At 45.0% G+C, this 221,559-nt stretch overlaps 4 protein-coding genes and 3 non-coding genes across 25 annotated transcripts; 6 read left to right on the forward strand and 1 right to left on the reverse strand.

The window, feature by feature from the left end:
* Positions 1-11,016: 11,016 nt before the first annotated feature.
* Positions 11,017-20,236, forward strand: LOC129854396 (caprin-1-like). 4 transcript variants are annotated; one of them, XM_055921376.1, is made up of 18 exons: positions 11,017-11,103; positions 12,945-13,079; positions 13,433-13,495; positions 14,217-14,303; positions 14,426-14,664; positions 14,756-14,838; positions 15,401-15,571; positions 15,972-16,024; positions 16,132-16,215; positions 16,352-16,504; positions 16,606-16,702; positions 17,710-17,762; positions 17,892-17,996; positions 18,206-18,334; positions 18,850-18,994; positions 19,132-19,317; positions 19,410-19,522; positions 19,666-20,236. In XM_055921376.1, the coding sequence occupies exons 1-18, from the start codon at positions 11,086-11,088 to the stop codon at positions 19,750-19,752; spliced, it is 2,001 nt and encodes a 666-aa protein (XP_055777351.1). In that variant the 5' UTR covers positions 11,017-11,085; the 3' UTR covers positions 19,753-20,236. The 4 variants fall into 4 exon arrangements, with proteins under 4 accessions (XP_055777351.1, XP_055777355.1, XP_055777352.1 ...); XM_055921377.1 differs by lacking the exon at positions 11,017-11,103 and adding an exon at positions 11,135-11,796; XM_055921379.1 differs by lacking the exon at positions 11,017-11,103 and adding an exon at positions 11,843-11,949.
* Positions 20,237-21,787: 1,551 nt separating this feature from the next.
* LOC129854397 (nucleobindin-2-like) lies at positions 21,788-33,177 on the reverse strand. Of its 3 annotated transcripts, XM_055921382.1 has the most exons (14): positions 32,789-33,177; positions 30,194-30,265; positions 26,814-26,989; positions 26,440-26,547; positions 26,192-26,324; positions 25,726-25,829; positions 25,453-25,638; positions 24,339-24,429; positions 24,194-24,252; positions 24,011-24,103; positions 23,787-23,876; positions 23,406-23,576; positions 23,196-23,256; positions 21,788-23,004 (listed from the first exon to the last, which is right to left on the reverse strand). In XM_055921382.1, the coding sequence occupies exons 3-14, from the start codon at positions 26,952-26,954 to the stop codon at positions 22,814-22,816; spliced, it is 1,428 nt and encodes a 475-aa protein (XP_055777357.1). In that variant the 5' UTR covers positions 26,955-26,989; positions 30,194-30,265; positions 32,789-33,177; the 3' UTR covers positions 21,788-22,813. The 3 variants fall into 3 exon arrangements, with proteins under 3 accessions (XP_055777357.1, XP_055777358.1, XP_055777356.1); XM_055921383.1 differs by lacking the exon at positions 30,194-30,265 and having other exon boundaries at positions 21,788-23,001; XM_055921381.1 differs by lacking the exon at positions 30,194-30,265.
* A 10,006-nt stretch (positions 33,178-43,183) lies between these two features.
* LOC129854398 (40S ribosomal protein S13-like) lies at positions 43,184-51,322 on the forward strand. The gene is made up of 6 exons (XM_055921384.1): positions 43,184-43,267; positions 44,705-44,753; positions 45,027-45,105; positions 50,062-50,231; positions 50,685-50,785; positions 51,252-51,322. The coding sequence occupies exons 1-6, from the start codon at positions 43,245-43,247 to the stop codon at positions 51,283-51,285; spliced, it is 456 nt and encodes a 151-aa protein (XP_055777359.1). The 5' UTR covers positions 43,184-43,244; the 3' UTR covers positions 51,286-51,322.
* LOC129854647 (small nucleolar RNA SNORA68) lies at positions 49,712-49,843 on the forward strand. The gene has a single exon (XR_008759354.1). It is a non-coding gene; the product is annotated as a small nucleolar RNA SNORA68 (small nucleolar RNA).
* Positions 50,372-50,594, forward strand: LOC129854665 (small nucleolar RNA SNORA73 family). Its single transcript, XR_008759370.1, has one exon. It is a non-coding gene; the product is annotated as a small nucleolar RNA SNORA73 family (small nucleolar RNA).
* LOC129854654 (small nucleolar RNA SNORA19) lies at positions 50,890-51,018 on the forward strand. Its single transcript, XR_008759360.1, has one exon. It is a non-coding gene; the product is annotated as a small nucleolar RNA SNORA19 (small nucleolar RNA).
* A 15,108-nt stretch (positions 51,323-66,430) lies between the features above and the next one.
* On the forward strand, positions 66,431-220,539 carry LOC129854399 (pleckstrin homology domain-containing family A member 7-like). 14 transcript variants are annotated; one of them, XM_055921386.1, is made up of 30 exons: positions 66,431-66,615; positions 66,725-66,801; positions 66,915-66,972; positions 139,786-139,869; positions 153,178-153,298; positions 158,425-158,535; positions 159,329-159,401; positions 159,988-160,088; positions 172,962-173,137; positions 181,605-182,060; positions 182,635-183,181; positions 184,903-184,986; positions 185,343-185,462; positions 186,806-186,859; positions 188,096-188,176; positions 189,264-189,332; positions 190,368-190,448; positions 190,568-190,717; positions 190,888-190,989; positions 191,112-191,223; positions 191,476-191,645; positions 191,766-191,957; positions 192,036-192,150; positions 192,395-192,489; positions 203,661-203,891; positions 211,914-212,135; positions 212,361-212,494; positions 212,610-212,755; positions 216,973-217,126; positions 219,085-220,539. In XM_055921386.1, exons 1-29 carry the CDS (start codon positions 66,533-66,535, stop codon positions 217,110-217,112), a joined length of 4,185 nt encoding a protein of 1,394 aa, XP_055777361.1. In that variant the 5' UTR covers positions 66,431-66,532; the 3' UTR covers positions 217,113-217,126; positions 219,085-220,539. The 14 variants fall into 14 exon arrangements, with proteins under 14 accessions (XP_055777361.1, XP_055777369.1, XP_055777364.1 ...); XM_055921394.1 differs by lacking the exon at positions 188,096-188,176 and having other exon boundaries at positions 66,432-66,615; XM_055921389.1 differs by lacking the exons at positions 66,431-66,615; positions 66,725-66,801; positions 66,915-66,972 and adding an exon at positions 84,952-85,277 and having other exon boundaries at positions 173,022-173,137.
* The last annotated feature ends 1,020 nt before the right edge of the window (positions 220,540-221,559 follow it).

The raw sequence follows: 221,559 nt of genomic DNA on the forward strand, positions 1-221,559 counted from the left end.
CTCGGTATCATATAGGCGGGACAGCGCGTCGGCCTTGGTGTTCTGGGAGCCTGGCCGGTACGAGAGGGTGAAGCGGAACCGGGTAAAAAACATGGCCCATCTAGCCTGACGCGGATTCAGTCTCCTCGCTACCCGGATATACTCGAGATTACGATGGTCAGTCCAGATGAGAAAAGGGTGCTTAGCCCCCTCAAGCCAATGTCTCCACACCTTCAGAGCCTTGACTACAGCTAACAACTCCCTGTCCCCCACGTCATAGTTTTGCTTCGCCGGACCGAGCTTCTCCGAAAAAAAGGCACAAGGGCGGAGCTTTGGTGGCGCGCCCGAGCGCTGAGACAGCACGACCCCTACCCCAGCCTCGGACTCGTCCACCTCCACTATGAACGCTAAAGAGGGGTCCGGATGCGCCAACACTGGCGCATTGGTGAACAGCTCCTTCAGACGACTGAAAGCTCTGCCCGCCTCTGCTGACCAGCGCAGGCGCGCCGGTCCTCCCTTTAGCAGTGAGGTAATGGGAGCAGCCACCTGACCAAAACCCCGGATAAACCTCCGGTAGTAATTGGCAAACCCTAAAAACCGCTGCACCTCTTTTACCGTGGTCGGAGTCGGCCAATTACGCACGGCTGTAACGCGGTCACACTCCATCACCACGCCGGAGGTGGAAATACGATAACCCAGGAAGGAAACAGCTTGTTTGGAGAACACACATTTGACCTGTATGTCAGCCTTGACATACAGGTCATGCTCCAGCAGTCGCCCAAGTACCTTACGCACCAGAGACACGTGCGCGGCACAAGTGGCAGAATAGATCAGGATGTCATTGATGTACACTACCACTCCCTGCCCGTGCAGGTTTCGGAGAATCTCGTCTACAAAAGATTGGAAGACGGCTGGAGCATTCTTCAACCCATATGGCATGAGGAGGTACTCATAATGGCCCGATGTAGTACTAAATGCGGTTTTCCACTCATCTCCTCCCCGGATACGCACCAGGTTATACGCACTCCTCAGGTCCAGTTTTGTGAAGAAACGCACCCTGTGAAATGATTCCACCGCCGTAGCGATGAGAGGTAGTGGGTAACTAAACCCCACGGTGATGGAATTTAGACCTCTATAATCAATGCGTGGACGCAGACCTCCCTCCTTCTTCTTCACAAAAAGAAGCTTGAGGAGACGAGTGACGTGGAGGGCCGAATGTACCCCTGCCCCAGCGATTCAGTAACATATGTCTCCATAGCCACTGTCTCCTCCTGGAACAATGGGTACACGTGACTCCTAGGAAGTGCAGCGTTCTCCAGGAGGTTTATCGCACAGTCCCCTCGACGATGGGGTGGTAATTGGGTCGCTTTCTTCTTACAGAAGGCGATAGCCAAATCGGCATATTCAGAGGGAATGCGCACAGTGGAAACCTGGTCTGGACTCTCCACCGTAGTCGCACCTACGGAAACTCCTATACACCTGCCTGAACACTCCTCTGACCACCCTCGAAGAGCCTCCTGTCTCCATGAAATCACCGGGTTGTGACGAGCTACCCAAGGAATTCCCAGCACCACTGGAAACGCAGGTGATTTGATAAGAAATAGACTAATCCGCTCCCTATGACCCCCCTGCATTACCATGTCCAGTGGCACCGTGGCCTCCCTGACCAGCCCTGACCCTAATGGTCAGCTATCTAAGGAGTGTACGGGGAAAGGTTGGTCTAACAACACAAGGGGAATCCCTAGCCTTAGCGCGAGCCCATAATCCATGAAATTCCCAGCTGCGCCTGAATCGACTAGCGCCTTATGCTGTAGAGAGGGAGAAAACCCAGGGAAAGAGGTTGGCACAAACATATGGCCGACAGGAAGCTCTGGGTGAGTCTGGTGCGGATTCACCTGGGGTAAACGAGTAGTGCTCCGCCTGCCCTCCCGACTCCCAGACGAGTTCCTCCAGCACCGGTCGGCCGTGTGTCCTCGCCGACCACAACTGGTGCAGGAGGAAACTCTTCCTCCGGTCCCCCTCGATGCAGCCCCTACTAACTCCATGGGGATGGGAGCAGGAGGGCCTGGAGGTGGAATCAACAGGGCCCGTTCCGGATGCCCGCGGGCTACCAGCAGGTTGTCCAGACGAATGGACATGTCGATAAGTTCATCCAATGAGATGTTGGTGTTCCGACACACTAGCTCCCTGCGGACGTCCTCCCTGAGGCTACAACGGAAGTGGTCCATCAAAGCCCTGTCGTTCCACCCCGCTCCTGCGGCCAAGGTCCTGAACTCCAGGGCAAAGTCCTGCGCGCTCCTCGTCTCCTGTCGCCGTGGAACAGCCGTTCACCCGCCGCTCGGCCCTCCGGTGGGTGATCGAACACAGCCCGGAATCGGGGTAGTGATCCCTTGCCGAGTCTGGGCCATTCCACACTGCGTTGGCCCACTCCAGGGCTCGCCCTGTCGGACAGGAGACGAGGACACTCACGCTCTCCTCCCCTGAAGGAGTCGGACGGACGGTAGCTCGGTATAATTCCAGTTGGAGGAGAAACCCCTGACACCCAGCCGCCGTCCCGTCGTACTCCCTGGGGAGCGTCAGACGCAGGGCCCCGGATCCGGATAATGAAGAAGGGGTAGGTGGTGCTGGTGGAGGAGGCGCTGGAGATTAGGTGGGAAGGCCACTCCTCTCCCATCGGTCCATCCTCTCCATCATCTGATCCATTGCAGACCCAATCCGGTAAAGAATGGAGGTGTGATGGAGGACCCTCTCCTCCATCGATGGGAGAGGAGGTGTGGCTGCTCCTGCTGATTCCGTGTCGGGTGCGGGATTCTGTCACGGCTGACTAGGTGTGTTGGTAGGAATCAGGTGCAGAGAGCAGAGAGTTCCAGGGGAAAAATACACTTTAATTCCAGCACCGAAAATGGTAAATGCCCAAACACAGGGCGAAAAACACAGACCAACCCAAACACAGGGTAAACACGGTCCTGAGCACAACAACACCTCACGACACAAACGTGAACACAAAAATAATCCCACACAACACGCTTACATAGGGAAGCAAATCAAGAAAACACAAATCGGAACAGGTGCAACTAATAAGACAAAACTAACAGAAAAGGGAAAAGGGATCGGTGGCGGCTAGTAGGCCGGTGACGACGACTGCCGAGCACCACCCGAACAGGCGGGGGAGCCAACTTCGACGGGAGTCGTGACAGATAGAGAGAGAGAGAGAGAGAGAGAGAAAGAGAGAGAGAGAGAGATGTGGGGCAGGGGGGACAAGAGCTTGAGAGAGAGATAAGGAATCCCTTGGTTTTAACAGTGTTTTAAATTAGCTAAACACCAAGGGATTCCTTATCTCTCTCTAACACTCTTTTCGCCCCGTGCCCCACCTGATCACATGTGGCGAATACAACGGGTGTAGACTTTACTGTGAAATGCTTACTTATGAGCACTTACTAACGCTTAAAAGAAATATTGTAACCCAAGAGGAATAAAATACACAAGAATTAAGCTATATACAGGGAGTACCAGTACCATATTACTGTGCAGGGGTACGAGATATTTGAGGTAGATATGTACATAAAGGTAGAGTAAAGGTACTAGGTATCAGGATAGATAATAATACTACTAAATTAAAGTACAGAGTAGGGCTAGCATTTGATGAGGGTGAAAGTGTTTCATTGTGTGTGTGTGTGTGTGTGTGTGTGTGTGTGTGTGTGTGTGTGTGTGTGTGTGTGTGTGTGTGTGTGTGTGTGTGTGTGTGTGTGTGTGTGTGTGTGTGTGTGTGTGTGTGTGTGTGTGTGTGTGTGTGTGTGTGTGTGTGTGTGTGTTTGTGTGTGTGTGTATGGGTTTGTGTAGTGTATATAGTGTATATATAGTCTTGTGAGTGTGCATAGAGTCAGTGCAAGCAAGATGGTGTCAGTGCAGATAGTCTGGGTAACCATTTAAATAACTATTTAGCAGTCTTATGACTTGGTGGTAGAAGCTGTCTCAGAGCCTGTTGGTCGGAGAGCCGATGCTTCGGTACCATTTGCATGATGGTAGCATATGAACAGTCTATGGCTTGGGTGGCTGATGTCTTATGCAATTTTTCTGGCCTTCCTCTGCACCGCCTAATATAGAGGTCTTGGGTGGCAGGGACCTCAGCCCCAGTGATGTACTGGACCTTCCGCACCACCCTCTGTAGCCCTTTGCGGTCGAGGGCGGTGCATTTGCCATACCAACCGGTGATGCAGCCAGTCAAGATGCTCTCGATAGTGCAGCTGTAGAACTATGAGTGGAACCAGAGAGATTCATACGAGATGTAGGAAAGCCAAAATAATATGGAGAGCTGATAATGGAGAGAACCTTGAAAAAATGAAGGCGGAGAGTAAAGGAGAGGTGAGGAGAGATACAGAGACATATTGTGAAAGGGAGAGGAGAAGAGAGGAGTAACCGGTGGGGCAGCTGTTGAATTCCTGCACCCGTCTAGGCTGCAGTGAAAGTGGAGTTGGGCTGAAGTGTTTGTGGGGCTCCTGTGGTTTTTCAGCTAATAAATCCTCTGCACGTATTTAATCCAGTCAGAATGTGCAGCAGGAGAGGAGCGCTGAAGGATGTATGACCATTACTAAGCGGCCCACATCAGAGAGAGGAGCTGGGGATCCATAAACTCCCACCTCTCCTGTCCCTGTCCCCGGCAGCCCAGGAGAGGGCCAGACTCTGGGGATCACTGTTGAGGTGTGAAGAGGTCTGGTGCTCTGGAGGCCTGCAAAGCTCCAGGTCCTTCACCAATTGATCCAAAGTGTTAGACATCCTAAATCTGACTCTTCAGACAACCCTTCTCTGGCCATCTGATTCATTAACTAGGACTATGAGAGAAAGTAAGGCAAGAAAAATAATAGATAAAGGAATAAGTCAGATGTTTCCAAATACATCAGGACATGAATATCGAGTAACACTTGCTGTTACTGTGCACATTTAGTTGATCAGAGTGCATCATGTTCTCTTTAGCCTGTATTGGTATTCCTTTTCGGTTTCCCTTCATTCATTACTAAAAGTGAAAAGATTTGACAGAGGGCAATGCAAGTGCATCATAATATCCTCTAATGTGAAGAAGATACTTTAAAGTGCATGTTGTTCTCTTCTTATAAACAAGTTCAACTCTGTCCCTATCGGTTCCTCTATTTCCCTCCTCTTGTGTCTCTCACAAACTGTGCAGTTTCGCTTCTCTCCTCCCAATCTGTGATATTAGCGCCATCTTCTGTCTATAGGAGCTATCAACAGGCGAATATCCAATAGGTCTGTTTGTGTCTGACTTCAGACAAACACACTGGTCTAGTCCATCGTCTTTACCTTATTTTCCATGAGGCTCATCTGTTGACTCTCTGATCCACTCCTGTCCTGAATGGCTGCTGAATAGTGATGGAGTCGTGATGTAACAGACGTGACCTCTTAAATAAACGCTCCTCTGTCTCAACAGGGTTCAGTTTCTCTCAGGCTCAGCCCTCTCAGGCTCCGGGAAAGACCTGCGATTGGAACCAGACGCCCTTCATGTCGTTTATTAGAGGTTTACATTCTGTTTATACTCTGGATGCTATGATGAAAACAGAAGTCGCTCATGGCTTTCCATCTGAGACTCGATGAACTCCAGCGACAGAGGGTTTTATTTGGGGCAGACGTGTGTCAGGCCTGTGCACTTGTTCAATGGCCTGACTGAAGACAGGTGTCTCCAAGCACTTTCAACAGGAGGGTAACACAGGGGTTCTGTGTTGCGGATTCATGTCCATATCCATTCACAACAGATGGACTGGGTGGGTGTTGCCCTCTTAGGAGACAGCAAACTCTATGAGAGATAGGCTATATAGGCAGTTGTTATGCTGAGTAACCATTTGGTATGCTAGAATTTATAATCAGACATGAGTTGCTCTGATGTGTATGCCAGGCCACGTACCCCCCTGGTGCATGCACACATACAGAGCCATCATCATATCTGGGCAGAGAGACAGAATTCTGGAACCGTTCATTTTGTGGATTGAGCCAGTTCAGTACTCATTCTATTTTCATTTCTTCTTTCACTTCTTTCCTCCCTCTTTGCACACAAAGAGGACATCATCCCTCTCATGTGGTCGTGATCCTTTCACAAGCCAAATCCTAACCATTTATTTATGTCTGTTAGCGCTGTTTCTCCAACTCCCCCAATTACGACAGACTTAAACATTTTCAGAGACCTCACGTGCAAAACCGAAAACATAGCAACCATGGATGCAATTATCTTTCTCAGCAGTGTTCCAGGAGAGCGAGAGACAGAGAGAGACAGACAGAGAGAGAGAAAGAGAGAGAGAGAGAGAGACAGACAGAGAGAGAGAGAGAGAGAGAGAGACAGAGAGAGAGAGAGAGAGAGAGAGAGAGAGAGAGAGAGAGACAGAGAGAGACAGAGAGAGACAGAGAGAGAGAGAGAGAGAGAGAGAGAGAGAGAGCTGTGATTGTTCACTAGCTGGCTCAGAGAGAGAGAAGGATAACTAGAACTGGAGCCTGAGGAGGGGATGTCAGATGGGGGCGGGGCTCTTTAGGAGCTGTCAGTGACACAGGGGTAAGGCGCTCAGATGGAGACGCTCCCATGACAGGCACAAGCAGGGGAAAAGGTAATGGGGAATGATTTGAGCTTCAACTTAATTCCACATGAAAGCCTTTTTAACCACAAGACAGACTCGATTCTCTTTTCAGATGTATTCTCTTTTTTACGTCCATCCACAGCAGCTTCCATGAATAGCCTATCAAAGCACAGCTCAACAGTTGCGCAAGCGTTTACTGTCAGGGGACAATATTCAGATCATCAATTCAGCTCTTATGGAAGGTTCTCAAGCATCTCTCAGGGCCCAGATGTGTTAGTTATGTCAGTTTGAAATTAACAGTCTCTTACTGCTCCTCCTTAATCAAATTACAGTACATTTTCCCTTCAATATCAGGGGTGTAGTTAGTTTTTACCCATAAATAATGAGCTTTGGTCAATAAGGGGAGCAGATCTCACACAGACTCTCATATCTCTGGCCATCCATCTTAAAGATTAGACAGTAAGAAGATCTGCGCCAAACCAGACTACATTGAATAATAACAAACACATAAATTAACAGAAGACAGGAGAGGCATACAGCTGTTCCAAACCCCAGCGATGGGGAAGAGACAACAGCTGCTTGTGTGTGGCGGCATAGTGTGTCTTCAGGACTATTTTACAGTTGGGTATGTTATTGCTCACTGTTCTTGTGTTGTCCAAGGCATAGATCACTGCAGCACCCCGACCTGGACAGACAGACGTTTCAGCAGCATTGCTGTGTATCAAACCATGATCTAAGATACAGAGATGGAGATAGAGAGACTGAAGGGAGAGATACTGAATGCCATCAGAAACCACCCACTATTTCTGACATAGGCACAGCAAGAGCTGTTTAACAACATGTGTGCTGCATTATTTGATCAGAAAAATATATAAAACTGGTTGAATAAGTGTTTAATAACATGCGAAGAAAATCAAAACAATCTATGAAAATGTAGCTAAGCATTTGTTACTCTCTATTGGAAATCAAGGGCCATCAATTTATTGTACTGTAAATCACCTCAATGTAATTTCTTTAGAATGCTTTATGTATTTCTTTATAGCCAGAGTAGGAGAACTCATGGAATTGAAATGGGTAAATCTAGAATTAGATCACGGTCCCAGGGTTCAATGACCAATTAGCCTGCCTGCCGTTTCTGACCTGAGCAGTAGTACATCATTGTCTCACCCTGCTGTCATAATCGCTATGGTGCCAGAGCAGCCATCAGAGGGTAGGCTACAGTGTGGCTGACCCATGAGGTAGGCAGACGTGGCTTCTGGGGTGGCAGAAACAATAACGCCAAGGGAAAGAACCAATGGGAGTGACAGTTATAGGGAAGGTAATCAGGAAGGGGATGGAGTCCAGGTGAGTCTGATGAGGTGCTGGTGAGCGTAACGATGATGACAGGTGTGCGTAAAAATAAAGAGACTGGTGACCTCGAACACCAGAGAGGGAGTTTACATGACAGTACCCCCTCCCTGACGCACGGCTCCAGCCACAGGACGCCGACCAGAGGGATGGTCCCAGGGACCAGGACTGGGCCGATCGCTTCTGCTGAGGCGCGGGAACCTGTCGAGCCGGTTGAGGCATGGGAGCCTGAGGAGCCGGCTGAGGCATGGGAGCCTGCCTTGCCATCCGAGTCTTGTGAACCTGTCGAGCTAGCTGAGGCATGGGAGCCTGATAAGCTAGCTGAGACATCCTTGGTAGCGTCGGTCACAGACGCTTGACGGGCCAACTGAATCTTGTAAACCTGACGAGCCAGCTGAGGCATCCGCGGTTGCTCCAGTAGCGGCACCCGGCCTGACATCACTTACAAAAAAACCCCAAAAAAAACACTCCCTAATGCTCCCCTTTGGTGAGGCGTTATTCTGTAACGTGTACGCTAAGAATCGGGAAGCAAGTACAGGGAGTGTATTTAATAAATAAACAAACATTGAACAAAACAAGAGTAGCGTACAGACATTAAACACAGGAACAGAAACAATAACGCCTAGGGAAAGAACCAAAGTGAGTGACAGGTATAGAGAAGGTAATCAGGAAGGTGATGGAGTCCAGATGAGTCTGATGAGGTGCTGGTGCACGTAATGATGGTGACAGGTGTGCGTAATAATAAGGAGACTGGCAAACTCAAACGGCGGAGAGGGTGTATACGTGACACCTCTCATATGGGTGAAGTGTGTATGGGAATGAGTGCCTTTGAGGCTATCTAGGAACATCTGTGTGCCTGTGTATTTGTATGTGTGTGGTGGATTAGTTGCATGAGTGTGTATCACCATTGACGCTGTACTAGAAAGTACTTTGGTCATAAACATCACACTGCTTCTGACTGCAGGCACTGCCATTGTGCCAACTTTGAAATTTAAAGAGTAATGCGGAATCATTTTCAGACAGCAGAGAACTTCCTAATGGCCTTGGGGCCCAAGCTCCCTGCCATCCAGGACGTCTATATCAGGCGGTGTCAGAAGTTGGCCTGAAAAATTGCCAAAGACTCCAGCCACCCAAGCAATAGACTGTTCACTCTGCTACCATCCCGTAAACAGGACCAGAGCAACGGCTTTCAGACCAACAGACTCCAAGACAGCTTCTACCTCCAAGCCATAAGGACTGCTAAAATAGTTAATTAATAGTTAACCGGACAATCTGCACTAACCCTATGCACACCCACAAGACTATTTGCTCTCAGAACAGCCTCAATTTGTCGGGGCATGGACTCTACAAGGCGTCGAAAGCATTTCACAGAGATGCTGTCTCATGTTGACACCAATGCTTCCCACAGTTGTGTTAAGTTGGCTAGATGTCCTTTGGGTGGTGGACAATTTTGTTACATTACAGTCTTATTCTAAAATGGATTACATTTTTCAATATACACACAATACCCTACACACAATACCCCATAATGACAAAGCGAAAACAGGTTTTTAGAAATGTTTAGAAAAATAAAAACAGAAATACCTTATTTGCATAGGTATTCAGAACCTTTGCTATGAGACTCAAAAATGAGCTCAGGTGCATCCTGTTTCCATTGATCATCCTTGAGATGTTTCTCCAACTTGATTGGAATCCTTGATTGGAATGGTAAATTAAATTGATTGGACATGATTTGGAAAGGCACACCCCTGTCTATTTAAGGTCCCATAGTTGACAGTGCATGTCAGAGTAAAAACCAAGCCATGAGGTCGAAGGAATTGTCCGTAGAGCTCCGAGACAGGATTGTGTGGAGGTGTAGATCTGGGAAGGGTACCAAAACATGTCTGCAGCATTGAAGGTCCCCAAGAACAAAGTGGCCTCCATCATTCTTAAATGGAAGAAGTTTGGAACCACCAAGACTCTTCCTAGAGCTGGCCACCCGGACAAACTGAGCAATGGGGGAGAAGGACCTTGGTCATGGAGGTGACCAAGAATCCGATGTTCACCCTGTCAGAGCTCCAGAGTTCCTCTGTGGAGCTGGGAAAACCTTCCAGAAGGACAACCATTTCTGTAGCACTCCACCAATCAGGTCTGACGGAAACCGCTCCTCTGTAAAAGGCACATGACCGCCTGCTTGGAATTGACCAAAAGGCACCTAAAGGACTCTCAGACCATGCAAAACAAGATTCTCTGGTCTGATGAAACCAAGATTCAAGACTTTGGCCTGAATGCCAAGAGTCACATCTGGAGGAAACCTGGCACCATCCCTGCGGTGAAGCATGGTGGTGGCAGCATCATGCTGTGGGGATGTTTCTCAGCGGCAGGGACTGGGAGACTAGTCAGGATCGAGCGAAAGATGAACGGAGCAAAGACCAGAGAGATCCTTGATGAAAACCTGCTCCAGAGCGCAAAGGATCACCTTCCAACAGTACAACGACCATAAGCACACAGCCAAGATTTTGCATGAGTGGCTTTGGGAAAAGTCTCTGAATGTCCTTCAGTGGCCCAGCCAGAGCCTGGACTTGAACCCGATCGAACATGTCTGGAGAGACCTGAAAATAGCTGTGCAGTGATGCTCGCCATCCAACCAGAATAAGTTTGAGAGGATCTGCAGAGAATGGGGGAAAACTCCCGAAATACAGGTGTGCCAAGCTTATAGAGTCACACCTAAGAAGACTCGAGGCTGTAATCGCTGCCAAAGGTGCTTCAACAAAATACAGAGTAAAGCGTCAATGCTTATGTAAATGTAATATTTACGTTTTTTTTTTTTTTTTTAAGAAATGTGCAAAAATGTATACAAAGCTGTTTTTGCTCTGTCATTATCGGGTATTGATGAGGGGAAGGGGGGACAATAGAATCAATTTTAGAATAAGGCTGTCATGTGGAAAAAGTCAAGGGTTCTGAATACTTTCCGAATGCACTCTAGCTCCATTCTTGTGTAGTCATTTCTCTTGTCAACATTTTTCTATTTTTATTAGAGAACTATTAGAGAACAATATTATCACAGTACAGTATGAAGATAGGCTAACATTGCTTCTCCAATAGAAATCCCCGATCACATTAGTAGGCGATGTCATGGCGACGTTGTTTAGCTAAACTGATGCATTGAAACACGTCATCGGGTCCGTCGTATCGCGCCACACTATGCATGTACATGCCCTCAAAGGTACTTCTTCGATATGTAGTTGTTTTTGACAAAAATGAAAACGTGTCACTTTCACGGGGTTGGAGTAATAATACGTTCTAACGACATTGGCTCGAATCAAGGTTGTGCCTTTAGATTTCGAGAAACTTAACTAAGGAATATTTTTTTCACTTCTCAAACCCTGGCCTGGTCTGTTTGGCAACTGTTCCCGGGAGTCTCGCAATTTTGCGGCATTGGGTTTAGAAACTGATATTATTTAGACGTAATCATTCGATACTTGCAAAGGATAATCTATTGTACTTTTCAAAGCAGAGAAGAATGTCTTTAATAAACTTGGGATTCAGTAAATGGCTTGCAATACATTTGGGATTCAATACAAATTGACTTGCATAAAAATGCTTAGCTAAATCTGTCAAATACAGCTTCCATAATAATTAATCTGCAATGTTGTTGAGGACTGATTCTAGTTAAATCTGTCAGTCTACCAAGATAAACTCAGGCAATTCTAGGACTACCAACGGGGCCTTGAAGCCATCCGACCCTGTTCTCGTGTCTCGTTAGCATCTGTAGCCTGCCAGCAGTATAGTGTATAGTTCTCGGTGAGGCCGGGGAGGCGGAACACCATTGTCGATACAAAATAACATATAAGTTACACGAAATATATAGAGCTAAAACTACAACGTCAGACGACGAACAAAGACAGATAGCCTTAAGGTAAGTGGATGTTGTCAGCGTCAAATTCAGAAATAATTTTGCTAGCTAAGTTAGCGAGCTAGGCTAGCCTCTGACTAAAGTCGTCTCTATCTAGCATTGTCCTGTCATCCAATTGATCAAACGGAATCCAAGTTCAGTGACCACATTAGCAAGGTACATTTCAACAAACTAGTGGGGTGGCTGTCGTTCATATAAATGTAGTTTATCATAACTAGCAAGGTACATTTCAACAAACTAGTGGGATGGCTGTCGTTCATATAAATGTAGTTAATCATAACTAGTTAGTCAGCTATCGATTTCTATCTCGCATCTAAGTGATTCGCGTTGCCAGTTAGCTTACGCCGGTCCCAGTAACAATGCGAGAAGAAAATTAAACTAGCTAACGTTAGCTAGCTAACTAAATGTAGCTAAGCTAGCCTTGTAGCCGGGTGGGGGGTTGATCTGGGATGGGATTCAAGTTTAAGCCTAATTTGATGACCATCTGTTTTCAAATGGCATAAATGTTATACTTGTGACGACATGTAGGTAGCTACATCAAGTGTTTTGTCGGAATAGTTGTTTATTTGATGGAAGATGAGTAGCGTAGCTAGCTAACGTTAGTTTGGCAGGTAACGTTTATGCGGTTCAATGGACAATACTCGGCTGACAGTCCCTCGGCTCACAAAGGACTTGCAATTGATCCCCTTTTTCCTGTGCCTCGCCGGCTTTAGTTTCCTAGTTGGATAATGGCAACAAATATGGGAATACTAACGTCGTTAGTTAGCTAGGTAACGTTACTAGCTATTTAATTATAGCGTTAACGTTACTTGTCTTGAGTTAGCGAACGTTAGCGGTTGACAAATCATCCTGCAAATCGACATGATATCCAAAGTGATTCATAGGTCTCTTAGTTTTTTGTCAAGGAACATTAATAGGTAGTACCCCATGTAGATTTTTTTTTTTTAAGTATATAAAATGTCTGTCTGACCACTTATGTGGTCAACAATGTAACGTCATTGTTCAGGCCTTTGTTGTTTACAGCACCATGCATTGGCAAACTGTGTTTTAATCAACATATCTTAAACTTTATTTTATTCAATTACAGCCTCAGTGTTTTGTAGCCTTCGCTAATAATGACTGCTACAAATACTTTTCTGTTATCTCATAAGATGCCTTCAGCAACAGTTGGCCACAATGCTGTTCAGTCCTCCAGCCCAGAGTTGGGTTCTGGGACCCAGTCTGAGGCCATGAAGCAGGTCCTGCAGGTGATAGACAAGAAGGTCCGCAACATGGAAAAGAAAAAGGTAACCATGTTTCCTTTTTTTAATCTAAGCATGCTTTCAGATACCTCCCAAAAATAATAGGTTGTTTCATGCTTAGTTGTTGCTTGAGACCAACTGAGGAGCAATTCTGGATGTCTCTCTTGTCTGGGAAGATTGTCTGCTTTATGACCCTGCATTGACTTTGTCTCAAAGTTGGTAACTAAGATTAAGGCTAAGATTACAGTTACAGACAAATTTAGTTGGTGTAATCAATCATTAACCTGTGACTTTTATTTGGCGTTAGAATCACAGCACTTAATAGTTGGTATATTTCTGCTGAAAGAATCTCAGCATACATTTTCGTAACCCTTATTAAATGTGCCATATTTCTATAGGGCAAGCTGGATGACTACCAGGCCAAGAAGAATAAAGGAGAACGGTTGAACCAGGATCAGCTGGTATGTACAAGACACTGGTCTGTGTCGATGTTATCTCCGGGAACTTCAATTGTGAACTAGATTGTTTGACCTGTTGCATATGTACTATAATCTTTCATTCTTCAGCTTTCCATTGTTTTTATACTATGGTGTTTGTTATTTTGATCTGTGACACAGCTAACAAAACATATTTTATTTATTTATATTTTTACCTTTTAATATAATATATTTTTTAGTTAAATTTGATCCCATTTCCGTGGTATCCAATCGCTAGTAATTACTATCTTGTCTCATCGCTACAACTCCCATACGGGCTCGGGAGAGACGAAGGTCGAAAGCCATGCGTCCTCCGAAGCACAACCCAACCAAGCCGCACTGCTTCTTAACACAGCGCGCCGCCAACCCGGAAGCCAGCCGCACCAATGTGTCGGAGGAAGCACACTGTACCTGGCCCCTTGGTTAGCGCGCACTGCGCCCGGCCCGCCACAGGAGTCGCTGGAGTGCGATGAGACAAGGATATCCCTACCGGCCAAACCCTCCCTAACCTGGACGACGCTATGCCAATTGTGCGTCGCCCCACGGACCTCCCGGTCGCGGCCGGCTGCGACAGAGCCTGGGCGCGAACCAAGAGACTCTGGTGGCGCAGCTAGCACTGTGATGCAGTGCCCTAGACAACTGCGCCACCCGGGAGGCCCCTACAAAACATATTTAATGTTCATTTCCTCTCTTGTCTCGTCTGTAGGATGCCTTGACCAAGTTCCAGGAAGTGACCAACAACCTGGATTTTGCAAGGGAGTTGCAGAAGAGCTTCCTGTCTTTGGTGCAAGAGGTGAGTTCTGTCTCAAGGTTTCATTCTGGTCACTATGACCACACTCACTGTATTTATTAGGTGCTGTTTCTTAGTCACTGTGGCCATAGTGCAGTGACAACTCCTTCCCCATTTCCTTGCAGATTCAGAAAGCAGTGAAGAAGTCTGCCCGGAGGGAGCAGTTGCAGCGGGAGGAGACGGAGCAGAGGCGGCTGAAGGCTGTTCTGGAGCTGCAGTTCCTGCTTGACCGACTGGGGGATGAGCAGACGAGGCAGGACCTGAAACAGCCCGTCGCAGGCTCCCCCCTGCTCACCGACTCTAACCTCACAGCACTGGACAGTTTCTACAAGCTCGTTGGCCCGGAACGGGACCATGACGTCAGGTACAAATCTTTTTGTTTCTCTTTTTTTTTGAGTGAGGAGTGACGTAATATGATGGTTGGCATGTTGTAAATGTCCTTCCCTGTTCTCCAGGTTGACTGACCAGTATGAGGAGGCCTCCCTACACATATGGGAACTGCTAGAGGGCAGAGACCAGGCTGTGGCAGGAACCACATGTATGTTTCTAACGCTTCTGAAGTAGCTCAATGTATTTACTCTGTACATGTAGGCTTTGGCTGTATACTGAGTATCTTGGGGCTTATCATAGATTTTTGGGGGGAAAAGAGCTTGGAAGGAAATTTCTGAGCAGGGTTATGACTAAATCCCATCCATCGCCCAGCCCCTTGAAGCACAAAGGGCTTGCTGGACATACAGTCCATGTTAGCAGAACTTGTATAAGGGGAAGTGCTTTTCTGGGTGAACTGGGGTGAGGCCAGTGGGCTTTGAGGGGTAGTGCCAGCCCAGACACAAGACACCTGTCATTCCACAAACGCTGAGCATCCACCCCACATGTTCCAGAGACAACTTTGTGGTGGATTATATGGCATTGTGGATTATAAATACTTGTATGTTATTAAAGTGCTTCGAGCAGTGGATCTTGGGCAGGCCTGGCATGGTGCTGTGGAATGGGTCACAGCATAGACCCGGCCTATTGACTGAGTGTTTGTTGCACAACACAAAAGTTTCTGTCAAGACATTTTTAATACTTTCTGAATATGATCTGCCCCTTTCATATAGACAAGGCACTGAAGGAGACCCTGGACAAGGTGCTGCTGAGTGGCTATTTTGACAGAGCACACACGCATCAGAACGGTGTGTGTGAAAAAGAGGAGGAGGAGGAAGAAGAGGAGGAGGAGCAGTCTGTGGCGCATGAGTCGTCTGGGAGTGGGGAGCAGCCTGCAGCACCAGGTAACCAGAATCTCTGTGTAGACCGAGAGAATCTGCCAGGACTGAATGAGCACCATTAGTTCCGTTTCCTTTAGGTTTTTGGCACTGGCTATTAGTTCCGTTTTCTTTAGGTTTTTGGCACTGGCTATTTGGACGTATCAGGATTGGGTGAAGGCAGTGCTTAAACTGCTGCGCTTTGGCTGAACGTTTCCTTTTGCGAGGGTGGAGACTTTGTTGTCGCTGTATCACTCAATTACTAATACGTATTAAGACCAATGTTAATCACGCAGCTGACGAAATTCCGTGAGATTTTACTTCTGGGTTAGATTACCATCACCTGAGGGGAACTCATGTTACGATTGGTCTGAGTGTGTGTGAACCTGTATGAGTGGATATTAATCAGAGCGTATTCCTTTTACAGAGGGAACAGTTACTGAAGAATACACAGAGGCCATTGAAGTAGAAGCCACAGAGGTGAGTTCAATCTCTACCCTGACTCTTAACTGCTGTAAAGTTCCGAATTCTCTGGTTTACCTTACCTTTTGAAATCTAATCAAGTGATCTTATGTTTATTTGCGTAGTTTGTAAACAGACAGTTCATTCCAGAAACCACATACAGTAGGACTGGCAACGACCAAGTAGAGGAGTGGACGGCAGAGGCCCAGGTATGCTGCATGTCTACACCTCTCATATCATCTGTCATCACACAGTCACAAACAGAATCTTTTAGGGTTCAACAAGTAACGCCATGGCCCAATGATGTCATCAGCTGGGTTTAAATCTGTCCCTGTGTCTCTTTAGGTGGTCAATGTCCTCCAGAACCAGTCTCCTCCCCAGATGACCCCCGAGCCCCACACTGTGAGCCCAGTCTCCCACACGCCTGACCCCGTGGTCCGGAAGCAGGTCGTACAGGACCTCATGGCCCAGATGCAGGGGACCTATAACTTCATGCAGGTGATGATCCTTCCAACTGCCCCCTATGGTCCTGCGCTGGGTGCCTCATTGGATCTTGTTTGGTCTCTTGTTCATGCTGACCCATATGCTTCCTTCCACAGGACTCCATGTTGGAGTTTGATGGCCATGCCCTGGACCCAGCCATCGTGTTGGCCCAGCCCATGAAGCCTGCACAGAGCGTGGACCTGCAGCAGATGGGTAAGTGTTAGTACATCACATTCTGTTTTAACTCTCCTCTGACCAACACTACCACTCAGAGGCTGTAGTCCTCCTAGAGATGTTCGCATCTACACTCACTGTGTTTATTAGGTGCACCCATCTAGTACTGGGTCAGCTCCCCCCTTTTTTTTCTAGAACAGCCTACATTCTTTGGGGAGTGGATTCTACAAGGTGTCGGAAACGTTCGTTGCTCCATTGGTATCAAGGGACCTAACGTGTGCCAGGAAAACAGTCCCCACACCAGGCTGGATGGGTCCATGGACTCATGCTACGTATGCCTAATCCTGACGATGCCAATTAGTATGTTGCAACAAGAACCAGTATTCGTCGGACCAGGCAATGTATTTCCACTCCTTAATGGTGATCGCATGCCCACTGGACACGCTTCTTGTTTTCAGCTGATAGAAGTGGTCATCTGCTGCACTAGCCCATCTGTGACAAGGACTGCCGAGTTCATTCCGAGATGCCGTTCTGCACACCACTGTTATACTGCAACGTTATTTGTCTCTGTGGCCCGCCTGTTAACTTGTACGATTCTTGCCGTCCTCCTTTGACCTCTCATCAATGAGCTGTTTTCGCCCACAGGCCTGCTGCTGACTGGATGTTTTTTGTTTGTCGCACCATTCTCGGTAAACCCGAGACACTGTTGTGCGTGAAAAGACCAGGAGGCCGGCCGTTTCTGAGATACTGGATCCGGCGCGCCTGGCATCGACGATCATTCCATGCTCAGTCTCTTAGGTCACTTATTTTGCCCATTCTAAAGTTCAATCGAACAGTACCTGGATGCCTGTCGGCCTGCTTTATATAGCAGGCCACGTGACTCATTGTCTGTAGGAGCGATTCATTTTTGTGAACGGGGTGGTGTACCTAATAAACTGTCCGGTTAGTGTGGTACTGCTTATATACTCTTGAGTTTTGTCTGTTTATTTTGTAGTTGCTCTTAGCTGTTTTACCAACAAACCATTTTATATTTATCTTGTGTACAGTTCATTCAGAATCCAGACTTGCTCAACCAAGCTCAGTTCCTGAATCTACACAAGTAAGTAGCAATAATGATACTTGAACAGAATTCTGATAGTGATCCCCAAGACTTGATACCGGATCAGACTTATTTAAAGGGCAAGGGTACTATGTGAACCTTCCCTTATTCTCCCCCTTCCCTCCCCAGGTCCTCATGGTCTCCTCCACACCTGATGGCTACACAGCGCCCCTCTACCAGCCCCCCCGCACAGCAGAGCCCCGGCCACAGACAGACGGCACCGACCACATCCAGGTAAACCCTCCCTCCCCAAGGTGCCCTCTGCTCCACCCTCTACCCCCCTGGCTGTGTGGGTGGGTGGTGGAGCTTCTCTATGCTTGGCTGTTATTGGGCAGTGTGAGATGGTTAACACTCATCCTTACCCGCCTGTCCTGAAGTGTCTGTGAAAACCATTGAAGTATGTGACGTCTCTGTCTCCCCGCCCCGCCCCCTCCCTAAACCAGGCCTCGATGTCCCTGTCGTCTGAGCAGTCCCCCGCCCCGTCCTCCTTGCCCTCTGCCTTCCCGCCCGTCTCCACCCCCCACAGCGGCGGCATCAATGTCAACGCAGCACCATTCCAGTCCATGCAAGCGGTAGGCTTTGTTAATGGAGGACTTATAACTCACATCGCTTCACTTGAACAAAACCGTCATATTACCCACTTAACTCTAATCACTTGCCACACATTGATAATGTGTCTTACGACAGGGAGAATAGAAGTAGTACACACTGTCATACAACAGTAATAGCAGATTTACTTTGCAAGGATAATGAAAAAACTGATTGGGACATCAACTGAATTAAAAAGTATAATTCCAGTGATGGCCTACATTTCTCAAAACCAAGCTTCACCCCATACCCCCCCACCCCCCCTCTCTGTCAGAGCAGAACAGAATGCTCTTCTTGTCTGCCCCCGTGTCTACATAAAGCTTTATAATCAACTCTAAGCTGATTAACTTTATTTTTGCAAACCTTGAGCAGTATGTACGGTATGCTCAATAATCAGACTAAAATCTGTTAGTGGTGATTTGCTGTTGTCTGCGAGTCCTGCGTGGGTATCTGACATCTCTAAATGAAAGCTTTTCTCTGGTTGTATTGTGTCCCTAAGGTGTTCAACCTGAACGCCCCCGTGCCCCCCACTAACGAAGCAGACGGTCTGAAGCAGTTCCCCAGTGGCTACGGCCAGGGCTTCAGCAGCCAGGCGGAGCACTCCGTGGAGGAGCCTGACATCCAGCAGGACACTCTACAGTCCGGTGAGAGAGGGACTAGGGTGGCTGTTGGGGTTGAGGATGTGATTTAGACAAGCGGAGTCTGAGGACCAGTAGACCTTGGGTCTAAGGGCATGATCAGAAAGGTCAAATGTTAATTACTCTTATAATGTTGTCCTCAGCTGTAGGAGGCTTCCACAACCAAGACCAAGTGATGTCGTCGGCAGCGGGCCACCAGGTGCAGGGGCCAGGCTTTGGGCGGCAAGGCCAGTCCTTCTATAACAGCAGGGGGACCGTGTCTCGCGGAGGCCCCAGGAACCCCCGGGGCATGATCAATGGATACCGAGGATCCTCTAACGGTTTCAGAGGTATGAGCTCAAGCTAATTTAAGTAAGGGACATACTTTCATACAGGAGTGATTTATTATGGTGTTAACCGCATAAATGGTTGTCTTCCTCAGGAGGATATGATGGCTATCGCCCTCCCTTCTCGAACACTCCTAACAATGGTTATGGGCAACAGGCCCAGTTCAGCACGGCACCCCGGGACTACCCAAACAGCACCTACCAACGGGTAAGGAAGGGCACAGCCAACCATTTAGGTCCTAGTGACTAGAAGACACTTGACCCTTGCATTAGGGTTGCTTGAGTAGTTGTCCCAGATTCTGTCATGAAGGTGCTGTGTAAGTCTTTCTGAATGACCTGTTGTGTCTACAGGAGGGATATCAGCCAGGCTACAAGCGGGGAGCAGTCCAGGGACCTCGGGGTTGCTCTCGAGGTAATGCTCAAGCGATGCGATCCTAAAGCGCTTAAAGGATTGTCAACTTCCGTCACATTGAACATTCAGATATTATGAATGTTTGCCCCAGCTCACTTTTATAAATCTTTTTTTTCTCATCTATCTTCTCATTTCTCCTAGCCTGTTTATCAGAGTAAGCCTGCTTTGGTATGTCTAAGATACTTTTGTTTTAACACGTGTAAAGCTGAAATCCACAGCATTTAGATTTATCAGCAAGTCTGTGTTCAAAACAACAAATAGATATTCCTGTAAACTTGAAAGATTTCATTAATTTATTTTTTGTACAAAATAAATGCAAAAAACCCCTGCGACTGTCGGTCCAATCCATGAGAGTCTTTTATATTTTCTGTCACTGCCCAGCCCTGTCAACCACTTTTCCCCGGTGCTTTTGGTTCTCATTGCATTACGTGTTTTTTTTTCTTCCCATCTCCTCTTTGTAAGCTGATGTTACTCCTTGGGAGACTGTTTCAATAAAGATGTGTTGTATAACCTGCTGTCTGCTGCTAATTTATTTTCGTTGGTCCCTGATCCCTGCTGCTCTGTGGTGCTACCACAGCCTTATCTGCCTCTGCTGACATCTCTTGGGGTTAAGAGAGGACTTCTCTGCTGCCGTCTCCCTCACCTGCTGTATTTTGTCATGGGAGCATACATGTATTGTTGGCCATTCATGAAACATGTCACTGAGTTTCAAAGTAAACCTGTGGTGTTATTTGTAAATCCTAGGGCAACAGATGTACCCCGCCCCTTTTGGTTCCATCTGGCAAAATACATACTATTATTCTGTATGACTTGGATAAAAGCTTTCAAAGCTCTTAGTCAGTGAATAATGCCACTGTATATAACTGAATTGACATGAAGGCAAGGATTACCTTTTCAAGATTTCATTTTGTGATTCGTGTATTAGCTTGCTCGTAACAATGTCCATTTTGTCTGCCTGTTAGAGTTGATCTCTTCTTTGGTGGGTGCACACTAGCAATTTCTAGAATGTGGATGAGGGTTTTTGATTGTACTCCATGCCCAGACTTAACCCAGAATAAGGGTGACAGGCTGGCCTCCGCTGACTGTGATTATTATTTTCTGTCTGCTTGGCGGTTGCAGGCCGGGGGGGACTGTTCAAGCCCAGCCGAGGGATGGTGACCCAAATGGCTGGACATCAAGCCAATTAGTCTTGGATACCAACAACTCGTCTACCTTCCACATCACCTCTACACTCCTGGAACATCCTTCCCCTGATCTGACTGTTCCTCTCCATGTCAACCTCTAGGTTGGTTCGGTGAAGCCTGGATCTGAAGACATACATACCACCCTTAGCTGTCAGATCTTTAGCTTTCTCACAATCATGCTATTGCATAGCCTTAAACTGATCAAGCTGGAACATGTGTGCCTTTGCTGTTGGACTGTTTATTTGGGTCTATGCTTAATAGGCAATCATTTACAAAACTGGCTGGGGCTAGTGACAGGCTTTGGAAGCATGACACGAAAGACCAAACAATATTGACTGCAGTCATACCATGCAAGGACATTGTCTCAATGTGAAGATTGTTTATACTGTACATTGTATTGCCAGGGCATGTTTGGGAGTAAAGTCAGTACAAATGGTGTGTAGTCTAAGCAGGTTGTAGGTCTGACTGATTTACCCAAAATGAAGATTTCCTGTGCGTTCATTTTGCTCTGGCCATATGGTAGCTGTTAGAGTTATGTTCTGTAAATTTGCATTCGTCACTTCATATCTGCTCTGTCCAAAAACATCATACCTTGGAACTGATGTCAACACTGTAGGTCTGTAGAATGTAAGGATTCTGTCAACTTTACGTTTAAGAGTTTCACTCTGACTCTTGAATGCTAGCTATAAAGAAAATCACTTATCGTCTTCAACTGAACAAAAGTCTACAATAGATGTTTTCATGTGCAATTGGTCATCTGAAAATTAAACAAATCTTCTATACCAAGAAAAATTAGGCACACCTCTGTATGGTGCAAGATAAAAGAGCATTTGCCCTAGCCAGCAGAATTTAGTAAAAGTAAAACAAAAAGGCAGACTCTGGGGGTGATGTGCTGAGTACAAAAGGTAGACTTCATTGCCTGGTAACAGGCCTGTTCAGTATCAATACGTACTGGCCTTGGCCAAGACACATGCAGGTCATTAGGAACAGTAGCCTCATTCAAGCACAAACTTGAAAAAACAAGACGTGGTTACCTATAATCTCTACAGAAATAACTAGATCATCAACTGACTCTTGCATTTGCACATCAATTAAGATAATCCAAAAGAGCTGGCTATAGTATAAGTACCACAAAATAAGACTGCAATCCACTCAGGTTTCCCATGACTAGTGCCAACATTAGCATACATTGCTGTTATCAGACTTGAGGATATGAAATAAAAAGTGGTGGCCAAGCTAATGCCATGTGATACACAGGAATGAACCCATACAAAAAATAAAGTATATTTATATTCTATTATGTTGCATGAGACAGTTGTCTTTACTGTTCATAATGCTCCCAATGCCATTTTCAGTGCCTTTTGAAATGGAGCCTTTTCAGGAATCCATACATTTCACAACATTATCATTATTCAGCTGGAGTGACCTGACAATTATTGGGCCTAATTGTCATGACATCACACAGCACTAATTAAAAATGTTCCAAAATACATTGACACTACCAAAACCATTCCACCAAAGCTCTGCATTTTAAGTAATGATCAATTATGACCAATCCATACATCACATACCATATATACACTCTATAACACAAATTCCCTGACTGCAAACATACAAAACATTTCTAGGCCTTGGAAGCTAGATTGATATCCACAAGTGGGCAGAGATACTGTAAACGCCTCCTGTGTTCTCCAGCTGGTTTTCAGTTAACTCTTTCAGGATAACGGGCCACAAATGCCCATATGGAGGGACCTCCACAGTACTTATATACCTCCAGTCCAGTGTGCAAAGGTCTGTGGGTGGGGGGCCATGGAGCCAGAGGTGTTGTCTATAGAGTTTCATCTGCCAACTGGGGTTGAGTGGGCTGGTTCTGATGGGGGCCTTATGGTAAGTCATGTTGGCCCTATGGCAATGCCTGATGGCCTGGGGGCAGATCTTGGAGTCGTGGTTGGGACAAATCCTGGGTGTTGTGAGGTATTTGGTTCTGGAGGTGGTTGTCTTGCTTCATACCCGGGTGGTTTTGGGACATATCTTGATGGCCCGGGGGCAAAGGATGGTACTCTCCTCGTGGCTCTGGGATAGCATTCCCTTCTACTGAAAAAAAGAGTAGTTTTGAATACAGTTAATCTTTTACATCTTTTTTCAATTTGGTTTATTTTAACCACTTTTTCTCTCCAATAGAATTTCTCATCTTGAGATCCATTTTCCATAGTCACCTCTACATTCTGAAAAATACACGACACACCAGTAAAGAGAAAATGGAATTGGGGTAAACTATCACTCACCATGAACCTCTGGAGGGGGCTCAACTTTCTGGGTTTTCAACCGTTCCATGTGTTCTACTGCCTGAAACACCACAGACATACAGAGATAAGCAGATGAATGGTTGTAGGTAAGTATGTCAGCTCATGTCAAAAATAACAATACCACACAAAAGAAGTGCAGTAATAGAGAACCTATTGGTTGTGTCTATTCTACCACTGCCCACTCTGTACCTGCTGAAGCTCTACTTTCTGTGAGTTGAGCTGTTCCTGTTGCCTCTCCAACTCATCCCTCTGTTTCTGGAGGTCTGATGCTTTCTGGTTGAGGTCCTCTTCCTGCTGGGTCAGGTGCTCCTCAAACTCCCTCATCTCCTCGTCCGTGTAGGCCTGGTTCTGCTCTAAGGTCTAACAAAGGAGGACGTGTCAGTTCATACCCTTCTACCTTTCCTTATTGATATGAAAAGCAACATAATTACAGTGTGGTTGAATGTAGGAGTGTTTAGAGATATGGTATGGTTTTTGTTACTCTTGCCATTTCATAATAATGAGTTATAATGTTGAAATATTAAAAGTAGGCCAGTATGAATGAGAGTTAAATATATATAGCTACCACACCTCCCAACTATCTGGTTCCAGGAATTCCTTTTTCTTTGTGGCAATCAGGAACTCTTCTAAGGAGACCAGTCTGTCTTTGTTGGTGTCCACCTGTGAACAGTGAGAGATCAGTCACCATGTGAACTATTTATTTCATTAAATCAACGAAACCAATCTCTAACTTTCAGTGCTAGCAATCCATGGGAATATAGTATGCAAGGTTCACGGCCGGGACAACAGTATACCTCGTTCATGACGTGCTCTCTCATACGCAGGCGCTCCTCCTCCATCTCCACCATATCGTCCTCTTCATTGGTAGGATCATAGATCTTCTCCAGCTGAGCCCACAGAATGAACCGTTATCTATACATGCACACGTTTCATTATCATTTCAGGTGAGACATTAAAAAAAGAGGACAAATCTTTACCTCCTTCGTAAACAGTGCCTCCAATTCCTGCTCATCGAAGAAGCCATCTCCATTGGAATCTGAAAATTCAAAACGCAAGAATGTTGAGGAACTCTGAGATGGATGTCCCTGCCCCAGCCTGTGATGTCTATTGACGAAGACTTACCATGCAGCTTGAAAAAGGTCTTGGGGTCAAATTCTTCAGGGTCAAGACCATCTGCTTCCTCCCACACCTCTTTGAACTGATTCTGGCTGCCCTGCACAGAAAAAACAACAAATATTCATCCACTGTTAGATATAAATGGCTCACTTGAGCTAAATCATTAAGTATGGGGAAGGTCTAGAGCAGAAATAGGCAACTGGCATCCCCCTTTTGTAGGCTTGCAGATCAATTTCCATAAACAAACAAACATATACAGCATATGCATACTGAGTGCACAAAACATTAGGAACACCTTCCTAATATGGAGTTCTACCCCCTTTTGCCCTTAGAACTGCCTCAATTTGTCAGGGCATGGACTACAAGGTGTCGAAAGCATTCCACAGAGATGTTGGCCCATGTTGACTCCAATGCTTCCCACGCTTGTGTCAAGTTGGCTGGATGTCCTTTGGGATGGTGGACCACTCATGATACACACAGGAAACTGTTGAGCGTGAAAAACCCAGCAGCGTTGCTGTTCTTGACACACTCAAACCGGTGCGCCATGTATCTACTACTATACCTCGTTCAAAAGGCACTTAAATATTTTGTCTTGCCCATTCACCCTCTGAATGGCACACACACAATCCATGTATCAATTGTCTCAAGACTTAAAAATCCTTCTTTCACCCGTCTCCTCTCCTTCATCTACACTGAAGTGGATTTAACAAGTGACATCAATAAGGGATCATAGACTGACCAGGTGAAAGCTATGTCATGGAAAGAGCAGGTATCATTATTGTTTTCTACAGTCAGTGTATATTGTTTAGGAACTCATTTGGGGTCTCAACTTACTGCTGGGAGTTAGAATAGTAGAAAACACAAGATCCCATTTTGAAATGTGGTTGTGCATCTGCAGTTTCTCGTTATGTCAGTCACTCAATTAAACCATGTCAGCTAAACATTTTTAGATACAGACCCTCGAGCCAATCATGATGAGTTCAGATTTTTTGTGGCCCCCACCACCCCCATCAAACTTGCCCATCCATGGTCTAGAGACTGGCTAGACCATATGTGAGCACAAACAGATTGAGCTCTGAAACACACAGATAACATAGCATCCAAGTGCAGTTGGACTTACTGGATGGTTGACTTTGGGATGGTCTGCATGTTTCTTCTTCATCTCCTCGTAATGTTCTTCCTCCTTCTTCCTCCCTTCATCGTCTAGAGTCTTGAGGTGTTCCCTTCGCTCATGGTCTTTCGTCATCTCGTACTTCTTGAACTCCTCATGGCGCTCCTTGTCATAGTTCTCCAGATCGTTTGTGGCCTTGTGGTCAAATGACGGATGAGAGTTAAAATGTCTTGAAGGAGAAGAGGTCTACAGGTACTTCATTAAGCTACTGTATGTACTTACTGATTTGATGAGTCTGTCCAGATCCTCCACTTCAAAGGTGTGAGGATTCATGTGGTTCAGGTACTCAAATTGTTTCAGCAGAGCTTGGTGGTCTACTGCCATATCTGTGAGTGAGGTTTAACAGTCATAACACAATATGACATTGGATGACCTGACATTGGCACTAGTTTTCCAGTGCCAAAGCTCACCCTGTGTGCATCTATATTAGCCTGTAATCCTTCCTATTAGTGGTTTAAGTGAGACGTTACTGTTGTCTGTAATAGTGTGCGGTTACTATTGTGATTCGAAGCAGAGATTTCACAAGTAAGTAGGAGACTCAACACTGACGCTACACTAACCACATCCTCCTGAGACCTTTTCCTTAAAAATGTACTTCTTGGTCACTTGCCCACACACCCTAGTGTTTCTAGATGTTAACAGTATAGCACTTAAGGCATATTAATGGTCTTTTCACTGGGCAGCATACCGTTCCCTCCTTCGATGTCTTGCTTGGCTTTGATCAGTGTCCGTAGCCGGCTAACCTCCTGCCTTTTTAGCTCGTCCAGTTGTGTCCTTACATGGTGGCTGACAAAGTCCAACTCTTTGGCCAGCTTCCCCATCTGTAGGAAACGTGATGTAATGATTATCATACGGCTGCTGTTTTGCATTTTTCATGACTAATGACTCAAGGAGAGTAAGAACGACAAGAATGAGCAGGACACACTGTTAGAATACCTTGATATCCTCCATATCTGTGTTATGGAGCTTCTCTCTGAAATGCTGGTCTTTTTCCAGAAAATCAATGACTTCCCTGAGATAACGGTCATAGTGGAGTCCAGTGTCCTGTTACATTAAATAATGTAGTAAGTAGTAGTAGTATGCATAACATGCATACTAGCTCATGCATCATTCAATAGACCTTCAGTTCAGTCTGTATACTTTACAATTCAATAAATTATGTAAGAGAAAATCTTTTCTAGCTGGTATAACTGGTGCGAGCTCATAAAGGAAACACAAATGCCTGCTTTTTTCATGGCTGTTAGGGCTGCTCTGCCTGCCATGTTTCTCCATTGTGCTTGCTTGGTATGTGATCCTTCACCAACTCTTACCACACTTGGTGGTGGCTCTGAGGCTTTGTCCTCGGGCTGGTTCACCTTGGTCTTGTCCAGACTGATGGGCAATGCCTCCAGACAGAGCAGCTGTACCAGAAGCACAAGGCAGCTGGTGTGGAATATCTGGCTCCAAGACATCTGGCGACAAGACGCACCTTGACACAACCCTTCAACTAGAGATGATAGAAAACATCAGTGTCTGCCCCAAATAAAGTGGCTATGCCCCAACCATACAGAAAGACAGAGGCCTCTTCTTTGTATTGGTCACTTTATGGCCTCTGAGAGCACTGGCTTGTCCATTTTGAAGCAATCAATTTTATTATTTTCTTCTACTACTACGAGTTGGTAAACAAACTGAAAGGGTGCATACTGCCACCTGTAGTATGTTATTTGAACAGGTATGACACCAAGGCTAGCGATGTAATGCCACCTGCAGTTATGGAGTGTTTACACACAAGTATAATTAATTGGCTGATCCCTCCTGATGACCCAGATTGAATTATGTCATCCTTCCTTAACCCATAGGAAGTCCCACCCAGTTGACTACTTCAAAATGGTGTAGGCAAAGATGGTAGATGAATAAAGATGTCCCACTCAAGCGGTTTATAATTGGGGAAAAATTGCACAGTTCCAGTCTGCTTAGAGGGGTGGCTCTCCCATAAGCACCAATGCAATAGCAGCTGGGTCTGGTGTGCTTAATGAATTTACTGTATTAACAACCAGAAAATAATAGCGAGTGGGATGTCTCACTTCCTCTTCCATCTCTGGCGGAAGTCCTCAATGGCATAGACAAAATCAACATGCGCGTCATGGGTGTAGTCAGCATTATATTCCTCTAGCTCAGCATTTCTTAAAATATGGGTCGCGGACCTGTTAATGGTGGGTCGCGACGTAAATGTATAATTATTTCATAAATTACTTGAATTGATTTGGCCAAGTGCAACTGCGCTCCCTGTTTAGCGGCCTCTGCTCTAGTTTGGAAGCTGCGTGTGCGGGATATGCCCGTGTGCTTCGCGGTTTACCGGATCTTTTTTCTGAAGATTCCTTGAAGATCACTCTGCGACCCACACGATGCAGCGCTGTCGTTCAAGCCACTGACTTGTTATTCCCACTCGCCATCACTAACCGCTGTCATGAAATGGAATCATGCTAGCCACAAGTTCTGACTGAGCTCAATCGTCATGAAACGAAAATACAGTGATTGCTTTTTGTCTCTTTCATACAAACGTTGAGAAATTACGAGGAGCGCCGACAATGTGTTTTGTGTGGAGAAGTGCTTATTAATGAGTTTCTCAAAACGAACAAATTAATAAAACGACACGTCCTGACCAAACATACAGGCACTACATGACGGTAAACCCAGGGAGTTATTTAAGAACAGTGAAGAATGCTTCGGGAAACAGTGCTTCGAAAGTGAAAAATGTAGTCAACTAACAAGGCATTGTCATTTTATAACAAGTGGTGATAAGCATAAATAAGGGAGTACTATCTTGCATAGTAGTAGATGTGAGTTTCTCTTTCAAACAATCCCCTGGGTTTGTAAAGTTACACAGCTAATAGCTAACGTTAGCCAAAGCAAGCTAACTATCTACTGATCGTGCAACCCTAAGAAACAGTACAGATGAAGATGAAAAAGTCAAGACTACTGTACATTTTACTGTAGAAATTATTGTTGAAAACAAGTCTAGGTCGGAACTGTTGCTATTACAAGTAATACTTGTTATTCTGATCTGGAATAAACTGGCTGAAGCAAGATGTTTTTTGAGGCAAACACACACAGTTCTGGGTTACTCATCTGCAGCAGGAAGCAGTCTCCTGCCTAACTGAGAAAGCAGTAGATATTCTGATCCAGCTTGGCACCACATACCTATGCAAGTCAGGGTTCTCAAGTACAGAAGCAGTGTCAATGCTGAGCATGACCTCAGTTTTGCACTGTCAAAAACTGATCCAGCCACACACACCTCTCATTAGGACTGTGTGTATGTGTGTGTTTTCTGAGCTACATCTGTGATGTGATCAATCAGTTTATTCCAGTTCAGAATAAAACATGTATTTTAAACAGCAACAGTTCCAACCTAGACTTTTTAATCAACAATTTATACAGTAAGATGTACAGTAGGCCTGAATTTTTTATCTGTATTGTTACTTAGGGTTGCACGATCAAAAAGCCTGTGTGTGTGTTCTGTTATACATCTGTGTGATGTGATCTCTGTTTATTCCAGTTCAGAATTAAATTATTTATTGTATTTTAACAGCAACAGTTCCAACCTAGACAGGTATGTTAGTGTTTTTAATTGAGAAAAATCAAATAAATGGGTTGTTATGTTGTTATTTATCATTGTTATTTGTTTATCTATATTGCATTTTCTTTTAGGCATAAGGGCAATGAAATGTACCGATAGTTGCATATTTTCCTAAGCTTGGGTCCCAGGAAAACACAGAATTTCTCATTTGGGTCCCAGGCTGAAAATTTTTAAGAACCCCTGCTCTAGCTATGTCCTCTTCTTCGGGATTGGGTTGGCAATTGCACCACCAACTAACCCTATACACCACTATTTCACAGTGGCGACCCATCATTCAGAACCCCACCTGTTTAGTTAATGTGTGTGTGTAATATATATAACACACACACACACAAAAAAATGGACTGTTTTGCATTAATAGCTTGTACATGGCTTGCAAACTATACTTCACAAAGACAAATCTTCCCGATTCCAGCCTTGCTGAAGCCCCCCCCAGATCATCACAGATCCTCCACCAAATGTCACAGTGGGTACGAGACACTATGGCTTGTAGGCCTCTCCAGGTCTCGCACCCACTGTGACATATGGTGGAGGATCAGTGTAGGGGTGCTCATGTTGCTGGGGACCTATGAACACTAATAAGCCAACCTTACTGAATCATAACTCACTCCTTGTCCTTTGCCTCTGTGGCACAAATCTACCACTCACTGGGACCCTCTCAGGATTCCTTACCCATCCTGCACTACTCTGACTGGTCACTTCAACCTGCCTCTTTCGCACCGGACACTTCCGGTCCCCAGCAACATGAGCACCCCTACAGTTGACAACTTTATCCACCGAAACTACACAATCCTATGTCCCATGCCCTCCTGCACACTTCCCACATCTTGGAATCTCCCTCCTACACACTGCTGCAACATGACCATAAACGTTGCACCTAAAACAGTAATTACAAGATGATATCCATCTGTGATGGAGCCGGAGGGGAAGGCTGCCGTCTTATCGGTTCTTAACCAACCATGCTATTTTGTTTGTTCTTTTGCGTTGTTCATAACTTGTTTTGTACATAATGTTGCTGCTACCGTCTTTCATGACCGAAAAGAGCTTCTGGACATCAGAACTGCGATTGCTCACCTCAAACTGGACGAAGGACGAGTCAGACGGGAGAGATATAATACAGACACCCGACCAGAGCCCCGTTATACACTGGAGAAAGAAACAGAGGTTTCGCAGAAAGAGATCAGGGTGCTTTGTAAGGATCAGGTGACGAGTGTCTAATCTGCCCTTGCCTTCGGTCATGCTAGCTAACGTTCAATCGCTGGAAAATAAATGGGATGAACTGAAAGCACATTTATCCTACAAACGGGACATTAAAAACTGTAATATCTTATGTTTCACCGAGTCGTGACTGAACGACGACATTAAGAACATACAGCTGACGGGTTATACACTATTGGCAAGACAGAACAGCAGCCTCTGGTAAGACACGGGGCGGGACCCTATGCAGTTATGTAAACAACAGCTGGTGCACAATATCTAAGGAAGTCTCTAAGTTTTGCTAGAGCATTAAAGTCCTAGTGGCTGGGGACTTTAATGCAGGGAAACTTAAATTTCTATTAGCATGTTAAATGTCCAACCAGAGGGGGAAAAAAATTCTAGACCACCTTTAGTCCACACACAGACTCGTACAACACTCCCTCGCCCTCCATTTGCCTAATCTGACCATAATTATATCCTCCAGATTCCTGCTTACAAGCAAAAATTTAAGCAGGAAGCACCAGTGACTAGATCAATAAAAAAAGTTGTCAGATGAAGCAGACGCTAAACTACAGGACTGTTTTGCTAGCACAGACTGGAATATGTTCCAGGATTCTTCCAATGGCATTGAGTACATACCACATAAGTCACTGGCGTAAATCAATAAGTGCATCGAGGACATCATCCCCACAGCGACTGTACCGTACATACCCCAACCAGAAGCCATGGATTACAGGCAACATTCGCACTGAGCTAAAGGATAGAGCTGCCGCTTTTAAAGGAGCGGGACTCTAACCCGGAAGCTTATAAGAAATCCCGCTATGCCCTCCGATGAACCATCAAACAGGCAAAGCTGCAATACAGGACTAAGATCGAATCGTACTACACCGAAAATGAGAAGCCTATAGGGAGGTGGTCAGAGACCTGACCGTGTGGCGCAAGGACAACAACCTCTCCCTCAACGTGATCAAGACAAAGGAGATGATTGTGGACTACAGGAAAAGGAGGTCCAAGCACACCCCCATTCTCATCGACGGGGCTGTAGTGGAGCAGGTTGAGAGCTTCAAGTTCCTTGGCATCCACATCACCAACAAACTAACATGGTCCAAGCACACCAAGACAGTCGTTAAGAGGGCACGACAAAACCTATTCCCCCCTCAGGAGACTGAAAAGATTTGGCATGGGTCCTCAGATCCTCAAAAGGTTTTACAGCTGCACCATCGAGAGCATCTTGATGGGTTGCATCACTGCCTGGTATGGAAACTGCCTGGTATGGCAACTGCTCGGCCTCCGACCGCAAGGCACTACAAAGGATAGTGCGTACAGCCCAGTACATCACTGGGGCCAAGCTTCCTGCCATCCAGGACCTCTATACTATAAGGTGTCAGAGGAAGGCCCTAAAAATAGTCAAAGACTCCAGCCACCCTAGTCATAGACTGTTCACTGCTACCGCACGGCAAGCGGTACCGGTGCGCCAAGTCTAGGTCCAAGAGGCTTCTAAATAGCTTCTACCCCTAGCCATAAGACTCCTGAGCAGCTAATCAAATGGCTACCAAGACTATTTGCACTACTGCCCCCCCCCCCCCGGAACGCTGCTGCTACTCTGTTATTATCTATCCATAGTCACTCTAATAACTCTACCTACATGTACATATTTCCTCAATACCGGTGCCCCCGCACATTGACTCTGTACCCCCTGTATATAGCCCCACTATTGTTATTTACCGCTGCTCTTTAATCATTTGTTATTCTTCTCTCCATTTTTTTTTTTTTGGTATTTTCTTAAAACAGCATTGTTGGTTATTAAGGGCTTGTAAGTAAGCATTTCACTGTAAGGTCTACTACACCTGTTGTATTCGGTGCATGTGACAAATAAAATTTGATTTTCAGTGGATTCTGCACAGAAGTTGTAACAGGTTCATTGATATATCCTAACATGACTTTGTATGGTAGAGACTCTGACAATCACTCCTGTTTCACCACGCTCCCCACCGGTCCCACCAGCTATCTCCATGGCCCCAACCCCATATGTTTCCTGTCCATTGCTAACGTGTCTCTTTGCCATCGATGGCTAACTAGTTATCTGCTAACTAGCTAAGCTATTAAACACATGTTAGCCAGGAGGTGATACGTTTCATCTAACTAACTAGCGTGCTACAATTTAAATCATCAGCAGTTCAATAGCTAATCGTCTAGCTAACGTTACACTTTACAGGCAAACTCACTGTGATCAATACAATAGCTTAGCAATTAGTTATGCTGATGCTGGCTGGCTAGCTAGCTGGTAGATGGCAAACTAATCTAATGACAGCTAGTTTGAAGCTGATGATGAGGTTTCCATTTCCAAGCTACGGTGTCTAGTGTTGACCACAACAAGAAGTTGAGGTATCTGTCTTGTCTGGTTACAGTACCTGTCTCATTCACAACATAACAATAGCTTCAAACCAATGTGCATGTCACGGCGGGACTTACTTTTTGATTGGAATCCGCGTCAAACGGTCGTTACTAGAGCCACAAAGTCATAAACACCACCTATTTCTACAATTTGGCTACTTAAAATTAGATGTTAAACCTAACCTTAACCACAGTGCTAACCTTATGCCTAACCTTACATTAACACCAATTATGTTTTCGATATTTTTTACGATATAGCCAATTTCGATTTTGTGGCTCTGCTAGCTAGTGGAAACCCCGTCAAGCTAATTTAGCTAGCTAACTAGTCTCCTCCCAAGCTGATAATTCGTCCTCTCTTTCCTTAATGCTGGCATTCGTTTGTTTACAGTGCCAGATAGCAAGTGAATGAATTCCTACATTGACAACATGGCATGCATGCTAAATTAGGTAGTTGTCATTGGATAAAATCTTCACTTCCTACTTTCTGAAGACGCGCATCGTTATTCAATTAGGTCGCGCACACTGTCAGTCAAATAGTTATGGAAATACAGTGCAATCATGTTAGGTTGCACTAAATCGTACGTTAGGTTGCACTAAATCGTACGTGGCGTTTATAATTTGGAGGAGGTGGGTGTTCGCTGATCCAGGATCAGTGTAGCTTTCTTGCCATGATATCCAATACAGTACCATGTTTAGAAACTATGTGACACAGGAGGTTGGTGGCACCTTTATGGTAATGGCTGGAGCGGAATGAATGGAAAGGTATCAACAAAATCAAACACGTGGTTTCAATTTATTTGATACCATTCCATTCGCTCCATTCCAGCCATTATTATGAGACTTCCCCTCAGCAGTGGATATGGTATGTGAAGACATTTAGGCAGGGAGATCTGATCCAAGGTCATTTCAAAGCTTCATTTTTGACTTTGCCATTCTTACTTACCAAAATCATACATTACACTCAAATAGTTCTGTATTTGGGGTGAAGGATAAAGCAGACTTGATTGAGTTGGTTTAATGTGATTGCTTGGACTAATGAGAAAATTGATGAGCAGCTTCCTGCAGGGTTATTGTATGAGTGAACATTATTGAGCTACAAATATTAGCTATGCCGGCAAGACATGCATGTGGTTTTCTAAATATACTGAACAAAAATATAAACGCAACAACACATTTTCCACCTAAGGAGCCTGGAAAGATTTGGCATGGGTCCCCATATCCTCAAAAAGTTCTACAGCTACACCATCGAGAGCATTCTGACCGGTTGCATCATCGCCTGGTATGGCAACTTCTCAGCATCTGACTGTAAGGGGGTAGTGCTTACAGCCCAGTACATCACTGGGGCCAAGCTTCCTGACATCCAGGACCTATTGACTAGGCGGTGCACCCAAGTCATAGACTGTTCTCTCTGCTACCGCACGGCAAGCGTTACATCCCGAAGCGCCTAGTCTAGGACCAAAAGACTCCTTAACAGCTTCTACCCCCAAGCCATAAGACTGCTGAACATCAAACAATCAAATGGCCACCCGGACTATTTACACTGAACCCCCCTTTGTTTTGACACTGCTGCTACTCGCTGTTTATTATATTTGCATAGTCACTTTACAAATTACCTCGACTAACCTGTACCCCCGCACATTGACTCAGTACCGGCACCACCTGTATATAGCCTCGTTATTGTTATGTACATTTCTTGTGTTACTTTTTGATTGATTAGATTTTTTTTAACTTTAGTTCAGCGTTTCTTAAAGTATGGGTTGCGGACCTGTTAATGGTGGGTCGCGACGTAAATGTTTAATTATTTAAAGTGCAACTGCGCTCTCGGTTCAGTGCGCTCCCTGTTTAGCGGCCTCTGCTCTAGTTTGGAAGCTGCGTGTGTGGGAGAGGTAGCGGGATATGCCCGTGTGCTTTGCGGTTTACCGGATCTTTTTTCTGAAGTTTCCTTGAAGATCACTCTGCGACCCACACGATGCAGCGCTGTCGTTCAAGCCACTGACTTGTTATTCCCACTCGCCATCACTAACCGCTGTCATGAAATGGAATCATGCTAGCCACAAGTTCTGACTGAGCTCAATCGTCATGAAACGAAAATACAGTGATTGCTTTTTGTCTCTTTCATACAAACGTTGAGAAATTACGAGGAGCGCCGACAATGTGTTTTGTGTGGAGAAGTGCATATTAATGAGTTTCTCAAAACGAACAAATTAAGAAAACGACACGTCCTGACCAAACATACAGCCACTACATGACGGTAAACCCAGGGAGTTATTTAAGAACAGTGAAGAATGCTTCGGGAAACAGTGCTTCGAAAGTGAAAAATGTAGTCAACTAACAAGGCATTGTCATTTTATAACAAGTGGTGATCAGCATAAATAAGGGAGTACTATCTCGCATAGTAGTAGATGTGAGTGTCTCTTTCAAACAATCCCCTGGGTTAGTAACGTTGCACAGCTAATAGCTAACGTTAGCCAAAGCAAGCTAACTATCTACTGATCGTGCAACCCTAAGAAACAGTACAGATGAAGATGAAAAAGTCAAGACTACTGTACATTTTACTGTAGAAATTATTGTTGAAAACAAGTCTAGGCCGGAACTGTTGCTACTACAAGTAATACTTGTTATTCTGATCTGGAATAAACTGGCTGAAGCAAGATGTTTTTTGAGGCAAACACACACAGTTCTGGGTTGCTCATCTGCAGTAAGAAGCAGTCTCCTGCCTAACTGAGAAAGCAGTAGATATTCTGATCCAGCTTGGCACCACATACCTATGCAATTCATGGTTCTCAAGTACAGAAGCAGTGTCAATGCTGAGCATGACCTCAGTTTTGCACTGTCAAAAACTGATCCCAGAATAGACATGCTTGTTGAAAACTTCAACCAGCCACACACCTCTCATTAGGACTGTGTGTATGTGTGTGTTTTCTGAGCTACTTCTGTGTGATGTGATCGATCAGCTTATTCCAGTTCAGAATAAAACATGTATTTTAACAGCAACAGTTCCAACCTAGACTTTTTATCAACAATAATGTATACCTTAAGATGTACAGTAGGCCTGAATTTTTTAATTATTATTATACCTTTATTTCAACAAGGAACACAGACTGAGACCAAGGTCTCTTTTACAGCTGGGCCCCGCCTTTACATGTTAACACATACAGTTTAGGTACAATGATTAAGAAACTAAACAAGACAAACAAAACAATCACAGATAACACAAAAAAATACAGCAGCAGATTACATTTACACATAGGGGAATAACCTAACAGCACAAGAACTTGCATTACTGAAACAGTTACAAGCAATACAAAAATAAAAATCCTCCAATAAATATTTAAAATGGGCAAGGGGGACAAGAGTCTCAAGTTTAAGTTTAGTCTGCAGGCTATTCCATAGGCAAGGAGCGTAACAGGAAAAGGTAGCCATACCCAACTCTGTACTGTTATTTAGGGTGTGATGTGATCAATCTGTTTACTCCAGTTCAGAAATAAATTATTTATTGTATTTTAACTGCAACAGTTCCAACCTAGACAGATATGTAAGAGTGTTTTTAATAGAGAAAAATAAACAAAAGATATTTATGGGTATTTCATTGTTATTTGTTTTTATCTATATTGCTTTTTTAGGCATAAGGGCAATGAAATGTACCGATATTTACGTATAGTGGCATATTTTCCTAAGCTTGGGTCCCAGGAAAACACAGAATTTCTCATTTGGGTCCCAGGCTGAAGAAGTTTAAGAACCCCTGCTTTAGTTTATTAAGTAAATATTTTATTAACTCTATTTTTTTAACTGCATTGTTGGTTAAGGGCTTGTAAGTAAGAATTTCACAGTAAGGTCTACTACACCTGTTGTATCCGGCGCATGTGATAAATACAATTTGATTTGACTTCAATGATTTTACTGAGTTGCAGTTCATATAAGGAAATTAGTCAATTGAAATAAATAAATTTGGCCCTAATCTATGGATTTCACATGACTGGGCAGGGGCACAGCCATGGGTGGGCCTGGGAGGGCATAGGCCCAGCCACTTGGGAGCCAGGCCCAGCCACGTGGGATCCAGGCCCAGACAATCAGAATGACTTTTTCCACACAAAAGGGATTTATTACAGACAGAAATACTCCTCAGTTTCATCAGCTGTCCGGTTGGTTGGTCTCAGACGATCCCGCAGGTGAAGAAGCCAGATGTGGAGGTCCTGGGCTGGCGTGGTTACATGTAGTCTGCGGTGAGGCCTGTTGGACGTACTGTCAAATTATCTCAAACGACATTGGAGGCGGCTTATGGTAAAGAAATTAACATTCAATTCACGTGCAACAGCTCTGGTGGATATTCCTGCAGTCAGCATGCCAATTGCACACTCCCTCAAATCTTGCGACGTGTGGCATTGTGTTGTGTGACAAAACTGCACATTTTAGAGTGGCCTTTTATTGTCCCAAGTCCAAGGTGCACCTGTGTAATGATAATACTGTTTCATCAGCTTCTTGATATGGCACACCTGTCAGGTGGATGGATTATCTTGTCAAAGGTGAAATGCTCACTAAAAAGGAAGTAAAAACAAATGTGGACAACATTTTAGAGAAATAATTTTTTTGTGCATTTGGAAAATGTCTGGGATCTTTTGTTTCAGCTAATGAAACATGGGACCAACACTCTACATGTTGTTTTTATATATTTTTTCATTGTACATGGCTCTGAGCTATTTTATCCATAAACTATCATTATGACCATAGAATTAGTCATTATAATTGGAATCATTATATTTCTATGATTATTACATCATAATCATCGTCATTATGAGGGCAGATGTTGTTACATGATGAATGATGACATGTGCATTCTATTTGTCAAGTGGATCAAGATTAGCCATCAGTCAACTTCAAATTCAAATATAGCTGCAAGCCTCTGAGGTTCAAGCTTTGGCCACATAGTGCCACCATCAGGACAAATTGGAAACATTGCCAAATTCAATGATTACCAGCGTTGTATTGTAATGTAATTTTGATTTGTGCAATTATTTTCAGAGCAAGAGCAATAATAACTTTTCTTGCTTGTGTGATCAATGGATTGATCTATCTATAAACTGTCATGGATCAAAGTCCATCTCGTTCATCAATGGCCCCTTCTATAGAGGAGCTCACTGAAGAAATGTCTCGAGTGGTTCACGTCAGCGAACTCACTGGGATCTCCATAAGCCCGATCATGGCATCCAGAACCTCCTTGGGAACGCCAGTGCCTTCTGTTTTCCAACTCCTTGCATCCGTGACATCCTTGCATTCACCAATGCCACCTTTTCCTAAAGCCGCTTGGGGCTCAAAGGAACATGACTCTAATGAGAGAAGCATTATTAGCCATTCGTCCTCACATTGTGTGGATAAGTCATGGCCTTTTGCAATCTACCCACGCTGTGAGGAACTGATCCAACAAGAAAGAATGCCTCCGCTGGAGAAGTATCCCTCTCCCACCGTATCAAGGAAGAGATCGAAGAGCCGGGCAATGTCTTCTCTGTCGTTGAGGTCAGGGTGCTCTGAACAGACCCTGACCAGTATCCATGAGGAAGATGAGACTAAGGTGGTCCACCTGATCAGCCAGGCCGTGCCTGAGGAGACCCCAATGGAAATAATGGCTGTGGAAAAAGTGGCAAGTAAAGACTCCTCCAATAAGAAGGCCTCCTTCTGGAGGAGACTGAGATGTCTTTGTTGCCTGGGAAAGAAGGAGGCTGCTACTACAAAGAAGACTAAGGTGGAGGAGCACGAGCAGGTAAAACAGTCACTCTGCATAATCAAAGTAACAAATGTTAAAATTTCTCTTAATTCTCTATTTTTTTTTTCTTCTTCTGTTCCCTTTACAGGAGGATGCTGTGGTGACCCGGTATGCTGTTTTCCCTACTGAGATGTCCTTAAAATGCTCAGGAAATGATTGATGTCCTAAATCTGAATATTTTAATAAAATCTGAATATTTTAGATGTCAGCCTCTGTGTGACACCTGCTCCCGCTCTCCCTCTCTGGCGCCAGGCTGCTCTTCATTACACACACCTGTCACCATCATGTCGCGCAGCCGTGCAATATTGGACTCACCTGGACTCCATTACTCTGTAGATTGCCCTATCTATGTATGTTCCTCAGTTGGTTCCATGTGTCAGCATTATTGTTGTTATGTTCCCCTGTCCAGAAGCTGTTTTTGTTTTAATGTCCGTTTTCCAGTAAATGTTCACTCTCTGTACTTGCTTCTCGTTTCCAGCGTCGATCCTTACAGAATGCTGACACCACTAAAGGAAGCATCAGGGAGTTTTTGTGATAGTTGGTGACGTCGGGTCTGGGTGCCGTCGCCGATTGTACCAGGGGTGCCTCAGGTAGCTTATTGGGCTTCCATGCCTTAGCTGGCTTGAGTGGTCTTCCTGCCTCGGCCGGTGCCCACCCCACGTCACGCTTCAGCCGGCTCGCCAGGCTCCCACCCCACGCCACGCTTCAGCCGGCTCGCCAGGCTCCCACCCCACGCCACGCTTCAGCCGGCTCGCCAGGCTCCCACCCCACGCCACGCTTCAGCCGGCTCGCCAGGCTCCCACCCCACGCCACGCTTCAGCCGGCTCGCCAGGCTCCCACCCCACGCCACGCTTCAGCCGGCTCGCCAGGCTCCCACCCCACGCCACGCTTCAGCCGGCTCGCCAGGCTCCCACCCCACGCCACGCTTCAGCCGGCTCGCCAGGCTCCCACCCCACGCCACGCCTCAGCCGGCTCGCCAGGCTCCCACCCCACGCCACGCCTCAGCCGTCTCGCCAGGCTCCCACGCCACGCCACGCCTCAGCCGGCTCGCCAGGCTCCCACGCCACGCCTCAGCCGGCTCGCCAGGCTCCCACGCCACGTCACGCCTCAGCCGGCTCGCCAGGCTCCCACGCCACGCCTCAGCCGGCTCGCCAGGCTCCCACGCCACGCCTCAGCCGGCTCGCCAGGCTCCCACGCCACGCCTCAGCCGGCTCGCCAGGCTCCCACGCCTCGCCAGGCTCCCACGCCACGCCTCAGCCGGCTCGCCAGGCTCCCACGCCTCGCCAGGCTCCCGCGCCTCGCCAGGCTCCCACGCCTCGCCAGGCTCCCGCGCCACGCCTCAGCCGGCTCGCCAGGCTCCCGCGCCACGCCTCAGCCGGCTCGCCAGGCTCCCGCGCCACGCCTCAGCCGGCTCGCCAGGCTCCCGCGCCACGCCTCAGCCGCCTCGCCAGGCTCCCGCGCCTCGCCAGGCTCCCGCGCCTCAGCCGGCTCGCCAGGCTCCCGCGCCTCAGCCGGCTCGCCAGGCTCCCGCGCCTCAGCCGGCTCGCCAGGCTCCCGCGCCTCAGCCGGCTCGCCAGGCTCCCGCGCCTCAGCCGGCTCGCCAGGCTCCCGCGCCTCAGCCGGCTCGCCAGGCTCCCGCGCCTCAGCCGGCTCGCCAGGCTCCCGCGCCTCAGCCGGCTCGCCAGGCTCCCGCGCCTCAGCCGGCTCGCCAGGCTCCCGCGCCTCAGCCGGCTCGCCAGGCTCCCACGCCTCAGCCGGCTCAAAAGGTGCCCACGCCCTGTCCAACACCCGTGCCTCGACCGGCCCGTCAGGCTCGCCCAGGTGGGACGCCTAGAGGGGGGGGGGTTACTGTCACTCGAGGGCACCAGGCTGTCCTTCATTACGCACACCTGTCACCATCATTACTCGCAGCTGCACAATATTGGACTCACCTGGACTCCATGACTTTGATGATTGCCCATCTATATCTGTCTGTTCCTCAGTTTGTTCCCCGTGTCAGCATTATTGTTGTTATGTCGTTTTGTTCCCCCTGTCCAGACACTGTTCTTGTTTTGGTTTGATATCCGTTTTTCCAGTAAATGTTCACTCACTGTACTTGCTTCTCGTCTCCAGCATCAATCCTCATACTCTGTCTCTTTCACATGTATGATACGTTCAGGGTGATACCTAGTCAGTTGTACAACTGAATGAATTTAACCAAACCACACAATCAGAGAGGTGCGGGGGGCTGCCTTAATCTGGACCCTTACAAATCAGTTGGGCTAGACAACCTGGACCCTCTCTTTCTAAAAGTATCTGCCGTAATTGTTGCATCCCTCTCTTTCGTATCGTCTGAAATCCCCATAGATTGGAAAGCTGCCGCAGTCATCCCCCTCTTCAAAGGGGGAGACACTCTAGACCCAAACTGTTACAGACCTATATCTATTCTACCCTGCCTAAGGTCTTTGAAAGCCAATTTAACAAACAGATCACCAACCATTTTGAATCCCACGTACCTTCTCCACTATGCAATCTGGTTTCCGAGCTGGTCATGGGTGCACCTCAGCCATGCTCATGGTCCTAAACAATATAATTTGTTTGTGTCGCACTGCTTTGCTTTATCTTGGCCAGGTCGCAGTTGTAAACGAGAGCTTGTTCTCAACTGGCCTACCTGGTTAAATAAAGGCGAATTTTTAAAAATAAAAATGTTTTTTTAAATCGACATCCAAATCTTCGGTGCCCAGGACACATTGGGTTAACTGCCTTGCTCATGGGCAGAATGACAGAGTTTAACCTTGTCAGCTCGGGGATTCGACCCAGCAACATTTCGGTTACTGGCACAACCACTAGGGTTTTCTGTACATTATGCTCCAAATTAGTCAGGAGATTAGGTCAGATACTCAGTCCATGGTCAAGTGTCAGACTAAGACTGGGTCAGTGATACAGAAAGTAGCAAAGAACATATTTTACTAACGATTACAATGGTCTTCATTTTATAGGGACTACCTGCAAAATTATTCACCCCCCTTTGCATTTTTCCTATTTTGTTGCCTTACAACCTGGAATTAAAAAAATTGGGCGCAAATTTTTTCCCCAATATTTTTTATTGTGAAACAAGAAATTAGACAAATAAACGTAAAACTTGAGCGTACATAACTATTCACCCCCCCAAAGCCAATACTTTGTAGAGCCACCTTTTTCAGCAATTACAGTTGCAAGTCTCATGGGGTATGTCTCTATAAGCTTGGCACATCTAGCCACTGGGATTTTTGCCCATTCTTCAATGCAAAACTGCTCCAGCTCCTTCAAGTTGGATGGGGTCCGCTGGTGTACAGCAATCTTTAAGTCATACCACAGATTCTCAATTGGATTGAGGTCTGGGCTTTGACTAGGCCATTCCAAGACATTTAAATGTTTCACCTTAAACTACCCGAGTGTTGCTTTAGCAGTATGCTAAGAGTCTCAAATCTCTGGAAGAATGAAACAGGTTTCCCTCAAGAATATCCCTGTATTTAGCACCATCCACAATTCCTTCAATTCTGACCAGTTTCCCAGTTCCTGCCGATGAAAAACTTCTCCACAGCATGATGCCGCCACCACGCTTCACTGTGGGGATGGTATTCTCGGGGTGATGAGAGGTGTTGGGTTTGTGCTAGACATAGCATTTTCCTTGATGGCCAAAAAGCTCAATTTTAGTCTCATCTGACCAGAGTACCTTCTTCAAAATGTTTTAGGACTCTCCCACATGCCTTTTGGCGAACACCAAACGTGTTTGCTTATTTTTTTCTGACCACTCTTCCGTAAAGCCCAGCTCTGTGGAGTGTACGACTTAAAATGGTCCTATGGACAGATACTCCAATCTCCTCTGTGGAGGCTTATCTTTTATCTTCAGGCTTATCTTTGGTCTCTTTGTTGCCTCTCTGATGAATGTCCTCCTTGCCTGGTCCGTAAGTTTTGGTGGGCAGCCCTCTCTTGGCAGGTTTGTTGTGGTGCCATATTATTTCCATTTTTTAAATAATGGATTTAAATGGTGCTCCGTGGGATGTTCAAAGTTTTGGATATTTTTTTATAACTCAACCCTGATCTGTACTTCTCCACAACTTTGTCCCTTACCTGTTTGGAGAGCTCCTTGGTCTTCATGGTGCACTTGCTCAGTGGTGTTGCAGACTCAGGGCCGTTTCAGAACAGGTGTATATATACTGAGATCATGTGACACTTAGATTGCACACAGGTGGACTTTATTTAACTAATTATGTGACTTCTGAAGGTAATTGGTTTCACCAGATCGTATTTAGGGGCTTCATAGCAAAGGGGGTGACTACATCTGCACGCACCACTTTTCATTATTATTATTATTTTTTCACTTCACCAATTTGGAATATTTTGTGTATGTCCATTACATTCAATCCACATAAATATCAATTTAAATTACAGGTTGTAATGCAACAAAATAGAAAAAACACCAAGGGCAATGAATAATTTTGCAAGGCACTGTATTTGAAAAACAAACATGTCACATAAACCACCACAGAATAAAAATAAAACACACACAATGTAGCTATTTTAATTGCACTGACGCTATTTTACGTTTCCTAATATCATTATGTAAATATTTAATAAAAAATGTCACTCATTCCGTGGTCGATATGAAACACAACAGCCATTTGTATTTAAATGATTCGCTAGTCCTACCATAATTTGTTCTTTTTCTTCAGCCTACGTCATTTCCGATTAAAAGCTCTACTTCCGAAAGGGCGCACGTTTTTCTGCCTCTCTCTTTTCCTTGAGAACGCCATCATGGGTCGCATGCACGCTCCTGGGTAAGCATGCATTTAATTCGGAAATAATTAGCATATTGGCTTTTGTTCTCTGTAGCTGGAACTTTTTATTCGTTTTACAGTTTCTCATTAACCCCAACAGATGTTTTGTCTACACATTTGTTCAAACTAGCAATAACTATCACCAATGGTTATTGCTAGTTAGCTGGCTAACAACTAGCGTTCTACCGACACAGTGCCATGATGGCCGCGCACACAGTCCTACCAAGTTAGCAGGTGGTTTACAGTCATTAGAATAATTATATAGGTTTTTAGTTATATATACGTTGATACTGGAATGGTAACAATGAACCCGCTCGATTAAATCGTCGGCCTAAACCATATGACAATATTTGCCCATTCTAATGCTAACGTTAGCGTAATGTAGACTAGTTAGCCATAGTTTCTACCCAATACTAGCTAGGTAACTAACGTAAACTCGTACATCGCCTTGGTCCGTACAATTGCCCTTATTTTAGCGCCCCAAAAACGTAATACTTCCAGATCAACTGTAATGTCAATACCATTGTAAATCACAATTTCTCCCCTTTCCAACAAAATCGATTACATGACCTAGACTGACCGTTTCTGCATAATTCAAGCAGGCAATGAGCCCCGTCAGGTCTTTTTAAAAATGGCGGGTGGGGAAGCGAAACTAATGCTGGTAATGAAGGACAAATGTGTGGGAAAACAGCTTTTTTCACTCGATCTGTTAAACTTATCACCCTATCGCCTCTAAAATGTAAATAAAACACTATAAAGAGTTTATATAATGTGTCATTACATACCTGTTTGAAGGTTTTGTAATAAATTTGAATCGGGTTTTTAGGGCGGTGCTAAAGTGATCTTAGAAGTAAACAGCGGCTTTGAGAATGATGATCGCATGCAATGATGACGAAAAAAAATGACAAGGTATCCCCCCCTGAACCCCCGTCACTGTCCATTTCTTGTTTTTAAACGATGAGAGAAGTGCTACACCTGGTGGAGTGATTGAAAGACAGAAATAGTTGCTTTATGCGTGCTGCACGTTACGACATGACACGTCAAGATGTAACGGAGGGTCAGTTTTTTAAAACTTTTCTCCAATACTATAGCCCATTACCATGTCGATCAACGCTTGAATAGAAACCTAGTTCACACCCCCGATTTTGAAGTCAACACAGTCGCTACAGTCCCATTAGTTTTCTTTGTATCCTCGTTTGAATGTCGCGGTTACGCACATTTGTACGGAATGGGGTGAGTTTACGTAAGCTAGTTACACAGTACCGCACTAGCCAACTAGGTATCTAGTTAGTTATACAGTACTGCACTACCCAAATAACTAGCTAGGTGACATGCATTATTTCTAGTCCAAGCGTGGCTTTAGCAGCCCATGGCTATTTGTCATCATAATGTAGTTACTGTAGCTACCGACTTACAGCTACTTTCTTTCTGTTTCAGCAAGGGCCTGTCCCAGTCTGCACTTCCCTACAGACGCAGTGTGCCCACCGTAAGTATCTAGTTGTTCATAACGTTCCAATGTCATGAACATTTTGGATGGTCAACTGGCGTTAAGTTTGTATAATATGGTTATTAATCTTGTTAACCTGGTAACGTGACCACATGGTTTGCCAATATATCATCATTGAGTCAACTTTGACTGGAATGTGCATGTCATATTGCAGAGTCTAGCTAAATATCGAACGAAGGATCGCTACTGTGAATAAATGTCTAAATGGACAAGGGGGAAATCGGTCTCAACCTCTGAAATGTTGTTCTACAGTGGCTGAAGGTTACATCTGATGATGTCAAAGAGCAGATCTTCAAGCTCGCCAAGAAGGGTCTTTCTCCCTCTCAGATCGGTAAGGACCTTGTTAACTTCTCTGGGATATGTGGGACGTCCCACTTGGCCAAAATCCAGTAAAAATGCAGAGTGCCAAATTCAAATGAATTACTATAAAAATCCAACTTTCATGAAATCACACATGAAAGACACCAAATTAAAGCTACACTTGTTGTGAATCCAGCCAACATGTCTGATATCAAAAAGGTTTTACGGCGAAAGCACACCAAACGATTGTTTGGTCAGTACATAGCGACAGAAAAACAGCCATTTTTCCAGCCAAAGAGAGGGGTTACAAAAAGCACAAATAGAGATAAAATTATTCACTAACCTTTGATGATCATCAGATGACACTCATGGGACTTCATGTTACACAATACATGTATGTTTTGTTCGGTAAAGTTCATATCTGTAACGTCCTGACCAGAGTTCGTATGTGTTTTGCTTGTTTAGTGTTGGTCAGGACGTGAGCTGGGTGGGAATTCTATGTTGTGTGTCTAGTTTGTCTGTTTCTATGTTGGGTTAAATGTGTTGCCTGATATGGTTCTCAGTTAGAGGCAGGTGTTTGACGTTTCCTCTGATTGAGAACCATATTACGGTAGGCTGTTCTCACTGTTTGTGGGTGAATGTTCCTGTGTCAGTGTTGGTGCTACACGGGACTGTGACGGTTAGTGTGTTTTGTCAGTTTGTATAGTGTTTTATTAAATTCATTATGACTAATTACCACGCTGCACATTGGTCCTCTGATCCTTCTTGCCTCTCCTCGTCCGAGGAAGAGCTGGACTGCTGTTACAATATCTATATCCAAAAATCTGAGTTTAGGCGGGACTACTGTCTCACTTGGCCAAAAGCCAGAGAAAATGCAGAGCGCCATATTCAAATAAATTACTATAAAAATCCAACTTTCATGAAATCGCACATGAAAGATACCAAATTAAAGCTACACTGGTTGTGAAGCCAGCCAACATGTCAGGATTCAAATAGGCTATTTGGCAAAAGCAAACAATGCTATTATCTGACTTAGCACCATTGTAAACAAAGAGATAAGCATATTTCAACCCTGCAGGCGCGACACAAAATGCAGAAATAAAAAAATATGATTCATTTCCTTTGACGAGTTTCTGTTGGCACTCCAATATGTCCCATAAACATCACAAATGGTCCTTTTGTTCGATTAATTCCATCTATATATATATATATATCCAAAATGTTCATTTATTTGATCCAGAAAAACACCGGTTCCAACTCGTGAAACATGACTACAAAGTATCTCAAAAGTTACCTGTAAACTTTGCCAAAACATTTCAAAAAGTTACCTGTAAACTTTGCCAAAACATTTCAATCTACTTTTGTAATACAATTTTAAGTATTTTTTTAATGTAAATAATCGATAAATTGGAGACGGGGTGATCTGTGTTCGATACAGGATTAAAACAATCTGTAGTATGCTTTCTGGTCATGCGCCTCTATCTAACAGTACACAACAAGTGACACTGATTCAAAATGGCCGTACTTTATTACACAAAGGAAAAACCATCAACTAATTTCTAAATACTGTTGACATCCAGTGGAAGCGGTAGGAACTGCAAGAAGGTCAATTAGAAATCTGTATTCCCAATGAAAATCCATTGAAAAGAGTGACTTCAAAAACAAAAAAAATCTGAATGGTTTGTCCTCGGGGTTTTGCTTGCTAAATAAGTTCTGTTATACTCAGACATGATTCAAACAGTTTTAGGAACTTCAGTGTTTTCTATCCAAATCTACTAACAATATGCATATCTTATCTTCTGGGTATCTTCTGGGGATGAGTAGCTGGCAGTTGAATTTGGGTATGCTTTTCATCCAAATGTGAAAATGCTGCCCCCTATCCTAGAGAAGTTAACTTCTTATGGCTGGGATCCCGTTAACTTCTTATGGCTGCAGGGGCAGTATTGAGTAGCTTGGATGAAAGGTGCCCAGAGTAAATGGCCTGCTCCTCAGTCATAGTTGCTAATATATGCATATTATTATTATTATTGGGTAGAAAACACTCAAGTTTCTAAAACTGTTTGAATTATGTCTGAGTAACAGAACTCATATGGCAGGCAAAAACCTGAGAAAAAATCCAAATAGGAAGTGGGAATTCTGAGGCTGGTAGATTTTCAACCAAGATCCTATTGAAATCACAGCGAGATATGGATGAGTTTGGACCTTGTCTGATGCCTCTACTGTGAAGGGGGGCCGAATGAGAGGGGAATTAGTCAGGTCTGCCATGACCTGACCATGCTCGTTCACATTAGGGAGCTCTGTTCTATCGCTCATCTGAAGTCAATGTAATTCTCCGGTTGGAACGTTATTCAAGATTTATGTTAAAAACATTCTAAAAATTGATTCAATACATCGTTTGACATGTTTCTACTGACTGTTACGGAAATTTTGGACATTTCGTCAGCTTTTAGTGAACGCGCTTCCTGATGTTGGATTTGTTTACCAAACACGCTACAAAAATAGCTATTGGACATAAATGATGGACTTTATCGAACAAAACAAACATTTCTTGTGGGAGTCCTGGGAGTGCATTCTGACGAAGATCAGCAAAGGTAAGTGAAGATTTATAATGCTGTTTTGTTGACTGCACAATTTGGTGGGTAACTGTATGGCTTGCTTTTGTGGCTGACCGCTGGTTTCAGATTATTGAATATTGTGTTTTGCCGTAAAGCTTTTTGAAATCTGACACAGCGGTTGCATTAAGAACAAGTGTATATCTTTAATTATATGTAAAACATGTATCTTTCATCAACGTTTATGATGAGTATTTCTGTTGTTTGACGTGGCACTCTGCAATTTCTCCGGATATTTTGGAGGCATTTCTGAACATGGCGCCAATGTAAACTGAGGTTTTTGGATATAAAAATGAACTAAATCGAACAAGACATATATGTATTGTGTAACATGAAGTCCTATGAGTGTCATCTGATGATCATCAAAGGTTAGTAACAAATTTTATCTCTTTGTGCTTTTTGCGACTCCTCTCATGTGGCTGGAAAAATGGCCGAATTTTTCAGCATGTACGTTTGAGGAATTTTTTGAATTTGGCGCCCTGCACTTTCACTGGCTGTTATCATATCATCCTGTTAACAGGATTGCAGCCATAAGAAGTTTAACGGGATGCATATGACAACAGCCAGTGAAAGTGCAGGGCGCCAAATTCAAAACAACAAATCTCATAATTAAAATTCCTCAGACATACAAGTGTTTTACACCATTTTAAAGGTAATCTTGTTAATCCCACCAAAGTGTCCGATTTCAAATAGGCTTTTCAGCGAAAGCACCGCAATCGATTGTTAGGTCACCACCAACTCACAGAAAAATTCAGCCATTTTTCCAGCCAAAGAGAGGAGTCACAAAAAGCACAAATAGAGATACAATTAATCACTAACCTTTGATCTTCATCAAATGATACTCATAGTACTTCATGTTACACAATTATATGTATGTTTTGTTTGATAAAGTTCATATTTATATCCAAAAATGTCAGTTTACGTTGGTGTGTTATGTTCAGTAATGTTTTGCCTCAAACATCTGTTGATTTTGCAGAGCCATATCAATTTACAGAAATATGCACAATAAACATTGATAAAAGATACAAGTATTATACATGGAACTTTAGATAAACCTCTCCTTAATGCAACCGCTATGTCAGATTAAAAAAAAAAAAAAAACTTTGCGGAAGAAGCACACCATGCTATAATCTGAGTACAGCGCTCAGAGCCCAAACAAGCCATGAAGATATCCACCATGTTGTGGAGTCAACAGATGTCAGAATAGCATTGTAAATATTCACTTACCTTTGATCTTCATCAGAATGCACTCCCAGGAATCCCAGTTCAACAAATGTTTGAATTGTTCCATAAAGTCCATTTATGTCCAAATACCTCCTTTATGTTTGTGCGTTCAGTACACAATCCAGACTCACGGGCAGGTCCATGTGAAAGTTCAGACGAAAAGTCATATTACAGTTCGTAGAAACATGTCAAATGAAGTATAGAATCAATCTTTAGGATTTTTTAAACAAATCTTCAATAATGTTCCAACCGGAGAATTCCTTTGTCTTCAGAAATGCAATGGAACGCAAGCTAACTGTCACGTGAACGCGCCTGGTCAGCTCATGGCACTCTGCCAGACCCATGACTCGGAGGCCCCCCCCCCCCCCCCCCCCCCCCCCCTCCTTCACAGTAGAAGCATCAAACAAGGTTCTAAAGACTGTTGACATCTAGTGGAAGCCGTAGGAAGTGCAATATGACCAATATCCCACTGTATATTCGACAGGTGATGAGTTGAAAACCTACAAACCTCAGATTTCCTACTTCCGGGTTGGATTTTTTTCTCATGTTTTTGCCTGCCATATGAGTTCTGTTATACTCACAGACATCTTTCAAACAGAAAACACTGATGTTTCTAAAACTATCCAAATATACTAATAATATGCCCATCTTAGCTTCTGGGCCTGAGTAGCAGGCAGTTTACTCTGGGAACCTTATTCATCCAAGCTACTCAATACTGCCCCCAGTCATAAGAAGTTAATTTGTATACTGTCCAGCCCTTTCCATAAGGTTCTCTTTTCAGTTCATCTAGTGGCAATGTTTTATGCACCCTAACCCAACGGCCATATCAAATGAATGGTATGATCTTGTCAGGTGTGCTAAAATCAATGCGTTCCTTGTCGCCTTTCTCTGAAGCTGCTGTGCCGTTGAAAGTGAATTCAAGGTTCAACATTATCATTCCAGATTTACCCAGTGTTGTCCTATGCATATTATACTCACATTTTATCTTCCTCACCATACTTTTTAGGGAAAAAAAGTTGAACGCATTGTCTATTTTTCTACAATGAAACCATTTCGGGTTTGGTTGACCACCACACAAAGTACAAACCACAGAGGGGAAAATACCAAGAGACTGAAGTTAGAAAAGGCTGATACTACTATTCTCTCTACAGGTGTGATCCTTAGGGACTCTCATGGTGTTGCTCAGGTGCGCTTTGTCACTGGAAACAAGATCCTGAGGATCCTCAAGTCCAAGGGCCTGGCTCCTGACCTGCCCGAGGATCTGTACCACCTCATCAAGAAGGCTGTTGCTATAAGGAAGCATCTGGAGAGGAACCGAAAGGTAACAGGGCCTTTAAATGTTTGTCTCGAGTTAACTTCCAGGGAGGGAGGAGACTGTTAAACCACCAGGATTCTCAAGCGTAACTAGTTTGAAAATCCAACTAAATTACAGCCCTGCTGTAAAAATGAATTGACTGATGCTCAATGTGGACATCTGGTAAGGTTGCTCTTGCATTGCTCTGTCCAATTGGCTTATAGGAGCGTAGCACTGTACAGTGCCATGATGTACAGTCCCGTGCCACAACATTGTACAGCAAGCCTGTTCCCAGCCTTTGGGCTGGTATGGATGGCATCCTGCATATTCCTATGTCTTCCCAGAGCCTCTGGGCCATGACTGGGGAGGCAAACCATGTAGTGCACAATTTAACTCAATTGTAATACCTGCCTTTGCCATTGACTGTCTGAGATTTTTGACTATGTGCAAGGGCTTTTTAACTCAACTTTTTTCTTGCAGGACAAGGATGCCAAGTTCCGTCTGATTCTCACTGAAAGCAGAATCCACAGATTAGCTCGTTACTACAAGACCAAGAGAGTTCTTGCTCCCAACTGGAAGTAGTATGTATTAACTCTTCGCTGCTTTATTGGCCTTAGGGAGATCAAGCCAGCATGAAGGCATAGTACCTACTCTTCTCATTTTTTAAGTTTGTTAGTTCAGTAAATGGCACATTTCATTGTCCTGTTCTTCCCTTGTAAGAGCTGAGATATTTCTTATGTGCTAGATAAAACCTTGGAGGTAAATTAGCAGAATGGCTGTTCTGTGCCAACCTGCCAGTCCCCTTCATACATCTCCCTGACACTGGTTCTATTTAATTGTTACCAACTGCCAGAGGCATTACTCTAACTGGATAATTATCAGTTTCCCGCAGGCTGAAAATGTATACCAACAAATATACACGTATTGACTTAAGACCTGATCATCAACCATACGACTGCTTCTATTGTTAGTCAGAGTTGGTGATGTTCGACTTTAGTTGATTACACAGCTTTCCTTTACTAATCCCTTTTCCCTCTTAATTTACAGCGAATCCTCTACTGCTTCTGCTCTGGTGGCGTAAGGAGTCTTTTTCACAAATAAAAGTCAATTTGGAAAGATCTTGTCTGCTGTGTTTTGTTTCAGCGGAGGGAGTCTAAAGGTTGGCGAAAGTACACATGATGGTACTTATACTGAAAAATATAAACGCAACATTTAAAGTGTTGGTCCGATGTTTTATGAGTTGAAATAAAATAAAACATCTCAAATGTTCCATATGCATTAAAGGTTTTTCTTTAAAGTTTGGTTTCATCCCTGTTAGTGAGCATTTCTGCTTTGACATGATAATCCATCCACCTGACAGGTGTGGCCAATCAAGAAGCTGATGAAACGGCATGATCATTACACAGGTGCACCTTGTGCGGAGGACAAAAGGCCACTCAAATGTTCAGTTTTGTCACAACACAATGCCACACATGTTACAATTTGAGGGAGTGTACAACTGGCATGCTTACTGCAGGGTTGTCCATCAAATCAAAGTTTATTTTTCGCTTGCGCTGAATACAACAGACCTTACAGTGAAATGTTTACTTACAGGCTCTAACCAATAGTGCAAAAAAGACAGTGAAATAACAGCGGGGCTATATACAGTAGTGAGGCTACATACAGACACCGGTTAGTTGGGCTGATTGAGTTAGTATGTACATGTAGATATGGTTAAAGTGACTGCATATGACAAACCGAGTAGCAGTAGTGTCAAAGGGGGGGTGGTGGGACACAATGCAGATAGCCCAGTTAGCCAATGTGCGGGAGCTCTGGTTGGTCGTGCCAATTGAGGTAGTATGTACATGAATGTATAGTTAGTGACTGCATATGATAAACCGAGTAGCAGCAGTGTAAATGAGGTTGGGTCGGGGGCACACGATGCAAGAAGTCCGGGTAGCCATTTGGTTACCTGTTCAGGAGTTCTTATGGCTGGGGGCTGTTGCCAGTGAATTGAATGTTAATTTCATTACCATAAACTGCCTCCAATGTCGTTTGAGAGAGTTTGTCAGTACAGCCAACTGGCCTCGCAATCTCAGGCCATGTGTAACCACGCCAGCCCAAGACCTTCACATCTGGCTGCTTCACCTGCAGGATTGTCTGAGTATTTTTGTCTATAATAAAGTGCTTTTGTGGGAAGAAACTAATCCTCATTGGCTAGCCCATCGCTATTCCCCTACCTGGTCATGTCAAATCCATAGTTAGGGCCTACACTGTTAGGTCTTTGAAATTGTAGCATTTGTATTTTTGTTCAGTGTATTTTGAAAATGCCTTATTGCTAATGATGGCTAACCAATTGTATTGAATGTTTTTTTCGAAGTCATTTCTATTATTCAAACATTTAAGTGTCCAAACGAGCTTCAATGCCATACCACACTCGTTCCGTGGTCTCCTGCTCTTAAATGCTAGTAAAACGAAATACATTCTCTTCAAACGATCACTGCCCGCACCCGACTAGCATCACTACTCTGGACGGTTCTGATTTATATGTTGATTTATATGTGGACAACTATAAATACCTAGGTGTCTGGATAGACTAAACTCCTTCCAGACTCACATTAAGCATCTCCAATCCAAAGTTAAATCTAGAATCGGCTTCCTATTTCGCAACAAAGCATCCTTCACTCATGCTGCCAAACATACCCTCGTAAAACTGACTATCCTGCCGATCCTTGACTTCGGTGATGTCATTTACAAAATAGTCTCCAACACTACTCAGCAAATTGGATGTAGTGCGACCTGCGACCTGTATGCTCTCGTTGGCTGGCTACATATTCGTCGCCAAACCCACTGGCTCCGGGTCATCTATAAGTCTTTGCTAGGTAAAGCCCCACCTTATCTCAGCTCACTGGTCACCATTGCAGCACCCATCTGTAGCACGCGCTCCAGCAGGTATATTTCAATGGTCATTCCCAAAGCCAACACCTAATTTGGCCGGCTTTCCTTCCGGTTCTCTGCTGCCAATGACTGGAACGAATTGCAAAAATCACTAACGATAGAGACATATCTCCCTCACTAACTTTAAGCGTCAGCTGTCAGAGCAATTTACCGATCGCTGCAGCTGTACACAGCCCATCTGTAAATAGCCCATCCAACCAACTACCTGCCTCATGACCATTTTTGTTTTTCTGCTCTTTTGCACACCAGTATGTCTACTTGCACATCCTCATCTGTATATGTCACTCCAGTGTAAATTGCTAAATTGTAATTACTTCGCCACTATTGGCCTATTTATTGCCTTACTTCATTTGCACACACTGTATACATATTTTCTATTGTGTTATTGACTGTACGTTTGTTTATCCCATGTGTAACTCTGTGTTGTTTTTTTTGTCGCACTGCTTTGCTTTATCTTGGCCAGGTCGCAGTTGTAAATGAGAACTTGTTCTCAACTGGCCTACCTGGTTAAATAAAGGTGAAATAAAAAAATTAAGTGTAGATTCATTGTTACCTTGTTAAATGTGTTTTTTAAATAATTAGATGGAGAGGCTCTGGTTCCTAGGCAACCTGGTGTAGAAACTGCTGTGCTCTCCAGGCTTCCTCTCAGCTATGACTCGCAGCAGGGGGGGAAAAGGTGGAGACATGATCTAACAGACTGGGCCTCCACATGCAATCAATGAGAACCTTTGTTCTGTGGCATTTACAGGCTAAATTACTGTATTGATGGCTTAATGATGGAAAAATACTACTGTAGTGAAGTGATCAGTCATAACGCACCATTTTACCACAAGAGAGCAGCATTTAACTGTTAAATTACACTGACTGAACCAAAGTTATGCCCTTAAAGGCTAAACGCCTGAAGTTACTCCTTTTGGTGGTACATGTTTGTGAAGCAGTTGAATTCAGCAGACATGTTTTTGCATGTGCAACTGGTACATTTATCATGGGATGGTGGTTCTGATATTAAGTAAAAGTGGCTGACACCACAGGCCACAAAGACTACTCTTAACTAGCAGTCTCGTAAACCCACAATCCGTAAGACTGCCGGGAAGCTGCATTCTGATTAATGGAGCCTAATCTCTCACCCAGCAGTACTGCTCACTTGGCCCCTCTGGGGAGACCGAGTGCAGGACCTGGAAGCTGTACTTACTCTTCATCCAGATGGAACCATACACCTGCCAGAAGATGATTCACTTCAACATCACCTTAAACTTTTATTCTATGTCATGAGTTGCCCCACCTTAGGTATTATTTATATGATTAGACTAGTCTCTGCTTATGTGAATTCAAAAGATATTTGTCTTTAATTCATCATTAATCATTGGAAATATTTGATAGCCTCTGGTTTAGATGTCTGTACATTTTGGCTATCAGTAATCAAAGAAAACATTATTGTCTAAGATCATATTACCAATATGGTTCCTAAAGTTTCTTGAAAGCAGTAGCCTATAAATAGAAGCATTATTAAGGGATGAGCTGTTCTGTGATCTTTTTTTCTGTAGATTTAACATACATTACTTAGGCTAGCTTTATTCTGCTAAAAGAATAACAGGTAATGAAGGTGTCACACATTGTATTGATTTTGTTTCAGTATATATTGGTGTATCAGTATCCGTGTTGGACAGGAGCATGGTTTTAGTGCCAGAGGAGTGAAATGCCATCTTCGTGTGATATATCAGATTACCTGTAAGATCTTTATTGCATTTGCTGCAGAGCCCCTTCAGCTAGCACTGATTCACCCGGAGCTGCTGCCTCCTAGGAGAGGACGATAACATTGAGTCACCTTGCTGCATTGTGAGCCTCTGGCAGTGGAGAGGCAGGAATCAGCAGCAGCGCCTATACTGCAGAGCTGCGCAGGACTGTGCATCACTACCGTGTGTGTTAGAGGGAGAGAGAGAATAGTGGAGAAAGGTTGACTGGGGACTGCAGTGTTATGTCCCCCTCTGCCCCAGGGTTCATGGTTTGGAGAATTTTTCTCTGTCTGAAATGTTTTCGGTAAATGCACACCACCCCAGTGTAGACGACTTAGTGCAGTGCAGCGACTGATCCCAGTTAAAATGGTCATGTCCCCCCCCCCCTCAGACTGCTACTTGCAGATACAGTTTTTCAGAGTTTGTGGGGTGTCTCCAGGACTGAGTTGCTGCAGAGGGATTCAGTGGAATGAGAAAGGCAGAGTGTCAGGAGAGTTGTCCAAGGACTCTATAACTGTGATCCCATGGGATCAGCGAGCTGTCAACTTCTCAGTGCTGGCCTTCTCCCTCAGCAGCCTTGCTCTGAATGCCTAATGCAGCGTTCACGTGCTAAAGGGATGTAGGAAACACAGAAATATCCAACTTGCTAACTGGTTGTAGTTATACACGTGCCACATTCAACCACTTAGCAAGTCGGACATTTCAGAGTTTCCTACTTCCGACTAGCATGTGAACACGGTATAACATCACCACTCTGAGAGTTCCTATCACTCATCTGCAGCAATAAGTTATTCTTTATGTTCCATTGAAATTTACAAAAGTTATTTTCAAAAGCTTATTTGTGTGTGTTATACTGATACAATAAAATAAACAATAGCATGATATTTGGCTCACCTAACCTCACCTATTGTTTGCAGAGTCAACAAAGACAGATCCCCCCCCCCCCCCACCTCAATATGCCAGCCTCCATAATTTTCTTCAACTTCTGGCTTAGTTTTTTCACTCTTTAATTTAATTTAAAATGTATTTAACTAGGCAAGTCAGTTAAGAACAAATTCTTATTTACAATGACGGCCTGGCAAAAGGCCTCCTGCTGGGACGGGGGCTGAGATTAAAAATAAAAATATAGGACAAAACACACATCACGACAAGAGAGACACCACAACACTACATAAAGAGAGACCTAAGACAACAACATAGCATGGCAGCAACACCACATGACAACATGGTAGCAACACAACATGGCAGCAGCACAACATGGTAGCAGCACAAAACATGGTACAAACATTATTGGGCACAGACAACAGCACAAAGGACAGAAGGCAGAGACAACAATATATCACGCAAAGCAGTGATCATCAAGGCAGGTTTTCAAAAAGAGCTTGTTTGATGTATAATATCTGTAGTCAAATGGGTTTGGAGAAGAAGCGTGTTTGATTTCACACCATCATTCCAGAGGAACAGTACATCAAACCAATGGGGGACAGGCCAGCAAAGCCTCCTCCATAGGGATTCAGTGATCAAATATTTATATCGCAGTGGGGTGTTTGATGCTTTCTGCTCCCTGGGAGTGTACTCTGGGTTGTTTTAGTCCAGGAAGGAAGGAGATTGATAACCTTTACCTAACAGGAAGCCCACGAGGATATGGAGAGTTATTTCTCTTCTTTTAGTCGTTTTAAAAATGTATTGGGCCAAAATACTGTGTTCAGTAAGAACGTTTTTAGATAAAACACTGCATTGGTAAAAAAGGCCTGATGGCAGTACTATATCTATTGAGATGTAATCCACTCATTCTGAATCATGAGGAATACGTGAATTCAAATGCCTATTGTAAAAATAAAGGTTGTCATAAAGACATTGTAAAGAGGCCAGACATTATATGTCGATGTCTTCCTTTTTTGATGTCTAGTGATACAGCTCTTTTCCCTCTTTACTTATGTAGATGTAGCCTGCTGTGTACTCTGTACTGTGACTTTGAGCTTTGCCTCACACACCTCAAGTTAAATTTATGGGCAGCATCAGGAAATTGGGCAGGTCCGTTTGATGCAGTGTTAGCATTATTGTAATGTGTCATGGTTGGGAAGGCTCTCTGTCCTTTAGGCCTGCAGCTGCAGTGAGAGCGATGACGCTGACAGATCCACAGCTAAACCAGCTTTGTGTGTACATGCCACACACACTGTCACACACATTGTTACACACACACAGAGAGAGAGTTGGATTGTAGATGCATCATTAATTCACTTACTGCCATTTAACATATTGTCAGCCATAGCACACAATAAAGCTGGCTATGTATAGCTTTTCTCTGATGACAACAATGGCCTCCTGAGCAGTTGCTTCTTCTTTTTATGTGAACTTGCCCTGCTCTTGAGAGAGGTCCTCCCATGTCAGTGTATTTTTGTTACTGGGAAGTCTCTCACTCAGAGAAACCTGATAGCTGCTGGATCTGGGGTGTGAGGACAATGTAAGGCATGGGATAATAGTCCCATTACAGCACAGCCAGCTGGCATATTTTAAGACATTTCTGTCAGTATCCAATTTTGAATTTTCCGGCAATATTTACCATTAAAGAAATACAGAGTTACATAGCCTATACAGATGTAAATGTAATTTGATCACTCGTTTGTTGTTGAGAATTTTTCTGTAACCTCGTTCGACATCTATCCAACATATTAGCCCAACACATGATATATTTCTGAAATACTCAAGATGTTTCCATAGCTATGGGAAGTAGGTCTGCTGAGGGTGCTGCAGCACCCCCTGAAAAATAAAAATTATGCAATTTTCAATAAAAAAAAAAAATGAGCGGAGAAAAATAATTGTCATTGATCTTACCCCGAGCTTCCTGTTTGAAAGTTGTTCTGACCCCTCTAAGATGTCACATCAATTAAGTGATGTGATACTGATCATGTGATTTCTCTGTAGGGTTGCACATTTTGGGGAATATTCAGAGGTAGAAACTTTACGTGGGAATTAACGGGAATATACGGGAATTAACGGGATTATATGGGAATTAACAGAAATATATGCAAATTTATATTAATACCATTTAAATGTAGATCTTTTTTGAACTGGTGCAATCAATTACCTTCAGAAATCACATAATTAGTTAAATAAAGTCCAAAGGACCACTTTAAGCCGTACACTCCACAGAGCTGGGCTTTACGGAAGAGTGGCCAGAAAAAAATTATGTGGGAGACTCCCCAAACATATTGAAGAAGGTACTCTGGTCAGATGAGACTAAAATGTAGCTTTTTGGCCATCAAAGAAAACGCTATGTCTGGTGCAAATCTAACACCTCTCATCACCCCGAGAACACCATCCCCACAGTGAAGCATGGTGGTGGCAGCATCATGCTGTGGGGATGTTTTTCATCGGCAGGGACTAGGAAACTGGTCAGAATTTAAGGAATGATGGATGGCGCTAAATACATGGAAATTCTCGAAAGAAAACTGTTTTAGTCTTCCAGAGATTTGAGACTGGGGCGGAGGTTCATCTTCCAGCAGGACAATGACCCTAAGCATACTGCTAAAGCAACACTCGAGTGGTTTAAGGGGAAACATGTAAATGTCTTGGAATGGCCTTGTCAAATCCCAGACCTCAATCCAATTGAGAATCTGTGGTATGACTTAAAGATTGCTGTACACAAGCAGGAACCCATCCAACTTGAAGGAACTGGAGCAGTTTTTACTTGAAGAATGGGCAAAAATCCCAGTGGCTAGATGTGCCAAACTTATAGAGACATACCCCATGAGACTTGCAGCTGTAATTGCTGCAAAAGGTGGCTCTACAAAGTATTGACTTTTGGGGTGGTGAATAGTTATGCATGCTCAAGTTTTTTTTCTTCTCTTATTTCTTGTTTGTTTCACAATAAAATATATTTTGCATCTTCAAAGTGGTAGGCATGTTGTGCAAATCAAATGATACAAACCCCCCAAAAATCAATTTTAATTCCAGGTTGTAAGGCAACAAAATAGGAGAAATGCCAAGGAGGTGAATAATTTCGCAAGCCAGTGTAGATTGCTGCTACAACTTGATGACCCTTCACATACCTAACCATTTCCTTGGCTCTCTTGTAGAGTGTATCCATTGTTTTCAGTGCCATGATGTCCTTAAGAAGCAGATTCAATGCATGAGCAGCACAGCCAATGGGTGTGAGGTGATTGCATTGCCTGTCACCAGTGCAAATACCTTCTTTGGTCCAAGGTCATTGATGACTGCCTTCAGCTCATCTGCAATGTAGAGACTGGTGTGTCTGTTGTCCCTTGTGGCTGTGCTCTTGTTGAATACTGGTTGAGGGGTGAAGATTATGTAGTTAATTATTCCTTGCCCACGAACATTCGACCACCCATCAGAGACGATTGCAATACAGTCCTCTAGGCAGAGTTCCTCTGTCCAGTGTGTGTTCTTTTACCCATCTTATTCCTTGCCCACGAACATTTGACCACCCATCAGAGACGATTGCAATACAGCCCTCTAGGCAGAGTTCCTCTGTCCAGTGTCTGTGTTCTTTTGCCCATCTTAATCTTTTTTTTTATTGGCCAGTCTAAGATATGGCTTTTTCTTTGCAACCATGCCTAGAAGGCCAGCTTCCCAGAGTAGCCTCTTCACTGTTGACGTTGAGACTGGTGTTTTGCGGGTACTATTTAATGAAGCTGCCAAGTGAGGACTTGTGAGGCGTCAGTTTCTCAAACTAGACACTCTAATGTACTTGTCCTCTTGCTCAGTTGTGCACCGGGGGCTCCCACTCCTCTTTCTATTCTGGTTGGAGCCAGTTTGCGCTGTTCTGTGAAGGGAGTAGGACACAGCGTTGTACGAGATCATCAGTTTCTTGACAATTTCTTGCATTGAATAGCCTTCATTTCTCAGAACAGGAATAGACTGACGAGTTTCAGAGAGTTATTTGTTTCTGGCTGGTTATTGTTTTTTTCTTGAGCCTGTAATCGAACCCACAAATGCTGATGCTCTAGAAACTCCACTAGAAGGCCAGTTTTATTGATTCTTTAATCAGGACAACAGTTTTCAGCTGTGCTAACATAATTGCAAAAGGGTTTTCTAATGATCAATTAGCCTTTTAAAATGATAAACTTGGATTTGCTTACACAACGTGCCATTGGAACACAGGAATGATGGTTTCTGATAATGGGCCTCTGTACGCCTATGTAGATATTCCATTAAAAAAAAAAATGCCGTTTCCAGCTACAATATTCATTTACAATATTAACAATGTCTACACTGTATTTCTGATAAATTTGATGTTATTTTAATGGACAAAAAAATGTGCTTTTCTTTAGAAAACAAGGACATTTCTAAGTGACCCCAAACTTTTGAACGGTAGCGCATGTCGCATTCACGTGCTAGTTGTAACTAGGAAACTCGGAAATGTACTACTTGCTAACTGGTTGAAAGCGGCACGCAGAAACATCCACATCAGATTTGTCCTGTTTTTTCTCTGTAGTTCTAACCTAGCAATTTTATGAAGTTGGCTTTAGCTAGCATAGATAGGTTCCCAATCTCCCAAACCTGTAACTAGCTACTAAGAAGCCATTTCAGGCTATCAAGTTAGAGATTGTCTAACTATCTTAGCTGGCATGTCTGCTGGCAAGGTTGGTAGACTTTAGAAAAGCAAGCAATAACTGTTCTGAATAAGACTCACATTCCTTTCAATCTTTTACCCAAATTTTAGCAGAGATGCAAAGAAGCGTTTCTTTTTTTTTTTACTACAAGTCAGGAGGATACAGACAGCTCAAGAGGTATGCATAGATATGCAGAAAACATATTTTTTTTTACATAGAATTAAGTATAATGATTATGGTTCTAGAAGGAAAAAGCTGTTTCAGGTGTTTGAAAAATGCAAAATTCTCCAACTTATGGTAGCGGGTTTCACGACTTCCGCCGAAGTTGGTCCCTCTCCTTGTTCGGGCGGCGTTCGGCGGTCGAAGTCACCTACTTTCTAGCCATCGCTGATCCTCTTTTCATTTTCCTGTATATTGTATATTGATGACATTTTGATATACTCCGCGCTACACACGCTGAGCATGTGTCCCTGGTGCGCAGAGTGCTTGGTCGCCTGTTGGAGCATGACCTGTACGTCAAGGCTGAGAAATGCCTGTTCTTCCAACAGTCCGTCTCTTTTCTAGGGTATCGCATTGCAGCCGTAATTAATTGGCCGACTCCCACCACGGTAAAGGAGGTGCAGCGGTTCTTGGGGTTTGCCAACTACTACCGGATAAGGGGTTTTGGTCAGGTAGCGGCTCCAATTACCTCACTGCTGAAGGGGGGCCCGGTGCGCTTGCAGTGGACAGCTGAGGCGGACAGGGCTTTTAGTCACTGTTTACCTCGGCTCCCGTGCTGGCCCATCCGGATCCCTCTTTGGCGTTCATAGTGGAGGTGGACTCGTCCGAGGCTGGGATAGGAGCTGTGCTCTCTCAGCGCTCGGGTACGCCACCGAAGCTCCTCCCCTCTGCCTTCTTCTCGAAGAAGCTCAGCCCGGCGGAGCAAAACTATGATGTGGGGGACCGGGAGTTGTTGGTTGTCGTCAAGGCTTTGAAGGTGCGGAGACATTGGCTTGAGGTGACTAGACACCCTTTTCTCATCTGGACTGACCACCGAAATCTAGAGTACATCCGGGCGGCGAGGAGACTGAACCCTCACCAGGCAAGGTGGGCCATGTCGTTCACCTGTTTTGTGTTTACCCTTTCTTACAGACCAGGCTCCCAGAACGCAAAGGCAGACGCATTGTCCCGGCTGTATGACACAGAGGAGCGGCCCATGGATCCCACTCCCATACTCCCAGCCTCCTGCCTGGTGGCGCCGGTAGTGTGGGAGCTGGACACGGACATTGAGCAGGCGTTACGTGCAGAGCCCGCTCCCGTCCAGTGTCCCGCTGGGCGTCTGTACGTCCCGTCTGCTGTTCGTGACCAGTTGATCTATTGGGCCCACACGTCACCCTCCTCTGGTCATGCTGGGATCGGTCGGACAGTGCGCTGTTTGAGCGGGAGGTACTGGTGGCCTACCTTGGCCAAGAACGTGGGGGTTTATGTTTCCTCCTGCTCGGTGTGCGTCCAGTGTAAGGCTTCTAGGCACCTGCCCAGAGGTAAGCTACACCCCTTACCCGTTCCACAGTGACCTTGGTCGCACCTGTCGGTGGATTTTCTTACTGATCTTCCACTCACAGGGTAACACCGCGATCCTGGTCGTTATGGATCGTTTCTCTAAGTCCTGTCGTCTCCTCCCTCTGCCCGGTCTCCCTACGGCCCTACAGACTGCGGAGGCCTTGTTTACACACGTCTTCCGGCACTACGGGGTGCCTGAGGATATAGTGTCTGATCCGGGTCCCCAGTTCACGTCTAGGGGTCTCGATCAGCCTTACTTCCGGTTTTCACCCCGAGAGTAATGGGCAGGTGGAGAGAGTTAACCAGGATGTGGGAAGGTTTCTGCGGTCCTATTGCCAGGACCGGCTAGGGGAGTGGGCGGAGTTCGTGCCCTGGGCCGAGATGGCACAGAACTCGCTTCACCACTCCTCCACTAACATCTCTCCCTTCCAGTACGTACTGGGGTACAAGCCGGGTTCTGGCGCCTTGGCATCAGGGTCAGACCGAGGTTCCTGCGGTGGACGACTGGTTCAGGCCTCGCGGAGGACACATGGGAAGCTGTCCGTGTCCACTTTCAGCAGACCGTGACGCGCCAGAAGAGTAATGCAGATCGCCACCGCAGTGAGACCCCGATGTTCGCACCGGGGGATCGGGTCTGGCTCAACCCGGAACCTGCCCCTCCCCCTGCCCTCCTGGAAGCTGGGTCCGTGGTTTGTGGGGCCATTTAAAGTCCTGAGGAGAGTGAACGAGGTATGTTATAGGTTACAGCTTCCCCCCGATTACCGCATTAACCCCTCGTTCCATGTGTCTCTCCTCAGGCCGGTGGTGGCTGGTCCGCTCCAGGAGTCTGAGGTGCAGGAGGTTCCTCCGCCCCCTCTGGACATCGGGGGGGCCCGGCGTACTCCGTTTGCTCCATACTGGATTCGAGGCGCCGGGCGAGGGGCCTTCAGTATCTCGTGGAGTGGGAGGGGAGCTGGTTTCCGGTTGAGGACGTGTTGGAACCATCTATGCTGCAGGAGTTCCATCTTCTTCGTCCGGATCGCCCTGCGCCTCGCCCTCTGGGTCGTTCCCGAGGCTGGTGTCGACGCACTGCTGGAGCTGCGCGTCAGGGGGGTGGGGGTACTGTCACAACTTCCGCCGAAGTTGGTCCCTCTCCTTGTTCGGGCGGAGTTCGGCGGTAGAAGTCACCGACCTTCTAGCCATCGCTAATCCTCTTTTCATTTTCCTTTGGTTTTGTCTTCTCTTGTATCACACCTGGTTCCAATCCCATCAATTACATGTTGTGTATTTAACCCTCTGTTCCCCCCTCATGTCTTGTCGGTGATTGTTTGTTTGTAAGCTATGTGCAAGTTATGTTCTGGTGTGCGACGGGTTTTGTACCCACTTGTATTATATTGTATATTTTGGTTTTCGGAGTTTTGAGCACTTATTAAACTGCTCCGTTTATACCAAGTTCAATCTCCTGCGCCTGACTTCCCTACCCTCCCTACCACCAGCACGCACCCCCTTGCAGCGGGGCCTAGCCCCACTCTGGACCACACCCCAGACTTCCTCACCTACATTGAGCCCCCTTGGCGGGGGGCACACCCCTTGCGGCAAGTGTATAGCTCAACCAATTAGCAAGTGAGAAATTAGTTTCCTACTTCCGACTGCCACATGAAAGTGGCACTAATGTTCCATAACCTTACATATAACTGCCAAAATAAAGGACACTCTTGAGTAAATGAAGGATATAAAGTATATTGAAAGCATTGCTTCCACACATATGTGGTTCCTGAGTTAATTAAGCAATTAACATCCCTTCATCCTTAGGGTCATGCATAAAAAATGTCAAGTTGGCCATTATTTTGGCTACACATGGTTGGAAGAAGAGATCTCAGTGACTTTGAAAAAGGGGTCTCAAAGGAGAATAGTGTTCCTCAGTCACCAGATCTCCACCCAATTGACCACATACAGTGCATTCAGACCCTTTGATTTTTTCCCCACATTTTGTTACGTTACAGCCTTATTCTAAAATTGATTTAAAAGTTACCCCCCCCCATCAATCTACACACAATACCCTATAATGGCAAAGCAAAAACAGGTTGAGAAATGTTTGCAAATGTATAAAATCTATTTTTTTCTTCTGAAATATCACATTTACATAAGTATTCAGACCTTTTACTCAGAACTTTGTTGAAGCACCTTTGGCAGCGATTACAGCCTCGAGCCTTCTTGGGTATGACGCTACAAGTTTGGTACACCTGTTTTTGGGGAGTTTCTCACATTTTTCTCTGCAGATCCTCGCAAGCTCTGTCAGGTTGGATTGGGAGCTTTGCTGCACAGCTATTTTCAGCTCTCTCCAGAAATGTTCGATCGGATTCAAGTCCGGGCTCTGGCTGGGCCACTCAAGGTCATTCAGAGACTTGTTCTGAAGCCACTCCTGCCTTGTCTTGGCTGTGTACTTTGGGTCATTGTCCTGTTGTAAGGTGAACCTTTGCCCCAGTCTGAGGTCTTGAGCACTCTGGAGAAGGTTGTCATCAAGCACCTCTCTGTACTTTGCTCTGTTCATCTTTCCCTCGATCCTGACTAGTCTCCCAGTCCCTGCCGCTGAAAAACATACCCACAGCATGATGGTGCCACCACCATGCTTCACTATAGCGATGGTGCCAGGTTTCCTCCAGACGTGAAGCTTGGCATTCAGGCAAAAGAGTTCAATCTTGGTTTCATCAGACCAGAGAATCTGGTTTGTCATGGTCTGAGAGTCTATAGCTGCCTTTTGGTCAACTCCAAGTTGGCTGTCATGTGCATTTTACTAAGAAGTGGCTTCTGTCTGGCCGCTCTACCATAAAGGCCTGATTGGTGGGGTGCTGCAGAGATGGTTGTCCTTCTGGAAGGTTCTCCCCCCTCCACAGGGCAGTCAGCTCTAGGAAGAGTCTTGGTGGTTTCAAACTTCTTCCATTTAAGAATGATGGAGGCCATTGTCTCGACACAATCCTGTCTCGGACCTCTACGGACAATTCCTTTGACCTCATGGCTTGGTTTTTGCTCTGACACGCACCGTCAACTGTGGGACCTTATATAGACTGTAATGAATACTCAGGGAGAAAAAGGTGTAGATTCACACGCAGAGCGAGGCAGGTATTTATTTTGCCTTCGCAGGCAGGAATCGTGGTCACAGGCAGGCAATGGTCATGCACAGGTTGGCAAACAGGCAGGTGAATCAAAACTAGGACTGAAGTCTATAACTGTAACGAAAGTCATTTTCTTCCTCCTCCTCGGACGAGGAGAGGAATAACTGGTTCTCACAAACAAGCTAGGAAGGCTTAGTAGAGTCAAAACGAACAATACCTCACAAAGGCACAAATAGAATGAACTGAACTAAATGAGGAGCTGATGAGACAAGGTGAGTAACTAACACAGGTGAAATCAATGAACAAAAATGAAAGACAGGGCTACGTTCATGAACACAAAGAAACAGGACTAGGTTCAAGAACACAACGAAACAGAACACAAGGTTGACTAAGAAAATAAACACAGAACCTTACGAAGATAGGTGTGTGGCTTTCTAAATCCTGTCCAATCAATTGCATTTCACACAGGTGGATTCCAATCAAGTTGTAGAAACATCTCAAGGATGATCAATGAGCTCAATTTCGAGTATCATAGCAAATGGTATGAATACTTATGTAAATAAGATATTTCTGTCTTTCGATTCTTAATAAATTAGCAAAAGGTCTAAAAACCTGTTTTTGCTTTGTCATTATGGAGTATTGTGTGTAGATTTATGAGGGGGGGGGGGATTATTTAATCAATGTAGAATAAGGCTATAATGTAACAAATTGTGGAAAAAGTAAAGTGGTGTGAATACTTTCCGAATGCACTGTATGGGAGATTCTGGACCAGGGCTTTCCCCCACCATCAACAAAACACTAAATGATGGAATGTCGCATCCCTCCAATAGAGTTCCAGACACATCTATGCCAAGGCACATTGAAGCCGTTCTGGCTGCTCGTGGTGGCCCAACGCCCTATTAAGATACTTATATGTTGGTGTCGTCTTTATTTTGCCAGTTACCTGTATGTTCCACAGGTCATAGGCTTAAAGGCTGTCTTAGATTCATCAGGAAATGCTATATAATTTGTAGTTTACTCTACTGTAGGTGACGTCATCATTGCAGGAAAAATCGTCAGTTGAGTTTTGGAATTCGTGTGATGGACTGTTGTTTGGGAATGTTAATCTTCTCAAATAACAGGGCATTAATGCTGAAATCTTTTCAACGCATTCCTTATATGTAATTACTGAAGCTGCACCCTTGTGATGCATAACAATACTGCGCTAGATTGAAATTAATTGGAGAACCATGTTTTACATTTGATTCAATCACAGCCAACCATTCACGCTTTGGTATGTCTACACCCCCTTTTCGTCGGCTAAAAGTGGCACAAAGACGCGCTGGCTTTAGGACTTTTTACAAGTTTGGTCTTCCCCTTTAAAAGTCTGCAGCCCTAGCGGTGATCATTGGACTGAAAACTCTGCGGAGGGGAAGATGAGAATGAAATAGCTTGAACAAGAAGCCGGGATCATGGCGGCACCGCTCGGGCGGGACACTCTACCCGACCACTGGTCCTATGGAGTTTATCGAGATGGCAGGGTCTTCTTCATCAAGTGAGCATGCACTGTGATGTTTTAACTTTAAGCTTTACTGATGAAACGGGTTAATTACGCAGTTATTCACGTTCTCCTCGTCCAGTAACAGGTGTCTTGTTTCTTTCAGTGATAAAACTCACAGCACTACTTGGCTCCATCCCCGTACGGGTGAACCTGTCAACTCTGGACACATGATACGATCAGGTACGCGCAGGAATTAATAATACGATATTTCATGACTGCTGTGCACATTGTGCTTTAGCCTACCGCTTCTAGATATGTATAGATTCACGCAGCCCATTGTATTCATGTTTTAGATTTACCACTGGGATGGGAAGAAGGATTCTCGGAAGAGGGGGCCAGCTACTTCATTAAGTGAGTGCAGCTTTATGTTGTTAATGTATGGGATGTGCGTGACTCTAACGTCCGATTCGAGCTCGAATAGCTCATAGCTGTAGGCATATTGTTGTGTCTGTAGGACGCTTGAAGGCATGAGGTCTTTTAAATGCATAATTTGCAGCGGGTTGAGAAATGATGACGTTGCAATGCAAGCCATCACTTTCTTTCTCACGGTTACACATAAAAATTCCCCAGGTCTTCATGGATACAATGTTGCACTAGGACACAACGCTCTGGTTTGCTGATTCGGTTTGTCATTTATGAATGTCACAGAGAAGCCTATTGCTCCTGACTAGCCCCATATGAGACCGTTATTAGGCTACTGGCTGAACGATAACAAATGCTGTATAGCATAGACTACTGCTTCATGCAAATGTTTAGTCAGGGATTTCTGCTATGTTAGGTTATTCAGGCTTTATATGATACAGTATCTTGCAATGTCATTGCCAACAGTGGCAGTCAGTGCCGTTTAAGACGACTTTGTTTTCATGAGCATGGCCTTATTTCTATTACATCATATTGGATGACTGTCATCCATATCCATTCACCCAGTTGTCACCATATTAGCTAAAGTAATGTCATAGTCAGCATAGCTAATAGAACTAACACGTTAGTAAACCCACTACAATAATACAATAGCGTTACAGTGTACAGTCATTAAGCAGTTACACCGGCAGGCCCCACTGGCAATAAATTAGTAAAACCTAAAGCTTACCTTGACTTGGAAGAGTTCCAGTGTTGTGTTGGAAAGTCATAGCCAGCTAGCTAACATAGCATGCCTCTGTTAGAGCAGGGTGTTCCAGTAGGCTAAACTATGTAGCTGCATTTCTCTCTTGCTTCTCTATCATTTTGGAATGAGTTAATTTGTTCAAAACTGTTCAACTACTGTCTTTCTCTCTCTTTGAGTCAACTACTCACCACATTTTATGCACTGCAGTACTAGCTAGATTAATTCTCTGATCCTTTGATTGGGCGGACAACATGTCAGATCATGCTGCAAGAGCTCTGATAGGTTGGAGGGCATCCTCCGGAAGTTGTCATATTTACTGTGTAAGTTTATGGAAGGGGGTGAGAACCATGAGCCTCCTAGGTTTTGTATTGAAGTCAATGTACCCAAAGGAGGACGGAAGCTAGCTGTCCTCCGGCTACAGCATGGTTCTACCCTACAGAGTGCTGTTGAGTGTACTGTAGACCTTTTTTGCAAAATAATGTGTTTTAAGCAATTATTTGGTGACATGTGATTATATTTAGTATAGTTTTATCTTAAAAGGCTAGCTTTTTAAATGTTTTACAATTTTTATTTTTATGAACTTCAGTGAGGAGGATGCCCTCCTCACTGGATTCTTCCTCTGAGGAGCCTCCACTGATTGCCAACCACTAATTGCTATTTTTCTGGACCATTTTATTATAATTTAATAAGTAATTTATCTATAGTTTTGTCAAATCATAAAGACTGCTGTCTTTACACTTTTAGCCTAATGTATGCATCAGTTGTCTATGCTTACTTTAGGTTTCAGACAGAAATTAGCCAGGCCTATTATAAACCAGCACCTTGAAATACATTTCCTGTTATTTTGACAGAACTTCCCAAAGGTGAGATGAATGAAAATATGATTGTGTTTGACCAACGTAACCTAATGCTATATTGTTTGGAGAAAGGTCATGTTTGCTTTTCTTCAGGATCTGTAGCTAGATAATATCCTACTTTAATTTTTTAAACTTTCTTTCTATTTAGAACATCTGTGTTTGAGGAAGAGAGAGGACTGAACACACAGACACACACACACACACACACACACACACACACACACACACACACACACACACACACACACACACACACACACACACACACACACACACACACACACACACACACACACACACACACACACACACACACACTCAGATGTGATGTAATTCCCCATCTGTCCCACGGATACGCCTGCATGGAGTGTTTGAACATGTATGGTTCAGTTTTGCATCACAATAGATTGTGATTTGATTACAGACATCACAATAGGTTGACAGGCTATATTGATGCTCTATGTTGAAGTTTCATGCCAATTAACTCTTGCTTTCTGCCCACATCATTTAGAAAATAAAGGGCAATGCCAAGCAGGACTGAAAGAAATCTATTGAAATTCAGGTCACACCCTCCAATACGCAAGACCTCTACTCTCTCCATTAGCTGTGTGTGTTTGTGTGTGTGGCTGGGGAAGGGGCAGGAGAGGGGCTTGTGTGTCTGTGACCATATGGTGACAGAGATGTATAGCAGGATTACAGTCTTGAGGCAGCGAGAACAGGATCCCCAAAGTCACACTTTCTCTATCCAGAAAATGATTATGGCTCCCAAAAACCAATCCACCATATCTACCAGAGCATTCTGTCAGTCTTTGCCTTTCTCTTGGCTACTAACAGGCTGTGCTATATTTGTAGAAGTAACATTAAACCTCTCACTCTCTCTACAGTATTTTATTTGTTTACCCAGACACTCAGTAGAGAGCAATTTGCATTATCTAGCTGGGTATTTCCTTCTGCAGTGTTTCACATCATGTTTGTTGATGGGAATCAACTCTGTAGGCTGTGACTGCCAGTGTGTAGCAGATGGGTCCCTGGAAGAGGGAGAAACACACAGAGTAGATAACAGACCACTCTGAAAACCAACTGATAAATTAAGCTAACAATGACAACTGACAAGTCTACTTTTCCTAGCCACGTGCTTATACATCTGCATTACTTGCTGTTTTGGGGTTTTAGGCTGGGCTTCTGTACAGCACTTTGTGATATCTGCTAATGTGAAAAGGGCTTTATAAATACATTTGATTGATTGATACTGTAAAGCAAGTGTAGACATAGAGAATGCATGAGCAGGGGTTCCTCATTGCGAACCAATGGAAGGAGAACTCCTTCCACCATGGGTGGTTTCTTGTGGGTAGCAACTCAGTCACAGAGTTTCTAAACCCAGAGGCGCAACATCGCGGGACTTCCGGGAGCGCTTGTGAAACAGACCAAACAGATCAGGCCGGGGTTTGAGAAGTCAATGAGAGAACTGAAAACTTCTTCTTAGTTGTTAATTTTCTCAAAATCTAACAGCACAACCTAGATTCGAGCCATTGTCTTCAGTAGATAAGACAAATTGACACATTGTCTTTTTTGTCAAAAACTTTATATCGAAGGAGTGCCTTTGATTTGACCCCCTGCACATGCACAGTTTGGTGCAAAACGACTGTTAGAGCCGATGACGTGTTTCTACGCATGAGCTTAGCTAGCCAACGTTGCCATGACATCGCCTACAAGTGTGATCGGGGATTTCTATTGGAGAAGCAGTTTTAGCCTTCATACTGTACTGTCTTTGAATCAGTGTTTTCCATTAGCACATTTTCCACTTCATTTTATCTAGGCTACTTTTCATTTAACAGTTTCAATTCGGTAGTCTGTCGAGCCCTCTCCCGCTAGAATGAACAATATGCATCTTCTAGCGATCTATTGATAGGATAAGTGCCTGTCAGTCAGAAAGCAAGCAATAACAGGGAAACGTAGCAGAGAGGAAGTGGCGAAGGGAGAGGTTTCAATGTCGCCAAAATCTGTCCAAAACAAGCCCACTGCATGTCTATGGACTTATTTTGGACCTAAGCTTGTCGCCTGCCTTCCCGCCTTTGGGACAACTACTCCCATTGTTAGGGCGGAGACATGAGCATCTCGTCATTATATACAGATATCTGGTTGCAGTCACATTTCTTTACATAGAGGGAAGAGAGCATGATGCTCATGAATTTGCAAGTATTCAGACCGCTTCCCCTTTTTCACAATTTGTTACATTACAGCCCTCATAAATCTACTCACAATACTCCATAATGGCAAAGCGAAAACAGGTTTTTAGAAATGTTTGCTAATTTATTAAGAATAAAAAACAGATATCGGATTTACATAAGTATTCATACCATTTGCTATGAGACTCGAAATTGAGCTATTAGCGCGCACCACCGCTAACTAGCAAGCATTTCACATCCGTTACACTCACCCCCCTTTCGACCTCCTCCTTTTCCGCAGCAACCAGTGATCCGGGTCAACAGCATCAATGTAACAGTTTAACTTTACGTCCGTCCCCTCGCCCCGACCCGGGCGCGAACCAGGGACCCTCTGCACACATCAACAACAGTCACCCACGAAGCATCGCCCCACAAAAGCCGCGGCCCTTGCAGAGCAAGGGGAACCACTACTTCAAGGTCTCAAAGCAAGTGATGTAACCAATTGAAACGCTATTAGCGCGCACCACCGTTAACCATTTCACATCCGTTACACTCACCCCCCTTTCGACCTCCTCCTTTTTCTGCAGCAACCAGTGATCCGGGTCAACAGCATCAATGTAACAGTATAACTTTAGACCGCCCCCTCGCCCCGACACGGGCGCGAACCAGGGACCCTCTGCACACATCAACAACGGTCGCCCACGAAGCATCGTTACCCATCGCTCCACAAAGACCGCGTCCCTTTCAGAGCAAGGGGAACCACTACTTCCAGGTCTCAAAGCGAGTGACGCAACTGATTGAATCGTTATTAGCTCGCAACAGCTAACTAGCTAGCCATTTCACATCCGTTACACATGCTTGCCCCTGTCTGTGTGTGTGCATTGCGTGAGTCTAGCCATTAGCAATGATGCTAATGAAAACAGTCTTCTGGTAGATGGAAAGGCTTTCCCCAAAAACATTAAATGTTAAATACAAAGTAGCACATTCTTACCTGGCAGAATGATATCATGATTATTTTCATCAATCCAGTGGGTATTTGTTTTGCAAACTCATCACATGTGCTACAAAACACAGCTAAACAGCAACCTCTTGCTTGGTACACACTGTCACGATCGTGTGGAGGATTGACGGACCAAAACGCAGCTTTAGGAAAATAAGCCATCTCCTTTTTATTGATGAAGAAGGCAAACGAAACAAAAACACTTAAACACTAAACAAAACAAGAAAACGATCGTGAAGCTAAACAACGATGTGCACACACTGGCTACAAACGTATCACATAGACAACTACTCACAACAAATGAAAGCCTATGGCTACCCTAAATAAGGCTCCCAATCAGAGACAACCGAAATCAGCTGTCTCTAATTGGGAACTCATTCAGGTAACCATAGACTCTCCTAGACAACTAAACATACATAGACAACGCTAGACACATGTACTCAACACAAACCCATATACTACACCCAACAACCCCTTTACCATAGAAACACCCAAAACACAAACATTCCCCATGTCACACCCTGACCTAACTAAAATAATAAAGAAAACAAAGAATACTAAGGCCAGGGCGTGACATAACCCCCCCCTTAAGGTGCGAACTCCGGGCGCACCATTAACCAGTCTAGGGGAGGGTCTGGGTGGGCTTCCATCCACGGTGGCGGCTCCGGCTCTGGTCGTGGTCCCCACGTCACCACAGTCCCTAACCGCCTCCTTAGCTTCCTCCAAATGACCCCCCTCCACATTAACCCTACTGCATTAAGGGGCAGTTCCGGACTAAGGGGCAGCTCCGGACTAAGGGGCAGTACCAGGGTAAGGGGCAGTACCAGGGTCAGGGGCAGCTCCGAACTAAGGGGCAGTACCAGGGTAAGGGACAGCACCAGGATAAGGGGCAGCACCAGGATAAGGGGCAGCTCCGGACTGAGGAACGGCAGCTCCGGACTGAGGAACGGCAGCTCCGGACTGAGGAACGGCAGCTCCGGACTGAGGAACGGCAGCTCCGGACTGAGGAACGGCAGCTCCGGACTGAGGGACTGCAGCTCCGGACTGAGGGACGGCCCATGGCTGGCTGACGGATCTGGCTGCTCATGGCTAGCTGACGGATCTGGCTGCTCATGGCTAGCTGACGGATCTGGCTGCTCATGGCTAGCTGACGGATCTGGCTGCTCATGGCTAGCTGACGGATCTGCCTGCTCGTGGCTAGCTGACGGATCTGGCTGCTCGTGGCTAGCTGACGGATCTGGCTGCTCGTGGCTAGCTGACGGATCTGGCTGCTCGTGGCTAGCTGACGGATCTGGCTGCTCGTGGCTAACTGACGGATCTGGCTGCTCGTGGCTAGCTGACGGATCTGGCTGCTCGTGGCTAGCTGACGGATCTGGCTGCTCATGGCTAGCTGACGGATCTGGCTGCTCATGGCTAGCTGACGGATCTGGCTGCTCATGGCTAGCTGACGGATCTGGCTGCTCATGGCTAGCTGACGGATCTGGCTGCTCATGGCTAGCTGACGGATCTGGCTGCTCATGGCTAGCTGACGGATCTGGCTGCTCATGGCTAACTGACGGATCTGGCTGCTCATGGCTAGCTGACGGATCTGGCTGCTCATGGCTAGCTGACGGATCTGGCTGCTCATGGCTAGCTGACGGATCTGGCTGCTCATGGCTAGCTGACGGATCTGGCTGCTCATGGCTAACTGACGGATCTGGCTGCTCATGGCTAGCTGACGGATCTGGCTGCTCATGGCTAGCTGACGGATCTGGCTGCTCATGGCTAGCTGACGGATCTGGCTGCTCATGGCTGGCTGACGGATCTGGCTGCTCATGGCTGGCTGACGGATCTGGCTGCTCATGGCTGGCTGACGGATCTGGCTGCTCATGGCTGGCTGACGGATCTGGCTGCTCATGGCTGGCTGACGGATCTGGCTGCTCATGGCTGGCTGACGGATCTGGCTGCTCATGGCTAGCTGACTGCTCTGGCAGATCCTGTCTGGTTGGCGGCTCTGGCAGATCCTGTCTGGTTGGCGGCTCTGGCAGATCCTGTCTGGTTGGCGGCTCTGGCAGATCCTGTCTGGTTGGCGGCTCTGGCAGATCCTGTCTGGTTGGCGGCTCTGGCAGATCCTGTCTGGTTGGCGGCTCTGGCAGATCCTGTCTGGTTGGCGGCTCTGGCAGATCCTGTCTGGTTGGCGGCTCTGGCAGATCCTGTCTGGTTGGCGGCTCTGGCAGATCCTGTCTGGTTGGCGGCTCTGGCAGATCCTGTCTGGTTGGCGGCTCTGGCGGATCCTGTCTGGTTGGCGGCTCTGGCGGCTCCTGTCTGGTTGGCGGCTCTGGCGGCTCCTGTCTGGTTGGCGGCTCTGGCGGCTCCTGTCTGGCGGACGGCTCTGTAGGCTCCTGTCTGGCGGACGGCTCTGTAGGCTCATGGCAGACGGGCGGCTTTGCAGGCTCATGGCAGACGGGCGGCTTTGCAGGCTCATGGCAGACGGATGGCTCAGACGGCGCTGGGGAGACGGATGGCTCAGATGGCGCTGGGGAGACGGATGGCTCAGATGGCGCTGGGGCAGACGGGCAGTTCAGGCATCGCTGTGCAGACGGCAGACTCCTGCCGGCTGAGGCGCACTGTAGGCCTGGTGCGTGGTGCCGGGACTGGTGGCACCGGGCTGGGGACACGCATCTCAGGGCTAGTGCGGGGAGCAGCAACAGGACGCACAGGACTCTGGGGACACACAGGAGGCTTGGTGCGTGGTTTAGGCACTGGTGGTAAAGGGCTGGAGACACGCACCATATGGCTAGTGCGTGGAGGAGGCACTGGTGGTACTGGGTTGGGGCGGGGAGGTGGCGCCGGAAATACCGGACCGTGCAGGCGTACTGGCTCCCTTGAGCGCCGAGCCTGCCCAACCTTACCTGGTTGTATGCTCCCCGTCGCCTGACCAGTGCGGGGAGGTGGAATAACCCGCACCGGCCTATGTAGGCGAACCGGGGACACCATGCGTAAGGCTGGTGCCATGTATGCCGGCCCGAGGAGACGCACTGGTGACCAGATGCGTTGGGCAGGCTTCATGACATACGGCTCAACGCTCAGTCTAGCCCGGCCGATACGTGGAGCTGAAATGTACCGAACCGGGCTATGCACGCGTACAGGAGACACCGTGCGCTCTACTGCGTAACACGGTGTCTGCCCGTACTCTCGCTCTCCACGGTAAGTACAGGGAGTAGGCGCAGGTTTCCTACCTGACTTCGCCACACTCCCTTTAAGGCCCCCCCCAAGAAATTTTTGGGTTGTACTCACGGGCTTCCAGCCTTGTCTCCGTGCTGCCTCCTCATATCGCCTCCTCTCGGCTTTAGCTGCCTCCAGCTCTTCACGAGGAAGGCGATATTCTCCCGGTTGTGCCCACGGCCCCTTACCATCCAGTATCTCCTCCCATGTCCACGAATCCTGTGTAGGTGGGTCCTGTTGCCGCTTTCCATGCCGCTTGGTCCTGTAATGGTGAGTAGTTCTGTCACGATCGTGTGGAGGATTGACGGACCAAAACGCAGCTTTAGGAAAATAAGCCATCTCCTTTTTATTGATGAAGAAGGCAAACGAAACAAAAACACTTAAACACTAAACAAAACGATCGTGAAGCTAAACAACGATGTGCACACACTGGCTACAAACGTATCACATAGACAACTACTCACAACAAATGAAAGCCTATGGCTACCCTAAATAAGGCTCCCAATCAGAGACAACCGAAATCAGCTGTCTCTAATTGGGAACTCATTCAGGTAACCATAGACTCTCCTAGACAACTAAACATACATAGACAACGCTAGACACATGTACTCAACACAAACCCATATACTACACCCAACAACCCCTTTACCATAGAAACACCCAAAACACAAACATTCCCCATGTCACACCCTGACCTAACTAAAATAATAAAGAAAACAAAGAATACTAAGGCCAGGGCGTGACACACACTTTAATTAAAGGGTAACTACACCCAAAAATGTAGATGTCTCAGTTTTTTCCCAGACCTCAAAGTGGTCTCACGATGTGGTTTAAACATTGTTGTGGACTTAGAACCTCCAATGTATTTATTTATCAAAAAAGTGTTATTTTGAGAGAGAACCTAAAAAAATGGTGAAAAACCAAAACCTAGACAAACAAAACCTTGAATTTATTTACTCTATTTTTGTTTTAATGAAATTATATAATTTGAATAACATTATTATGGCATATATTGCAGTAAAACTGTAAATAAGACTTTAATCTCAAGAGGAGACAGGTTAAATGTTAAAGGTTTAATGTTCTCTTACTTAGAAAATAGTCCTGGTCATATAGGCTTAGACCTAGTCAATCACCAAAACAGCTAACAATACACTGAATTCATACATTTTCAATCATTTAAATTGTAAAGTCATGTCTTTCTACACAATACCACAAATCATTTTTATAATCAGGGAGGTAAACTCAAAGTGTTTAATAATTTTCCTGTGTATTTCAAATGGAATCATGTAGCAGAGGACACCAAAATAGAGCTCTTACGGCAAAAAATGTTGAGCGCCTAGCTGGCTACTTTTTCTATTTGTCTGGCTACTGTATGTACTTGTGGAAAACACTGGCAACTCTGTCCACAATCATGCCCCTTTTAGTTTGCCTCACTTGCCCCAGTCAGAGAGCCTGCCATAAAGTGCTTTCTACTGCTATGGTTGTATTCTTGTTTGTGTGAATAGTTTGTTGAATGTGGGAAATGATGGGGAGCAAACAAAGTCTGGTCCAAGTGACACACAGCACAAACATGAGCCTCACTATAACACGATTGTGTTAATATTGGAATATGAAGTTCTCCTGACTCAAAGCAGTTGTAATAATTAATTGATAACTAATGAAAGTATTCTGTGTTTGTAGACAGATGCTTTCTAGTGCTTAGCAACACTGGTGTGGATGGGTTGATGCCCATTCAAGTCTGCTGTGTTCCTCAGTAGTCTCAGACAGACTCAGTCTGCTGTGTTCCTCAGTAGTCTCAGACAGACTCAGTCTGCTGTGTTCCTCAGTAGTCTCAGACAGACTCAGTCTGCTGTGTTCCTCAGTAGTCTCAGACAGACTCAGTCTGCTGTGTTCCTCAGTAGTCTCAGACAGACTCAGTCTGGTGTGTTCCTCAGTAGTCTCAGACAGACTCAGTCTGGTGTGTTCCTCAGTAGTCTCAGACAGACTCAGTCTGCTGTGTTCCTCAGTAGTCTCAGACAGACTCAGTCTGGTGTGTTCCTCAGTAGTCTCAGACAGACTCAGTCTGCTGTGTTCCTCAGTAGTCTCAGACAGACTCAGTCTGCTGTGTTCCTCAGTAGTCTCAGACAGACTCAGTCTGCTGTGTTCCTCAGTAGTCTCAGACAGACTCAGTCTGCTGTGTTCCTCAGTAGTCTCAGACAGACTCAGTCTGCTGTGTTCCTCAGTAGTCTCAGACAGACTCAGTCTGGTGTGTTCCTCAGTAGTCTCAGACAGACTCAGTCTGCTGTGTTCCTCAGTAGTCTCAGACAGACTCAGTCTGTTGTGTTCCTCAGTAGACTCAGACAGACTCAGTCTGCTGTGTTCCTCAGTAGTCTCAGACAGACTCAGTCTGTTGTGTTCCTCAGTAGTCTCAGACAGACTCAGTCTGTTGTGTTCTTCAGTAGACTCAGACAGACTCAGTCTGCTGTGTTCCTCAGTAGTCTCAGACAGACTCAGTCTGCTGTGTTCCTCAGTAGTCTCAGACAGACTCAGTCTGCTGTGTTCCTCAGTAGTCTCAGACAGACTCAGTCTGCTGTGTTCCTCAGTAGTCTCAGACAGACTCAGTCTGCTGTGTTCCTCAGTAGACTCAGACAGACTCAGTCTGCTGTGTTCCTCAGTAGTCTCAGACAGACTCAGTCTGCTGTGTTCCTCAGTAGACTCAGACAGACTCAGTCTGCTGTGTTCCTCAGTAGTCTCAGACAGACTCAGTCTGGTGTGTTCCTCAGTAGTCTCAGACAGACTCAGTCTGCTGTGTTCCTCAGTAGTCTCAGACAGACTCAGTCTGCTGTGTTCCTCAGTAGTCTCAGACAGACTCAGTCTGCTGTGTTCCTCAGTAGTCTCAGACAGACTCAGTCTGCTGTGTTCCTCAGTAGTCTCAGACAGACTCAGTCTGCTGTGTTCCTCAGTAGTCTCAGACAGACTCAGTCTGCTGTGTTCCTCAGTAGTCTCAGACAGACTCAGTCTGCTGTGTTCCTCAGTAGTCTCAGACAGACTCAGTCTGCTGTGTTCCTCAGTAGTCTCAGACAGACTCAGTCTGGTGGGACCGTGGGAGTATAACTCATTCAGCACAGCACACACCTACCTGTATGTAAGGCACTGATATCCATGTCCTCCCATCTGCCAACTAAACAGCCCAGTGCAAGATAGATTCAGATTGTCTGTGCCGCTGTCTTCCTCCCTATGTTGCATTGGAAATGTGTTGCTCTGAGATGGAGGACTCGTACCACAGACAATTCAATGCACCTTATGTAAACACTATAGAAACAACTGAGGCAGGAAGCTGGCATTCAGACATGTGAGTTTTTAAAAGGGCAAAGAAAATGATTGTAGAAATTTGTTATAGCTGACACTTTGATTGTGTGCTGCATGAAGGGAGTCATTGTGCCCGTCTCTCTGGCCTCTGAGAAAAGAGAACAACAGGCCAACCCGGAGATGTATGATGGCCCAAATGTCAGCCATGCTGTAAAATCAATTGGTTATTTGTTGCTGAAATGACTTGATGGAAGCAAGGATCCTGTTTTGGTCTTCTTCTCTGGCTCTAGCTGGACATTGTGTCTTTGTCGTTGTGCTGTTTTAACATTGGTGGGTTAGGTAACAGCAGATTTCTGAGAACCAAACAGACGACAGGGACAGGCCAAGTCCCGACTGTCCTACAACCCTCTTCTCACATTAGAATTCCCATAAAGTATGGCTGTGGTTTCAACACAATTCAAACTTGACACTCTTCCCAAGTTCAGAATGGAAAAAGTGTTCTCTTTGTTCCACTCTACTGCTACTTTACCTAAGGTTAATCAAATCAGTTAGTTACTGCAGTATAGTTGCATGTTTTTACACCAGGTCTGGAACTGTAGATTCCAAGTAACTACATGTGTGTTCATGTCTTGGAAGAGCCAATGAGAGATGTTGAGTTTGTCCTTGTGATGTGCTTGGCCTCTTTATTATCCCTCATTGGGGAATTATTAATTTCTGCTGATGTGGCTTCTGTTATTTTCACCTAATGGTGGGCTCTTCAATACTTCACAGTGGACCGGTCACATCAGAGCTTTATTTGATTTACTGACATCTTGGACGGCGACAGGTTTCTCTACATTTGTCCCATGTGTCTTTAAGGTAATTATGGGTGAGTCGTTGAATGCATAGCCCACCTGCCTGCCCGGTCACCCAGCACTCAGCTAATTAAACACTGTGAGTGGAGGCATGGGCTGGTTAATTCATCAATCCTCCAGTCTCTCAGAAATATGACAGTCAACTGTGAAGTCAAGCTTTGTATGACTGATAGCCCCTGTCAAAAAGCTAAACTCTTTTCAAACCACAGTCATATTTACTCCATGACTGACATAGATGTGGTTGAGGTCTCATCCAAACAGTAGCACTTTAGGTTGAAGTCTCCCATAATCATTGGATGGAGCTGTCTGTATAGGTTTCTGGGGTCCCTCCCTTCCCTCCTCCCCCTGCTGTCCAGGGAGCATGCTGTGACAGGCTGAGCGGAATCCAAGTCCACATGGCGCTGCCGTGACAACGGTCTGCTGGTTGTGTAGCGGGTTGCTGGTGGAAACCAGCGGAGCTAGAGTACAAAGAAGGGATTGTTGAGACAGGCAGCGCGGTCGTAGTAAAACTCACATTAATTTACATGTAGGCCAGTGGAGGAATGGAGGTTAGTGCTCTGCCTAGTGCTCTCTAACATGGTGGGTTAGTTAGATAACCTCTCCTGTCTCAGAGTGGACCAGGGCTCTTTGGCTGTTACTTTAATCTGGCACTATATTAATGACTTGCATTTCTTTAGAATTCTTTCTACTCAGACTGAGGTATTTATTTTGATAAAATCTACTCCGAAGAAATGAATGTTGTTTCAATTGGTTTTAAGTAGCTACACTAGAGCCTGTGAAGTGGTTTTCCCAGTTTTTCCCCCAGAAAATGTATAGCTGGAACAGTCAATGCTTTGGGAAAAGTGCAGCTCTATAGCTCCCCCAGGGGAGAAATAATCCAATTGAGGTACAATGGTGTCCTGTTGGGACAATGTTGCTATTGTTGTTTGGGGTTTTCAAACCTGCGGGACTGGCAGGGGGAAGTGTACGATATCCATATAGACCCACACAGACTCCATAAACGCACACAGACTTCCTCTCTTCTATATCCCTCCACTTTTGTTCTTAATAAGAAATGATGGTTCCATCAATCTTTTATTATTTATCTCAGATCTCTGTGCTTCTTTGCCACCTCCCTCCAGTCTTCTAATTGGTATTGTCTGTTCTGTGTTACAGTGGCACTCTGGGAAGAATGAGTTAATTAGCCATAAAATGTAGCAGAAGTGAAGCAAAACACTTTAAATGGAGATTAAAGGCAGCTCAGTTTCCCTACAGGCGTTTATCTCTAGGCTCCACTAATAAAGCATTCTCTTTCTGCATACAGCAAATCCACGCTTCACTGGTGCAGAGATCCAAGTCGCCAAATGAAGGAAGGCTACAAAAACTTCACAATGCTTGAGTTGACCTTTGGCCTCAGCATACCAAGATCCCCTTGTTCTGAAGGAACATGTGTTTGAATGGTAATGATCATCTCCGTCAATGCAGGTGACAAGGTTAATCTGCTCAGCAAACCTAGTCAAGTTTAGCAAATTCAAACGTTTTTGGCGGTTACATCAGTACCTGTCTTCAACTCTTTGAGGGCTTTTGAAACTGCCAAAAATACCTTTGATTATTCAGTGCTGACTTTCAAACTGCCACAGAGAGTGGAAGAACTTTAGCAGTTTTTTCAACTTCTCTATTTTCGCTGGGGCTGCTTGACCCTAGTGGATCGTTTAAAAAAAATAGTTTTTTGACAGACTTCCTTTTAAAGTGTATCCCCAACTGTTCCTTTCATCCTGGTGAGACAGGAAGAAAAAGAGTCGTGTTGAGTCGTTCTGGAAGGTAATTCTAAGGAAACACACTTCTATTTTATTCTTACAGCAACGTGTTGACGGCTGTCATTTCTGTCTTTGTTATGACTCAGTGTTGGCAGGTCTGGTGTGCTTTCTAGGAAAGCCTATATGCACCACAGACACTGAATACACTTTCATTACTTTAATCATTATGGCCTCATCATAACAGTTCAATTGACCACCCAGAACTAAGTCCTGATTCCCTCAGGTAGATGTACTGTAGGTAAGATGGTCTGGACAGTATTGAATTTGTCCATTAATGTCATGTTTGCTTCAAGGACTATGGAATTAGATGGGAATTGATTGAAATGCAGATATTTCTGTGTCAAGTGGCAGAGGGAGAGATGACGGGGGAGTGATAAGAAGCATGCCACTGAATACCAATCAGACAGACCTCCCTGTATCAGCCCCAGCCGCAGCCAAGCTGCTCTCAATGCAGTAGGCTGGAGGTGGGTTTAACTGCTGTTATCCCATTGAAACTAATAGAAAGTTGAAAACTCCATTCAAAGAGCTGTTCATCTTCTCTCATATGCAGAAAGATTGACCACAGAGTAAACATCCTCTTTCTGTGAAGGTATTTTATTCCAGGTTATATGAAGCAGTATGCCCCCCTGGGATTCGGGCCAACAACCTACAGTTTTCATAGTCTTTTCTCTGGCTAGTCTGAAACTATACTGCTACCCACTCTTACATGCCGGTAGTGGTGTTTAGTGGTTTCCTGCTGAGAAGTGGAATTCCACAGTTCCCACTGCTCAACCATGTGGCTGTTTCATTCAGCCCAGGGCGTCTATGAGAGGTCAGACTGCAGGGTGGCTTAAAGCTGTCTTTTCTATTTGTTTCCAAGTATGCTCTGTATGCATTGGCTATGATGGCTACAAAGAATCCTCACCCCCTGTCTCTCACACTTCAGCATGTTGGTGAGATGTGCTGTCTGTCTGATCCAGTGTGTAAATAACAGTCCTTGTCCTACTCCTTTCTCAGCTGTTTGTTAAGACCATGATGTGACCTTCACCTGACATTAGTGATTCTGAGAGGGTTTTGTCTCCTCTCTTTGTCTAGCCCCCCCCCCCCCCCCCCCCAGTGTGTATGTCAAGCTCTCCAATCACTCTGAAATCGCTCCTTGCCATGCTGAAGGCTGTAATCAGTGAATGACTGGGCTCTTCTGCATTGTGTCAACCTCCATTCAGTGCTGACTTTCAAACTGCCACAGAGAGTGGAAGAACTTTAGCAGTTTTTTCAACTTCTCTATTTTCGCTGGGGCTGCTTGACCCTAGTGGATCGTTTAAAAAAAATAGTTTTTTGACAGACTTCCTTTTAAAGTGTATCCCCAACTGTTCCTTTCATCCTGGTGACACAGGAAGAAAAAGAGTCGTGTTGAGTCATGCCACTCACCACCATGGCATCAGCAGCACTACTAGGCAGTCACTTTTTCACCCCCAAATACATACTTGGATCTGTTAGGTGATACAGTATTTAATCACTCAGGTAAATCATAATCAAAACAAATACGTCTCTTTCTTAGCTGGTCAACTTTCACGTAATGCTGTTGAATACTCAGAAGCACTTTGCCAGTCCGTTTGTGGGCTGAACTGACAGCTCTAGCATTGTGTGTGGTGTGTGTGTGATGTGCTGAGAGGGGAGGCAGGATAGTCATGCCCTCCTGTGTTCTGGCCCTCTCTCCCTGGCTCTCTCCCTCCCTGATGTTTGGAGAAAGAGGGTGTAGTGATTATCCTGAATTTTTGGAGGCAGTAGGCAGAGGCTGTGGCAGGGCCCTTTGCCGTGACAAGACTTTTTAATGATTTCCTGTTTTGGCAGAAGCTGTTTGCAGTGGGGCTGCAGCAGGGGTACAGGGGCTATAGTGCTCTCCTCTCTGAGAATACTTTACCTGCTGCAGAATGAATCATTTATCCTGTGGAAGTGGGAGAGGAAACAATGTGTTAGCTTAACACTGCCCCTGAGCACATAGTCTGTCTGGAGTTATTGGAGATGCCAGGATCCATTCTAAAATAAATGACATGTCAAATAGGGGGTGCTTATAAACTCAGCAAAAAAAGAAACATCCCTTTTTCAGGACCCTGTCTGAATCCAAATAACTTCACAGATCTTCATTGTAAAGGGTTTAAACACTGTTTCCCATGCTTGTTCAATGAACCATAAACAATTCATGAACATGCACCTGTGCAACGGTCGTTAAGACACTAACAGCTTACAGACGGTAGGCAATTAAGGTCACAGTTATGAAAACTTAGGACACTAAAGAGGCCTTTCTACTGACTCTGAAAAACACTAAATGAAAGATGCCCAGGGTCCCTGCTCATCTGCGTGAACATGCCTTAGGCATGCTGCAAGGAGGCATGAGGACTGCAGGTGTGGCCAGGGCAATACATTGCAATGTCCGTACTGTGAGACGCTTAAGGCAGCGCTACAGGGAGACAGACAGCGGACAGTTGATCGTCCTCACAGTGGCAGACCACATGTAACAACACCTGCACAGGATCGGTACATCCGAACATCACACCTGTGGGACAGGTACAGGATGGCAACAACAACTGCCCGAGTTACACCAGGAACGCACAATCCCTCCATCAGTGCTCAGACTGTTCGCAATAGGCTGAGAGAGGCTGGACTGAGGGCTTGTAGGCCTGAAGGCAGGTCGTCACCAGACATCACCAGCAACAACGTTGCCTATGGGCACAAACCCACCGTCACTGGACCAGACATGACTGGCAAAAGGTGCTCTTCACTGACGAGTCGCGGTTTTGTCTCACCAGGGGTGATGGTCGGATTCGCGTTTATCGTCGAAGGCATGAGCGTTACACCGAGGCCTGTACTCTGGAGCGGGATCGATTTGGAGGTGGAGGGTCCGTTATGGTCTGGGGCGGTGTGTCACAGCATCATCGGACTGAGCTTATTGTCATTGCAGGCAATCTCAATGCTGTGCGTAACAGGGAAGACAACCTCCTCCCTCATATGGTACCCTTCCTGCAGGCTCATCCTGACATTACCCTCCAGCATGACAATGCCACCAGCCATACTGCTCGTTCTGTGCGTGATTTCCTGCAAGACAGGAATATCAGTGTTCTGCCATGGCCAATGAAGCGCCCGTATCTCAATCCCATTGAGCACGTCTGGGACCTGTTGGATCGGAGGGTGAGGGCATTCCCCCCAGAAATGTCCGGGAACTTGCAGGTGCCTTGGTAGAAGAGTGGGGTAACATCTCACAGCAAGAACTGGCAAATCTGGTGCAGTCCATGAGGAGGAGATGCACTGCAGTATTTAATGCAGCTGGTGGCCACACCAGATACTGACTGTTACTTTTGATTTTGACCCCCCCTTTGTTCAGGGACACATTATTCCATTTCTGTTAGTCACATGTCTGTGGAACTTGTTCAGTTTACGTCTCAGTTGTTGAATCTTGTTATGTTCATAGAAATATGTACAGTTAAGTTTTCTGAAAATAAACACAGTTGACAGTGAGAGGACGTTTCTTTTTTTGCTGAGTTTATTTGTCCTGTTTCACTGCATGTACAAGTGGAGCAATTAGGGTTAGGTGTCTTGTTTCAAGGGCAGATTATTAACAGGTTGAAGTTAATACTAGTACATAATAGATAGGTTTTATAAAGCGCTTTTCAAGGAGCCATATATGTTTTGTTTACTTATACTGTAAGGCTGTTTTGTCATTTGTCACAAATAGACTGGTGTCATGTCTAAATGTCCATCCAGGTCTCCAGTTTCCACATTCATCTTGTCCTAACCTGTGTAATGGTTTGAACAGCCACTCAAGGCCAAGGTGTTAGGAACACAGCTGTCATGTCAACGTCATGTTCGTGGTGACAGATTAGGGTGATGGCAGTTTAAGAACATAGACAGGGTTGGGGGTATAACACTGCACTGAATGAAAGGGAGCAGGACAAAGAGTGGATTGAGAGGCTGATACAGTGGGTGGCTATGTACTGCAGAGCTGGGAAACAGGCATTCCATCACTCACCAAAAGGACTTTTGATATATTTTACTCTGGAGCCTGCAATGAATACATTAACAGTTGTCAGGGCAGAGATGAGACAATCTTCTTCCTGTGGTGAGCTACATTATAGAGGATGGGCCAGTCATGGTCCAGATGGTCAGAGACAGAGCAGGGTGGCCAGCAGCAGGGCAGCAGAGGAGAGGCTAGTGGGGCCAGGATGGGAACCTGCTGCAGCTGCATACCTCTTGGTCAGGAGGCTAAATGCCTGGCTGAACATGAGCTGGAGGCTGCCGGACAAGACAGGGAGGAGACCATAGAACAAGAAAAAGACAGGGAGGAGACCATAGAAGACATGGAGGAGACCATAGAAGAAGACCGGGAGGAAACAATAGAAGAAGAAGGTGCAAGGTAATGCCTCAGAAGATTCGGTTGGCAAAATAAATAATGATAGATGATAACACCTTGAAAATGTATACACTTTTATTGTAGGCTGAAAGTTTAAGCATTGACATACAACTGTATACAAAACATTAAGAACACCTGTTCTTTCTATTATATGGACTGACCAAGTGAATCCAGGTGAAAGCTATGATCCCTTATTGATGTCACTTGTTAAATCCACTTCAATCAGTGTAGATGATGCTTTATATAGATGCTTTATCTTGGCCAGGTCGCAGTTGTAAATGAGAGCTTGTTCTCAACTAGCTTACCTGGTTAAATAAAGGTGAAATAAAACATTTTTAAAAATGAAGGGGAGACAATGTAGACATGGATTGTGTATGTGTGCCATTCAGAGGTTGAATGGGCAAGATAAAATATGTACGTGCCTTTGAACATGGTATGGTAGTAGGTGCCAGGTGCACCAGTTCGTGTCAAGAACTGCAACACTGCTGGGTTTTTCACATTCAACAGTTTCCTGTGTGTATCAAGAATGGTCCACTACCCAAAGGACATCCAGCCAACTTGACACAACTGTGGGAAACATTGGAGTCAACATGGGCCAGCATTCCTATGGAACGCTTTCGACACCTTGTAGAGTCCATGCCCCATCGAATTGAGGCTGTTCTGAGTGCAAAAAGGGAATTCAATATTAGGAAGGTGTTCCTAATGTTTGGTATACGTATTGTATTTGCATGTGCAGTATCTCTTGGGAAGGAAGTTGGCTGAGGGAAAAACAGCTGAGGTGGATAATAGTTTGTGAGTTGTGGAATGCTTGTGGTTGGTCTCTTGTCATTTGTCTCTCTCTTCATGAGGTAGAGGGAGGATCCTGTGCACCTCAAGAGTTGTTTCCAATGCCCCTCTGGAGGGAAAACACTGGGTCTGTTCCTACTGATTTAAATTCACATGACAGCAGCTCCTCGGCTGCCTGCCTGCCTGCCTGCCTGCCTGCCTGCCTGCCTGCCTGCTTGTCTGCCTGCCGCATTCTGTCAGAAAGACACTGGGAGTGGAGACACTGCAGAAATATGCTGCAGGTTTCCCTCATTTCTCAGACAGGAAAAGTTTTGATTGGCACAGAGGGAGGAATGAGCAAATGCTTATTAACAAGAGAAAGTCAGTGAGCCCCCATGCAGAATTCCCAGTGTTTGGTTAGGAAGTGTGGGATTGACTGGAATCTCCTGATGGGCTTCCAAGCTCCTCTGTTTTGTAAATGGAAATTCTGGCGCTGAGATTTTCACTCTCCCAACCGAGCTCCGTGGAACACTGAACATCCCTTCTGCATGCTTCATGGATTTAAGTTTCATTTGCAAAATGTTCCGACGTTTGTGTGTTGTATTGTCTCTGTTCTGTGGTGTCTATTATTTTCCTTTTGTGTCTGTTCTTGTCCTTTTAATGGCTTGATTTGATAACTGTGAAAGACATGGGCAGCATTTTCCATGAATTTGTCTTAGTTGTTAAATCCTAGACATTTGTCACACTATGGAAATAATTATTCTATATTGCATTTATTACTGGGCAAGGTTGGGATTCCTCAAATTCTCTGTCAAGTGTAGGAGTGTGTTTCTCAGTTTGTAGTGTAAATCAACGTGTCTGATGCTATAGACCTTCTGTATGTGTGTCATCACACTGGGGACGTCATCCAACCTGAAAATATCCCTCAAATGATCCTCCAGCTAGAGCCCCTAATGCCTGGGGCTTTGCCTCTGACAGGGCTTGAGAAGTTCAGTCCTAGCTGGTTTTTGGATCTCACAGGGTACAGCTCGCCTCCAGTAAACGTGAAATCATAGAGTTTATAAGATCATGGTCTGCACCAGTTAGTGACTGTGGATTTTGTGATTGAATATTGCTGTTCACGTTAACAGATTATTGAGTGTGAAAACCTCAATTGGAAAGCTCTATCTGCTGTATGCCACTGAAAGCAGATCTGGAGCAATTTCATTTACTGCAGCAGTTATTGAACACATCGACCACATGGGAGTGTGAGGACTCAGCCCGATGCAATTTAATTTGGTCCGTTGTGCAAAGATGCAAAACAAATTGTTTGTTCATGATGGAGTGGATTCTCCCCCCATCCACTGTAAAGTGGGTTGGCTGTGCTTTGTGCTAACTGCATTAGGTCTACTGTATATTATCCTGTATATTATATCACCCTCTAGCTTGAACAGAGAGAAATAGGCTAGTTGTTTTAAAAAGTATTCTGTGGTTTCTACAGCTATTATTGTTAGTTTTACAGATGCCATATGAGTTTCTGACAGGAGTGTCCATACAGTAATCCTGTGGCTGTTGTGAGAAGTGTAGAGGGAGATTAATGCCACTGAGTAGAGATGGTAGACACACATGGCTGACTAAAGTAACACATTGGCGGCCGTCCCGTCCCAGGCTGTTGTGGCACATCAAACAGTAATGGCTCTATTGATTTCTACTATTTATGTGTCTAATTATGGCTGGGCAGTGGTTAGTTGTCTTTAGCTGCCCGACTGTGGCCCCCAGTTATAACTCTGTGGCTCCTTAATTCACTGAGGCATGAGTGATCAGAGGACAAATAGCCCAGGGCTTTGGGCATGGCAGTGCCTCAGGACATTAAAGACTGGTGAAATATCTGTAGAGGGAGAGAAAAGTCATCTCTGTCTGAATGAATCATCCTCTGGTCACTGGAGTGTGTGTGTGTGTGTGTGTGTGTGTGTGTGTGTGTGTGTGTGTGTGTGTGTGTGTGTGTGTGTGTGTGTGTGTGTGTGTGTGTGTGTTTGTGTGTGTGTGTGCCTGTGATGTGTGTGTGCGTTTGTGTGTGTGTAATGTGGAACACAGTCAGATAGGTTGAACTATGGTTGTTCTCAGATCAACCACTAGGTATTGCTGTTGAATCTTCTTCAACCACTCTTGACTTTCACCTCACCTCTCACACCACATCTCAACTGAGGTCAGTCGTCCCTGGCAACCAGCCTTCACAAATGAACTGTCATTTACATAGATCAGTATTAGAACATGTTCATTTCATAACGTATTCCTGTTCATTGCTCTTTTCTCACATTTTATCGAGGTGATATCTCTAGTCAGACATTCCATACTCAAAGTAAATGGGTAATTTTGGGGTAATGTTCGTTCCCTCACTGAACATGCCCCAGGACAACGTCAAGGCCGAATTAAATAGCTATTCAATTAAGAGGTTGTATCTAGCCTCATCCTTACAATGTCCTGTCTCTGCTCCTTTCTCTCTGTAATGGTGTCATAACTCGTGGGCTAACAGGACAGATGACACCAGTCACCCAATAGAGGGTCTTTAATTTCAACATCAATGTGTAATTGGGTTTGATATGGCCATTGATTGGAGATGCTGGGGCCTTGTTACTGTGGAAAGGCTTATTGACAGATTTTATCAGCAGTCAACAGTGATCTGTCTCTTACCCAGATTACAGGGGATACTGGTTCAACCCTAAGATGTCTGTCCTATTTAACCAGTGTGCCCTAAGAGCTTCACCAAACCTACTAGTCTCATCTAGTCTTCTGTCTGTCTGTCTGTCTGTCTGTCTGTCTGTCTGTCTGTCTGTCTGTCTGTCTGTCTGTCTGTCTGTCTGTCTCGCCCCTGTCCTATCTGTCTGTCTTGCCCCTGTCTTGAAGAATAGACGGGCCCCAGACCGGAAGGTTTAGGTTGCATCCGGAGAGCAAGGTCATCACTTACTGCTGATTTGACGAGACACTGTCTGTCTGTAAAGACGACTGCATGGCTGCTGTAACCTGAGAGACTAATGCTCTTTAGAACCGAGACGAACAGACTGCTTTACCTGGTGGGCTAGACGGTACCTTTCCTCATCCTTTTTCTCTCCACTGAGTGGTGGGAAATTCTCTGTCTCTTTATCGTCTCTCTATAGTTGTGTCCCAGAGAGGAGGAGCAGCATAGGTGCTGACGGGGTTGCCCAGGGTGACAGTGGGGGCAGATCAGCGAGTGGCTGAAACAGCACAAATACCCCTGTCTGATGCTGCACTCTGCTTTCTCCCCAGTCACCCTCTCACCTAGCCCTCTGCCTCCACACTCAACGCAGGTACAGGGGAACTCACTGGGAAGGAACAGAGCTCTGTGTGTGTTACATCCTGATCTGTGATGATTGTTTTCTCCATCGGTGGACTCTGAGGACAGAACCCTCCCAGGACAGTCCAGGATATTTTTGGCCTAGTTGGAGTGTGAGGTGCTGGGAGTCCAGATTCATCCAGGCACATTCCTGAGACAAACAGCCCAACCCTGTCTCTGTCTGTGGGGCTGCAGGCAGCTCACTGCAGACACTGCAGGCTCGCTGGTCACACCCTGGGAAAGAAGGAGTGCTGAAAGGAGAGCAAAGGACAGAGGAAAACAGAGTTTCCTCCAGAGTTAGGGAAGGAAAGGGAAGGGGGATACCTAGTCAGTTGGTTACAATACTGCTCTTCACATTCTGAACTAATGCAATGCTGTGACATACTGAGGATTGTGGAGGGAAAGACTAGCCAACCGAACACAGACCAACAGGAGGAATTCATAGCTTGTGGCTGGTGTGAAAGGCAAAGGTAAGATATTATTTATAGCTATGCGAAAGAGGAAACTTTGCAACCTTATACTGTATGAAAGGCTCTGTATTCATGTAGGATTAGCTCAGCCTGTGCTTACACCTAATTTAGACTCACTAACAGCAGCGAGGTTCAATAAACTATGTGATGTTGTGGTTCTATATCTTACTCCGAGTTAATTAATGACCTATGTACTACGTGGCCTATCAAACCCGGCCAGTAGTAGTCATATATTGGGTGTCATATTTGTGGATGTGGCCATGGTTTTGTTGATGGTGTTTTCCTCTTTGTAATGCTGTGGTTTTGTCCCCAGACATTGGTATCACTATCAATACCCATACATGGTGCTTGTTCCTGTTTGATATTATCCCAACATCGCTCTCAAGATGCTGAGTAGAATATTTGATATGGACACATATGGAAATGAATAATAGATAGCGTTCATAGATTTGTGGCTTTGTCACGGCTGTCGTAAGAAGAGGACCAAGGTGCAGTGTGGTCAGCGTACATTTTCAGAATTTTAAAAAAATGACGCCGAACAAAACAATAAACACTACAAAAACAAACCGTGAAGCTAAAGGCTATGTGCCCTAAACAAAGTCAACTTCCCACAAAGACAGGTGGAAAAAAGGGATACCTAAGTATGGTTCTCAATCAGAGACAACGGTAGACAGCTGCCTCTGATTGAGAACCACACCCGGCCAAACACAAAGAAATAGAAAACATAAAACATAGAATACCCACCCCTACTCACGCCCTGATCAAACCAAAATAGAGACATAAAAAGGATCTCTAAGGTCAGGGCGTGACAGTACCCCCCCCCCCAAAGGTGCGGACTCCGACCGCAAAACCTATAGGGGAGGGTCTGGGTGGGCATCTATCCACGGTGGCGGCTCAGGTGCGGGACGCAGACCCCGCTCCACCACTGGCTCACCCCACTTTGGTGGCATCTCTGGTGCGGGGACCCTCGTAGCGGGCCCCGGACTGGAGGCCGCCGCTGGAGGTTCCGGACTGGAGGCCGTCGCTGGAGGCTCTGAACTGGAGGCCGTCGCTGGAGGCTCCGGACCGGAAAACGTCGCTGGAGGCTCCGGACCAGAGAACTCCAGTGATGATCCATGGCACGAAGCCTCCAGTGATGATCCATGGCAAGAAGCCATGACTTTCGTGCCATGACTCCTCACTGGAGGCTTCGTGCCATGGATCATCACTGGAGGCTTCGTGCCATGGATCATCACTGGAGGCTTCTTGCCATGGATCATCACTGGAGGCTTCGTGCCATGGATCATCACTGGAGGCTTCTTGCCATGGATCATCACTGGAGGCTTCGTGCCATGGATCATCACTGGAGGCTTCTTGCCATGGATCATCACTGGAGGCTTCTTGCCATGGATCATCACTGGAGGCTTCTTGCCATGGATCATCAATGGAGGGAGGAGACGTATGGGCAGTCTGGTACGTTGAGCTGCCACAGGGTTCAACAGGCTGGGGAGACATACAGGAGGATTATTTCTAGGCGCAGGCCCAGGACTCACCAGGCTGGAGAGACATACAGGAGGCTTTGTCCTTGGCAGAGGCACCGGATACACTGAGCCGTGGAGGCGCACTGGAGGTCTCGACCTAGGAGCCTGCACAAACCGTCCTGGCTGGATGGTTATTTTCGCCCTGCAGATGCGGGGAGCAGGCACAGGATGCACTGAGCTGTGCAGACGCACTGGAGACACAGTGCGCAGACCCGTCGCAGGATATCCTGGGCCGTAGAGACGTACTGGAGGTCTGGAGAGCAGGGCTGGCACAACCCTTCCTGGCTGGATGCTCACCCTAGCCCGGCAGATGCGGGGAGCTGGAATGTAGCGCACCGGGCTATGCACGCGCACTGGAGACACCGTGCGCTCCACCGCATAACACGGTGCCTGACCAGTACGACGCTCGCCACGGTAAGCACGGGGAGTTGGCTCAGATCTCCAATCTGACTCAGCCACACTCTCCGTGTCCCCCACCCCCCCATTTTAGGGTGGAGCTGCCTCTCGGGCTTCCTTGCTAGCCGTGTCCCTTCGTAACGCTGCCGCTCTCCTTTCGTTGCTGCCTCCGCCTACCTCAATGCTTCCACCTGTTCCCATGGAAGGCGATCCCTTGCCGTCCAGGATGTCCTCCCATGTCCATTCCTCCTTTTTACCACACTGCTTGGTCAGTTAGTGGTGGGAAGTTCTGTCACGGCTGTCGTAAGAAGAGGACCAAGGTGCAGCGTGGTAAGCGTACATTTTCTTTATTTAAAAAAAATGACGCCGAACAAAACAATAAACACTACAAAAACAAACCTTGAAGCTAAAGGCTATGTGCCCTAAACAAAGTCAACTTCCCACAAAGACAGATGGAAAAAAGGGATACCTAAGTATGGTTCTCAATCAGAGACAACGGTAGACAGCTGCCTCTGATTGAGAACCACATCCGGCCAAACATAAAGAAATAGAAACATAGAACATAGAATACCCACCCCAACTCACGCCCTGACCAAACCAAAATAGAGACATAAAAAGGATCTCTGAGGTCAGGGCGTGAGAGGCTTACTTGATGCAAGGTTTCATTTTCCCAGTACCCAAATTCAGTGTTTCACCATTCACTTTGTTTTGTACCTTGCTCTGGCGTGACAACCCCACACTGTTGAAATGATTTGAAGCTCATCTTCCAGGAGGCTAGCCTGATATCAGAGAGTATCAGGGTGGAAAGTCTTCAACAGAAGTGGTTGAAGAAGTGTGTCTGTGTCTACCAGGAAGTGTGAGCTATCAGCACTCCCTGGATAAGGAATGTGTGAAAATATGTGTGTAGGAGGTTGAAGAAGCCATTTAAGGAAGCCAGGGTGATTATGCTAAGTAGAAGAAGAGGGGAACAGTGGACAGGGGGCTGAAGTAGATGCTCTATTCTCTCTTGATTGAGGCACTCATTATGAAATGCCCTTCAAAACCCCTGCATTTCATTGCAGGTTCACCCTCGGTTCCTACAAAAGAGGATGAGGAGGTCTGATGATGAATGCCCACCAGCTTCAGCTCAGATAAAAGTGCATAAGTAATATGTGGCCGAAGAGAGACAGGCAGTGTACATCATTTGTCTCCTGGGTGGCTTTGATAGCTTCACTAACTCCTAGTTGTTTAGATCTGACATTGAGAGAGCATGAAGCACATCAATAGACTAGTGATGGGCAAAAAAATCCATACAGTTACATATCACAATATTATTTTTGGACGATATTATTTGACTCCAAGTATCGATGTAAAAAAATAAAAACTCCTGTATTTTTCACCCTATAACGTCTTCTTTTTAATTAGTGAGACAACATGTTTTCAGCACTTTTATTTCCCTGTCTGATCAAAACAAATGTCTCTGCAGCAGACATACACCCAGTGGTCAGTATATTAGGTACACCCATCTAGTACCGGGTCGGACTCCCGCTTTCCTCCACAACAGCCTGAATTCTTCAAGGCATAGAAACATTGGTATGAAGGGACATAACGTGTGCCAGGAAAACATTCCCCACACCATTACACCACCACCACCAGCTGTACCGTTGACACCAGGCAGGGTGAGGCCATGGACTGATGCTGCTACACCAAATCCTGACTCTGCCATCAGCATGACGCAACAGGAACCGGGATTCGTCAAACCAGGTGATGTTTTTCCACTCCTTAATTGTCCAGTGTTGGTGATCGCGTGCCCGTTGGAGCCGCTTCTTCTTGTTTTTATCTGATAGGACTGAAACCCGGTGTGGTCGTCTGCTGAATTAATAGCCCATCTGTGACAAGGACCAACGAGTTGTGCGTTCCTAAGTTTAGGTCAGTCATTTTGCCCATTCTGAACTTCAATCGAACAGTAACTGAATGCCTCAATGTCTGACTGCCTGCTTTATATAGCAAGCCACGTGAATCACTGTCTGTAGGAGGGAACCATTTTCATGAACGGGGTGGTGTACCTAAAAAACTGGCCACTGAGTGTATAGTGAGCAATATGTTTGGAACATCATCGCAGTATTGAATTGCAATACATATCGCATCGGCACCTAAGTATCATGATAATATCATATCGTGAGGTCCCTGGCAATTCCCAGCCCTACCATGGATACCTTCCATTTTAGTCTCTGGTTTCTCTGGATTTGTGCTTCCTGGGAAGCAGGGCATGGTCAGGCTAATGCTGCATTTAGATGGTACGAGGTAGATGGCAATCCGGATATCATTGTTTTCAGTGAGAGCATGACGGTAAATGCCGTTAAGGCTGGCGGTGAATGCCGTCAGCCTCTACGGTAGACGGGACTTGCTGCCAGAGTTCAAATATTTCAACTTGCCGTCTGCATTGTTTTCTACCGGATGTTCATTTGCAGTTTGTTTACTCACATCAACATAACAACTCATACCCTCGTGCTGGCTTGCCTTTGCTGTCACTGTCTTTCTTGCTTTCTTGTCCCGCTATGCCGACTGGAATGACGTTTTTTGCGTCCCTCGTCTAAATGTAGTATTATGCATTATTCCAAATGACATAATTGGTGCGGTTAGACTGGAGAATCTGCCAGACTGGTGTAAAATCTACAATGCTAAAGAGGCCCTTGTTTGGAATGTGTGCCAGTGGCTCATGGGAGGTAGACGCTACGAGACTGGGGTACAGAGTCTGTCTGTGTGGATGGATGAGCAGGGCAGTAGTGGATGAGGCTGGGGGGGATGAGGGCAGTGCTACAGTAGATGTGGAACAGACCAGGGGTCAGGGATGAGAAGGGGGCTGAGGTAGAAGGGATGAATGAGGGATAAGGATGGTGCTGGGGAAATGAGTTCTCCTCTGGAGGATCTTTTTCCTGCTGCTGGAGTCATCCTTAGCCTGGGCCCCCCCCCCCCCCCCCCTTCTCTTCATTAGCTGATAGGAGGCGCTTTCAGCAGGGCTAGTAATCAGTCTCTTAGGCTGCTGGAGCATAGCCAACGCTTCGCTGCTATTTCTCAGGGCACGGACGCTCTCTCTTTCCCTTTCCCTCTCATTCTATCTCTCGCTCTCCCTCCCTCACTTTCCCCATTTTTTCCACACCTTTCCCTACTCCCTCCTTCATGTTACTACTCTCCATTCCTCTCTCTCTCTCTCTCCTTCTCTTCTCTCTCTCTTCTATTCCTTCTCTTCCCCTTTCCTCCCCCTCTGGCTCACCCCCTCCCTTCCCCTGCACATGCTGCCAGTGTGACAGTGGTTTCTGCATGAGTGCAGGGAGAATGGAGCAGAGAGAGGGGGCATCCAGCCCAACACAGGAAAGAATAGGGCTCTGACGTCACTGCTCCACTGTGGAACGCACATAGCAGAGGATAGGGAGGGGAGCACTGGCAATCCCAGGCTGCTACTCCTACTGCTCCATGACCGAGGCTCCACACTCTGGTCTCCCTCTGGTCCTCCTTAGTCCTGCTGTGTTGCTGCTCTGGGGTTGACTGGGCCCCTCTGTCCTCCCATCCCACCCCAGAGCTGGTGGCTGTTTTGGGAAGGGTCTCATCATGTCAGATGTGGGTGTGCTGCAGTAGCCCCACCCCCTGTGTCTCCGTCTGAGTGGGACAGCCCAGGAGAAGAAGCGGGAAGCAGTGTTTAAATGCGTTTCTGAGACAACATCAACAGTCAGCAGCATCACAGCTGAGTGGAGTACAACACAGAGCAGAGAGCTGTCCTGTCCTGTCCTGCAGCTAACATGTGGAGGGAGCCGGGCTACTCCTCCTCTTCCTCACACACCCCTCAACCAAGGACCAGGAAGCCTTTCTACCATGGGACTCATAGCAGGTCTGTATGGCTGACGTCTCCTCCTGGAGGACTCCTATAGCAGAACTAGCACAGATGTACCGTAGCCTTCTTTATGGCTACCTGGCTATGCTCAGTTTGATGTGCTAGAGGTTGCTAACAGCTGCTGCAGACTCACTGCTTTGCCTACCGTAAACCGTCTGTTTATGATCCTTGGCAGGGAAGTTTTGCCTTGTTTATCATGTGTTAGTGCGGAGCTTTTTGAACAGACATCTGGCTATTGCCTACCTACGATGTCTCAGCCTGAATCTAAAGGATCAGAATCCAACACTGTGGACTGGTGTACAGAGGAAACCTGCATTTAACCAGGCCTTTTAGCTCTGCCATGCAATCTCTTGCCCCAGGGAAAACGGAAAGGGAAGCGAAATAACCATAATGGTGCTTTAGTGCATGTTGTCATTAATATTGACTACTGTGTTGTTGAACTGTTTCACGTTCACTTGTTTCTGTGTGGTCAGTATAGTTGTGTGTGTTGAGGCAGGTTGAGGACACAGATGGTTGTTGGAAAGCTCAGTCATGTTTTCCAGAGACACTGACTAGCCTACTCCTTGTTATTGTGGTCAGGCAGACAGTAACACCCCTGTTTGGAATGTGTTGTTTGTGTGGGGTCACTCCTCACACCGCTCTCAGGACCCAGCTAGACAATTTATACATCTGTCCCATGTCTCAGTTGCTCAATTCAGTGATGATGGGCTATTTATTTCACTATTTGTTGAAATGGTTTTCTCCATACTTTATTGATTGAGGAAGTAAATCTGTTTTCTCTACCTCCCTGGTGTGAACATACTTAAACACAGATTGAATCGTTGAGGTTTACAATCATATTTATATCAATGAAGTATTGCTAGTGTTTAGCTCATGGCATGATTGTACTCTGTCATTACCGTTCCCTTTCATAGGAGTCTATGACATCCTGCTTGTTATCATTCTATCAGAGTCTCAGTGTTGGCCTCCAGAATGGCGCAGTGGTCTAAGGCACTGCATTGCAGTGCTAGCTGTGCCACTAGAGATTCTGGGTTCGAGTCCAGGCTCTGTCGCAGCCGGCCACGACTGGGAGACCCATGGGGCGGCGCACAATTGACCCAGCGTCGTCTGGGTTAGGGGAGGGTTTGGCCGGCAGGGATGTCCTTGTCCCATCGCGCACTAGTGACTCCTGTGGTGGGCCAGGCGCAGTGCACGCTGACACGGTCGCCAGGTGTACGGTGTTTCCTCTGACACATTGGTGCGGCTGACTTCCGGGTTAAGTGGGCATTGTGTCAAGAAGCAGTGCGGTTGGGTTGTGTTTCGGAGGACGCACGGCTCCCGAGTCCGTACGGGAGTTGCAGCGATGAGACAAGACTGTAACTGCCAATTGGATACCACAATATTGGGGAGAAAGTGCCAACAGCGCGGTGCCAACACTCTTCATCTGTATTCTCTGAATGTATGGAGGTCATGTCTTTCTTAGCTGGAGGGTTTGGCTAGCGCCCGCTACCCGGTTGACCAGGAAACGTTTGAGAAATAACATTGAAGCGGCCCAGGACAATATATTCAATAGACGAAAGTAAAACATGTTGTTACTCACACAGGTTTCCTACACTGAACAACAATATAAACGCAACATTCAACAATTTCAAAGATATAATACCTCTTTTATTTAAAAAAAAGCTTTTTTGAGTTTTTACTGTTCATATCAGGAAATCAGTCAATCTATGGATTTCACATGACTGGAAATGCAGATATACATCTGTTGGTCACAGATACCTTGAAAAACAAGGTTGTGCGTGGATTAGTCAGTATCTGGTGTGACCACTATTTGCCTCATGCAGCGCGACACATCTCCTTCGCATAGTGTTGATCAGGCTGTTGATTGTGGCCTGTGGAATGTTGTCCCACTCCTCTTCAATGGCTGTGCAAAGTTGCTGGTTATTGGCGGGAACTGGAATATGCTGTCGTACACGTCGATCCAGAGCATCCCAATCATGCTCAATGCGTGACATGTATGGTGAGTATGCAGGCCATGGAAAAACTGGGAAATGTTCAGCTTTCAGGAATTGTATACAGGTCCTTGCAACATGGGGCCGTGCATAATCATGCTGAAACATGAGGTGATGGTCGCGGATGAATGGCAGGACAATGGGCCTCAGGATCTCTTCATGGTATCTCTGTGCATTCAAATTGTCATCGATAAAATTTCATTGTGTTCGTTGTCCATATTTATGCCTGCCCATACCATAACCCCATTGCCACCATGGGGCACTCTGTTGACAACGTTGACATCAGCAAACCGCTCGCCCCCACAACACCATACATACTGTCTGCCAACTGCACGGTACAGTTGAAACCGGGAAACTTCTCCAGCGTGCCTGTGGCTATCGAAGGTGAGCATTTTCCCACTGAAGTTGGTTACGATGCTGCACTGCAGTCAGGTCAAGACCCTGGTGAGAACGACGAGCACTTTCCTGAGATGGTTTCTGACAGTTTGTGCAGAAATTCTTTGGTTGTGCAAACCCACAGTTTCATCAGCTGTCCGGGTGGCTGGAATCAGACGATCCCGCAGGTGAAGAAGCCGGATGTGGAGATCCTGGGCTGGTGTGGTCTGCGGTTGTGAGGCCGGTTGGACGTACTGCCAAATTCTCTAAAGACGTTGGAGGCGGCTTATGGTAGAGTAGGGCTGTCCCCGTTCTTTCGACCAATCGATTGGCTGAAATGTTTGAGCTTATTTTCCATATGTAGACAGACACACCCTATGTGTTTGAATAAAACCAGCTACATACTGTATGCACTGAGCTAGTCTGATGCTTTAATCTAGCGGAACCCCCCCACATTCCACTGAAAAGGCAGCGCGCGAAATTCAAAAAATATTTTTTAGAAATATTTAACTTTCACACATTAACAAGTCCAATACAGCAAATGAAAGATAAACATCTTGTGAATCCAGCCAACATGTCCATTTTTTAAATGTTTTACAGCGAAAACACCACGTATATTTATGTTAGCTCACCACCAAATACAAAAAAGCACAGACATTTCTTTCACAGCACAGGTAGCTTGCACAGAACCCCCAAATAGAGATAGAATTAGTCACTAACCAAGAAACAACTTCATCAGATGACAGTCTTATAACATGTTATACAATAAATCTATGTTTTGTTCGAAGAATGTGCATATTTCAGGTATAAATCATAGTTTTACATTGCAGCTACAATCACAAATATCACCAAAGCAGCTAGAACAATTACAGAGACCAACGTGAAATACCTAAATACTCATCATAAAACATTTATGAAAAATACATGGTGTACAGCAAATGAAAGACAAACATCTTGTGAATCCAGCCAATATTTCAGATTTTTTTAAGTGTTTTACAGCGAAAACACAAAATAGCATTATATTAGCTTACTACAATAGCCAACCACACAACCGCATTCATTCACCGCAAAGGTAGCGATAGCGAAAAAAACAGCAAAAGATATAAATTTATTCACTAACCTTGACAAACTTCATCAGATGACAGTCCTATAACATCATATTACACAATACATATATGTTTTGTTCGAAAATGTGCATATTTAGCGGTACAAATCGTGGTTTTACAATGTGAATACGTAGCCAAACTGCACAAAATTATCCGGATATATTTCTGACACTCACCTAATCTAATCAAAGAACTCATCATAAACTTTACTAAAAAATACATGTTGTACAGCAAATGAAAGATACACTAGTTCTTAATGCAATCGCTGTGTTAGAATTCTAAAAATAACTTTAGTACGACATACAGCTTACGTTATAGCGAGACAGCGCCTGCAATGAGGGCAGAAAATAGTACTAAACATTTTCCACAGAAATACGAAATAACATCATAACCTACTTTTGCTGAGCTTCCATCAGAATCTTGTACAAGGGGTCCTTTGTCCAGAACAATCGTTGTTTGGTTTTAGAATGTCCTTTTCTCCTGTCGAATTAGCAACCAAAGCTAGCCAAGTGGCGCGAAGCTGTCCATCTTCACCAAACGCAGAGAACGGAAACCGCCAAAACTCCCGATAAACTTTCAATAATCTGATAAAACTATATTGAAAAAACATACTTTACGATGATATTATCACATGTATCAAATAAAATCAAAGCCGGAGATATTAGCCGTCTATAACGAAAGCTTTTCAGAAGGCAATCCAGGGTTCCTTCCCGCGCCTTGCTGAACAAAGGAAATTTGGGGTCACGTCATTCCAAGAGCTCTTGTTCGACCTCAGATCAAGCTAGACACCCCATTCCACCTCTCACTGCCTCTTGACATCTAGTGGAAGGCGTATGAAGTGCATGTATATCCATAGATTTCAAGCAAATGAATAGGAAGGCCCTGGAACAGAGCCTCTTTCAGATTTTTCACTTCCTGATAGGAAGTTTGCTGCAAAATGAGTTCTGTTTTACTCACAGATATAATTCAAACGGTTTTAGAAACTTTAGAGTGTTTTCTATCCAATTGTAATAATAATATGCATATTGTACGAGCAAGAATTGAGTACGAGGCAGTTTAATTTGGGAACGATTTTTTACAAAGTGAAAATAGCGCCCCCCTATCGCACACTGTTTGATTAAATAATTAAGATATACAAATGACTCAAGAAAGAGCCCAATGGTCACACTGTGTTAAAAAAAAAGACAGTGAGTGCCTGTGTGACTGGCGCACGTTGTCTCTCTCTCCTCCGTACTGCAGCGAAAAGGCATCACAGCACAGCAAGTGTTTATTGCACTGTCCATGCTGAAGCTGCAACATTATTTCAGCCATTTGCTTTCTTTCTGGAAAGTTCTGTTACTGAAATCCCTAATTTGTTCAGCGAAAAAGAATCCCTATTCTCTCAACCATTGCTCTCTTTACGTGAAACATGTAAGCATCGCATGCAAGTGACCAATAGGGCCTGACCTATAGCCTATCATAATCACATCAATAAATTGGTTTTAACAAACTCCCAACGCAGTAATGTCAACAGCAAAATGGATATGGAGGACGTGAAAAATAAACTCAAAATGGGCGAATGTTTTCTGGTTGCTCAGGAGGGAAAGAGGAGGTCAGATCTGTGGAAGACATTTGACTTAGTTGTGGAAATGACTGGGGATCAAGAAAGGTATAGGAGCAAGGGAAGGTATAGGAGCAAGGGTTGCATGAGTATTATGTGTGCCAAACAGTTTCTGTTAGATTACAATATACACATTTTGTCTGACCATTTGGAACTGTGCAAGCAACACTAAATAAATAAGTCTACCAGAGTCTGTTCTAATGAGATAAAATACAAATCAAGCCTTTATTACTGCAGACTAAAAACAGTTGCATGCATTTGTGAATTGCGGTTTATTTATTGTTTAGGCTAATGATTCAAAGCTCCCTTTGTTATTTAATTAAATCTAAAATGCTTGATTGCATTTCAAAGCATGAATGTCTCGTATGCTGTTTGATGGTATGAATAAATAAATTGATTGATACAGTAGCCTATATATTGAAATATAGTCCTAAGTAAGTTACATTATTAAGACTAGACAGGACGTGCTCTTAGGCCTACAGCTCGATGGTGGTTGTACAAGGATACTATACAAAGACCACTAATGATAATGACATTACTTATTATTATAATGATTATCATAATAATAATTGTAATAATAACAATAAGATGGAGATCAAGAAAAGGGAGGGTATAGGAGCGAGAGCTGGGTGCATATTATGTGTGACAAACAGGTGCTGTTAGATCACAATATAATTTTCCTGCCTGTTTGGAACAGTGTAAACAACACTAAATAAATTATAAGTATTACCAGTCTGTTCTAACTGATTTTGTTTGTAAAGCCATTATTACAGCGTAGCAAAGATTAAAAACATCCAAATCTGTGAAATTGCTTTATCTGCCATTTTGCCATTGTGTAAGGCTTGGTGCTCACAGAATCAGTAGGCGATTAAACAAACACTCAAACAGGCGACAGAAGCAATGCCTTCGGAAAGTTTTCAGACCCCTTGACTTTTTCCACATTTTGTTATGTTACAGCCTTATTCTAGTTGGATGGGGAGAGTTGTTGCACAGCTATTTTCAGCTCTCTCCAGAGATGTTCAATCGGCTTCAAGTCTGGGCTCTGGCTGTGCCACTCAAGGACATTCAGAGACTTGTCCCGAAGCCACTCTCGTGTTGTCTTGGCTGTATGCTTAGGGTCGTTGTTCTGTTGGAAGGTGAACCTTCGCCCCAATCTGAGGTCCTGAGCACTCTGGAGCAGGTTTTCATCAAGGATCTCTCTGTACTTTGCTCCGTTCATCTTTCCCTCGATCCTGACTAGTCTCTCAGTCCCTGCCGCTGAAGACATTCCCACAGCATGATGCTGCCATCACCATGCTCCACCGTAGGGGTGGTGCCAGATTTCCTCCAGAAGTGACGCTTGACATTCAGGCCAAAGGGTTCAATCTTGGTTTCATCAGACCAGAGAATCTTGTTTCTCATGGTCTGCACGTTTTTAGGTGCCTTTTGGCAAACTCCAAGCCGGCTGTCATGTGCCTTTTACTGAGGAGTGGCTTCCGTCTGGCCACTCTACCATAATGGCCTGATTGGTGGAGTGCTGCAGAGATGGTTGTTCTTCTGGAAGGTTTTCCCATCTCCACAGAGGAACTTTGGCGCTCTGTCAGAGTGACCATCAGGTTCTTGGTCACCTCCCTTACCAAGGCCCTTCTCCCCCGATTGCGCAGTTTGACCGGGCGGCCAGCTCTAGGAAGAGTCTTGGTGGTTCTAAACATTTTTCATTTAAGAATGAGGAAGGCCACTGTTCTTGGGGATCTTCTATGCTGCAGAAATATTTTGGTACGCTTGGCCAGATCTGTGCCTCGACACAGTCCTGTCTCGGAGATCTATGGACAATTCCTTCGAACTCATGGCTTGGTTTTTGCTCTGACATGCGCTGTCAACTATGGGACCTTATAGAGACAGGTGTGTGCCTTTCCAAATCATGGACTCCAATCAAATTATAGAAACATCTCAAGGATGATCAATGGAAAAAGGATGCACCTGAGCTCAATTTCGAGTCTCATAGCAAAGGGGCTGAATACTTATGTAAATAAGGTGTTTCAATTTTTTCTTTTAATACATTTGCAAAATTGTCTGAACCTGTTTTCTCTTTGTCATTATCAGGTATTGTATGTAGATTGTTGAGGGAATTATTTGATTTAATCCATTTTAGAATAAGGCTGTAACGTAACAACATTTTTATAAAGTCAAGGGGTCTGAATACATTCCAAAGGCACTGTATATATGGATGATTTATAAAGCCAGGCACATTTAACAGTTTTATTATAGTATTGATTATAGACCTAATTAGGTTGGGGTTTGCTCCCTCCTCAAAATTGTTGTGTTTTTACCCCTTTTTTCGTTGTGATATCCAGTTGGTAGTTAGTCTTGTCCCATCGCTGCAACTCCCGTACAGACTCGGGAGAGGAAAAGGTCGAGAGCCATGCGTCTTCCAAAACACAACCCAGTCCACTTTCAGGCACCCGGCCCGCCACAAGGAGTCGCTAGACCGCGATGGAACAAGGAAATCCCAGCCGGCCAAATCCTCCCATAACCCGGACGACTCTAGGCCAATTGTGTGCCGCCTTGTGGGTCTCTCGGTCTCGGCCGGCTGTGACACAGCCTGGGATTGAACCCGGGTCTGTAGTGGTGCCTCAAACACTGCAATGCAGTGCCTTAGACCGCTGTGCCACTCAGGAAGCCCTCTCCTCAATTCTCTTAGGCTATCCCTATTTGCACGGGACTAGTATTACTAGAGAACGTTGGTTACGTAATTATTACCACAAAATGTATTTTATTCCAGAGGACATTTTTTTCCAAATTGCCCCCAGTAATTCTTAATTTTTTTCCAATAAATTGACAGTTATGACTGAAGGCTGGAGGGTTTTTCAACGGGTGAAGTCCAGGCAATAGCAGGGCAACACTGATAACTTGAGCTTGGTTCTCAAGTTTCTAAACCATACCAAACCATCTTTGGTATAGTGTCGCCATAATATTTGAATTGAGGAAGTGTGATCATAATCATTAGGATATTTTAGCGATCCGCAGTAGACGTCCTAAATGCCCCCCAGCCTTCAGATGTGAGCTAAACAGTGCACTAGAGATGCGTTTTATGGTCAGTTGTATGCTGCTTTGCAATCTATTAACAACAAGGGTTACATTAAATAGGTACAATGTTTTTTACTGATGCATTTGGCAATATTCAATCCATACGCACAAAACCTATGAACTAAAGCATTCAATGTGAAAGTTCATACATGTAGGCCCTTCATATATAGGCTATGCACAACACTTTGTTCAATTTATCAAATCAGTTATTGTTTTATTGCTAAAACCCTGAGTAACACCTGTCAAACTCAGCTATTTCTCTCAAAACACAGGGATGTCGATTCGCACGGGACTAGTATTATCAGAGGAACTTGGAGTTTTCCAAAAAACAGCAGGTTATTCTGACTGGAATTGTTAACCTCCTGACAAATGACTGACATAGCAGATTCAGACGGGACTAAAATGACAGATATGGGGTTTTGTGCTTGTGCACATAATTACATTACACGACCATCCCCAGTAAAACTAGCTTCGTCCAAATAGGGTTTAAGGCAAGGGCTGTTTCCTCGTCTCTGCTGCTGCTGCCTCTGCCGCACTGTTGTCAATCCCAGTATGCTGGTTCATTTTGCTATTATGCACAATTTAGGGAAAAGCAATAAATTCTACGGTGCATTGAATATTTTGTTTCAGAACCGCGGACAGCAACCATATCCAACGCTGGAGAAAGCGCATTTGTTATGAAATAATATTAGATTTATTTGTGTTGCACCATTATTTTTGTAGAATATAACGATTTACAATTTCAGTATCATGTCTTAGATTGATGGTCTGTGCCATCCCCGGGGCCTCCGCAATGGATTAGTCCACTGAGACAGGCGTAAATCAGGTGTCTTGTGCACCTTGTGCACCTCCTCTTGTGCAACTGCTCGGCTAAAGAAATCTAGGTCGACCAACAGCCTATCGACCAAATAACCGACCAGTCGACTAAATTGGGTCAGCCCTATGGTAGAGAAATGAACATTACATTTGCTGGTAACAGCTCTGTTGGACATTCCTGCAGTCAGTATGCCAATTTGCATGCTCCCTCCAAACCTGAGACATCTGTGGCATTGTGTGTTGTGTGACTAAACTTCACATTTTAGAGGGGCCTTTTATTGTCCCCAGCACAAAGTGCACTGATGTAATGATTATGCTTGATATGCCACACCTGGATTATCTTGGCAAATGAGAAATGCTCATTAACAGGGATGTAATATTTGAAAAGAATAAGCTATATGTGCATATGGAACATTTCTGGGATCTTTTATTTCAGCACATGTTGTGTTCATATTTTTGTTCAATATACATGCGATATAGAAATTCCTTGAATTTCCAAAAAGAGTTAAGGATTTCCAATAATAGCCTTGGTGATATCTACCAGAAGGTTGAGGTATTTGAAATGGGAGTGGATTCCCTTTAATATTAAGACCATGACCTTTCAACTCCCACAGAAGGAGATTTATATCAACCCTGTGCTGCTGACAAATACCAGGGAAGGGTTGGTTCTCCTAGTATCTGGCAGCTCACTGTTTCCTCAAGACTGTCCAGCTGGACTTCAGTCTAAATGGGCCAGATGGCTGGGTACTCCTGATGCCTGACTTCCAAAGCCTCTTAAGTCTCCACCACCTCTACAAGAGAGGACTGAAAATAGCTCCCAGATTCAATAACTCTCTATCAGCCAAATATAACTTCTCAGAATGTGTTTGTTCACCCCTTACTTGCTGGATAATACAACTGCTTTGTAAAAGGATGACCTTGGTGGACATGGTAAAGACACAGCTGGAGAAGATCTAAGGATATGTACTGAACCAATTTGTACCCACACAGTATGTGAATGCTTGGCATAATGCTGAAGGAACAGATTGAGAGAGACAGACAGCTCTTTGATACATCCGTGGTACTGTAATGAACACGATGGGTGACAGATAGCTGTTTTGAAGCTGAGGGCGCAGAAGGTATTTATTGTAAGGGACCACATGAGGAGGCAGGTAGCTGGGTCCAGGGGCAGGCAGAAGGTCATACACAAAGGGTCCAAAAAGACAACAGTACAGGCAGGGAAAAGGCTAGTAACGTCGTCCGGGAGATCAGGCAATAGGTTGATAACAGGAAATCCAATAGGCTAAGGTACAAGCAGGGTATAGGCATCGTTAGTGAGGTAGGCAAAAACTATCATACACAGGGAGGCGTACATTACGGGAAAAACAAATCTCCGAATAGACGTGTGTCACAAAACAAACATTAACTCAGTGATGGGGTGCAAAGAACTGAACTAAATAGTGTGTGATAATGACATACAGGTGTGTGAACCGGTGATCAGAATTCAGGTGATTGGGATCTGGAGAGTGAGCTGCGTTCAGGCGATCTATGTGTTTGAGAGTGTGAGCTGGAAAGTGGGCTGGAAAGTGAGCTGCGTTCAGGGGATCTACTTGTTTGAGAGTGTGAGTTGGAAGCAGACGTTACAGGTACGTTCTACAGTGCTTTGATTGCTGTTAGGATCACATGTGTGTCAGAAGCAGATGTTTAGTCAGAAATCTATACTGTTAATCCTATTCTACCATATTAAATACTTTGTACAGGATTACAGTAAAGTTAGCCATTCTTACCACTGGAGAAAAGCCTATCAGTCTATTAGTCCCTGATGCGGCTGTGGGCCCTGTGTCTGTTTGTGTCACCATGGTGGTGGGCCCTGTGTGTCAGTGCCACTGAGCGGTGTGGTTCAGTAGCGGTAATGGAGCGCTGTGTTGGGTTAACCGGGTGTATTAGAGCAAGGCCCTGTGGGAGCTGGGGCTGAGTGGCTCTGTGGCTCTGCTCTGTTAGCCTGTCGTCTGGGGACAGTGTAATGAGAACTGCAGGAGGGAGCAGGAAAGATCCCAATGAGCCAGGAGCTGGGAGGTCTCTCCCGGTAGATTAGGTGATCACACAACACCCTCAAGAGCTGACTCAGTCTGCACAGCCACCAGAGAGGAGGGGAGAGGAAGAGAGAGGAGGGATGGAGAATTAGGAGGAAGTAGGATATTTAGAGAGAGGCGGAGAGAAGGAGATGGATAATGGGAGTAAGATGAGGAGAAATTGCTCCTCTTGATGTTCATGCGCAGTCATAAAAATCTGTGTACGATTTCATTCTATGTCCTGGGGACTCTGAGGGGATGTTATACACACACAGCCAAGCCAACGTGGTGTCTCTGACGTAAAAACAACCCTCTCTGTAAACATTACATCAGAGTTGTGTGAAGAAGACCTCTGCCTCGGTCACAGGCCCACACCCATCAATCTTCCTCAGGGAATCGTTCCTCTGTGGCACAATTACCGCAGACTAATCAAGTTTCTCTCCCAGTGTGTGTGTTTCTGCCTCAGCATGATTCATAAAGGACTTCATTCCAGAGCGACTTACAGTAGTGAGTGCATACATTTTCATTTTCTTTTCTTCGTACTGGTCCCCTGTGGAAATCGAACCCACAACCCTGCCGTTGCAAGCTGCATGCTCCAACTGAGCCTCACAGGACCATTTTATGCATAATGCATGGTATATCTAATGCAACTTCATGGTGAATATGGAATGAAGGTAATAATAATAATAATAAATGTAATAATAATAATTTATTTAACTTGTGTAGTGCTTTTCATTACAGAAAATCATCTCAATACGCATATAAAGCGAAACAAACAAGACATTTAAAATGAGATGGTAGAGATGGAGATTGAATCTGTATTTGTCTTGGGATGAAAGGCTGTGAGTTGAGGCAGTTTGGATTGGAAAGGCAGTGTAGCTTCAGCAGGGGGGGCATCGATGGTACAGCCAGAGAGAAACAGATACAGTCTGCCAAACAGGCCTGGAGCTCTTCATCAGAGCAACACATGTTCTTCTCCGACGGACAGTTCCTCCAAAGGGCCTGCTCCTCTGTAGGTACTGGTCCTTCATTGCTGAACATGTAGCACCTACCTGGGTGATGCCATGGCTGCTGAAAAGCACACAAAAATCACCCACATCTTGGCAGTGGTTAAGAACAGTCCCTGAGCCTCTTCTGCCATCGCTAGACACAGAATGCAGTGCTTGTTGTAATTATTCCCTACAGATTAAACTATAAAGCCGGGGATTCATTATTTGAATCCAAACAGACAGCTAGCTAGAAGATAGCCAAACAGTAGAAAATTTAGACTTTTCATCCCAATTCTGCACCTCTGAGCGTCAAGACCACGGGACGTAAGTGATCAACCCCCAGAGCAGTCAAATCCCAGAAATGCAACCAAAACAACCAAAAATGACAAAAGGATGTACAATATTCTCTCTCCGCCCCTAGGCGACCTCACTGCGGCATGGCAACCATGGAACTCATGAACACATCTGTAGGTTATCTAACAGAGTATCGTTCATATCTTATCCTCATACACCACCCATAAACAAATGACATTGCTTATCTCTGCGCTAGAGGTCGACCGATTAATAGAAATGGCCGATTAATTAGGGCTGATTTCAAGTTTTCATAACAATTGTAAATCGGTATTTTTGGACACCGATTTGGCCGATTTTTAAAATTTTAAAATTAATTAATTTTTTACACCTTTATTTAATCTTTATTTAACTAGGCAAGTCCGTTAAGAACACATTCTTATTTTCAATGACGGCCTAGGAACGGTGGGTTAACTGCCTCGTTCAGAGGCAGAACGACAGATTTTTACCTTGTCAGCTCGGGAGATTCAATCTTGCAACCTTACGGTTAACTAGTCCAACGCTCTAACCACCTGATTACATTGCACTCCACGAGGAGCCTGCCTGTTACGCGAATGCAGTAAGAAGCCAAGGTAAGTTGCTAGCTAGCATTAAACGTATCTTATAAAAAACAATCAATCAATTAATGACCTAAGGCTCGGATTTCTGTGTGTTATTATGTTATAACTAAGTCTATGATTTGATAGAGCAGTCTGACTGAGCGGTGGTAGGCAGCAGCAGGCTCGTAAGCATTCATTCAAACAGCACTTTCCTGCGTTTTGCCAGAAGCTCTTCGCTGTGCTTCAAGCCTATCAACTCCCGAGATTAGGCTGGTGTAACCGATGTGAAATGGCTAGCTAGTTAGCAGGGTGCGCGCTAATAGCGTTTCAAACGTCCCTCGCTCTGAGACTTGGAGTAGTTATTCCCCTTGCTCTGCATGGGTAACGCTGCTTCGAGGGTGGCTGTTGTCGTTGTGTTCCTTGATTCGAGCCCAGGTAGGAGCGAGGAGAGGGATGGAAGCTATACTGTTACACTGGCAATACTAAAGTGCCTATAAGAACATCTAATAGTCAAAGGTTAATGAAATACAAATGGTATAGAGAGAAATAGTCCTATAATTCCTATAATAACTACAACCTAAAACTTCTTAACTGGGAATATTGAAGACTCATGTTAAAAGGAACCACCAGCTTTCATATGTTCTCATGTTCTGAGCAAGGAACTTAAACGTTAGCTTTCTTACATGGCACATATTGCACTTTTACTTTCTTCTCCAACACTTTGCTTTTGCATTATTTAAACCAAATTGAACATGTTTCATTATTTATTTGAGGCTAAATTGATTTTATTGATGTATTATATTAAGTTAAAATAAGTGTTCATTCAGTATTTTTGTAATTGTCATTATTACAAATAAAATAAAAAAAATGGCTGATTAATTGGTATCGGCTTTTTTTGGTCCTCCAATAATCGGTATCGGTATCGGCGGTGAAAATTCATAATCGGTCGACCTCTAGTCTGCGCTGTGAACAAGCAACATTTCCACCTGTCCTGTGCACAGTGCAATGTTAGCCTATGTTGGGCTGATGTATTATAGGGTGAGAACAGATTTATTTAAAGCGTTTCAATACATTCTGCAATAATTACCATGCTATAATTACTACCTAGATCCCTAATAGATTTGACACCATCATAAATGGATTGTACATGAACGTGTGTGTGTGTGTGTGTGTAAGGACATTGTGTGTATGTGTGTGTGTGTATGTGTACGTGTACGTACGTGCCATTGTGTGTGTCTCTGGATGCGAGTGTGTGTCTGTGTCTGGATGTGAGTGTGTGTGTGTGTGTGAGGATAAAAGCTGTGTGTGTGTGGTACTGTAAGGGGATTTGATATGTTCCACAGCATGAGGGGAGCTGAATCCGATTGTCACATGATCCCTCTTTATGTCCCCTCCCTCAGCCCTGGGACAGGATCACTGTCTGTTTACATGGCAGCCATGAAATGCTATTGGAATGAGTGGGATTAGCTCAGATACAGATACCTAATTCCCTACTCCGAGTCCTACAATAGAATAAAACCATGATCCTCTTGTCTGGTATCCTTCCACTGTATGAACCTGAGGTATAGGGGATAGAGTTAGCCTGTTAAAGTGATCCTTGTGTCGCTTTTGATATTTCAAACCCTCTCGCCGTAGGCCAGGCTTAGAGATGTGGTGACAAGAGCATTATGCCCTTAATAGTTTCTACTCAGTGGAGCCAAGAGGAAACGTTTTCTAAACGACGTGGAGAAACGACAATGACACCGTGGGCGGGCTGTGCCGCCCCTTCTTGACATGATGGATGTGTGTGATGGTGTGTGATGGTGTGGAGCAGTGTGATGGTGATGGAGCTCCGTTTCAGGGGTGCAGTGCCCTTCATCACTGTCTCCCCCAGGCCCAGGCTCAGCCCACGGAGGGAAAACAACAGAACGACAGGAGGGGCTGCCAAGCACAGCCCACTCCGCTCCGCCCGTGCAGGGCTGTGTGTGTGCCCTCATTAAACAACACACCTCCTGCCTTTACTTCTCACTCTCTCCATGACAGGACTCTGAATGACTGGTGTTGTCAGTGAGACATCATAGACCTGCTCTAGCCGTACCCAGCCAAGCTGAGTAGAGTGTCTCTATTCGCTCTGTGACAGAGGCAAATAACCCCAGTGATGTGATGAAGTCTATATGCTTGATGTAGCTGTAGCTTTCTGTTTTTATCTATTGTGATTGCTTTTCACTGGTGAGATTCCAACAGACCTAGAGAGCAGACTCCCCTCTCCCGTCTTGCTGCAGGCTGCAGTGCTGTGGCCAGTGGAATTGCATTGTGCATGGCTGTTGAGGACATCGATTGTTTTCAATTTACCGCTTCCATATGTCTCTGAAGACTTTTATTGACCAACCACAGAATTTGAAAAGAAGCAGCTTCCACACAAACTATTTTTAGTTCATCTTGCTCAACAAATTGTGTCATGTGACTTCCACTTTCATTCCTTTTTGTTGTTGTAAACAAACATTTTGTTCACACTGTTGGAGTCCAGCAAAGAGGTTACCGAGCCATACACGGTTGACGTGACCCACGTTTAGCCGTAATGATTAGTGTTCATCTGATGTTGGATTTATTTTTGATGTCAGAGGATGAAGAGGATCAGATCAGACAGATTGTCTAGATGTGAACATATGCAATTTAGTGTGTATATGAACGTGTGTTCGCTCGAGTGTGTGTGTGTATGTTGGATTTGCCAGTCATCCTCCTATCCTCTTGAGGCAGATGTGAAAGGCAGATTGCAGACCGGTACATTGACACAGAGGAATAACAGAGTCAAGCCATTGAAAGACCATTCATTTGGTCCTGGAGACCCCTGGAGAGAAGATTATTATTTAAAAGGCACTGGTGAGAACCGAAATCAATCAAGCTCAACATCAGTATGCAAACTGATAACTGTTCCTGTATGGGAATGCTGAAAGCCTGCAGGTAGGAGCCATTTGTTTTGATGCAATTATGTGTTCTACATGACACTGTTTGTCATTAGATTGATAGACACATTTGGATAATGTGAAGGCCAGCGCATGCCGTGTGTCGGTTTATGGATTGTAGCTGACTGCTGGGTTGAGAAACAACAGAACAAAGCGCTGGTAGTTTCCCAGATGTAAGCTGTTCTGTTGAACGTTACTCAGATCAACTGATTCCCCTTGTCTGCTTCTAATGCCCTGCCGTTCTGTCAGTCTCCTGATACTGCGCTGTGGGACATCAGACTGCATGTTTGATCAAAAGTCAACGCTGACTTCTCAATGTAGAACAGCGTTTTTCACTTCTGTTTCAGCTCTTTTTCAGACGTTCAGACAGTCCAGGCCTTTTGTCATCTTCTCTCAGCGGGGGGGTGACGTATTGTTATTTTGACAGGGAAAATCTGTCACCTCTGATCGTGGTGCTGCTCCGCTCTGTTCGGCTCTGTTCGGCCCTGTTAGGCTCTGTTAGGCTGTGTTCGGCTCTGTTAGGCTGTGTTAGGAGCCTGGGTCTCTCAGGCATGGGGAGCAGAAGCAGCCTGTCCTCCCAGCCCCTGAAGCACGGTGGGTATTTCTCACCTGGCCTCATGGAGACAGACACATTCTACCTGTGCTGTTCTGTACTGTACTACTGGGCTGTGAGACAGGACAGTGGAGCGCCGTCTCCATTAGCGATGCATGGTACCTGCTGTAAATCTGCTCATGTTGTGACAGCCCTGCCAGTATTTTTTGTGTAGGAATTTCAATGATGAATGCAGTTAACTGTAGAGATGAGTGAGAGCCTCCTCCATGCCCACCACTCCTCTCCTCTCCCAGTCACCAGCTCCACATACGGCTGACTTTGATTTGGTGCTCATCTCACAAGTGGAGGGAAACATATTTCATCAGATGAGATAAGCATAAAACTGCTTCTAACAGCAGAGGTTTGCGTGTATGTTTGTGTGTGTGCATGTGCGAGTGTGTGCATGCATGTGTGTGTGTGTAATAATCCTGTACTGCAATAAACACAGATGACCCATGGCCTTCACATGAGAACAGCAGTGAGCAGAGCAGTGAGTGAAATGGAGAGTGGAGCTAGGGGGAGTAGTCAGTAGTGTAAATAGGATTGCTAGTTCCTTTAGCCGCTGGCCCTTCGCTCCACACTGAGCTCCATATTACAGAAGAGCCATGGATTGTTCTCAGGACTCAGACTATTATCCCAGCCGCTCCTCTAAAAGGAGACAGTTGAATTGTGCTGCGTTCTCCCTGATCCACAGTTTGTTATTTATTGTTATTACCTCCAAGCATGAGTCCAGAGTTTTCTTTAATAAGACAATTTAATTACAAACCAAAATTGATTGAGTATGGCTTAATTTCAGAAAGATCTGGGAGAAAAAAGCAAATAATAGACATGTTTATTTTGACAAACGAGGACATAGCCCTCTCTCATCTCAGTCCAGAACATTTGTCATCTGTCAGTGAAACATGAATTAACTTCAACTTTTAGTGACTTCATCAAGGTTAATTTATGTGTCTTTTCTTGTAATTTTGCTGTATCCTTCTGGCTGAGAAAGATAATTGAATGAATCCACAGCTTAATGAGCTTTATTTGATTCATTAGGGTGACTTAACCCTTATTACCCAGACATCATGAATACAACCACAGTCTCGTTAGCTTGAAACATTACTTCAGCACATTGGCCTGTATAGAGAGATGACCCAAGATCTCCCAGCATTCCTGTTGTTGAAGGATGAGATGGATGAGGCCAGGTGGTGTTGCTGAGTACAGAGTAGTACAGGATATCTGTGACCTGAGAGGAATGTCATTCAGTGTACACTATGTCTTCCTATATGATCATCCTGTCCTGTGTCCTGTCTGTGTCCTTGTTCCAGCCATGACACTGTTGTCCTTTGATCCTGTGTCTGTGGTGGACAGCGACTTCCAGATCAGGCAGGAAGTGTAAACTTGGAGAGAAGTGGTTTGGAACACTAGCCAGGTCTCTGACATGGGGTAAAATACTTAATCCGCTCTCTCGTATTCTCCACTTCACCAGGACCCCAGCCGCCTGTGAGATTCTGCTCATGTTCCAACCTGCTGACTATGCCTTTATCATCCATAACCCTATGTGCACATTATTCCTTCCTCCTATCTGGTAGGAACTGCCGGGATCTTTGGGTGGGATGTGGAGACGTTTGTATTCTAACGTTCTTTGCCTCGGGACGAGTAGCTCTGAGATAAGGCACCACCTGCGTTACATAAATTAATGTAAAAAAAATGTCACATTGTAGAATTTTAACACATTGTAATGCCTTCTCTTGGCATAGCTATGTCCGTTTTCAAACTCTTTTCAGAATGTGTGAAATCTGGAGCTGCTGAACTGGTGCTAAAGAGGTAGTCTAACGAATACAGCTTCTAGGAGATGTCAGTGTTTACTCGCCATTTCTATCAGCGAGCACTTTTCTTAGTATACAGTATGTATTTGGTCTGTAGTTGGTATTTCAGTGTAGTCTTTAAGGCCTCTTGATGTCTTCATCTTGTCTGGCTGCGGATGACTGCACTCGCCTGACTCTACCAGCCTCCTCCCCTCTACTCTCCTACTTTTCCCTCTCCTCCCTCTACTCCCCTCTCCTCCCTCCCTTCTACTTCCCTACTCTTCCCTCCTCCCCTCTACTTCCCTACTCTTCCCTCTCCTCCCCTCTACTCCCTTAAACTCCCCTACTCTTCCCTTTCCTCTCTCCTCCCCTCTGCTTCCCTACTCTTCCCTCTCCTCCCCTCTCCTCCCCTCTACTTCCCTACTCTTCCCTCTCCTCCCCTCTACTCCCTTAAACTCCCCTACTCTTCCCTTTCCTCTCTCCTCCCCTCTGCTTCCCTACTCTTCCCTCTCCTCCCCTCTCCTCCCCTCTACTTCCCTACTTTTCCCTCTCCTCCCTTCTACTTCCCTACTCTTCCCTCCTCCCCTCTACTTCCCTAAACTACCCTACTCTTCCCTCTCCTCCCTCTCCTCCCTCTCCTCCCCACCCCTCCCCTCTCCCCCCTCTCCTCTCCTACTCTTCCCTCTCCTCCCCCAAACTCTCCTACTCTTCCCTCTCCTCCCCTAAACTCTCCTACTTTTCCCTCTCATCCCCCAAACTCTCCTACTCTTCCCTCTCCTCCCCTAAACTCTCCTACTCTTCCCTCTCCTCCCCTAAACTCTCCTACTCTTCCCTCTCCTCCCCTAAACTCTCCTACTCTTCCCTCTCCTCCCCCAAACTCTCCTACTCTTCCCGCTCCTCTCCTACTCTTCCCTCTCCTCCCCCAAACTCTCCTACTCTTCCCTCTCCTCCCCTAAACTCTCCTACTCTTCCCTCTCCCCCTCTCCTCCCCTAAACTATCCTACTCTTCCCTCTCCTCCCCCAAACTCTCCTACTCTTCCCTCTCCGCCCCCAAACTCTCCTACTCTTCCCTCTCCTCCCCTAAACTCTCCTACTCTTCCCTCTCCCCCTCTCCTCCCCTAAACTATCCTACTCTTCCCTCTCCTCCCCCAAACTCTCCTACTCTTCCCTCTCCGCCCCCAAACTCTCCTACTCTTCCCTCTCCTCCCCTAAACTCTCCTACTCTTCCCTCTCCCCCTCTCCTCCCCTAAACTATCCTACTCTTCCCTCTCCTCCTCTAAACTCTCCTACTCTTCCCTCTACTCCCCTAAACTCTCCTACTCTTCCCTCTCCTCCCCCAAACTCTCCTACTCTTCCCTCTCCTCCCACCCCTTCCCTCTCCTCCAACCCCTTCCCTCTACCCCCCTACTCTTCCCTCTCCTCCTTCTCCTCCCCTCTCCTCTACTCCCCTAAACTACCCTACTCTTCCCTACCCTCTCCTCTCCTTTACTCCCCTAAACTACCCTACTCTTCCCTCCCCTCTCCTCCCCTCTCCTTTACTCCCCTAAATACCCTACTCTTCCCTCCCCTCTCCTCTCCTCCCCTCTCCTCTACTCCCCTCTCCTTTACTCCCCTAAACTCCCCTACTCTTCCCTCCCCTCTCCTCTCCTCCCCTCTCCTTTACTCCCCTAAACTCCCCTACTCTTCCCTCCCCTCTCCTCTCCTCCCCTCTCCTTTACTCCCCTAAACTCCCCTACTCTTCCCTCCCCTCTCCTCTCCTCCCCTCTCCTTTACTCCCCTAAACTACCCTACTCTTCCCTCCCCTTCTCCTTTACTCCCCTAAACTCCCCTACTCTTCCCTCCCCTCTCCTCTCCTCCCCTCTCCTTTACTCCCCTAAACTCCCCTACTCTTCCCTCCCCTCTCCTCTCCTCCCCTCTCCTTTACTCCCCTAAACTCCCCTACTCTTCCCTCCCCTCTCCTCTCCTCCCCTCTCCTTTACTCCCCTAAACTCCCCTACTCTTCCCTCCCCTCTCCTCTCCTCCCCTCTCCTTTACTCCCCTAAACTCCCCTACTCTTCCCTCCCCTCTCCTCTCCTCCCCTCTCCTTTACTCCCCTAAACTCCCCTACTCTTCCCTCCCCTCTCCTCTCCTCCCCTCTCCTCTCCTCCCCTAAACTACCCTACTCTTCCCTCCCCTCTCCTCTCCTTTACTCCCCTAAACTCCCCTACTCTTCCCTCCCCTCTCCTCTCCTTTACTCCCCTAAACTACCCTACTCTTCCCTCCCCTCTCCTCTCCTTTACTCCCCTAAACTCCCCTACTCTTCCCTCCCCTCTCCTCTCCTTTACTCCCCTAAACTCCCCTACTCTTCCCTCCCCTCTCCTCTCCTCCCCTCTCCTTTACTCCCCTAAACTCCCCTACTCTTCCCTCCTCTCTCCTCTACTCCCCTCTCCTTTACTCCCCTAAACTCCCCTACTCTTCCCTCCCCTCTCCTCTCCTCCCCTCTCCTTTACTCCCCTAAACTCCCCTACTCTTCCCTCCCCTCTCCTCTCCTCCCCTCTCCTCTCCTCCCCTAAACTACCCTACTCTTCCCTCCCCTCTCCTCTCCTTTACTCCCCTAAACTACCCTACTCTTCCCTCCCCTCTCCTCTCCTTTACTCCCCTAAACTCCCCTACTCTTCCCTCCCCTCTCCTCTCCTTTACTCCCCTAAACTACCCTACTCTTCCCTCCCCTCTCCTCTCCTTTACTCCCCTAAACTACCCTACTCTTCCCTCCCCTCTCCTCTCCTTTACTCCCCTAAACTACCCTACTCTTCCCTCCCCTCTCCTCACCTCCCTAAACTACCCTACTCTTCCCTCCCCTCTCCTCACCTCCCTAAACTACCCTACTCTTCCCTCCCCTTCTCCTTTACTCCCCTAAACTACCCTACTCTTCCCCCCCTCTCCTTTACTCCCCTAAACTACCCTACTCTTCTCTCCCCTCTCCTCACCTCCCTAAACTACCCTACTCTTCCCTCCCCTCTCCTCTCCTCCCCTCTCCTCTACTCCCCTAAACGACCATACTCTTCCCTCTCCTGCCTCTACTCCCCTCCCATCCCATTTACTCCCCTAAACTCCCCTACAGATGTAGGATCTTAATTTGAGCCAGTTTGCAGTAAAACAATTCTGCAGCAACAGGAAATATGAATCAAATCAAATGTTATTGGTTGAATACACATATTTAGCAGATGTTATTGCGGGTGTAGCAAAATACTTGTGTTCCTAGCTCCAACAGTACAGTAATATCTAACAATACACACAAATCTAGGGGAAGGGTTAGCTTAAAGGGTTAAGGTTAGGGTTAAGAGAAGGGTTAACTTAAAGGGTTAAGGTTAGGGTTAAGAGAAGGGTTAACTTAAAGGGTTAAGGTTAGGGTTAAGAGAAGGGTTAGCTAAAAGGGTTAAGGTTAGGGTTAGCTAACATGCTAAGTAGTTGCAAAGTAGCTGCAAAGTAGCTAAAAACTAGTAAGTAGTTGAAAAGTTGCTAATTAGCTACAATGCTAATGAGATTCAAACTCGCAACCTTTGGGTCGCTATACATTCGCGTTATACACCCCGACCAACCACGCTTCTTTAGCTAAAATGATAAAGTTGTACGTGATAAGATTTGGTTATAATTAATGGAATTTTTTTGTAGGTGTTGTTAGGCCAAATCAAGTCTGACATTTTAAAGTGGAAATTACAAACATTAGAAGCCTTTTTAAACCTTGAATACACTATAAGTTTGTATTTCCTGCTGCGCAGGAAAATTCTCAGCAACAAAAGAATGATCAAATTAAGATCTTACATCTGTACTCTTCCCTCTCCTCTCCACCCCTACACTCTCCTCCCCTCTCCTCCCGTCTCTAACCCCTCAACTAACCTCCACTCCCCTCGCCACTCTGAGCTGAACAGGATTATTGGGAGGCCAGGCAGGGAGACAGGGAGCCCTCAGCCAGCCCAGAGCCTGGCAACCATGGGACACTCCCTAACAGGCCTGGGTCTGGGCAGACCAGAGTTTTGTGCTGATTGCAGTCCAGACAAAAATGCTTTTAGATTATCTGTTTGCCTGTAATGTATTTTTGTGCTGATATCAGATTGAGATAAGGATGAATGAATACAGCACCTCAGGGTATGAGGAAACCAAGGGCTCTCTCTCTCTGTTACTCATCTGTCATCACATTTTCTGTAGTATTTTCCGCCATCCCACCACAGATGACATTTCCTCATTTTGCTGAGTGTGATCATTATTCATGTTTATATCTCTCGTAGATAGAGTATGACAATATCATCAGTGTGATGTGGTGGGGACTGGTCGGGGACGGGGTGCCTGCGGCCGTCTCAGGTAGTAATGTTACAGGCCCTAGGAGTCACCTCATTACTCTGGCTAATGAAGCCCTGGCTGAAGCCCTGGCTGAAGCCCTAGCGAGCCCTTCTGATTGGCTGGCTGCATAAGATCAAGGCATAATGTCACATCTCCCAATTACAGCCTGCAAATGGTCCGCAATCAAGATGGAGAGGCTCATCTGAGCGTAAGAATTGAATTCTGGGCCCTGGACTGAGCTTCCTCCCTGTATGCCTGCTCTGAACCTCTCTGAGTCTAGAGAGGAGAGAGCAGGGCCGGCATTATGGGCGGGCCTTAGGGGGCCTGTCCCGACCTACCATACCTCCTTGCCGGCCCAAATCAAATATTGAAATATTGATCATTTATTTGACCGAGACGCTCACCGGCAGAAAGACGCATCAATCGCATCAATCAGATAAAGCATCTGAGCGATCGAAACAGCGCCCCTCTGTCTCAGTAGACCATCTATCTGATGCTGTCTGGACCAAAAGAGTATGGAATGTTGACTATTTCTGTCCAGACAGCATCAGATAGATGGGCTACATGTAGTAAGACAGAGGGGTGCTGTTTTGCTCACTTGGTTGCTTTCCCCGGTGAGATACTGAAGTTTCAACAGAGAGAAAGGGCTCACTCTCGCCAAAATGTTTTCAGAACACGTCCAATGCAGTTCTATGGGAATAATATACAGACCTAAGCTAGTCGCCTGACTTCCCACCTTTGGGACAATGACTCCCATTGTCAGGGCAGAGACATGAGCACCTCGTCATTATACAGATCTCTGGATTCAGCCACTTGGGAATTGGAAAGGAAAGTTGGCGGGTGCACAGTGAACTGTTCAGATGCCGGCTTCCTCTAAAGCAGGGGCGTCCATCTCATTCCATGGAGGGCCTAGTGTCTGTGGGTTTTTCCGTAAGAAGATGACCACGTCCATCACTAATAAGCTGAGCTTCACAGTACATTTTATCTTCACCTTACACAGTAAGTCAATTAAATCTGTCGCAGCCGCGTGGGGCTGCGTGGCGCCCATGGGGCGGCGCACAATTGGCCCAGCGTCGTCCGGGTTAGGGGAGGGTTTGGCCGGCAGGGATGTTCTTGTTCCATTGCGCACTAGCAACTCCTTTGGCGGGTCGGGCACAGTGCACGCTGACACGGTCGCCAGGTGTACGGTGTTTCCTCCGACACATTGGTGCGGCTGACTTCCTGGTTAAGCGGGCATTGTGTCAAGAAGCAGTGCGGCTTGGCTGGGTTGTGTTTCGTAGGACGCACGGCTCTCGACCTTCGCCTCTCCCGAGTCCGTACGGGAGTGGCAGCGTTGAGACAAGAGAAAAAGGAAAAAAAAAAAAAAGTATAATAAAAAAGAAAATGCAGTCAGCTGTCTTCAAATCAAATCAAATGTATTTCTATAGCCCTTCTTACATCAGCTGATATCTCAAAGCGCTGTACAGAAACCCAGCCTAAAATCCCAAACAGCAAGCAATACAGGTGTAGAAGCACGATTTTGATCAATTCCCCATTATATCACCATTAGACCAAGTAAATGTACCATTAATCCCCAACATTTGGTTGAATTAATTTCTGTTAATAAATGTATTAATTACAGTAATTTATCATTCTCATTCTCTGAGTGGAAACGTTGTTTGCAGAGTTCACAACCTGCTATAGTAGTGTTATTGCATAACCATTAAGAGTTTTGTCAATCTTTTAATTGTATTTTGTTTGGAGTGCTCTATGAGCATGTGTCTGGTTTCTCTGTCCTGATAGAGGTAGCACGCGCGCCTGAGCTCGCATAGAAGTAGACCTACCTGGCCTGCCTCATGCAAATGTAGGAAAGTGTCCATTTGGGGATGTCTGATTTCTGACTCTTCTGACCACGTCCATCACTAATAAGCTGAGCTTCACAGTACATTTTCTCTTCACCTCGCGCAGTAAGTCAATGAAGTCTGCTTTTTTAACATCCATTGCAAATGATGTTAGTTCCTCACAATATTTTGGGGAAAAATCCAACACTCTCCCGGTCTCGATAATCATCAAGCCTCAGTGTGAAAGAGAAAAAGATCATGATCTGATGATCCCATATATCCAGTTTAAAAATAACATGATCTGATGATCCCATATATCCAGTTTAAAAATAACATGATCTGATGATCCCATATATCCAGTGTAAACGTCAGCTGTCTGGAAACTCTGAGAGTCCGGAAAAGGCTAGTTGATACAATTTTGCAAGTTCGCTAGTGCCGGATCCAGTTAAATGATTTGCTACAATGTTGCACTTCACTAGTGATAGCTCAAGTCAAGACAGATAGATAGGGAGGCAGACAGGTGGAGTAGAGAGATGAATGCGATTGAAATAACCTGAATTTTCATCAGGATATTTTCTTCTGTTTTTATTTGTCAGCTTTAGGCCTATGTATTTTACTTAGATGACGATGGAAGTTGCAGTATAGGACTACTGTTGCATTGGCCTATAGGCTACCTCTGAGTTCCATGCGCTCATTTCTTTAGCCGCCAATGGCCCACAGCGTATCAATGTGTCCAGGATAAATTGTAAATTGCTTCCCAAAACTTGAAACTCACGAGCTGTCTATGGTCTTTACTATAACACCCATAAAAAAAATGTGCACGCCTATGGCAATCACATGCCTGTCCAACTGATTTGTTCTGGCGCCGGCCCTGGGAGCGAGGAGAGGAGACTGAAGAGACTGTGTCATCTTAAGAACAGTGAAGAGAAGGATGAGAGGAGCATCCCTCTGCCACTGTTAACACCATGTGTTTACAGCAGTCCATGGTCAGTTGGGGAACTAAATGTGTCACTGTAGGTTATGATCAATACAATCAATATTTTTTTGCCAATATGCACCAATCATCATTATCATCCTCTTCTTTTCAATTATCATCATACTTTCTCATCGTCATTCATTGCTACTATCATCAGTCGTCCTCCTCCTCAATGCAGATCCCAGCGCTTCGACATTGGTTGAAACCAATCAGCATCTAGGACCAGACCTAGCCGTTGTACAACCCCCAGTACAGCTCAGCCCCCCCTGTATTCCCTCTGTGGTACAGGCTGGGCTCCGTGCTCAGGTCTCCCTGGAGATTGTCTCTACTCCGGGGCTGCTACCGCGGTCGAGAGGGCTCATTAACATGTGATTGGCTGAGGCAGGCTGTGATGGAATGTGACGGTTATCAGGCTCATTAGAGCTTCTGAGCCGACGGGGATGAGGGGGGATGTGGGGGAAGGCAGGACATCTCTGAACCCCTGGCCCTGTACTGAGCAGCGGTATCGATCTTTGGGTATGGGGTCAGCCAGATAAGAGAGGGGGGCTGTTTTCATTTAGATTTGCCTTCATAGAATTAGTTAGCTGAACTCCTGTGTTACTGATGGAGCAGAGCGATATGCTCAGAATACTGAAAGCCAACATTTCAATTCAAGTGTGGCTCTTATTCAAATGTTTATTATCGGTGTAAAAAACATGATAACCTATTCATTTCAAACAGTTTCTGACTCATGAATGTTAAAGATAAACATCTTGAGGTTTTGTCACTCTCGCTTCCTCTCTGCTTCCTCTCTCTCTCTCCCTTTCTCTCTCTCTATTTGTCTCTCTCTTTGTGGTAAAAGAGAGAGAAGTGTTTTTGTGTGTCATAGTATTCCAAGTGCAAGCAAGGAGAACACAGCACTGTCACAGGCTTGCCATCTAGTCATCTCCTCCAGATGAGGACTGAAGTGTGCTTCTGTCCCAGGGTTCCAGAGACAGTTTTACAATAAATATTGAGGCAAAGCTCGAAAATAAGAATTTGTTCTTAACTGACTTGCCTAGTTAAATAAAGGTAAAATAAAATAAAAAAAGAGAATGTTAACAAACCATATGTTGGATCTGACGTATTCAGAGGTGCGTTATACTTTTGCTGATGTTGTCCTTGAGCGTGACTGCTTTACTAAATGCACCCAGTTGAAGTGTGAGTGAGTTCAGGCGGACAAAGGGGGAAATGGACAACAGGACAGAACATTGTGTGTTGTGCTGGAAGTGTCAAGTTTTGTTTTCCAGGCAGCTGAAGGGTACTTGTGCCAAGCTAGTGCAAGGGTCATGGCACTCCAGCAGCCTCAACTCCTCTGATCCTGCGTTAAGTGACGGAGGGGACTGCTTGTCACCAGTGTCTATGGGCCTGGTCCTACATTTACATTGTCTAGTCATTCCTTTCAGCAGGCGCTGTAGACTATCGTTGTAGACTATCGTTGTTAGTCAGTGACTAACAAGCCATTGACAAGATCATTTGCTGTACATACGGTCATTGGAAGAAGTTGTGGTTGAAGTAGCAAGCCATTCATCTGAACAAGGAGGTGACAGTGTTGAACATCAAGTGTGTTGTAGTCTATTGATGGAGATAAAGAGCAGAGAAAAACAGGAGGGGGGAGGATAGTTAGTGTCCCCTCTCCTTTCCTAGCAGCACACTGTTTGCGTATGCAGTTCACAGGGAGGTGACCCCTGATTGCTTTGGATGGCAGTCAGGTAGTGAGTGATTGGGATACGGCATGCAGGATCTATGGGCATTAAATATTCCCCTGAAGCTGCAGGACTCCTCATTGATTCTCCCTCCGATCCTCATCCCCCTTGTTCCAGATAACTCCCAACTTTTTATTTTGCCACAGCAAATCTCTGTCTCTATTGATCCCAAGATAAGTGTCTTTCAAAGTTATTTCATTGGGATGGTTGGAGGGGGACATAAAACAGCAACTTCTTTGATGAATTACATCAAATCATCCTTTATAAATATTTATTTGTCGGCTACTTTTGTGCCTTTGGAGTAATGGAAGTGCTGATGTGGACACTTGAATGGCTCCCTCCTCTTCCTCCTCTTCCTCCTCTCCCCCAGGCCTTTTACTGTTTAGACTGCTGTTGGCACTGCCTGGAAAAATGTCAAACAGGAGTGAGAGTGTTGATGAGTGTTTATCACACCGTAACCAAGTGCAACGTTTCTACTATACAAGCTATTAACGCCTGGCCATATAAAGGAGCAACAGAGGGGAGTTATGAGAGGAGAGCTGCTGAGATGGCCATTCTGTAAAGGGCCTACATGGACACCAGGAAACTTTATTTGGATTAGATGGCTGAACACCAAGCATCTCATTTTGTTTACTTTTTTTACATTTTTTTTATCCCCTTTTCTCCCCAATTTTCGTGGTATCCAATCGCTAGTAATTACTATCTTGTCTCATCGCTACAACTCCCGTACGGGCTCGGGAGAGACGAAGGTCGAAAGCAATGCGTCCTCCGAGGCACAACCCAACCAGCCGTACTGCTTCTTTAACACAGCGCGCCTCCAACCCGGAAGCCAGCCGCACCAATGTGTCGGAGGAAACACCGTGCACCTGGCCCCCTTGGTTAGCGCGCACTGCGCCCAGCCCGCCACAGGAGTCGCTGGAGCGCGATGAGACAAGGAAATCCCTACCGGCCAAACCCTCCCTAACCCGGACGACGCTAGCCCAATTGTGCGTCGCCCCACGGACCTCCCGGGCGCGGCCGGCTGCGACAGAGCCTGGGGGCGAACCCAGAGACTCTGGTGGCGCAGTTAGCACTGCGATGCAGTGCCCTAGACCACTGCGCCACCCGGGAGCCCTCATTTTGTTTACTTGGTCATAGAAACACTTTTAATGGTGTTTCTATGCACATGTAATTTGTCCCGGTTTTTGGTCTGTGTCTGGCATTGCATGTCTCCCCTCCCACTGGGCACAGACGTAAATGCAACGTTTATTCCACGTTGATTTTACCGGTGTGTGCCCAGTGGGCTGACGCTACAGTCTCATCTTAGGAACAGCATCAACATTCTCTATCAGAGGAGTGATTACTTTTCAGAATGTCTTCTAAGCCTGGAGAACAAAGCGTGTGAGAGAGTGGCCCTCTCGTCCAGCTAAACCCCTCATTACAGTCCCAGGGCCCCTCTCCTTTCAGGCCTCTCTAATTAGCTGTTGGCTAGCCTCTGCTTTGGAGCAGCGCGACCTTGTGGCTGGAGGTGTGTGGTACAACACTGCATTTTAATGTGCCGTGTCAGAAGAAGCATCGTGCCTTGGCTGTTGTATGCTGCTCAGTCTCTGTGTCCTCAAGCGTCTCCCCCCTGCCAGGGTGACTCAGTGCCACGGTTCAGGCCTTGTGTTTACTTCCCATGGAGCGTGTTGGGACCTGCCAGGGCCACTCTGTGCCCAGCAGTGTCTCAGGACTTTAGAGCTGGCCATCTGTGGTGTGGGCCTGGGTGAGGAGAGAAGAGGGTCCGATTGTTCCCACAGGGGCAAGCTTGGCAGAGTTGATCTACCTGTGAAAACGTCCCTGGCTGGGTGGTTGAGATATGTTTCAGTCCGGCCATAATTACAGCCTAATGAGGTAACCTCAGCCTGTCAGACAGACAGTTACTCTGCTAAAGGAGATTGGAGAGAATGTGTAAAGTACAGAGAAGAGGAGTGTCTTCTTCACTGAAGCAAGGCTTGCCAGTCAGTGATGAGATGAGATGGGAGGGCTCAGGGCTGGGTAGCCAGGCGGTACCCTGCAGGTTTTCACATTTTCTCATTGAATGACTAGAAGCTTTTCAATGCTCCAAATGCTTTTTGTAGCTCTGCATGGATAATTTCCCACAAAATGGTTTGAATTGAAGCTGGCATGGCTGTAGTGCTTAGTTGAGGGAACTGATAAAGGCAAATGGACATGTGTAAATCCTCATGCAGAATGATTATCTTCTTAATGGACTTAACTCATTTTGCTGGGATAATAACCACCGTTAAAATAATTCACTCTGCTAGGCCTGACCGGTCTTATTAGATTCTGGATGTCCCTGACTCTGTTGACTTACTCTGTACCTTCCCTTTCACATTGGTAATGGCCTTTTACATCACTGGAAATGATTGTGGTGAAAGGGCTCTATGACTCTCCATTCTACCTCTGTCTCATTATTTAGCCTTGTATTAGATCCACTCGTTTTTATGTCGTTGGAAAAACAAGCCTAATTTATTGTGCCGCACAGCTGCCAATATGAATCTGGTGTTTGTTACAGATAACTAGATTAGATTTCCAATCAAAGTAATTAACTCTCTGCGTCAAATGAATGCTACATGCCATGGTGCTCATTGGTGATTAGTAGAAACGCAGACACTGACAGTCACAGTCAGTCACAGTCAGTGGTACTTGGTGTCCTGACCTGCATAGCTCTGAAAGTCGTACCACATTAGTTACATCACACTAGATTCAAATGAAACATTCCTCTGCTGAATCTCTCACTGACGAGGCCTATCTGAGATGGCTCAGTCTACACCTCAGCTTAATGATCAACCCAATGTTTATAGAAATGTTATTGTCTCTTTTGAATTAGCTAAGGAATGCTGTCTAAGTTCTGCAATAAATGTGTTATGAAATCAATTGCATTGTATACTAGCAAACTTTCCTTTCAAGAAGATCAACTATTTGAATAAAGAAAGGGCTAGCTGATAGCAGTTTATTTCTAGTTCTTAAGCTTTTCCTTTTGGCACATGAACCATGGTTGTTTATCATTCACAATATTGACCATGGGGCAGTGTCAATAGCACCTGCTCTCCAGGCCTGGCCTGCATACCTCTGGATCAGTTTCACTTCCTTCACCATCCCCATGAGGTCACAGCACACTACTGTCTTCAGCCAATCTGCTGGCCCACAGCAGGGGTTATAAAATAGGTACTATACCTTACAAAAGTATGTGTGAGAAGCAGAAAAACTTATTAAAGTGTCTTACCTCAGACAGTGGTTTCTGTTAACAAGGAGAAGATAGATTCCTCTGCCTCCTGTCACAACGTGTGATACGGAGTGTGGAGCAACTGATTGACTATTGCATGCCCAAATTTGGGAAAATCAACCACTGAGGAAGACGAGGTTTCAATGTTGGGAGAACTCCATGTCAATGTCCCCTCCCACCTTCCCCTACCCCTAGCTCCAAGGCAGCCACTCAGAGGAAAGACAAGGTACTCGGATGACAATAAAAGTGCCAAATATGTGGGTCAGGATGAAGTGATTAATAGTAACAAAAGTGTGAATCTGACCTGACTGTGAGAAACTGAGATTGTGTACATGTTAGAAGGTGTGAATGCTGAGGACTTGCCAAGACAGAAAATGAGAGAGAGAGAGAGAGAGAGAGAGAGAGAGAGAGCTGTTAGGAGAGAGGAAGAAGGAGGATGTGATAAACGCTCCGAGATATTCCTCCTGAGCAGAGAGAGAGAGAGAGAGAGACCTTCTCCCCCCTTGCCACCACCATGAGGATCACCACCACCAGCCAGTCTAACTAGGAGGAAGTCGATCATCCACTGGGACACGCCAGGTGAGACTGCTCTGCTCCTTCACTTTGTGCAGAGAGAACAAAAGAGAGAATAATAGGACAGATCCAGTAGAAGATAAAAGAACAGAGACATCTGATCGGAGGTTACACAAGGAAATGTGTTTCATAACATTTCACTTTTGGTTAAGGAGGAGAGAGAGAATGTGTGGCAAGCAAAGTAGTGGGAGGTGAGCAAGAGAGAGTGGACTGTGGAGTTGTAAGAGAATAGTGTGTTCCTGGTATTTGACGTAGGATCTGGTGTGTGTGCAGCATGGCAGCATGGCGCTAGCTGGTGTGTGAGGGTGAGGTGAAAAGCCCCCTGGGCCATGCCCCTCTGTGCCACGCTGCTGCCAGCCTGGGTTTAGCCCCTCTATTGGAGAAGGGATTACCCTGAGCCTGTTGTTTTGCTGTGAAATTTGATACGGCGTGCCATGTCGGGCTGAACCTTGGACTCCAAAGTTGTGCGTTTGTTCAGCGCAGCAGGAGGGGGAGGGGGGCGCGGGGGGGGATTGGAGCTATGTCAACCCTGAGTGTAACTGTGTCCCAGTCTGGGCTTTGTGAGGAATGAATTCCTCAGCTGACAAAATACTCTGAAGTAAAATGTGTTGAGGAGAGAAAAAGCTCTGGACTGAAATTAAAGCCTGGGGTTGTACTCTATTCAGCTCGCTCTCAAATCAAATCAAATTTTATTGGTCACATGCTTGGTAAACGACAGGTGTAGACTAACAGTGAAATGCTTACTTACGGTCCCTTCCCAACAATGCAGAGAGAAAATAATAGAGACAAATAGAAATAATAATAACACGAGGAATAAAGACACAATGAGCAATGATAACATGGCTATATACATGGGGTGCCAGTACCGAGTCCATGATAACATGGCTATATACATGGGGTATCAGTACCGAGTCCATGATAACATGGCTATATACATGGGGTGCCAGTACCGAGTCCATGATAACATGGTCCCGTGTGGCTCAGTTGGTAGAGCATGGCGCTTGCAACGCCAGGGTTGTGGGTTCAATTCCCACGGGGGGACCAGGGTTCAATTCCCACGGGGGGACCAGGATGAATATGTATGAACTTTCCAATTTGTAAGTCGCTCTGGATAAGAGCGTCTGCTAAATGACTTAAATGTAAATGTAATGGCTATATACATGGGGTGCCAGTACCGAGTCCATGATAACATGGCTATATACATGGGGTGCCAGTACCGAGTCCATGATAACATGGCTATATACATGGAGTGCCAGTACCGAGTCCATGATAACATGGCTATATACATGGGGTGCCAGTACCGAGTCCATGATAACATGGCTATATACATGGGGTGCCAGTACCGAGTCCATGATAACATGGCTATATACATAGGGTGCCAGTACCGAGTCCATGTGCAGGGGTACGAGGAAAGTGAGGTAGAAACATATAGGTAGGGGTAAAGTGACTAGGCAACATAATAGACAGTAGCAGCAGTGTGTGTGTGTGGCGAATGTGTGCCTGTGTGTATGTGTGTGTGTGTAAATATGTGTTGGAGTGTCAGTATAAGTATGTGTGAGTGTTTTTGTAGAGTCCAGTGTGTGTGCATAGATCTAGAGTTAGTGCAAAAAGGGTCAATGCACATAGTCTGGGTAGCTATTTGGTGAACTATTTAGCAGTCTTGTGGCTTGGGGTAGAAGCTGTTCAGGTCCCAGACTTAGCGCTCCGGTACCGTTTGCCATGTGGTAGCAGAGAGAACAGTGGGTGGCTGGAGTCTTTGACAATTGTTAGGACTTCCTCTGACACCGCCTCGTATAGAGGTCCTGGATTGCAGGGAGATCGACCCCAGTGATGTACTGGGCCGTACGCACTACCCTCTGTAATGCCTTGTGGTTGGATGCCGAGCAGTTACCATACTAAGCAGTGATGCAGCCAGACAAGATGCTCTCAATGGTGCAGCTGTATAACTTTTTGAGGATCTGGGGGCCCATGATACATCTTTTCAGCCTCTTGAGGGGGAAGATGTGTGAGGGGGAACAGGTGTGGGGGGGAAGAGGTGTGAGGGGGAAGAGGTGTGGGGGGAAGAGGTGTGAGGGGGAAGAGGTGTGAGGGGGAACAGGTGTGGGGGGGAAGAGGTGTGAGGGGGAAGAGGTGTGGGGGGAAGAGGTGTGAGGGGGAAGAGGTGTGAGGGGGAAGAGGTGTGGGGGGAAGAGGTGTGAGGGGGAAGAGGTGTGGGGGGAAGAGGTGTGGGGGGGAAGATGTGTGAGGGGGAAGAGGTGTGGGGGGGAAGAGGTGTGAGGGGGAAGAGGTGTGGGGGGGAGAGGTGTGAGGGGGAAGAGGTGTGGGGGGGAAGAGGTGTGGGGGGGAAGAGGTGTGAGGGGGAAGAGGTGTGGGGGGGGGAGGTGTGGGGGGAAGAGGTGTGAGGGGGAAGAGGTGTGGGGGGAAGAGGTGTGAGGGGGAAGAGGTGTGGGGGGGAAGAGGTGTGAGGGGGAAGAGGTGTGGGGGGGAAGAGGTGTGAGGGGGAAGAGGTGTGGGGGGGAAGAGGTGTGAGGGGGAAGAGGTGTGGGGGGGAAGAGGTGTGAGGGGGAAGAGGTGTGGGGGGGAAGAGGTGTGAGGGGGAAGAGGTGTGGGGGGGAAGAGGTGTGAGGGGGAAGAGGTGTGGGGGGGAAGAGGTGTGAGGGGGAAGAGGTGTGGGGGGAAGAGGTGTGAGGGGGAAGAGGTGTGGGGGGGAAGAGGTGTGAGGCGGAAGAGGCTCTGTATAGTGTGTTTTACTGTAGCTCAAACAGTGTTTGGGTGTTGCAGAATATGTCCAATCAACTGAACTTCTTTGCCATAGATTGCACCTTTCTCGCTCAACATGAAATAGAACATTTCAAACGCTTTTCTGAGAAAATCACATTTTTTATTTAATCTGCTCTGTGGAAAATACTCCCATCCTTTTAAGCAGTGTCTAAACTAATACTCCTCCCTCCTGTAGCTCCTGTATCCTGTAGCTGCGCCTGAAAGGTTTTACATGGAAGTTAGATCTTAGTGCAAACAAAGCTCTGGTAGACCTGCTATTAGACCTGTCAGTCACGCTAGCTGCTCCCTATCAGGACCACATGGAAACATAAACTACACTTAAGTGTTTTGGTTCCAACTGACATGCGACTGACATGCTGTTGAATATAACAATTTCCTGTGTGCTGAATGTTTAGCAATTCAAGGCATGCATTTCCTATAATACTGAAACATCAATCAGTCTTGTAAAGCCAGCTGAGACACCTAGACATTTTCAATGTTTTTAAGTATAGTTCCACATTGTCAACATGACCTTTAGCCTATTTCTTAAAATATCTCTGGTTTATACCTCTGGACATGTCAACAGTGTGATATTATTGTACTATATCATTATACTATGATTATACTGTTAATGATATATAATCATCTTCATAAAGACATGGTGTAATTATAAATCCGGTGTAAAAATGCACAATAATGTTGATGTTAACATCTAACCTGTGATTTAACCACAGGTTACAGTGAGGATGTTAGGAAGGGTCTTAACTCTGAGTGGTACCCAGGCTGATAAGGCCTGAGCCATGAGAGTGCTGCATGGGGAGAAAGAGTTATGGAGGAGGAAGCACAGGGAGACATGTAATCACATCACAGCCATGATTACTACTGGCTAATGAGCACATGACCTAGCCTGCTCCTCGCAGCGGGTGGGGTCTGTCAGTGTGTAGAAGGTCATTGTGTGGAGTGTGTGTGTGTGTGTGGGGGGTTCTCAGTGCGTGGAGGGTGTGTCTGTGTGTGTCTCAGAGTGTGTGGGGGGGGTTCTCAGTGCTGGAGGGTGTGTCTGTGTGTGTCTCAGAGTGTGTGGGGGGGGTTCTCAGTGCTGGAGGGTGTGTCTGTGTGTGTCTCAGAGTGTGTGGGGGGGTGTGTCTCTGTGACCCTGATAATGGAAGGCATTATGTTTTTATAACCCCTGACCTTTTCCTGTCAATCCTAGAGGTCAATGGAATTCTGTGCAAGGGATTAGTTTTGATCTCAATGGAGTCTAGCTGTGATGCTGATTGTTTGGTTCTGTCTTTGAAAACAATGCATGATTTGGAAAGGCATTGGGATGACCATTTCACCTGCATTTCCTCCCTTGTGATAAACCTTGTTATAAAAGGTTTGTCTATTTTTTATTTATTTAACCTTTATTTAACTAGGCAAGTCAGATAAGAACAAATTCTTATTTACAATGACGGCCTAGGAACAGTGGGTTGACTGCCTTGTTCAGGGGCAGAACAACATATTTTTACCTTGTCAGCTCAGGGATTCAAATTAGCAACCTTTCGGTTAATGGCTCATAGCCTATTTGCAGAGTAGCACTGGCAGTACGATGGAAATATTTCATGCAGCTCTGTTCATTCCGGGTGCTGCACCAATACTCCGACGCCAGATAAGAGGTAGATGAAGTGGGGTCCTAGTCAGACTCAGGTGGCATGCATACCATCCACCTCTTCCTAGTATATTACGTTCAGGCCCTGTTCAATGTTGGTCTGACCAATTTGAATCTATGCTTCAAGATTGTTTTGATCACGCGGACTGGGAAATGTTCTGGGTCGCCTCTGAAAATAGTTGTAACGGCAGTCTAAGTCGTCCTCCTCATCGGACGAGGAGAGGCGAGAAGGATCGGAGGACCAATATACAGCGTGGTAAGTTTCCATGATTTAATAACACGAAAACTAGACAAAATACAAAACAACAAACGAACCAACCGTCACAGTCCCGTGTGGCACAAACACTGACACAGGAAACAGACAAACTAGACACACAACATAGAATGCCCACCCAGCTCACGTCCTGACCAACACTAAAACAAGCAAAACACATAAGCACTATGGTCAGGACGTGACAATAGTATTGGCGTATACACTGACTCAGTGTCTGGGCTAATCAGGAAGTGCATAGAGGATGTTGTTCCCAATGTGACGATTACAACTTATCCAAACCAAAAAACGTGGATAGATGACAGCATTAACACAAAACTGAAAACGCAAACCACTGCATTTAACCATTATAAGGTGACTAGGAACATGGACGTGTACAAACAGGCAGGGGTGTAAAAAGTACCCAATTGTCATACTTGAATAAAAGAAAGGATACCTTAATAGAAAATGACTCAAGTGAAAGTCACCCAACAAAATACTACTTGAGTAAAAGTCTAAAAGTATTTGGTTTAAAATATACTTAAGTATCAAAAGTAAATGTAATTGCAAAATATACTTAAGTATCAAAAGTAAAAGTATAAATCTATCACGTTTCAGAGAAGACCCAGATGCAGACAGTGTCAAGTAACAAAAGTGTATTACTAGAACAGGGGGCAGGCAGTCTCAGGGTCAGGGCAGGCAGAGGTCAATAATCCAGTGTGGTGTGACATGGTACAGAACGGCAGGCAGGCTCAGGGTCAGTGCAGGCAGAGGTCAATAATCCTGTTCAGAGTCCAATAGGTACAGAACGGCAGGCAGTCTCAGGGTCAGGGCAGGCAGAGGTCAATAATCCAGTGTGGTGTGACAAGGTACAGAACGGCAGGCAGTCTCAGGGTCAGGGCAGGCAGAGGTCAATAATCCAGTGTGGTGTGACATGGTACCGAACGGCAGGCAGTCTCAGGGTCAGGGCAGGCAGAGGTCAATAATCCTGTTCAGAGTCCAAAAGGTACAGAACGGCAGGCAGTCTCAGGGTCAGGGCAGGCAGAGGTCAATAATCCTGTTCAGAGTCCAAAAGGTACAGAACGGCAGGCAGTCTCAGGGTCAGGGCAGGCAGAGGTCAATAATCCTGTTCAGAGTCCAAAAGGTACAGAACGGCAGGCAGTCTCAGGGTCAGGGCAGGCAGAGGTCAATAATCCAGTGTGGTGTGACATGGTACAGAACGGCAGGCAGTCTCAGGGTCAGGGCAGGCAGAGGTCAATAATCCAGTGTGGTGTGACATGGTACAGAACGGCAGGCAGTCTCGGGGTCAGGGCAGGCAGAGGTCAATAATCCAGTGTGGTGTGACATGGTACAGAACGGCAGGCAGTCTCAGGGTCAGGGCAGGCAGAGGTCAATAATCCAGTGTGGTGTGACATGGTACAGAACGGCAGGCAGTCTCGGGGTCAGGGCAGGCAGAGGTCAATAATCCAGTGTGGTGTGACAAGGTACAGAACGGCAGTCAGGGTTAGGGCAGGGAGAATGGTCAAAACCGGGAAACCAGGAACTAGAAACAGACAGGAGCAAGGGGAAAACCGCTGGTAGGCTTGACGAACAAAAGGAACTGGTGACAGACAAACAGAGAACACAGGTACAAATACACTGTGGATAATAGGGAAGATGGGCGACACCTGGGGGTGGGTGGGGGGGGGGGGGGTGGAGGCAAGCACAAAGACAGGTGAAACAGATCAAGGTGTGACAAAATCATTTCAAATGACTTCTATTAGGCAATCCAAGCAATTTTATTATTTATGGATAGTCAAGGGCACACTCCAACACTCAGACATCATTTACAAATGAAGGATTTGTGTTTAGTGTGTGTGAGGGAAAAATTACGTATTTTCCTGATTTATTTGATATTAATGGTTAGCAATTCATATTTAACTAATAGTAAGACATTTCTGTCCTACTAGTGTCTGTGTTTTTATGGTCTCCACTCTAGTTCTCTGCAGCTAATCTGGGCGTATGGTCACCAGAGATGGCTTGAGCTGACAAATGAGTTAAAGACTGCATTACACAGACAAGAATGTTTTACTAGGGATAGTTTAGGAGTAGAACAATCCCTCATTGTCTCAAAATCAACCTTGCATCGGGGAAACTAAACCAGGGTGGGGTTAAGAGAACAACCCCGTGCAGATAATGACCGGATGAACCCAGAGTGGCTTAAAATGCCCCAATCTGCATGGGATGGGTGGAACCAATCATGACTAAGCATTTTTAGTGTCAGTAATATATAGTACTCTGCATTTGTGTAATGATTCGGTTTCTCGGTCCAACACTCAAGGGTGTGGGGTCGACCAGCCTCATTACTGAAATAATTAATCAATATTGAATAAAGAGGATTGTTTGAAGAAATGACAAAGTCTCTCTCACTTGATTAGAATATTCCACGACATGAGTCCGCCAGATCAGAGGCAGTACGGATGACCAGGGATGTTCTCTGGAAAAAAGTGTGTGAATTGGACCATTTTCCTGTCCTGTTAATAAGCATTCAAAATAGTTTTGGGTGTCTGGGAAAATGTATGGAGTAAAAAGTACATTATATTTTTTCGTAATGTAGTGAAGTTAAAGTAGTCAAAAATATAAATAAAAAGTAAAGTACAGATACCCCCCAAAAAATAACTTAAGTATTTTTACTTGAGTACTTTACACCACTGCAAACAGGCCAGCTATGACCTCCGTAAAGGCAATGAAAGAGGCAAAACGACAGTACAGGGACAAATTGGAGTCGCAATTTAACGACTCAGACACGAGACGTATATGACAGGGACTACAGACAATCGCAGATTATATAGATTATATAGGGAAAGCCAGTCATGACGTGGACATGATGCGTCACTTTCAGACGAGCTAAACACTTTCTTCGCTCACTTTGAGGCGCCAAACACAGAGCCGCCAAAACGGGCCCCTGACACTCATGAGGACTATGTGCTCTTGTTCTTCGTGGCCGACTTGAGCAAGTCATTTGGCAGGTAGCCTAGTGGTTAGAGCATTGGACTAGTAACCGAAAAGTTGCAAGATCGAATCCCCGAGCTGACAAGGTAAAAATCTGTCGTCCTGCCCCTGAACAAGGCAGTTAACCCACTGTTCCTAGACCGTCATTGAAAATAATAATTTGTTCTTATTAACTGACTTGCCTAGTTAGATAAAGATAAAATAAAAATAAAATGTAAGCGTGTTGTCCCCACTTGCTTCAAAATGTCCAACATTGTTCCTGTACCCAAGAAAGCGAAGGTAACTAAACTCATTTACTATCTCCCCGTAGCACTCACTTCTGTCATCATGAAGTGCTTTGAGAGGCTAGTTAAGGAACATATCACCTCCACCTTACCCGACACCATAGACCACTACAAATCTCATATTATCCAACAGATAAACGGACGACGCAATCACAATTGCACTACACACTGCCCTATCCCACCTGGACAAGAGAAATACCTATGTAAGAATGCTGTTCATCAACTACAGCTCAGCCTTCACCACCATAGTGCCCTCTAAGCTCATGACTAAGCTCAGGGCCCTGGGTCTGAAACCTTCCTGTGCAATTGGGTCCTGGACTTCCTCACAGACCGACCCCAAGTTGTGAAGGTAGGCAACAATAACTCTGCCACGGTGATCCTCAACTCGGGGGCCCCACTGGGGTGCGTGCTCAGTCCCCTCCAGTACTCCCTGTTCACCCATGACTGTGTAGCCACGCATGTCTCCAACTCAATCATCAAGTTTGCTGACAACACAACAGTGGTAGGCCTGATTACCAACGACGATGAGACAGCCTACAGGGAGGAGTTGAGAGCCCTAGCGGAGTGGTGCCAGGAAAATAATCTCTCCCTCAACGTCAACAAAACGAAGGAGCTGATTGTTCACTACAGGAGACAGCAGAGAGAGTACACCCCCATCTACATTGACAGGGCCATTTCAGTGACAACCTGAAATGGTCCCTTCACACAGACAGTGTGGTGAAGACGGCGCAACAGCGCTTCTTTAACCTCTGGAGGCTGAGGAAATTCGGCTTGGCCCCTAAGAACCTCACAAACGTCTACATATGCACCATTGAGAGCATCCTGTCAAGCTGTATCACCTCCTGGTATGGCAATTGCACTGTCCGCAACTCCAGGGCTCTCCAGAGGGTGGTGCGGTCAGCCCAACGCATCACCGGGGGCACTCTGCCTGCCCTCCAGGACAAGAAGATCATAAAGGACCTTAGCCACCCGAGCCACAGCCTGTTCACCCCGCTACCATCTAGAAGGGGGAGACGGTACAGGTGCATCAAAGCTGGGACCGAGAGACTGAGAAACAGAGGATGAGTATTTCTGTCTGTGATAAAGCCCTTTTGTGGGGAAAAAACAATTCTTATTGGCTGGGCCTGGCTCCCAAGTGGGTGGGCCTATGCCCTCCCAGGCCCACCCATGGCTGCGCCCCTGCCCAGTCATGTGAAATCCATAGATTAGGGCTTAATGAATTTATTTCAATTGATTGATTTCCTTATATGAACTGTAACTCAGCAAAATCTTTGAAATTGTTGCATTTATATTATTTTTCAGTATACATAGAGTATACAACACTAGTCACTTTAATAATGTTTACATACTGTTTCACCCACTTTATATGTATATAATGTAATAAAATATTTTACTCTTCATTAGTAAGCACCTCTACAAACATTTTAGGGTGTGCGTCAGCTCATGTGTTTTACTGAAGTGGGTCTGCAACCAGTTCCCTGAGTACTACACTATGTGGCATGGCAAAACAAACAGGGCCACTGTGCTGGCTGAACTGTTTGTTCACTAAGTGGGAATGCAGTGAATTCCATGACAAGTAGTTCAGAAGTAATGTGGTTGAAACAAACGGTCCAAAGAATGCAGGTTCCTAATTAACAGTGGAGGGTAGGGTCCTACTGCATGGGCCTGGTGTAGTTCAACACACGACATGCTGTTACTGGAACATAGCCCAGGCCAGGACCAAACAGAGTAGAGAGCTGTGTTGTTGTGTTTGTGTGTGTGTTGTTCTGTGTTTTCCTGTGTGGTGATTTGTGTGCGTTTTTGTGCTTGTGTGTGCAGAAATGGCTCTGATGCTCAACCGCAGCTTCCTGCGAACTTTTGAAAAATGTCAACCCATAAATCTCTCTAAACAAGCAGATTTATTTCCTTTACTTTGCTGCATGACACGCAGTAATACTAACAGGGTTGGTATAACACTATGCGTCAGTTGGTAAAGGCTGTAGTTGTCCTTCAGGAGGCGTTTGCCATATGCTGCTGACACCAGTCTGTTTACTCACGGTATTACCATGCACACTGTAAACATTAGGATGCCTATTGAGCAAGTGTGATGCTGCCGCTGCAGACTGCCTCTCAGGCTGGTACAGTCCAGAGCATGCTGCCACTCAGGCTGGTACAGTCGACAGGAGGCTGCCTCTCATGCTAATACAGTCCAGTCCTGAGCATGCTGCCTCTCAGGCTAGTACAGTTCACAGGAGGCTGCCTTTCAGTCTTGTTCAGTCCAGTCTACAGCAGCAGGAGAGGGATGGCTCAGCTCTGCTCTGGGAGGACCTTAGCACTTCATATCTGTCCAGTGGCCCCTCAGACAAATGGGCCTGTCTTCTCAGTGGCCACGCTTGAGTAAAGAGCCCAGAGAGGGCTGTGGTGCTGGACACCATGATGAGATAGAGGAACACGCAACACAGGACATTCATCTCTGACAGGCCGCTCACTGATATTTCTGCTCTATCTTTTATTTAACTAGGCAAGTTAGTTAAGAACACGTTCTTATTTACAGTAACGGCCTAGGAACAGTGGGTTAACTGCCTTGTTCAGGGGCAGAACGACAGATTTTTACCTTGTCAGCTCGGGGATTTGATCAACCTTTCAGTTACTAGTCCAACTCTCTAACCACTAGGCTACCTGCCACCCCTACTGAGTCGAGGTTAACAGATATTTTTTCATAGATACACAATGAATCACTACAGTTGTATATATATAACTACATTTATGGAATGCATCTTCTAATGTGATTATAGATTTTATGAGGATGTTGTGTTCACAATGTTGTTATTGAGAATGGGTTGGAAGAGAGCAGAGAGTACAGTCAGCTGTTGTCTATTACCTCAAATCTTGGCAATTTCCAATTGCCAGTGTTTACATAAAGAATTACAGTAGGGTGAACAATTGCCAGTGTTTACATAAAGAATTACAGTAGGGTGAACAATTGCCAGTGTTTACATAAAGAATTACAGTAGGGTGAACAATTGCCAGTGTTTACATAAAGAATTACAGTAGGGTGAACAATTGCCAGTGTTTACATAAAGAATTACAGTAGGGTGAACAATTGCCAGTGTTTACATAAAGAATTACAGTAGGGTGAACAATTGCCAGTGTTTACATAAAGAATTACAGTAGGGTGAACAATTGCCAGTGTTTACATAAAGAATTACAGTAGGGTGAACAATTGCCAGTGTTTACATAAAGAATTACAGTAGGGTGAACAATTGCCAGTGTTTACATAAAGAATTACAGTAGGGTGAACAATTGCCAGTGTTTACATAAAGAATTACAGTAGGGTGAACAATTGCCAGTGTTTACATAAAGAATTACATTAGGGTGAACAATTGCCAGTGTTTACATAAAGAATTACAGTAGGGTGAATTTCCCAAAAGCATCACAATAACGTAACTTTGCGAGAGAGATTGAAACAGTCTCAAAGCAAAAATGTCCTCATGTAAACAGCCTATTCAACTCCAACATGCTCTGATTTTACACGGAATTGAAGTGTAAGGAAGCATGAAATATTTCATTAGAGGTAAAGGGTGAATCATCTCATAACTCAGTTAGGACCGCAGCAGTCATCTGGATTGAATGACATATGTGACTTTTACTTATTTCTGCTAGACTGATTGGACTAATAAATTGGCGCACATCATTGCCCTGGTTGTGTTGTCATTCTTATTGTGATGACTGTTTCCATAGTGACTGAATTGGTGTAGTATTTCTCATTGGCTGTTGAATGTGACAGTGTAGTGTGAGAACTGGAAGCCTAGGGTGTGTTATCATGGTCTATCTGGAGGACACACCGATAGGCTAGCTAGCACAGCTCACCTGACCGCCTCTGGGAGGCTCTGACCTGCACGGGGGGATCTGCACTATACAGTAGCACAGTAAGAAACACTACACTCACATACAACATTCACACTCACACAATCTGACCCAGAAGTCCTCAGAGTGATTAACGACCAGGTCAGTCTGGATCAGAAGTCCTCATAGTGATTAAAGACCAGGTCAGTCTGACCCAAAAGACCGCCGAGTGATTAAAGACCAGGTCAGTCTGGGTCAGAAGTCCTCATAGTGATTAAAGACCAGGTCAGTCTGGGTCAGAAGTCCTCATAGTGATTAAAGACCAGGTCTGTCTGGGTCAGAAGTCCTCATAGTGATTAAAGACCTGGTCACTCTGGGTCAGAAGTCCTCATAGTGACTAAAGACCAGGTCAGACAGGGTCAGATGTCATCATAGTGATTAAAGACCAGGTCAGTCTGGGTCAGAAGTCCTCATAGTGACTAAATACCAGGTCAGTCTGGGTCAGATGTCCTCATAGTGATTAAAGACCAGGTCAGTCTGGGTCAGAAGTCCTCATAGTGATTAAAGACCAGGTAAGTCTGGGTCAGAAGTCCTCATAGTGATTAAAGACCAGGTCAGTCTGGATCAGAAGTCCCCATAGTGATTAAAGACCAGGTCAGTCTGACCCAAAAGACCGCCGAGTGATTAAAGACCAGGTCAGTCTGGGTCAGAAGTCCTCATAGTGACTAAAGACCAGGTCAGTCTGGGTCAGAAGTCCTCATAGTGATTAAAGACCAGGTCAGTCTGGGTCAGAAGTCCTCATAGTGATTAAAGACCAGGTCAGTCTAGGTCAGAAGTCCTCATAGTGATTAAAGACCAGGTCAGTCTGGGTCAGAAGTTTCTGCATGTTCTGTACCTGGACAACCTAAGTGGAAACGTATGGAATCCTGTCTATTCCAATGCTCCTAAAGCTAATGTTGAATGAAGCAGAAACCTGTTCATAGAAATACTCTCTCTTACTGTCCGATGGGCACATCTGCTACGCAACTGCCATCCAAAGTGTGTAAAAGTAAATAATTGATGTGGATGGTTTAGAGCAAATCACATCATTGTGTTATTTTTCATTCTTTCCACCACCATCGCTGCCCCCCTGTCCATCTCTTCTTTTATCCAACGATACAGGGATGCTTTAATGCCCTAGTTAAAGCAATGAATGACCCCATGTAATTGAAATCAATGAAGCCTGGCGAGCTGGTAGGGGAGAGTGCTGAGACTTACACATTGTGTGAAATAATCTGAGCCCCTGCCTTGGCCAGTCTTCAGCACTACCGCACATTCTACACTTTGCTGTGAAAGTCATTGGAAGTCTAGAAACTTAGTGTATTCCTGTAGAATGCCCAACAAGCAGCCAGGGACCAATACATCAGTGCACAAAATAGTGAAGCGATCAAGCAGAAATATGATTAATGACGGAATACTAATTGTATTTTCTCCTTCGCTGTTGTTTTCACTCCTTCCCTCTCTTCCCTCCCTGTTCTCTCTCTCTCTGATGCTCTCAGCCATAACCAGAAGAGCACGTCGTTCCGACACCCCGTGACTGGACAGATATCTCCAGAAAACACTGAATATATGCTCCACGACAAGTGAGTGCACCTCTACTCTTTTTACTCCAGGAAGGTTATGATGTGGGCTTCAGTGTAACATCTGGTTGGTCCAAGGTCATACTGGGAGGAGATGAGAGTAGAGTGTAATTTAACTCGGATTAGAGTGTGAGATTGTCTGCTGCTTGTCCCAGGGATGAGATGAGGAGGAACAGAAACTGACTGCCTGAGGAATGCTTTCTATTAACTACAGTCATAGAAATGAACAATAATAATAATAATAATTATAAAACAAATTAAAAGGATGATCGCCATTCTATTCTTTATGGAAATGGGTTTCATAACTGCTTGCACTTGTGCAAGGCTGCTCCCAGTCCAGTTTTTTGTGTGTATTTTTAAGGTATTATCTTAATTGAATTTATGGTAATGAGCCAACTATGGTTCACATTATGTCTTTGACTGTGGCCATGGCAAGCCTGAAGCCATTCATCTGTCTGAAACGTCACAGTTGTTATGCTAATGATGGCTATTATTACCACAGAGTTTTTCATCAGAGAGCAATATATAGAGTATTTTCTGCAGGTTATAGCTGCAGTCATGAAGTTGATTGTGTGAGTGGTACGGCCCTGGTGGAGCCCCAGGTGGTGTGATGAGGTTGAATAGCATGGGACCTAGTGTTAGCAACACATGCACAGATGTGGTTTGACCTGGACGTACTGGGACAAATCTTTAAGTTGTAGCGTTGTAGAGCTTGCTTGTAAGTGTCTCTAAAACATGGGAGATGACATGGCATGACATTCCTGACTCTTTTGTTGCTGAGAATTGTCCTGTTTTGTTGCTGTAAAATGCAGATGAGCTTTGCGATTTACATAAATTCACTGAAAACCCACACAAGGTTATATTAACAGTATTACACTTTCATGTAGCCAACTTTTGGCCATCTAATAGCCTAACCACCGATCAAGCAACATTATGGACTAAACTTTAAAATCCTGTTTCTGCAGGATGATTTTGTTGTGACAGTGTAGGCCAAATTAAGATCTTACATCTGTACCATGACATTCATGTTAACTTTTCATGATAAATGGCCCTGATGTTACTAAACTTTCAATATGATGTATTAGAACAAAAACAGGACCACAGTTGAGTCATTTATCTTTCTGTCATAAATGTGTATGACAGGTGTCAACAACATAATTAAGGTGGTGTTAAGTAGGCTTTAGGATGCATTGCTCGGTGTGTTAGTGTAGCAGAGAGGGTCGAGAGTGGTATCTGATCTCGACTGTCACAGTGCTTGAAAGGTAATTTGTAGGAGTGACATGAAGCTCATTGGGATTCCTCTCTTCTCCACCCCAACCCTCCTATATCCCTCACATGGTACTGTTGAGCCAGGTATTTGTACACCATCAGGGGGTTTAAAAGTTAAAGTGTCCTGCCTTGCATATTCCCTGTACTGTAGGGGCCAAAGTAACTGAATTATTCTATTACTATCTAATACCAGATCAAAGCTCAGTAGACCAGCCATGCTTAGAATAGTATTATACTCATTCTCTTCCCACAAGAATATGTGATGAGTCAAATGTATTTAAATAGCATGATTAATGTCCTCTGTGCATTGTCATAGTTTACTGTTGATACATTTCACATTATCATCAGTCCTTAAAATGCTGTCATCATCATAACCCTCCACTCTTAGTCAACCATACTGTAGACTTCTTCCCAGTACATTGAAATCATGCAGCTATAACATAAATCATAGATTTGAAAATGCTTGGAGCATTATGGGAATATCACAGAGGCCCATCAAGCCCATCTCTCACAAGTAGGAGACAGGCAGCCCAATGCTCTTGGCACGGCCTGATTGATACCCCTCATTAGAGACTGTGTGTGGGGCCTGAGTTACAGCCGGGGCTACTTTCACTGTACACACACACGTTGTCACAGAAAAACACTGGGTGACGTTAATATCCCACAGAGTTCACTGCCACCAAAGTGGCACATACTTGACCTCTCACCCCATGCCACCTGTTCAGTGGTACATCCCTGCCCCCACTGTATGCTGATGGACTCTACCATTCTACCAAAGCCAGTGAGTAGGGGGTGTATGGTAGGCTATATAGTTTCTATCTCACAGCCAGTCTGTTAGGAGAAATATCACCCTCTTGGCATTCCTCTTTTTCCTCTTTTAAAGTGTATTGAATGCCTGTGGTGTGCAGGGGTAGAAGAAGCTAAAGTAGCAGGACTTATGAAGCCCCTTGACTCTCTGCTGGCTGATATTTATACTACGGCCAACTTGTTTTACTTCTCTCTATCCCTTCCTCCCAGTCATACTTTAGTTGTGGAAATAGAGCATCGTAACAGCTGGGGTACTGATGCACCCTGGGAGAAGCATCTGTGTTATGCAGTGATGATGCCTTCGCTCTGGCCTGCATAGCACAAACAGACAGCCAGGGCAGATTGTTGCAGTTGGTTGCTGTGGTAGCCAGGGTGTTGATGTCACCCATGCTGAGACCCAGATATGGATGGCGAAGTAGGTTCCCTCTCCTGTATTCCCTCTGGGGTGTAGGATGGGTACAGGATGGACCAGCAAACACACTCAGTGCTGACAGACTCAGTGACAGGATCATAATATATTCAGCTGGAAGTTTACGTACACTTAGGTTGAAGTCATTAAATCTCGTTTTTCAACCACTCCACAAATTTCTTGTTAACAAATTATAGTTTTGGCAAGTCGGTTAGGACATCTACTTTGTGCATGACACAAGTAACTTTTCTAACAATTGTTTACAGACAGATTATTTCACTTATATTTCACTGTATCACAATTCCAGTCAGTCAGAAGTTTACAAAGAATAAGTTGACTGTGCCTTTAAACAGCTTGGAACATTCCTGAAAATTATGTCATGGCTTTAGAAGATTCTGATATGCTAATTGACATCATTTGAGTCAATTGGAGGTGTACCTGTGGATGTATTTCAAGGCCTACATTCAAACTCAGTGCCTTTTTGCTTGATATCCTCTGGTATATCAGAGGAAATTTCCTCTGGTCTGATGAAACAAAAAATAACTGCTTGGCCATAATGACCACCGTTATGTTTGGAGGAAAAAGGGGGAGGCTTGCAAGCCGAAGAACACCATCCCAACCGTGAAGCACGGGGGTGGCAGCATCACGTTGTGGGGGTGCTTTGCTGCAGGAGGGCCTGGTGCACTTCATAAAATAGATGGCATCATGAAGCAACATCTCAAGATATCAGTCAGGAAGTTAAAGCTTGGTCACAAATGGGTCTTCCAAATGGACAATGACCCCAAGCATATTTCCAAAGTTGTGGCAAAATGGCTTAAGGACAAAAAAGTCAAGGTATTGGAGTGGCCATCAAGGCCCTGACCTCAACCCTATAGAAAATGTGTGGGCAGAACTGCAAAAGCGTGTGCGACCAAGGAGGCCTACAAACCTGACTCAGTTACACCAGCTCTGTCAGGAGGAATGGGCCAAAATTCACCCAACTTATTGTGGGAAGCTTGTGGAAGGCTACCCAAAACATTTGACCCAAGTTAAACAATTTAAAGGCAATGCTACCAAATACTAATTGAGTGTATGTTAACTTCTGACCCCCTGGGAATGTGATGAAATAAATAAAAGCTGAAATAAATCATTCTCTCAATCTATTATTATGACATTTCGCATTCTTAAAATAAAGTGGTGATCTAACTGACCTAAGACAGGAATTTTTAACTAGGATTAAATGTCAGGAATTGTGAAAAACTGAGTTTAAATGTATTTGGCAAAGGTCTATGTAAACTTCTGACTTCAACTGTATATATACACTGCTCAAAAAAATAAAGGGAACACTTAAACAACACAATGTAACTCCAAGTCAATCACACTTCTGTGAAATCAAACTGTCCACTTAGGAAGCAACACTGATTGACAATAAATTTCACATGCTGTTGTGCAAATGGAATAGACAAAAGGTGGAAATTATAGGCAATTAGTAAGACACCCCCACGAAGGGAATGGTTCTGCAGGTGGTGACCACACACCACTTCTCAGTTCCTATGCTTCCTGGCTGATGTTTTGGTCACTTTTGAATGCTGGCGGTGCTTTCACTCTAGTGGTAGCATGAGACGGAGTCTACAACCCACACAAGTGGCTCAGGTAGTGCAGCTCATCCAGGATGGCACATCAATGCGAGCTGTGGCAAAAAGGTTTGTTGTGTCTGTCAGTGTAGTGTCCAGAGCATGGAGGCCCTACCAGGAGACAGGCCAGTACATCAGGAGACGTGGATGAGGCCGTAGGAGGGCAACAACCCAGCAGCAGGACTGCTACCTCCGCCTTTGTGCAAGGAGGTGCACTGCCAGAGCCCTGCAAAATGACCTCCAGCAGGCCACAAATGTGCATGTGTCTGCTCAAACGGTCAGAAACAGACTCCATGAGGGTTGTATGAGGGCCTGACGTCCACAGGTGGGGGTTGTGCTTACATCCCAACACCGTGCAGGACGTTTGGCATTTGCCAGAGAACACCAAGATTGGCAAATTCGCCACTGGCGCCCTGTGCTCTTCACAGATGAAAGCAGGTTCACACTGAGCACATGAGCACATGTGACAGACGTGACAGAGTCTGGAGACGCCGTGGAGAACGTTCTGCTACCTGCAACATCCTCCAGCATGACCGGTTTGGTGGTGGGTTGGTGGTGTGGGGTGGCATTTCTTTGTGGGGCCGCACAGCCCTCCATGTGCTCGCCAGAGGTAGCCTGACTGCCATTAGGTACCGAGATGAGATCCTCAGACCCCTTGTGAGACCATATGCTGACACATGCACATTTGTGGCCTGCTAGAGGTCATTTTGCAGGGCTCTGGCAGTGCACCTCCTTGCACAAAGGCGGAGGTAGCGGTCCTGCTGCTGGGTTGTTGCCCTCCTACGGCCTCCTCCACGTCTCCTGATGTACTGGCCTGTCTCCTTGTAGCGCCTCCATGCTCTGGACACTACACTGACAGAAACAACAAACCTTTTTGCCACAGCTCGCATTGATGTGCCATCCTGGATGAACTGCACTACCTGAGCCACTTGTGTGGGTTGTAGACTCCGTCTCATGCTACCACTAGAGTGAAAGCACCGCCAGCATTCAAAAGTGACCAAAACATCAGCCAGGAAGCATAGGAACTGAGAAGTGGTCTGTGGTCACCACCTGCAGAACCATTCCTTTTTTGGGGGTGTCTTACTAATTGCCTATAATTTCCACCTTTTGTCTATTCCATTTGCACAACAGCATGTGAAATTTATTGTCAATCAGTGTTGCTTCCTAAGTGGACAGTTTGATTTCACAGAAGTGTGATTGACTTGGAGTTACATTGTGTTGTTTAAGTGTTCCCTTTATTTTTTTGAGCAGTGTATATATATATATATATATATATATATATATATATATATAGCCTCGTTATTGTTATTTTATTGTGTTGCTTTTTATTTTTTCTTCTTTTTAAGAAACTTTTTAACTGTCTTTTTGGGACAGCACTCCTAAATCAAATCAAATCAAATTTTATTTGTCACATACACATGGTTAGCAGATTTTAATGCGAGTGTAGTGAAATGCTTGTGCTTCTAGTTCCGACAATGCAGTAATAACCAACGAGTAATCTAACCTAACAATTCCACAACTACTACCTTATTCACACAAGTGTAAAGGGATAAAGAATATCTACATAAAGATATATGAATGAGTGATGGTACAGAACGGCATAGGCAAGATGCAGTAGATGGTATAGAGTACAGTATATACATATGAGATGAGTAATGTAGGGTATATAAACATAAAGTGGCATAGTTTAAAGTGGCTAGTGATACATGTATTACATAAAGATGGTAAGATGCAGTAGATGATATAGAGTACAGTATATACATATACATATGAGATGAGTAATGTAGGGTATGTAAACATTATTTTAAGTGGCATTGTTTAAAGTGGCTAGTGATATATCTTTACATACATTTCCATCAATTCCCATTATTAAAGTGGCTGGAGTTGAGTCAGTATGTTGGCAGCAGCCACTAAATGTTAGTGGTGGCTGTTTAACAGTCTGATGGCCTTGAGATAGAAGCTGTTTTTCAGTCTCTCGGTCCCTGCTTTGATACACCTGTACTGACCTCGCCTTCTGGATGATAGCGGGGTGAACAGGCAGTGGCTCGGGTGGTTGTTGTCCTTGATGATCTTTATGGCCTTCCTGTGACATCGGGTGGTGTAGGTGTCCTGGAGGGCAGGTAGTTTGCCCCCGGTGATGCGTTGTGCAGACCTCACTACCCTCTGGAGAGCTTTACGGTTGTGGGTGGAGCAGTTGCCGTACCAGGCGGTGATACAGCCCGACAGGATGCTCTTGATTGTGCATCTGTAGAAGTTTGTGAGTGCTTTTGGTGACAAGCCGAATTTCTTCAGCCTCCTGAGGTTGAAGAGGCGCTGCTGCGCCTTCTTCACAACGCTGTCTGTGTGGGTGGACCAATTCAGTTTGTCCGTGATGTGTACGCCGAGGAACTTAAAACTTACTACCCTCTCCACTACTGTCCCGTCGATGTGGATAGGGGGGTGCTCCCTCTGCTGTTTCCTGAAGTCCACAATCATCTCCTTTGTTTTGTTGACGTTGAGTGTGAGTTTATTTTCCTGACACCACACTCCGAGGGCCCTCACCTCCTCCCTGTAGGCCGTCTCGTCGTTGTTGGTAATCAATTCTACCACTGTAGTTTCCTCCGCAAACTTGATGATTGAGTTGGAGGCGTGCATGGCCACGCAGTCGTGGGTGAACAGGGAGTACAGGAGAGGGCTCAGAACGCACCCTTGTGGGGCCCCAGTGTTGAGGATCAGCGGGGTGGAGATGTTGTTACCTACCCTCACCACCTGGGGGCGGCCCGTCAGGAAGTCAGGAAGTCCAGTACCCAGTTGCAAAGTAAAAAGTTCAAAATAAAGTCTACAGCTGTTGTATTCGGCGCATGTGACGAATAACGTTTGATTTGAATATTGCATAGTCATGTTGTGAGAGTTGTAGGCTAGATACATTCTGGTGCGTTCTCTGGGGACTGGACAAGCTGTATCTCTCTCCTGTGAGTTGTGTTGCATAGACGCTTGTGCTTGAAAGATGAAAAGATTTATTCGATTGCTCCTCAGTGAATCTCACTTTACTTTTCACTTAGACGCCTGAAGTTCAATAAACAATTTATTAGATTTTCTTGTCAGTGAATGACACTTTCAAACTTTCTTGAGATGTTGCTGCCTTTCACAGTAAACATTGACTAACTGCATGCTAAACTCAGATTGGTCCTTATCTGATGTGCTGGTTTGTAATGTAAACACTCTGTAATGCCTTCTGTGATGGGATGGAATAAATCACAAGGCATTGAAATCCTATTAGAGTAGAGGTGAGTGAAATCCTACTGGACTAGACTAGAGCGGAAATCCTATTGAACTAGACTAGGGGTTAAATCCTATTGGACTAGACTAAAGGTGAAATCCTATTAGACTAAAGGTGAAATCCTATTAGACTAGACTTGAGGTGAAATCCTATTGGACTAGAGGTGAAATCCTATTGGACAAGAGGTGAAATCCTATTAGACTTGAGGTGAAATCCTATTGGACTTGGGGTGAGATCCTATTGGGCTTGAGGTGAAATCCTATTGGACTTGAGGTGAAATCCTATTGGACTTGAGATGAAATCATATTGGACTTGAGGTGAAATCCTATTAGACTAGAGGTGAAATCCTATTGGACGTGAGGTGAAATCCTATTAGACTTGAGGTGAAATCCTATTGGACTAGAGGTAAATTCCTATTACACTAGACTTGAGGTGAAATCCTATTAGACTAGACTTGAGGTGAAATCCTATTGGACTAGACGTGAAGTCCTATTGGACAAGAGGTGAAATCCTATTGGACTTGAGATGAAATCCTATTGGACTTGGGGTGAAATCCTATTGGGCTTGAGGTGAAATCCTATTGGACTTGAGGTGAAATCCTATTGGACTTGAGATGAAATCATATTGGACTTGAGGTGAAATCCTATTGGACTTGGGATGAAATCCTATTGGACTTGAGATTAAATCCTAATGGACTTGAGGTGAAATCCTATTAGACTGGACAAGACGTGAAATCCTATTGGACCAGAGGTGAAATCCTATTGGACTAGACTAGAGGTGAAATCATATTGGACTAGACTAGAGGTGAAACCCTATTAGACTAGACTAGAGGTGAAATCCTATTAGACTAGAGGTGAAATCCTATTGGACTAGACTAGAGATGAAATCATATTGGACTAGACTAGAGTTGAAACCCTATTAGACTAGACTAGAGGTGAAATCCTATTAGACTAGAGGTGAAACCCTATTAGACTAGACTAGAGGTGAAATCCTATTAGACTAGAGGTGAAATCCTATTAAACTAGACTAGATGTGAAATCCTATTAGACTAAACTAGATGTGAAATACTATTGGACTAGACTAAATGTGAAATCCTATTGCACTAGAGGTGAACGGACCTTGTGCGGAACAGATACAGTATATTGATCAGAACGGTAAAACCTGAACAGAAACAGTATATTGATCAGAACGGTAAAACCTGAACAGAAACAGTATATTGATCAGAATATTAAAGCCTGAACAGATACGGTATATTGATCAGAATGTTAAAGCCTGAACAGATACGGTATATTGATCAGAATGTTAAAGCCTGAACAGATACAATATATTGATCAGAATGTTAAAGCCTGAACAGATACGGTATATTTATCCGAATGTTAAAACCTGAACAGATACGGTATATTGATCAGAATGTTAAAGCCTGAACAGATACAGTATATTGATCAGAATTTTAAAGCCTGGACAGATATGGTATATTGATCAGAATGTTAAAGCCTGAACAGATACGGTATATTGATCCAAATGTTAAAACCTGAACAGATACAGTATATTGATCAGAATGTTAAAGCCTGAACAGATATGATATATTGATCAGAACGTTAAAGCCTGAAGAGATACAGCATATTGATCAGAATGTTAAAGCCTGAACAGATACAGTTTATTGATCAGAATGTTAAAGCCTGAAGAGATACAGCATATTGATCAGAATGTTAAAGCCTGAAGAGATACGGTATATTGATCAAGATTTTAAAGCCTGGGTCAGGATGAGGGGATTATTTGACCTGAGTGTGTCTTGAAGCTCTTCATACAGTATTGCCCTCCAAACACAGCCTGACTCAGCCGGACAGCAACACACTCTATACTGTACACTAGAGAGAGAGAGAGAGGAGAAAAGGGAGACAGAGAGAGAGAGAGAGAGAGCAGGAGAGAGGGAGAAAGAGAAAGAGAAAGATAGAAACCTTCTGAATAATTTACTCTCCAGGAGAGAGAAAAACACACAGCAGAAAACAGGGAGTCCTCCTCCGACTAGAATAATTTGTCAAAGCAGAGTTATTACCCGGGCCAGTTAGAGACTTTCAAGCTGACTGTAGGTGTATTATTTATGCAGAATGTTATGAAAATGATTAGTCGGCTAAAAATGACTTTTTGGCATATAATGAAGATGCCAGAGCACGAGGTGGGTGGCACTATCAAATCTATAAAAAATAAACCGATTGAGATAGAAAGAATAGAATGACGATGCCTGCAATGCGTTTCCTTTGTGCTCTGTGGCTATCACAGAGGAGAGATCTGGGTTTGCTGTGGTCTGATTCTGCACTGCTGTATTCCTGCTCTGTAGCAGAACTGTTGCTGAGGCTGGGCTAAGACTGGGCTGGACTTGGGCTGCAGTGTTTGCTGGGAGTAGGCTGCTGCTGTGGCCATTCCTCTCAGGTGGTAGGTAACCTATTTGGCCCCAGGCCTGGATCTCATTCTCTCTGATGTGAAATATTGCTCCTTTACTCTGCCACATCCCACAGCAAATTTCCCAGGGTACGCTTCAAAAGACAGCAGAGGTAGACAGCATGAAAGCTGCAAATGAAACAGACGAGGGTCCCCTTGGTGCGGAGGGAAATGTGCTGTAAAAATGTTGGATGGGATCCAGAGAGTTGGAACTAAGTTTTTTAGTTCCATAGTCAGTCCCTGGCCTTTGGCTGTGCCTCTGTGTGTTTATGTCCTGCACCAGCCTGCCCTGGCCGTAGACACATCCCAATACCTCTCCTCTTTCAAAGCTGCACAGGAACACGGCACGGCCGACAGGAAAAACACTAGCTACAACATCCTTCATGTTCAGGCAGAACAATGCAGGGGTCCAGTGTCAGTAGGGGTGGAGTGGGCGGTAAAGCACGGTTTCCTAGTGTAAGCACACTTAGGAAGAGGAAGAGCACACACTGAGGAAGAGCACACACTTACATTGAGGAAGAGCACACACTGAGGAAGAGCACACACTTACACTGAGGAAGAGCACACACTGAGTAAGAGCACACGCTTACACCGAGGAAGAGCACACGCTTACACTGAGGAAGAGCACACACTGAGGAAGAGCACACACTTACACTGAGGAAGAGCACACACTGAGGAAGAGCACACGCTTACACCGAGGAAGAGCACACGCTTACACTGAGGAAGAGCACACACTGAGGAAGAGCACACACTTACACTGACTAAGAGCACACACTTACACTGAGGAAGAGCACACACTTACACCGAGGAAGAGCACACACTGAGGAAGAGCACACACTTACACTGAGGAAGAGCACACACTTACACTGAGGAAGAGCACTCTATTATGCCAGAGGAGGTACTTTTCAGAAATCTAATATCTGTACTATATAACAATGAGGACATTAGGCTTATTCAGTTTAATCTTCTTGAGTACTTGCTTTGAAGTGAACCTACAGCCACCGGCTTTCTCTAAACATCCCAGCCCCTGCCTTCGTTTCCAGAGAGCGGTGAGTTCTGTGAGTGATGCCCAGCATCCGTGTAGGCGGCACTTTCATGGCTGTCTGAGTGTCACAGAGGAGTGAACCTCTGAGTGAAGCTTCCCTCCTACACACACAAACACACCACTGAGATGGCAGGGACACATGGTCAATGGAGAGTTTTTTTAAAAGGTTGAGCAGCGCAGACGGACCTCAGCTTGCTCCCTAAGGCTTTAAAGTCTGCTACTGACACGCTCCTAACATCATTCTATGACTGTCACTATTATAGAACAACTATGGTGAGGGTCATTTCAATGAAACTGTGCCCTTAGCTAGTACTGAAATGACTCAGCCAATTAATCATAGGTAATACATGTCATTTGAAAATGTCAAAGTTCAGTCCTAGCCCTCTGCATGTCCGTTTGAGGGTTTGAGTTTCAGGCATATCCTCTGCATGGTGTAATTAACAGACAGGCTGGTTTGTCAGTAAGACATCTTCAATTTCAGCCCTAAGCAACTCTGATCCCACAGCCACCTCTTCTCCTGAACTCAGCATCCTCTTTACACTATCTGCTATGAATAGGAAAGAACCACAAATAACCTAACAAGTGAAAAGTGGCTGATAGAGATGTAATACACCGTTTTATCCTTAAATCTACGTAAAGAAGGGCCTCCTAGTGGAGCTACTAACATGTCTGTCTCAGCGGGCTGCAGACATTGTACCATCCTCACACAGACTTCTTGCTCATGAACCTAGCGTAAATAGCAGAGGATTACCTCATTCAGAATGTTGTGTGAGCAGCACGCCCATATAAAGTGGCAGTAAACTGATCAGGCATAGCTACGTCTGTGATGAATGAAACACTCTCACAACCACTTGGAAACACAAACAGACCCATTTGTTTTTGACTTGATCACTCCTCCGCCCCCAATGTCAGAGAGCATTTTGTCAGTTCATTTATTATTGAAGTACTATTGAACAAGGCTCTGGAGATTCTACAGCTGGTAATTGGGTTATATTGACTTCAGGAGCAGTGAACCTATACAGTGACTTGTCTGAATCTGACATCAGGAGATGGGAGGAGCTGTGTTACCCCTCAGTACTTCATTTGTAATTAATGTCATTATTCGTTTACCCAGCCCCTCGGGAATACTATGTTTTTATCGAAGGGGCACGTTAATTAATTGTAGAAGGACACGTTAATTGCTAACTTTCCTCTGTTCTAATGAACCTTATTACAAAGAGAAAGCCCCTATGGCCTTCTTGGAACATAGATTTCCCATAATCCCTCTTCCTGCTGAAGTTTCCAGGCGGTTTGCCCATTACGCTCACTACAATCTGTGTAACAGTGTGACTTGGGTCATTCCTGGGCATTCCAGGGCAAAGCAGATTCCTGCTTTATCCTAAGGGAGCAACCACCTAGGTGCCCTTAAACTGTAATGGAATGTACTATGAGTAGCTGTACTTGAGGCCAGATATTGGGAGAACCTGGTTACAGATGTAGGATCTTAATTTGAGCCAGTTTGCTGCAGCAGGAAAATGATTATTATTATGTGGATTATAATTAATGGACATTTTTTGTAGGGGTTGATACATTTTTGGTTAGGGCAAATCAAGTCTGACATTTTAAAGTGGAAATTACAAACTTTAGAAGCCTTTTTAAACCTTGAATACACTATACGTTTGCATTTCCTGCTCGGAAGGAAAATGATCAGTAACAAAAGAGTGATAAAATTAAGATAGTACATCTGTAGATATGAAAATCAACCAGCTTCTCTTGTTATGCCAGTGAACTGGAACGGATTGTATTTCTTACAAAAACAGTTCCTGGCTGTAACAATGTGATGATGTCATGAGGAAACGTGAGGTGTAATTTGGAAAGCATGGGTGTTCTCTGCTGAGTGAGTGTGTTATCTAATGGATGTAAATATGACGTTTTTGTCTGGAGGTCAGGACACCCTGTGTGTGTGTGTGTGTGTGTGTGTGTGTGTGTGTGTGTGTGTGTGTGTGTGTGTGTGTGTGTGTGTGTGTGTGTGTGTGTGTGCGTGCGTGCGTGCGTGCGTGCGTGCGTGCGAGAGCGAGAGACCAAAAGAGAGAGTGGATATTTGATCATGAGAAAGCTCATCTGCGGTAGCTCTGGTATCTCTGCTCTGGGTCTTTGTGTTGGAGGTTATGTGGAGGTGGAAAAGTTATTTGTCGTATAACATGTCCTCTTATGAAACAAGACATGCCAGCCTCAGGGACAGTGTCAGACGAAGTGTTACTTGAGTGGCTGCTACAAAAAGTCCTGTTTGTTAACATAGCTGTAATTGCACTGGCTGTGACAGGTCGTGTGGCAGGAAGTTGTCGTTTCCTCTCTGAGAACCCATCCCTTAAGTTAACCCTGGCTCCCTTTAATGCAGATCCACTACAGAGGAATGGTGGTGGTGGTGAGATACTAGCATGACCACTCATGTCTATGTCATTGATTTCTTTCTGTGCTGCCTCCCCTGCAGGACAGAGTCCCGGGGCATGTCCAAGCCACCGCCACCGGTCAGTCAGAGGCCCCCCAGCATGGTCAGCCAGACTTCCAAGGCTGTGACCTCATCAACAGTGGATGTCACCTCAGGGTCAAAGGTGAGAAAATGCCTCTCTTTTATGAGCATGTGTTGTTTTCTCAGTGCGTTTCATTTATTTGGATCTATCCCACACCAGTGTTGCAGTGTAAAGCGTTTGAATTGCTATTGTTTCTAAGGGTACTGGGAGAATGTTAATGCTCATGCTGGAGAATTGGTATCATCTCCTCCAGAACACTCTCTCATTTTGATTAATGGCTGTAGACTGTAATAGGTTAGTGATTTTCTTCAAGCCCAGTGAAACTCAATTAAACCTCCACAGTGGTTGGCCATGGATTCACTATGTGCATACTGTGCATTTAAAAGGCTTAACACAAAGGGTTTAGTAAAGGAACAGTATTAGAAGATGAAACGGCCGCTATTGGATGTTTTGAAGGCACTTCCCCAGAGGGCAGATGAGGGCAGTGAGTCTGTCTTCCAGACCCTGTGGTCTCCTTTGCTCTGCCACTGACATGGCTGTGGTCTATCTTCAGGACATTGGCAGTCCAGTACTCACATGAGACCCAGCTGCCCATCTGTAAAGTGATTTAGTGGCTCTTCCTTGACCCTTCCCAGGCCACATACACCTGACTGCCAGCCTCCCCTCCCTTCTTCCCCCGTGGCCCAGCTCTGCCAGGCTGAGAGGCGTGGCCATGCTGGGTGGCATGACAGGGCTATCTGCCAACTCACTATCGCCTCTCCAGTCTGACTGACGGGTGTTGACATTAGTGAGTGTTGAGGCAGCACAGGCCTGCCTGCCTGGCTAGCTGTAAAATGACCTCCTGGCTGTCTCAGTAATGCTTCAGGCCTGTGAGTGAGAGACAGCATTGTGTCAGCATCATATGAGCTGTCTCAAACCAATCAATCCCCAGTCAACCTATCAACACAATCATAGTAACACAACACTCTTCAGCTACACACAGCTCCCAAACACATGCACTGACTTGACTGGGACTCTGCAGTAGCACTGCAGTAGGCGTATAAGTATTCCTATAGAACAGTGCCTCTACGGTTGTGAAAGTAGCTCTCCTAAGATTGTTGTACCTGTGTTAGAAGCAGCACCTCATCAGACCTCATGTCAACGTGTTGTCTGCTATCAGAGGTGCCAGTCATTTCAAGCAGAGTGGCAGACAGGGCATTATCGATGACCACTTGCTCATTCTCAATGGTAAGTAGAGTATAGATTTGCTTTAAAATTCACTATCTATGTATACATTAAGGGGAACGTTGAGTTTCCAATCACAGTACAGTGAATATGTGACTACACAATGCTTTCTAATATCTGCTAAACTTAAATAAGGCTGTTCTCTTGACGGTTCTCCTGACAAACGCTGTGTAGATTTCCTAATGCTCTGCATGCTTGGCTGGCCGTACAGTAGTTTCAGTAATTAGTGCATGTTTTTGCCAGCTGTGGAGGAGGAAATGGCATATAATGATCCCCTGCAATGGAAACCTAACTCAACTGTTGCTAGGGTGCAATCTGATTTGGCTCAGTTGAACATTCATCTGAAATCATCTGTGAGATTCAGAGGGAGAAAACCAGTGGGCCTTGAAAGAATGATACTGTGCCTCATCAAATCTTAATGTATGACTATAATACTGTATTCCCATTTGGGTGAAGTGTGCTTGCTTGTCAAATGAGGTGCTGAAATTAGAAGGTTAAAGCTAAATCAAATGAGAAAAAGAGAAAGAAACACGAAGGAGAAAGTTAATAACTGAAATAACTAACTTCAAACATTTGTGGGCCCCAGTCTCAAAATCAAAATGTTGTTCTTAATCTAATCATCAAACATACAGTAACACCTAATGATCTCTGTAAACATGGGACTGAATGGTCATACAGTAACACCTAATGATCTCTGTTAACATGGGACTGAATGGTCATACAGTAATACCTAATGATCTCTGTAGACATGGGACTGAATGGTCATACAGTAACACCTAATGATCTCTGTAAACATGGGACTGAATGGTCATACAGTAATACCTAATGATCTCTGTTAACATGGGACTGAATGGTCATACAGTAATACCTAATGATCTCTGTAAACATGGGACTGAATGGTCATACAGTAATACCTAATGATCTCTGTAGACATGGGACTGAATGGTCATACAGTAACACCTAATGATCTCTGTTAACATGGGACTGAATGGTCATACAGTAATACCTAATGATCTCTGTAAACATGGGACTGAATGGTCATACAGTAATACCTAATGATCTCTGTAGACATGGGACTGAATGGTCATACAGTAACACCTAATGATCTCTATAAACATGGGACTGAATGGTCATACAGTAATACCTAATGATCTCTGTAAACATGGGACTGAATGGTCATACAGTAATACCTAATGATCTCTGTAGACATGGGACTGAATGGTCATACAGTAACACCTAATGATCTCTGTAAACATGGGACTGAATGGTCATACAGTAATACCTAATGATCTCTGTAGACATGGGACTGAATGGTCATACAGTAATACCTAATGATCTCTAAAAACATGGGACTGAATGGTCATACAGTAACACCTAATGATCTCTATAAACATGGGACTGAATGGTCATACAGTAATACCTAATGATCTCTAAAAACATGGGACTGAATGGTCATGCAGTAACACCTAATGATCTCTGTAAACATGGGACTGAATGGTCATACAGTAATACCTAATGATCTCTGTAAACATGGGACTGAATGGTCATACAGTAACACCTAATGATCTCTGTAAACATGGGACTGAATGGTCATACAATAATACCTAATGATCTCTGTAAACATGGGACTGAATGGTCATACAGTAACACCTAATGATCTCTGTAAACATGGGACTGAATGGTCATACAGTAATACCTAATGATCTCTATAAACATGGGACTGAATGGTCATACAGTAACACCTAATGATCTCTGTAAACATGGGACTGAATGGTCATACAGTAACACCTAATTATCTCTATAAACATGGGACTGAATGGTCATACAGTAACACCTAATGATCTCTATAAACATGGGACTGAATGGTCATACAGTAACACCTAATGATCTCTGTAAATATGGGACTGAATGGTCATACAGTAACACCTAATTATCTCTATAAACATGGGACTGAATGGTCATACAGTAACACCTAATGATCTCTGTAAACATGGGACTGAATGGTCATACAGTAACACCTAATGATCTCTATAAACATGGGACTGAATGGTCATACAGTAACACCTAATGATCTCTATAAACATGGGACTGAATGGTCATACAGTAACACCTAAGGATCTCTATAAACATGGGACTGAATGGTCATACAGTAACACCTAATGATCTCTATAAACATGGGACTGAATGGTCATACAGTAATACCTACTGATCTCTATAAACATGGGACTGAATGGTCATACAGTAACACCTACTGATCTCTATAAACATGGGACTGAATGGTCATGCAGTAACACCTACTGATCTCTATAAACATGGGACTGAATGGTCATACAGTAACACCTAATGATCTCTATAAACATGGGACTGAATGGTCATACAGTAACACCTACTAATCTCTATAAACATGGGACTGAATGGTCATACAGTAACACCTAATGATCTCTATAAACATGGGACTGAATGGTCATACAGTAACACCTAATGATCTCTATAAACATGGGACTGAATGGTCATACAGTAATACCTAAAGATCTCTGTAAACATGGGACTGAATGGTCATACAGTAACACCTAATGATCTCTATAAACATGGGACTGAATGGTCATAGAGTAACACCTACTGATCTCTATAAACATGGGACTGAATGGTCATACAGTAACACCTACTGATCTCTATAAACATGGGACTGAATGGTCATACAGTAATACCTACTGATCTCTATAAACATGGGACTGAATGGTCATACAGTAACACCTACTGATCTCTATAAACATGGGACTGAATGGTCATACAGTAATACCTACTGATCTCTATAAAAATGGGACTGAATGGTCATACAGTAACACCTAATGATCTCTATAAACATGGGACTGAATGGTCATACAGTAACACCTAATGATCTCTGTAAACATGGGACTGAATGGTCATACAGTAACACCTACTGATCTCTATAAACATGGGACTGAATGGTCATACAGTAACACCTACTGATCTCTATAAACATGGGACGGAATGGTCATACAGTAACACCTACTGATCTCTATAAACATGGGACTGAATGGTCATACAGTAATACCTACTGATCTCTATAAACATGGGACTGAATGGTCATACAGTAATACCTACTGATCTCTATAAAAATGGGACTGAATGGTCATACAGTAACACCTAATGATCTCTATAAACATGGGACTGAATGGTCATACAGTAACACCTAATGATCTCTGTAAACATGGGACTGAATGGTCATACAGTAACACCTACTGATCTCTATAAACATGGGACTGAATGGTCATAGAGTAACACCTACTGATCTCTATAAACATGGGACTGAATGGTCATACAGTAACACCTAATGATCTCTGTAAACATGGGACTGAATGGTCATACAGTAACACCTACTGATCTCTATAAATATGGGACTGAATGGTCATAGAGTAACACCTACTGATCTCTATAAACATGGGACTGAATGGTCATACAGTAACACCTACTGATCTCTATAAACATGGGACTGAATGGTCATACAGTAATACCTACTGATCTCTATAAACATGGGACTGAATGGTCATACAGTAATACCTACTGATCTCTATAAAAATGGGACTGAATGGTCATACAGTAACACCTAATGATCTCTATAAACATGGGACTAAATGGTCATACAGTAACACCTAATGATCTATATAAACATGGGACTGAATGGTCATACAGTAACACCTAATGATCTCTGTAAACATGGGACTGAATGGTCATACAGTAACACCTACTGATCTCTGTAAACATGGGACTGAATGGTCATATTGTTTTGATACATGCTCCTGTTTAACCAGCTCCTGTTCCTACTGGTTGTGTCTGTAATACCACATTTCTTCCACACAGCTCCTTACCACTGAGCCCCCTGGGCAGCTAATAGCAGATGTTGTTTGTAAACCAGTATATAAAGGAAACCCTGTTCATAACCAACGTGTTTGTTTTTCCAGCCGCAGGGCTCTAGGAGTAGTGGCAAGGTACACAGCTTCGGCAAGAGGGACCAAGCCATCAAGAGGAACCCCAATATCCCTGTGGTGGTCAGGGGATGGCTCTACAAACAGGTGAGCCCTCCACATCACCCCACCTCAGTCACTGTAGCTACTGTATGGTTCAGAGGAATCTCCATAGTAATGGCTAAGAGTATAACTCAATGACTGTAGCTATAGCTAAGGGCATGGTGTTGGGGTCTTATGGTAAACTGTCCTCCACTCTAACGGGAACACACATACATCTCACGTCGATATTACATCTCTGTCATATTATGTCATGTCATTTACAGTGGCCTTCCACTTAATGCATAATCCAGGCTAAGTAATGATGAGCGCCCAGGTCTATGAGAATGTACTACAGTATTAATGACTGTGACCTTGTGGACTCTGGCTGAGTAAACAGGGAACGACAGTCATCATTTCTCATTATGAACCCCTTCTATGGATCTCTATTTACCGAGAGGACGGAGGGACGGAGGGAGCATGAGAGAGATGTCTCTTTAGGGGTGAGGTATAAGAGGACCACACCCAGGGTGATTGTCTCCTGTTGACTCATGCCCCCTGGCGCGGCTGGCACGGGGGTGTATGACCCTGACATGGTAACACGTCATCGACTCATAAGGAGTTAGTTAGACCTACTGGAGCTCCTGGTCTTGGCAGGACATGAACCCTGTTCTGTTCAGGGGGAACACAATTACTGGCTGTACTAATGAAATGTATGAATGTTCTTGTGCTTTCCCTCTCCCTGTAAATGGGTACTTTAGTGTATATTCCCCAGCTATGGTTTTGAATTAGAATGTGCATTAGAATGTGATGTTGTATTGCTGAGAGGGCTTTACATTCCATGTTGTGTTTCCCCCTCCAGGACGGCTCTGGAATGAGACTGTGGAAGAGGAAGTGGTTTGTCTTGTCCGACTACTGCTTGTTTTATTACAAAGGTGAGGCACACAGGCACACCGGCACACCGGCACACAGGCACACAGGCACACAGGCACACAGGCACACCGGGCCAGGGTTTAATTGAGACTAATTAAAATAGTCGCAGGGTGAATTGATTTGGTTATGAAATCCAAGCCAGTCCTCTTAATTCCAAGTCGTCTGTCTCTTAGTGGAGCTAAACCTTTCAATCAGAGAGACATGACTGCAATTAGACAAGGTTCTGTTCTGCCACAGGCTATTCTCTCTCCTCTTCTGTCTCTTTCTATCTCTATTTCCCTCTTTCTTTCACCTCTCCGCCATTCATCACACTGAGCTAGAGATAAGCCTCCAGTCCTGCTGCCTGCCACCACAGCGGCTCCTTGAATCATCCTTGAATTATGTCTCTCCAATTACATTTCCCACAGTCACGAATCACCATGCAGGAACATAATGGTGCATTGATGAAGCAGTTATGTCATGCTATTTATAAACAGCTAGAATCATTCAAGTAGTCAAGGCAGTGGGCCAGCGGTGAGGTGTGTGTGGTGGGTTGTTGTGTATTGTGTGATAATGATCACCTGCTTGTGTGTGTGTGTGTCCCTCTAGACAGCAGAGAGGAGACGGTTTTGGGGAGCATCCCCCTGCCCAGTTATGTCATCGCCCCTGTGGAGCCTGATGACCACATCAGCCGCAAGTATGCCTTCAAGGTAAGACTAGAGCGCAAGGGTGGGAACTAGCTCGTCACCGAATGGAAAATACTGTTACCAGCTACCTCACAGTACAACCATGCTGCATGAATTGAGAAACAGACTGGATATACAGTTGAAGTCGGAAGTTTACATATGCCTTAGCCAAATACATTTAAACTCAGTTCCTGACATTTAATCCTAGTAAAAATTCCCTGTCTTAGGTCAGTTAGGATCACAACTTTATTTTAAGAATGTGAAATGTCAGAATAATAGTAGAGAGAATTATTTATTTCAGCTTTAATTTATTTCATCACATTCCCAGTGGGTCAGAAGTTTACATACACTCAATTAGTATTTGGTAGCATTTCCTTTAAATCGTTTAACTTGGTTCAAACGTTTTGGGTAGCCTTCCACAAGCTTCCCACAATAAGTTGGGTGAATTTTGGCCCATTCCTCCTGACAGAGCTGGTGTAACTGAGTCAGGTTTGTAGGCCTCATTGCTCGCACACACTTTTTCAGTTCTGCCCACAAATTTTCTATAGGATTGAGGTCAGGGCTTTGGTGGCCACGCCAATACCTTGACTTTGTTGTCCTTAAGCCATTTTGCCACAACTTCGGAAGTATGCTTGGGGTCATTGTCCATTTTGAAGACGCATTTGCGACCAAGCTTTAACTTCTTGCGAATATAGGGGGTGCTGTTTCGACTTAGCATAAATCGGGCTCCAGATTTAACGGCTTCCTACTCAATTCTTGCTCGTACAATATGCATATTATTATTATTATTGGATAGAAAACACTCTCTAGTTTCTATAGCCGTTGGAATTTTGTCTCTGAGTGAAACAGAACTCCTTCTACAGCACTTTTCATGACAGGGAGTGAGATTTCAGACATCTTGGCCCCTGTTCCCAGGTCGGTTGTAAAGTCCCTGTAAATGCTATGGAGAAACACACACTGCCCACGTCTTCCTCTGGATGTCAGTACGTGGTGACGCTTTGAATGGAGTCGATTGCGCAATCAGGGCCTCTATAAAACACCAAAGACCAGAAGTAGCTTTCTTTTCCTGCCCGCGCCTGACGCAAGATGGACATCGGACTTGCCTCCTTCCAAGCTGTTGTTTAGCCAGTAATATTTCTCCGGTCAATGTTTTTACTCGTTATAGGTGTTAAAAACATCATAAGGTAGTTAATTTGAACCGTTTTATAGCAATTTATATCCGTTTAGGGCGATTTTATGGCATTTCTGTGTAATGCACTTTGAAGAGCTGGGCACTTTTCGATTGCATGGTGAACGTTAGTGGCCATTTCGACGGGACAAGAGGAGATCTTTCGACCAAAAGACGATTAGACCGGAGAAAGGATTCATTGCCCAAGATTCTGATGGAAGAACAGCTCATAGTAAGAACTATTTATGATGATAAATCGTGTTTCTGTCGAAAAATGTTAAACGCTTATGCCGCCATTTTGTTTGGTATAGCTTTGCTTGGCGCAACCTGTATTGAAAAGTAAGGATAATTTAAAAAATGTAATTCAGCGATTGCATTAAGAATTAAATTGTCTATCAATCGCTGTCCACCCTGTATTTTTTAGTCAAGTTTATGAGTATTTATGTATAAGACTAGATCACTGTCTAATATGGCGCCCGACATTTTCTGACCAGCTGGGCTACTTTTCTCATTGTCTAACCATGATTTTGGTGGCTAAATATGCACATTTTCGAACAAACTCTATATGTTTGTTGTAATATGATGTTACAGGAGTGTCATCTGAAGAATTCTGAGAAGGTTAGTGAAAAAATGAATACATTTTGGTGGTGATAATGCTATCGCTCTTTTTGCCGTGAATCAATGCTGGGGTAATGTTTGCACATGTGCTATGGTAATATAACGATTTATTGTGTTTTCGCTGTAAGACACTTCTGTGTCTTTCAATTAGTGTACGCTGTTTATTTTTAAGAAATGTTTTATGATTAGTAATTAGGTAATACACGTTGCTCTCTGTATTTTTTCTAGTCGAGTTGTGATGGTGGGTGCAATTGTAAACTATGATTTATACCTGAAATATGCACATTTTTCTAACAAAACCTATCCTATACAATAAATATGTTATCAGACTGTCATCTGATGAGGTTTTTTCATGGTTAGTGGCTATCAATATCTTTATTTGGCCGAATTGGTGATAGCTACTGATGCAGTAAGAAAATGGTGGAGTAAGAAAATTGTTGTCTTTTGCTAACAGTGGTTAGCTAATAGATTTACATATTGTGTCTTCCCTGTAAAACATTTTACAAATCAGAGATGATGGCTTGAATCACAAGATCTGTATCTTTCATTTGGTGTCTTGGACTTGTGATTTCATGAACATTTTATTTTATGATATCCCTGTAACTTTAGGCTAGGCTATGCTAGTTAGCTTTTGTGTTGGGGGGGATCCCGGATCCGGGTTAGGGAGGCGATAGATTTACTTCCTGACTGATGTTTTGAGATGTTGTTTCAATATATCCACAAAATTTTCCATCCTCTTGATGCCAATCTATTTTTTGAAGTGCACCAGTCCCTCCTGCAGCAAAGCAACCCCACAACATGATGCTGCCACCCCCGTACTTCACGGTGGGGATGGTGTTCATCGGCTTGCAAGCCTCCCCCTTTTTCCTCCAAACATAACAATGGTCATTATTGCCAAACAGTTCTATTTTTGTTTCATCAGACCAGAAGACATTTCTCCAAAAAGTACAATCTTTGTTCCCATGTGCAGTTGCAAACCGTAGTTTGGCTTTTTTATGGTGGTTTTGGAGCGGTGGCTTCTTCCTTGCTGAGCGGCCTTTCAGGTTATGTCGATAGAGGACTTGTTTCACTGTGGATATAGATTATTTTGTACTTGTTTCCTCCAGCATCTTCACAAGGTCCTTTGCTGTTGTTATGGGATTGACTTGCACTTTTCGCACCAAAGTACGTTCATCTCTAGGAGACAGTACGTGTCACCTTCCTGAGCGGTATGACGGCTGCGTGGTCCCATTGTGTTTATACTTGCATACTGTTGTTTGTACAGATGAATGTGGTACCTTCAGGTGTTTGGAAATTGCTCCCAATGATGAATCAGACTTGTGGAGGTCTACAACTTTTTTTCTGAGCTCTTGGCTGATTTCTTCTGATTGTCCCATGATGTCAAGCAAAGAGGCACTGAGTTTGAAGGTAGGCCTTGAAATACATCCAGAGGTACACCTCCAATTTACTCAAATTATGTCATTTAGCCTATCAGAAGCTTCTAAAGCCATGACATCATTTTCTGGAATTTTCCAAGCTGTTTAAAGGCACAGTCAACTTAGTGTTTGTTAACTTCTGACCCTCTGGAATTGTGATACTGTGAATTATAAGTTGTTGGAAAAATGACTTGTGTCATGCACAAAGTAGATGTCCTAACCGACTTGCCAAAACTATAGATTGTTAACTAGAAATTTGTGGAGTTGTTGAAAAACAAGTTTTAATGACTCCAACCTAAGTTTATGTAAACTCCCGACTCAACTATATGAAGGAGGTTTACAACTGTTAAGGAAATGCTAACTAACAGGCATTAGATAAAGTTGCTTCACCTTGGTTACAGAGTTAGACAGTCACACAGCCAGGGGCCTGTGTGGGCAAGCCAGACAACGTGGGCAGTGCTCCCTCTGATTAGTGTCAGACTGGTGGGTTGTTATAACACTCCATTCTTACCACATCAGTCTGGATCCTATCTTTAAAAGCACAAAAATTCATCAAAAAACCTATACAATCTGGACTAAGACTGGCTCTTCCTAATGTCTGCTTTGGCCCTGCCTGGCGTGCTATGTCGCTTTGACCTGTGAGTTTTTAGTGTGGGCCCTTCATGCTAACCAATTTAATTAACAAGAACACTAAGTGGGCAATGTGACTTCATACTTACCTGTACCTCTCATCTGCTATTTCATAACACACATGCACCAAACACTTGAGGCCAGTAGGTCTCAATAATGTACAGTTATTCAGGGAGTATCATCCCCAGTAGGTATCTTATCCTGGTCTGAGGTACAGTATCTGTCACTTTAAAGGTAGGTTTGGTAGTGGTGTTACTGTGCTGCTCTGCTCTCTGGCCCCTGTCCTGTCCTGTCAGTCAGTCAGCAGGCCCCTGTCATCACCAGTAGAGCTTTAGGATAGCAGCACTCTGAACCCCCACCACACTCCTCCAAACCCCTCTCCTCTCCACACTCCTCCAAGCCCCTCTCCTCTCCACACTCCTCCAAGCCCCTCTCCTCTCCACACTCCTCCAAGCCCCTCTCCTCTCCACACTCCTCCAAGCCCCTCTCCTCTCCACACTCCTGCAAGCACCTCTCCTCTGACCACTTCTCCAAACTCCTCCAAGCCCCTCTCCACACTCCTCCAAGCCCCTATCCTCTCCACACTTCTCCAAGCAACCCTCCACACTCCTCCAAGCAACCCTCCACCCTCCTCTAAGCCCCTCTCCACAGTCCTCCAAGTCCCTATCCTCTCCACACTCCTCCAAGCAACCCTCCACACCCCTCCAAGCCCTTCTCCACAGTCCTCCAAGTCCCTTTCCTCTCCACACTCCTCCAAACCCCTCTCCACACTCCTCCAAGCCCCTCTCCTCTCCACACTCCTCCAAGCACCTCTCCTCTCCACACTCCTCCAAGCACCTCTCCTCTCCACACTCCTCCAAGCACCTCTCCTCTCCACACTCCTCCAAGCACCTCTCCTCTCCACACTCCTCCAAGCACCTCTCCTCTCCACACTCCTCCAAGCATCTCTCCTCTGACCACTTCTCCAAGCCCCCCTCCACACTCCTACAAATCCCTCTCCACACTCCTCCAAGCCCCTCTCGTCCCATCCCATCTCCTTTCCACACTCCTCCAAGCCCCTCTCCTCCCATCCCATCTCCTCACCACACTCTGTTCCTCTTTCTCTGTGCCTACATGGAAACATCATTATCTCTCTACTCAGTAGGGCTGTGGGGGAATAAACACAAACACTCTGAATTCCTCTGCTGTTTGATTGTATCTGGTCCAGGGATGTTTCCTATTGCAGACATACAGTAGAACATACAGTATAACATATAGTAGAACATACAGTAGAACATACAGTAGAACATATAGTAGAACATAGGAAACCAATTTGTTCATGCCTTATTAACTAGTCATGTTGACAAACACGTGGAGTACGTTTACATACACCCTCATTATTCAATATTAAACTGATTATGGCAATAGTCATGTAAACGCCTTTCTCTGCTTATCTTAATCAGCGTAAGGTCAACATCGAAGTAAGCATACACCTGGTTTTCTGAGCAATCTTTTGAATTATTAGGACGTTCTGTGTTAAGTGTTTATTTAATTGGCGTTCCAGCAGTGTATTTGATCTGCGCGGGCCAGAAGCAGAACCAGCACCAGCTGAGCGAGCCTTCCTCTTTAGCTCGAGTGAAGTGAGTTTACAACAACTGATTGTAGGAATCTTAGAAGTAGTTTACAAACTGTATATGTCCCAACTCAGAATCAAATAGGCTTACCAAAAATAACATGGTTTATTTTGATTGGTGGTTTTCTGCATTTATCAGATTACCATCAGGTGGCCTGATTTCAGATGTGTCCATAGAAACAGGATTATTAGGGAAATCCTTCTTCTTGCATTGCATGTAAACATTTTCATCAAACTATTACATTAATCTGACTATCCACAGTAATCACATTATTGTGTGCAGGTAACCTGTTACGGCTGTCGCTCTCCTCATCCTCGGATGAGGTGAGGAGAGAAGGATCATCAGACCAATACGCAGCTTCAGGGAAATAAGCCATCTTTATTATAAATACGACGGCCACACGAAACAAAACAAAACATTTTCAAACTTACAAAATAAGAAAACGATGTAGAACGAAACCTGAACATAAACTCACATCAATAAACGTAAACTCACGGACAGGAACGTTACATCAAAACGCACGAACAGCCAAACAGTCCCAAATGTGAATATACATCGACAACACGAGAGACATCACAGGAGACAATCACCCACAAACAAACAGTGAGAACGCCCTACCTAAATATGACTCTTAATTAGAGGAAAACGCAAACCACCTGCCTCTAATCAAGAGCCATACCAGGTAACCCAAAACCAACATAGAAACAGATAACATAGACTGCCCACCCAAAACACATGTCCTGACCATAAACACATAAAAAACAACATAAAACAGGTCAGGACTGTTACATAACCACACTCGTTGCTGTATTGTTTCTTGCCTCAGTTGGCAGCAGGGAAAAGGATCCTCCCTGAGGGTAGTGGGGGGTAATAGACTATTTTCACATTTCAGTCAGTGTGTATGACAGACAGAGTAGACAGTAAGAATGGGTTTCTCTGCTGGGTCAGAGTGTTCACATCTTTCCCAGTGAGAGCAGAGGACCCTTTATGAAGAACAATTCAGGGTGAATGTTTGAGGTGCTAGTTTGACAGCGTTCAATTGCAGTCCTTTCATAATGTATCCGTTGTGCTTGGCTTTTTGTTCCTCCTGGGTATGTGTGCTGTGTGTGTGTGTGTGTGTGTGTGTGGGTGGTGCAGGCCTGGGTATGTGTACTGTGTGTGTGTGGGTGGTGCAGGCCTGGGTATGTGTGCTGTGTGTGTGTGTGTGTGGGTGGTGCAGGCCTGGGTATGTGTACTGTGTGTGTGTGGGTGGTGCAGGCCTGGGTATGTGTACTGTGTGTGTGTGTGTGTGTGTGGGTGGTGCAGGCCTGGGTATGTGTACTGTGTGTGTGTGTGTGTGGGTGGTGCAGGCCTGGGTATGTGTACTGTGTGTGTGTGTGTGTGGGTGGTGCAGGCCTGGGTATTACTCCTGCAGCTCACATTACATACAATGGAATTTGTATGACGATTGTTGCCGGGGGGGAAATTAATTATACATTTAAGCTATTTTCTAGCGTCTTCTCTCGCTCTCGCTCTCTCCTTGCCTCTCTCTCTGCCCGGGGAGGGAATGTATTTCACGGTTAGGTGAGAGGTTCCTGCTCTCAATACTGTTCTGCTAATTATCCAGTGCATGTATTTAAGAGGTCTCTGTTCCTCTCAGCTCTCTCTCTCGCTCTGGGTAATCACATATTCCAGGATCTTTCATTAGACAGGACCCAAGCTGTTCAGTTAACTGTTAACTGTCTCAACAGAACACTTCAACTGCCTATTGGATGAAGGTTAATTCTTGTCTGCTGTTCTTGTCTTGTTGTTTGTCGACTGTCTTGTGTAAGCTGTTTGTTGTTGTGATTTGAGAGATTTGTGGTATCTCAATGTTTTGTGAGAATGCAGTTTGGAAGTCATCAGAGTTAATGCAGACAACTACCAGTTAATAACCTATCAAAAACGCATGAGGCACTAAAGACCAGAGTTTCCCATCCTATCCTAGCCTTACCCCCGGTTCAATCACCGGGGGAGAACGCCAACTACGTTCTCTTCAGCCATTTGCCCTCTCCAGATTCTTGTGTTGTCGTGTATTGCTCTAATGTTGTGTATGCTGGTGTGAGTCTGTATTTTAGTCCGCTTGCTGCTTCCGCTGGTTCTAACAATAGCGTCAATGTTAATCTACACTGAACAAAAATATAAATGCAACATGTAAAGTGTTGGGCCCACGTTTCATGAGCTGAAATAAAAGATCCCAGAAATGGTCCATATGCACAAAAAGTTTATTTTTCTCAAATGTTTTGCACAAATTTGTTTACATCCCTGGACCCAAACCGGCTGCGCGCGTGCGCCATCGTGGTTAAAATATCAAAACAAACTCTGAACCAATGACATTAATTTGGGAACAGGTCGAAAAGCATTAAATATGTATGGCAATTTAGCTAGTTAGCTTGCACTTGCTAGCTAATTTGTCCTATTTAGCTAGCTTGCTGTTGCTAGCTAATTTGGCCTGGGATATAAACATTGAGTTGTTATTTTACCTGAAATGCACAAGGACCTCTACTCCGACAATTAATCCACAAATAAAACGGCCAACCGAATCGTTTCTAGTCATCTCTCCTCCTTCCAGGATTTTTCATCTTTGAACTTATATGGTCCTGCCTCCCATCTCCTCATTGGTTTATAGAAGCAGGTACCCACGTGCCATCTCCTCATTGGTTATACCCACGTGGGTGATTGAAAGACAAACTTTGTTGCCGGTTGTCTGGTAATACTATGAAAGTTTAGATGCGATCACCATATAAGTTCAAAGATGAAAAAGCCTGGAAGGAGGAGAGAGCAACAGCAAGTTAGCTAAATAGGACAAATTAGCTAGCAAGTGCACGCTGACTAGCTAAATTGCCATACATGTTTAATGCTTTTTGACCTGTCCCCAAATTAATGTCATTGGTTCAGAGTTTGTTTTGATATTTTAACCTGCATGTCGTGATCGCAGGTGTAATACATTTCTGCACGATAGCACACGATGGCGCACGCACGCAGCCGGTTTGGGTTCCGTGTTAGCCCTTGGCATCGCAGACGCTAGTTGGCGAGCGCGAGAGCAGTGTGGGTGCAATAATTGAATAACATGGATTTCTACGTTTATTTTGCGATGCTCGCGCACACGACATGTCCGGTCTGGTCAGCATGTAAGTGAGCATTTCTCCTTTCCGAAGATAATCCATCCACCTGACAGGTGTGGCATATCAAGAATATGATTAAACAGCTTGATAATTCCACAGGTGCACCTTGTGCTGGGGACATTAAAAGCCACTCTAAAATGTGCAGTTTTGTCACACAACACAATGCCACAGATGTCTCAAATTATGAAGGAACGTGCAATTTGCATGCTGTCTGCAGGAATGTCAGAGAATTTTATGTTTATTTCTCTACCATAAGCCGCCTCCAATGTCGTTTTAGAGAATTTGGCAGTACGTCCAACCGGCCTCACAACCGCAGACCACGTGTATGGCGTCGTGTGGGCGAGCTGTTTGCTGATGCCAATGTTTTTGCTGATGCCAATGTTGTTTGCGATGCTCTGGATCGACGTGTACGACAGTGTGCTCCCGCCTCCTCCATATCAGTCATCAGGACACTGTCATCACCATGTGAACCGTGGGATAGCTGGTTCTCACACTGGGCTGGGCCATCCTCCTCTCATCCTCCTCCCATCCATCTCTTTTCCACACTCCTCTCCAGTTTCACTGCCTTTCTTTCTGTTGGCCTCCATCGCCATCGCATTCAACAAACATTCAGTCTATCTAACCACATCTAGCTATAGCAGGCTGTATTTAAATGTTTCTGTTATATTGTACAACCAGGCCATATCATTTAGTGCCATGGAACTGGCTCATTTGATTAATATGTTTTGTTTTGTAAAGTATTTGTCTTGTAATGTATAGGACATTTACAGTATTAGGCAAGACTGCCTTCTCGTCTTGTGTACCAGAGGCATGGAATAGTCTACAATTTATATTCGGATAAAAAAAAATGTTGATTGGTTTATATTCGACTCATTCTTAAAGTCAAAGATCAGCCTGTAGATAAATCACCCAGGTTCATTACCCAATGAAAGCTTAAGACCAGACTAGAGGTTGACCGATTAATCGGAATGGCGGATTAATTAGGGCCGATTTCAAGTTGTCATAACAATCTGAAATCGGTATTTTTGGACACCGATTTGGCCGATTTTTCATTTTTTTACACTTTTATTTAACTAGGCAGTCAGTTAAGAACACATTCTTATTTTCAATGGCGGCCTAGGAACGGTGGGTTAACTGCCTTGTTCAGGGGCAGAACGACAGATTTTTACCTTGTCAGCTCGGGGATTCAATCTTGCGGTTAACTAGTCCAACGCTCTATCCACCTGCCTTACATTGCACTCCACGAGGAGCCTGCCTGTTACGCGAATGCAGTAAGAAGCCAAGGTAAGTTGCTAGCTAGCATTAAACTTATCTTATAAAAAACAATCAATCAATCAATCATAATCACTAGTTATAACTACACATGGTTGATGATATTACTAGTTTATCTAGCATGTCCTGCGTTGCATATAATTGATGCGGTGCGCATTCGCGAAAAGGACTGTCGTTGCTCCAAAGTGTACCTAACCATAAACATCAATGCCTTTCTTAAAATCGATACACAGAAGTATATATTTTTAAACCTGCATATTTAGCTAAAAGAAATCCAGGTTAGCAGGCAATATTAACCAGGTGAAATTGTGTCACTTCTCTTGCGTTCATTGCACGCAGAGTCAGGGTATAATCAAAAGTTTGGGCCACCTGGCTCGTTGCGAACTAATTTGCCAGAAATGTACTTAATTATGAAATAACATTGAAAGTTGTGCAATGTAACTGGAATATTTAGACTTAAGGATGCCACCCGTTAGATAAAATACTGAACGGTTCCGTATTTCACTGAAAGAATAAACGTTTTGTTTTCGAGATGGTAGTTTCCGGATTCGACCATATTAATGACCTAAGGCTCGTATTTCTGTGTGTTATTAGGTTATAATTAAGTCTATGATTTGATAGAGCAGTCTGACTTAGCGGTGGTAGGCACCAGTAGGCTCGTAAGCATTCATTCAAATAGCACTTTCATAAGTTTTGCCAGCAGCTCTTCGCAATGCTTCAAGCATTGCGCTGTTTATGACTTCAAGCCTATCAACTCCCGAGATTAGGCTGGTGTAACCGATGTGAAATGGCTAGCTAGTTAGCGGGGTGCGTGCTAATAGCATTTCAAACGTCACTCGCTCTGAGACTTGGAGTAGTTGTTCCCCTTGCTCTGCATGAGTAACGCTGCTTCGAGGGTGGCTGTTGTCGATGTGTTCCTGGTTCGAGCCCAGGTAGGAGCGAGGAGAGGGACAGAAGCTATACTGTTACACTGGCAATACTAAAGGGCCTCAAAGAACATCCAATAGTCAAAGGTATATGAAATACAAATCATATAGAGAGAAATAATCCTATAATTCCTATTATAACTACAACCTAAAATTTCTTACCTCGGAATATTGAAGACTCATGTTAAAAGTAACCACCAGTTTTCATATGTTCTCATGTTCTGAGCAAGGAACTTAAACGTTAGCTTTCTTACATGGCACATATTGCACTTTTACTTTCTTCTCCAACACTTTGTTTTTGCATTATTTAAACCAAATTGAACATGTTTCATTATTTATTTGAGGCTAAATTGATCTTATTGATGTATTATATTAAGTTAAAATAAGTGTTAATTCAGTATTGTTGTAATTGTCATTAATAAGATCGATTAATCGGTATCGGCTTTTTTGGTCCTCCAATAATCTGTATCGGTATCGGCGTTGAAAATTATAATCGGTTGACCTCTAGACCAGACCCACCTAATGTTATGTCAAGGGAGCCTTAAAATAGAGCCTTCAAGTCTTCCATGCTAAAGAGGGGAGAGAGCTGGGTAATAGCAGAGGTTCCTCCATTTATACTCACCTTAAAATCACACTCTTTTTGTGAAAGAGGAACTGTGGAAAGTAAGTAGCTGTTCTGACACGAAACATCCCCACATTGTTGATGTGTGTGGTAGACTGCAGAGCTGGTGAGTATGGATGTGGACCCTATGTCATGGGTCTGGGTCTGGCCTGTCCATTCAGCACTTTTCTCTGGGGGATTCAGTTGGGATCACGCTGGCACTATGCTGCTGAATAATACAGGACTCTGCAATCAAAACAGGCTTTGTTAACCCCACAGCCAAGTAAGATCGCTACAGCTGATCACAAGTCACAGTACAATACTAAACAGAAACACGACATGATGGTGGAAGCACGTGTTGTACACTAAAGAGAGGTTTTCAGTGATTTAGAATGGATTGCTGTTTGTTTGTAAATGGAGGATGGATTCCTGGTAGACATAGGGTGAATTCCAAATGGCATCCTAATTCCTATATGGTGTACTACATTTGACAAGGGCCCATAGGGCTCTGGATGCATTCATTCTGAGACTGCAAGGCTGTACCCAGACTCAGAGTTATTATACATCAGGATAGATGGAAGGATATTGTAACAGATAGTACAGGAATGTGCTACTTTGAAGAGTTGTGTAATAGGTACAGGCAAAATGATGGTCTGGGACTATGCATGGACTAGCAGGCAGGCCAGTACTGGGTGATACAGGTTGTATTGTAATGGGAAAGGCAGTAGAGGGGTTTGGGGAGCAGAAAGCTGTATAAAGGTTTTCGTTGTGCTGGAGGACTGGGCAGTGTAGTAGTTTGGGGTGGAACTGTGTTGGGAAAAGGCTGATCTGTGTTGTAATTGGACAGTAAGTTGTCAGTGGCAGCGTTGGCCCCCTATCAGGTCCGGATGGGGGAGATTAGCCTTGTGGTGGGGTGTTGGGGTGGGCAGATTTACAGTAGGGGCCAGACAGGAGGGCAAGCCCATTACACTATACTGTAGAGACGGATCTACTCTAGCCTGTAGCAGCCAGGGACCAGGGTAAGTCTAATTATGAGGTTTCTCTTTGTGTGTGTGTGTGTGTGTGTGTGTGTGTGTGTGTGTGTGTGTGTGTGTGTGTGTGTGTGTGTGTGTGTGTGTGTGTGTGTGTGTGTGTGTGTGTGTGTGTGTGTGTGTGTGTGTGTGTGTGTGTGTGTGTGTGTGTGTGTGTGTGTCTGTGTGTGTGTGTGTGTTGTGCTTGTCTCAGTGTGTGTTTTTGTACTGTGTATGTCTCTCGTGTGCATATAGGTGAGAGGTTGTGCTTTGTAACAATGCGATAGCTAGGCAAACTGGGTACGCTATGTTGAGTTACTGTAAGTTTGTGTGAAATTAGTTTGTGCCCAAGGGTATTAATGAGGAATTTGCTAATATGCTAACTTGCTCTCTCTGAGTCTTCATTTGCAGAACGTACCCATTGACCCCTCAACCCCTCCATCCCCTCTTTCCCATCATTTGTTTTGGTTCTGATGTGTCTCTTCTCTTTTCTATCCACAGGCGAGCCACACAGGAATGCGCTCCTACATTTACAATAAGAACTCTGTGATTGGCTCACAGGCAGAGCACGGTGGGATGAGGACGTACTTCTTCAGTGCCGACACGCAGGAGGACATGAATGGTTGGATCCGAGCCATGAACCAGGCTGCTCTCATGCAGAGTCAAGGCATGAAGAGGTTAGTCCCTCCCTCCCGCCCTGCAGGCCATCCCTAGTTGTCCCCATTATTCCCCTCTGCAGTGTCCCCAATAGTCTCCTCTGTAGTTTTCCCAATAGTCTCCTCTGTAGTTATCCCAATAGTCTCCTCTGTAGTTTTCCCAATAGTCTCCTCTGTAGTTATCCCCAATAGTCTCCTCTGTAGTTATCCCCAATAGTCTCCTCTTTAGTGTCCCCAATAGTCTCCTCCGTAGTGTCCCAAATAGTCTCCTCTGTAGTTTTCCCAATAGTCTCCTCTGTAGTTATCCCCAATAGTCTCCTCTGTAGTTTTCGCAATAGTCTCCTCTGTAGTTATCCCCAATAGTCTCCTCTTTAGTTTTCCCAATAGTCTCCTCTGTAGTTATCCCCAGTTGTCTCCTCTGTAGTTATCCCCAATAGTCTCCTCTGTAGTTATCCCCAATAGTCTCCTCTGTAGTTATCCCCAATTGTCTCCTCTGTAGTGTCCCCAATAGTCTCCTCTTTAGTTATCCCCAGTAGTCTCCTCTGTAGTGTCCCCAATAGTCTCCTCTGTAGTTTTCCCAATAGTCTCCTCTGTAGTTATCCCCAATAGTCTCCTCTGTAGTGTCCCCAATAGTCTCCTCTTTAGTTTTCCCAATAGTCTCCTCTGTAGTTATCCCCAATAGTCTCCTCTGTAGTGTCCCCAATAGTCTCCTCTTTAGTTATCCCCAGTAGTCTCCTCTGTAGTGTCCCCAATAGTCTCCTCTGTAGTTTTCCCAATAGTCTCCTCTGTAGTTATCCCCAATAGTCTCCTCTGTAGTGTCCCCAATAGTCTCCTCTTTAGTTTTCCCAATAGTCTCCTCTGTAGTTATCCCCAATAGTCTCCTCTGTAGTGTCCCCAATAGTCTCCTCTGTAGTGTCCCCAATAGTCTCCTCTTTAGTTTTCGCAATAGTCTCCTCTGTAGTGTCCCAAACAGTCTCCTCTTTAGTTTTCCCAATAGTCTCTTCTGTAGTGTCCCAAATAGTCTCCTCTTTAGTGTCCCAAATAGTCTCCTCTTTAGTTTTCCCAATAGTCTCCTCTGTAGTTATCCCCAATAGTCTCCTCTGTAGTGTCCCCAATAGTCTCCTCTTTAGTTTTCCCAATAGTCTCCTCTGTAGTTATCCCAATAGTCTCCTCTGTAGTGTCCCCAATAGTCTGCTCTTTAGTTTTCCCAATAGTCTCCTCTGTAGTGTCCCCAAATAGTCTCCTCTTTAGTTTTCCCAATAGTCTCCTCTTTAGTTATCCCCAATAGTCTCCTCTGTAGTGTCCCCAATAGTCTCCTCTTTAGTTTTGCCAATAGTCTCCTCTGTAGTGTCCCCAATAGTCTCCTCTTTAGTTTTCCCAATAGTCTCCTCTGTAGTGTCCCAAATCGTCTCCTCTTTAGTTTTCCCAATAGTCTACTCTGTAGTGTCCCAAATAGTCTCCTCTTTAGTTTTCCCAATAGTCTCCTCTTTAGTGTCCCAAATAGTCTTCTCTGTAGTTATCCCCAATAGTCTCCTCTGTAGTTATCCCCAATAGTCTCCTCTGTAGTGTCCCCAATAGTCTCCTCTTTAGTTTTCCCAATAGTCTCCTCTTTAGTGTCCCAAATAGTCTCCTCTTTAGTTTTCCCAATAGTCTCCTCTGTAGTGTCCCAAATAGTCTCCTCTTTAGTTTTCCCAATAGTCTCCTCTGTAGTTATCCCCAATAGTCTCCTCTGTAGTGTCCCAAATAGTCTCCTCTTTAGTTTTACCAATAGTCTCCTCTTTAGTTATCCCCAATAGTCTCCTCTGTAGTGTCCCCAATAGTCTCCTCTTTAGTTTTGCCAATAGTCTCCTCTGTAGTGTCCCAAATAGTCTCCTCTTTAGTTTTCCCAATAGTCTCCTCTGTAGTGTCCCAAATAGTCTCCTCTTTAGTTTTCCCAATAGTCTCCTCTTTAGTTATCCCCAATAGTCTCCTCTGTAGTGTCCCCAATAGTCTCCACTTTAGTTTTCCCAATAGTCTCCTCTTTAGTGTCCCAAATAGTCTCCTCTTTAGTTTTCCCAATAGTCTCCTCTGTAGTGTCCCCAATAGTCTCCTCTGTAGTTATTCCCAACAGTCTCCTCTGTAGTGTCCCCAATTGTCTCCCCTGTAGTGTCCCCAATAGTCTCCTCTGTAGTTATCCCCAATAGTCTCCTCTGTAGTTATCCCCAATAGTCTCCTCTGTAGTCATCCCCAATAGTCTCCTCTGTAGTGTCCCCAATAGTCTCCTCTTTAGTTTTCCAAATAGTCTCCTCTGTAGTCATCCCCAATAGTCTCCTCTTTAGTTATCCCCAATAGTCTCCTATGTAGTGTCCCCAATAGTCTCATCTGTAGTGTCCCCAATAGTCTCATCTGTAGTGTCCCCAATAGTCTCCTCTGTAGTTATCCCCAATAGTCTCCTATGTAGTTATCCCCAATAGTCTCCTCTGTAGTGTCCACAATTGTCTCCTCTGTAGTGTCCACAATTGTCTCCTCTGTAGTGTTCCCAATAGTCTCCTCTGTAGTGTCCCCAATAGTCTCCTATGTAGTGTCCCCAATAGTCTCATCTGTAGTGTCCCCAATAGTCTCCTCTGTAGTGTCCCCAATAGTCCCCTCTAGTTATCCCCAATAATCCCCTCTGTAGTGTCCCAAATAGTCTCCTCTGTAGTGTCCCCAATAGTCTCCTCTTTAGTTTTCCCAATAGTCTCCTCTGTAGTTATCCCCAATAGTCTCCTCTGTAGTGTCCCCAATAGTCTCCTCTTTAGTTTTCCCAATAGGCTCCTCTGTAGTGTCCCAAATAGTCTCCTCTTTAGTTTTCCCAATAGTCTCCTCTGTAGTGTCCCAAATAGTCTCCTCTTTAGTGTCCCAAATAGTCTCCTCTTTAGTTTTCCAAATAGTCTCCTCTGTAGTTATCCCCAATAGTCTCCTCTGTAGTGTCCCCAATAGTCTCCTCTTTAGTTTTCCCAATAGTCTCCTCTGTAGTGTCCCAAATAGTCTCCTCTTTAGTTTTCCCAATTATCTCCTCTTTAGTTTTCCCAATAGTCTCCTCTGTAGTGTCCCAAATAGTCTCCTCTTTAGTTTTCCCAATAGTCTCCTCTGTAGTATCCCAAATAGTCTCCTCTTTAGTTGTTCCAATAGTCTCCTCTGTAGTTATCCCCAATAGTCTCCTCTGTAGTGTCCCCAATAGTCTCCTCTTTAGTTTTCCCAATAGTCTCCTCTGTAGTGTCCCCAATAGTCTCCTCTTTAGTTTTCCCAATAGTTTCCTCTGTTGTGTCCCAAATAGTCTCCTCTTTAGTTTTCCCAATAGTCTCCTCTGTAGTGTCCCAAATAGTCTCCTCTTTAGTTTTCCCAATGGTCTCCTCTTTAGTGTCCCAAATAGTCTCCTCTGTAGTTATCCCCAATAGTCTCCTCTGTAGTGTCCCCAATAGTCTCCTCTGTAGTTATCCCCAATAGTCTCCTCTTTAGTGTCCCAAATAGTCTCCTCTGTAGTTATCCCCAATAGTCTACTCTGTAGTGTCCTCAATAGTCTCCTCTTTAGTTATCCGCAGTTGTCTCCTCTGTAGTGTCCCCAATAGTCTCCTATGTAGTTATCCGCAGTTGTCTCCTCTGTAGTGTCCCCAATAGTCTCCTCTTTAGTTATCCCCAGTTGTCTCCTCTGTAGTGTCCCCAATAGTCTCCTCTTTAGTTTTCCAAATAGTCTCCTCTGTAGTCATCCCCAATAGTCTCCTCTGTAGTTATCCCCAATTGTCTCCTCTTTAGTTTTCCAAATAGTCTCCTCTGTAGATATCCCCAATAGTCTCCTCTTTAGTTATCCCCAATAGTCTCCTATGTAGTGTCCCAAATAGTCTCATCTGTAGTGTCCCCAATAGTCTCCTCTGTAGTTATCCCCAATAGTCTCCTATGTAGTTATCCCCAATAGTCTCCTCTGTAGTGTCCCCAATAGTCTCCTCTGTAGTTATCCCCAATTGTCTCCTCTGTAGTCATCCCCAATAGTCTCCTCTGTAGTGTCCCCAATAGTCTCCTCTTTAGTGTCCCCAATAGACTCATCTGTAGTGTCCCCAATAGTCTCCTCTGTAGTGTCCCCAATAGTCCCCTCTCGTTATCCCCAATAATCCCCTCTGTAGTGTCCCAAATAGTCTCTTCTGTAGTTATTCCCAATAGTCTCCTCTGTAGTGTCCCAAATAGTCTCCTCTGTAGTGTCCTCAATAGTCTCCTCTGTAGTGTCCCAAATAGTCTCCTCTGTAGTGTCCCAAATAGTCTCCCCTGTAGTGTCCCCAATAGTCTCCTCTGTTGTGTCCCAAAAAGTCTGTAGTTATCCCCAATAATCCCCAGTAAACCCAATGACTCCTAGTCCAAACAGGGATCCACCAGTATCTCTCCCAGTAAACCTCTGCCTCCCTCTCTCTTCCTTCCCAGCACCAAAGCAAAGCACATTTTTCCCAGTCTGATCTTGATCATGTGCCTGTAGAAACATTAGCAAAGTGCCTAACTGTTGGGGTTGTAGGTGGGAGGGTACCTGGCCTGGCCTGGCTTGGCCTGGTTTGGCATGGTTTTGGCATGGCATGGTTTAGCTTGGCCTGCTTGACTGGGACTCAGTGAGCAGTCATCCATGGCAGGACAGGCGTAGCACTGATCTGATAGTGTCTCCTCTCCTGTGCTGTGGGATGGATGGGATGTGAGTTCTGCAGCTGGCTGCTGTATGGATGAGTGCTCCATCCTGCTCCTGCTGCCAGCTGAGCATGGGCCAGTCACAGGGCACAGACAAGGTTCCTCCCTCTACTCCATCACAGGGCACAAACACATCTGTGTCCCAAATGGCAACCTATCCCCTATATAGTGCACTACTGATTAGATCCCCATGGGCCCTTGTCAAAAGTAGTGCAATATATAGGGAATAAAGAATAGCTGTTTCAATTAAAAGGAGAAAAAGTTATGGTTTGGCCAAACTGGTTACGGTTTGGTTAGATGAATGACACAGCTTGTGGTGTAGGAGAAATGAAGTGTACAGTACACATACATGATGTGACTGATCTGGACTGGCATTCTACAGCTGATAGGGAAGGTTGGATCTGATGTTTTGTGAAACAATACCATCTAGTGGCCAACGCTGCTCGGTGCTCATTAGCAGCTCCAAGGGAAGCTATTTCTCCTGAAAATCATTGTCTGAATCTACTGCTAGTGCTACATTATAATGTTATCAGGATGTCAGCATTATCATGTAGACAGATTAGACAGCAAGCTAGAACTTGGAATTCCAGTAGAACATTAGCTAACACTCGGTTACAGTACCAGTCAAAAGTTTGGACACACCTACTCATTCAATGGTTTTTCTTTACATCAAAACTATGAAATAACACATATGGAATCATGTGGTAACCAAAAAGTGTTTAAAAAATCAAAATATATTTTAGATTTTAGATTCTTCTAAGTAGCCACCCTTTGAGCGGATGACAGCATTACACACTCTTGGCATGCTCTCAACCAGCTTCACCTGGAATGCTTTTCCAACAGTCTTGAAGGAGTTCCCACATATGCTGAGCACTTGTTGGCTGCTTTTCCTTCACTTTGCGGTCCAACTCATCCCAAACCATCTCAATTGGTTTGAGGTCGGTCATTTGATGCAGCACTCCATCACTCTCCTTCTTGGTAAAATAGCCCTTACACAGTCTGGAGGTGTGTTTTGAGTCATTGTCCTGTTGATGATAGTCACACTATGCGCAAACCAGATGGGATGGCGTGTCGCCGCAGAATGCTGTGGTAGCCATGCTGGTTAAGTGTGCCTTGAATTCTAAATAAATCACAGACAGTGTCCCCAGCAAAGCACCCCCACACCATCACACCTCCTCCATGCTTCATGGTGGGAACTACACATCTGTTCACCTACTTCGTGTCTCAGGAAGACCTGGTGGTTGGAACCAAAAATCTAAAATTTGGACTCATCAGACCAAAGGACAGATTTCCACTGGTCTAATCGTGTTCGTGTTTCTTGGCCCAAGCACGTCTCTTCTTCTTATTGGTGTCCTTTAGTGGTGGTTTCTTTGCAGCAATTCGACCACAAAGGCCTGATTCACACAGTCTCCTCTGAACAGTTGATGTTGAGATGTGTCTGTTACTTGAACTCTGTGAAGCATTTATTTGGGCTGCAATTTCAGATTTTCTGACTTTTTCCGGATTGACTGACCTTCATGTCTTAAAGTAATGATGGACTGTCGTTTCTCTTTGCTTATTTGAGCTGTTCTTGCCATAATATGCACTTGGTATTTTACCAATAGGGCTATATTCTGTATACAACCCCTATCTTGTCACAAGACAACTGATTGGCTCAAACGCATTAAGTAGGAAGGAAATTCCCCAAATTCACTTTTAACAAGACACACCTGTTAATTGAAATGCATTCCAGGTGACTATCTCATGAAGCTGGTTGAGAGAATGCCAAAGGTGGCTACTTTGAAGAATCTCAAATTTGATTTGTTCAACACTTTTTTGTTTACTTCATGATTCCATATGTGTTATTTCATAGTTTTGATGTCTTCACTATTATTCTACAATGTAGAAAATAGTAAAAATAAAGAAAAAGCCTTGAATGAGTAGGTGTGTCCAAACTTTTGACTGGTACTGTATGTCTGAATATGCTCTGAACTTTGAAATCGAGTTAAAAACTGTCCATTGAGGACCTGCCCTGTCAATATTTGTAATCTAAAACATGTGTGATTTGTTAGATGTGTATAGTGTTGGTCTGGGAATCAGATCAATTATATCTCAGATGAATGACTCCCTGCAGAGGGTGAGAGTCTCATTCATTCATCTGTGGGACAAATTAATGATCACTAGAGCTATTACACAGAGTCATTGATGAAGAGGCTACCCCGAGCTATTTGTTTAAAGACAAAATGGCTGTCATTTTGACTCTCAAGGGGAACCCAGCCTGCCTCCGATTCAAAGAGCCTCACTTAGTTACACTCCCCTCTCCATGAAAATATGTGGGTGTTAAAAACATATTGAAAACCCCTCCCTGTAGTCTCCCTTCCCTCTTTGGAGGAACTCAGTAATGAATAAAGGACATTTGAATGCTTTCACTAGTATCACTCAAGTGGGAAATAACATTGAGAGTCAGAGTCAACTCAGGTTAATGGAGGTGTCCATGTTGCCGTTTTATCCACAGCCTAATAACTCCAAATCTCCTGTTTCAAGTGTACAGCTGTACTTTATCATAATGTCGTCTACTGTATTAATATCTGAGCAAAAAGGAGGAAAGAATAGCATTAATATTTTGTTTTAAGACACAGAACGTAAGTATTTAATGCATTACTATAGGTCACTAAGTCCTTGACTAACATTCAGGGGATATATACTGAACAAAAATGTCAACGCAGCATGTAAAGTATTGGTCCCATGTTTCATGAGCTGAAATAAAAGATCCCAGAAATGTTCCATATGTACAAAAAGTTTATTTCTCTCAAATTTGTTTACATCCCTGTTAGTGAGCATTTCTGCTTTGCCAAGATAATCCATCCACCTGACAGGTGTGGCATATCAAGAAGCTGATTAAACAGCATGATCATTACATTTTAGTCATTTAGCAGACGCTCTTATCCAGAGCGACTTACAGTAGAGTGCATACATTTTTATTACATTTTTTACATACTGAGACAAGGATATCCCTACCGGCCAAACCCTCCCTAACCCGGACGACGCTATGCCAATTGTGCGTCGCCCCACGGACCTCCCGGTTGCGGCCGGCTGCGACAGAGCCTGGGCGCGAACCCAGCCCAGCCTGGGCGCGAACCCAGAGACTCTGGTGGCGCAGCTAGCACTGCGATGCAGTGCCCTAGACCACTGCGCCTTGGAGATCCTATTACATAGGTGCACCTTGTGCTGTGGACAATAAAAGGCCACTCTAAAATGTGCAGTTTTGTCACACAACACAATGCCACAGATGTCTCAAGTTTTGAGGGAACGTGCAATTGGCATGCTGACTGCAGGAATGTCCACCAAAACTGTTGCCAGAGAATTTAATTTTAATTTCTCTACCAACGTAGTTTGAGAGAATTTGCCACCCGGACAGCTGAAGAAACTGAGGTGTATTTCTGTCTTTAATTAATAAAGCCCTTTTGTGGGGAAAAACATTCTCATTGGCTCCCCAGTGGGTGGGCCTGGTTCCCAATTGGTGGCTGCGCCCCTTCCCAGTGATGTGAAATCCATAGAAAATGTATTAATTAACTAATTTCAATTGACTGATTTCATTATATGAACTGTAACTCAGTAAAATCATTGAAATTGTTGCATGTTGCTTTTATATTTTTGTTCAGTATATTAGCTTGTCACTAACCATGTCACACTGAGCTGGTTAATCATGTCAGTTGTTTCTAATGACCAGGGGTTGGTGTGATAGAAAGGCCAGGTTTGGCCGTTGTCTTTAGGTAACTGTAAAGTGCCTCTGTTCCGGTATCCCTGTTGACCCCTCTCACCCTCACAGAGAGGCAGTCACAGAGAGACCAGAAATGTCAGTGCAGCAGGCAGTACCACAGACCAACCACGTTAACAACAACAACACCAGTAAGAGCCCCTCCCAGTCGCGTTCAGGAAGCCTCCAGCGGCCCGAGAGAGAGGAGCCTCCGGAGGGGGAGATCCGACTGAGCCAGGGGGACGAGGAGAGGTACGTGTTGGAGGCTCCTAGAAAGCTCAGCCATCCAGCCACGGAGGTAGAGGTAGAGGTGGACAGGCTCTCCCCAGACACTCTCCCTGGCCCCTCACACCCCAGGAATGGCCAGGCCCACACAGTCCTCGCCACGCTGCCCCCTGAGCAGAATGGGAGCGTCGTGTATAAGAGGGGCTTTGTCCCACGGACAGCCACAGAGAAGCAGGTGCAGAGGAAGACTGCTCTGGCTCAGGTGGAGCACTGGGTCAAAGTACAGAAGGGAGATCCCAAGAGGTCAGTCAGAAGACCTACATTACTCATCTAATCTAATCTTTACTCTTATCCTGAGCATAATCTTAACCTTATCCTTAGCTTCAGTGATGATAACCCTAACCATCACAGGAGGTTGGTGGCACCTTAATTAGGGAGAACAGGCTCGCTGTAACAGTTGGAGCGGAATAGATGGAATGGTATCAAATACATCAAGCACATGATTTCCATGTGTTTGATGCCATTCCCTTTTTTCCGTTCCGGACATTATTATGAGCCGTTCTCCCCTCAGCAGCCTGCTGTGCTAACTATAGCCTCAACCCATGCCCCAATATCAACCATTCAGTTGACATACTGTATTATAACAAACTATTTATAAATGTCTCCCACTGGTGGCGATTGTGAATGTCTCAGCTCTGAACTGCTTTTTCACTGTAACCGTTTGTTGGAATAACTTGGTCATGTCTGAATGGCTGTTGATACTTTTTACTTAAATGCACTTTAGTTTCAACTCAGTATTGATGCTCAATTATGTACCTGGTGAAATAAGTAGACTGCACAGTTCGTAAAAGGCTCTATCCCTCTTTCCTAACCTTAGCAACACATCTACTACTGAGTACGCCCTCCCCCTCCCTCGGCGGACCCCTCCCCTGCAGCCTAAGGCCGTGGTAGTAGAGGCCTACCAGACATTGCCAAAGACCCCCAGACTCCCGTCTGGCGGGAGCTCCCCTTCGGCGCCCCGCAATCTGCCCAGCGACTACAAATACGCCCACGACCGGCTCAGCCACTTCCGCATGTCCACCGATGAGCGCATGGCCACCAAGGAGGGCATGGTATGGCAGCTGTATGAGTGGCAGCAGCGCCAGCAGTTCCGCCATGGCAGCCCCACGGCACCCATCTACACCGGGCCAGAGTTCCTGGACACGGCCTCCTTCAGGGTCACTGTAGAGATGCCTCGCTCCATCTCTGTGCCCCCTTCCCCCTGTGAAGTCCCCCCATCTGTACCCACCTTCAAACCACTGTCCCCCCACAGGCCACACACCCCCTCAGACAGGGTGACGGTCAGGCCGCTGGATGAGGTGCCACCTGGGGAGTCCCCCACCGGCTCCAGTTCTCCTAGACGGGTGTTTTCTCAGCTCTCTAAGGTAGGACTCTGACCCACTGGGGTTTAAAGGGTTATTAAAGAGGCTGGTTTACCAGTCTGGAACTGTCCCAAGACTAAATGTTTTACAGCTAAGGAACGTTCATCTTTCATAAAAGGGTTTCATTCTCACAGTTACTGAAGCCATTTTGTTTGTAGTGAATTTCCAATTCATCTCTGTCTTAGAGGAATAATAATTTTGACACATTAACCGTTAGAGAAAGGGCCAACCATGGGAAGATGAGCATGAGAAGTAGCCCTGCTGTAATTTCCCGGCATCTTCACTTTGATGCCGGTCACAAGCTCCGAAGGATTCACACAGTCCACACCCAGGCCCTCTACACAGGTGGTAGGGTGTGTGTGTGAGTGGGAGCCTCCCCATCGCCCATTCCGGCCCGGCCCAGTTTCCGGGCTCAGACACCCACCAGCCTGTGTGGCCGTGTGTGTGTGAGTGGGAGCCTCCCCATCGCCCATTCCTCCCGGCCCGGGCCAGTATCCAGGCTCAGACACACACCAGCCTGTGTGGCCGTGTGTGTGCGAGTGTGTGACCCCTTGTGACAAGGCATTGTCCTACGCCATTCGCACCCTGTGCTGTCTCCCTGCCGTCTCCCACACCCCCCACATGTGAGGCTGTCTCTACAAGATTGCACCACACCAGCCTCCACGCAGCCCTTATCGCAATCCCACTGTCCTCACGCCAAGTAAACAGAATGTCCCAGCCTCTGTTTCCTCATCATTCACCCATAACGCCAAGTCACTAATTATGTGTCTCAAATAGAACACTGCCGCTCCGCTCGCTCACAGAATAACCATAAACACTCAAAGAGGAAAAGTATTTTTTTAATGAGCCACAGTGTGTGTGTGAGACCATCCAAGAAAGCAATGGTTTATGGGTAGTCTGCAGATAAACTTTGTTTTGGTGGATCCAGCATCTTTTAGACTGGTGATGTCTTTTTGGCTTGAGTGTGTATTTCAGGGCTGTGTTCCATGTACCTCTATGGAATATCACACGAGTGTGTGTGTCTCTCTCTCTGTGTGTGTGTGTGCGTGTGTGTGCGTGCGTGTGTGTGTGCGTGTGTTATTAGCGGCTAATTCAATTTGCCCAGGGCCTCTCAGCACCCTGTAAACATCTCCACTGTATCTCAACCATCAGCAACAGTCTCTTTCTTCTGATCTTACATTTAAATGAAAAACCTATTATACAGCAAAAAAAGATTGGCTTGGGAATCTCTGAGGGAATGGCTCACAGTGCTTCTCTCGCTAGTAGCAAACAAATGTTATTTTAAGAAGGCAGGTTGGGGATAATTTATGTGTAGTTAATTCAATCTCTTGTTGGTTGTGTCCTTTTAAGGTTCTGTGAAGGGCCTAGCCAAGGAATTCTGTGTGTTAAGCAAAAATGTCAAACCTTCCAAACACTGTAGCAACTTAAACTGGGGGCACACTTTATTTCAAATAAGTGGAGGAAGGATGGAAATAAATACATGGATAGAAGAAAAAATATGCTGTGTGCACAAATTAGTTTGTTAAGTTGCAGGCATTCCCTTTAAGTTTGGGGTGCTACATAACAGAATGCCCAGTAGCGGGGACAGAAAGCCAGGAACAATCTGAACCACATTGCAGGCATATTCATCCTTGTAAATGTTCATTTATGATTTGCCATTCTGTTTGATCTGTGAAATGGGATATGTAGCCTAACAACTTGTTGATGTCTTTGTTTTCCCACAGACTAGTCAGCTGGAGAGACGGTCAATGCCAGCCATGGGCTACATCACACACACAGTCAGCGCACCAAGCTTGCATGGGAAAACGGTACAGCTTCTGTCTTGTTCATTTATCTTCATCACACACCCAGTTTAAACTATTCTCTGCTTTATATTACGACTATTAAAGATTAATGCTGAGGGGAACGTCAATGTAATACATTTCAGTCAGAAAGCAGCACCATTTTCAGCTGGTGGATTCAGTGCTGTTCTGCTCTGAAGGGCCTTGTGTTGGTGACGGGGAGAGAGGAGCAGGTATTGTGGTAGGATGCTTAGGCCCACAGCTCTCTGGGGCCTGAAGAGCTGAGCCCTCACTGCTGCCGCCCTGGTGGCCAGGTGTTGAAGTGCTCTCTCCCTGTCCCTCCCTCTCTTCCTCTCCCTGGCCTGGGCCTGACCCTACTGCAGCCGGAGGAGCTGACCCTGCTGCTCATTCAGCTCAGGAGTCACCAGGCCAAGATGGCTGGTGTCCACGGCGAAGCCCTCCACCACCTACATCAAAACGGCCTCCTAGGCCCCAGCCTGCAGGTCAGGCCCCCTCGTATCCTCAACCCCTGCAGCCGCCCTGCCCTGCAGCCCCACTCCAATGAATTGTGAATCCCCAGCCCCCAGCCAAATCCCCATCACCCGCAGTCTGTGTCTCTGCTAGTGTTTTGGTCCCAGCTCCATCATTCATTGGACTGTGTGGTGTGTTGGTCTTGTCTGTTGTACTAGTGGCTTAGGTGCTCCCCTGTTAGCATGGACTGTCTGCAGCTATAGATACAGCAGCCTGTGTTGTGTTTGAATGGACGGCCTCACTCATCTGTCGGCATAATGTAGCACTCTGTTGAGCGTTACAGAGACGTGTTTCATTTGATTTGTTAAAAAACAAACATGATGTTGCTCCCAAGCTTCATATCAAGCATGTTGCTTGTTGATTATGCACCGTGCCTGTCTTCACATACATATACTCTAGCCTTATCTTCTGTTGTTTGAGGTCTTTGCAAACCTGGATAACTACAATGAGAAATGTATTTGTGACTTTTCTTTCACATTTCCCCCAAGTCCTGGTTGTGTTGAACTGTGTGTATCTGTAAAGTGACCCTGGGTATACAGGCTGGCTCAGGAGTGTGTCTCCCTAGAGCAGGGGTAGGCAACTACATTCAGCCACGGGATGATTTTTGTTGGAGCAAATGGAACCTAATTATAATAATTTGTACACTGAAAATGTTAATGTATTTGAAGTAATACCTTGATTACACCGAGTCATGATCACATATGTCTCTTTTTTTATTTGTGGGAATACTTGGGAGCAGATTTCCTAAATTAAACTGAATTCCTGGTAATTTTACAGTCTCTTTTTGACCAAATAAAAAAATAAAATAAAAAATAAGATGCCTGTTGCCGACCCCTGCCCTAGAAGAGCCAGTCCAAACACAGTGCTCTGTTCTCAGACCTGCACACCACAGTGAAGCTGTAAAGGTGCTCAATGACAACCATGCTCAGTCTCTCTCCATCAACGCTTATGTTCTCTTCATCCTCATGTGGAGATTTGGTGGCGAACTGAATTACAAGCAGTATACTGCCCTATGAAATGCTTAAGCTATTTGTGTAAGCATCCCTAAACTATTTAGATAGCAGCCCTACACTACAATCTAGTTTGGTGTAAATTCTCCTAATATAACCGAATCAATCTGCCTGATTTTCTGTCCTATTTTGCCTCACAAATATTCATTTGACTGTGGTGATATGATCTTTCCAATGAGAATGAAGTAGAGATATAGAGTTGTGCTGTAACCGCACCTGACTAGTCTTCCTATACTATAGTCTCCTAGCATCCTTTGCAGCTTTCCGTCTTGTGATCTGTCTCTCCACTCCTCATTGTCTGTCAGGCAGATGATACTTACATGCAACTGAAGAAGGACCTGGATTATCTCGATCTGAAGGTGGGCCCCAAGAGAAAAGATCACGTAAATGATGATTTATCTCTCTTCCTCCTCTCTCCTCTGTAGCCTGCATCCTGCTCTTCCTTCCACTGTCTACAGTGTCAGTCTCTTCCTCATTCACACACCTCCTTCTGCTGCTCTCTCCTCTTCTTCCTGACCTCGTTCCTCAGGGCTGTGTGCTTTAGGTTGATGTTGGAATTTAAACTGTCTTCTGTGTGTTTTAACCACTGTTGTTTTTGTTACTAATGCTCTGTATACTGAGAATAATGCTATGCTGCATTCATCTGTGTCTTTACTATCAATTCAGCAAAGAAAACAACTTGAGTGCAATATGATCTCATACATAAAATGATATGATTATTGGCTACAGTATAAATTATAAAATGTTCTATATTGTGTCAAAGCTAGCTATCCTTGCAATTGGATAAAAGTACATTGGGAATAGTACATATTCACCCTGAAAACATGGGGCCAAAATATCATACCTCCACTGATGGGAACTGAAGTTTCAAGCAGCACAGTACTACATGTCAAAAATGACATTTTGCATCATGTAAATTTCACTTCCCATCAAGCAGTGCTGCTGAAAGAGACTTACAATGGGTGCGTTCGACATTGCAGCCGACATTAAAGGCGAGTCGAGACTGACTGATCTACAAATCACCTTGCATCCTAAATAACTACACAATATTGTTTGTAGATCAGTCAGTCAGTCACAATTTACCCATGATACATCACAGATTTGATGCTCTCAAACCCGGGAAAATATCTTGCTGCTGTGCGGCTTCATAGAATTCAGAGAATGCCAAGAGTGGCTATTTGAAGAATCACAAATATAAAATAGATTATGACTTGTTTAACACTTTTTTGGTTATTACATGATTCTTTATGTGTTATTTCATAGTTTTGATGTCTTCACTATTATTCTACAATGTAGAAAATAGTAAAAATAAAGAAAAACCATTGAATGAGTAGGTGTTCTAAAACTTTTGACCGGTAGTGTAAGTCTAATGCCAGCGTCAGCAGAATGACCTTATGTGTTGTAATGATTCTACATTCTGCTATCAGCAATTCTCTTCCATTAACAACAGTACAAAGCATCTGATCCTCCTGAAGTGATTTGTATGTACAACACCACAACCCTTAACTAACCTTCTGTTTCTTGGAGTGGGGAGTTCTATATTATTGATGTGTACATTCTGATGTAACACCCCTCTATTTCCTATTTTAAAACAGATCAAAAGTATTGACCCGTTGATCGTTATGGTACACAATGTGTTAGAAAACACCCCTCCAGGTTTTGGGTCCAGTTGGAATGTAAGGATGGTGTGCATACAAAGAGTGAGACCATTCCACTGCTTCTCCTAATAGAATGTGTGTAATGCACTCCTTACCTGCCCGTGTTTGCTGTGATGAGTGGCCATGTTAGAAGAGAGACCCACCTGTGACTGTAGTGCATAGCTTGGCCTGCTGGGTACTGTAGTCCATCATGGTGATGCTGTGTCAGTGTGTGCTGACTGACTGATGTGGACTCTGTCTCTGCTCTCTGTGAGAGGGAGTCCCATTGCATGCTGTTGAACCCTGGATTGCACTTTGTTTCACAGCCTTTCTTTTCCTTTTGTTTGTCTAGTAAGCACTAAAGAGACGACCCAAGGGTGCTCTTTGAGACACGTCAATACTGATTATCATTGAACACTTGTATTAGAATCAGAGCTATAAGGTCAACTAAATAATGTGTGCTTTGGTTATAATTGTAAACACACCTACATCTCTATGCTCTTTGAAATGGATCAGCAGAAATCATTAGCTCTGTTTTGGTCATTAAGTCAATTGAAATCTCTTAGCGAAAGACACTGAAATATATCTACAGTTTATATCAATTCTAACTGGGCCAGTTCACTGACATCTCTGAGATATGTCTTTGGCCAAGTCTGATTTATCACTGTAACAGAGAGGATCTGAAGGAGGTGCCATATTTCCTGCTAGTTCCTCCCTTTCTCTTGGTTCATAAAGAGGACACGGTCGTTAACTAAACTCACTGACACACTGCCAGGAAAGAGCAGCTTTGTGGTTCTCCGTTGTGGCCTCTCTTAAATGCACAGATGCTGTTTTTGACCATAAATATATTTGCACAGCTTTTAAAGCAGTCATATTGCATTGGCTTGTGCATACTACTACCCACGTCTTTTTTGTTGAATCATTTTTGCATAACTATTCTACATTGTGGTTTCTGCAATCGCAATGTCCTTAGCAAGGTCTCATGCTGTTGCTTGATAATTGCTGTAATGTTGTTGTTCAGTGTTATCTATTGAATGTTGGTTTTAATATTTAAGATAGTTGAACTTTTTTTTGCAACTATTACTGGGAGAAGTAAGGTTGTATTTGTGCCTTTTGGGCATTGCAGGTTACAGGGCGTGAAACTCTAAAAGACAGACCATCGAGACCTGTTAAGATAGCAGAGAGCGATGTTGATGTAAGTATACCGGCCCCCACCCCCCCCCTAACCAAACCTTGTCTGATAAACACCCAGTTTATCCATCTCTCCTTTTCTTCAACGTCTATCGTTTTTCACATCTTCCAACCCACAACAGAGACAGTGAAGTGAGGATTTGAGGAGTTGGTATTCTGTCGTTGTGGTAAACAGAGGGTGTGTAGGGAGGGAGGGAACGGAGCAGAGCGTAGATGCAGCACTGTGGGGACAGACAGCTTCACTGTTAAAGCCTGAGAGTATCGCCGAGGGATTTTATTTCCAGCTCTCAATTTAAAGGGAAAAATACATGTAATGGGATTTTAGACGTAGAGCTCTTAAATTTTTCAGTTTGATTTCTGTCATCCGGCCTTTTTAATTCTTTGTTTGCTCAGAATGGAGGTAAATAAACTGGATGTCTTGGCTTTTCATCATTAGCATTGTTCCAGTTTAACAATTTATAAGAATTTGCTGGTGAATTTGTTTGAACAATGAATATTTAATGCAATTAAAACAACAATATACGTCTGTGAAATAAAAAACAGCTTAATTATTAATTGAACAGAATGATAAATAGAACTCAAGAATAAACACTCAGTGTGTGAGAAAGATGGTAAGCTAGGCAGTCTTATTTTGTTTTCAGAAACATATAACCCATTTCTGCGGGGAAACAAATATGCCAGTCTCAATAAGCACTGTTCTCTTGAAAAGTGAATTTCAAAATATGGATTTTTGATTATGATTACTTATAATGGGCATTACCATTCCCCACAAGCAGACAGTATAAAGCTTTATTTATTTATTTTCACACAGAGAAGATGAAAATATGTCCTCAGGGCATTTCAAAGAGATGGGTCTTATTGACATATTTCCAGACAGAGCCGACTACAGTAGACTATCAATTCATTCTGCTGGGCACTGTGGTTTGAATGGTGTTTACCAGAAGCTGCTGGGCAGAGGGACCCTGTTCTAGTCATAGACCTAGTCTTAGACCTTATCAATCTCTGTTCTCTGGGCTGCCTGCTGCTGTTCCCTGTGCAGGTGAAGTTAAGTCGACTGTGTGAACAAGACAAGATCCTTCAGGAGCTGGAAACAACGATACGCACGCTCAAGGAAGACAAGGTATTGGGTTTTCTGTGTTTGTTTGTGTGTGTGTGCCTGGGTATGTATACGTGTGTATTAGCTTCCCCGTATGGTCTCGTCGTGAATACCCCACGCCCTCGTGGTGTCCTGTCCTACAGGACAAGTTGGAGTCCGTGCTGGACGTGTCCCACCAGCAGATGGAGCAGTACCGGGACCAGCCGGCCCACCAGGAGAAGATATCCTACCAGCAGAGACTACTGCAGGAGGACGTGGTGCACATCAGAGCTGAGATCTCTCAGGTGTCTACGGTAAGACCTGCTCTGTCTGACCTAACACAGCCTGGCTCACTGGTTTGGACATAACCCCATTGACTGACCACACAACCTCCCTCTCTGTCTTTCTTACTCTCTATCTCGCTCCCTCTCTTACTCTCTCTCTATTACTCTCTCTTTCTCTATGTCTCTCTTGCTCCATGCAGGAGATGGAGAATGCGTGGAACGAGTACAGCAGCCTGGAGAGAGATGTAGACTGGTTGAGGACAGCTCTGGAGGGCCAGATGAACCGCAGTGGTCTCTCTCAGGTCAGGATCGCACCACAACCACACCACTGCAAACACGTACTCTCCTACAGATTCCCAGAGGGATGGGAACAACGTCTGTAGTGTTTGTGTTCATGGTTGTGTGTGTGTTTGTCTATGAGCAGAAGGAGAAGTCCCAGATCAAGAGGGAGTTGTGGAGGGTTGAAGACGTAATAGCAGGCCTCAGCTCCAGCAAAGCCAACTACCAAGTCACCATCTCCTCTGTGACCAACCCAGGTGAGAGGAGTGCTGTGGCTCTGTCTCCGCTTGCCTCTACTAACACACACTGGAGGTCAGGACGAGGTAGAGAGAGAAATGGACGCTACTTGTCATGTGCTTATATATTTACAGGGAACAAAATGGATGAGTTGATTATGGTCTGTATGTGTATTTGGCTTTTGTGGGTGGAGTGTTGTTATCTTGTGTAATTTTTACGTATATGCTGTGTGTGTTGGGGGGTGTTTTACATGTGTGTTTTTGTGCCTCTAGAGAGAAAACTTGTGCCTTCCGTGTCGCCATCGTCAGTGCCTTCTCTCTCTGCCAGTCCCTCCCTGGGAGAGATGAGACTGGCCCAGCAGCACAGCCCCCACCTCAGCCCCACAACCCCCACCTCCACCCAGCACACCACCACAGCCCTCCCCATGTCTGTGCCAAAATGGGTGAGTGGCCCCCGCTCCCCTCGCACTCAGAGGACATAGTGTTGAATGTTATCCTATCTGATAGTAAATGGGATTGAATATGATGGTAAAGGCTATGCTGGTTGGTTGTTTTCTCTGCAGGCAGATGAGGGCGCCCCTCCCCGACCACCACTACCTCAGCTATACAGTCCTGAGGACCACGCCCCGGCCGTGCCTCCGCCGCCCAGGGAAACCAGCGTCATCAGACACACGTCTGTACGAGGCCTCAAACGACAGTCTGACGAACGCAAGCGGGACAGGGAGATCGGCCAATACACCAACGAAGACAACACGGTGTGTGTTTGGAGAGAGCTATGGAGCCGTGTGTCTGTGTGTCTGTGTGGTACTGATATCTGTCTCTGTGGGTGTCAGGTGGAGCTGCGCACCTTCCTGAGTGAACCTGAGCTTCTGGGAATGGGAGGGTCTGGTCACATGAGGATGGGGGCCTTGGGGCATGATGGTGGCTACCAGACCCTGCCAAGCAGAGGTAAGTAGCTCTAGGTCCAACACATGTAATGCACCTTGATGTAAAGTGGAATAACATGTTTGTTTCTTTGAAGAAGTCTTCCTCTTCAGAATAAGCAAACAGCTTGAAAGGCTAAACAGCTTTCAGTTCTTTATAGTGTTCACACCAGCAGCAAATATGTGCATTGTAATGTACCCACTGAACATGCTTTGGCTCTTGTGCTCACTTGGGAGTCGTGTTTTCATATTTGCTGTCTTTCTCTCAGGGCCGGCTGGCTCCTCATCCAGGCTAAATCAGTCCACAAACATCTCCTCATATGTTACCCTCAGAAGAGGAGCCTCAGCCGCCTCAGGCCTGAAGGTAAGATTCCAACTATTTCTGACTGACTAGGAGTCAAGAGACAAGGTGGAGAGGCATCACAAATATTGTTCATAAATCCTGTCATGGCTTTTACTTTTGTGGAGCTGAGACAAGCTGACTTGATTAGATGCAGCGTCTAGTACAAAACGCTGAGTACATGGAAAAAACTATTTTCCATGAAGAAAACCTTTGACTTTTTTCAGCTGGCCAACAGTATTGTTATAATAATCGAACAAGTTTAGAAGTTTAAATTGATGAAAAATGTAAGCTAGTGTAGTAGTATAAGTAGACACTGTATTACAGCAGTGGGATAATAGCCGCTAGTTGTATAGTAACAGTAGAATTACTGACTGTAGTAGTTCTGACTGTATCCCGGTAGTAGTAGTAGTAGTAGTAGTGTGCGACTGTGGTAGTAGCAGCCCAAGTAGTAGTATTTTGATATATAGAGTGGTGTTGCTGGAGCAAGGAACACAAATAACTATATGTCAGAAGTAGGTGAAATATTGTTTTTAATTTTTTTAATTATTTGTATTTCACCTTTATTTAACCAGGTAGGCCAGTTGAGAACAAGTTCTCATTTACAACTGCGACCTGGCCAAGATAAAGCAAAGCAGTGCGACACAAACAACACAGAGTTACACATGGGATAAACAAACGTACAGTCAATAACACAAAAGAAAAGTCTACATACAGTGCGTGCAAATGTAGTTTCTCTCTAGGTTTCTTCCTAGGTTTTGGCCTTTCTAGGGAGTTTTTCCTAGCCACCGTGCTTCTACACCTGCATTCTAGCTGTTTGGGGTTTTAGGCTGGGTCTCTGTACAGCACTTTGAGATATTAGCTGATGTACGAAGGGCTATATAAATAAAAATAAACTTGATTAAATAAACTTGATTGAGTAAGGTTAGGGAGGTGAGGCAATAAATAGGCCATAGTGGAAAAATAATTACAATTTAGCAATTAAACACTGGAGTGATAGATGTGCAGAAGATGAATGCACAAGTAGAGATACTGGGGTGCAAAGGAGCAACAAACAAAAAAAATAACATGGGGATGAGGTGGGCTATTTAGAGATGGGTTATGTACAGGTGCAATGATCGGTAAGCTGCTCTGACAGCTGATGCTTAAAGTTAGTTAGGGAGATATAAGTCTCCAGCTTCAGTGATTTTTGTATTGGTTCCAGTCATTGGCAGCAGAGAACTGGAAGGAAAGGTGGCCAAAGCAGGAGTTGGCTTTGGGGGTGACCAGTGAAATATACCTGCTGGAGCGCGTGCTACGGGTGGGTACTGCTATGGTGACCAGTGAGCTGAGATAAAGTGGGGCTTTACCTAGCAAAGACTTATAGATGACCTGGAGCCAGTGGGTTTGGCAATGAATATGAAGCGAGGGCCAGCCAACAAGAGCAAACAGGTCACAGTGGTGGGTAGTATATGGGCCTTTGGTGGCAAAATGGATGGCACTGTGATAGACTACATCCAGTTTGCTGAGTAGTGTTGGGGGATATTTTGTAAATAACATCGCCGAAGTCAAGGATCGGTAGGATAGTCAGTTTTACGAGGGTATGTTTGGCAGCATGAGTGAAGGATGCTTTGTTGTGAAATAGGAAGCCGATTCTAGATTTAATTTTGGATTGGAGATGCTTAATGTGAGTCTGGAAGGAGAGTTTAAGGTCTAACCAGACACCTAGGTATTTGTAGTTGTCCACATATTCTAAGTCAGAACCGTCCAGAGTAGTGATGCTAGTCGGGCGGGTGCAGGCAGCGATCGTTTGAAGAGCATGCATTTAGTTTTGCTTGCATTTAAGTTGGAGGCAGTTGGAGGCCACGGAAGGAGTGTTGTATGGCATTGAAGCTTGTCTGGAGGTTTGTTAACACAGTGTCCAAAGATGGGCCAGAAGTATACAGAATGGTGTCGTCTGCGTAGAGGTGGATCAGAGAATCACCAGCAGCAAGAGCGACATCATTGATGTATACAGAGAAGAGAGTCGGCCCGAGAATTGAACCCTGTGGCACCCCATAGAGACTGCCAGAGGTCCGGACAACAGGCCCTCCGATTTGACACACTGAACTCTATCTGAGAAGTAGTTGGTAAACCAGGCGAGGCAGTCGTTTGAGAAACCAAGGTCTGCCGATAAGAATGCGGTGGTTGACAGTCGAAAGCCTTGGCCAGGTTGATGAATACGGCTGAGCGTGGCTGAGCGTGGCTGAGGTGCACCCATGACCAGCTCGGAAACCAGATTGCATAGCGGAGAAGGTACGGTGGGATTCGAAATGGTCGGTGATCTGTTTGTTAACTTGGCTTTCGAAGACTTTAGATAGGCAGGGTAGGATAGATATAGGTCTGTAACAGTTTGGGTCTAGAGTGTCACCCCCTTTGAAGAGGGGGATGACCGTGGCAGCTTTCCGATCTTTGGGGATCTCAGACGATGCGAAAGAGAGTTGAACAGGTTAGTAATAGGGGTTGCAACAATTGTGGCAGATAATTTTAGAAAGAGAGGGTCCAGATTGTCTAGCCCAGCTGATTTGTAGGGGTCCAGATTTTGCCGCTCTTTCAGAACATCTGCTATCTGTATTTGGGTGAAGGAGAAATGGGGGAGGCTTGGGGAAGACCACTCTAAATATTTAGAGTGGTCTTGTGAAGCAAGGCACACTGATAAGTCAGAAGTATATCAAATAACTAGAGTGTTCTTGCAGAAGCAAGTCACACTAATTAGTGATTCTCATTCATAGAATGTGTTCCCCTACTTCTATAATTTTACATTTCTGAAAGTTCCACTGCAGTTAATTCAACAGTGAGAAGTTAGCTTAATTAAGGTAGGTGATGCGGTTACTAAAACAGCTGTAGCTCTTGATTGGTGTAAGTTATTCCTATTCTGATTTCCGATTTGAATAGCTTAGAAGTATACTAAGATTCCATATGCTCTAAGTTGTTATCCAAGTGGTTGGGAAAGTGGTCAAAACTGCAGAGAGAAACAATTGTTGATGCGGTTAATAAAGCAGCTGTGTGGTTTGATTGGTCGAATATATTTCTGTTCTGGTTTCAAATTTAAATAGCAGAAACGCAGACTAATATTTCCTTCTCTTTAAGTTTTTGTCTAAATTGTTGGGAAAGTCACATTGTTTACAGTGAATAGAATCTTGGAAGTCTGGGAGTTTTTAACAACGAGAGCTTTAGAATATTGAAGAAATTCCATTAAAGTGGCAGATTTTTTGGGGGGGAGGACAAAAAGCTTAATAGTTTAAAAAGTATACATTTTATCAAAAAGCTGTGTACAAGAACACTATTCGAGACCGGTATGCATGTTTTAAAGTTTGAATGGGGTTTCTCAGCCTGCACGTTTGAACGGTCTATGAAAAATTGTGTTCCAAAGAAAAAGTAAAAAATGAGTTAGGTCATTATTTAAAATGTGATTGCTGAGCAAGTCACATTAAAGAGCAACTGCCCCTAAAAAACAACTTCTCATTTAGAAAACAGCCTACGTGGCCCACATATGAGTCAGAAGCATTTATTCTACTGTCAAAATGTATTACAAAGTATAAATAGAATACTTTTGGTCATAAAGTCAGTCTCGCCCAAAACTGAGTTTTGTACCTGAGTATGTCACAATGTAAATGAAGGTTGGTTTTATTTAACTTCTTATGGCTGCAGTCCCGGTAACAGGACCGATATAACAACAGCCAGTCCAAGTGCAGGGCGCCAAATTCAAAAACCAGAAATCTCATAATTAAAATTCCTCAGACATTCATGTGTCTTATATCATTTTAAAGGTAATCTTGTTGTTAATCCCACCAAAGTGTCCGATTTCAAATAGTATTTTCAGCGAAAGCACTACAAACGATTATGTTAGGTCACCACAAAACCACAATAAGCATAGCCATTTTTTCCCAGCTAAATATAGCTTCACAAAAACCAGAATAGAGATAAAATGAATCACTAACCTTCGATTATTTTCATCAGATGACACACATAGGACTTCATGTTACACAATACATGCATGTTTTGTTTGATTAAATTCATATTTATATAAAAAAATCTGAGTTTACATTGAGGCGACAAGATTCACTAAATGCAAAAACATCAAGTGACTTTGCATAGCCCATCGTTTCAACAGAAATACTCATCATAAATATAGATGATAATACAAGTTATACACATTGAATTATAGATATACCTCTTGTCACGTTCCTGACTTATTTCTGTTAGTTTGTTATATGTGTTAGTTGGTCAGGACGTGAGTTTGGGTGGGCATTCTATGTTTTCTGTTTCTATGTTGGTTTTTGGGTTGCCTGGTATGGCTCTTAATTAGAGGCAGGTGTTTGGCGTTCCTCTAATTAAGAGTCATATTTAGGTAGGCGTTGTCACAGTGTTCGTTGTGGGTGATTGTCTTCCGTGTCTGTGTCTGTACACCACGCGGGACTGTTTACGGTTTGTTCGGTTTGTGTAGCCTATGTTTCCTATTCGTGCGTTCTTCTTGTTTTATGTAAGTTCGTCGTCTAGGTCTGTCTACACCGTTTGTTGTTTTTGTTAGTTTAGTCAAGTTCGTGTTTTCGTTAATAAAATTATGTCATTTCACTACGCTGCGCCTTGGTTCCCTCAATACTCCTCCTCTTCAGATGAAGAGGAGGAGGACTGCCGTTACAGAATCACCCACCAAATCTCCAGAACCAAGCAGCGGAGTAAACGGAGTAAGGGACAGAAAAAGAAGGAGGAATGGACTTGGGACGATGTATTGGACGGGAAAGGTTGCTACACATGGGAGGAGATCCTGGCTGGTAGGGATCGCCTCCCATGGGAACAGCTGGAGGCACTGAGGAGAGCAGAGGCAACCGGAGAAGGGAACCGGAATTATGAGGGAACGCGTCTTGCACGGAAGCCCAAAAAGCCCGTGAGTAACACCCAAATATTTCTTGGGGGGGGGGGGGGTAAGAGGTAGTGGGCCAAGGGCAGGTAGGAGACCTGCGCCCACTTCCCAGGCTTACCGTGGAAAGCGGGAGTACGGGCAGGCGCCGTGTTACGCAGTAGAGCGCACGGTGTCTCCTGTACGAGTGCATAGCCCAGTGCGGGTTATTCCACCTCCCCGCACTGGTAGGGCTAGATTGGGCATTGAGCCAGGTGTCATGAGGCCGGCTCAACGCGTCTGGTCTCCAGTACGTCTCCTCGGGCCGGCATACATGGCACCTGCCTTACGCATGGTTTCCCCGGTTCGCCTACATAGCCCGGTGCGGGTTATTCCACCTCCCCGCACTGGTCAGGCGACCGGGAGTATTCAACCAGGTAAGGTTGGGCAGGCTCAATGCTCAAGAGAGCCAGTACGCCTGCACGGTCCGGTATTTCCGGAGCCACCTCCCCGCCCCAGCCTAGTACCTACAGTGCCTACACTACGCACTAGGCAACCAGTGCGTCTCCTGAGCCCTGTTCCTCCTCCACGCACTCTCCCTGTAGTGCGTGTATCCAGTTCGGTGCCTCCAGTTCCGGCACCACGCACTAAGCCTCCTGTGCGTCTCCAGAGCCCTGTACACACTGTTTCTTCTCCCCCTACTAATCCTGATGTGATTGCCCTCAGCCCGGTGCCACCAGTGCCGGTACCACACACCAGGTATAGAGTGGGCTTTGAGAGTCCAGTGTGCCCTGTCCCTGCTCCCCGCACTAGCATGAAGGTGCGTGTCCTTAGCCCGGTGCCTCCAGTTCCGGCACCACGCACCAGGTCTACAGTGCGCCTTATCCGGCCAGAGCCATCCGTCTCCCCAGCGCCATCTGAGCCATCCGTCTCCCCAGCGCCATCTGAGCCATCCGTCTCCCCAGCGCCATCTGAGCCATCCGTCTGCAATGAGCCTGCAAAGCCGCCCGTCTGCCATGAGCCTGCAAAGCCGCCCGTCTGCCATGAGCCTACAGAGCCGCCCGCCAGACAGGAGCCGCTAGAGCCGTCCGTCAGACAGGATCTGCCAGAGCCGCCAACCAGACAGGATCTGCCAGAGCCGCCAACCAGACAGGATCTGCCAGAGCCGCCAACCAGACAGGATCTGCCAGAGCCGCCAACCAGACAGGATCTGCCAGAGCCGCCAGCCAGACAGGATCTGCCAGAGCCGCCAGCGAGCCATGAGCAGCCAGAGCCGTCAGAGAGCCATGAGCGTCGAGAGCCGTCAGCCTGCCATGAGCGTCGAGAGCCGTCAGCCTGCCATGAGCGTCGAGAGCCGTCAGCCTGTCATGAGCGTCGAGAGCCGTCAGCCAGCCATGAGCGTCGAGAGCCGTCAGCCAGCCATGAGCGTCGAGAGCCGTCAGCCAGCCATGAGCGTCGAGAGCCGTCAGCCAGCCATGAGCGTCGAGAGCCGTCAGCCTGCCATGAGCGTCCAGATTCGTCAGTCAGCCATGAGCTGCCCTTCAGCCAGAAACGGCTATATACCCAGAACTGCCCCTCAGTCCAGAGCTGTCTCTCTGTCCGGAGCTGTCTCTCTGTCCGGAGCTGCCCTTCAGTCCGGAGTTGCCCCTCTATCCTGATCTCCCTCTCTATCCTGAGCTACCTCTATATTCTGATCTATCCCTCTGTCTTGTGCTATCCCTCTGTCTTGATCTATCTCTCTGTCCCGGTGTTGTCCCTGTCTGTGATGTTACCAAGAGGATTTTGTGGGGGTAGAATGAGGGTGGACATTTTTAGGGGGAGATGGAGGCTAGGATTGATTATGGTGGGGTGGGGACCTCGCCCGGAGCCTGAGCCTGTCACGCCCTGGCCTTAGTATTCTTTGTTTTCTTTATTATTTTAGTTAGGTCAGGGTGTGACATGGGGAATGTTTGTGTTTTGTTGGTTTTGGGTGTTTTTATGGTAAAGGGGTTGTTGGGTATAGTATATGGGTTTGTGTTGAGTACATGTGTCTAGTGTTGTCTATGTATGTTTAGTTGTCTAGGAGTCTATGGTTACCTGAATGAGTTCCCAATTAGAGACAGCTGATTTCGGTTGTCTCTGATTGGGAGCCTTATTTAGGGTAGCCATAGGCTCTCATTGGTTGTGAGTAGTTGTCTATGTCAGAACGTTTGTAGCCTGTGTGTGTAAGTGCACAACGTTATTTAGCTTCACGGTCGTTTGTTGTTTTTGTTCGTTTTGTTAAAGTGTTTCGTGTCGTGTTTATTTTTCGTCATCTTTAAAAATAAAAGAAGATGGCTTACTTTCCAAAAGCTGCGTTTTGGTCCATCAATCCGCCACACGATCGTGACAGAGCCACCACCGTGGTCAGATGCCCACACAGACCCTCCCCTAGACTTTGTGCTGGTGCACCCGGAGTTCGCACCTTATGGGGGGGGTTATGTCACGTTCCTGACCTATTTCTGTTAGTTTGTTAAATGTGTTAGTTGGTCAGGACGTGAGTTTGGGTGGGCATTCTATGTTTTCTGTTTCTATGTTGGTTTTTGGGTTGCCTGGTATGGCTCTTAATTAGAGGCAGGTGTTTGGCGTTCCTCTAATTAAGAGTCATATTTAGGTAGGCGTTGTCACAGTGTTCGTTGTGGGTGATTGTCTTCCGTGTCTGTGTCTGTACACCACGCGGGACTGTTTACGGTTTGTTCGGTTTGTGTAGCCTATGTTTCCTATTCGTGCGTTCTTCTTGTTTTATGTAAGTTCGTCGTCTAGGTCTGTCTACACCGTTTGTTGTTTTTGTTAGTTTAGTCAAGTTCGTGTTTTCGTTAATAAAATTATGTCATTTCACTACGCTGCGCCTTGGTTCCCTCAATACTCCTCCTCTTCAGATGAAGAGGAGGAGGACTGCCGTTACACCTCTCCTTAATGCAACCGCTATGTCAGATTTCAAAAAAACTTTACGGAAAAAGAAATGCACGCTATAATCTGAGACGGCACTCAAAAATAGCATACCACAGCTGCAAAGATGGCGTCACCATAAACACAATAATACATGATAAATATTCCATTACCTTTGATGATCTACATCAGAAAGCACACCAGGAATCCCAGGTCCACAATAAATGTTTGTTTTGTTCGAAAAAATCCGTTATTTATGTCCAAATACCTTCTTTTGTTAGCGCGTCTGGTTTACATATCCAAAGCGAATTCTGGTCAGCGTTATATCGGACAAAAACTTCAAAATGTGATATTACCGGTCGAAGAAACATTTCAAACTAAGTACTGAATCAATCATTAGGATGTTTTTAACATATAGCTTCAATAAAGTTCCAACCTGAGTATTCGTTCTTGTCTGCGTGAGCAATGGAACGTCAGTGGCTTACATGAAGAAAAAGCATGATCAGGAAATGGCTGCTTGATGGACACCTGACTGATTCTGCTCTCATTCTCTCCCACAACATCATAGAAGTCTCATTGAAATTTCTATTGTTGGTTGACATCTAGTGGAACCCCTAGGCAGTGCAACATAATAGCTCAAGTGGATTTCTTTAGGGACTCTGGTGAATACACACAGGCTCAGATTTCTGACTTCCTGTTTTGATTTCAACTCAGGATTTTCCCTTCCAATATGAGTTCTGTTAATCTCACAGACATAATTCAAACAGTTTTAGAAACTTTAGAGTGTTTTCCATCCAATAGTAATAATAATATGCAAATATTAGGAACTATGACTGAGGAGCAGGCCGTTTGATATGGGCACCTTTCATCCAAGCTACTCAATACTGCCCCTTTAGCCATAAGAAGTCCTGTCCACATGCCCACAGCTGGCAGCACACAAGTATAATCAGTTCAGAGTGCAGCTGCACACGACCCGATCATAATGCCCTTGGTAAATGTGGTTTGACTTTGCATATCCCTATCGGACAATATGTAAAAATTCCAATAGCTCAATGACTTAAAAACCTCAAAACACTATAAATTGTAGAAATTCATATACAACTATTAAAAGCTAAACGGTATGCAACATAAAAATATTGTCTCATTTATGTTGAGTAGTTAAGTAGCCCAGAGATAGGCTACCCAAAGTCAAACCAATTTTGCCACGATCGTACACCAGCCGGATAAAGCTAATTGGCGAAAGAATTTGGCTAACTCTTCCCACCTGCGAACACACACACACACAAAACACCCACATCAAACTACACCCCGAAATCAACTCACGTTTGAATTCAGTCATGGCCGCTAGCATTTCTTAATGAACTAAATCTAAAACGAGGCCAAATCAGGAATTTCAGCCGCCTTTTAATCATCTACAACTTGAGGGGGTGCAAGACAGCCTATGCAATGCTAATGAATGACTGGTTTAAATACATTCTACGGAACTTTGGCGACTACTAAGTATTTTTAAACCTCCCGCTTTGTGCTTGATGTGCCAATATGTAGATCATACATGCATAATATGAGAAGAATTACTTAGTTCAATTAGCCATGAAATCCCGAGTTTGAAAGCAAAACATATTCTGGAAGCTGTGCTGCGACATTTTACCTACATTGTTCCCGACGTGAGCCTGCTAGCAAGATGCACACACAGCAGAGCCTGAGAAATAGCAATGACGTGGTGCACATATCTACATGACCAAAAGTATGTGGACACTCGTTGAACATCTCATTCCAAAATCATGGGCATTAATATGGAGTTCATCCCATCTTTGCTATAACAGCCACAACTCTTATGGGAAGACTTTCCACTAGATGTTGGAACATTGCTGCGGGGACATGCTTCCATTCAGCCACAAGAGTATTAGTGAGGTCGGCCACTGATGTTGGGTGGTGTTCAATGGGGTTGAGGTCAGGGCTCTGTGCAGGCCAGTCAAGTTTTTCCACACCGATCTCAACAAACCATTTCTGTATGGACCTCGCTTTGTGCACGGGGGCATTGTCATGCTGAAACAGGAAAGGGCCTTCCCCAAACTGTTGCCTCAAAGTTGGAAGCACAGAATCGTCTAGAATTCCATTGTATGCTGTGGTGTTAATATTTCCCTTAACTGGAACTAAGGGGCCTAGCCCGAACCATGAAAAACAGCCCCAGACCATTATTTCTCATCCACCAAACTTTACAGTTGACACTATGCATTCGGGCAGGTAGCGTTCTCCTGGCAACCTAGATTCGTCCGTTGGACTGCCAGATGGTGAAGCGTGATTCATCACTTCAGAGAATGCATTTTTCCACTGCTCCAGAGTCCAATGGTGGCGAGCTTTACACCACTCCAGCCGATGCTTGGTATTGCACATGGTGATCTTAGGCTTGTGTGCAGCTGCTCATCCATGGAAACCGATTTTATGAAGCTCCCGACAAACAGTTCTTGTGCTGATGTTGCTTCCAGAGTCAGTTTGGAACTCAAAAACGAGTGTTGGAACCGAGGACAGCACTCGGCAGTCTCGTTCTGTGAGCTTGTGTGGCCTACCACTTTGCGGCTGAGCCGTTGTTGCTCCTAGATGTATACTATTCCCAATAAGATCTCTTACAGTTAATCGGGGCAGCTCTAGCAGGGCAGAAATTTGACAAACTGACTTGTTGGAAATGTGGCATCCTATGACGGTCTCACGTTGAAAGTCACTGAGCTCTTCAGTAAGGCCATTCTACTGCCAATGTTTGTCTATGGAGATTGCATGGCGGTGTGGCTGAAATACACCTGTCAGCAACAGGTGTGGCTGAAATAGCCGAATCCACCCATTTGAAGGGATGTCCACATACTTTTGTATATACAGTGTATGTGACGTAGTACGCGGTTTTCGGGGACCACTTTTGGCTCGTGAGCGCAGCTTTCAGATCTACTGGCTAAAAAGTGTACAGGAGAACCTCTTTAATGTCGCAACATGGACCGAGAACTCATCGTCTGGGAGTGCAGGCCGAGATTAAGCTAGAAACCCCATTCAAACGTTAAAATATACCGGTCTGGAATAGTGTTGTATACAGCTTTTTTTATAAAATGTATACTTTTTAAACTATAAAGCTTTTTGTCCTCCCCCCCAAAAATCATCCACTTTAATGGGATTTCTTCAACATTCTAAAGTTCTCTAAAGACTTTTTTGCATCTTGATCTAATATAAAATGATGGTGGCACCTAAGCTCTCTCCCTTCAGCCTTCTCTACCCATTCCTCGTCTTTCGTTTAATCTCTCCTTTCTTTCCCTCCTGCTCTCTTTCTCCCTCTCCCTCTCTGTCTCCCCCTCTTCCTTTGCCATCCTCTCCCCTGCTCCCTCCCTCCCGCTCTCTCTTGCTGGTGTCGTGAGCTGTGTTAATTTATACCCTCCCACCCTCCTCTCAGGAGAGACCAAAGAGTGCCTTGGAGCGTCTGTACTCTGGGGATGTGCTGCAGCAGCAGAGCAGGGGGAGGATGAGTGCTGAGGAGCAGCTGCAGAGGATGAAGAGGCACCAGAAGGCTCTGGTCCGCCAGCGCAAGAGGACCCTGAGTCAAGGAGAACGCCAGGCCTCTTCATCACGAGCCTCCTCCTCATCATCATCACAGCAACGCCCCCTTTCCGCAGACCTGGGCTCAGTACGTTAGAGCTACGCCTCACACGCCTAAAGCATGACCATTAGAGCTACAGCTACAATGCATGCAGAAGTAACAATGTATATTAGTAACAATACATTTCAATTCCATAGGATTTTCATTGTGCCGTTGATGTGAGTTTGAGTGTGTGAATTGGACTGAACTAGCTGGTGCAGCAGGTAAGTGGGTGTGAGAATTGACTGCTGTGATTGTGTGAGAGGTGAGAGATGCTGTGGTGTGACATGCAGGTGGAACTACTGGTGTTCTCACCTAGGAAGTGAAGGACTATGAATATGCAATAACAGAAAGGACAGAATAGCTGGGGCCCCTGATTTCAAATGTCCTTGACTCCATCGCAAGAAGATGATTGAAAGGATTGAGAGATATTCACATAATGCATTTTAGACTACAGTCCGTCTCTAGTGAAGTAGACTCTGCTATGATACTGATCATGGTAATGATTAACCTCACTTCCTCAAGTGAGGTTAATGGGAGATATGGAAGCGGCATTCTTATATGTCGGCCATCTTTAACTGTGTCAAAGTGCTTTTTGTTGGTTAGCTTGTGAGAATCTTTATGTGAATTATTAGTACTAAACACTGATGCATTAATGCAGCTTCAGTAAATTAGCTTTGTGGGGGTTGATTGTAGTTGATTGATTGTACTACACTGAATCATATCCCTACTGCTGCATTAACGACCCATAGCCATTACCTCTCTCCTCCCTACACCCACCCCTGGCTAAACAAGTGTTCTCTCAGCATTTCTCTAATGTTACCTCAATGCTGGAGATACACACAGCAGCTAATAACTCTCTCCGTCTTTCCCACCCTGACTAAACTGCAGTTTGACCTATTCTCAGGCTCCATGACAGTGTTTCAGTCTGTGTTCCTATCACTCCACTAGTGCAGCCCACTGCTAAGATACTAGCCACATACCCTTCTTCTAGAACGGTCTGTCATTCTCTAACCAGGTCTCATTGTGCTGCTCAGACAAAACATACATAATCCTGCAGATTAAAAAAACTAGACTTTTTACGTTATTTATTTTCATTGCCATTTTAAAGAGTGAATAAGTATGGATTTTGACTGCTGGATTAAACATTTTCTAACATCATCTATTGACTCATCAGCGTATACATTTAATTGGCCTTGTAGTTTGATACGATGCAACATCCGTCTAATACTGTGCTTTTTAGTCGTTTAGTCTTTGTATATGAGTAAAAGCTTCTAAGGAGTGACTTTAGCAATGTGAATGCAGTTCTGATGGTGGTGACTTGTAGATCTTACCACCACTTATCTCTCCTTGTTAACTGACTCTACATACAGCAATGCCTAATGTAAAGTACATGTATCCGTGTGCCACTACCTTTATCCATTGTGCCAATCATTTACAGTCGTATCAGAACTCAAGTCAGCATATTATTTCTCTGTTTATCTGCAAATGGAGGATCATCTACTAAGCTCCGTCCCTCTTCTCCACATATTTAATGTAGAGGTTTGCAAATAAGAAATAAACACAAATATTCCTAATAAATGCATGCTTGCCATGTGTTTTTTCTTCATTGCATGTGTATTAAATATGTATTTGTGGTATTTACTGCAGTGGGCATTTTTGTTGTTGTCTAGTAAGCACAGTGATGCCTGGGACCAATATGTACATGTAAATGAATGTAGCTAGATGGATCCCTCTCTTCTCCTCATCTTCTCCCTAATCACTGACTGCACAAGTAGAGTGATGCATGCTGTGGTCTGAGAGCTTGGGACTTCACATACTGCACGTGCATGTGCACCACACCCCCATCAACATTCCTGTACACGCTGGTGCTTTTGCCTGTGGAGAATACTGTTGCATTTGTTATGTTGTATGCCATTGTATGTATGTTTGAATGGAAAACACACACAGAAATATCACCTTTTTTTATTTGAAAAAGGGAAAATGCACATTATACAGTATGCTACAGAGAAGAACACATCAACGTCTGTAGAGTCTCACACTGGATGTTGCCATGAAATTGTAGCAAAAAATCCTGAGACAACAGTTGGAAAGGGGACTAATAATGTGGTTGTTTTGGTGTATCACTGTTGTGTCTGTGAAGCAGCAGTATGGTTGTTTTGGTGTATCACTGTTGTGTCTGTGAATCAGCAGTATGGTTGTGTTGGTGTATCACTGTTGTGTCTGTGAAGCAGCAGTATGGTTGTGTTGGTGTATCACTGTTGTGTCTGTGAATCAGCAGTATGGTTGTGTTGGTGTATCACTGTTGTGTCTGTGAATCAGCAGTATGGTTGTTTTGGTGTATCACTGTTGTGTCTGTGAATCAGCAGTATGGTTGTGTTGGTGTATCACTGTTGTGTCTGTGAATCAGCAGTATGGTTGTGTTGGTGTATCACTGTTGTGTCTGTGAAGCAGCAGTATGGTTGTGTTGGTGTATCACTGTTGTGTCTGTGAATCAGCAGTATGGTTGTGTTGGTGTATCACTGTTGTGTCTGTGAATCAGCAGTATGGTTGTTTTGGTGTATCACTGTTGTGTCTGTGAATCAGCAGTATGGTTGTGTTGGTGTATCACTGTTGTGTCTGTGAAGCAGCAGTATGGTTGTGTTGGTGTATCACTGTTGTCACGCCCTGGCCTTAGTATTCTTTGTTTTCTTTATTATTTTAGTTAGGTCAGGGTGTGACATGGGGAATGTTTGTGTTTTGTTGGTTTTGGGTGTTTTTATGGTAAGGGGTTGTTGGGTATGGTATATGGGTTTGTGTGGAGTACATGTGTCTAGTGTTGTCTATGTATGTTTAGTTGTCTAGGAGAGTCTATGGTTGCCTGAATGAGTTCCCAATTAGAGACAGCTGATTTCGGTTGTCTCTGATTGGGAGCCTTATTTAGGGTAGCCATAGGCTCTCATTGGTTGTGAGTAGTTGTCTATGTGATACGTTTGTAGCCAGTGTGTGCACATCGTTGTTTAGCTTCACGATCGTTTTCTTGTTTTGTTTAGTGTTTAAGTGTTTTTGTTTCGTTTGCCTTCTTCATTAATAAAAAGGAGATGGCTTATTTTCCTAAAGCTGCGTTTTGGTCCGTCAATCCTCCACACGATCGTGACAGAACTACTCACCATTACAGGACCAAGCGGCATGGAAAGCGGCAACAGGACCCACCTACACAGGATTCGTGGACATGGGAGGAGATACTGGATGGTAAGGGGCCGTGGGCACAACCGGGAGAATATCGCCTTCCTCGTGAAGAGCTGGAGGCAACTAAAGCCGAGAGGAGGCGATATGAGGAGGCAGCACGGAGACAAGGCTGGAAACCCGTGAGTACAACCCAAAAATTTCTTGGGGGGGGCCTTAAAGGGAGTGTGGCGAAGTCAGGTAGGAAACCTGCGCCTACTCCCTGTACTTACCGTGGAGAGCGAGAGTACGGGCAGACACCGTGTTATGCAGTAGAGCGCACGGTGTCTCCTGTACGCGTGCATAGCCCGGTTCGGTACATTTCAGCTCCACGTATCGGCCGGGCTAGACTGAGCGTTGAGCCGTATGTCATGAAGCCGGCCCAACGCATCTGGTCACCAGTGCGTCTCCTCGGGCCGGCGTACATGGCACCAGCCTTACGCGTGGTGTCCCCGGTTCGCCTACATAGGCCGGTGCGGGTTATTCCACCTCCCCGCACTGGTCAGGCGACGGGGAGCATACAACCAGGTAAGGTTGGGCAGGCTCGGCGTTCAAGGGAGCCAGTACGCCTGCACGGTCCGGTATTTCCGGCGCCACCTCCCCGCCCCAACCCAGTACCACCAGTGCCTCCTCCACGCACTAGCTATATGGTGCGTGTCTCCAGCCCTTTACCACCAGTGCCTAAACCACGCACCAAGCCTCCTGTGTGTCCCCAGAGTCCTGTGCGTCCTGTTGCTGCTCCCCGCACTAGCCCTGAGATGCGTGTCCCCAGCCCGGTGCTACCAGTCCCGGCACCACGCACCAGGCCTACAGTGCGCCTCAGCCGGCAGGAGTCTGCCGTCTGCACAGCGATGACTGAACTGCCCGTCTCCCCAGCGCCATCTGAGCCATCCGTCTCCCCAGCGCCATCTGAGCCATCCGTCTCCCCAGCGCCATCTGAGCCATCCGTCTCCCCAGCGCCATATGAGCCATCCGTCTGCAATGAGCCTGCAAAGCCGCCCGTCTGCCATGAGCCTGCAAAGCCGCCCGTCTGCCATGAGCCCACTGAGCCGTCCGCCAGACAGGAGCCGCTAGAGCCGCCAGCCAGACAGGAGCCGCTAGAGCCGTCCGTCAGACAGGAGCCGCTAGAGCCGTCCGTCAGACAGGATCTGCCAGAGCCGTCCGTCAGACAGGATCTGCCAGAGCCGCCAACCAGACAGGAGCAGCCAGATCCGTCAGCCAGCCATGAGCAGCCAGATCCGTCAGCCAGCCATGAGCAGCCAGATCCGTCAGCCAGCCATGAGCAGCCAGATCCGTCAGCTAGCCATGAGCAGCCAGATCCGTCAGCTAGCCATGAGCAGCCAGATCCGTCAGCTAGCCATGAGCAGCCAGATCCGTCAGCTAGCCATGAGCAGCCAGATCCGTCAGCTAGCCATGAGCAGCCAGATCCGTCAGCTAGCCATGAGCAGCCAGATCCGTCAGCTAGCCATGAGCAGCCAGATCCGTCAGCTAGCCATGAGCAGCCAGATCCGTCAGCTAGCCATGAGCAGCCAGATCCGTCAGCTAGCCATGAGCAGCCAGATCCGTCAGCCAGCCATGAGCAGCCAGATCCGTCAGCCAGCCATGAGCAGCCAGACCCGTCAGCCAGCCATGAGCAGCCAGACCCGTCAGCCAGCCATGAGCAGCCAGACCCGTCAGCCAGCCATGAGCAGCCAGACCCGTCAGCCAGCCATGAGCAGCCAGATCTGTCAGCCAGCCATGAGCAGCCAGATCCGTCAGCCAGCCATGAGCAGCCAGATCCGTCAGCCAGCCATGAGCAGCCAGATCCGTCAGCCAGCCATGAGCAGCCAGATCCGTCAGCTAGCCATGAGCAGCCAGATCCGTCAGCCAGCCATGGGCCGTCCCTCAGTCCGGAGCTGCAGTCCCTCAGTCCGGAGCTGCAGTCCCTCAGTCCGGAGCTGCAGTCCCTCAGTCCGGAGCTGCAGTCCCTCAGTCCGGAGCTGCAGTCCCTCAGTCCGGAGCTGCAGTCCCTCAGTCCGGAGCTGCCATTCCTCAGTCCGGAGCTGCCATTCCTCAGTCCGGAGCTGCCATTCCTCAGTCCGGAGCTGCCATTCCTCAGTCCGGAGCTGCCATTCCTCAGTCCGGAGCTGCCATTCCTCAGTCCGGAGCTGCCATTCCTCAGTCCGGAGCTGCCATTCCTCAGTCCGGAGCTGCCATTCCTCAGTCCGGAGCTGCCCCTTACCCTGGTACTGCCCCTTACCCTGGTACTGCCCCTTACCCTGGTACTGGCCCTTTGTTCGGAGCTGCCCCTGACCCTGGTACTGCCCCTTACCCTGGTACTGCCCCTTAGTCCGGAACTGCCCCTTAATGCAGTGTGGTTAATGTGGAGGGGGGTCTTTTGGAGGAAGCTAAGGAGGCGGTTAGGGACTGTGGTGACGTGGGGACCACGACCAGAGCCGGAGCCGCCACCGTGGATGGAAGCCCACCCAGACCCTCCCCTAGACTGTGTAATGGTGCGCCCGGAGTTCGCACCTTAAGGGGGGGGTTATGTCACGCCCTGGCCTTAGTATTCTTTGTTTTCTTTATTATTTTAGTTAGGTCAGGGTGTGACATGGGGAATGTTTGTGTTTTGTTGGTTTTGGGTGTTTTTATGGTAAGGGGTTGTTGGGTATGGTATATGGGTTTGTGTGGAGTACATGTGTCTAGTGTTGTCTATGTATGTTTAGTTGTCTAGGAGAGTCTATGGTTGCCTGAATGAGTTCCCAATTAGAGACAGCTGATTTCGGTTGTCTCTGATTGGGAGCCTTATTTAGGGTAGCCATAGGCTCTCATTGGTTGTGAGTAGTTGTCTATGTGATACGTTTGTAGCCAGTGTGTGCACATCGTTGTTTAGCTTCACGATCGTTTTCTTGTTTTGTTTAGTGTTTAAGTGTTTTTGTTTCGTTTGCCTTCTTCATTAATAAAAAGGAGATGGCTTATTTTCCTAAAGCTGCGTTTTGGTCCGTCAATCCTCCACACGATCGTGACAACTGTTGTGTCTGTGAATCAGCAGTATGGTTGTGTTGGTGTATCACTGTTGTGTCTGTGAATCAGCAGTATGGTTGTTTTGGTGTATCACTGTTGTGTCTGTGAATCAGCAGTATGGTTGTGTTGGTGTATCACTGTTGTGTCTGTGAAGCAGCAGTATGGTTGTGTTGGTGTATCACTGTTGTGTCTGTGAATCAGCAGTATGGTTGTGTTGGTGTATCACTGTTGTGTCTGTGAAGCAGCAGTATGGTTGTTTTGGTGTATCACTGTTGTGTCTGTGAAGCAGCAGTATGGTTGTTTTGGTGTATCACTGTTGTGTCTGTGAAGCAGCAGTATGGTTGTGTTGGTGTATCACTGTTGTGTCTGTGAAGCAGCAGTATGGTTGTGTTGGTGTGTAACTGTTGTGTCTGTGAAGCAGCAGTATGGTTGTTTTGGTGTATCACTGTTGTGTCTGTGAATCAGCAGTATGGTTGTGTTGGTGTGTAACTGTTGTGTCTGTGAAGCAGCAGTATGGTTGTGTTGGTGTATCACTGTTGTGTCTGTGAAGCAGCAGTATGGTTGTTTTGGTGTATCACTGTTGTGTCTGTGAATCAGCAGTATGGTTGTGTTGGTGTGTAACTGTTGTGTCTGTGAATCAGCAGTATGGTTGTGTTGGTGTGTAACTGTTGTGTCTGTGAATCAGCAGTATGGTTGTGTTGGTGTGTAACTGTTGTGTCTGTGAATCAGCAGTATGGTTGTGTTGGTGTGTAACTGTTGTGTCTGTGAAGCAGCAGTATGGTTGTGTTGGTGTATCACTGTTGTGTCTGTGAAGCAGCAGTATGGTTGTGTTGGTGTATCACTGTTGTGTCTGTGAAGCAGCAGTATGGTTGTGTTGGTGTATCACTGTTGTGTCTGTGAATCAGCAGTATGGTTGTGTTGGTGTGTAACTGTTGTGTCTGTGAAGCAGCAGTATGGTTGTTTTGGTGTATCACTGTTGTGTCTGTGAAGCAGCAGTATGGTTGTTTTGGTGTATCACTGTTGTGTCTGTGAATCAGCAGTATGGTTGTGTTGGTGTGTAACTGTTGTGTCTGTGAAGCAGCAGTATGGTTGTATTGGTGTGTAACTGTTGTGTCTGTGAATCAGCAGTATGGTTGTGTTGGTGTGTAACTGTTGTGTCTGTGAATCAGCAGTATGGTTGTGTTGGTGTGTAACTGTTGTGTCTGTGAAGCAGCAGTATGGTTGTATTGATGTGTAACTGTTGTGTCTGTGAAGCAGCAGTATGGTTGTATTGGTGTGTAACTGTTGTGTCTGTGAAGTAGCAGTATGGTTGTTTTGGTGTGTAACTGTTGTGTCTGTGAAGCCACAGTATATTTGTGTTGGTGTATAACTGTTGTGTCTGTGAAGCAGCAGTATGGTTGTGTTGGTGTATCACTGTTGTGTCTGTGAAGCAGCAGTATGGTTGTGTTGGTGTGTAACTGTGTCTGTGAAGCCACAGTATATTTGTGTTGGTGTATAACTGTTGTCTGTGAAGCCACAGTATATTTGTGTTGGTGTATAACTGTTGTGTCTGTGAAGCAGCAGTATGGTTGTGTTGGTGTGTAACTGTTGTGTCTGTGAAGCAGCAGTATGGTTGTGTTGGTGTGTAACTGTTGTGTCTGTGAAGCAGCAGTATGGTTGTGTTGGTGTGTAACTGTTGTATCTGTGAAGCAGCAGTATGGTTGTGTTGGTGTGTAACTGTTGTGTCTGTGAAGCAGCAGTATGGTTGTGTTGGTGTGTAACTGTTGTATCTGTGAAGCAGCAGTATGGTTGTGTTGGTGTGTAACTGTTGTGTCTGTGAAGCAGTAGTGTTTGTGTGTAACTGTCTGTCTAACCCTCCTCCAGTGGAGGCGAGAGCAGGAGTTTGACCTGCAGTTGCTGGAGCGGGCGGTGCAAGGGGAGGAGGCGCGGGGCGTGGTCCAGGGCGAGGAGTGTCCAGCAGAGCACAGTGATAGACCTCGGTCCCAGTCAGACGAGTGGCTGACCCTCCGCTCTACAGCCACGTCCACACTTACCCAGGAGGCGGACCTGGAAACGCTGGACTATGACCTGGACCTCAGCCGAGAGGTACAGCCTGACCCTCACCACCTCCACCATCAAACCTCACCAAGTCAGAGCTGTTCACTTTAACATTTCATTAAGGACTTAGTACTTTCACCATGTTGTTTAAACAATTGAATAGACTTTGTTTTCAGCTTCAATGATTATATTCCCTAATCCCTACAATAATGGTACTAGAGTTGAATAGCTGTTAGTAGGAAACCTCTACTGTGTGTGTTTCTCTGTGTGTAGCTGGTCAAACCTCAGAAGGTGTTAATCCCTGAGCGCTACATAGACACAGAGCCTGAGGAACCTCTCAGCCCTCAGGAGGTGGAGGCTCGCCATCGCAACATGGAGCGCATCAAGAACATTCTGGCCAAGTCCAGGTATGTTACAGCACCACCACTACTCACTGGGCCAATATGGAAGATCAGTTTGACAGGCCATTCAATTCATTGTGTAATGTTGTTTGTGTGTGTGTGTGTGTGTGTGTGTGAATAGTGTTCAGATCCTGGCGGGGCCCTCTGTGGCGGTGGATAAGCCAGAGGTGCTGGGTCTGGACTCAGCCCTACTGAAGCAGGAGAGGATCATCACCATGTCTTACGCCCTGGCCTCAGAGGCCTCCCTCAAGAGCAAACAGGTCGCAGGTGATACCAACACACATAACTGGACACACGCTCTGCAGTAATACCAACACACACAACTGGACACACGCTCTGCAGTAATACCAACACACACAACTGGACACACGCTCTGCAGTAATACCAACACACACAACTGGACACACGCTCTGCAGTAATACCAACACACACAACTGGACACACGCTCTGCAGTAATACCAACACACACAACTGGACACACGCTCTGCAGTAATACCAACACACACAACTGGACACACGCTCTGCAGTAATACCAACACACACAACTGGACACACGCTCTACAGTAATACCAACACACACAACTGGACACACTCTCTACAGTAATACCAACACACACAACTGGACACACTCTCTACAGTAATACCAACACACACAACTGGACACACTCTCTACAATAATACCAACACACACAACTGGACACACTCTCTACAGTAATACCAACACACACAACTGGACACACTCTCTACAGTAATACCAACACACACAACTGGACACACTCTCTACAGTAATACCAACACACACAACTGGACACACTCTCTACAGTAATACCAACACACACAACTGGACACACTCTCTGCAGTAATACCAACACACACAACTGGACACACTCTCTGCAGTAATACCAACACACACAACTGGACACACTCTCTACAGTAATACCAACACACACAACTGGACACACTCTCTACAGTAATACCAACACACACAACTGGACACACTCTCTACAGTAATACCAACACACACAACTGGACACACTCTCTACAATAATACCAACACACACAACTGGACACACTCTCTACAGTAATACCAACACACACAACTGGACACACTCTCTACTGTAATACCAACACACACAACTGGACACACTCTCTGCAGTAATACCAACACACACAACTGGACACACTCTCTGCAGTAATACCAACACACACAACTGGACACACTCTCTACAGTAATACCAACACACACAACTGGACACACACTCTGCAGTAATACCAACACACACAACTGGACACACTCTCTACAGTAATACCAACACACACAACTGGACACACTCTCTACAGTAATACCAACACACACAACTGGACACACTCTCTACAATAATACCAACACACACAACTGGACACACTCTCTACAGTAATACCAACACACACAACTGGACACACTCTCTACAGTAATACCAACACACACAACTGGACACACTCTCTACAGTAATACCAACACACACAACTGGACACACTCTCTACAGTAATACCAACACACACAACTGGACACACTCTCTACAGTAATACCAACACACAACTGGACACACACTCTACAGTAATACCAACACACAACTGGACACACTCTCTGCAGTAATACCAACACACACAACTGGACACACTCTCTACAGTAATACCAACACACACAACTGGACACACTCTCTACAGTAATACCAACACACACAACTGGACACACTCTCTACAGTAATACCAACACACACAACTGGACACACTCTCTACAGTAATACCAACACACACAACTGGACACACTCTCTACAGTAATACCAACACACACAACTGGACACACTCTCTGCAGTAATACCAACACACACAACTGGACACACTCTCTGCAGTAATACCAACACACACAACTGGACACACTCTCTGCAGTAATACCAACACACACAACTGGACACACTCTCTGCAGTAATACCAACACACACAACTGGACACACTCTCTACAGTAATACCAACACACACAACTGGACACACACTCTGCAGTAATACCAACACACACTCTTAATAGCTGTACACACCTCCTGACCTACCTACCTGTCCTGTTCACACAACTGCACCAGGTCTGCAGAAATCATAACACTAATGTATCTCAGAGGCTGGGAGAAACTGTGATGCTCAGTGACTTCTTTGAATTTGTATACATAAAATGTTTCCAACATTTCCAAACGTCAAATGATATTTTGTAGAAGGTGTTGATAGACATACATGAATGTTCTGAATAACTGGTCATCTTCTCACTACAAACTCCCACAATACCTTTTAGTCTCCACTCTTCAAACCTGAACTTGGTGGTAGAACTTCTGCCAATCATGTGTCATTTCCAATAACTATACTTATGATTGAGTACCTAGTTCTCCCCTTTTTGGTTCATGGATAGATTCTAGGAGACTGATGACACTCTTGTGTGGATGTTCGTCATGGCAAGGCCAAACACTTTCAGAAATTATTATCTTTCAAGTATGTGTCTGACAATATCAGTCAAATCTAACTTGCATGGCATTGACATCCTCTGGATAGCTGAAGATGGGATAAAGAGATGGAAGCTCGCTTTCAAGAGTGCTCTGCGGATGATGGAAGAGGGGAGGGAAAAGGTGCAAAGCAGGGCTATCAGGCCGTTCATCTCCTAATAACTCAATATTATTTCTTATAAGTGTGGGCCTTATGAGTAAAGACAGAGATAATTGCGATCCGTGTCTAATCTTTCAGACAGGGAGGATTCTCTTGATGAGGCTATTTTGTGAGGCTGATCAATGACCCAGTAAGACTGTGCTCAGGCTCTCAACTGCATCCTCCCGTAGCTGGCTCTTTGAACACGGTTCTGAACCCTCATAAAAGACACCCAGATCACTTTTCATCTTTACCTTGCAGCAGGCAGGTTCACTCTTCCAGTAGCATCATCAGTAGCAGCCCTTTAGATGAGTTGCGTCTCTCTCTCTCCTCCTCTCTCGTTCTCTTTCTTTCTCTCACTCTTCTCTCTCTCTCTCTTCTCTCTCTCTGTCACACAGACTTACACTCAAGCGTCAGGATGTGATGGAGCTTAATATGCACAGAAGAGCAGAGTCAACAATTCTAACAATCTTTCCAGCATAGAGACATGTCAGAATACATCACACGAGGCATCTTGTCAGACCAAATCAATGTTTTTTTCAACTCTTTGATATAAAAGGAAGGTGTGTGGGTGCACTTTTCAAATCCCTGAATTGAAAGAAACTTCTTTCAATGGGATGATGTATAATTCAGAAATAAACATTGGCATTTTATTGATATGCAGCTACATGATAATTGATTGAAGTGACATCTAATATTTTGAGACCACATGTTGGATGTCTCAGTCTTGTCCCTGTGTTGTAGTATTTGAGACCAGTCTCGAGACCACATGTTGGGTGTCTCAGTCGTGTCCCTGTGTTGTAGTATTTGAGACCAGTCTCGAGACCACATGTTGGATGTCTCAGTCTTGTCCCTGTGTTGTAGTGTTTGAGACCAGTCTCGAGACCACATGTTGGGTGTCTCAGTCTTGTCCCTGTGTTGTAGTATTTGAGACCAGTCTCGAGACCACATGCTGGGTGTCTCAGTCTTGTCCCTGTGTTGTAGTATTTGAGACCAGTCTCGAGACCACATGCTGGGTGTCTCAGTCTTGTCCCGGTGTCCAAAATGTTTTAATTCGGTCTTGACTTTGTCTCGGACAATGAGGACTTGTAATTTCTGGCCGACACCAATCAGCTTTCATTCAGTCAGCCCATAAAACCACTTTGCCAGGCCAAATATATACACTCCTTTCATTACACATTAAAATCTTATCGCCAATTGAAACCTGGGCTTCCTACTTTACTCTTAACATTACATTACTGTCTTTTACCCTAAACTTTGTCACCCTCGTCAGAATGTCCTTGATTTGCTGGTAGGAAGGAGTGGGGGACATTGTTTGAAAGTTGCGCTCTCACTATTAGTAAGGGGAGACTTGGGGAAGATGTAATACTGTATATTTTGTCTTTGTATCTATTATAGACCTGTTTGGGTAAGTGATCCTTAGTGGAGTGTCTCTCTGTTTTCCTCAGCAGCATATTGTCACCATTTTGAATGTCTACACCATCCATATGTTCTTCTGAAATATCAACACAGAAATACTGGACAATTATGGTTGCGATTTGACACAATTACAACCATGGTCTACAACTCTGGTCGCCACCCCCCCGGCATTTTTCTGGTCGCTCCCTTCCCGGCATTTTTCTGGTCGCCCCCCTCCCAGTCATGGTCTTGACTCGGACTCAATTTTCTCCGGTATTGGTTTTGAATTGGTCTCGCTTTAAGTGGTCTTGAAAACAACACTGCCTTTGGATTTGCCAGTGCTGCTCCTAATGTGACTAATGTCCTGTTCTCCTCTTCCTCTCTGTCTTCCTCTTCTTCTTCTCCCTGTATCTACTTCTCAGTAGTACCACTGCACCCTAACATCCCCACCGTGCCCCCTCCTCCACCTCCTCCTCCACTTCCTCCTCCTCTTCCTCCTGTCTCTCAGGCACCTCCCCCTCCTCCTCCTCTAAGCAACGGATTTCACTTCTCGTTTGTCTAATCAGAGAAAACAAAGTAAGGACTAACAGCATGCTAATGGTATGAGGCTTCACTAATTCTCTCCAACATTGTGCTGCTTCACACCTCTCTGTCTGCATGATCACTGCACTGTTGTAATTCTGAAGGTAGTAGATCACCCCTCTCATTACCGTCAGCATACCTACACATCTGCAGGCAGCCAGCTAATCTCAATGTGCTAATTGTCTGTAAATTGTTTTTTAACTTTATCTAAAATGTGTGTTGGGCAGGGTAAGGGGGCAACACAAATGCCACTAGCTATGTGAGCATTGTGTGTAATTAACAAAGAAGTGAGACACCTTTTGCTTCAGCACCTTGACAGTGGAACAAGTGTTCACAGCTGCATTCCACAACACCAATTATCCCACCATCTGTAGACTGCTAACAGTATTCACCAAAACATGTAGAACAGGGAGAAAAATAAAAGTGACACTATTTTTAATGTGCAAACACATTGGGACTGATCATGATACTGTGTTTGTGTCCAGTTAACTTTGGCCCGTGGCACTCTCAGGCTCTCTACTGTACTGGCTCAATCATGGCTATCCTTGACTACTAACCCTATCTCCTTCCTTATCCATGGCACTCTGCAATATGTGTGGGACAGTGCGCATGTCTTTGTGTATATTTGGTGTCTTCCACCTTGTTGGTGTCTATCAACAACCCTGTCCTGTTTCCTTCCTCATCCATGTGTGCTGCTCAGCTGAAAGGGTCGGGGTCAGAGGTTATGATGTGTGAACATTTGGAAATGCCCAAATGACACCTTATTCCCTATATAGTGCACTACTTTTGACCAGGACCCATAGGGCCTATGTAGTGAATAGGATGCTCTTTGAGATGCAGACAATATGTTTGGAGATGGTTCAGTATGCACAGCCAAGCCTACAATCTGCACTTACAGACAATATGTTTGGAGATGGTTCAGTATGCACAGCCAAGCCTACAATCTGCACTTACAGACAATATGTTTGGAGATGGTTCAGTATGCACAGCCAAGCCTACAATCTGCACTTACAGACAATATGTTTGGAGATGGTTCAGTATGCACAGCCAAGCCTACAATCTGCACTTACAGACAATATGTTTGGAGATGGTTCAGTATGCACAGCCAAGCCTACAATCTGCACTTACATACATATATATCTGGAAAGGAAATTGTTATAGAGTAAACGACAGCTATGTTTGTTTCCAAAGAATACCTAAAGATAAACCTCCTGTATGTGTTCTAAAAGAAACAAACTGTGTTCACTGAATCAGTCTCACACACAGTATGATGTTGTTGTCTGACTTTGTTGTTTTCACCGCTTGGTTTAACAGGACACTGTAGCATTTCATTCAGTTGTTTTCACCGCTTGGTTTAACAGGACACTGTAGCATTTCATTCAGTTGCTTCAAGTTTGTTGTGATGTGAGTTGAGTTTGAGGGAAAAAATGACACAAAATTCTTCCACAATGTGACATGCTGTACAGAAAGACAGAGAGCAGAGAATGTTTACCAGTTCACCATGTAGTAAGGTACAATTATCCATTAATTCCATATGCGGTGTATGGTGGCTTGGGTTTTTGGGGTTTTGTCTTTCTTGCTTTCAAAAAAGGTAGTTCTCATGGTTTCCTATGAGACTAATATTCCCTTTTAAAGATCTGGTGTGTTGTATGATGCACTTTATGTTGTGGTGAGATCTGCTGCATCATCTACATTGTGGCTGGGATGCGTTTAGGTTAATAACCTTTACCCATGTATAGTACTGTACTTTGGTATTCAGTAAGACCATGGTATTTGATTAAAATATATATATTTTTACTTCACTAGCCTAAAATCCTGCTAATACTGTTTGATTGAATCCCAGCTAAGAATGTATTCTTCATTTCCTCCCATTCTTCCATTCTGCTTGGTGCTCTTGAATTTCTCATAGTTTTCCTAAACTAACTTTATGTTTTTTGTTGATTTTCCCTCAGCCAAAGCGCTTTCTGGACACTGAGGTGCTGTTCCATGATGACAATACAACCTGGATTCTTGAAGAAAGAAAGACTTTGTCTGGTTGTGACAGTTACACTGTAATACAGTAGATGAGTGTTAGTGAACATTTAACCTCCCCTCAGTAGCACGCAGCAGGACTTACTCGCTGATGCATTTTTAGTAGCTAAAATTAAGTAACTATTTTCTTAAGAAAATGTATGTCTGCCGTGAAAGCTGCTGTGCATATTAACTTTGGAAGTGTCTAACAGATGTTAATCCCATAATAGAAAATGTTTTATACACGTTATTGCACTTTTAGCATTATACTGTAGAACTGAAAGTGATATTTTCAAGGTGAGAGAATGTTTTGTCTTGCAGTGTGATCTGAATTTGGAGGGAACTTGTATTTTTTCAAAAAAGTTAATGAGAGTATTCACCAACTGGAAGGTCGATATGAACATGATAAGGTACTGAACATGTGTCATGTTGATTGTATTTTTATCAAAACTCAGATGATATTCTTACACCAAATCACTTGAAATGTAATTTGTGTTTGTATTTAGCACTGCCAGTCTCTTATTGGCTTGCCAAATTGATTTTATTTTTGCTTACAACATTGGGAGGAAAATAACATTGAATATAATATTTTCTGGACGGCTTGGGCAGGTTGCACAATGATAATTATTAAAAATGTAAATATTAAAGATATTAACATGACATTTGCCTCATCAAATGTTTTGTCTTCAGACAACAGACTCATGCAGTAGTCGTAATAACAGTTTTAAAATGATAACGGTATACTGAAGTATTCAGAGAATGTGAACCCCCAAAACTCTTAGGTCTTATAGCCTATTGTACAGTATGGAATTGAAATCATATGTTATCGCGTCAGTTTAATAATTGTACTACTCTGTGGATGACAGTTGAATAATATGGTTGACTGTGTCGGAATCTTCAAAACCCTTTATCTTGTGCCAGTTCTGATAACCTTCTCTTCATGCTGACCAAAAAGTACAAAATGTAGCCTCATCACAGCTCCAAGGATTCTCTTTGAACATCCCTATTGATTGCTTTGACCTGTTACATTTCATTCTATTATCTGAGAAGGGAATCCAACTTTACAGGCTCAAACCAAATGAGGCCAACTTTCAATACAAAAAACATGAAATGTTTCTTTAGTTCAAAGCTTCTCCTTCTTAAAGGGCATTTTCTATTCCGTGTCTCTACATTTTCAACTGGGAAGGTGGGTAGTAATAGCATTGGTGTATCTGATGCATAGAATTTATATCTTTAAATCAAAGATATTTTACTTTGTAAAATTAACCTCTTGAGACGAACATGGCATTGAACTTATGAATCAAAGCTGATGGAATTATGAATCTAAGCTTTTTGCAACTTACTATTTCACATGTTCTGTAAATGGAAGGTCAGCTATATAAAAGTCATGACTAGAATCAATTGCAATTGTTCTGTCAGTCCTATACATAATTCTACAGTTCTAACATATTCGTATAGCATATTCTGCTATCTTGCTTATAGGCTATGCTCCTTTGGCTGGTGGTCCAGTAAACTGCTCTTACCTCCCTTGTGAGGTCTTTATCTTTAATTTGAGAGTAATTACATGCACTTGTCTGCATTGTAGTACTCTTTGAAAACACCTGTGAGAGGGGATGCACCTCCCAGAGCTCCATAGTGGGAGCTGCCACATCTCCTCTCTCTCCATGCCATCTCGAGGAGTGAGAGTGTGGGCCCCAGAGTGCCTGCTAGTCCTGGTGGGTATAAGACCCATCACATCTGCTATTCTGCTTATTTTGCAATAAATGGGCTGTTTTTTTCCTCCTGCAGAAATTCACACAAGACCATCCACTGAGGATTGTGGCATTTCCATTTATTGACATTGCTGCTGGTTCATATACATTTGTTATGCTATGCTCTGGACTTCAAAGAGAATGAAATAGGGCCTATTATGCTAATTCCGTCTTGTTCTGTTCAACGTAATCAAGGCCTCACACATTAATCCTTTACAAAATGTTCCTCACTGACTCTAGGAAAAGGTTTTCAAATGTACATGAATAGAAAAAGGAATTCCAGACTTTCCCAGTAGACTCCAAAATCCCGTAACTGAGCACTTGGGGGAAGACAACCTTTAGTCATTTTGAAACTATAAATGATTAGAGAATTTGAAATGAAATCCAGAGTAAACAATTGTAAAAAACAGTGAAGGTTTCTCTTCCCACATGATTGTAACAGGGTGGAACTGTTTGTTGGTAAATATGCCCCATGTTAACCCTTGCCAGTCCCAGGTATAGCTCGTTTCAATAAAGGGCATGGCCCTGGGTATTTAAGCTTGACTTTTTGTGTAATTCACAATATTCCATGACCACTAGAAGGCTGGTGTGTGCAGGGAGGATGGTCTAGTAGTGAAAGTCCAGTCAGTGTCTCTATTAGACACCATAAGAATCCTGACTGGACTC

Source organism: Salvelinus fontinalis, chromosome 4, assembly GCF_029448725.1.
Source record: "Salvelinus fontinalis isolate EN_2023a chromosome 4, ASM2944872v1, whole genome shotgun sequence".
Lineage (NCBI taxonomy): Eukaryota > Metazoa > Chordata > Actinopteri > Salmoniformes > Salmonidae > Salvelinus > Salvelinus fontinalis.

Excerpts from the sequence above, each read along its gene's own strand:
- LOC129854396 (XM_055921376.1), top strand. Across the intron at positions 17,997-18,205 it reads ACGGCACCGACCACATCCAG|GCCTCGATGTCCCTGTCGTC; the intron begins GTAAACCCTCCC and ends TCCCTAAACCAG. Across the intron at positions 18,335-18,849 it reads CATTCCAGTCCATGCAAGCG|GTGTTCAACCTGAACGCCCC; the intron begins GTAGGCTTTGTT and ends TGTGTCCCTAAG.
- LOC129854397 (XM_055921381.1), bottom strand. The coding sequence starts at position 26,954 with ATGTCTTGGAGCCAGATATTCCACACCAGCTGCCTTGTGCTTCTGGTA. Across the intron at positions 25,830-26,191 it reads AGACATCGAAGGAGGGAACG|ATATGGCAGTAGACCACCAA; the intron begins GTATGCTGCCCA and ends CCTCACTCACAG. Across the intron at positions 24,430-25,452 it reads ATCCCAAAGTCAACCATCCA|GGCAGCCAGAATCAGTTCAA; the intron begins GTAAGTCCAACT and ends TTTTCTGTGCAG.
- LOC129854398 (XM_055921384.1), top strand. The coding sequence starts at position 43,245 with ATGGGTCGCATGCACGCTCCTGG. Across the intron at positions 43,268-44,704 it reads GGTCGCATGCACGCTCCTGG|CAAGGGCCTGTCCCAGTCTG; the intron begins GTAAGCATGCAT and ends TTTCTGTTTCAG. Across the intron at positions 45,106-50,061 it reads TCTTTCTCCCTCTCAGATCG|GTGTGATCCTTAGGGACTCT; the intron begins GTAAGGACCTTG and ends TTCTCTCTACAG.
- LOC129854399 (XM_055921385.1), top strand. The coding sequence starts at position 85,003 with ATGGGCCAGTCATGGTCCAGATGGTCAGAGACAGAGCAGGGTGGCCAG. Across the intron at positions 85,278-139,785 it reads ATAGAAGAAGAAGGTGCAAG|CCATAACCAGAAGAGCACGT; the intron begins GTAATGCCTCAG and ends TGATGCTCTCAG. Across the intron at positions 158,536-159,328 it reads GGGGATGGCTCTACAAACAG|GACGGCTCTGGAATGAGACT; the intron begins GTGAGCCCTCCA and ends TTCCCCCTCCAG.